This window comes from Pezoporus flaviventris, unplaced genomic scaffold, assembly GCF_033815535.1.
Source record: "Pezoporus flaviventris isolate CSIRO_AGI_PZ_B2104156 unplaced genomic scaffold, CSIRO_AGI_Pfla_v1 ptg000008l, whole genome shotgun sequence".
In the NCBI taxonomy this organism is placed as follows: Eukaryota; Metazoa; Chordata; class Aves; order Psittaciformes; family Psittacidae; genus Pezoporus; species Pezoporus flaviventris.
The window spans coordinates 1,185,981-1,399,106 of NW_026892556.1; the positions used below are offsets into that span (position 1 = coordinate 1,185,981).

Below are 213,126 nucleotides of genomic sequence, written 5' to 3' on the forward strand. Positions count from 1 at the left end.
ACAAGAGGAAAAGCGTCCTCAGTGCGAGCAGGAGCCGCGGAGCGCAGGATCCCTGCTGTACCTGGATTTATCGGCTGGCTTTGACAGGCAAACACAGAGGAAACCTTCTCGCTTTCCCCACCTAAAGCCGCCAGCGCGGCTGCTTTGGATCTGAAGCGGCTTCAGACTTCGTTTACGGTTTGCAGACTGAGACCCGAGCTGGATCTTCCCCCGGGCTGTAGCCGAGGGCAGGACCAGCCACACACCCGATGGGTCCCGGGGCAGGACCCGAGCGGGCAGAGCCCTCCCCATGGCCGCAGCCACAGCTGTGGGTAAAGCAGGTGAAGTTAAACCCGGGACTGACCGAAACTCCACATCCGACGGCAAACAGCACACACGTTCCTAAAGTTAGTAATAGTAATAATAATAATTAATAAAGCACAAGGAGCAGAACTTGAACCAGGCCAAACTGAACTGATCGAAATCTGTATATATTTATTTATGTGTAATTAAAATCTGAAAGTTTTAAAATGTCCAGTGCAAGTTATTTATATCAAATTGAGTTAGGGGTTTCTGGGGTGGGTTTTTGTTTGTTTTGGGTTTCTTTTTTTTGTCTTTTTTTTTTGGGGGGGGGGTATTTTTATTTCTTTTTTTTTTTTTCTAAGATGAAAATCTTTGGATTTTCAGCCCTTAGAGATGGGAATGAAGTTTTGGATACCCAAAACTGTAGCATGGACAAGATAGGCTGTGATAATAATGACTATAGAAGTTCTTCAGGATTTTGTACTTGCTGTTGTTTCTCTTAATGCTGCAATAGATGTACACCACCACGATGTCATTCTCATTATCTTAATAAACCTCTTTTTATTTGAAGCAAGCCCCTCCATCGTCTTTGTGAACCAGGAGCCTTCTGCCCCTTTGGCTGTCTCTTGAAATATTGCATAGATTTAAGGAACAGCCTCCTCCGTGGCTGATGTCTGACCTGTGCAGTCACAGAACGAATGACGGGTGCTGGCGTGAGTGCCCTCATCTCCCCAGCCACGGGAGCCGGGCCAGCCGGCGCCTCTGGTGATGCTGGGGATGAACGGTGACCTGATGTGTCTGCAGATGTGCCAGCGCCACTCAGGATAGGCAAATCAGAACCCGTCTGCGAAGAGCTGCAGGAGGACCTCACGCTATCAAGACAATGAGTGATAAATGAGCAGATAGAGTAACCCCACTCATGTGTATGCAATGAGGTTCTCCAAGTCAGCTGCTCTGTTGCATAGAACCATGAAATGGTTTGGGGTGGAAGGGACCTTAAAGCTCACCCAGCTCCAACCCCTGCCACGGGCAGGGACCCCTTCCACTGGAGCAGCTTGCTCCAAGCCCTGTGTCCAACCTGGCCTTGAGCACTTTGGACCTTTCCCAGGGTCGCAGCCATCAGTTTTCTCTGGAGGTTGCAGAATAGGCTGATGATGACAGAGAACAAACCCAAACGGTCCCACAGGAGGTGAGAAAAGTGCGAAAGGAAACAGTTGTGCGCTGATTTAATTTGTGGGGATGGCACACTGTCAGAAACCTGCATCTCAATTCCCCCTTCAGAAGCTTGGGGATGCATTTAAGTTGGGAATCAGATTGGTAACGTCCCTTGGTATGAAGCTTGGGAAAGCAAAGACCTAAATGACAGGCTCTGCAGGTCTGGTTTTGCTTTGGACCTTCCCAAAGGAAGAACCAGGGAACAAGGAGGAGCCAGGGAGCAGAATGGAAATACAGAGACACATTAGAGGCTTGTTTACACTTCAAAGCTGTTTTGGATAATGCAGGGTGTGAGCCAAAAGCACAAAACCTATTCCTATTTAAAACTATTCCAACATAGAAGTGCCCTGCTCTGCATCAGCGTAATCCACATTTAAAATGGATTACGATAAAGGAGAGCAAGGTGCTTTTGTGCTACAATACAGGTTTCCCTACATGGGGTTATTTAGGATAACTATCCTGAAATAATTCCATTTGCAGACATCCTCTGGTGCGCGGTATCAGAGCGGAGCAAACTACGCTCTGATACGTGATGAAAGTGCTTGTGTGCACGCTATAATATACAGGCGTGAAATAGAATTTCCTAATGTAATCATGTTATGGAAACCTGCCTTGGTCAGGGCACTTTTTGAATATCAAGGAATTCTTCGGCATAGCCGCAACGAGCACTGCAGACAAAGCGTCAGGATATGCCTGCCATAATTACATGCCACGTCCATCAGGTGGAAAAATCCCTCCCTCCTCATTTTCCTCTCTGGATAACTCAAATCTTCTGAATGTTTTATGAGGGACCGTCTGGTGCCTGAGAGGCCGGGATGCCACCAATTACCTTCTAATTGGGAGGAAGCTGGATGATTTGGACTCACTTGTTGATCCTGCCAGGGATGCTCTGCGGATGACGGATGTCTCATGTGGGATCAACCTGCTAAAAGCACCGAGACTTCCACTCCTTTGGACACCTTCATGTCTGCAGGCTCAGAGAGGAGCACAGGTTCCAAAGGCTGTGCCAGGCCAGCTCCTGTTTGTAACGAGGCGGTGCTGGAGTTCCCTTCCCAGCTCGCTGTCAAGCAAGGCCATCCCCTGATGCGTTCGTTGCCTTTCCATCCTAAGAGACAAATAAAAGGCATTTTACACAATTCAAGCCTCAGCCCTGGCACAAATTCCCACACTGATTGCGGATCTTATCGTGGGAAAATACATGGGATTGTGTCAAAGAGTAAAAATAGATGGAGGCTCATGGTTTCTACGCTTGTTACAGAGCACTCTGGAATTCCAGTCCTAAAGGGGAACTGAGGAGAAAACCCAGCCTTTTTGGAACTCATGTTCAGTGAAGGACAAGCCCAAGGAAACCACAGGACAATCCCTGACAGGGGAGAAAGAAAAAGAACACGAACAGAAACTCTTAATCCCCTGCAGTCGGCTATCCCACAGGTAAAGCGAGGTTAACACTGAACGGGGACTCTGCTGTATCATGTATGTCAACAAGCAGAGGCTGGGTTCGCATCCTGCATGGCTTTGGATCGCCTAAATCATTACCTTTAAGCAGGCAGCCTTAAAAGCAACAGGGTAATAATAGCTCTCCCTGCTAAACCAACCCAACCAACAGACCTTGCTGACCTGTACTTAATGCATTCCTTCATATATGAGCGAGCCCATTAAATTCCAGACTTGACATCCAGGATGCAAGGAGCTGCGCCGTCAGGGAGCAAAGGAACATTTTCCTGTCAGCACAACTGACTCGAAACACCAAAACCGGGAGCATTTGCACATCAGGCTGCAAACCAAATCCTGCTTGCAAGGGTGACAGGATGCTTGCTTCAGACAGCATTGCTGTAGCAGCCTAGACAGATAGCACAGTGTGCTGGGCAGTGAGTGACGGGAGCCTGCATTACCCCACCAGACTTCAGCAGAAACAGCCCAAACCCAGTCATTACCCAGAATCAGAACACATTGAGCCAGAAGGTATCATTTTGGTCTTCCTGCCTGTCCTCCTTTGTACAGCAAAGGATTCCCACTGCGGCCTCCCGAGCAGCACTGTATTTTCAACATAAATAGCAATAATAATTCCAGACATCAAATATACACCCGAGTTCTGACCCCATAACGGCAGTGCTGGAGCATCCCAAAAACCAGTCTGAGGCAGGTAGGCAGCAAAAATCATGCCAGCATTATTCTGGATGGCTCTTTTGTATGCTTTTTATCCTGGCACCATCAGATGCTTCTCATCTGATTCTTTTCTGCACAGAAAAGGCTACAAATACCCTGAAATTCAGACACGTTTCCCATAGGGATAGCTTCGTTTGTGTAGAAAATGTTATAGCCAAAGATTTGTTAAATGGAGACAGCTCAGCTTTTTGGGGGCTGTGAAATGAGTTCAGAGAAAGATCAAGCTATAGCTCCAAGTCAAGAAGTTTTGCAGCATGTCAAGACGTGTCTGGATGCTGCAGTCTTCTCACCTGATGATGGCTCTGTCCATGCAGAAGTGCCTTGGGCTCCCTTTGAGTTTTTCCACTATAGAGAGACTTAAACTGGCTAAAGAGTCCCCAGATGGTGTGACTGGGCAACCTGCACCAGCACAGATAGAGTCTATAAGCATTGCCAATGATAAAAAACGATCTCCTTTGAGGATCCCTGTTCTACTTTGCTGCCTGTTGCTTCATTGCAAAAACAAAGGCAGAGAAGCATTCACACCAGCAAGGCAATACGTTAAATGTTTGTGCTGCAGGTGCTACAGGCACTGCTGAGGAGGAGACCAGTGGAAAGGCCAGTTTGCTCAGTCTGGACAACGAAACCAGCCTTTCTTACACCTCTTTGTAATGTGCTGCTGTTTTGACTCTTAAATGGACCCTGGCACCACAGGGAATTACTTCAGTCCAGGCCTCCCACTCCTGACCCATTTTCATTTCATTTCCTCTCCCCCAGCCTTGTCATGTGTCAGGAGCACATTATACCTTCTGGAGTTTCCTGCTAATTTGGTCATCACAGGGAGCCTCCAGAAGAGCACCATCATTACCAACCTCCATCAGACTGGTCTTTTAGCACAGATAACTCTGACTCTGCCCCACCTGGGATCTCTCCGAGAGGCAGACGGGGTTTGACACAGTTCTCTGGAGCCAGAACGGGAGCAAGGCCTGTGTGGGACAGGGAGCCCATCACCACCTTGCCATGGCACAGCCACACAGGCACCAGGCAGAGAGGCAGGTGTGGGGCAAACTGAGAAGCATTCAGGTGTCCCCAGGGAACTGAGCAAGGCAGAAGTGGGAAACGTGTCTGCCCTACGGAGCATCTTTCATCCTACGTGGAAGATGGAGCTTAGAGGATCTACACTATAGGTCTCACCTGGTAAAGTCTGAAGACTTTGATGAAAAGGTAAAATACAAAAGAACATTCCTGGTTTAAAGTATTCTTTACAAAGTTGTCAGTGCCTTTGAATCTGCTGAGCTAAGGAGTAGTTCAGTCGAGTGCTGCAAGGAAAAACAGCTCTGTTCAGTTCAGGGCAAATTCTTTTCTATTCATGCCAGGTGTTAATAAGCTTTTTCACAGCTTTTGAACATAAAGAACCTTTTGGTTTCACTCTGCACATATTTCGGAGCCAACATGGAAACCCAAACCCAAACCCAAACCATATGGGCTTTACAGCTCCCAGAACCAGCATCAGAGGTTAACCTCAAACCTTTAACCAGCTCAGGCAAACATCTGAGATGAAGGCAAGCTGACCCCTGCCAGCGCTCCCATAACCAGCCTCCTGATGTTCATCAAAGCCTGGGCAATGCACACCAACACACACATCTAGGAATATCAGATGTACCAGACCCAGGTGTGAGGCTTTGGACGGGTTTCCCATGTGCTGCGAGTGAATGCTGTAAGGGGAATGAAATTAGAACCCAGCTGTAATTGTTTTCTCCTTGAAGGTGCCCACTCAGGGCTGCATGATTTTAAGGTTGATTCTAAATATTAACAGAGAGGATTGAACCGTATTACTTTAAATGAGAGAAACTGAACCAAGTAAACCCTGGAGATCCTTTTATATACCCAGACCGAGCTTCAAAGACTCAAGAAACTGCTGTTCTGAGTCAGAAAACCCTAAAGTCTCTGACAGCTTAGGAAACGTCTTCCCAACCCCGGGATGTCAGAGCCTGGTGAGCCACTTTAACGCTTCTGATTCCCATCGACTCCAAGCGTGGATTTGAATTAGCCAAGGGCATTTTCTGCTAAACCCAAAGCCATGATGACATCTTCCAGCCAGGGCCTCAAGACACTACGTGTTTGTTGAGTAAGGGCGAAGGAATGCGCTAGAATATTCCACATTCCACACGAGCCATTTCAGACTTTTCCAGGTTGTCTTTCTCTCCTTAAGCAAGCTTTGCTGTGGGATCGCAGGGAAGTTCATGGGAAGTCGTTATCACATGGGGCTTCCTTCCCAGCATATTGTTGTGGGTAAAACACCCTCACTTCAAGCACACAGTAAATGTTAAGAGCGCTTTTGCAAGGGAGAATGGCATTACCTTCAAGTACTAAGCATGTACTTTAACTTTGCATCCCTGCCTGTTAGTGCTTGGATAACTCGTAGAGGGTAGATTCCAGCTACTCTTTTGGGCTGTTTAGCAAGTCGCTCTCAGCCTTCACTTGTGCAAACATCAATACTTACCTGTTCCGTAGGGCAACTGTCCCATGTGGAAATAAATGTGCATCTTCCAAGGGAAGAAACAGCCTTGTACATCCTGCCTGCCACCGATGGACAAGGCATTAACCCGCTCTCCATAGCGCTGTTTCTGTGACCATCAGATGATCTGCGCTGAGACAAGACCCAATGTGGAGCAGGTGGTGGTGTGCGTGCAAGCTCACTGCCCTCTGCTGAAGGGAAGAGGCTTGCGAGATGCATGGGTTTTCTCCACAAAGCCCTCTGGTAGCAGGATAATGGCATTTGTTGCATTCCCAGTGCAAGATTTAGCAAGAGGAGATCGAGCATCACCTGAGCCCACAGCTTTTCAGGGGTTCTATAGTAGGATAGTGCCAATAATCCTAAAAGCACTGACATGAAATATGATGGAACCTGCTTTGTCTCCTGTGAATTAACTAAAGAAGATGCACTATTTTTATGCTTGTGCATAAACACTGGAAATATTTGATGACATCAAGGTTCTACGAAGCAAAAGGTACTACACCCAAATCAAAATACACTTATCCAAGTCATCATTTCAGGCAATTAGATGATTATCTAAGTAACAGATTATTATTATCTAAGGCAGCCATACAACCCGCTTCTGTGGTTGCCTTAGAGTTGATTTATAGATCCAGACTTACGCTGTATTTGCTGGTATTCAGATCTGCGCACATTTTGGTTTCACCTCTCCGTAGATTTGATCAGCAGAATATAATTTCCCACAAATCTCGCTAACCTTTAATGCAATACTTCACTGTGAAAAGAACATCCTGGCAACTCTGAAACAGATCCTTTTAAACATCCTTTCCCCTCTCACCATCCCTCAACAGCAAAGGCTTTTCTCTGTGCCTTCCGCAGCTGTCTTGAGTTAGACTACATGAGTAAGCTTATTGGATAACTACCTAATTGCACATTAGCACAGAACCAAAACACTAAAGCTGTCACTTCGCATTTTCGAGACAACCAACTTGGTTTTTAACCCAGTCCTCAGCAAGTCAGGAGCACGCAGGAACTGAAGCCAACAGCGGCGAGAGCATGGAAAACAGAGAAGTTGGATATTTTAATTCCCCGGTTTCCATTGTGCTTACACAAAAATCTGTTAAAACAACTTGTGCCTGTTTAGTTTGATCAGTGCTCACATGAAAGTTTCCTGCGCTTAACGGCTGCTGATGGCAGCCTGATAACACGTGGAAACTCTGTATGAGGTTAAACCTTTCAGGAAAAGGAATTCCAAATGGCTTGAAGGATTAACTTCCTTGAAGGATAGATTTAGCTCTCCTTACACACCACACATACATTGCTTCACAGGTAGCAAAGTTAAAGGTTTTTCCTTCCTTTTGTGTCGAGCCATTCTATACAAAAGGAATATTCTGTCCCTGCTTCAGACTGGGAAATGGAATCAAACCCTAAGCACTGTGAGCATGATCCATAATGTCAGCCCCGGCATCGGCTAACGCTTCTTGTAGGAACCTCCTGTCAAAATTAGAGACGAGCAAATGAACAGACATCCTTGGGAGAGCTGGGCCTGATTCTCCCCTCTGCTCCTACATCTTTACCCTGAAAAGGGACAGCTCCATTTGGTTGTTTCTGCCAGCGACTGTTTCATCACCATGCACAGGAGTGAGCTCAGACTGCCGGGAATACGCTGCAGGATTGCTCCGAACGGGCGTTATTTCTGCACCTTTGCTATTTCTCTTGCTGTGCAGTCTCTGCATTGGCTCACTACTGGCAGACCTGCTGAAAGAGCAATCCCTGCCCGAGGCTTTTCACCTACCCATGGCTGAAGCATTCATGGTTTAACTGAACGGGGTCCCGGATTTCTTGGACTGGAGAGATCTTGGGGCAGCACCCAGCGGCAGCTGCACACAGCAGCTGAATACAGCTGAATGCAGAACGGTCCTGACGTTACACTCAGGTGCACTAAGCACAATTAGGCTGTCTGAGCTCTGACGCCCTCCTCCGCGCCAACATCTCGAGTACACCTGCAGGTCTACAACGTAATACGGACTTTCTTCCACGGAAAGGTAGAGTTAACACCAAGACCTACGAGCACTGCACCCATACTCTGCCTCTCCCAGCAAAACACTCCCAAGCTAACGTGGCCTAAGGCACAAAGGGTCTGCTCCCCTGTAAGCCGATCCTGGAGCAAGGTCCAAGCAGAGATGAGCCGGTGCAATGATCTGTTACATGCACAGTGCTCAGGAAGAGCCCTTCTTTAAACAGGAAAACTACACCAAGAAAAAGTGCCTTGTTAACTCTTTAGGCCCTGAGGCTTCGGTAGCAAAACATATGGTCAGAATTACCAGCCCGAGCAGAGAACAGCTCACTGTAGCTGCAGTGCCAGGGGACTCCGTTACCCTGCTTTACAACAGTCATTTTCTATAATACAAAGAACCAAGGCTATTAGTAGAGAGCAGTGCTTGCAGTGCTCTGTTCTCTTAGATTTCTTAAGAGAGGCCTGTCAGAATAGACACAGATGCTTTTCTAATGGAAAGGTAAATTCTTTACAGAAAGGACTCCTGGATTCTAAGAAAAATATGGTTTCCAAAAGCTTTAGGGCTACGTTTGAAGCAGGTAAGAAGTTTCCTTCTCTTCCGTGATACTGGAAAACTTAAACCACTGATTTCACATTCCATACATCACTGTCAAAAATGAAACCTGACTGCTTCTGAATTCAACCATCAGCACTGTAGACCTTTAAAACAACCCAAAGTTATACAGCAGGAATATCACACCTTTCCTTACAAGGTGTAAATTCTTGGAAAGACCTTAAAAGGATCCACTTCATTAGAGGCCACAGTCAAACCCCACTGTGGGCCAATTCTTTTGTTCTGCTGGTTTGAAATAAAGGTCTGTATTTATTCATTCCTAGAGGTTGCTGCTCTGTTGGCTTCTGATGCAACCCCTTGGATCTTCACTCAATGGGGGATTCAGATCCTGGGCCCTGCCCTCAGGCAAAACATATGTTCCACTCTGACCTGAATCCAGCAAGGCTGTTTGCAAGGGAATAATTGTTTTATGTTTATTAATCACCTGCATGCAAATAGGTGCCAATAAAAACTCCAGGCAGATTCTCTGCCAGACTCAATCTCACAGCACCACGCCCCAGGTTTGGTGTCTGAAATAATGAGTACCTCCAATAAGGAGACATCACCACTTTGATATGCAGTGACAAAAACTTCACATCAGCTCAGCCCCTCCGCTTTGAAAAGAGACAAGAAACCTGCAAAAACATTCAACATCAGTGGTAAAATAAATTAGAGATGCTGCATATTAAGCTAAACAAATACATTAATGCAACATGAAGGGGTGAGATTTCAATCAGAGAACTGGAACATGCAGGCTCTACTCATGTTAAATGTGACCTGCCAAGAGAAAATCATGAGGCAGGGGATGACTTTCTCAGTGTACAAAAGTCTGAAAAGGTTTTTAAAAGACAAAGTCAATTTTAGCAAAATGTTTCAGTTATCTACCACTGGCCTTAAATAAAAGCCAGTGCAGCCGTGACTACAACAAAACCAGCTGATAATTAAACTCATCCTGGAAAGAATTAAACTACAAAGCCTGATGGAACTTAAGAATTTGATTTAAGTAAGGGCAGGATGAGTTAAGGCACTGGAGCTGCAAATTTCTTCTGTAAAATGAAGCAAGTCCCAGTCTCTAACCCAGTTCCCACCTGGCCAGTAAGATGGGAATATTTGGTCTTTACTGAGAGCTTTTTGTGGGAGACACTAACATTCTCAAACACATACTGAGGCAAGACCAAAAAGGCTTCGACAAATAGAACAGTCAGCCCTGTTACTTACCTTTCCCAACTGAGAACAGAGGTGTTAGGCCATGCCACACAAGTACACACACTCTGCACATCATCGTGTACACATCCATCCTTCTATTTACAAGCTTATTCAAACATGAAAGAAGCAACCAAAGAGAGCATTTTAAACGGCTAACTCAATGCAAATTCAAGTAGGGAAGTGATGAAAACTGCTCTCAGAAAAATCACTTCTGGGCAGACTGCAAGGATCAGGCACATGATAAGTATCTGAAGCTGTTCTCTGAATGGAGTTTTTATATGGAAGCATCATCTAGAGCCAAGACAGATCAGTGATTATTCTCATGGAGACAAAGCTCTAGCCTGTTGCAATTCAAAGATTTATGAGAAGTGCTGCAGTTTTATTTCTCATTGAACTGCTTTCATGTACTTCTAAATGTACAGACACATCAACTACGAAAAAAATCACAACTGATACATCAGTTTATATTTATATACTTAAGGTGGTTATGAGCCTCCTGTGCCAGCAGGAGAATATTCTTTCCCAGTAACACAACCATGGCCAGGTGAGTTAAAATGACACTAATATTTTAAAATCCTTTCTACTTGCAGATCTTTTCTTTCACCTTCCACTTGGATTAGACTGAAACAAAGTATAACAGAAGCAAATTAAGCCTTTGAAAACCTCATTATTATTGTTTTAGAAAGCAAACAGTGGTAACATCTTTGGAAAAGTAAAGCAGATGCTCTATGTTTAGCATGAAACACTTGCCTGGTGTTTGATGAGCTTTAGGTACGAGTGGGTGACAGCAGAGTCACCTAGAAAATATACTACCAGGTTTTTCCATACATAAGAAAACTTGGGGGGTGAAATCTGAGAAGAGGAAAGGTAAGTAACCTGCATGTGCACCCATTAACAACAAATCAAGTTTCACCTTCTCTGTGGAACAATTTACTTAAATACTCTCAGGAAGGATCAGTGGAATAAAAAGATAAAACTGGCTATATAAATGTCAATCTTTATTCAGTCGCCCGGTGCAGTACATGACTTGTGTGCTCCAAGTGAATAGAAAAACACCCAGAAGTGAACAAAACAAAAAAAGACAGAAGACTGCTGAAGAAAGAGCTCAGAGGTTAGGGCGTCGCTTTTGGAAGGGGTATTTTTTCCATGTCGTGGATGCCATCTTTGTCAATGAACCGGGCAGTGAAAGAAGCCAGATTGAGGATGAAGCGTTTCTGAAGCTGTTTAACAAAAGACAAAAAGACAAAAGGTGAGATTCATTCAAAGCTTAAATAAAAGAGGAGAGTGCAGGGATACAGCAGGGATATGCTGCTGTACATCAACATTTCCATTCGGGTTCTGATGGCCTGAAATATTAGGAACTAGTGATTTCTTCACTGCTCAGGTATCAATCAGCCCAAGTTTGTTCTCTGTGGCAAGACTAAGCCTAGGCTGGAGATGGAAAATACACAATCCTGTTAACAAGGAAGATGGTAACACAAGAAGACCAGAGTGGGCTACAACTTAGGACACAAAGTCTATGTATCGAAGGTACTTCAAACAGAACCTCTCTAAAGCACTTCTTCCTGCTGGTTCCCCAGAGGTTTCTTCCCAGTTACATTCAATTCAATCTCTTAAAGACAACAATAAAGGACATTTTCCTACAATAAAAGCCTTAGAGTTTGAAAGGTTACGTCTGCCCTAAAATTGATCACGAACTTTAAGGTCAAAGCTTCGCCTCAGATACCACTTCACAAGCTGGAAGAGAGGCACAAAATGCAATACATGTCACAAAAGGATGCTTGAATTATGCTCAGAAAAACATGAAACCCCAGTTATAGGCAGTATCAATATTATGCTAAGCACGGAAGAAGCAGAAGTAAAGAAAAGCTTCAAGTTTACGTTCTGAAGGACATGAACCATGCTAAGACAATGCAAGGGCCCACAAATCCTCAGTAGCTCTTCCACATCTGGTCAGTGTACGTCTATTACCCCTTCTGGCAAAGGCAGCCAAAAAATGCGACAAGAGGAAGAGGAAAATATCAGCAAATGAATGCAAACAAAAGTTCCTTTCTCAAGATCACAAGGGTCTAAGTTTGGCAACTCACCTCCTCTAGACATTTCTTTAGGAGCTCCACAGCTTCCTCACGTGTCATACCTGAAAGAGAAAACATCCACAGATTGATTTCATTAGAGGCCATCTCCCCCAACAGAAACTTTATTAAATTTAAACAACTGTTCAGCTGAGCACCAAACCCTCTCCTTCCCAGCTCACAGAAAACACTTTCCAGATGTACCGAGGATGCCCTGCACTGGAGCGCTCACACTGCAACAAGCCATTGAGAATCGATTTGTTACACTGAATGGGAAGCATGACGGAATTCTGCCTCCCATGGCCAGGGACCAGGCTCCGGAGAAGTCCGGACGTCTCTCCCTCCTCCAGTTTATTACAGTTTCAAATCAGCTCCATCTGTCCACAGCCGGCTGTAAGTCAGGGACAGTAGGTAGGGACTGGTTTTAGTGCTGCCTTCCCTGCTGGGTATTAGCTTTAATAATGGGAAAGGCACGTGTGTGATGCCCCTGCTATTCTCACGTTAGGATGAAATCCAGTGCTCTATAGGGATGTCAAGCCATGACAACGTATTGTAGCTCACTGTTTTTCTCTTTTCATGAGGAGTGGGGAAAATGGAGCAGTTGAATTTTCAAGGGACCTGACTACAAAACAACTAAGTCCTGTGAATCTCTCAAAACTTGTTTGTAGAGTTTGCTCCAGATCTGCATCCACTGTTCAGGCAGAAGCCCCATTAGAATAAAACTGACAGTTAGCTACACTTCTTGCAGGAGAGACGAAAGGATTACTAAACCAAGAACTCTGCTATGAGATTAAACTCAGCTTTGCACACAGGAGCAAAGCAGTTTTGTAGCTAAAGCCAAAAGACGTCAGATTAACAATATTCCCAGTTTTGTACATTTTCTCATCTGTAAAGTGGGGATGGGGTTTATTAAGAACTGGATTAGGATTCTGAAATTAAAATTTCAGACAGGTACAGACATGTACAACAGCTACCACATGCATAAAACTAAACCAACCAATCTTCATCACCGCCACTCCAAAGTACTGAAGATAATCTTGCTAAGAGCATCTTCTCACTTGTATGTTTTTAATCTATCACACAAAAAGCCAATCCAAGATATGGAGCAACAGGACCTCAGACTGCCCTCTGAAGATTGGTACTCTGGGAAAATGTACATGTCATAGCCAACAGACAAGCAAGTAGAAGATAAAGTTATCCAAATGCTATTACAGACTACTAGCAGCTAATGGTCCAGGGAAGTCATGTTTTACAATAAACTGAAACTTCCTTCACTTACAGTCTGTTATGCCTCAAACAGGAAAACACTTTAAGGAGCTGACTAGTTTCATGTTACCCTTTCAGCAAAACCAGAAGGCAGTCTTTAAAGCTACATTTATCCTAACAGAAAGCCATGCTCAAATCTGTAGCAGCACAGCAACTGCACTCAGCAAACACCAATCTTTCAGTTTGAGCCTTTAATTTATCAATTGGTGACAGGAGATATTTCTTCTCTGTACACCCCTTACCTGGCTTGTAATAGCGGTCAAGGATGCTGAGGGTAAGGAATGCACCATATCCATGTGCTGCAAAAGGAGCTTTAGCCAGAGCTGCCAGGTAGTCCATGTAGTAAAGGGCAGGGCCTTCCTGATCGTCATAGCCAGCCAGGAGAAGGTTGACATGATAAGGGGTCTACAAACAGAAACCACATTTGCATTAAAGCAGCCACTCCTAAAGCTTTGAATCTTAATCCCCCGCCACCTACAGAACAGCAACACCGTTGATTTCACAACTCTTTTGCCATAAAATGCTACCAGTAACTATACCAATACTGTCTGCAGGAGATTACAGTCTCAAAACTGATTGGGTCTTTTGGTAACATGGGATGCAGAAGCAAATAAAAAACATGAAACTTTGGTTCTCCTGAAAACGAGCATGTCTGGGGCTTTTTAAGAGCTTTCATGGCACATTCAAACTTAAGACAACTTTAATTATGTTTTCACACCAGATTCTTTCATCTCAGCATAAAACTTGCTGAGTTTTACTGTCAACATGTGAGCACAACGTGAACATTTTGCAGTTTCTAAGAACGCCTTTGTTAATTTAGCATGCTCTTTTCCCAGTCACGCTACTGTTAACCAGAGCCCTTTTAGCATATATGAAAGCTTACATACAGTGCAAACAGTTACACACAGTGTTCACTGTCTTGTTAACTGGCAGTTAAGATTTTTATTGCAGGTTTTTAATCTTTAGTATTCAGCTAACTTGACCACGTGAATGAAGAAGATCTATGGAATCGGTTTATTTCTGTTCAAGGTACTGCAACATCCCATTTCAGCAGCATTTTTGCTTGGCTGGAAACAGTTTTCTCATGCTAGAAATTTAGCTGTCGTCTTCTCTGATTCTTGCTTATGACTTCAGCAAGAGCCTATCAAATATGGTTGGGAAATACCAACATCTTTTCCTTGTAACCACATTAATGTAGCCATGCCTTTCTACCCTGGTGTACTTGGAAGTTTAGCAATTCCTTAGCCATTTCCTTCATGGCATAGGTTTAGTGTGTTCCACCAGAGTGAATAAAGCAGATGTCTCTGTACATCTTCTTCCAAGATGTGTACTTTGTAAGATCCTGAAACGTGCCTGCACTGTGTTATTTTTACATGTAGGCTCAAGGAAGATTCTGGAATTGTATATATATATTTTTTAAGACAGCTTTTATATACTTCCAGTATTTTCCTATCTACAAAATGTTTCTTATTAAATTAATCATACTAACAGGATATTTCTTAAAGTGCTGGAAAGCCTAGATCAACAAAGCAACAAGAAAAAAAAAAAAAAGATGCAACCAACAATAGACTAAAACACACAAACACAATTTCCCCCTCAAGCCAAAACACTGTAATGGAAAAAGTTCATTTTGATACCAAAACCACTGAATTTGTACTCAAAAGAACCCCAAAAAGTATCACAGGATACAGTATTTTTACTCTGACCAGATAGTAACAAATAATAAAGCAGGCTACAGTTATATGTCAAACATATCACTGTAAATTGTGTGATTTAATCTTCAAAGCATTCAAGAATACTTGGAAGCAAATTACCATGCAGCTGTATTCCTTTAATTAGTCTCTATTTCATCATTTATTTATTCTGAAACATCACACAAGTTGATATTTAAGAGCCATGACACAAGATCACTCAACTTATTGTGTGACTTTGAATTACCAACACTGGCATATGTGAGATACTCAACCATAAATAAATGGTGTTATACAGACTTAAACAAATCTGTAAGCTGTTTTTCAGTTGTAAGTTCTCCTGCTAATGTTCTATCAGACTACTTAAAGCTCCCATGCCTTGCTATTACTGAAGAAAGGCAGGATTTAACCATAAGGAAATATCCATGATGCCTTTACTAGCTCCATTATTATACATGAAATTTGCAGACAGCCCCTCTTAGTGCTTAGTGGCACTAACATCTTCATGTTGGGACTGGAATTCCTTGTCCTTCTGTCCATTCCAGATGCAGCCTTGGCTTTTGTAACTACATCCATGCCAAGCATTCTAAACTCTTTAGAAGACTGCTGTGATGCAAGGGCTACCAAATGAGCAGACGAACAACACCCCAGGATCAATCAGATCTTTCTCCCCCCCCTCAAACTTACCTTCCTATTAGAGGCACTATTTCACATCCCAAGTAGCTTTGCATTTTATGCTGTTTGATTTAAAATAACTACAGCAATTAATGGATGTGTGAAATTCTTCAGAATTTCCAGCAGAAGAGAACAGTTGTGATAAATACTGTAAAGCAACCAGACCAGCAGCAGGAGGCTGGGTGGTGACAAGCAGCGGCGTGACATCTGGCAGAAGCCAAAGACACAGCAAAGGGGGAAAGGTGGGCGCAAGGACGCGTCCTGCCAAGCGTGGACAAGGAGAAAGGAACTGGCAGTCTTCCTCTGGGCTCAGGCCAGACCCTGTCACCTACAGTTAAACACAGCATCACAACAAGAAACTTGAAGAGGCAAGGTGGGTATTTTTCCTACTCCCTACCTCCATCTAACCTAAGTAGTATGTTATATGCGCTAAACCTGGTACTAAAATCAGCAGGTGAATCAAGTGAGGTACTGGAGTAGGTATAGGGGAAGAGGAGCTACAGCATCACTCACCTATGTGAAAGACAGTTGGGTTCAAAGCAGTTTCTAAGTTTGCCTCAATTGCAACACATAAATGGAAATCAAAGACGCTTTTCAGATCCTGCTCTGGAGCATAAACCCCTTGCTTTAAAAAATGAAATGTCATGCAAAGCCACATGTTGACTATTCAGTAAAAGAGCACAGCAATGAAATGGCCTTAATTCACAAGGCCAGTGTCATTACACTTAACACTTCTACCAGAAGAACAACTTCAAGGCACTGCCTTACAAGGCAGCCACCCCCAAGATACCAGAAACTTGGCCTATATGTGCCACAATGTTCATAAACAAAACCAAGCTAGATAACAGAGGAACCCAGATGGTGATTAACAATGCAGAACAAGCTCTGTTTCGGGCTGGGCCGCAACAACAGTATTCTGTCTGAAAAAGTGGTGTTTCAGTGTTAGCCACCCTCCTTCACATTCCTCCAGCCTTCCATAACAAACAGCTTCACACGGTGAGCAGCAACACAGCAACAAACCACCTTTTCCCTCAACAAACTTCTTACTTCTAAACTATTTTCTCACTCCTAACAGGAGGCAGTGGCATGTTTTACCTTTCCACTTTTTTATCACCCACATAATTAGCAGCCTCCAGGAATCCTATAATGCAATTTAAATAGACACAGAGCGCTGGTGTTAATCCTTCTGGTATTCCACAAATGTAACAAAATTCACAGGGAAAAAAAATTCTGACGGCAAGGTTTGTATCATCAAATCCTGAATCCCACAAACAAATCATTAAGTGCTATGTTTAAAGAAAAGGAGCTCTCCCTACGGTACAGAGATCACTATAGTGTGACAGTAGTGTCAGAGTGCTCCACTTGCTCCAGGGCATTGCCATCTGCAACACAACAACATTTTGTCTCCGGTAAATAAACACATCTGCCTTTGCCAGTGTCCTCCCACTGTGCTGCCCATCTGGAGCAGGTGAGCCAGAAGGCAAGCTTGGGCTCAGGGAGGGGAGACACACAGAGGATCAGGCCTCAAGGGACACAGCACAGAGGAAGACAACAGTACCACATCTATGCCACATCCTGCTGGCCCACTTTAACAAAAACCCTGTTAAATTACTCCCGTTAGACGTACTTTACATCATACCTAAGAAAGAGCTGCCTGTGCTTAAGCAGGCAGGACATTTGGTGTCAGCCTCACCTACATTCCCCTAATTCGGGGAATTACAGAGCAGTCAGTCTCACCTCTGTGCCTGGCAAAATCTTGGAGCAGATTCTCCTGGCAGGCATGCTAAGGCACATGAAAATCAACAAGGTGCTTGGTGACAGCCAGCATGGCTTCACTAAGGGGAAATCCTGCCTGACCAATCTGGTGGCCTTCTATGATGGGGCTACAGAACTGATGGACAGGGGTAGAGCAGTTGATGGCATCTACCTGGACTTGTGCAAAGCGTTCGACACTGTCCCACACGACATCCTTGTCTCTAAATTGGAGAGACATCAATTTGATGGATGGACCACTCAGGGGATAAAGAACTGGCTGGATGGCCGCACACAAAGAGTTGTGGTCAGTGGCTCAATGTCCGGCTGGAGACCAGTAACAAGTGGTGTCCCTCAGGGATCGGTGCTGGGACCGGTCTTGTTCAACATCTCTGTCACTGACATGGACAGTGGGATTGAGTGCACCCTCAGCAAGTTTGCCCATGACACCAAGCTGTGTGGTTCGGTTGATACCCTGGAGGGAAGGAATGCCATCCAGAGGGACCTCGACACGCTTGTGAGGTGGGCTGATGCCAACCTCATGAGGTTTAACCATGCCAAGTGCAAGGTCCTACACCTGGGTTGGGGCAATCCCAGCACAGCTGCAGGTTGGGCAGAGAAGAGATTCAGAGCAGCCCTGTGGAGGAGGACTTGGGGGTGCTGGTGGATGAGAAAAGGAACATGAGCCGGCTTCAGTGTGTGCTCGCAGCCCAGAAAGCAACCGTATCCTGGGCTGCATCCAAAGGAGCGTGACCAGCAGGTTGAAGGAGGTGATCCTGCCCCTCTGCTCTGCTCTTGTGAGACCTCACCTGGAGCATTGTGTGCAGTTCTGGTGTCCTCAGCATAAAAAGGACATGGAACTGTTGGAACAAGTCCAGAGGAGGCCACGAGGATGATCAGGGGCTGGAGCACCTCCCGTATGAAGACAGGCTGAGGAAGTTGGGGCTGTTCAGCCTGGAGAAGAGAAGGCTGCGTGGAGACCTCAGAGCAGCCTTCCAGTATCTGAAGGGGCCTATAGGGATGCTGGGGAGGGACTCTTCGTTAGAGACTGTAGTGACAGGACAAGGGGTAACGGGTTAAAACTTAAACAGGGGAAGTTTAGGTTGGATATAAGAAGGAAATTCTTTCCTGTTAGGGTGGTGAGGCACTGGAATGGGTTGCCCAGGCAGGTTGTGAATGCTCCAACCCTGGCAGTGTTCAAGACCAGGTTGGATAAGGCCTTGGGTGATATGATTTAGCGTAAGGTGTCCCTGCCCATGGCAGGGGGGTTGGAACTGGATGATCTTAGGGTCCTTTCCAACCCTAACTATTCTATGATTCTATGATTCTACATCATCTATGCAGATCAGATGCCCTGAGACAGCCACTAGCACCAGGCAGACAACAGCCCTCTGGGCCAGGCACCAAGCAGCATGGCTCCTTCATGTCAACCTCAAAACCCACACCAAATTCCACAAAACACACACAGACTTACAAATCACATCGGAACAAAAGCTAAAGCAAGCAGCATCACTGCCAGCCGTTACCTACCAACCATGCTTAATCCACATAGCTGGCTGAAGTCATTTAAACCAGAAGAGTTTCATGTATGAGTCTGAGGCAGGACCCTGCACCGAGTTGTCCTGACTTGCTCCAACTTTAAAAACTTGCTACCTGCAGCTGTGACCCATGTCAAAAGTTAGATAAATGACCTCTGGCTGTTCCCAAGGTTCTTGCAGAAGGATGTAAACTGCACTCCACACATGTCATTCTCAACAATGCAGCTCTTATGTGAGGCATGGCCTTCCTTTGTTATTGTACATGCAGTGTAGTCAGAACAGCAACATGATTTATCCCACATACTGTCCCTGACAGAGCAACTTCATTCTCAGCATCCCATTCTTTCTTGTTTTCTTTCATACATCACGCTGAGAATGCCAATGAAATGCTTCCTAACCTTGGACCTTTCAAAGTCCATCTGCCTCTTCATGCCATCTTTTCCTACTTTGAAAAAATTACCATGAGAAAAATCAGTAATTGCAGTTTAGTAACCTGAAAACACAGCTTCAACTTGGATTTGATATTTATGGAAAGCCTCATGGTGCTGTTTACAAAAGGGGCTTGTTTTGCTAAGTACATCAAACAGCTTGGCTCTATTAAATCATTTTCCAAGAAGATTAAACGGATTCAGTGCATTTGCATGAAAACCAGCAACCTTATCTCGACGTTAAAGAGGCTGGATTCACGCCACTGTCTGCAACACTGGTGACAAAACATTTCTTGGGCCCAAGGCTGGAATTTTAAGACTGTAGTTGTACCAGTTAATGAGAAGTGGTAAGTTTTTTAAATAAGCAAAGCAAGTCATATTTTAATAAAACATCCTTTCAAAGTGAATTCATCACTAAAGACAGGAGCTGCCACCTTTTTCATCAGGCTCCATTACTTGAAGATGGGAATTTTCCCCTGTAAGCCTTTGCCAAAATCTTTCAGCTCTTACTCACTCGACTCCGAAGATAGTCAGCGAGGTTGCGCCGTGTAAAGTTTGCAGCTGCAGTAGGAGACAATTCATAACCTGGAGAAGAAATGTGTGTATTTGATAACAGTACAAATCCATATTCATGTTTCACTTCCTTATTTTGAAAGAGCAAAGACAGTCTTTGGTAACAAAATCTTACGCCATTTGCCTAATTCCAGTTTATTCTGACAGCGACAAGCTTAAAGAGGGCCCTCAAAATCCAGGCAGGTCATATCTGTGCAGACCATTAAAATATATAGCTTCAACAGTTAAAATACCATGGGCATGCAGCCTGAATTTTTCAGTCCAACGTATCAAGAAAACCAGTAACAGGTGTCGCACAACAGACATAGTAAGAGAAATATTTTCCTAACAAACCTATTATTGTGCCATTTACATTACAAATAGGCCAACTGGGCTTTGGATAAGCCTCTCTGTTTACACTATATAATCTAATTGCCATTTTTAAATCCTGGCTTCATTACCACCTGTACTCGACACTAAAAAAAGCTGAAATCCTTAAAGCTAGAGAAGCTTTGAGAAATAATCAGCTGTAAACTACACCTATCATTAACTCTGCTTCCAAACCCTCAGCGGGTAACTGTTCTACTTCACTCACCATTTCTCATCTTGTAGAGCTGAACATTCTTCTGGATGTATTCTGCAAACTGTACAGTGTCTCCAGCCTCCCCAACACACAGGAGTAAGATCTTTTCACTCATCTTAAACATTTTGTCATGGTCTAGGCAAAGAAAAATAACGTGGTCATGAGAAAGAATAAATTATTTTGCCAATATCATAACACATCATGGCTTCTTTCAGAGGCAAGAAAGTAAGACTCAGATAACTACATTATGACCTGGAAGACTAACAAAAAGTGCTCCTGAGCAAACCTGAACACTCAGTTGAGCACACAGCTGGTGGCACAGTACACAACACTTGTTAAACACATCACTGAGAGAAACAAAGCTGGAATGCACAAAGTGCTTCCTTCAGCAAGGGAGGCACTTCAGAAATCCATGCTCTTATACAATGACTATAGTGTTGATGCAAAGTTTAACATTATATGTGGTGCTTCCTGGGCAGAAGAACCCTGGTACCCAGTAGTGCGAAAGGAAGATCACTTCTGTGTGCTGATGGGAGCCTACAGAACAGCATTAAACCTCCACCTCTGTGCTTTGCTTCAGCTCGCTAAATGCTGGCGAATAATCTCTGCTGCAAGGCAGGTAGGAAGTGTCACAATCAGGAGGCAGCAGAACACCCAGCAGTGCACAGAAGCTGCATGTCTTGAGAGTTTAGGGAAGCTGCTGACACCCATCAGCCCTTGCAATCTAGTTACAAATTTAAGTATTAGTAAATGTGGATACCCTAAATAAATACCTGAAATCTGGGGGGGGGTTTCTCCCCCAAAAGACAAATAAACCCTGTGTTTTAAATACATTTCCCTTAAAGTTCATAAATAAAGCCACCTGGAACCAAGTTAACTTACAAAACATGGTTTGCAATGATTACATTTGTATTGTGTATGTGCCACCACCTTTCACAACCATCTTTCTAACACCATTCCAATGACCTGAAGAGGAGTATTCTAGATAAAAGCACTGCTATAGCATTCATGGGTTTGTGATGCCACAGTTCATCAATACCACATCTAAAACGTGCTGATGGTTATTTAGGGTGCTTTTAAGAGCTTCTAAAGCACAGTATTTAGCTTAGAAAGTTCACTAAACCTTGTAAACAAGCTTCAGTCTAGATTAGTGCAGCAGTAAGTAGCAAAATTCCTTTCAGAGCGTTTCAGAGGCTTAGGAATCACAGAATAGTTCGGGTTGGAAAGGACCTTAAGGTCATCTAGTTCCAATCCCCCTGGCATGGGCAAGGCCACCTCACACCAGACCAGTCGTAACGCCCCGGATATTTTACCACATAAAGAAGTCAAATACAGATTATAGCTTCACTCACATGCCTTGCGCCAAGACGTTCCCTGATGCTTTTACTTCTAACAAAGAGCTCCTTTTTACCATGAATGACATTTTACCAGGGAACCAGACACAACCAAGCACTGAATCTCGCCCTTCGCTACCCCTGCGGTGATTTTAACACATCCATACGGCGGTGTTGGGGCTGACAAGTCACCGCTTACCCCCACCGGTAACCCACCACGACAACCCAACAGTGGTACCAGTTTCGGCTTGGAAACTGCTCCAAGCAACCGGGCTCACAGCGAAAACACCCAACAACAAACCAACACCCGGCAGCGTTTACCTGCACCCCCCTATTGTAACAGCACCTCCTCAGCGCCACAGGCTCGGGGCCTGCCCACCGCCGGCCGCTCGCTCACGGCTGGAGCCACGGCCCGCACAGGCCACCCCCGCCGCCTCTCACCGTGCTTCATCTGGACGATGCTGGAGGCCGCCACCGTGTCCGCAGCCACGAGCACGTAGTCGGGGCCCTGGATGCCGATCAGGTACTCCATGGCGGCCGCGCCGTGACACAGCGGAGCCAAGCGCCGCCGCCTCCCCTCGCACCCGCGCCGCGGCGCGCACCGATGACGCCATCTTCACGTGGCTCGACGGTGGGCGGGGCGAGAAGCGCTCCCGATTCCAGCTTTATCCTGTCCCGGTTTATCCCGGTTCAGTTTTATCCCGTCCCGGTTTATCCCGGTTCCAGCTTTATCCGGTTCCAGTTTTATCCCGTCCCGGTTTATCCCGGTTCCAGCTTTATCCGGTTCCAGTTTTATCCCGTCCCGGTTTATCCCGGTTCCAGCTTTATCCCGGTTCCAGTTTTATCCCGTCCCGGTTTATCCCGGTTCCAGTTTTATCCCGGTTCCAGTTTTATCCCGTCCCGGTTTATCCCGGTTCCAGTTTTATCCCGGTTCCAGTTTTATCCCGGTTCCTGCGTTATCCCGGTTCCCCGCTTTATCCCGGGCCGGCGGTGGGAGGGCGGGGAGTGTCTGTCAGCGTCCTGCGGGGCCTGTAGGGACCTGTGCCCGGGCCGGGGACCTCAGCCCTCGGCGGGGCTTCAGGCAGACTTGGGTCTCCTGCCAGGGGTCCTGGGGTTCTGCCAGTCTTTGGTGCCATTCCTGGCCAAAACGTGCGGTGTTTGGTATTAAAAAGCACAATTCCAAGGCAGAGTCTCAATGGAGCCGTGGTGATGGCGCATCCCGCTTTGTACACTCTGAACCCTCCTTGCACGGCAGCGGGCACACTAACGGCAATAAGTACCAGCCCCTGATCTCTGTAGTCAGAGAGAACTGAGCTGCTGAGACAGTGAAATCCTTCCAGGAGCACTGGATTTAATGGGTTTAATTGCTGCCCATCTCCCCGTGTCGGGAATAGCGAGCGGTGCTGGCTGCGTGCAGGGCTGAGCTCCGCGCTGCTGCGTGGGGCTTCCCGCAGCTCCCACCGCGGTGGGTGCCGGCAGCCAGGCGGGCTGCAGCGGGGAGCTGTGACTGCGAGCTCAGCAAGTGCGGGATCCCTCCTGCCGCCCCGGGCACCGTCCCGAGCCGAGCCCGGCAGCCAAAGGGACAAGCCCTGGCTTGGCTCACCTGCTGAGCCAGCGGAGCATTCTTTTCTGTGATTGACGTGTCCGTGCCAGCCACCAAGGGAAGGCTGTGGCGCGGATACGCCTGCGATTTTCCTATCAGTTGATGGCTTCAGAGGTGCTCCTTGAGCTCAGATGGAGACCCCTGGTTTCATCACCTTGCTGGACACGCGTTCTGGCAGCCGCTGATCTCTGCTATTCCTTTCTTCCCCCCCCTCCCAGGTTCTCAAGCTACTTAACTTTCTTGAGGCAAAGAAAGTGCTGAAGTGCAGCACCCAAAAGCTTCCAGGTGTGGCTGTAATGTAGATAATTAATAACAAAAGAAACAAAACAGCTCCTCTAATTGCTTGGACATTGTCTCACTCCAGGCGCCATCCTGACGAGCGGCACAACTCCGACTGGCACTTGGTTTATTGATTAGACTCTGCCCCTGCCTGAGCCCCATCTAATACATTCACTAAATGCAGCTCCACAAAGACCCAGCCCCTCACTGATGAAAGGGGCCACCGGAGCATTAAACCCCCCCGGCAGTTGCCGTGAAGGAGGCAGCCCCCGGAGATCAACCTCTGGATGCTCAGCACATGGCAAACACCCAACTGCACCTATAACTAAAAAAGTCACTGTGTAATTATGAGAACTGGGCATAACCTTTGTGTGGTTTAAAAAATACTAGGCATGCCAAAAAGCAACAGCAAATTGTCTTCAGGAAACAGTATAAATGAGTGTAAGCAGCAAATTCACCATTTTGACTGTTTTCCAATTGCCTGTAGCTACACTTGTTAAATTGAGTGCTGCGTGAATAAATCAAAACAGGACGTTTTCTTTTGCCTAACAATGGCCAAGCTCCGTGCCAGTGTTTAAGTATTTTCTGTGTGGATCCAGTCTGAAGTTTTAAACACATTTTTCCCCATCCATCGCCATACATATTGCACATGTACATAGAGCTAGCCTCTCTAAACAGCTATTTTTTGAGACCTTTTTAAGAGAAGGTTAACAAAAAATCAACAGCTCCCAACCTCGTTGATTTTTATTGGGCCCTAGGGTACAATTAAATGTTAAGGTTGTTATTGAATTTTCTTGACAGATTGAATTTCCCCGTTTGGGAAGCACGTGTGCATCCAATACACACCTACCTGTCTTCCCAGGGTGCGGGCACTTTGGCAGTACATCGGGGTAAGAAGGACAGTGGGACATCTCTGCCTGGCAGGAAATGGGGACTATTTTTCACCACTAAAGGGAAACTGTCCAGGCTGCAGTATGCCTGGGTCTGTTATCTAGTCTAAGTCATGCTTTGCCTGGAAAGGTTGGACTAGGCGATCCTTGAGGTCCATTCCAAGCTGGTGTTCTATGACATGATTCTATGTCTTGAAATTGATTGTTCCTATTTTACTTGTTGCAGCTACATGTATTTATACATGTGTGCTACACAACCTTGGTGGGGTTACTCCAATAATAAAAGCTGTGAGTAGCACAGGGATGCCAAGCAGCCTATGTAAAACCCTGCCCGTACTGAGCTACCTGTGCTAAACCAAAGCTGGGCAGGGCTGGCCTGAAGCATCTGGGCTCAGCTTTTGGTTCTGTCCCTGGCTCACAAGGCAGCTCAGCAGTGTGGGGCTGTGGTATGATGCAGGACTGCGGTGCAGGGGGTGTTTTTCATTCTAGGTATTGTTTGCACTGGCTTTTGCCCTTTGCTGTCATCTGTCTCTGTACAGTATTAGTAAAGATGATGTTACAGTTACTGTAAAGCCTAGACAAGTTTTCCTGCTGGGAGTTCACTGCTTCCCAGAAAAGAAAAGAATTCTCGTGCTCCTGCTATTTCAGGTGCAGGAAATGAAGGCACAGAGAGGAGAAGTGATTTAGTGGAGATCACAGGGCAGGTCAGCGGACTGGATACGAATAGAAATCTTGATTTCTCTGGGCTCCTCTCTAGCTGCTGAAGCATGCCATTTGGCTCACACAACCCCAGAATGAACTCTGCAAGGCTTACATGGAGCTTTGCTCCTAATCTCCCTGTCTGGGCTCCACAGAGCTCCTCAAGATGACTTTCTATGTATGGGCTTAAACATGGTATATTTTAACAGATTCTCCTTAGGGATGGGCAGGGACAAACCTTGCATTGTCCTCCCATGGCCGCACTGGTGGCCAGCCCTGGTGCCAGTCTTTCTGGCTGTGTCCTCCCCGCCGGGATGCCTCTGGAGAGCAGCTCTTGCTGAAGTTTCAGCTAGCGGAAGTTGAGGTCTGTCTTTGACGTGTTTGTTTTGACAGATGGGTGTTGAACACTGCCTGGATGGAGGGGTTTTGCCAGTGGTGGTTAAATGATGAGCCTGGCTCTCCTGGGATGCAGAGTGGGTTGCTAGCATCGCCCTGCAGTGATTGCTTCAGGTGTACAGCAGCTCTGCAGAGGGGTTGCTCTGAACTCAGGAGCCCCCATTCACCTCTCCTGCCACCTCCCAGGCTGAGATCAGTGTGAAGGAGTGTGTCCCCCTCACCTACCACCAGCAAAACTCCTTGAGTCCTCATTCCTTCCGGACTTGTCAGTGCCTGGCAGCATCAGTGCTGCAGGCATCCCACAGCAGCCCCTGCTTCCCAGGTCCATCGCTCAGTGTTTGCCCTCCACTTGCGATGGCAAGAATGGGGCATCCATTGGAGTGTGCAGGTGAAAATGGATTGTAACCTGGCGTCTGCCCTCAGCGGATTGCAGCCTGTGTGGCTCCGGCAGGATTGATCTTGCAGGTGAGAACGTTCCAGAGACCAGCTGGGGCCCTGCTCCTCAGCGGGATGCTCCTTCCTGAGCATCATCAGTGGACATCATTGTCTCCTTGCAGAGGGCAAGAGGGTATTCACTGCAAGCAGTTGGGATGCCTGGGACAGGGAGTGTTATTTCTCAGTTTTCCCGTTTCTGGAGCCTCCCCAGCAGTGCGGAGCATTGCAGCTGCTTCCCACCGCGGTAGCTCCTGGTTCCTTCTCCCCGTTTCATTTGTGCTCAAACCTTCTTGGCGAGGCAGGGAAGCCACAGGCACTGCAGGCTAATATTGCAAGAGCTGTTACGCAAAACCAGGTTGGTGATCCCAACGCAGTGTCTAGATTTGAGTGGGGTGTGACCCATAACCGTACAGTGGAGCCAGCAGGATGCTCTCTTCCCTGACCGTTGCTAATTGTAGAATTGAAGCATAAAAAGAAAAGCTGCTTCAGGTCACTGGATTGATTTTTTTTCCCCCACTGAGGAGGCACAAATCAAGAAATCCAAATGTTTAACAAAACAAACAGATTTCTGCAGTGTTGTGGGAGACTTAGAGGCAGCAACATCTAACCAAAGCTCCCCCCGGCTCCTCGAGCTCTTGTTCCCTTTGAATTCCTGCTGGCCACTGGATTATTACTTTTCTTGCTATTTCCTGTGCTTTAAAAGTGAGGAAAGCACAATCAAATTATCGTCATGCCCATTTGGTTAATTACCCATTTAGTTACTTATTCAGTGCATTAAAAAGACGCTGGCCACTGTCAGTTCAGAGGAAATTCAGAGAGGCAGGCAGTTAGGAGACAGGATATAGGACGAAATAGGCCATTACACCAGCCCAGCAAATGGCAATTTGTAGTCCTTCTTTTCTCCTACGTCACTTCTGTGCCCAGTTTGTTCTGGATTTAGAAGAAAAAACCCAAGCAAATGAAAGCATTCTGCTGGAGATCCCCAGTGCTTGTTCGAATCCATTTAGGTTTAAGCCAAAGCTCTGCAGAACGACCGAACCACCTATTTTAGGTCTCCTTTTCTTCAGCTGAGCAAAATGTGCTGCTGCACAGGTCATAAGATGCCTGCAATTATGACCATGAATAGGGAGAAATGTTGCTTCTTGAGACAAATTCTATCTGACAGTTTTTACAGTGCGTTCGTTCAGAGCAAAATGCCCTGTCCCCTGTCACCCAGATTGAAATTATTAAGGAAGACAGACATTTCACTGACATCTCTAGCCGCAGGGGGGAAATATTCCTTCTGTTCCCCTCTGAAGGTCAGAGCTCACATAATGCGGAACACTTGGAACACGCGCGTACACGCGCTCACACGCATGAGGAGCAAAACTTTCTCTTCGGCAGAGCTCTGCACAGGTTTTGTGGCACACGGGAGCCCTCTTCACGTGCATCTCAGAGGGTGCTGGCCAAAAAAAAGGTGAGCGTTTCATGGCTTCGGTGCTAAGTCCCTGTCTCGCAATTGAGCTCTTTCTGCTCCGCGTGTACAACACATCAGTGGATGGTCATGGGTGCTCACATGCTCGTACTTCCACTCATATGATCCATGCCCCGACGTGGCACATCAGGCGATTCCTCCGACAGTCTGGAAGCTGTGGGAAAATCACACTTCCCTGGCATCTCTGTGTTCTTTCCAGTTACTTCCTGCCTTCTTTCCCTTACTGATAAAAGCCCATCTGCAAGCTGGATGTCCCATTTATCACTTGCGCTGCGTTGGCAGCTGTCATTTGGCCAAGGAAGAGTCCCTGTGCTGTGTCCATGGGAGCACCAACCAGCTCCTGTCTGATCAAGAGCTTCTTCATGCTGGAGGAAGGGCAAAGCCTGGCCCTTCGGTGCACCTACAGCCCCAGCCCGACGTGTTAATGCAGAGGTGCAGTGCTGCGGATGAGCTGTCAGTCACCGTGCCTTCCCTGTGGATCACTGGGCTCACTTAATCTAGGGCTGATAATTGGACTTGAGCCAAGGTGACCGGAGGTGGGAAACCAGCCTGCAGTCATTAACCTCTGCCCGTTGCACAGGGTAAAGCACCGGCTCCGTCTTCCCCATCTTTCCAGCAATTTGGCCTCCATCAGGCTCACGCCAGGTCCCTGCTGACCGCATACATGTCCTGGTGTCATTTGCAATGACTTTCCCTGGCTGGATCCAGCTCCCAAGCACAAACCTTCCTTTTTCAGCTTGTCTTAAAAACACTTCCTAAATCAGAAGCCTTTGTCCCACATTTCCTCTCAGAAAACCAGTGAAAACCCTGAGTCCTCAGTGCTGCCCATCCTGAGCTGTGCATCCTGCTATACTCCTGCTGGGTGGGGTTGCAGCCCAGCCCAGATCTCATCTCCCCATCCTTGTTCTGTCCATAGAGTCATAAAATCATGGAATGGTTTGGGTTGGAAGGGACCCTGAAGCTCATCCAGTTCCAACCCCTGGCACGGGCAGGGACACCTTCCACTGGAGCAGCTTGCCGCTGTGTCCAAGCTGGTCCAGGCTGGTGAGGAGCTGAGCAGGGAGAGCAGAGTGCTGAGCAGGCAGCACAAGTGGGAGCACCTGAGCAGAGGAGGGGAGAGCTCCAGCGGCTGCTCTGCTGCCCCAACCCAACTGCGCTTCCCAGGGGCCCCCCGCTTCTGCTCAGCATCCACAAGAACCTTCAAACTTTTCTTTCTTCTTCTTCTCCCTCCCTCTCCTCCGAAGTTTCATTCTGAACAGCCGGCTGCGTTCAGCCTGACTGGTTTGTTATGGCTTATAATTTGTGTTAGGATTAATTAACTAATTACCGACAAATGTCCGTTGGCAAGATTCTGCTTCTGCTTGTCAACTTGAAGTATTTAATTATTTTAATCATTTACTTTCATCTTCAGAATTTATGCTCTTCCAAGAGCGTTTCTAGGCATCTTTTAATTATTATTCTGATTTTTGTTGGGGGGGGGGGGGGAGGAGCTGGGGGAAGCGGGATGGGGGTTGGTTCCATTCCTCATTAACTATTTCAGTGAGGAAACTTCCCTGGAAACTCATCCTTGGGTTTCAAACCGTGGCGGCTAGAAGGACCAGTCTGAAATGAAGGTTATGTGGGGAGGCATGGAGAGGGCTGGGCTGGCCTTTTGCTTCCCAGATACAGTTTTCCCTTTCCCAAAAGGATTTCAGGGATCCAAACTGGGGAATGCCGCTGAACCTGGTCCCTGGTTTAGCAGGGGTTGGTTTACACAGATGCTTCACTCACTGGGAATAACCCCCTGAGTCCAGGGGCTCAGGACACCCCATTAGACACAGAAGAGCCTCTGAAGGCTCCAAGACCAGGTGGGCTCTCATTCATCGTGCCAGCAAGGAAATAAAACAAAAGATCATGGGAGAACGTGCATTTAAACAGCTTTTTCATCTTTAAAAGATCATGAATGGCTTAAAACCCACAAACCAAATCCTGCTGTGAGCACCCCACAGGTTGGAACAGGAAAAGCAGGAGCGCAGCTGGGCAGATTTGGGCTGTGGGCATGCATGGGAATCCCAGCCCCAGGATGTGCTGCCAGCAGTGGGATGGGAGGGCAGCAGGTAACTGGGACAGTGGAAAATGCAGCCAGGGACATCCTGTTCTCACAGGAAAATCCACAGAGAGGACCCCACCTGGGAGCACCCTGAAGGAAGAGTCAATGTGCTCAGAAAACCCAGGGACTATCTTAAACCACGTTGCCTAAATTCAACGCATGCATTTAATTCCTCCCTTTCAAACACGCTGCTCCTTGCTGCTCCTTCCCAACCTTGAGCTCAAGGTAGGGCAGGATGTGGTGGGTTCCCCGTTTCCAGTTTGCATCTTTAGCTCCCACTCGCACAGTGGCACAGGCAAAGAATTATCCCAGACACAGAGTGTGCCTTGGGAAGCTTCCCTCGACAGCATCCACACTCACATGGAGCTGCAGTTTAATCCCAACAGCGAGGTTCCAAGCGTGCCGCAGCCTGGAGTCACCCATGGGCGCACCGGCAATGGCATGCATCCACCGGGCACAGGGGGTCCTCACACCGACCTGGTCTGGAGAGCACCAGGAGATGAAATGGCAACACAGCACCTCCCCGTGCCCGGGCACATCCCCGGAAAACAGCCCCACGCTCGGAGCTCAGCAGCCAAGGGATCTAATCTCTCTTTTCAGTTTCACACATCAGAGCTGCAGCACTTCTGCGGGATTAAAACATGGGAAAGGGAAGGATGATAAGCTGATAACAGACAGTGAAACTCAGAGTCTTTTGGTGCTACGTTCCAGCAGACTTCCAGGCTTTTTTTCCTTGCCAAATGCTGCCAACAAACCAGTCTGAGGTGCTTACAAAATCTTCCTTTGGTGGCCAGCTGCTCGATGGGCATCACCGCACGTCCTCAAGCAGGGCTCACGGCACACGTACCCTCCTGACTTGAGCAGGAGTCTCTCTAGCAAACTAATGAAAGATTCAGCTCCAAGAGTATTTCTTTCCAGAAACAAATGAATCCCTTGGACCAGAGGGCTGATGGGAATGTGCTCTTTAAAAGGTTTCTTGAGGGTACGTAATTATATTGAAAATAATTAGGGACAAGGCAGCAGTATTATTACTAGTTATCATCTCACTCCAAACTTAATCCAGGCTGATCTATGGGAAGGCATCGGGAATGTAGAAGGTGGACTTTTCTGAAGCAAGATGAATCCATAACATTGCTGGGTTACCGGCCTGATGTGGAAGGCAAGAGGTCAGATTCCCCTTTGGAGTCACCTATTGGGGCTGGTAGGTTTGTACAAGAACCGAAAGGAGAAGACTGGGAAGGCTGAAGCACGTTCCTGGAGCCCCTGGAGTGAGACTCGGTGCTGATCACTTGGCTCTTCAGACAAACGTGTGTTCCAGGACCTTTAAGGTGACATCCCGGAGCCTTGCCCTGAGACACGGCAGCCCTTGGGATGTGAGCTGCGAGGTGAGCAGAGGCTCCCAGGGAAGCAGCAGTGCCCTGGTGAGATCTAAATGAGACGAGAAAGATTGTCTTAATTAACATCAGAATCCTGTTAATTAGAAACCTCTCTGCTCAGTGACCAGACCAAGTCCTGGCTGCACACGGAGGCAGTGGTACAGGCAGGCCAGGGACGGATCACACCCAGCTCTTTGGGGGGGCAGAGGCTGTCAAATGTCACAGTGTCAGAAACACGGCTGGAGGAGAGCCTGCCGATGGGGAAACTGAGGCACGAGGAGAGGCACGGCATTAGAGGAAGGTGCTGCAGAGCCTCTGCATCCCTCAGCTCCCGGGCTGAGCTGTGGGTACCCCACGACTCTGGAATCAGCCCTGTGGAGGGCGCAGGGGCTTGCAGGGCTCCGGAGCATCCTTCTGTGGCTCCCAGCAGAAGGGGAACAGCTCTGGGGTCACCGAGGTGCAGGAGCCGGGCTCTGTTTGAGGGTCCTTGTGGGAATGAGAGCCTCGTCCTATTGAAGGCTGACAGAACGAGCTTCGGTTTATGCCCCCGGCAGTTTTTTACAGCTCAGCTATTCCATTTAGGGCTTGGGAGCCAGTGGAAGGAAGCTCGGATCGCTTCACTGACCACCCATAACATCTAGCCAGTACATTAACTGCCCTGCTGCCCTGATCTGATGTGGTTTTACAGACAATAGCTACTGGCTATTTAGGCAATGTATAAATTAACATATTCTGCACAAACTAGGAGCATATTTAAATTAAAGGAGAGTGCCCTTTATTTGTCAATCACTCCAACAGCCATATATTTACATTCCTTTAAAAAGACAATTTCAGCCTTCTTAATCCTACCTCAAACCAGTCGTCTTCACGAGGGGAAAACACGGTTTGACTGCTCGAGTGTTTCTTTGCCCCCCCCCCCCCCCCCCCCCCCCCGCCTCTTTCCTTTAATTAAAACAATCCCAATCTGCTCTCCTGGAATTCCTTGCCCAGTTCTGCTCAGTAACTTGTGACCTTGGAGTCAGAGCCACCTTCACTGCTGACCGGCTGAGGTCTGCTTGGAACGCAGGGGTCAGAGATGCAGCGATAAAGAAATCGCCTCGTGAAGGAGCCACCGGAATACGGGTGCACGGCAGCGTTTGGGGTGGCCTCAGTTGCACCTTGTGCAGAGGAGATTGCCAGGGCTGGTGCAGCAGCAAACTTCATCTGCTGCTGTCCTGATATTGATGCCTGAGACTGCAGTAAAGCGAGAAACGGGCGTTGGAGATGTATTGAACCAATGGATTGGATAAAGTGGTGCTCAAAGAGGGAAAAAAATCATTTTAAGGGCTACATAACGCTGGTGCAAAAGCCAAAGAGGAGTTTTCCAGTTTGCATTTCCAAGAATCTCAGGGTTTCCTGGAGCTCTTGTTGATGGGTGTTGCGATAGCTCAGCAAATTATCAAAGGGCTTTGCTCTTGATGGCAACTGTCAACACGAAAGCACCTTCCCCTGCTGGGTGCTCTGATCAGGCAGCAGTGAGATGTCTGATGCAGGACAATGCTATTTGAATACTTGAACTCCATCTCAGTTACTTTCCTGCCTAGGGAAAACACAAGGTAACGGAGGAAAACACAAAATAACCGCTGTCCTGAAACCTTCCTAACAGCCGCATCCCAGCTTTCGCCTGCCTCCCGTCCACAGTGCTCATAGAACAGAAAATACATCACAAAGCAGTGCCCGTTCGGCAGTTTTCCCTCCCTCTGCCTGTCAGCCAGATGCCGACACCTCGCTCTTCCCCGGCAAGCCAGGGCCAATGTGTTTATTTAAGACCCAAATCAGCATCGATCAGGGTCTGTCACTCACTCTCCCGGAAAAAAGCATTGGGATGTGGCGGGGTTTGGAGTGGGGGCCGGTAATGGACACACGCTCCAATGAGCTTGCAGCCAGTTCACTAAATGCCCTGAGGCTGGAATTCTTTTTATTATTATTATTATTTAGAAAATAAACATTTTGTTTGTTAAGAAACTGTATTTAAGGTGCTGAAATGGAGCTTTCCTTAGCACTGAGGGGCCTTTCCCGCAACCCTCTGCTGCCAGGCAGGTTTGGAGGTGGTTTTGAAGGATGCAGCTTGGTGCTGAGCCCGGTGCCAGAGGAGCTGCTCCAGCAGGATCTTGGCTTTGCGGGGTGCCCGGGCAGCAGTGAGATGCACAGTCCAACAGCATCATGGTGCTGCACAGGACCTGGCTGCTAACAACGTGCCCGAGAGGTGTGAATGCTGCAGCCGACGGGAGGCTCCGAAGGAGTAACATCCCATGAAGGGAAAAGCACCCCGACTGCCCTCAAACCTGAGCTGCCTCCTCCGGCTCCCCTCCTCCCCGCACCTGCCTTTCGTTTTCCTCATGCATGGAAGGTATTAATTACCCAGCTCACTTTAATGGCTCGCAGGAAGTGCCCTGCAGCAATCCCAGTGCGGAGCGAGCTTTGCCCGGTGCGAAGCTGCCAGGGGACGAGGCGTTTCTTACGGCCCTGTGGAAGGGGTCGCGTTCTTCTGAGCCCTCTGAACGTCTCTTTTACCTCTGGTGTCTGGCTGAAGCAGCTCCTGTGCCCTCGGGGTGGCTGCACAGGGTTTGTTCACCTCTGGGACAGGCACATCTCAACCTCTTGCTTCCCCATTAATAATGGCCACTCGTTCCCACTCACTGACTTATTATTTGCTGCCACTGAGCTGTACCTCAGCTTGTAACCTGTGGGGCAGAGCCAGAGGAGCAGGAGCAGGTCCCTGGCTATGGGAGAGCAGAGGGGAGATGCATCCTGCCCTGGGATTCCTAAAACCCGCTGATCCCAGGCAGCGGATCCCTTTTTCCCACACGGATCGGGATGCAGTGCTGGGGATCCTCTGGGAAGGAAGGTGACAAAAGCCCCTTCTCCCAGGAGCAGCGTTAATTCATCGACCGTTCCCCGGCCAAGGATAAGTCCTTGGGTTGGAGTCTGGGCTCTGCCCTGCCCTTTCCCTGCACCGCCAGCTCCATCCTTGCCTTTGTACCTGGAAAACCAAGCGCCGTTCCCTGCAAAGCCGATTGCCTGGTGCCCGCCGTGTGGGACCTGCCGGGGCAGCAGGGCTGAGCGCACGGGAGCGGAGCAGCGAGGCACGGGAGCAGAAGGGCATTAATCACCTTGCTGCGATCAGGGGCTCGCTGAGCACCGGCTGCCTCGGGGCCTTTCTGCTCCCTCCCAGTGCCCCAGTTTGCTCTCAGCCAGGCGCATGAGCCCTCGGTCCAGGGAGCAGGTTTGCATTCCCCGCACTGGCTCCGGCTCCTTCCCACCCCCTGCCAATTGCTACCGCAGGATGTGTTGCCACAGTGGGAATGGATGTTTCTTAATTGCTGTTAGTGCTGTGCTGCACAGGAGAGCAGTAAAAGCAGAGTTTGCCTCCCGTGTTGCTCCAGCTCCTGCCTGTAAGTCACTCTTCTGGGGCTGAAACTTTAGCTCAAGCCTCGGGGACCAAAGCCTTTGTTCTGTTCCTCATGGAGGATGGAGGCTGTGGCACGGGCAGGAGGCTGAGGATGGGCCAGGGAAGCAGAAAGCAGGAGCACAGCAACGCAATGCACCCCCAAGGGAGAGGGCAGCCCAAGCCACTTTGTCCTGAAGAAGAGCACCTGAGAAAGTCAAGTGCCAGAACACCCAGCGATGCTTTAGTTTTCCATCTCGAAGAGCATAAGTTTATTCACTCGGAGCCATCCTTTCACTGCATGGAGATGGATGTGTCCGCACATGTTATTTTAACTTTGTGGCTCTCCCATCCGTACATAAAACAGCCCAGGGAGCCGGAGCTGATTCATCTGTTTGCCACGGAAGATGGATCAGTTAGCAAATTATTTTATTGACCCGCAGCTCTGCTCAAGGTCATTTGTTTCGGTGGACAAGGCAGCATGGCTGGCATGGCAAACAGGGCTGAGGAGGGAACCTCCATATGTGACAGGCATTTCCAAGCCCCTGGGAAACTGGCCTTATTGAGAAACCTTCAGCATCACTCTAGACCCCTCTCAGCCTGGCTGTGCTCACCGGATAAGCTCAGCATTTGGGCTGGAATGCTGCAGCTTTCTCAGCTGTCTCCAGGCTTTTATCCTTGGCTGCTGCTGGGAAAGAAAATCCCTTTTTCTTCACCGAAATGTGGTTCGAAATCTTTTTGCTTTGTTCTTGAAGGACAATGAAAATAATTTCTGATGAGGAAGGGAGGAAATGGAATCAAGCAGCTGAGTCCTCATCCAAAGTTAACTCAGGTCAGCAGCCCTTAGGGAGGAGACGTGCACAAAAACACTACGGAAAAGCTGGACCCTTCTCAGGTTGTTTATATGCACCTAAAACCAGGCAGCGAGAAGAACACAGATTTTCTTATAGCCTGGGGGTGCCTGAGGGGTTTCTCTGCAGGGAGCAGGTTTTGTGAGCATCTTCGCTGCTCCATGTCCCTGTGAGATCCCACCAATGCACAGAGACCCTCGGCTGCTCCAGCACATCTCCTCCTTGGCTCCTGCGTTCAGTGTCCTGCTGTCCGGAGCCATCTGCTGCTCCAGAGCATCTCTGCTTTTTACTGTCCTCTCTGAGCCTCCCGTTGAGCTGGGCCATTGCAAAAACCTTCATCGACTGAGCCTAAACATTTATTAATTGATGGCTGCAGGGGTACCACAGGCTTCTGCTCACGTTCAGGGGAGGTGAGATGTCCATGGAGTATCCTCACATGAACTCCATCTCTGCATCTCCACCTCCATAGTTCTGCATCTGCTGCTCTTGCTGCTAAAGCAGCTTTTAGCCAAAGACATATGGGACCCATTAACAGGGGTTTGCTCACTTGCAGAGCCCAATCTTAGGAAGAACTCCAGCCTACTTAAAACTGGGTGCAGAAGCAGAGACTGGAGAGCCAGCCATCGGTGCATGTGGTTGCATCAAGCTTGGGATGACTGTGGATGAGGTTGCACCCACAATGGACACAGGGCAGATTAATTATAGCAAAGCCACTGATGTTTTCTTTTGCCCAGCTTGATGCTGAGCCCTTCCTATGGTAAGGGTCTGCTTGGATGAGGGGAAAGGAGCTGGGAGGAACGGCAGGGCTGCCAGAAAATGGTCCTGATCGAAAGTACCTGGGCAGTGCCTCTGCCCCTCACCTCTGCCCCAGGAAATGGATGGGAACTGGAGCTGGGCTTTCTCCATCTGCAGCCTCACCCTGGTCCTCACACTTCTGTTTTCAACTTCACAAATGTGCCAGATTGCAAACACCGAAGGAAAGCACCAAGCGGGGAAGCAGCACATCCCTTTGTGCGCGGCGCCCTCCGAATCCCTGTTAAGTTCCTGTACATGCTGACAGTTTTACAATTTACATGACAGCTGGCTTGCTTGGAGGAGATCTCCGTTAATTAAAATAACACAAAGGGAAAGAAGTGAAATCGTGTCAGCGGATAATTAATTCGGAGCAGGCACCAGGCTGCGCGCCGATCCCGCTAACAAAACTCTGCAGGAATTCACAGCTTCACGGAGCCCAGCCCTGCTGAGCCTCATCCTGCACACCGGGCTGGTCCCCACCCCTGCAGGACACACATTGGGGCTGCCACCCTGCCAGAGAATCATGGAATGGTTTGGGTTGGAAGGGACCTTAAAGCTCCTCCAGCTCCAACCCCTGCCACAGGCAGGGACCCCTTCCACTGGAGCAGCTTGCTCCAAGCCCTGCATCCAGCCTGGCCTTGAACACTGCCAGGGATGGGGCAGCCACAGCTTCTCTGGGCACCCTGTGCCAGCGCCTCAGCACCCTCACAAGGAAGAGCTTCTGCCTCATATCTAACATGAACTTCCTCTGTTTTTTAGCCCATTACCCCTTGTCCTATCCCTACAGTCCCTGATGAAGAGATACCTTTCCCTGGGTGCCAGGCACTGCATCCCATAGAAAGCTGGGATTTGGACAAGTGCTTTCGCAAGGTGTCCAGGTCCCAGCCCCAGCCTTCCTGCTCTCCTCCTTGTTGGAGCTCTGCCTCTCCCAAAGGGATGCTTTCTGCTCCTGCCCCTTCACGCTGAGCCACGTCCATCCCTCATCCCACCGTCACCTCCACTGCTTGATGCCAGAGCTTGATGCAAGCAGCCGGTGGGGACGGCGGCCGGCAGCCAGCACAGCCGAGGCCAAATCATTCCTGGCACAGCCGGGCGGGTTATCTCCCTGCTCCAGCCCCGCTCAGCCGGGGAGCCCATCAGAAGCCGACCCAAAGGCAGCCGCGCTGCTGGAGATGAGCTCTGTCCCTCTTGGCTGAGTCCTGATGCCTCCGCAGCAGGATGGGATTTATGTGAGAGGTGAGGAGTGGGTGTGTGAGGGGAAGGAAGATGGGAAAAGGGGGTTCAGGGAGCCAAGGGGACAGCAAGGAGCTCCTGCAAGGAGCAACAGGATTTAATGGCACCGGGGGAAGCGGAGCCAGCCAAGCCCTTGGCTGCTGGCTGTGGCCTAGGGGCTGGCTGGGTGCAGGCTGTGCCACCATCACCATGCCCAGCTTCCCTCCTTGCCACCCCAGTGGCACTGATGCTGTGTCCCTGGGCAGGGACAGTGGCTGCACCCAGTGCCCTCCACAAAACCGGCCACTCAGCAGCTTGCAGTTAAAGTTATGCTTAGTTAACTATTCTGCAGCTCTCTTGCGCTGCTTTAGTGTGCTGATCAGGCGAGCTGGAGATGGGGAAAGGGGAAAAAAAACACAGAAAGGAAAGAGAAAGAGCAGCCCAGGGCTCCAAAGCAGCTGAGGTGTCAAAGACAGAGATTTAATGAATGTGCCTGCGGTTCACCTGAACAGATGAGCACCAGCTAGAAGGAGAGGAGGAAGAAAATGGAAAAAAGAAAGGATCATTTTTCAGATTGGCAGCTCCCCTCCCAGACATCTTTTAACAAGAAAGGGGGGAAAAAAAAGGCTTTAAAGGGCCAGCTGCTTCCCTTCACTGCAGCGGGAACCCGGGCACCCTGACACCCGTTGCAGGGGTCGGGCTGAATTGGTGCTGTGGGTCCTGGACCCTTGTGCCCCCTTGGGGACCAGCTGCTGCTCACGCGCTGGAGGACCAGGGTGCTGCAGGGCCCACGGCGAGAGGAGGCAAACCTGTCTGCTCATCCATCACCACGCGCCAGACCCTGTTTGATGGCAGCAATAAGCGTCTGCCTGCAGAATAAATCTGTGCACTGAACATGTTAATAAACACGGGGGCTGCAATAGCCGGCCCCGATGTCTGGAGCTGCCCCGGAATGCTGCTGGCACCCCCGTGGGCCCACGCAGAGCACCCCTGGGCCACCCCTGTCCCCCACCACCCCATGCCGGGGCTGGGCTCCCTCTGCTCCATCCCTGGGTCCTGCCTTGGGAAGCTGCATGGGGAGCCGGGGAGAGCTTCAGTTCTGGAGTTTCTTTGTGGTTTACCCGAAGAGAGGCTGTGCTCTGGGCAGCTCCTTTTCTGTTCTCCTTTGTAACCGTTTCCCATGCATAAACCTACCCTCGAATCGTGTCCAAGCAGTTGGCCAGGAGTTTTATCCAATTTCATTTTCAGAAGTTGAAGGAACTAATTTAAGACAATTGTATTTGATGCAATTATGCTAAATACAACACGCAAAGTGCTGCAAGCCAGCAGCTTCCTCTGCTCCTTCATCCAGAGAGGGAAAAAGAAAAAAATCCACCCAAGAATATCCCTTAGAAATGTCCTGACCACAAAGGGGGCAGCTGGCATGGGATAGGAAGCTGGGGATACCCTGTGGAAGCACAGGCAAGGACCCACCATCACCCCAGCAGTGTCCTCCAAGGGCAAGGGAGGAGCGGGGCTCTTCCCAAAGACTGGCATTAAACAGGAGACAGGCAGCATTTTGGGTGCTGGAGGCAGGCAGAGTCCTGCTCCTGCTGCATCCCTTGCCTGTCTCCAGAGCCGTAACCAGCCCGAGCAGAACCACGGTGCTGGGGGCATGGGAATACTGCCTGATCCTGGGAACCACGGCCAGCCGCAGGTTGATGTGGTGGAGGAGCAGCCTTGCTCCATGCTGGGCTTGGTGCCATGGGGCCTATGGGGCTCTTCTGCATGGAGGTGATAAAACCTGGTTATTCTGTACAGGAGCAAGCAGGCAGCTGGTTGAACACACAGAACCCAGCAGAGCTGCATTAAAGCTGCACAACTGGCTCTGATGACTGAGCATCGCACCCTGGCCTGCAGGATAAATGACAGGAGAATCAGGGCTTAGTTTTCCCTGCGTCTCCTGCAGTCACAGGCACAGGCACTGTTGGAAGAAGCTGCTTTAGGCTGGTGCAGACCCTGCTCACCCTTCCCATGAGGACCAGCACCACTTCTCACTCGCACATCGCTCCCGAGCTCCATGGGCCTGTGGGAATGGGGCAGGAGTACTCCAAAACCAAAAGCCAAGCCAGCGTAGCCCTGGTGTTCCTGTCGCTCCAGGCTGGGTGCTGGGGACCTCGTGGTCCCCCCAAACCATCCTCCACTGCATGGCCAGGCCTTGCTCCCGTGCTGCGCCCGCACTGTGCGCCGCTGCTGCAATTAGGGCTATCTGGGTTTCTTCATAGCTGCAGGACAACATTTTTGAAGGCAGGACTTTGATCTTCTTGCCTAAGAGTTTCTCTTTGCCTTCCTTTTCATGTGTGTTTTCCCTGGGTTTTGTCTCATTACTCAGGTGAAGGCTGATGCTCCCCAAGGCGGCCGTGCCGGAGCCGCGGTCCCCATCTCGCCCCCCCGCTGCCGCCGGGACCCCAAGGCACAGGGATGGGGCATCATTTTGTCTTGGAGCAAGTTTGTCCATGGGCCTCTCCCAGGCAGAGGCTGCCAATTACACTCAACACGCCGGGCTCTGTCAGATCAGGTTCTCGTCAGGGAAACACTGCGCTGGGATCCTTATTCCCCTCTTTTCTTTTGCTGCTTTTTCTCTTGCTGGTTTTAACGACTCTGCCAAGGAGCCCTAAGGATGGAGATGAGGGCGCTGCTCACGGGCCCCTCAGCCTCCGAGTACGAAAATCAGCGATAAACAAGGGTCTTATCCCCTGAACTTTAGCATTTCCCCTTAAAACAGGCCCAGCCTTCTCATAGCTGTACTCCTCCCCAACACCAATCTCTGATTACAGCTCCAGTGCTGAGTGAGTTGCAATCCCTGCCACCTCAGGGCCATTCATTATTATTATTATTACTATTATTTCCATTCAACCTTGTTTTCTCTACCTGAAATGAAACAATGAAACAGGGCAGAGAGAACAGAACTTGCTCTTTTCCACATACACCTAAAAGAAAGAAACATTTTGCATGGAGGGGAAAAAAAAAAACTTAATAAATGGCCGAGCCCCAACAGATGGGGGGGGGGGGGGGGGGGGAATTTGCATTTTTCAGATTAACAATGCACGAGCGAAGAGAGAAACGCACTTGCCCCGGGGAAATAATTTGAGAAATCTTTGCATATTTTATTTAAAAGCATGCCGCGTTAGGCAGGGTAATAATGCAGAGCGATGGTGATTAGGTAAGGCCTGGAGGGATCGCAGCCTGGGACCCTCCCTCCTCTCTCCCTCTGTCTCATCCTCCCTCCAAGCCCCCCTCAACCCCTTGGTGTCACAGCCCAAACACCCCTCTGAAAGCCACTTGGGGAGTTAGGGAATTGGGGGGTTCAATCCCTAGAGATTTGGGGCAGAACCCACCGTGTGGTCCGTGCGGCTCCAAGGGCCAGCAGGATGCTCCAGCCCCATGCATGTCCATCCTCCCTCTGCATTGGGTCACATCACAGGTGAGGTGCCTCCCAGGGGCTCTGCAAATCCCATGGGATTCACAGCACCCCACAGGGGTCTCAGCTCCCCAGTCCCACAAGCTGCTTGGGAAATCCCAGCCATGGAGTTTGCATCCTGCTTCTGCAAGGGAAAGCATTTGTACCGTCATCTCCCGTCGGAAGTCAGGTAGTAAATCAAGGCTCATCCCATAAGGTGCATCCCAGCCTGGGAACACTGCATGTGCATGGCCTTTGTCATGGGGATTCAGGCAGCTTACAAGAAATTGGGTGATGTCTCATGAGCTGCTTCCCCGGAGCTAACAACCGGCTCCCCACGTCTAGGGATTCCCAGCCTCTGGATCCTAAAGCGCTTGGCAAAGGTGCTGTGTCTCCTGTCCCACGACAAGAGACTCACAGGGACCCCCTGCACGGGTCCCTGGGGCTTCAGACCATCCTTTGGGCTCCTCCCTGCTAATTAATACCTCGCTCCACAAAAGCCCAGGCAGATGGAGGCTCCCCTCATCCCACCCCTCCATAGAGCAGGAGCTGAGCCTCCGCAGGGTGACTGCTCCTCCGGCTCCCATTAACACCGGTGGTGTGAGGCTGGGTTAAAACCTGCAGTGCACAAGTCTGAAGATGAAAGTCCCCACAGCTGTGCAGTTTAACAGGGTGATAATTGGGCACAGGGAAGGGAAGCGGCATAAACAGGAGGCACAGCAGGAGCAGGGGCTTTCTGCACTGAGCCAGAGGCTTCTTCCTTGGTGGGGGGGACTGTGCTGGATTGCTGCTCTGTGCTTCGCTCTTGCTGGGTGGTGCAGATCCTATGGGGCATCATTTCATAGGGGGTTTGTCCCATTCCTGCTGCTGGAAAGGGAAATGGAAGGAGGAGCCCGGAGACCTGCTCAGAGCAAAGCTTTGTTTTCCCGTCCTGCTGAGGCATGTCACGCCTGCAGACTCCTCTCAGCTCAGGGATGCTGGGCTGGGGGCCACGCAATGCTGGTGGATGCAGCCAGAAGCTGGGCAGACCCCAGCAGCAAAGGCAGCAATGGGAGGAATTCTGCAATTCTACCTAAAATGGATAAAAGCACCCAAACCAGGGCCATGATGCTGTTACAGCCTTGAAAACCTTAACCTCTTCCTTAATGCGGGCCTCTTCATTCCAGCATTTAAGGCTTGAGGTTTTGTTTGTCAAGTCTTTTTCAAGGTGATGAGGTCTTGCAATGGCAAAAGAAATCCTTCAGCTGGAGGCTGCGGGGATGAGAGCCCTGTGCAGTGCGAGGAAACGGCTTGGAACAGCTTTGGAGCCATCCCCAGCCCCTTGCTGCTCACCGGCAGCTTCTGCAGCCTCCAGATCCAGCTTAAACCATGGCAAAATCCCTCCTCCCTGGCAATCCCAGGCCCTTGGAAAGCTCCTGCCACTTCCCGGGCTTTGAAATCTGACCCAGAGCCCGGCTCTCTCCCTGTCTGCTCCCATTATTAATAAACGTTGAAGGGCTCCCTTCTGTCCTTAATGAGATTAGTGTGATTTTCATGCATTGCTGCAGGGCAGGGGACTGAAAAAGTGGCTGATCTGTAAACTAAAGGGTGCTAATCTATAGAGGGTGGGTCCCCTGCCCGTGGCCTCAGGGCTGGGTGAGAGTAATCAATTAAAAGAAGGGATTAGAGGTGCCGTGGTCACCCACGTTATTGAGGTCACCCTGACACCCTCCCAGCCTGGGCACCCTGCGCTGGGTCCACCCGGTCATTGAGGCTCTTAACAGAAGGAATAAAAGCCTTAATCACCAGCCCCTGTTTACATGCTGGACCCAAAGGAGCAGTAAGGGAAAATCTGTTGTTAATACATTAATGGACACAATTTGCTTGGCGGGTCTGCCTGGGCTCCGTAAATGAATGCTAATTTAAAGCACAACCTCGCTGTCTTTTTCTTCACTCTCTTTTCAACTTCATTCAAGCGCTTTCATTTTGCCAGGGACTTGGGAAGGGAAAAAAACCACACGACTTGGCCAAATACACCATTGCTTTTGCTTTGGTTTCATAGAGGTGGTTTTAAACGTGGATTAGTTAGGAAGAGGGTGGTCTGGCTCAGGCTGAATGTGTCGAAACACGGTTCCAGTGTCCACAGTTGTGCATGGAAGAGATTTCCTCTGATTTTCCTCACCAGAAACACCTTGGGTGGTTTGTGCAGGGGTCAGTCGCTGCCCACGCTCTCTGCTACCTGCCGGTTACAGACAAGCCGCCCTGCGCTGGCCTTCACAGCACGTTCCCAGCATCTCTGCCCTTCCCTTCGGATCACAAACCTGTGCCTGAAAATGGCACAAAGCCCTGACCCGACCCAGCCCGTCTCTGGGGAGAGGAGGGAGCCGTTTGGGTGCTGCGGGACTCAGGCACTGACAGTCATTAAATGCCTCTTTACAGCGAGCAGGAGCCTCGCAGCACCCCAGGCCAGGGACCGTGGCACCTGTGAGCCTTGGGGAGTGGGACGAGGCACATCCCTTGCCTCTCTTCTAACTTCCCTCCCCTGGGACACCCATGGCATTTTCCATTGCGGACAAGCCATGCCGTGACCGCAGCCAGGGTGCAGGGCTTGGTGAGCGGTGCCAATCAGGGTGCCACCATTGTCACCCACAGACACGGCTCGGTGGCGTTGTGCTAATGCTCATCTGCCCTGAGCGTCGGCAAGGAGCTGTTGGGATGTGTCGCTCCCACCATAACGCATCCATCAACACCCCAAGAGGGGTCCAATTCCCTCCTGCTTCCCAACGAGGACCCTCCGATGGTTCTCTCCTCACTTCCATGTGCGAAAGGGATGTCACTTTGGCTTTATCCAAGCCCCGTTCCTGTCTCTGTGATAGCTATGGCGTGCTGAAGGGATTAGCACTGCACCGGGCAGGCACGGCACCTTGCTCCAGCAGATAACATGGGAGATGCAGCAATGCAGGAGTGGAGGCTGGGGGAATAATCCCCTTCATTTCAAGACCACCTTTAGGGATAGGAGAGGCCTGATGCCAAGGGGAGAGACGGCTCCTTTCCTGGGCGTTGTGGTCATTCAGTGTCAGGCCCAGAGGAAGGAGCTTTTTCTTTCTCACATGCAGCATCAACGGCCTCACCATGGGTGCCCACAGATGGATGGATCAGGAGCATGCCTGAGTGCAAGGGTTTGGTTGTGGGACATGGCTGGATCCTGCTCCGTGATTCCTCAGGCTGCTGCAATTATTCCCCGGGACCAGAGAGGTGTTTGGGACACGGTGGCTCTTGGTTCACCTTCAGCATCTCTGCTGACCCCAATGGTTTTGCATCCTCGGTTGGCCTCAGCATCTCGCCTCCAGCCTCCGCGGGGTCCACACCAGCTCCCCCCAGGGACAGAGGGGATTCAATTCCCTTGGGCTGTTCCTGCAGAAAGCCCCTTCTGGTGGGCTGGGAAGGGGGGGACACCACTAAACCCTCCCCTTGGCAGCGGGTTTAATCCTCGCAGGGCTGCATTGCCATGGGCGCTGGATTAGGGACCGTCCCAGCAGCACTCCTTTGTCCTCCCTATTGTGGAGCATTTTGCTCGCCTCTGCTCTAAACCTTGTAACCGTTTTGCTGCCTTTTTAAAACCGGGTTGAATAGGGGGTGGGATGGAGCGGGGTGGCGGGGAGAGGAGCCGAGGCTTTGAGGTTGAAGAGAAGCATTCAGGCTGCAGCTGCCCCGTCTCAGCACATTCCCCGTGACCCCCACGGGCACCGCGGCGGCCACCGAGCATCATTGGCAACTTGGCCGCTCCGGGACAATCCACCTGCTTGCTCGGGACAAGCACTTTCATGCCTATTGGGATTAGGGACTTTAAGTGTCGGTCCAAATTGTGTGGATAAACAGTCTTGTGAAAACTTGTTATCGTGGAGGAAAGGCCCCCGCCACCACCCTCAGTCCCTGGCCTTTTGTTCGGGCAATTTTTATTGCCGGATTGGATTTGATGAGCTTTAAGGTTTATTCTTAGGACTCCATTGAAGAGCTGATCCTTTGTCTCCCGCCGTGGAGCGTGAAGAATATGAAACATAGGCAAAAATAAATCTGCTTTTCACACGCTTTAGCCCCTGGAACATGCAGGGACCACCAAATGCAGCTGAGAGCAGCAGCACCCTGTCCCTCTGCCCCGGCCCCCGCCTCTGCGGTGTCTGCTCTGGCCTCACCGGGATCCGCACCCACCTCCTGAATCCCCTTGTCCCCCCTGGAGCAGGGCCAGATCCCGGGTGGCCATAGAGAACCCTCTCTAGCCAGGCAGTGGATGGTTGGATACGGATTTAGGAGGTGTTGGTTCTGCATGGAGCCCCAAGCACGGCAGCATGGGGAGAGCATCCCAACCTGCCCACCCCATCCACAAGTACCCAACTGGCAGGGCAGCCCTTAAATCACTTCATTCATCACCAGTGACTTCAGGAGGGATTAACCAGCAGGGTCATTCCCGAGGAAAGGTTGCTCCAGGGCTGCCTTTCATTTGAGAGGAGCTCCCCATGAGTTTCACCTTTACTGCCTGGAACCTGCCCCGACACGCTCCGCAGCCCCACGGCCGCCCCAGCACAGGGGATGAGCCCGTGCCCCAGGCTCTGTCCCCACCTTGTCCCTGCAGCCACGGCGCTGCTGCTCAGCACCAGGTAAGGTTCGTGCCCAGGCTTCGAGCTGGTGAGTCCTGCGCAGCCTCCGGGGCAGCTTGGCAGCACCGGGAGCCGGTGGCAGGCTGTTGGGGCTGTTTGGGGAGCCTGGCGCTGGGGCAGGATCTCATGCAAAACTCGGTGGATTGGGCTGGTTCCAAGCAAAGAAAATACCCCAGAGCACGCAAAACCTGCTGGGAGCTGAACCGGAGCAGGGCTGGCACGGGGGAGCATGGCCAGTTTCCAGCTATACCTCTCCCAGCGGCTCCCACCACGTACCACGTCCAGCCGAGGAGGAGGGCGATGAAGGCTCTGCCTTCAGGAGGCAGGAGTTGGGATGCCCAAGCCAGTGCTGCAGGCTCAGCACAGTTGTTGTCACACTGCCCCACCGGGCAGTCCCGGGCAGGACTGGCATCCTGCTGCTGTGGGTTGGTGAGCCTGGCCCCCATCACTTCCCACTTTGCATCTGGCAAGATGATTCCCAAGATACCCAGTGATGTTCGAGCTCCTCCTGTCTGGATAAAGTATCTGTAATTACACGCATGCCTAATGTGCATTATTTCCACTGCACAATCCTGGTGCTTTGGACCCTACTGAGCAACCTGTCAGGAGACTCCCTTGTCAATGGGGAGGAGCTGGGTGATGGCAGTTCTGCCCCTTGGCTGGATAGCCAGCATGGCCATGGGGAGATGTCCACAGAGAATGTCTTCCCTGGGGTCTATCAGGTTCCCAAACGCACTTTAGGTGTCTGATGCCATAAGGAGATATAGGGACGGGTATTTCCACATCTACTCTTAGACCCGCCATGGTCATCCCCATTTTGGACCTGGGAGGGTGTGAGAAGTCAATCGCCGTGCCCAAGGCCTCATTCGCAGCTGCAGAGATGACGGATGCTTTCCCAAAAGTGATGCTGCTGTCAGACAATGTGGGGCTGGTGGAGAAGGTGCTGAGTGAGCTCCCTTGGCCCACGCTTGGGAAGATGTCAGACACGATTGTTGTCATGGTCCCTTCTGGCCCTGCAGTCGAGGGGCTCGGAGCTGGCCTTGGCCGGGGAACAAGAACTGCTCCAGCAAACGTTCAAGGCTTCAAACCTTGGTTTTCTTCCAGTGTGCAAACAAAGAAGTTTTCCATGGCAAGAAATATGCCCCAAAGAGCGGTGCGGCCGCAGGCAGCAGAGCCCCCCCACTGCAGGCAGGGTGTTTTGGGGTGCAGCCCCTTCCCAGCAGGCCGGCATGTCCCTGCAATGAGCATGTTGAGCCCCAAGACCCCATCACCTCCCCGCAGCCCACCCTGCTCACCCCAATGCCCCGTCCCTGTGCTCCGGCAGGTCCCTGCCTGCCCGCAGCCTGCGCTGTCAGGCAGCGTTGTCTCTGCATGGTGCTTTCCTTCAGCGCAGCATCGCTGTGCATCCCCTCTGAGCAGCCTTCCCCTGTCACGTTGGGTTATTTGCTTGAGGAGGTGACTGATGAACCTTCCTCCCCCTTCCCCTGCCTGCAAGATTCCCAGTGCCTGCCCAGCATCACCAGGGCGCAGGAGGGTGACACTGGGCGAGGGGACCACAGACCTCAGCATCCATCGCTGCCTCCCTGCCCATCAGCATCCACAGAGCTGGTGCCGTGGCTGGGGGGGGGGATATTGTTTGGGGATTGGGAAGCGAGATCTCAGATGGGTTTCAAAGGCACGTCCTGATCCCCACCTCGGGTGGGCATCTCCCCAACTGCACTCTGGGTTTGGGGTCCGGGCAGGGGTGAACCCCTTGTCCACACCAACCCCCTCCATTTCCCCCAACTCTTAATTCATTCTCCATTACTTTTGCCTTCCCCTCCTCCCCCTCCCCGTCTCAGCTGCCTGATGAATGAAGGATGGGTTTTTAAGCCTTTTTTACCCCCAAGGCCCGCAGCGCTGGCTTGGCTGCTATCGCTGGGATAAATGCAGCCTTTTGGGCCTGGAGCAGCATCCGGCAGAGCCGCACCACCCCCCTGCACCGGGTTATCAATCCCTGCTCAGCATCGCCAGCGCCGGGCTGGGTCCTCTCCACTGGGAGCCCTTTTCCTACCCTCTGGCCACAAGACAGACCAGTGTGGCTTAGTTCTGCACAGTATCAACACCAAACAGACTCAGCCCAGCACTACTGGCTCCTCTTAATTCGTCTTTGTATTGCTGGTTTTCATGAATTTTTAAGAAGTTCACATTTCCCCCCCGTGCCTCCGCCTCATCCGCCGGGTTTTGATGGGTTTTGGTCCCTGTGCTCTGCATCCTCATCCCCATGGAGCAAACAAAGGGAGGTCAGTTTGGATCTCCCCATCCCCGGGAAGGTTTTGGACGGCTGGAAGGATGAAACCTCCCGCAGCTCAGCAGATGAAGGGGTTATCAGTGCCCTGGGCACTGGGCTGGGTGGCACCGGGCTCCCCTTCCAACCAGCATCACTCAGACGTAACAAACACAGATGGTGCCACTTGTGGGGCAGGGCTGGAGCCGAGGGGTGGAAGGAGGCTTTTGGAAGGGAAAATTCTCTGAGCTCTCAACAGACACAGAAAAAACCACAACCCAAACGCGTTGCTTTGCGGTTTTGCTCCAGTGCAAATTGTAGCCTCCATCCATGACTGGGAACTGGAAGCTGCCTTCTCCCTCCTGGCTGTGTCCAGAGAGCAGAGACCTCAAGGCAGGACAGAGGGAAATGAAGATTCCAGGGTGGAACGCACGGAGAGAGGCTGTGAATGCAGCCAAGCTGGGCTTGTTGAGAGCCGGCATCCCGGTTTGAACCTAAACACAGGTACCCTGGGAGCCTTCATCCACCCAGCCCAGCCGGAGCCTTCCTCCGCAGGGAGCTCAGAGCCTGCCCCATGGGTCACAGCTGAGACAGAGCCTGTCCTCAGCACCCCTGTCCCGTCCGAGCTCAGCAGCCCCCGGGGCATCATCTCCCCCATCCCAGCCAAACACAGCCATCGGAGCAGAGCAGGGAGCCCTGTCTGGGGCTCGGGAGGGGTTTCTTGGGGTCCAAGCAGAACCTTTGTTTTTAAGCCCTCGCTCAGAGGCCCACAAACACGCGGCCTGCCTGGCACACGGATTATTATCCCCTTGGAGGAATAAAGCGCAGCACGGAGGCTTCTGGGATTCAAGCCGATGCTTGCAGGGCTCCAGATCTTCCAGTGCTGATGCTAAAGCCCAGGAAGGCATTCCCTCCAGCGAGACAGCCACTACATCATACGGGGACCGCGCCACGGAATAATGATGTACAACCGGCCTCGAGGCGCTCTGTGCAGCTTGATTGGCCTCAATGGCAGGAGAATAACCGAGAGTTTATTGCTTCTCTTCTGGTGATCTTTGCTCCCAGCTGTTCTGTCGGGGAGGCCTGGATCCCCACACTGCACGTGAAGAGCCATGGGCTGCTGGCAAGGTGCTGAGCACAGCCGGCTCCTGGGATGGGGCTATGCTGTTATGGGGTTATCCCTGCGGGAAAATCCCCCCAGCCTCTGCCAAAGGCAGGCGATGAGACCTGGGCACAGCATGGACTCCTCTTCCCCTGCTCCTATGGGGGCAGTGAGCTCCTGGAGCAGCACCCTTGGCCTCAGCACCCAGCCATACAGAACAGAGAGCACCCATCGGCTCGCCCCTTGGCACCACATCCCCTTCACCAGCACCCAAAGCACCCAGCGTGCGCTGCAGCGGCAGCGATGGTTTCTTCCCACTGAAATCCTGCTGCCTTGGCAGGAAAAGGGAGCACGGGGCACTTTTACACCCGGAGAGCTGCTGGCGATGGCCAGCCCGCGGTGCCATGCCCAGAGGGCAGAGGGCAGACGGTTGCCGGGGATGATTTCCCTTCCTTTTCGAGGAGCCGTGCTGCAAGGGGCCGGATTTCTGAGATTTCCCCATCATTAAAATGTAAATGAAAACAGACACCAAAACAATCTGAATTTCCAGCCGAGTTGCTCTTGCTTAATATTCTACCCCGAAGGGGGATGTGCGGAAGCAACAACATTTCAAAGGGAATCATTAAAGAAGGCAGGCTCAAACTGCGTTTTCATCAGATACCGGGGCAGAGCCCAGCACTTGGGGTCTCGCCCATCCCATCGCTGCTGGAAAGGATGAGCAGGAACGGCTCTGGGAAACAGCAATGGCCAAGCTGGGGCTGTGCTGGGGATGCACTGGGGCTGTGCTGGGTTGTGCTGGGTTGTGCTGGGCTGTGCTGGGTTGTGCTGGGTTGTGCTGGGCTGTGCTGGGCTGTGCTGGGCTGTGCTGGGTTGTGCTGGGGTTGTGCTGGGCTGTGCTGGGGATGCACTGGGGCTGTGCTGGGTTGTGCTGGGCTGTGCTGGGTTGTGCTGGGTTGTGCTGGGTTGTGCTGGGTTGTGCTGGGTTGTGCTGGGGTTGTGCTGGGTTGTGCTGGGTTGTGCTGGGCTGTGCTGGGTTGTGCTGGGTTGTGCTGGGTTGTGCTGGGTTGTGCTGGGCTGTGCTGGGTTGTGCTGGGTTGTGCTGGGCTGTGCTGGGCTGTGCTGGGTTGTGCTGGGTTGTGCTGGGTTGTGCTGGGTTGTGCTGGGCTGTGCTGGGTTGTGCTGGGTTGTGCTGGGCTGTGCTGGGCTGTGCTGGGTTGTGCTGGGTTGTGCTGGGCTGTGCTGGGTTGTGCTGGGTTGTGCTGGGCTGTGCTGGGCTGTGCTGGGTTGTGCTGGGTTGTGCTGGGCTGTGCTGGGCTGTGCTGGGCTGTGCTGGGTTGTGCTGGGCTGTGCTGGGCTGTGCTGGGTTGTGCTGGGTTGTGCTGGGCTGTGCTGGGTTGTGCTGGGTTGTGCTGGGTTGTGCTGGGCTGTGCTGGGTTGTGCTGGGTTGTGCTGGGCTGTGCTGGGTTGTGCTGGGCTGTGCTGGGCTGTGCTGGGCTGTGCTGGGTTGTGCTGGGTTGTGCTGGGCTGTGCTGGGGCTGTGCTGGGGCTGTACTGGGGCTTTACTGGGCTGTGCTGGGCTGTGCTGGGTTGTGCTGGGGCTGTGCTGGGGCTGTGCTGGGGCTGTACTGGGGCTGTACTGGGGCTGTACTGGGCTGTGCTGGGCTGTGCTGGGGCTTTACTGGGCTGTGCTGGGTTGTGCTGGGCTGTGCTGGGCTGTGCTGGGGCTGTGCTGGGCTGTGCTGGGCTGTGCTGGGTTGTGCTGGGCTGTGCTGGGCTGCCCGGCTGGGGGGGGTGTGTGTGTCATGTCCTGGTGCAGTCTGGCTCTGGCAGCGCAGCCCAAATGTAAGAGATGTGGCCAAGTACCAAGGGAGGGGATCCTGCCCCTCTGCTGTGCACTGGGGTGACCCCCCTGCAGCCCCGATCCAGCTCTGGGGCAGCAGCACAAGAGGGACCTGGAGCTGCTGGAGAGAGTCCAGAGGAGGCCACGGAGCTGCTGCGAGGGCTGGAGCAGCTCTGCTCTGGAGCCAGGCTGAGAGAGCTGGGCTGGGGCAGCCTGGAGAAGAGAAGGCTCCTGAAGGGGAGACCTGAGAGCAGCTCCAGTGCCTGAAGGGGCTGCAGGAAAGCTGGAGAGGGGCTTGGGACAAGGGATGTAGGGACAGGCCAAGGGGAATGGCTTGAACCTGCCCGAGGGGAGACTGAGATGAGCTCTTAGGCAGAAGCTCTTCCCTGTGAGGGTGCTGAGGCGCTGGCACAGGGTGCCCAGAGAAGCTGTGGCTGCCCCATCCCTGGCAGTGCTCAGGGCCAGGTTGGACACAGGGGCTTGGAGCAAGCTGCTCCAGTGGAAGGGGTCCCTGCCTGTGGCAGGGGTTGGAGCTGGAGGAGCTTTGAGGTCCCTTCAACCCAAACCAGTCTATGAATGAACCCCCACAGTGAATTCCCCATTCCCAGTTCCCTGTTGCCTCCCATGTCCGTGCTCCTCAGCTGTCTGGACCAGGCTGTGCTGCTCTGTGCCAGATAAGGAGCTGCATGGAAAAGGCTCCTGGATGCTGCAGCCAGACAGAGCCTCCTGCATCCCACCACCCTCCCGGACCTCCCAGGCAGCAGCTGCACGTACGGATCCTACAGGGGCTGAGATCATCTCTCCGGGCAGCCTCACTCCATGCATGGGGAGCAGTGGGGAGGGACGGTGGGACCCGGGGTGCAGAGCCTGGGTGCAGCCTGGGTGCAGCACTTGGGGTGAGCAGAGCAGCCCTGGCCGAGCTCCCCCTGCCAGTCAGGACCAAAGGAAATCCCTTTTCCCCCTGCAAACCAAACACAGGGATCTGGAAGTCTCCAAGCCACAATAAACAGGAGATCCAGGGATGCTTTACGTGTGTCCCATCTCTGGATGTTAATGGCCTGAGATCATTCATTCTCTTTTGCGCTTTGATGGCATCAGTTATCATTCGATTTTATTTTTAAAGCCTTTTTTTAAAGCCCACAGAACACTGGAAAGGGTTAGGACGGATCCCCATTACAAGGTAAAATATTTCCCTCCAAAGCTTCATAAAGACTTGATTTCTTTCTGTAAATGCGATTATTTTAACTTTCACAGAAAGGCAGCATTTGCCAAATCTTGCTTTGCGCAGTAAAACCAGCCCAGTGTTACCGGGATTTAACAGCAAAACAGCAATAAACTCAGAGGGGACCTTAAAAACAAAGGGCCCTGTCTGCCGTGCATGGAAATTCAAACTCGCATGCCCCCGGGTCCAGAGGCAAAGCAATCACATGCAAGCCCCAGCCCCAGTGCGGCTCCCCACTTCTGCTGGGACAGTGGCCTCATCCAGACCCCAGCGGCAGTGCTCAGTCTGCCCCCCAGGCCCGGGCGAGGTTTGGACCTGGAGCATCTCCCCTGAGAGCCCAGGTATCCATCCGCAAGATGTGAATCCAAGCCCTTATCTGTGGAGGTTTGGAAATACAGAGGATGGAGACGTTCTTGGTGTCATCCTCACGTACACCCCTGCCCCAGCCCTGAGCTGGTGCCCGTCCAATGCACCCATCCCAAAGGTTCGGGGTGCACGGAGGGAGCTGAGCTCTGGAGCTGCCCTGGACTGTGAGTGCCCGGGGGGGGGGGCAGAGCAGGGCCCTGGCTCGCCCAGGCTCTGCCTGTTTGTGTCTCCATTGGTTTTCCCCTTGCAGCTGGTCGGGTTGTTAACGAATTCCCAAATCTCATTTGGGATCCAGAGCCGGGCTCGGAAACCCCCTCAGTCGGGGCTGATTCTGCACATCAGCACTGGGCGCCTCAAAGCAGCTCTGGGGGCAGGAGCATCCCCATCCCCGAGGAGGCAGCCTCTTGCTTGCGGGGCACAGCCGCCCCTTTGACGTGCTCCCACGGTTGTTCTTTCGTTCCTTGAGCAAACAATCCGGGTTTCCACAACATTGACCTTGGAAACCATCGTTTGTGCAAAGCATTCGACCAAGATCAACAGAGACCCCCTTGGCCTCTCCGCGGGGCTGCGAGGTCTCGCGCTCCCCTAAACCCGCCGGGCAGCGGGAAATGGGGCTTGGAGCTGAGCACGAAGCCACTGAGGGCTGGGGACAGACCCTTAGGCAGCCCCAGCTGCAGGGCACGTGTGAGGACAGGAAACCACCCCCCCTCTGCCCTCCAGGAACTGCCAGCCCAGCCCCTGTGCCTGTTGTAAGAGGGGCTATCGCATCCCTGAAGTCCTGCAGCTTCCCAGGCTGTTAAAGGAGAAGCAGGAAAGGGGGGGGAAGGTGAAGGAAGGTTCAAAGGCCTGCTGCAGCTCTGGGTTTTTCATCTCTCGTTAATCTCTGCAAGGCCTGAGGCAAAGTCACCTTTGGGTCAATACTCAGGTGTTTTTATCTGCCATCCCCATCTGCCCTCAGCTGCTCCCCATCCCATCCCATCCCGTCCCATCCCAGCCCTCCCGATTAGCGGGTCACAGGGCAGGGTGTTCAGGTGCCTGGGGAATCTGGTCCCCCCCCCAGTTCAAGCCATGCTCTCCCACGGTTAGAGGGCCAATCCTGCACCCCAGGACTGCTGTGTGCCCAGGGGTGCAGGGATGGGAGGAGGGTGCTAAGACTGTGCATGACCCATGCTCTGTGTGCTCCAGCACCCTGTGGTGAGCATGCATGGACCCACTGCATGCCTGTGGAGTGAAAGGGAGGGGACATAAAGGAACAAATCCACCCAGGGCTCAGCTCCTTCACCTCCAAGGCTTTTATTAAGGTGTGCAACATGCCCACGAACACATGCTTGGGATAACAGAACACAGGCAGCAGGCACTGGATACGAGCAAGCAGTGGTAGCAAAGCAGTGAGGGTGCGATGCTGCCGGATCCCTCTGGTCCCCAGCACCGGGTGCAGTGGCCAGCACAGGTTGCTTTGAGCCCAGGGTACCCCTTGCCACCACAACGTCCTTTTGGAAGCAGAGCTCTGCAGATCTCAATGTACCCACAGGCTCGGGCAGCACCAGAGCCTGGCCATGCCCTGGTGTGGGATGCAGAAGGCTCGGTGCAGCCCTGGCCCTACCGGTCACAGCCTGGCCATGGCCGTTTCTTTGTGGTGCAGCAGCATCTCGTGGCCGGTGGAAGCCGGGACCCTGTCCCGGTGAGGATGCAGCCACCCCTCAGCTCCATTGCGAGGGCAGGAAGAGGCCTGGGACCTCAGCACTTCCTCATCGCCCTCCTTTTGCAGGCGAGAAACAAAATCAGTGCCTGGCTTTGCACAGGGGCTACAGGCAGCAGCACGGTCCCCTCCATACAGCGAAACCACCGCACTGCTGCCCCATCCACTTCAGCAACTTCAACAGAACGCGTGTCCTACTAACAGTTAAACACAGCAAACACAGCACCTCCACTGCAGTCTCCAGCTCTCTGTATTCCGTACGCAGTCCTCACCGGGTAAAATGCAGACTAGAAATGGATTCTCTTTGCTTCCAAATGATAAATTAATATAAACACCAACAGCACAAGTTTGCAAGCAGCTTCCTGACCATGCACCGTGTTAAAGCATCTCCCACGACAGAGATGTGCACCTACACACTGCCTGTAAGGACAGTTCGACATTCCCTCCTCCCTAACACTGAATCAAACCAAAAGAACACTGGATTTGAACCCAGCATCCTGAGGTCACTTTTCAGAACCAGTTTGGTTTTTTCTCCCTCTCCATCTCTCTGCAGGAGTTTAGATCTCATCTGCAAAGCTTTCTCATGTGCTTCATTAACCAGTGCACGCAGGCGAGTCCGGAGGAGCAGCTCAGGACGCCTTGCCCACACCACACCACTGTTTCTGTACATGCACGCTGGTGTGAGTGTGATGAGGGGACAAAGTGAGCTTGTGCTGGTGGCCGAGCACATGCGGAGCTCTCTGCCCAGGTACACTGAAAACCTCTGCTGCCCTGAAGCCCTCGAGGTGACACCGCACGGGGCTCACCGCAGGGCCTGTCCCAGCACACGTCCCGGGCTCATACAAGGGACCACAAATGAGATGTATAAGATGAGCCTCATCGTGCTGGCCTCAGCAAACCCCAAGGTCCTGAGGTCCAAGCCGCGCGGTCCCCAGACCAGCAGGACACGGAGCAGAAGGAAATGGATTCCCATGCAGAGGGAACGTTTGGGGATGCTCAGCTACACTGGAGAGAGACGGGAAGGACAAGGTGGGTGCCCCGGTGCCCAGCAGCACTCCGCACTGGCATGCAGCATGGAGATGCCACCAGCCGGGAGGGCACCAGTGGCACCTCATGGGCTGGCGGCGGCGGCGCCGGCAGGGCACGCGGGGCCGCGCTGCATGCAGCGGATGAGCTCCTTGCGGTTATCCAGGATGGTGTCGAAACTCTCCTGCAACCGGTTCTGCTGGTCCACCACCTTCTGCTGGAGGCCGTGGATCCAGCGCAGCAGCGCCAGGCGCCGGTACATCACCAGCTGGATGTGGTGCTTCTCCTTCTCCCGCTCCTTGAAGCGCTCCTTGTCCTGGAGGTGCTGCACGGCCGCTGCCAGCACCGGGAAGAGGGTCCCCTGCTCCGGCTCGGACACCCCTGCCTGCGGTGGGCTCCTGGGGACAGGGACAGAGGTAGGAGGGTCCCAAGTGCTGCCGCAGGCGCTGTCGGGGCTGTCGATGCTGAGGGAGCTGCTGCCGTAGCCATTGTCCTCCACGGGGGAGCTCGGGCACTTGCCATAGCCCCCGGCTGCCTCCTCGCTGCCAGCGCTTTGCCCCCCGGCCCCACCGACCTCCGCTCCCTCGGGGGGGCTGCGCACCCCCTGCTCGGGGGGCTGCGGCCGCGCGGCGCCCAGGCTCAGGGGGGTGTCCCGGGCCCTCTGTCTCTGCGTTAATAACAGCAGATTACCCGATGGATTTGCCGTGTTTTCGCTCCGCCTGGAGCTCTCCTCGGGCGCGGAGCCCGGCGCTGCCCGGCTCCAGTTCTCGTTGCTGTCACACACCTCTCCCACGAAGTTGGAGTTGGAATCCTGTCCATGCCCGGCCCCGGGGGTGGCCGTGTCCAGCGCTGGGTCCCCCCGGCCCTGCCGGAACGGGGCATTCGCCGCAGGGCAGACAGCAAACATCTCGCTGGTGTCCTGCCTGCAAGAGAGATGCGGAGCCGTAAGACGCCTGGGGGTCCCCGGGCTGGCACAGCCAGCACTGACCGGCTGCAGCAGGAGCAATATTCTCTTTATTTGCCTCTCTTAATGCTGCTGCACCCAAGTCACGGGCTTATCCCTTCCTGGCGTTTGGCTGCTGCTCTCAATGTGTCCTCAGGCAACAGCATCCAGAGGTGAGTTCTCACCTGATGATAAAGCCTGAGGCAGGGACCCATGCACCCATCTCTCCTCCAGCCAAAACTCAGGCTTGCACAGCTTCCCTCGGTGCCTGCCTGAGGGCATTGCCAGCACGTTCTGCTCCAGCAACATCTGAGCTCCAAGCCCCTGTGTCCAACCTGGCCTTGAACACTGCCAGGGATGGGGCAGCCACAGCTTCTCTGGGCACCCTGTGCCAGCGTCTCAGCACCCTCACAGGGAAGAGCTTCTGCCTCAGAGCTCATCTCAGTCTCCCCTCTGGCAGGTTCAAGCCATTCCCCTTGGCCTGTCCCTACATCCCTTGTCCCAAGCCCCTCTCCAGGTTTCCTGCAGCCCCTTCAGGCACTGGAGCTGCTCTCAGGTCTCCCCTTCAGGAGCCTTCTCTTCTCCAGGCTGACCCATCCCCGCTCTCAGCCTGTCGGAAGGGATGTGCAGATGCACCGGGGCACGGTACAAACCCGGTCCCATCGGCTCCGCCCTGCGCCCCACAGCTGGGTTTGGGGCACACCCTGCGGCGGGCACGATGCCCAGGCCAGGAGCACGCAGCCCTGGAATCGCTGTTTGCAAGGATGGCACCGGCGGGACGATGGCGAGAACCGGGAGGGGCTGAGCCCACGGGCACGGGCACCATCACCTGCGCTGCCCAGGGCTGGGGGCACCGCTTCAACCCCCGGGGCGGAGGGGGGGGAACCCTGCACCCGCACCCGGCCGAGCCGCGACCCCGCTCCCGGCTCCATCCGCCCCGCCCAGCACTCACCGGGGCTCGGGTCGCTGCTGCCGCCGCCGCCGCCGCGGGTGGGAGCGGAAGCGGCCCCGCGTGGGGACGCGTCACGGCCGCACTTCCGACGGCGCCCGCGGCCCCCCTCTGGCCACGTTGAGGGGTGTGGGGGGGGAGCGGGGCTGCGGGCACCGCATGGGTGCGTCCGTGCTCGCCCGCAGCGTCCCGTGGGAAACAGCGCTGCTGCCTGCTTGGAACGGGAGAACCGCAGAGGTTCCGTCCTGCAGGGCGCCATGGATGGAGCCCCCCGACTCCCCCCCCCCATGCTCTGGGGATGTGGGTGCATCCTGTCGCTGCCCGGACACCCGGGTGTTGGCATCCCTTGGGTACCCGCGTCCCGTCCGTCCCGTGACCCTCAGCTGGTCCCCGGGAGGACGAGGGGGGGCCGCTGGGTGCTCAGTGGGGCCTTTATTCCTAGAGCCGGGGTGTCCGGACGCTGGGAAAGGGGAAGGCTCAGCGACATCAAAGGGTTCCCGCGGGGGTCACATGAAGCCCCGTGAGCGCTGCAGGGGATAACGGGGCTTTGTGTGGCCCGGGTGTGTGTTGGGGTGGGGGGCACGCAGCGGAAGGCGGTGAGACCGGTGGGAGCCGGGGCGGGGGCAGCCGGGGTGCTGCGGACTCCCTGCGTTACCCAGAGCTGCCTCGAGCAGCGATGATCTCACCTCCTGCTTGGTCCACCCCATATGGCCTTCACCAGCATCCCCTGGTAGCTCTGAGGGGAGCACAGCGCCGTCATCCCAAGGGCTCCACAGACCAAGGCCACCCCATCCGAAGCCAAGGGCTCAGCATCTCCCACCCACCCCGAGCGGGAGGAGAGGGGATGAAGGTGCTTTCAGGGTGCACAAAGATCCTCTCTGAAGCTCTGGATTGTTGGAGGTGGGACTGGGGTTGAAGCACGACAAACTGATGTTCCCCCATGATGTTGCAAGGGTTCAGAGCAGTGGAATAATGCTAATAAGTGATAAATAGGTTCTTTTAACTTCTCATCTGCCTGGCAGGCCCCTAGGCAGCCTCTCCTGCTCCCGGCTGCTCCAGCCTCAAAGGCTTCAACACCTCCATCAAGGAGAAATCGGTGGGGCAGGAACGAGAGCTGTAACTGGGGCACTTGGGCTGCAGCACTCCTAGGGAAGCAAAACCTTCCTGCCACACAGGAAAGGCAGAACCCGGCTCAGACGTGTCTGTGAATGGGCAGGAAAGAATCTGGGCGAACAATGGGCTCAGCTTCGCCCTGAGCTGAGCGTTTGCTTCTTGGTGCCCGTTTGTGGCCTGGTCTCAAAGCAAAGCAAAACAGCTCTCACTGAGAGCAAGGAGGAAGGATCCATCCGTTCAGGGACCTTCTCCGGCTGGCTGGGAGGAGGCAGGTCTGACACGGGCCCTTTTCGTCACGGACTTCAACAAGCGAAACAAAACAGGAGTCTGGCTCCTGGGGTTTGCTCCTCTCATCCCCAGGGATGCCGGTGGGGCCACTGCCTGTGGATGTGCAGGAGCCTGCTCCAACCTGCCTTGGCTCCGGCTTCACTGGTGCTGGTGGGAACCTCCCCAGGCCATGGCAGGAGCAGGGCTGGTGCCAGGGTCAGGGAGGGATCCAGGAGCGGCGTTCACAGGGGTCTGTCTCGCTGGCCTTTGGTTTTACTGGTACAGCTCAGGTTCCGGCCAGCACCCCCAGACTGGGATTTGATGGAGACCAGAGGGGTTTGCTGCTCACAATGAAAACAGCTCCGGTTCCCTGCGAGCCAGCTGCCCCATGGACACTGCCAGGGGGGACGGCTGTGGGGAACCCCAATTTACGGTGCAGGAGAGAGGGGACGCGGGGACATGGGGACGGCTGGGCTGAGCCCTTTGCCGGCAGGAGGAGGGGGAAGGTTTGGAGGTAGAGGGGGCTTAGTGATGGATTTCAGAGTCCTCTTCCCCTCCCCTTTCCTTCCCCTGCTTTGTTCCAGAAATAAATCAAAAGCTCTCCCTCCAGGAAATTAAAAATCATTTGAGCAGACTGAGGCAGGACCTGGGGCTCCAGGGCTGGATCCTGGGCGAGATGAGCACCGCGCACCTCGGGGCTCAGAGGGGTCCAGCCCGACCCCCCGGAGCCAATCCAGGACTTCCGCACCAGATCGGCTCCCTGGCACCCTCCCCTTGGGCTCCGCGTTTGTCCTCGCTGCACCCGTGCTCAAAGAGTTAAGGGTGAAGCCCTGCGCTAAAAGGAAACGCCAGAAGACAGAAGTGCCCTGCAGCGCAGGCGGCCTCCCCAGCGGCTCAGCTGAGTCCAATAAGGGAGGAGGGAAAGCTCCCAAAAAGCTCCCAGAGAAATGAAAGCAAACAGCGTCCTGACCCCAGCGCCGCTGCCCCGCCGCTGACTCCCCTCTAATTGTGAACACATTCGGGTAAAGGCGAAGGGGGGGACACAAAGGAGCGGCCCAGGGAGCTGGTGGCTGGGTGGGAGCAGCGGGGCTCAGCACTGGGTCAGCTGGGTGAAGACGTGGCCATGGGGGATGCTGATGGAGGACGGATGGGTGCAGGGTTCGTGGCCGTGGCACATCACGGGCTGTGAGCGGGTGCTCCTGGTGGGAACAGGAGCCACTGGGACCATGGCACTGCTACTGGGACCATTGCATTGCAGGGTTGGGGCTGGAAAACCTCATGTCAGGAGGGCTGGCAGGTCCTCCTGATGGAGAGGGGAGGATGCTCTAAAGGGTTTGTGCTCTTGGCCTCCCTACATGTAAAAGCAGTGCTCTTATTTTCATAGATCTTGGTCATCTTTGTAGGCTGAGGAGAAGGAAAGCATCCCCAGGCTGTGCAAGTGCTCCTGCTCCTCTCCAGGGATGGGCTGGCAAAGTCACCGGCTTTGAGGTGGGAAGCAGGAGCTGAGCATCACTGCCAGCCTGGCCCTATTCCACCTTCATCCCTGTCCCCATCTGATCGTGAGGTGCCCTCACATGCAGTATCCCATCATCTGCATTTCCCACAGGTTCTGCGGCCGCAGGACCTGGGCTGGTCCCTGCTCTACCTGTGAAACAAATGGTATTTCAATCTGAATCAAAGGCAGTGGCAGATGCACTGGATTTGGTGAAAAATGCCAGGAATCTGCAGCCAGATTGGATTTCAGGGAATCCTGCAGACTGTTCCCACAGGGCAGGAGGTCAGAGCCTGCACCCCCGAGGATCAGCCCTCGGGATGCACCAGGGGGAGGAAGAGGAGGAAGTGGAGGAAGAAATGGGGAGCCCAGCAGGGAGGTGAGGGAGGGATGAGCCATTGGGGGTAGTGACACGGAGCCCCATCACCCGAGGGTGGGTTGACCCCATCACCGAGCCGCCTGTGCCGGGGAGCAGCCTCCTTCCTCTTGGCTTTCCCCACCTCCCCAAAAAGGGGTTTATCTTGTTCAGGGGGATGTGCTCTGCCAGGAGTGGGGAGCTGCTGTCCTGCAGGCATTGCCTCTGGGGTTCATCCACCGCTGAGCTACAGAAGGGGAGTATCGATGCTAACTCCAGCCCTTCCATCAGAGCAGGGCCCAAGAAATCACCATTTCCTCTTGGCCTGTGAATCACTGATAAACCCCCGACAGAAAGGTCTCCTTAGGAAATTGTTTGGGAATCAGAGAGGAAGGAGGGAGGACAGGAGCTCACTGCCTCGGGGGTGGCTTTGCCCATGGAGTCACTTCCCTGTGCTGCAGGACCCTGCCTCTGGGTCCCTGTGATTGCTCCGGCCATGGGCCACATCCCCAGCCCAGGGCAAGGGCTCCAAGCTGGCAAATCCGAATCATGGAATGGTTTGGGTTGAAGGGACCTTAAAGCTCCTCCAGCTCCAACCCCTGCCACGGGCAGGGACACCTTCCATGAGAGCAGCTTGCTCCAAGCTCCTGTGTCCAACCTGGCCTTGAGCACTGCCAGGGATGGGGCAACACTTCCACTACTATAATAATAAATAGTCCAAATAATAATATAATAAGTAATACAATAATAATATACTAAAGGCAGAAACACCAATGAATTCTGGATTATGGCTCAGTGTGTGTTTGGGTGTGCTGTTGTCCTCACCAAAACCTAACCATTTCAAGCAAAAGAAGCCACTGCAACGAGCCTCCCCTTAGGAAGGGCAGGTGTAAGTAATTTGGAAGGGGCTGGTGCATTGAATTCAAAAGGGCTGGTGGAACAGGACCTACACAGCAAACAATCCATGCCAGCACTGTCCTTGTCCCATGCTGGCCCCCATCCTGCAGCACAGACCTCTTGGCAGTGATGGGACCATGCCCGTGGATGGAACAGTCACGGCAGCACAACCTCCTGCACCCCAACTGCTGCACACTTGTCCTGAAAGAGAAGAGCTCTGCATTTGGACCTCGTAATGCAGGAAAACTTCAGGATTTTGAAATTTCAGTCTTGGACACGAATCTGATGCATTCCATAAATGCCTTAATTTATCCCTTTGTCACAACATTCAATAAAGGGCTTTATTTCAGCTGCCCTGCTTTGATTAAGAACTGTAGCAGATTCTAACCTGAAGGAATCAACTTATATTGCCTTGGTGGAAATGAAATGTTTGATTGCAGAGAGAACTTTGTGATGTGGAAACTGCTCCAGTGGAGAACTTCGAGCAAGCTTCACCCGGGACAAGCCCAAACATCTGTGAGAATTCAATCCGAGCAAAGCTGGCTGAAAACGTGGAGTTCTGAGGGTACAATGAAGTGCCTGCCCACGTTGCAGCCAGGTGGGACAGTGGTGCCCAGGCTCTGCATCCTGCAGGTCCGGCTCCAAGGGAGGGATGGATCCTTTCCTTTCCCTTTCCTTCCTTTCCATGGCAGGGTGTTTAGATTTCCCTAGGAGAGAGGGCAAAGGGGTGGAAAACAAGAAGGAAAACCAAAATCCTGTGGGCATTTGGGAACAGGAGCACTTTTCCTTAGGGATGGCAGAGCGGGCGGCTGGCAGCCGGTGCTTTTCCGTGCTAATCCCGGGCTCTGGAGGTGCCCTGTGCTGGATGAGGAGCAGTAGCACATTTTTGAGGTCAGAAAGCAGAGTTTTCAGCAATTAGAGCGGGACGCCAAGATAAACCCCTGCTTCCCAGCGGGTCCATTCCCATCAGCCATCATCCCAGCGAGACGGACCCCAGCAAAGGGCTTTCCTGGCAGGAACAGCCTGACAAATGCTCTCTGCATGGGTGAAATTCCCTCCGCTACTGAGGTTATATCTCCGAACAGGAACCAACAATATCCTTTCATTTAGGCTCTAATGTGAACAATGTGCGCTGGCCGGGGGAGGAAGGGAGTCACTGCTGCTCCAGAGCCTTTGAAAGATGCAGGCGGGAGCCAAACCAGAGGGGAAACAAAACCCTGCAGTGATGCAGATGCCGGTACATGGGATCCAGCAACGCACCAGCACCGAGGGTGACACTGGAATGGGCCGTGGTGCATGGCACAGGGACACACAGCGCACCAGGCACCCGTGCCCCAGAATGCTCCTTCAGGCCATCCTGGAGGCAAGAGCCCCATCCACGGGGGTGTTTTGCCCACTGGGGAAAATCACCTTTCTGCTCAACCGGCCTGTTCAGCCTCGTAATTACAATTTCCATAGGGCTGGAGGGTGCAGTAAAACACTTTTAAACTCGTTCCATCACACAGCTCACAGGAGGCACCGCGCGGGTCTCGGTGTGTAATTGATGACTGTAAAACCACTTTCATTTCCGTTTACTCAGGCGCAGACAAGACTAACACAGCAGGGAAGGGAGCACCCAGAGCCGGCACACGCGTGCCCTGCAGCTCCTGGCACTGCTGCTCCAGCACCCAGTGGTTGGTGGCAGCGTCCCAGGGGCTGCAGCTGGTTCGCTCCATGCGGTTTGCAATGGGACTGGTGTGGTTTGCAATTGCTCCCCAATAGGGAACTCTGCTGGCATGTGGCTGATGGCAGCAGCATCCCCATCCCTATCTCCATCCTCATCATCACTCCAACCGCCATCCCCATCTCCACCTCCACCACCACTACCACCCCGATCCCCATCCCTGTGCCTGGTGGGGTGCTGCATCCCGTTCCCACTGGCCACTCCAGTGCTATTCCCTCCTGAGCAAACCCCACAGGGGGATTTCTCCTGTTTACTCTCACAGTGTAGCCATTATGAATATTCACACCCGTGCGGGGAGAGCAGGCACATTCCCCGATGGGGATATCAGTTGGAACATCATCTAATTGATTACATGGAAATTGCTCCTGGTGGAAAGGGAAGCCCTCGCCTTGCTCTTGGTGAATTAATTTAGCTTTTGCCATTCTTTGCTGTGCTCAATTAATCTTGTTAAAGTGATAGAATTTGAGCTCGCACTTCACACACAGGGGTACTGAGGAGGACCTGCCTCATAAGGATGGGTGGTTAAGTAACGAGGGGGTTCCTTTATGTGGGATTGGGGTCCTGCCCTGTGCTGGCCATGGCCAGGACATGCAGGACCAGGAGGTGCTCTCCCCACTGGGGATGCCTGGGCCACCGGGATGCAGGATGCTGAGGCGGGGATGCGCCATGGGTCCGGTCCCCAGCTCTGCAGAGACAAAGAGCATCAGCTCCTGGCAGCTGGCGAGGAGGGACATAATCCCACAAAAGTCCTGCTCCAGGAGGATCAGCGGGAGAGGTGAGGGGCACGCCGGCAAGCCCCCACCATGCCTGCCCCACTATTGACTGCCTAAACAGTTCTTTGGTGATTACAATGTAAATATAGCTTTTCATGGAGTAAAGGCCTTTTATGGGATCCACACACACTTAACCACTTAACCCCGGCGACAAAAAGAGCAGTGAATTAGCTGTTTAGAGGCTGCTCGTGCAGAAAAGCCGGCTCCTGAATAGGATTTGGGGATCTCTGTGTATCAATTGCTATGCTTCAGGGGCCCTCAATGGGGCTTTTGGCGTTCGAGCATGTGCCAAAGGGCTCGCGTGGGTATGGATGGAGTGTCAGGAAAAAAAGGCAAGGAAAAAAGCAGCTGCTTCTCCTTAATAAAACAATGATTTATTCATTGCGACTTGGGGAAGGGGCGGGGGGGACACGGGCAAGTGCCAAAGCAATGCTCCCCCTGCTCTGTGCCTGGGAGAGGCTCAGGGGCTGAGCCTGCCTGGGGAGCAGGGGACAAGGTGGCAAAACCAGATCCTAGTGCAGCCCCAGCCAGGCTCTGCAGCAGGAAAGTGACCCTGGATGGACACCTCCTCACTGGGACCTCACTGAAGCCAAAGGGCTGACAGGGAGCAGAGCAAGTCAGGCTACAGCCCTGCTTTTAGGCCTGCTGCAGATGGAGAGATGGAAGAGGAAGGGAGAGGCAGGGTAGGAATAGGAATGATGCACCACAATGGGGTTTGACATCACCAGTTCCCATTGAAACTGGAGACAGCAGCAGCATCACTCACCCCCTTTTAACAAGAGTCATGGACAAATGCCACCCGCTCCAGAATTCTATAGGGTTTGTGGCTTTGGTGCTGGCTGATGAACATCAAATCCAGCTCCCCCAGCCCTGCTTTTGCTCCCTGCAGCTGTTTGGGGGTCTTTGCCAGCTGCCTTGACCCCATCTAATATTTTCCTTCCTCTTCTCCCTTTCCAGCAAAAAGGGGATGCAGTCAGTGGCAGTAACACCTCAGGAGCTGTTATAGCTTAGATGCTGCAAGTGGCTTTTGGGGTGCTGGGTGAGCATGAGGACATGTGTGAAGGGTGCACATCTTACCATGCAAAGAGAACACACCTCTCGGGTACTGATCTCCCATCATCACATGCACAAGCATCATCAACTATTGAAAATCAATAAGCCAGTGGAAGGGAAGCAGCACAGAGCGTGTTGCATGAAAACAGCCTTGAGGAGCAGAAAGAAAAATACTAGCTAAAAATGAAATTAATCTCTTGCAAAGCTGCAAGATTTGCTTCTCACCCACCCCCTCGCTGCAATCTTTTATGTCATTTTCTTTAATTACAGCTGGTTTAGATCTCTACTGCCTGGAGAAGCATAGCTAGAGTTAGCCATAAATTGGGCTTCTGGATGCTACAAGAGAAAATACTAATCCCCAAGGACTGAACATCTGTCCACATGGAGCATATGCAATGTTATAATTAATATTAATGACTAATAGTTAATAGAGAATGGAACTTTTGCTTTACAGGTCACCTAATAAACCCAATCCTGCTGCAAGCCTCAGACAGAGCTAGTTTCCATGGCAGGAGCTGCTGGGCAATCCGGGGAGGGGAGCCTGCTCCAGGCTCAGCTCTCAGTGATAAAACAGGAGTTGGGGTGTCCTGCTCATGCAGGACCCCTCACTGCTGTCCAGCAGCTCCCAAGCTCCATGGCAGGGGGTTGGAACTGGATGATCTCAAGGTCTTTTCCAATACAAACATTCTACAAGCTCTTCCCTGGCAGGGTAACTGAGCAGGAGCAATAGCCAGAGGGGCCCAGGCATCCTCTGCACCAGCTCTGCCACCGCACAAGGCAACATCTCTGCATCCTCAGTCCTGCAGGATGGGTTGTTTTGCCTCTCTGCTGTTACCTTTCCCTTTGTATGGCAGAAAACACTCAAATCTTGGTTTTTTATGAAGTTTTTGTGCTGTATTTCTGCACTTCTTACCTGCTCCATTTCAGGCAGACTAAAGCCCTTCCTGCCTGGTTCTGCTGCTGTTTTCTGTGTTTCCTTCTTTAATTACAGAGGACCAAAGGAAAAGAAACAGATACTGAAACCAGCAGCAGCTCCATTCCAAACCCAAGTGCATGCTAAAGATGTTTTCATGAGCCCCAAAAAGGACCCTATTTATCACTCCTGGAGGAAAGATGCACCAACTTACCAGCAGGGTGAAAGCCAGAGAGGATAAATAATTGTGACACGGCTGCTCCAGAAGACGCCCTCCCTGCCCCACACTTGGAGGATGCCTGAGGGTCTTTTTGTCCTTTAACCCACACACTTGGGTCTGGGACGAGTGATTAAAGGTCCAGGACAGATGAGGTGCAGAAGCTCATGTGATAAGTGCACACAAAACATACAGCACACTCTTTTTCATGTGTCCACTCCGAGATAATTTTTCACATGTTGGAAATACAGATGATTTTAGCCTGGGTCCATCTGGTTTCCCAAATAACCTGTCTATTTGATAAATAACATAAATTAAATTAGACAAGACAAACAAATAGTTTTTTTTCTCTCCCCCTTTCAGTCTCTTAGCAAAAAGGGAAAAAAACCCAACAAACAACATAAGGGGAAGAAAACATAATTCAGTGACTGCCTTGAGCCCCTGAGGAGCCATGCAGTGGTGAAAGCTATGATTATAAACGTGTCTGCAATGTTAACCTTTAACACAGACCAAAGGCCGTCCCTTCCCCCGATTAATAAGTTCTCCTTTAATTTCTTCACTATCATTTAGGTTCCTAAGAGCTCATTCTGTCTGCACACTCAGCAAGTAATCGTGCATAATTAGGTTAGCAGCACTCCTCTCATCAAGGTGGTGAGTCTAGGAGCAGAGCTCAGATCCAAAAGACTTTATTCTTCTCATCTCTCATGCAGGAAAGGGAAACTGAGGCACGGAGGCGTGTGATTATTACTGCTGCCTATCTCAGATGAAAACCTGGTGACCTACAAAGATGCAGCCACTTTTGCATCTCCTGCAAAGCCAAAACCAAGCAGCATCAGTCCCAACTCTAACCTGTAACTGCAATTAGAAGGGAAAAGTACAAATTAAGTGGAAAGGAGCTCTTCCTTCAGCCCAGGACAGCCCCACAGAGGCTGCATCTGTGCAGGCTGAAATGCACCACTGTCCCAGGGCTGCGTGCAGGACCCTTCCCCACATGTCACCCCTCTCTGCCTCGACCCTCAGGCAATCCTTCCTACCAGCCCCAGACCACTCTTGGCACTTCCAGCAGCAACAGGGGGGATTTTTCTCCCCGTTAGCACAGCGGCATCGCCGCAGTGCCAGGAGGGGCGAGCAGAATCAATACCTGAAAATGAGAAGCCAAAGCTGAGTTAATGTGCCAGACAGGAGGTGGGGCAGGGGCAGCCCTGGAAGAGCTGGCCAGAGTGATGAGATGGATGGGAACAGGTCAGCAGCAAGGGCCAGGACAAAACCCACAGTGCTCATCCCTGGTGGGAAGATGGAGTCTGGCACAATAAGCATCAGCAGCACCAACCCCTCTTGCTGCTGTGATTCCAGGTCCTGCAGACCCTGCCACTGGCTTCCTACCACTGGAACACAGCATGGAATATGCTCCCATGCGAGTAATTTCTGGTGTGCAATGCAGTGCTTACCAGCATTTCACAAACCCCAAACTACCAAAAACTGTTGTGGAAGAAACATCTACTCTGAGCAGTAGCCAAAAAGCTTCCCATTTTATCTATTCCTACTTATAAGCTCTTCAAGCCATTTTATCTATTCCTATTTATAAGCTCTTCTGCTCTTGGTTCTGAAACAAAAAAAAAAACCAACACATTTTGAAGGGAAAATGCTAAAGGGAAAGCAAAACAAATACCATCACTGTGCTAGCATATGCTGAGGAGAGGGCAACAAGACCACTTGGACAAAGCCAACCTTCTAAAGGTGCTCATCACATACTATTTTACACTGCAAAATGTAGCAATTACAAGTCTATATAAATTTAATCCTTTGCAATGCCATAGAGCATGGAAAACTCTCAAGTATTTCCCCTTCAGTCAAGAGTACAGCTTAAGCTTTACTCACTCTTCCTTCCCCTTTCGCTAGGGGAAGAGCATTCCCTTGCTGCTCTCTAGTGGCAGGTATTACTAACAAAATTAAGAGATGCTGAACTGCAGCTTCGAATGTGACTGCCCAATAAATCTGTGCTAAATTAGCACAACTTACTAATCAGTGCAAACGCCATGATAGAGAAACATCTGGATATTCAGATACCTTCTACCAGTTATGATGTTCTTCAAGAAACATCTGATAAATGACCTTTCCTCCTTCATTCTCTTCCCTACCCCCCCCATCCAGATTACACTAATTATTAGAACTGCTAGAAGGAACTGAAAGAAGCACACTGCAAGCCAATGATAAAGGAAGTTCTGTCTAGGAATTAACAAAACCAAAACTACTGAAGCAGTTAAAAGAAATATTCTTAAGGCCAAGAATTTTATGTAAACTTAAGTGGCTTACATAATAGGAAGGACTTGAGAATTTACCCTCCAATAAACATGGCAGGGATATGTTTTTGTTGTATTCCAATATTACTGCAGCTGTTCCTAGAGAAGGGCTTAGTTGTGGCTACAAAAGAAAAGCAGCAATGAGGAAAACAAGCCCCTAAAAGCCTAGAAGAGAAAGAGATAAACAATCTGGGGGAAGAAAACCCCATACATAAAACCAAGTGAAATCCTGTAGATTAATTCCAACTGCCTCAATCAAAATTAAAACAAGGTTTTATTGTAAAGTTGCACTCCAATTTGTACCATAATTCTTTATAAACATAATATACAGTACGTTATTTTACATGGAGCACACCAGGTGTATGATGGTACAAAATTTACAGTTCAGGATACTTATCCAGCAGAGTCACCAACCTCAGTTTGTGACATCAAGTCCTAAAGATGTTTAGTCTTACAGAGAGGACTAGTACTATTAATCTGGTCCCTACTTTAACACATTCAATATGTAATCAGAAAGGTCAGAAATGCTTTATATTCTGTCCCAGGTTTCTTCTTTAGAATAGCTGTGGATGGGTCCTTATCTAATTTCCTCATTCAAGAGAGGGCCGCTCACTAGCTGTTCAGAAATGGACATCTTTTGGATGAGTGCAGTAGGAATGGATGATTTAAGAGCCTTCAGCTGGGCAAAACAAACAGCTCCCCCCGCCCCAAGAAAATACTCCCCCCAACATACCTCATTTTCCTCTCCCACATTATTCACATTCTTCCCTCTCCCCACACATACACACATGTATGAATATAAACAGAAATAAAAACTTGGAAAGAACTCATTATTAAACTGCCTCATAAAAGACTTTTTAAAAGTATACATTTCAAATATAAATTAGTGCTTCTTAAAACATCAAGCTAATAAATGCTTAGCATTAGAGGAAATAAGACACTGGAGGAAGCCATAGGCAGCTTCATAATTGAGTGTAAACAACATATGTCCTGCCACAGTTAACACTGGTTTTTCTTACCCCAAATTGCAGAAATACCTCCTTCATCTGTGCTTTAAGCAAACAGCAGCATTTCTGCATCATACCTGTCATACAAATGGTATTTTCAGATGGAACTGATACCACTGACACATATGAGATTGTGAGGACAGTATAAAGTAGTGTAAAAGTTTCCTTAATGCTTGGGAAAGACCAAGTTAGTATTTCACTCCAAGCAAACCACAGATTTTGTGCTCTTATTCGCCACAGAGAACGGATTAAAAAGGGAATAAACAAGACCATTCGCTGGAAGTAACTGGCACTTGTGAACTAAGTGACAGCTCAAGAGCATACAGCAACTTGTTTACCTTCCTGATGGCTGCTGGCAGACCTGCAAAACAAACCACAGCTGGCAAAGAGACCTGATACAACCTCTGGCCCTAAGCAGAAATACTCAGCTCTCCAAGTACTGGAATATGCTTCGGCTTTGACTTGTTTCATCTGTGCTGTCCACCTTAGACCGTTTGGCTTGAGGTGTTATTACTGCAGAAGGACCTCTTTTCTTCACCTGCAATAAGATTGAAATACATAAAATCCTCAAAGTTTAAATTCTGAATTATGAGAGAATCATTTGGTGTGAAAGCACACACTAGGAAATGAGACAGAATATTTAAAACAGCAATGCTCTCAACTGCTTGGCAGTGCTTTGTGCCTGTACATTCAGGTGATCTACAGAACTGGCAGCACATTCCACACCCATCTTTACCTGAAGTCTGGATTTCTCCTTTGCCTCTTCACTCTTGTCTGGGGAAAGCGTATGAAAGACAAAATTCCTTGAATTTCGAGGTGCGTTTGGATTAAGGTCTGACATTGCTGCTAGTTTCTGAAGGACAGCTTTAGGTCTGTTCAAGAGAGACCCGCTTTTTATCTGAAAAACAAAGAAATGCCGTGTTAAACCACTCACATGAGCAAAAGTTACTAGTAGGCTACTCTTAATAGAAAAACTACTCCCTACTATGCAAACCAGAAATGACCAGAACCTAGGGGCAGCTGACTGCTGTGTTCTACAGGTGTGGTTTGGAAATACCATTTTGTAGAACCATCACCAACCTGGACTTCACTGGCTGGTCTGAATGCTTCAAAGGGGTTCCTGGGTAACAGTGCTGTGTCTTGTGCCACTACTGCTGGGCTTGCTAAGAGAGACAGAGAGGAAAATGTCAGGTTCTGAACTTCATTTGAAAGGCTGTAGTTTTATATTAAACTGAAAAATTGACAACAGACAGCAAATGTGTGGGAATTTACACCAAATTATACTATGAGCCATACAACAGATGATTGGCAATTAGTTCTATCAAGTCAAAAGGGAAAATCTGGTCTGGAAACAGCTTTTCTCTTGATTCATGTTTTTGCCGCAACCAAGGAAAACTTAAATTTGCTTTCACTACATTACATAGTGTTTCCTTAAGTCACAGGTATCTGGAGAAACTGCTAGGCTGTATGTCACTAACAGTCCACTTCTCTGCAACTTAAAGGCAAGCAAGGGAAGACTAAAAGACTAAACAGATATGTATTTCCATTCTACAACATTTGTTTCCAGAAGAAACAATATTTTATGATGTAAATACACACAATTATCACCCACCTTGCAGCTGCGTATTTTCAATACTTTTATACCTTCAGCTTTTTTAGTTCTGGAAGATTTGAGCTTGGACTGGTATAAGAAAACTAGACATGAATTTCCTGATCCCTGGTGACCACAAGTGCTGACTGAAAGTTGAACTTTTTCTCTTGTTTGATTGTCACCTCGATAAAAAGTAAGCTTACCTTTCTTCTGTAGGGACTTAGCAGTTACTTTTTTGGCTAGCTTCATGAATTGGCTGTCTTCACCTATTTCTTCCTCTTCCTCCTGCTCTTTATTTTTTTCTTTCTGTAGCAGAGAGAAAACACTTTGCAGAGTTGTAGAAGTTCATCTTAAGAACAAACGTTTCATTTGATATTTTAAGTAGACCAAATCTTCTCATTATATATACTCATTTTTATTTACTTTGTACTGTAAAAACATATTGCAATTTCTTAGATTTTACCATCTCAGTCTATTCATGAACAGCAAACCTGTAGCATCACATTCAGCTGATGAATCTGACCTAACATTGAAACTTCCAAAACCTGAAGCAGCAGAGAGCAGATTTAGTCCAGCTTTGAAGCTGGCTTGTTTCAGAGCATATTTGTTTCACCTCTCTCTTCTGAATTAGTTTCTCTTTGTACAATGCTTGTAGAAGAGTAGAATTCACGATGAATTCAAAGACAGATTTAGGAACAGTACTGTTTCTAGTTTAAACTTGAGGAGCTAGCAATTTCACATCTAGCTACGGTACAAACACTAAGCAAGATGCCTTTCTTGAAAGTAACTAATACCTGCTCACGAAGCCACTGCTCTCGTTCAAATCGCTCTTTCCTCCATTTCACTTCTGTGTCATCAAATTGTTCATTTTCCTCTTCGTTATCTGAGTCTCTCTGGAACAAGTCAATCTGTGAAGCATAATCTGGACAAAGGAAAAAACCCAAACCCATTAATTTTAAAAAAGGCATAAAATATGTAAAACCACAAAAATAAGAAAAAACAAAACCAGACATCCTCCCCTCAGTTCACTTCTGAAAGACCTTATTTACTTCTGGAGGAATACCGAGAGCTATTTCATCTACACACACACACTTCCCAATCTTTCACCCCCATCTATTAACTATGGATTAGAAAGGCACCTATGTTTTTCCATCTGAATCTCCTTATCCTGCCAGGGCCATCACTATGCAGGTCACCATCAATGAGGTATCTCTCCTGGTACAGGCGTAACTGGCGCTTGTCATCATCTAGCACTGCCTTCCTGTCAACACCAGAGAAAGGGAGGAGGTTAATCCAGATGATAATCCAAGAGCCATCCATGACTCCACACAAAAACATATGCTAATACTGTCACTGACATGTGTAATTTCTGTACTTGGTTTTCCAATTCCTCTTCATTAGGGAGTTCCTCATCAATAACCTCTTCTTCATATTCATCGAGGTCTTCACCATCATATTCATCCTCACTTCCTACATCACTCCCCGACAGCTCTGCCTCATCTTCCATGAATTCCTGCAGTCTTCTATAAAAGAAGATAGAGAGTTCAGTAGACCAATAGTCATCACACAAACCTGAAAGCAAGATTTATCTTCTGACATAAACCAATATCCTAAATGAGAAATTACTTTAGTTCTTGAACGTCTAACATGCACAGCCTGCCAACATGCAGCACTCCAAGTTATCATCACCACATTCCTTGCCAGTTGCCTACCAAATGGGATTGCAATAACTGCCAACTAGATGTTTTACTTACTAGAACAATAAATATCTTAAGATATGAGGAATGACAGCAATACTCTTGCATCCCTTTTTTTGGTCAAAAAAAAAAATATGCACTGCTTTTACTGTTCTTTTTATTTCCATCTATAATAAAAGCTAGAATGGAAATCCTCTATAACCCACCTGCAACAGTTAAACTCATTCAATGTAACAGCACCAAAGCAAAAAAAGCAGCCACAGACAACACAATCATTAGCTACTAATGCTGACAATGGAGTAATTACAGACTAAATTCCTAGTTCTATTAATGTTCTATTCTGTCTGGCAATTAAGATTTATTTACAGTTTTTTCTTCAAGCTGTTTCTACGTCTCAGCAATTGCTCTTCTTCATCACTCGTTTCTGCTGCTTCACCATCACTGTCTCCACTTTTTTCATCCTGTCAAAGAGAGTTTTCAGGAATTAATGGATTTCTGAAAGTGGACTGCTTTGTAACACCAGCTTCTTTTGCTCTTCAATCAATAACACAGATTAAACCAGCAGAGATTTTTGAGAGGATTTGCTATGCTACGATGCTTTATCCAATATACCATAGGTATTAAGAAGACTTTTAAAATGATCCAAACATTGCTCTTAAAATACCTTCAGTTGCTTGATATGAAAGTATCTATACTTTGTATTGATGGTTATAATTAAAAAACTAAGGAGATAAATGGAATTCTCTTAGGCAGAATGCTGCAGCAGCTTGCCTTGCTCCATCAGTTCATACCTCTTCATTTTCAAACTCATCGTCATCTGTTAAAAGCTGAAAGCCACCGAGTTCTTCTTGCTCTTCTTCATCTTCCTCTTCCCTAGGGGAAAAGTAAATGAAAGAAATACATACTTTCATTTCACCTCCAATGATGGCTTTGCAATCATTCAACGCAAAGTTTCAACCACTACAACAGCTGCTATCAGGCAATTACCTGCGAGTGCTCAAAGAGCTACAGTCTCTCAACAGCATTTAGCTTTAAGTGCCCCAAATCCCCACTAGAACTGATGTTTTAAGACCTCAGGTCTTCACTTGCAGAAACCATGGGACAAGAACTAATTTCTGAGTTTGTCCCCCTCTAAAACTCCTCTTCCATCCCCCTAGAATTCCCATTTGTTAAGCCTCATTATTCTTCTGTTAGGCAGCCATACACCTTTCTAGTTTATCAGTGGAAAAAAAAAATGCAAGTATCCAACTTAGATTTGGTTATGGTTCCAGCAGCTTGGCAACAGCCCAGAACAGCATCCAAAAATCCTACTTTATAACAATGTTTTCTCTGTTTGAGGAAAGTTAGTCAACACTTTTTACTATCAGTGAAAGACAAAGCAGAACTTCCCTTCACAGTAGCTGTGGGAAATGGTACATGCTGCCAATTTAGAGAGTGATTGTCGAGCAATTTGCACTATTCCTCCCCTTCACCTCCAAAACAGACCACACTTTTGCTTACAGCACTTTGAAGTTGAACATGAAAGCACATTAAGAGTGAAATGAGACAAGTACCCCTACAAGCTTTTGTAGATTTTAGGAAGAACAATGCTAACCTGTCTATGGGAAATGAGCCTGAACAAAGTGCTAGAGCTTCTGCCATCGGATCTTCTATGTCACTGTCTTTTTCTGCCTTGGAAGATATTGACGATGCCCATGTTGGGGAACCTGCTACAGAAAGTAATAAGATAGCAACTTATCAGACAGATATACTTCTAACTCTTCCAAGGTCAGAGAGCATCCTAGAAATAACAGCATGGTCCCACAAAGAAGAGTAATTGTTAATGCTCTCAGATATCCCACATGCGGCCTTAGTCCCTTATCATAAAGCTTATAAATCAAGTAATCAGCAAAGCTGGAAACAGAACTCAAGACTTACTCTGAGACACGAATTTTCCTGAACAAAGATTGAGCAATTCTTCCATGTTCTGCTTTTTGTTGCTGTTGGTATTTGGCACATGTTCAGCTTGACTGCTGAACTTTCCAGAACACAAATCCAGTAATTCATCCATATTGGCATCCATCGCATTCTCATCCATACTAGCCAGAGGCAGCTGATGCTTGGAAGACTGGTATTTATTCCTATGTTGCCCAACATTCAAAAACCTGAAAGAAAGGCTGTAGTTAGAAAGATCCTGCTGGTCTGTATGTCTTATTTCTATGTTATACATTAAAGGGCACAAAATGCTATGCTTTGCACCTATTACTTACCCATCTGCATCAAGCAGCTGGCTCTGAGTGTCATCTTCCAAAGAAAACTGGAACTGTGACTCCCCAGCCCCTGGAAATAAACTCTTTGGCTCAGGAGAGGCATTATAGAGATCCTGTGAATCTTCTATGGGAAGAGAAGGCTCAGACGTCTTTCCTGAGCTCTAGTCAAAGGAATACACAAATATACAAGTCATTTGTCTTGCGAGCCTAGAATTCCAAAGCAAAAATGGGATAAAACATTTAAACTATTTTAAAGGATTAACACCAGACAGGAATCAGGTACATCCAGACTGCTCTGATAAATCATAGGAGTTCACTGTTGTGCAATCCATGTAAATATGCTTAAAAAACTATTAGCTATGTACATATTTTAGATGTAAAAACCAGATTACAGCATCTTTCCTTTGATGTTTTAGAACATAAGTTTCTATAATGTAATTTTTATCCTTTCCAGTGCAGAGATACTTTAAAGTCCAGGGACAGTTTGCTTTTCTGAAAGCTTACTCACAAGAGTATTTGGCTAGAGAGTGCCTTCTGGTATTATCTTCTTTGATAGATCCGACAGGCACAATAAAATACATTTATTCACTACCCACTGAGTAAATATATGACAGGAATAGGCCTCAGAAGCTTACCTTAGAAGCAGAGCTGATAAAGCTTGTTTTGAAAAAACCTGGGGAAGGTGACCTGAAACCTCCTGCTGCAGATAAGTTCCCTCCACGTGACGCCTGTTTGTTACAGGGCTGATATGATGGAATCATGGAGCCAATCAACTCAAAGCTGCTGTTATGGCTATTCTCTTTTGCTAGTGTTGGTAGGGAAAAGGAATCATCATCCTCTGGAAAAGGAGTATTAATACAGTGCTTAACTTTTGTGATCCAGTAAAACCTCAAGATACTATTTTGCCACACTGACACCTTGCTAGAAGTTCACTTTTGTGCTCATGTTGGATTTTTTTCTTCAAAGGATGCGTATTACACTTTTTACTGAATTTCATCCTATTCATTCCTGACTGTTTCTATGTTTTCCAGTATTATTCTGAACTTTATTCTCCTCTAGTTTTTTCAAGCCCTCCCATTTTTTTGCCAGTCTAAACTTTCATAATCATCCTGTATAACGATACAGGTGACGAAATAACAAAGACATCAAATATCATCTCAAAGAGAAGCTTCTGTGTGTGCCATGTGAAAGAAAAAAGTACTAGTTACCAAAATAGTTCTACTTTACCTAACTTGGTAGGTCCTTTGTCTGCAGCTTCTTCCATTTCAAGTTTCTCATCAGGAAGAGAATACCTGCAATTCATTAAATAAAATGGATTTGTCAGTATATACAAGATGAGCATGACTGTCTGTCAAACCTAATTGCAAAAAACAAGGTAACACACAAATACATCTAACATCTAGTATGGTTCAATTATTCCACTGAACAAGTTACAGCCATTAAGTTTTTTAAAGCAAATATATACAAATGCACACATAACTACTGGAACAATCCAGCAAATACCTATAGAAAGTACTTTAAGAACATCTGTGTATTTTCACTGTAAATTTTAAATTGCTCAGGCGCCATTTCTAAAGCCTGGTTTAGTTACCCCATTTTTGAGGAGCTGTCCTTAAAAAGCATCAATGTAGACTCTGTGGAAGGTGGTTTGAAAACAGAATCGCAGTGCAGAGATTTCTCCAGCTTTTCACCATCAATTGATTCTTTGTCAGTTTCTTTATCACAGTCTTCAACATGTTTCTCTTCTGTATCTTCATTATCCTCCTCTGCTTCATCAAGCAGAAATTCCACATTCTAAAAAACATCCCCGAACACAGCAGAGGTTTTTTTGATCTGTCAATTTCCTTGCATGCTTTTCAAGAAAGCATTTTAACACACAGAGGATGAAGCCAAGTGACATTCACAGTTCTTACATGGACCTATTCCACTCAGCTGACACAGAGGTACTTAAAACAGCCAAGCTATTCTGATCCTTTTTCAGAAGGAAAGGCCAAGGTAAATGCTATGCCAGGTTGGGCAGGTGACCTCAGATTATCCCCTGCTAGCAATGAGCCAAGAATATATAAGAAGAGAAAGAATCTTTTATGAACTTATATTTGGTTTTGGCACTGTTTAAGCAAATAAATATGAAAAGAAAATATGAATAAATTCAGTTTTAGGCAATCCAAGCCCTGAACATGCCAACAACAGCAATTTTTCAGCTTCCAGGAAACACTCTTGGCAATTTCCCCTGTTACTAACTTAAAGTCTCATTTCATTGAAGGGAGGCAGCAGAACCAAGAAGCTGTACATTCTTGTGAAAATCTTGCCTACAGACCTCATGATCACCTTCTTCCTCTTCAGACTCATCTGTCATCTCTTCCTCCTCCTCCTCCTCCTCTTCTTCCTCCAACATCTCCTCATTATCCAGTTTAAACAACGCCTGCCGCTTCTGGCGTTCCTCAGTCCTGCGGAGTTTCATGGCCTCCTGGAGTTTAGCCTTCAGTGCTTGGAGCTTTTCACCTGGACAGAAGTGAATAAATGAACCCATTAGATGTACAACAGTATAGCCTTAACCTCGCTGCCTTCCGGCATCCAAATCAAGTGTAACTATGTGCATAGAAAGGGAAAAGCTACTTGGGTTTAAATGTTTTTATGAATTGATCTGGCAGCTGTAAGAGCTGAAGCAGCTTCAATGAGCTCAATTTAGACAACACAACCTCATGAATTATCAAGATCCCTCATTATCCATAAATTCCACTAGTGCAGCACACTGAGAATAGAATCCTACTCTCCACTGTCTCTTTTGGGAACAAGAGCATCCAGTTGCCATGGGCAGATATGCTACAGCACAGGAAATAAGAGCAGCTAAAAATAGCGTGTGCTCATAAACCCAGCCAAAGAATCTATTTATTTCAATTGATACTATGCAAGGAGTCGCATGCAAATTCTGTTTGCAAACGCACAATTCTATTAGAAACTGCACTACAGAAGTAAGTATGAGATCTAATAAATGGTAATAGTTCAAAAGTCTGAGCACTGATTCCGTCAGTTAAGAGGTCTATTCAAGATTCTTCCTTGAAACAGGGCTATCCATTAGCGGGAACACCCTAATTTCACAGGTGAAGATCCCTTCACTTGTATTTCATAGGGCAGCACTGGAAAAGGGAGAAATAAGTGTGTGTGTGGGGAAGACAGTTTGCCAATTCAATCATCATCACTTCTCCCTCACCAACCTGGCTTGGTGTGGACTGTTTCATCCAGGCTCTCTGCTGCTAACACTGCTGGGACCACATCTGCCTTGAGTTCCTCCTTTCCTTCAGATGTAGTCTCCTTACGGATAATGTTCATGTTTATGGTCCGTTCAACTTTGGATTTTGATGCATGAAGAGTGTGCTTCAAGAAACGTGCTTTCAAGGCTTCCAATTCTTTAAATACACATTAAACTTTAAAATGCAAATTCAATTCATTTTATAGCATTTAAAAGCACTGAGTATTAATGTGTCAAGAGTACGCCTCAACATTCCCGCCCCCCAAAGGAAGTTGGTTAAAACTCCAATTCTTTATTAAAATATTTGCAAACCCATTCTATTTGACTACAAAACCAATAAACCATTACAGAATATTTCTGCTGTAACTTGTACTTAATTGCTATTAGCTAATATTAAATTACCTTACCATTAACCACGGCTTATCCACAAGACCAATTCACTTCCAGTTCTAAATTTCTGTTAACACAAGTATCTAAAACCAGACTGATGGCTGAAAAAGTCAGTGGAACACAGGCCAGTTTTTCTTTCCAGATAATTACTGCATGTTACATTTTGAATTCATTTGAAAATATGTTCCCATGTGCTTTAAGTGCCAACATAATTCATGGTGGAGAAATGGAAATAAACCACTCCTTAAATAGTTATCACTGAGCAGTCCTTCAAGCTTTCAAGCATTAAAGACTCACAACTTCCCTTTTAAGCATCAGCTGAAAGAAAAGGGATGCCAACATTAATCAAAGAATCCACAGTAGTAAGTGAACGTGCCTGACTGTCCTATCACCTAAACAGGACAGAGATGAGGCCTGAAAGAAAAAATAATCAGATTTCCTAGTTAAAGTCAGATTAACTCTTACTTGGACAGATGAGACAGAATTGCAACAATAAAAGCGATACCTTTACTTGAATCAGATTCATCCAGGTTTATAAAGGATTCATTGCCAGAGTTGATTCTTGGCTTGATGGACAGGTCTATTCCCAGTTCACGAAGTTTATCCAACGTGGACTTCCTCACTTTTTCAGGCTGTGCCACCACTCCAGGCTCCTCTTGTTGATTGCTTTTTTCACATTGTACATCTGGTGCTGTTTCACCTCTTTGCTTAAGTGCAGCTCCATCAACTGCTAAAGGTATTTCGTTCTCTTTCTGCTCATGAGTATCAGTGCTTACCAATTCAGAGTGCTGCTCTTCTGTAATATCAGTTGTTGCAGCCTCAACTGTCTGACAATCACCACTGTCCTGCTGGGGTTTTTCAGCGCAGTCTTCTGTCAAGTTCTTCCCTACATCAACAAGAGGCTTGCTCACAGCAACACCAACATCTTTGCCAAGAATTGTTTCTGGTTCATTAGCTGCTGATTGATCACTTTCTCTCTGCCCATTTTTGCAATCTGTGCTGAAGTTCTTACCGTCTGCAGGCTCTTCATTTAGGGATAGCTGGTATTTAGCAGACCTAACAAAAAAAAAAAAGTATCACCCATGGGCTGTATTGGTTAGTTACACTATAGCAGTACAAAATTCCCCAAGAGATTTAGTGGCTATAGTAGCTTAAGTATTTTACTACGCATTACTCAAAAGAAGAAACGGTCCAAGTAAAATGTTGGGGCTCAGTCTGAACTACATTAAAGTACCTTTGCATGAGCATGTTACTTCATCTGGAGTTACTACTATACCCTGATTACTTTAGTAGTACAACTGCATCAAGACAGGAGCATTGCCTTATGTTAACAGTGACATACTCCTAATCTCCAGGTGTGTAAGCCTGTACAATACCTTTGGCATGCAGAGCCTGGTTAGCATCAAAATTTATGAAAAGATATGAGGAAGGTTTAAGTCCTTACTTCAGTAATGCCATGGCATTTCCTTGACATACTGGTCGAGGTCTACGCTTGAAGAAGTCATGAACACTTTTGGCCTCAGGCACGTGATATGGGAGAGACACCGATGATTCTACCAGAGAGAGGTGAAAGAACATTTAAAACATCATGCAATGCATTTATTTGATATCTCTGAAATTCAAAGAAGCTTTACAAGTATTTTGCAGTAGAGACATCTACTAGGCACAAACAGCACAGTTTAAACTTGAATCCAGCAAACACTGCTGTTTGGGAAGGGGTGCCAATAGCAGCAGCCTTGAAAACCAATTATGTAACATGTCCGTGGATTCATTAGCAAATTAACTGTGATGTTGGTATCAGGATGGCAAGACCAGTTTTAATTTTATTGCATGCCTATCAAGCTCTAAATATTGCACTACCTTTACACAAATTGACAGGTCCAAGCGTTTGCGACATTATATTTTTCCATTAGTTACAAAGACACCTGTTAACAGACCCTTGAATAAAAATAGGGTCCTTGCCCCCTTCAACCCTAAATAACTCGTGCTAGGTAAAAGAAGTTTCTAATCTTTCAAGTAAATTCTTTCAATTTCTCCCATTTTTAATAGTTTATAGCCCTTTCCATACAAAGTTTTACCTCTAATAAGTCGTTGGGTCTCACTATGCAGTTGTTTAATGGCTTCTTTACTCAACCTTGCTGCTTTCCGTTCCTTAAAGAAAGAAAAGCTTCTGAAGTCAGAAAAGAAAATATGAGACTAAGTTTATTTTTCCCTTTCAAAGAGAAAGGAGTCAGAATAAAGCATCCAGTTAAAAAAAAGGAAGATTAAAACCAGCCAATCAACAAAACTATTGGGCAGTGTGCATACAAAACACATTTGAGTCACTACAATAATGGACAGCTTTAAAAAGAGGACTACTTCACCTTCCTTTTTGGTTCTTTTTCTACAGGTTCCTCATCTTCATCATCAAATGCATGTTTGTAGCCTTCATCCTCAGGAAACCGTTCCTTGTTCTACAGTGCATAAAAGGAGACAGTTGTCTAGATACACAGGCACCACCAAAGGCAAACAAGTCAGAAGGAAGAAATAATTGTACTGGATCATCACTGGTCAGCAAACCCAGCAAGTATCCTCATAAACCAAAATAAATCCCACATAACGTTTATGGCAGATTTCCAAAGCTCCTGCTATAGCATTATCTTTATAACTTTCCAAGACAACATGTCTCAAAGGACAAAAAGCAAAGGACCGTTCTCTCCTCTGTCACACCAATAGAAGCCTACCATTGTCAAAAAGTTTTAGCACATGCTCAGGTACAAGACTAATAACCAATAATCTTGGATCACTAGCAAACGTTACCTTGTATTTTCTCACTTTGTTTTTCACTGCTGCTCGTATTGATTCTATTGACTCTTCTTCCTCGTTTTCCTCTTCTAAGCCGTTATCAAAGAGCTCCTTATCATCAAGAAGACATCCACTGTCATTTAAAGGATACCTTTCACCACCATCTACATGCTTGTTATAAGAATAAAATAGTTACATAATTAATTTCAGAAGATTCCTTTCAGTTCTTTAACATTAGTTTGATTCTCAAAAGGTCTTGATGAAAGAGATTAGAAAAATCACATGTTGTGTTTAATCTAGCATCCTGTGTGCCATGCAAGCCAGTCATACTCACTACTGGAGCAGTATTCCCTATGTGTTATGGTAAGTAGGGAACTTCAATAACAACTGAAGACCAAAATGGCTCAGAGAATAAATTAACACCTGAAATATGCATTTTATAAATAGCAACAATATGCAACCTCCCAACCAGATGTTTATTCAGAGCAGAATTCCAGTTTGAAAGTAGTCCAAAACTTCCTCCAGAAACACAGGAACACAGAGAAAGCTGAAATACCAATCAAAGCAGTTTATGCACAGCACAAACCCCCAAAGAACTCCAAGAATTTCTGCCCGACATTAAATTATCAAGTGCTGGGGTTTGCACTTTCTTTGTGGATGAAACTGGTATGCTCCCTGTGGTGTGCTGTGGATACCACACCTGCTGCAGTAATGTGGACACCAGCAATACTGGAACACTGAAACATAACCAAATGCAGTAATAAATGTAACTTAGTTGAGAAAATCTCTCAAATTTTCTGTCAAAATACACACCTCTGTGCTAGGCTGCTTCTCTTTTTCCAGCTTTTTAATGGACTCAGCTCTTCTCTCCTTTTTTCTTCTTGATTTTCCTACAGCATTTTTTGCTGTCTCTTCTTCAAAATCCCCTTTATGTGGTTTACGTTTTCTGTACTTTTTCCCAGATTTTAGGGGTCTCTCCTCTTCCAACACATTCTCAGACAAGCCAGACCTCCTGCTTGATTCAAGGCCTTCAGCCTGCAGTTGGTCACCAGTGTCACTGTCATCACTATCTAACAGGCCTTGGCAAGTCCGATGGGCTTTCTTGTTCCTCTGGGCTGTAATATTTTCTTTTTCCTCATCATTTTCCTTGTCTTTCCCTGGAGTTCCGTTCTGCACAAAAGAGCCACCATCCTCTCCATCTTCACTCTCACTGTCCTGAAGCACCTTCTTGCTTTTTGTCCTTTTACGTACAAAAATCTCTTCCTCTGAATCTGATAAAACATATTAAAAGACATGATGCATTCTACAGGGAGAAAACTGCCCCATGTTAATTAACAACCAGTTCACCATAAAGTTACACATCAGTGAGCAAATCAGCTTGAACTCAAGTTTTCACAATCCCCTTCTCCCCGTAGGGCAGGATATAATTGATCCAAATTGTTTATAGGTTTTTAACCTTTAAAAAAGGGCAAAGCTGAAAATCCTTCACTGACAGTGACTTGTCTTGAAATGCTAGTAAATGCTTGCAAATACTAGTAAAACCAGCACTCACTACAGAGGTTAAGCAAACAATAACTGGAATAAGCAATTAGAAGACACACATTCAGTTCGCTATTTACCTTTCTGTACCTCAGAAAGGGTTTTCACAGATTTACAGGCTTCTGCCCACATTCTGAGCAGCAAAAGAGGGATTTTGGGTTCCTAGAGGCTAAGCCATGATAACAGCCTAAAAAGGCATTTGTAAACTGGAAAACGCATCACTGAAGGTAACAACGACCAGGCACAATTCACGGAAGTACTGCAGACCTCTGTCATCAGGAGACGCTGCCCCTTTGCTGAGGTGACCCGGAGAGGCTGTTTCACAGCTGCCCTGTCCGCTGTCAGAGTCACTGTCCAGGCGTTTCTGGAAGTCAGAACTCAAATCTTCTAATGGAGACTACAAAGCAAAAACCAGATTTTCCTTACTTCATGTTATATAGCAATGACTCTTGGTGCTGAACTGCATTCCAAAACCTTGACTAACCCCTTACACACAGCTATATAGACACACATTACCATTATATTGTAAGAATTACTTGGTATTTACAGGAAATGCCAACTTATTAATACAGGCCAGCCTGCGCGCAGGAAAAAGGGAATCCACAAGCCAGCTGACCCGCACTGATTATTTAAAGCCATTACAACGCAAACTTCATTCTCTCACTCCCACATTTCACCTGAGAAATTAAAGAGGGACCAGAAGACACCTGCAGAGGTTCTTTAGAAAGGCTCCTCCACAAGGTGCCCAAGCCCCGTGTGCCGGCTCCTTCTGTGGTGGAGCGGCCGCTCCCAAGTCCCAGGAGAGACACCCACCCAGGGAGAACCGGCACCCACCCCCGTGCGGCCCCGAGCACAGACCCGCGGCGCCCAGCATGCACCGCGCCCGCGGGGATAGGCCGAGCACGGCCCTCCCAGCACGCACCGCGGGCAGCAAGGCGGAAGGGCGAGCGGCCGGGGCTGCAGGGAAGAGCAGGCTGTAACGAGAGCGGCGAGCCTGGGGAGGGTGCAGGGCCGCCCGGAGAAGAGAGGCTCCGCTGCCGTTGCTGCCTTTCCCGCTAACCCTACCCAGCCCTCCATGGCACCACCCTCAGCAGAGGCCCAAGACCGCAGGCAGGCCATAAACTGCTACAGCTACGGCTGCCACCGCCACTACCATCACCATCACCATAACCACAACCACCATAACCATAACCACAACCACCATCGCCGCTAACCACCACCACCACCACCACCACCACCACCACCACCACCACCACCTGCCGCCGCCAGTCCGGGCAAGGCGCAGGGACAGAGCTCACCTCAGCGGGAGCCGCCGCCATCGCCCCGACCCGCTCCCGCCACACAACTGCGTAGGAGCCCGCTTCGAGTCTTCGCGCCCTGAAATAACCCCGCCTATCCCTAGAGATAACCAATAGCTGCCCCGCAAGCCCCACCCCTCGCCTTTTTATTGGGAGGTTTCGCCGCGTAGCCCCGCCCCCTTCGCCTGACCCAATCACTGCTCGAGTTCTACGCCGCCGCGCACTATATAAGAGACATCCTGCGGTACTCCCGCCTTGCTGTCAGACGCGAGTGAGGGCTGCAGGGCTGTGGTGGTTCTCGGCGGTGCCGTTTGAGGGTCTGTCCATGGCTGTGTCTTTGGGCTCTGGGGGTCTGCTCGGTGGTAGCAGTCCTCTCGATGTGGCCCTAGGCTGTGTGGCTGCCTTGGGGGTTCATGGGGCCCCTCAGAGCTTAGGCCGTGCTCTAGAATGGGGCTCTCGTGAGGGCAGCCTGGCCCTGTTTGTAGAGCCAGCGTGAGGTAACACTAGCGTCGGGTGCTGCGCCACCTCAGGAGGCCATGGGCCTGCTCCAGGCACCTTGCAGGTATGTGCTAGTGGGAGTGCAACAAGCCTTCCCTGGACAGCTGGGACTGATGAGTGCAGATGAGTGTGAGCAGAGAGAAGTCTTACACCTGAACCTGTTCTATCCTTGTAAAGCAGTGCCAGCACATAACACTGCCAAGCCTGCAGTATGTAAGGCCTAAAAACTGCCAAAAGGGGAAAGGATGGCAGGTCAGAACTCAACCTTGATGCTCGAGAGCCTTCTTCAGGCTATAGGATGTCACGGAAAGATGCAATGCTGGTTTTGTGTAAGCAGCTGTGAATCATAGAATAGTTAGGGTTGTAGAGGACCTTAAGGTAATCTAGTTTCAATCTCTTCTTTTCCTCCCTAGAATGTGGAACTTCAAAGGTTGATTGCAACCCGTTTCCTACCACTGACAACTGGAGGAAGTACAATGAGGTGGGGTGAGTGTTTGGGACCTTGTTCTGAACTAGAGTTAGGGATGTTTGGTGCTCTTTCAGCATTACATTCACCATTTGTAGAACATACTGCCACAGCAGTGTTTTTCTTCCAAGTCATACAGCAGCAATCTGCTGCCACTGAAGGCAAAGCCCAGGAAAAGTATGTGTAAGGCACAGCTTCGTGGGGGATAAGGAGCAGATGGACTCAGCTGCTACGATACTTTGTGTAGCGCCAACAAGTCTGAGAATGGAGGAAGTGAAAAAAGCAAATGTCTGTGAAACCCACTGCAAACATTACAGCAGTTCTGGTTTCCTGGAGCTACTTCATGAGCTACAGTAATTTAATAATCACTGTTTTGTAATGGGGGCTCTGCAAACCCACCATTAATCAATAGAACTAAGATACTGCCTCTAACCTAGTAGATAACAAAAAGAAACCCCTCAATTTTAGCAACAAATGAAATTACCTGGTTAAAACATGTATCCACTTTTGTGAATAAATAACCTTGAAGCTTTTAGAGTTGCACAAATGTAAACAAAACATATCCAGCAATATTTAAGACCATCTGTCCTTTTTCTCTACAGAACACTGTGTTCCTTGCCATAGAAGCAGTAACTCTGGAGACCTTTGCTTCCTGAGGCCCTTCTCTAACTGGTAATGAATGATGCAAAAAGGGTGATGATAGTGTGCTAGAAATTCCTGGAATTTCGGGTCTTTCTGGGTAGTCTGCCAGTTAAAAAAACCAAACCTAGACACCAGTTTTTTTTGACTTAGTCAAATGTGTAATCTTATTACAGATTACAGCTGTGTTTGGAATAGTTTTGAGAGTCAGGTGGCAAGGAAAAGGTGGCAAAAAGATGAGCTGCTCATAGGTTATTTCTGATCCTGTGTTCTGTTACTCACACGTGGTATATCGAGGCAGCCTCCTGCAATAGGTGACTCTTGATAAATGTTTGCTATTAAGAAGGTTTAGACTAAGTTCAGGTGGTTTTTTTTTTAGCACTGGATAAAATGCCATATTAACAGATTCATATCTTAAAAGCTAGTTTATGAATCTGTTTTTCAGTAAATAACATACTCCTTCCACAACTTGTAGCAGGTGAGATGTTTAGAAGCAACTCTGGACTAAGCCTGTCATAACTATTGTCTGTTGTAACCAAATTGGGTGTTATCACTGGAAACATGGAGCTGTTCTCAATATGAGGGTGGATTAACATATAGAAGTAAGGTTCTGACTGTTTGGGCAATAAGGATGCCTCATTATGTCCATAATATTTATGAAGTTAATTGCTTTGCTGACTTTTCTGAATTTATAATGCCTTAAGTATAGGTTTGAGTTGCCATACTCCGCATGTTACGGGACCAAGCCTTTGTATTGCAGATTTTGTTAAGTAGAGATTGTGTCTTTAATTTTTTAAGTACTATTTGTATAGCACTACATATATATATTTTATACAAATGTTGAGTGGCAGCATGAAAATGTTGCCAGACATCATGGGGTTTTGTTACTGGTCTCGTAAAACTGGTGTTTCCCTTAAGTATTCATCAATGGCTGCCAGGCAAAGATGAGAATCTTGGATTTCATTTCATTTAAAATAGGCTTTTTGATGTTTCAACTTGGGAAATATCAACCCTGCAGGTTAAAAAAGGCAAATAAAATGGTCTGGGCATTTATTATTTATCAAATGTTTTGACTTCTGACCTTCTTGTGAGTCAGCTGAGACTTGTTGGCTAAACAGAACCTGAGGGGGTGTGCAGGGGGGCAGCTTGCTTAAGTAGCTGCTTCAAAAGGCAAAAAAGTCGGAAACGCCTTTACTTGTGGCCTGAAATGCTGGCTTTTTAGAAGGACAGCATTTGCTGGTGGTGGTCGTAACCAGAGGGATCCTCTTTGACAAGAGGGGGAGCGGACCCAGTGGGCATGGTGAGGTGTGAGCTAGGGGCTGAGTGCCTTTCTGGCTGCTCCTGAAGGAGGGAGGGAGGGATGGATGGATGGATGTCCACTGGCTGTTGTATCTCAGCGCCAGCTACCAGCAGCTCGGTGCTCACCCACCATTAATCCTCACGAGCCATCTTGTCAACACAAGATATCCCGGAGGTATCCGTGTCCACTGGTTCCCCTGTTTATTTCAGGTGTTTCCGGTCTCATTAAGGCATCAGCTGTTAAGAGATCTTACTGCAGGGTGTAATTCATTGACCTGGGTGAGTTCCGCGTGTCGGGGGGCCGGTGGAGGCCGGAGCAGCGTGGCTCCGGGGTGGAAGGCACCCGTGGAGCTGCCGTCACGGGGCGCACCGGGGTTTGTGTCGCTGTTGCGGTAACTACGGACCGTGCGAGCGGACGGCGGGTCCCGTGCGGGGGTCGAGCAAACCAGAGGAGCCCCCGGGCACCGGGGCCGCGGCTCCCGTGAGGGGAGGGGCGGCGCCGTCACCTGTTGCGTTAAACGGGTGCGGGCGGCGTGCGCGCTCCCGCCGGCAGGGGGCGGCGCGCGTGCGTGAGCCGGCGGTGCCCGAGCAGCGTGGAGGGGCCTGCTCTTCCTCCTCCTCCTCCTCCTCCTCCTCCTCCTCCTCCTCCTCGGGCGCGCGGGGGGAAGGCGGCGCGTGCTGTCGGGAGCGCGCTCGGGCTCGGTGGCGGCGGCGCAGCGGGGGGATTGTTTGCGCCGCCGCTCGGGGACCGCTCCCCGCCGTGCTCCCCCCCCCCCCTTCCTCATCATCATCTTCCTCCTCCGCCGCCGCCTCGCCGTGCCCCGCCGCCGCTGTCGCCCCCGTTTCCGTGTCGGGCCCCCACCCCGCAGCCAATATTCCGGAGATCAAGCGCTACGCGGCGACGGCGGCGGGGCCGGCGGTGGGGCCCGGGGCGGTTGTCGGGACCGGGGGTGACCGCAGCGAGGCCACCACCGCCGCCATGGAAGCGTTGGGACCCGGTGAGAGCCGCGGGGGCGCGGAGGGGGCGGCGCGGGGGCCCGGCCGGTCGAGGCCTTGCGGGTCGCGGTCAGCGCTGGCCCTGTCAGGTGTGGGCCCGGCGCCGCGGTGCTACCGGGCCCTGCGGGCCGTGTCAGCGGCGGGGAAGGAGACCGCGGGCCCGGCTGCCCCCGCCATCCGCGGGTGGTAGCCGCTGGGCCGGGCCGGGTGCCGCCGCGGCCTGGGGCGGGCGGTCCGGTTGGTGCCGCAGGCCGGGCCCCGGGGCCGCCGGTGAGCCTGCAGCAGGCCGCCGGCAGCGCGCTGACAAGCGGGCGGGCTTGGAGGCGTCTCGGCAGCCTTGAGAAGGAGCCGCAGCAGGTCGCGAAACTTTGCGAGGGGCTGTGCGTGTGCCCTTAGCGCTCCCGCCGCTGCCGTGGGAGCTGCTGCCCGGCGTTCGGCTCCCGACGCGAACGGGACGTGGCCTCGGGGCTCCGGCCTGGGTGCGGGGCAGCGGCAGCGGGCCCGGTGCTCTGCGCCTTCACAACAGTGTGCTCCCCGCACACCACGGCCCTGGGAGCCGTGCTGTAATGAGCTCTGGTTTGACATTGAGCCATTATCCAGAGTTTAAGGTGATACTTTCTGAAAATACAGACGTTATTTTGTAATGTTTTTAACAAACTTTGGTTAAATATTGGTGGTATTTTGCACCTGGCATTTCCTAATTCTGTCTTATTCCGTGATCATTATTCTACCAAATATATGCAAGTTGTATTCCTTGACCTAAGTGGTCTGGGCATCAAGTTCCCACTCACTGTAATCACAGTAACGTTAGTTGTGGTGCAGTGGGAAATGTTTATTCACACAAAGGTGCTATTCCAGAAGAATCCAGGTTTTAGGACAGTGGAGGGCTGACTGGTAAGGTCTGCTGTCTGTGTGGCTGATGCAGCCTGTCCTCTCTGCCTTCCAACTCTAGAAGCAGATCCTCTTTTAGTTCTGTACAACTGCTTCCTGTCTGAAGTAACTTGGTTGGAGGTGCCTAGTACATAACTGACACAGAGTGGGAGAAATTAAAAGCCTGGCAGTGCATGTAACCAACCCTAGTCAGGCTGATCAGGTGAAAATCCTGATAAAATAAGTGGGACTTGCAGGACAGCCTGGGAAAACAGGGTTTTAGCTAATTCTCTGTAATTCTTTGAGAAATACCTTTGAAAAGGAGAAGATGTAAGTTTTATCTGCTGTAATCAAAACTGATCGAGGTCAGCTTTGCCCTGCCTGTTTACACAACTTGTCAATACTGGGGGAGGAAAATGGGTAAATATAGTTGTCATTTAATCTCTTGCGAGAGGTCAGTGCCTGCACTTACTTCAGACTAATTAGCACGGGATTAATGGATCATCTCTCTCCTATCCAAACAAGCACAGCAAACTTTGATTGCCCTTGATGATTCACTCTTGTCAAGGCAGCTGTAGTTTCGTGCCGTGCTAACTGCACCCCACACCCGGTTTATCTGCGCGTGGCGAGCTCCTCGTGGAGGCATCACAGCTCGGCAGGCGGGAGCTGCGGCGCCAGTGATGTGTTGTGTGGGATGCCGGTGGCCCCAGCAGCCACCCAGCTACTGCAGCGTTGGGGAGCTGACGTGTCGAGTGGGCTGCAGCTGCTGACGTGCTCTCGGTATTGCTTCTGCTTAGAAATGTGCTAGGGTTAGTGTCCTTGCAGCAGTCATTCTAATTGGTAAAGTATCAGGCATGGGGTGGCTCAAACACCTGGTGTAGAAGGCTCCTTGGAGTTGGTCCTGGGTTTAGTTTATGACTGTACTGAAGTAGCCTTCCCAAATCTGAGTTTCATCCTCTTTGACAGCTTAATCTGCCTCTGTTCCCTTCTGATGTAAACTGTGAGCCTTTGACTTCAGTGGATACTGGCAGGTTATGATAGTTAATTTACCCTACGTTTTATGATGGGTTTCGTATTGCATTCTTGTAAGACTTGTTTCCCCTCTCCTTTGCTACTCTGCAATAGAGGGAAGAAACTTGGCTCACGCTGAGCACTGGCAGAGAGAGAGAAAACCCATGAAAACACACTAATTCAATTTGCTTCATGTGCAGTGTCAACTGAGGCTGTGATTAAAAAAGTCTGTTTAATCTTGTTAACATGGTATCCCAGATCTTAACACTTTGAGGAAGTTAACTAAAGACTGAACTAGAGACTAGCTTGTGTGTGAGCACTTTCTCAAGCTTCTAATAATTTCCTTCTTAGAACTGCTCTTGAAGCTCTTACCTTTGTCCAAATAAACTATCTGCTTGAATCTGTTAGGAGTCTTCGTGCTTTCTCCCTTACTCTTCAGAAGAAAACCTAAACCTTTCCTCAGTCCTTTCTTTGTGCTAGAATTTTAAGTTGGCTGAAACTGTGCTGTAGGGGAAAAGAATTTCATTGTTAACAGAAGTGATGGGTCCGTGATGTAAAGGAAACAACATTAACTCTTTGCTTAGATCCTATACAGAAATCTGCTTTTCATTTGGTTTAGAATAAAAATATCCCTTACCAGATTCCAGATAATATCAATTTTCAGATAAAAATTGGGGCTATATGTTCTCAGTATGCCAAGAGTGACAGTCATTAACAGCTGAACTCTAAGCCTGTAGTGAAAATAATCACCCAAATGTGCTTTTTTGTGGCTGTTCCTAGTTCTAGAAATGGTGGTAGGAATATATTTATCTTTACATTACATAAAAATACATACTACGTAAGTGTTTGCCTTCCACCTCAGGACTCTGTGAAGTTCATAACCACAGTCATGAATAAATGTCACAGAAACTTTGAGAGTGGATTATAGCACTAACCTGGACCATGCTTTAGGGAACATCTTTTTTTTACGTGGAAGTCCCAGGTGGCTGGAAGGCTGAGCCACTTGGAACACCTCCATTTGCAACCTCAGAAAGCTATTTAAGGTTTCTGTCTGCCCTGTCAGAAAGTCAGCTAAAGAACACCTGGAAGGATACTGCACTGGAGGATGGATTACGTCTCATACATATTTATTTGACTTCCCCAGGGCCCCCAACAAGCCTTTTCCAGCCACCCCGTCGCCCAGGCCTGGGAACTGTTGGGAAACCCATCCGACTCCTGGCCAACCATTTCCAGGTTCAGATCCCCAAGATTGATGTTTATCACTATGATGTAGATATCAAACCAGAAAAGCGCCCTCGAAGAGTGAACAGGTACGAGTTTTTTAATGAAAAAAACAAACTACACAATGTTATGTGCCTCAGTTTAAGAAAACTACATCCTAGAAATCCTTCATCTGCTGAAGGGCAGTTTATGTTTGTGCTATGATTAGCAGTTGCTTGTCAGTGAACTATAATGTGCTACTCTCCTTATTTTCATGAAGATGTTTTGCAATTGGCCTGTAATCTGGAAAGCTGTAGGAAATGTGCTGAGTGTTGAACTACAGCTGGTTTTATTTTACAGTCTACAAATGAATGTCCCTGGTACTTGTTCCACAGTCTGTTATACAAACACGTGTTAGCAGCTGAGGGGAGGGAATTCAGCTGCAGGTTGACATTTTAGGGTCCGTACAAGCTCTTGTCAGTAGAATTGATGCACAGAGCTGACCCCGTTGTAAATGCTTGTATATGTGCCTGTGTTTGAACAGCTCTCCAGATTCCACTGCTGGTTTTGACTGTATTTCTGCTGATGGTACAGACACCTGCCTTGTGTGTAGGCACCTCTATGCTGAAATTTAAGTGCCTTCATCTGGAGGTGACTTTTAAAGCTCCTGGTGTTGATGTCTGATGCATTGTTCTTTCTCGTACGTTGCTCACTTAAGTTATGAAAAAGGGATTTAAAACTGTATAAGACTGTTGCTGGACTCTGCTCTTCAACCTAACTTGCTAAATCCCTCTATAGAGAGGTGGTGGATACTATGGTGAGACACTTCAAGATGCAGATATTTGGTGATCGGCAGCCTGGATACGATGGGAAACGGAATATGTACACAGCACACCCCTTACCTATTGGCCGGGATAGAGTAAGTGTTTCTACGAGCAGTTTTAAGTTCCTGTGTCATTTGACAAGCATTCTTTTATTGACATAAACCCAAAATGCTGTCACACGTATTAATATACACTTGGAGAGGCCAGGCAGCACCAGTTGGGGATCTCTAGGAACATATTGGTGTGCTACTAAAGTTTGTCATCTTCAGGTTTTAATTGGCAGCTCTTCAGCTGGAGAATTTGTCTGTGTTAGTGTGGACTAATACTTTGTGCTCCTTCAGCTGCAAGGAGATTTCAGTTTTTTCCCACCCTGATAGAAACTTCCTTTTTCTCTGCTCTAGCCCTTGTTCTGTTGCTAAATGATAAAGGAGTTGTAGATGACATATACGCCGGTTTGGTTTGCCTGCACTGTTGAGATATGTCCTCCTGCTCCATGAGAGCAACTACATCAGTTGCGTTGGCCCTGCTCTGGGCCTTGCTTGCTGGCACCCTGTTTCTAACAGATTGCAACCTGTATTAACCAGTCCTGATGCAAAACTTAACCCCTACTCTAGAAATACATAGGGTGAGTTCACGTTTACCCTTTGGGTTGACAGTGTGTGAGAATAATCTGAAGCACTGTGCTAGAACTGAGATTTATGTTTCCCAGTGAGTCTTCTTTTTGACCAAAAGATTTTCTTGCCTTCCATTTGGTTCAGAAGACATCTTTGCTATTAGTTGGCTGACTTAAAATACAATGACTCACAGTTCTCCAGAGCTTTGATGTCACCATACTAATTGCTGCTTCAAATTTACATTTAAAGATACCTCAGTGCAGTTTCTCAGATGAATAAATTACAAGCTTTCAAAATCCTAAGGATTTGTAATGTTTTAAGAGAATTACACAAACTAATAATCAAAAATACAGATTCAAAAGAGAGGAGAAAAACATAACACTGCTTAGTGTTGGGATAGTCTGCAATGCATAACAAAAGCTTGGGCTTAATTCTGCTCTGTGTCAGGTGGATATGGAGGTGACACTTCCAGGAGAGGGGAAGGACCAGACATTTAAAGTATCCGTTCAGTGGGTGTCAGTCGTCAGCCTTCAGTTGCTGCTGGAGGCTCTGGCAGGGCACTTGAATGAAGTTCCAGAAGATTCTGTACAGGCACTTGACGTAATCACACGGCACCTTCCCTCCATGAGGTGGGTACTTCTGGTGCTTCCTGACTCGCTCCATCCTCTGTCTGTCTTAACACCTGTCTTAGTTATTACTTGCTGCTATTAGGCTCTTACAGTAGGAGGGATGAGGGATGCAGTTGTGTAATTCAACGCCTGCTTTACAAATTTGCCCTAGAATAGGGAAATCTGATCTGAACTCAGGACTTGTACCTGCTGGTCATGTTTCGAACAGGAATAGCCTTTCCAGCTGCACTGGCGGTAGCCACACTGTGTGCTTGCCATAAGTCAGCTCTAACAGTTCTAATGTACTGTAGGACTGTGCTTTAAACACTACAGGCATGATTATAAAAAGGTGTATTGGAAAGAAATGATCAAAGTGTTCATTTTCTTACCTTTTTCAGGTACACTCCTGTGGGTCGCTCCTTCTTCTCCCCTCCTGAAGGTTATTACCACCCTCTGGGTGGTGGCAGGGAGGTCTGGTTTGGTTTCCACCAGTCAGTCAGGCCTGCCATGTGGAACATGATGCTCAACATTGATGGTATGTGGGAAATTCTGTCTCACTAATGTAACAGAGCTCTTTCTGCTTCTAAAGTAAATGTCCTCTTCTTTTTATCTTAGTGTCAGCAACTGCTTTCTATCGTGCTCAGCCTATCATTGAGTTCATGTGCGAGGTCTTGGACATTCAGAACATCAATGAGCAATCCAAGCCTCTTACAGACTCCCAGCGTGTCAAATTTACCAAAGAAATCAGAGGTAAAAGCTTTGTCCTAAAGCTGCTGCAACAAAGTACTGTAAACCTGCTCGTGTTGTGCTGATGAAAATAGGCAAGGCATTTGGGAAGCTGCTGGCCTATTCCTTTATGCCTTCATCTTTCTCAAAGGTGACTCATAGGCCTGAATTATAGAACTTTTGTGTTGGGCTTTCAGGTCTGAAAGTAGAGGTTACCCACTGTGGCCAGATGAAGAGAAAATACCGGGTTTGCAATGTTACTCGGCGACCAGCTAGTCATCAGACGTACGTACACAAGCATTTTCTTTCCCTTTCTAAGCTCTCGAACCTGTTAGATGTAGGGGGTACGTTGTTTATGCAAGAATGAGTTGATTCTGGAGGTGAAGCAGCTATGTGGCTTGACAAGAATGTTTAGTCTTAATGGAGTGGAAGACTAGTGTGGGGTTAGACCACTGCTTCATTTCCTTCAGCACAGGGCAATTCAAGCTGTGTCCTGGCTTTTAAGTTTTAAAGGCTATAATTTTTAAAATAGCTATGAAAAAATTCAGTCTACAGAAATATACAATAGAGATAATAGAGAAATCTTTCAAAAAAGAAGCGAGCAAGTAGCTAAGGAAAAGAAACCTTTGCAGCATTTCTAGTGTGGCATACATTTTCCATACCATTTTTTCCTTAAAAAAAAAAAATCTTGAAAAGTCTAACCAGAACAAATATCCTTTGTAGGTTTCCTCTGCAGCTGGAAAATGGGCAGGCTATGGAGTGCACAGTAGCTCAGTATTTTAAGCAGAAGTACAGTCTGCAGCTGAAATATCCTCACCTTCCCTGTCTCCAAGTAGGGCAGGAACAGAAACACACATACTTACCACTTGAGGTAAGAATCTTTCTCTTGCACTATGGTGTATCCTCTGCCAAACAGCATCGTGCCACCTCTCACTGTCCCTGTGTAGGTGTGTAACATAGTGGCAGGCCAGAGATGTATAAAGAAGCTAACGGACAATCAGACATCGACTATGATAAAAGCAACTGCAAGATCTGCACCAGACCGCCAGGAAGAAATCAGCAGACTAGTAAGTGTCTTTTCCAGCTGAACACTCTGTGTTTGTCACTTCTTACAGCCCCTCACAAGCATTGTAGTGTGTGTAATGATAAGCAGAATGACCAAGAACTGCAGAAGTTAAAAAATTGGATTTCTTTAAAACAAATCCTTTTAAATGGAAAGCCTGTTCATGGCCATTTCCTGTAGTTCCATGAATACTTTTCTTGTCGCCAGGTGAAAAGTAACAGTATGGTTGGTGGACCCGATCCCTACCTGAAGGAGTTTGGTATTGTTGTCCACAATGAAATGACAGAGTTGACAGGCAGAGTTTTGCCAGCACCAATGCTGCAATATGGAGGCAGGGTGAGTTACTGAAGCGTTTCATATATCTTCTCATAAGGCTTCCTTTGTTTGGCTGGAGTTGAAACAAAGCAGCATTTTATTTTCATTTTTAATTTGCCTTTGGTTTTTTTACCTAGAACAAGACTGTGGCCACACCAAACCAAGGTGTGTGGGACATGAGAGGCAAACAGTTTTATGCTGGCATTGAGATTAAAGTTTGGGCTGTTGCCTGTTTTGCTCCTCAAAAACAATGCAGGGAAGACTTACTAAAGTAAGTGTTTCCATATTCATTCAGGGTTTATTTTCCTCATGTTTCTGAAAGGTGATACGCAGTATAAGTTGAATTTAATGCATCTAATAGTAAAAGGAGGAAAAGACAGTTCTGCAGTGTCTTAAATATTTACAGCTTGGGAGGAGCCTACAACAAAGTTCATAACCTAATTGGCAGCTAGGAAAAGCATTAATTCCCTTACCACTGAGGCTGTGTTTCCTGCTCTGGTGGCTGCATTCCACTTGTATTCTGTTGTTCATACAAATAACTGATGATGATCTTTCATTCTAAAACCTGAACTGTTTATTTTTTCCTTAACCTTTACTGCCTCCCAGGCAACAAACACTATATTTTTTAGCCCTGTCCTTCAAATTACAGAATCCTGAGGATAGAGGTTGTGAGCCACTGAAATATTTGGCAAAAATCAGGTCTTCTGGTGCTGAGGCGCTGGCACAGGGTGCCCAGAGAAGCTGTGGCTGCCCCATCCCTGGCAGTGTTCAAAGCCAGGTTGGACACAAGGGCTTGGAGCAAGCTGCTCCAGTGGAAGGTGTCCCTGCCTGTGGCAGGGGTTGGAGCTGGAGGAGTTGATGAGCTTTTAAGGTCCCTTGCAACCCAAAGCAGTCTGGTTCTGTGGTTGCAGTAATGCTCTGGTACATTTGGTGGATGAGTAAAAATTGACCGAAGCATCAGTATTAGTTTGGGAACCTGCCTCAAAATGTTCAACTCAAATGTATATTTGTTTATGTCAGACTTGTAAAATTACAGAAACAGAGGCTTATGGTGGAGCTTCCTCAGTCAGGATTAGGGTCATATTTGTGAGTTCCTTACAGTGATAGAAGTGCTACAAAATAACTGCTGTAGTGTCAAATTGGCAGTGCTGTGAAACAGCTGAAATAGCTCAGATCTTGTTGATAAAACCAATGGCAAAAGATCAGGACAAATCCATCTGTATTTCCTTTAGGAGTTTCACAGACCAGCTGCGCAAGATCTCCAAGGACGCAGGGATGCCCATCCAGGGCCAGCCCTGCTTCTGCAAATACGCCCAGGGTGCAGACAGCGTGGAGCCCATGTTTAAGCACTTAAAACTGACTTATGTTGGTCTGCAGTTGATCGTGGTGATTCTACCTGGAAAGACACCCGTGTATGGTATGGAGAAGAGGCTGTGAAGGGTTAATTAGTAGTACAGCGAGTGGGCATCTCACTGTGCACTTTGGGAGTAGGAAGGAGACAGGGAAGGCAGCATGTTCTGTTTAAAAGGGGGTTTTGGAGATGGATTGGTTGGGCCTGATCAGAGCATTTGCATGTTACCAAAGAGTGAACTGAACCTTTGTCAGTGAACTTTGAAGGATCTAAATTACAGTATAATTGAAATAAAAGAAAGCAGATGGAAATATTGACTGCTCAGGTGCAACCACTGATTTCTTTTTCTGTCACAGCTGAAGTGAAGCGGGTTGGTGACACTCTCCTAGGAATGGCCACCCAGTGTGTTCAGGTAAAGAATGTGGTAAAAACCTCACCACAAACGCTGTCCAACCTGTGTCTGAAGATAAATGCAAAGCTTGGAGGAATCAACAATGTGCTGGTACCTCATCAAAGGTGAGATTAAATCTAAAGTTCTCCTTGAAGTCTGGATTGTCAAGCAAAATGGTGTCATTTTGTTTATGCTAAAATGATACCCTTCACAATATTACATGCTTTAGAAGTACCCACAGTCTGAAGTGGACAGAGAAGGATGCCTCTGTATTCAGAGGCTGCCTAATAAGCCTTGTGCCAAGGATCATCTTTAGTGTTAAAGCCAGCCCTGAGTGTGTGCAAAAACAAGCTCACAAAGGCTTTTTTCCCATGTCTCTCTTTCTTGCCTTTGGGTTTACTCGGTCTACATTTTCCTCCTGCCACCTCCTTAGGAATATATTTCCTTTCAAACTGAGATTAAGAAGAGTGAGGAGGAGTGACTTGTGATGAGTTCTTGTAACTTGACTTGCTTTTGATCATTTTCACTTGCTGTTCTGTCTGGATTGAAACTGGTTGAGGTAGAGAACTTTGTCCTTGAAGATTCTGAGGGAGTTAGTTCTGTTGAATGATTTGGATATCCCTTCCTTGGTTGTGATTTTTGTTGTTGTTATTCCTCACCCCCCTCTTTTTTCTGTTATTATTTATTATTTAATGAACCTTACTCATATTTAAACAGGCCCTCGGTGTTTCAGCAGCCAGTGATCTTTCTGGGAGCAGACGTCACCCACCCTCCTGCTGGGGATGGCAAGAAGCCTTCCATAGCTGCGGTGGTGGGCAGCATGGATGGGCACCCCAGCCGCTACTGTGCCACTGTGCGTGTGCAGACCTCGCGCCAGGAGACCTCCCAGGAGCTGCTCTACAGTCAGGAGGTGATCCAGGACCTCACTAACATGGTGCGAGAACTCTTGATCCAGTTCTACAAATCCACTCGTTTCAAGCCCACAAGGATCATTTACTACAGAGGGGGAGTGTCAGAAGGACAGATGAAGCAGGTATTGTCTAATGATTCCTTGTTGCTTGTGAAAAGGGATTGGCCCTTGAAAAAATGTATATACTGATGTGGATTGCATTCATAACAGGGACTGTGAACAGTTTCACTGAGATTTCCTGGGCAAGCACAATGTACAGTTATCCTGTCTGACCATATGTGGCATTTGAACCCACACCCATACACAAAAGAAGGAAAATAGTAATATATGTACTGAATTCAGGACCTAATAGTGAAATCTTCTACTTCTAGGTAGCTTGGCCAGAACTGATAGCAATCCGGAAGGCCTGTATTAGTTTGGAAGAAGATTACAGACCAGGAATAACCTACATTGTTGTGCAGAAAAGGCATCACACCAGACTATTCTGTGCTGACAAAACTGAAAGGGCAAGTAATGTTGACTACATAAGAAAGAGGTGATGGCAACAGGAAAGTAAGATTGTTTGATTAAGTGGGGTGGTATCCGTCTTGCCCACTAAAATGGAATTACCTGTACGAGCAGTAGCAGTTTGGTGTAGTAACAGGATTTCTCTGTCAAAATAATGAGTTCCTCCCCTTTTTTATTGCTCTAGACCAAGTGGTCAGGGTGGAACAGCTTGTTCCCAGCTCCTTTTGGAGTAGGTGTACTCTATATCCCTGTATTTGTGTACCTGGAGCTGCAGCTGGGGTTTTTATAGTCTGGGATTCCTGGCTGTAAACTGAACTGGTTGGTCAGTTTGGTGCCTGTTCTGTCTCTTGATGTCTGTACGATTTGCCTGTGGCACAAATCCCACAAGCCAACGAAGGAAACCTTCTTAAGGGGAGAGTTCTTGATCTCCTCAGAAATTCAGAGCCCTGGGGTGTGAGTGCAAACAAGGGTATGAAATGAATTTCTTTCAGAAACCCTGCATTTTCAGATCCTGAACTCCTTGTGTAGGCTTTATCCCACTCTGCAATTTTAATGGTACTGCCAAGTGGTTTATTTTCCTCTGATGACACACCAGTTGGATTTGGTGACGTTTCCAAAACTGAACTCGCTGAGAACATTTTCATCCCTCCTATGTAAATGACCTTAATACTTTTCCACCTTTTTAAGCAGTAAATTCTCAAACAGCTTTAAGTAGAGCCTACCTTAGGAGGTATTTTTGGGCCACTTCCAAAAAACCCCATGGGCTAATAATAAACTTTCCTCAATAGGTGGGTAAGAGCGGCAACGTTCCAGCAGGCACTACTGTGGACAGCACGATCACACATCCTTCTGAATTTGACTTTTACCTCTGTAGCCATGCAGGAATTCAGGTAATGTCAGCTCTGCTGTGCTCAGGCTATAGGACTAAGTCCTTATAGTTGTCCCCATGAGTAATGTCACTTCTATTTATAGCTTGGCAGCTTTACAGTCGTGTGTGTTCGGTGCCCGTTTGGCACTTGCTCTTCAGTGCACTGACAGAAGGTCCAGTCTTCAGGTACGACCTCTGGTTTTGTTGATGCTCTCCAGCTGACTGCTCATCTGTTCTCCACAGGGAACCAGCCGCCCCTCTCACTACCAGGTCCTGTGGGATGACAACTGCTTTACCGCAGACGAACTGCAGCTGTTGACATACCAGCTGTGTCACACGTATGTCCGGTGTACGCGATCCGTCTCTATCCCAGCTCCTGCGTACTATGCCAGGCTGGTAGCGTTTAGAGCCAGATACCATCTTGTGGACAAGGATCATGACAGGTAAGGAACTTTGCCTCATCATCTTGGTAGCCAGATAGCTGGAATTACATCCTGCTTTGCCTGATTGTTCATGGTTATCTGTATGTGCCTGCATTTCCACAGTGCTGAAGGCAGCCATGTGTCAGGACAGAGCAATGGCCGTGATCCTCAGGCTCTGGCAAAAGCAGTGCAGATCCACCATGACACTCAGCATACGATGTATTTTGCTTGAGAGCATCTGGGAAGATGAGGCAAAACCAACAACCCGTGCAGTCCTGAAATGTTTTGAATGCCTATTGCTATAGCTGGGGCCCAGTTGATTTCAGGCTGCCCACTACCAGCAGCTCTGACCAGTCGCACTGAATCTGTACTTCACAGCAATGTCTGATGCACCAACATAATTGAGCCATTTGTTTCATTGTTTTCTGTAATAGAAATTCATAGACTTGTCTTTTCTGATGCATTGGACTGAATTTTTACCTCAAAGTGTGAAAGGCCGATCATCCTGAGATTTTTAAAGGATTTGGCACGAAAGGTTTCTATTGAATATTTTGCTAGCTATCGTTTTTTAGTTCTCTTCTCATCCCATGAGCTTAACATGACGACTTGATTCCCCGTCTTCACGCCCTGCTTAGTGAGTATGCATATTGATGGCAAAATGTTTCTCTCCAGTTCAATGTAATTGTTCTATTGTGTGGGGCCATAGATTTTTTAATGGAGATTTTAGACTTCACTACTGTAAATGCCTTTTATGGAACGTAACTTTCACAGGTATTGCAGTTTTTTGTCAGTTTTACTAAGTATCTTTTTAATCTCTGCAGACTTCGGCTGCGAAGCAATTGCACTATACTGCGAGTTCGACTAGGTGGTTCTTGTTCTGTGAATGTGTAATATAAACAGATAGTGATGCCTGTCAGTAGATTTTAATTCTAATGGTTATAAATAATACTGCCATGGTATCGTAACAAGTACTGAACCATCATTTCCCCCTTCTAAAAATGATGAAAAAAAAAGAAAACAAAAAAAAAAAATTAGCTTTTAGGTATTTTGCAGACTTTTACAAAAGTGCCCACTTGATGCTGCTGTGTGGTTTGATAAATCTAAGGGATTTTAAAACTTTTTTCTCATAGAAGGTTTAACTTTGGCAATAAATCTTTGTTTTTTAAGCCCCCCAACAGTGTAGTTTTCTAGCTGAGGATTGTGCATGAGTCGAACCAACATTCTTGTGTCGTTTTTCTGAACACACAATTTGGCAGTTTCGGAAACGAATTGGGAAAGACGCATTTCCATGCTTTTTTTAAGACTTCTTTTTAACTGTTTTATATTCACTGTTGGTGTCCTGTCTACAGCATTTTTTATAAGCTTGGAAACTGGGTGTTACGTGTAGGAAAGGCTTGCCAATCTGTACAGTCTACATGTATTGTGTGACCGGCAACCTAAGGACTTGTTACCAGCATTTTAAACTCTTTGGTTTTCTCTTCCCCTGGGAATCTAGGTTGCGCACACAACTGCATCCAACAGCATGTTTAACCAACGTAACTCTCATCTACTGATTCTGTCCCAGCCTAGAAGTTAGGGGTTTGGTTAATCTGCTTGGCTTTGTTTCAGCTGCGATGTAGAATAAAGAACAGGGGCTCGGTTTCACCGGATGCTCTTGGGATCCATGAACATGGTGTGTTAAGACTAGATCCCCCTTAGTGTTAACCTGAGCCAGTGCAGATTAAAACCTTGTTCCTAAACTGAGGAGAGCTGACACCACTACTTCAGAACAGGAGTTGAAGTCCAAGGATTGCACTGTGGGCTCTGATGCTCGTGTGGGGTTTGCTGCTAAGTTGTCTGCTGTTCCAAAGCATAGGAACCAGCCCCCTCAAAATTTCAGCAATATGAAATGCTGTTTCCTTCAATCTTTAAGCTTGTAAATAAATGAAAGTTTACATTTCTAGCCGCTGGGGGTTACTTTCAGTTGTACCAGAGTACACTGAACTTAGACTTCAAACAGTTTTATAACCTCCTTTCAAGTAGGATGTCTCATTAAATTTAGTTTAAACTTCTATTCCTTTCTGTTGCAAATGGGACTGAAGCGAACTCTGCTCCTGGCGCGTGCTGAGGGCGGGTTTAGATTGAAAGGAAAAAAGATTCTTTATAATTTTTTTATTTTTTATTTTTGTTTAAAGAATACCTCACTTGTGTAATAAAATCAGGACATGTGGGTGGGAGACTGACCGCTGCTCCAGCTGGATGGCTGCTTTTCTCAGTACTTGTTCAGGGAGAACACAAAAAACCCCCCTTGTTAGAATGAACTCTGACTGACCCAACACAAACCAGAGAACTTTGGCACCTTGAAAAGAAACTGAGCGCCCTTTTTAGGTGATAAGATCAAAGATCACTGTTTTGAGTTTGTGCACTAGGCAAGAATATGGCTGGTTTAATCGAGGGGGCGTAAGCAAGATGTAGTTTTTAGTTGTCCAGTGCCAAGCACTCCTAGTTCAGATTGAGTGAAGCGAAAGCCTCTCCTTTGTTTGCCTGGGACCGGACTCGATATTTAACCTCAGACTAGGTGGGGTGTTAGACCTTGCCTTGGGAGGAGAGTCAGGACTGTAGCGTGGTGGTACCGGTAAGACCAATGCTGCAGCAGTTCCTGCACAGGTCTGAGGCCATGCCGGGAGGTTGGGCTTGACATCTGGATTAGCCCCTTGGGCCTGACTGAATCGTTATGCATGTGTCAATCAATGGGAAGATGTGCATTCTGTAGATGTAGTTCTTAGGGTGTTTTGGGTTTGGTTTTTGTTAGTTTTTTTAACTAAATAAAGCCTGTTGGCCACTGTTTAGCTCTGTGGTGTGAAAGAGTTTAAATGTAGCAACGTTTAACAAGTTGGGGAAGGGGTGGTTGGCGTTTCAAAACACAAAAGTGGGGCAGAAATCCTGTTTTCAACCAGTTCTGCTTGCTTTGTGAACACCTGGGTTCTGAACAAGCGCTGGTGATCGTTTTGAAGGGCCTGGTGCTTTATCTGTGCTCAGATGGCTGCATCCGAAGGGCATCGGAGGTGGCTGTTCGCAGCACAGCTCGGGTCCCAGGTCAAACCCCACCAGCAGCTCTATTCTGTGCATTGGGGACCTTGTTCAGATCCAGCGTTTAACACAACCCACCCCCAAGCTCCCTTTGTGGATGTGCTGTAGGAGTTTTCTTGCTCAATAGCAAGGGAGTCGCTCTGCTTTCATTTTCGGAAGGCAGGGTTTGGAGGGCATTGTATCAATCCTGTTCCGACTACAAGGCTTTTTCCTTGTGCACTGGAGGAAAGACCTTGTAATATCACAGATTTTCTTATACCTTGCTATTGACATTTTCATATTTCTATGTCTAGAGCTGAAACTTCAATGTAAGATGTTTGCATTTGTTCCTTTTGACTTACGATGTAATTCTTTTTGTTTCTATATTGTTGGACTTGTAATGTTTAAACCTGTATTTTATTAAATGGGGACTTGGATGTATGTCTATAGCAATACGAGGTACTCTTTCTAAACTGTCCTGGGTGGGTGACAGCCCCACATTGCGCTAAGATGCTGGTCGTGTACAACTTGCAATGTACTTTTTTTTTTAGCCTGCAGGGATATTTTGTGTTCATGTGTCCAAAAAAAGAATAATAAGAATAATAATAATAAAAAAAGGCATTCTTGTGCCAAATGTTGTTTTTTCCTTGTTGCTGTCTAATAAATGCAATGTACAGAGTGAGCAACTGCTACTGCTGCCTGTAAACAAATGTCTTAAATTATTTGACTTTTAATTAAACCTTGTACACCACGTGTAACCTGTGGATCTCATTGCCACACCATCTTTCTTTCTGACGGGCTAGGGTGCAGAACGCGGGTCAACTACCCACGGGTGCCATCCTGCGTGATGCTAAGAGAGGGATTAAGCTACCCAGGGGCAGATGTTCAGGATGGGTGTTTAATTTTAATGTTCTCAGAAATTGTATGGCAACGTGTAGAGCAGACACAGCATTACCAGTCTCTGTCAGCCTGGAGAAATAGTTCCAGATTAGAGAGTTGGCAGTTACTAAACCAGAGCCACTTGCTTATTCATCTTCTGTTTCAGGTGGGGGTTTGTTGCTTACTCAGACAACACAGCCTCACTAAAAAGATGATGGTAAGGACAGAGGAAGCTTTGGATGAGCTGCAGGTGAACTTCAGGACACAAAAATGCTTAAAATAACCTGCGTGCAGCAACCCCCAGCTCCCAGGTTTTAACTCATTTGGACTGAGATGGGTGAGCCTGAGGCCTGCCTAAGGAGCTCAAAAGCACAGGATGATTTCATAGGATCCCAGCCTGGTTTGGCTTGGAAGTGACCTTAAAGCCCATCCAATTCCAACCTTTGCTATGGGCAGGGACCCCTTCCACTAGAGCAGCTTGTTCCAAGCCCCTGTGTCCAACCTGGCCTTGAACATTGCCAGGGATGGGGCAGCCACAGCTTCTCTGGGCACCCTGTGCCAGCGCCTCAGCACCCTCACAGGGAAGAGCTTCTGCCTAAGAGCTCATCTCAGTCTCCCCTCGGGCAGGTTAAAGCCATTCCCCTTGGCCTGGCCCTACATCCCTTGTCCCAAGCCCCTCTCCAGGTTTCCTGCAGCCCCTTCAGGCACTGGAGCTGCTCTCAGGTCTCCCCTTCAGGAGCCTTCTCTTCTCCAGGCTGCTCCAGCCCCACTCTCTCAGCCTGGCTCCAGAGCAGAGCTGCTCCAGCCCTCGCAGCCGCTCCATGCCCTCTGGGTTGGTCCCGCTGTGCCAGCTCCCGCCTCACAGAACCGGGGTGCTCTGGCCCCGCTTCACGGGGCTGGGGCTGAGCCGGGCCCGCAGCACCGCGCAGAATGAGCCGAACGCGGGGCGATAACCGCAGCACCGCGGCTGTGCGGGGGGAGCAGCGGGCAGGCCCCGGCTCGGCTCCCAGCGCCCGCGGGGCCGCGCACCCCCGTCCCCCCCCAGCGCCCGTCGCCCGCCGGGGACAACCCCGGGGCGGCCCAAGATGGCGGCGGGCGCGGCGGGCGCCGCCTTTGTTGGGCGCGGGGCCGGGCGGCGGCGGCGGCGCGTGCGCGCTGTGGCGCGGCCAGAGGCGGCTGCGGCGGGCGGCGGTGAGGAACCGGCCCCGGCCCTGCCCGGCCACGGCCCCTGCCCGCGGCCCCCGGCTCGGAGCGGCGCCCGCGTGGATGGGATGGAAGCGGGACCCTCGGGAGCAGGTACCGGGGCGGGGGGGAGGACACCGGGGGTGAGGAGTGAGCAGCGTGCGCTGAGGGAGGCTGCAAGCGGCGGGCGGGCGGGCGGGCGCACGATGCGGGCCGGGGAGCCCCGCTGCGAGGGGCCGGGGGTCTGTAACGGGGAGATTGGGGGCTCGGGGGGGGTGCAGTGGGGGGCGATGCTTTGGGGAGCGGCGGGGGCCATGGTGCGGTACCGGCGTGCGGTGGGGGGGAGCAGAGGGGCCCGTGCGGGGCCGAGGCGGGGGGACAGGGCCGGGGTCGTGCCTGGTTGCGGTGTGGGGTACCCCAGAGCGCTGCGCGACCCTGGTGCAAAGGGGCTGCTGTGCACAGGGCGGCAGCATCCCCCCGGCTCCCCATCGTCCCCCCCGGCTCCCCATCGTCCCCCCCGGCTCCCCATCGTCCCCCCCGGCTCCCCATCCTCCTCCCCGGCTCCCCATCCTCCCCCCCCGGCTCCCCATCGTCCCCCCCGGCTCCCCATCGTCCCCCCCGGCTCCCCATCGTCCCCCCGGCTCCCCATCGTCCCCCCCGGCTCCCCATCGTCCCCCCCGGCTCCCCATCGTCCCCCCCGGCTCCCCATCCTCCCCCCCGGCTCCCCATCCTCCCCCCCGGCTCCCCATCCTCCCCCCCGGCTCCCCATCCTCCCCCCCGGCTCCCCATCCTCCCCCCCGGCTCCCCATCCTCCCCGCGCCCCCGGCGCGGTGCTCGGGAGCTTGCGTGGTGGCGGCGATGCTCGCGTCGTGACAGCACCGAGCGGGTCCTCGCCCCGCGCCGGGGCATGCGCGGAGCCGGGGCTGTGCGTGCCCGGCTGCCGGTGAGGGCCGAGCTCCGGAGTCACCCCGGGTGCCCCCGGCCTCCACGCACCCGGCTGCGGTCGGGACCAGCGCTTGGCGCTTTCCGCACCCCCTCGCACCGCTTCGTTCTGCGGGGTTGGGAGCGCTGCTCCTCGAAATGCACCCTCCCGGTCCCGGCCTTGCTCTCGTGCCCGATGTGGGCATCGCGAACCGGTGCTGCAGGAGGTATTTGATGCCTAAAATGAGGCAGATGGGAGCGATGGGCACCGGGGATCTCTTGCCCTGTCTTGCTGTAACGCGCTGGCGTGGGGAGCTTTTGACAGAGTTGTGCACGTTTACAACCGAGCGTGGGTCCTTCCGCATGGCATTTAAAGTGCGGCACGGAGAGCTCTTCGCGTCTCTGCTACCTTCTGGCTGCCGGCGCTTTGTGCTTGGGGCTGATTTATTGGCATTGGGAAGCTGTGATTTGGCGTCATGGGCTTTGCTGGTGCCTCGGAGCGATAGTGGGGCTGCTGCAGTGGGGCAGTGGAGATAGCGCTGCCGGCGCCTTCCTACCAGCCTTCGCTTACTCTGTTAAGGTGCTGTAAGATGTTGGATGGGATGGGGATGGGTTTGGGTTTCAGTTCCACTGATGGGGGGCTGTGCTGGGAGCAGGGATTCTGCTCTCTTGGCAGTTTCCCCTTTCCTCCCCATATCTGCCTGCGGGATGTCTGCTCCCACCCATGTTCCCCTGCATCCAGGGGAGATGTTTTCCCTGTGTTGCAGGAGCTACTGCAGATCCCACGCTGCCTTAGCATCCCTTTGCCTGCTGATGGACTCCAGGTGCAGGTCTGAGGCTCCTGGATGAGCTCTGATGATGTTGGACTATGACAGGTCAGGTGGATAAAGCAGGAATCCAGCATGTGCCTGGATGTGCCCGGCCTGAAGATACCTGGAAAGGCAGTGGGGAACATGGGACATGCTGTGACCCACAGGCACTGCTCAGGGAGCTCAAGGGCACACGTGTGTACAGTGGCTTTAAAACTAAACTCATTTCCCCCCAGCTTTTAGTTTCCTCTCTCCCTCCCAAACTTCCCAAATGCTGTTAATCTTAACCGATGTCTTCCTGTGCTCAACGCGGCGAAACCCCCGAAGCTGTTCCGTCTGTTGGGTCTCTTTATCTTCAGGAAACATGAAATCGCATGTGCCTGTTTCTGGGATGGGGTTGTACCAAGGAGCAGAGCTGGGAGCAGCACCTTGCCTGGAGGCACGGCACGTATGGGTTATCTCTGAACACTTGTGCAGCCTCTCTCTTAACCCCAGGACGAACAAAACAGAGACGTTATTAAGATGGCAGATGCTAAAAAGAAGCCAAACCAGGCAAGGAAGCGCTGCTCTTTCGGCAGGGTGATCTGTGGTGGAGCTGCAGGAGGGTTCTAACCACCGGAGACCCCAGCCTGAGGCTCTGCAGGGCTGCCCACGGTGCTGGGACACGGAGAGGAGCTGGCATTGCCTTTGTCCTGTCCCCTCTGGCACCGGGGCTGTCTTTGTCTGCTGCTCCCAGCTCTGCACGGCCCGGGCTGCTGCCTGGATGTGTGTGGGAGCAGAATGAGACCCCGTGGGTAGGCAGGAGGGGTGTCAGCCTGCCCCCAGGCCAGGCACGGCTGCGGTACGGGGTCACACAGCGTGGTGGGGTCACCAGAGGTGATGGCAGTCATGGTGCTGGGTGCTTCTCGAACCCCATCAGAGGGACCAGAAAGGGGTATATAGAGCTGCTGGGCATGGGCTGGCTCATGCCAGCATGGGTCAAAGCTGTGTCCGTGCTGCTGGCATCGCCACACTGCTCTCCCTGGAGCCAAAGGGGCTGTTTTGTGATCCCAGGGAATGATGCCGTGGAGGTGGTGATGCTCTTACTTCTGTGCTATGCTCTGTCACAGCATCTGTGGGTTCATTCCATGGTCCTGTGTCGGGGCAGGTTTCTAACTTGACACTTTAGTTTGTCCCCCGTGATTCCCAAGTGGGAAGTTGAGGTTTGACACGACACAGCAATGCCCTTTGCAGCACTTGGTGTCGAAGATACGAAGAGCTATCTTGTTTTCAGAAGTAAGCATTGTAGTAAATCAGATTATAGCCCGTTGTGGCACATTTCTTCTGTGCAGCTACTACAGTGCAGGGCAGGAGCAGCTCAGGTTTTCCCTCAGAAGATGGACTCTGGTGCACAGGATGGATTTAATGCAGCCAGAGCCCTCTGCCCCATGTGGGCATGAACTACCTGAACTCAGTGTAGCGTTGAACCAAAAAGCCCCCGCAGCTGCATGAACCTGGTTGTGCTCAGGGCGACTCGAGAAGGAGCAGGCAGCCGGTGCGATGCCTGGGTTGGCAGAGATAAGGTGGTGCTTTTGGAAGTCTGGGCTTTGCGGGACAGCATCAGTCACTTGGAGCCAGCGGGACTGGAGATGTTGAGCCTGGAGACTGGGAAAGCCAATTGCTCATCCCGCTTGCCATTGCCTTGCCTTCTGCTGCTGCCACTTGCTTTGCCTCCTGATGGGGGCTTTTCACTTCTCAGGTGGGTTTCTGGGGCTGGTTTAGGGCTGGAGGTGGCTCGGGTCGAGCAGGGAGCTCTGTGTGTCCGGTGGCTTTGGTGTGTGCTGCTCCCCTCGGATTCCTGGCTGTGTTTTGGGGGGAAGGGGCCGTCGCAGACCCGCTGCCGCCGCCGCAATCAAACTCCCTTTTGTCTCGCCCCGTTCCCGTGGCCCCTCGCCTCAATGCGGCGCTGGGGAGGATTTCAATGACATGGTAATTTCATGCCGTCCCACCGGGCGCAGGCAGCTGTTGGGCAGTGGGGTCGTGTTCCCCAGCTGTTCCCATAAATAACAGCAACAAAGCGTAGTCCAGAGCTCATTCCCCCAACCGCCCTTGCACCTTGGCAGCGCTGCCCTGGCAGACAGCTCTGCCCCATGGCGCTTCCCAGCTGAGGAGGGACGGGGAGGATGCTCCCGCCGCCGGCGCGTCCTCGGGCCACGGCTTTTGTGTGCCAAAGCCTGTGATTTCTCGCGGGCCGCTGCGTTTCTCATGGCAGGCGGATTTCATCCCGCTCGCTGCCCGCATTGTGCGCAGGAACAGCACTGCCCCTCCAGCCCCCGGCCGCCCGCATTTACATGACAAAGTGGGAGCCTCTACAGCTTCGCCATGGAGAGTCCAGATATGCAGGAACCTCCCCCCCGTCTGCGGGTGGTTTGGGTGGGTTTTAAGGAGTTTTCTCCTATCAAAGGGAACTGGCACGTTTTGTTGTGCTGTGCCTGCCTCGGCGTCCTCCGAGCCGGGCAGAGGGTGGCTTTTGGGAGGACTTGCACTGAGGCAGGTCACTGGGGGACCCTGAGCATCCCGGTGTGGTCAGGGGTGAGCCCACCCTGCGTGCTCACCAAAGGGCTTTGGGATCTCTCCCACCTGGCCTAAAGCAGCCAAGGCCAGGCCAGAGCCGCAGTCGCATCCTGCAGCTCCCATCAGGCACTGAGCATCAGCCCCGGTCCCCCTCGCTGTGCTGGCTGATGCCATGTCACCACTCTTACAAACAGCCGTGTCCTGGGTAGGCAGCACTGCACCAGGCTGTGCTTTTTGGGTCTGGAAGTGATTTAGAAGGGAAGAGTCATTATTGCTCCCTGCTTTGCTGGGTGAGCTCCAGGCGGCTGGCGCAAGCCCTGCAGCGAGCCTGGGGCTGGGCTGCCACGGTGCCTGCCCGTTCTCATCGCATTCGAGGACTCTGTGTGTGCTGTCACCAAAAGAAACCCCTCTGAGGCAGCCCAGAGCTCAGCGCTGCTCCTGTGTCCTCCTCTGGCCTCTGCAGAGCATCCCGCTGCCATGGCAGTGCTGCTCCAGCCAGCCCGGCTGCCCTGTTACACTGCCTCCTGTTCGTAGTAGCTCGTGGCTCTCATCAAGCTCCGGAGCCAGATTTTGTGGTCCTGGAGGCCGACTCCTTCCTCTGTGATTGACGATCCTCATTGTCAGGCTTTGCATTCACAAAGCATCCAGAGGGGCTCTGGGGGCTGACCGAAGCAGTGCCAGGGCTGTAGGCAGTGTTCAAGGCCAGGTTGGACACAGGGGCTTGGAGCAAGCTGCTCTAGTGGAAGGGGTCCCTGCCCGTGGCAGGGGTTGGAGCTGGATGGACTTTAAGGTTCCTTTAACCCAAACCATGGCATGGTTCTGTGATGTGGTTGCAGGGAAGGCAGCAGCGAGGGGCTGTGCTCCGCAGCTCTTGCAAGTTTGCTGCCTGGTTTCTCACTCGAGAGGCAGGGCTGGGAGTGGTGGCTTCAGCAGCGCTGGCAGATGCCTCCGATTGCAAACCATCACTTCAGGATGCAGCAGCTTGCAGCCAGGACTGGCCATTGCCAAGGAATGCTCGTCATGTGGGGACATGAGTTACATCGTGAGGAGCTCCTCTGAGCGCCGCTTTATTACCATGAGCTGCCCCCAGAGCGTGGTGCAGCCGGTTGGGGCCGGGGGGACTGCTTGTGCCTGTGGAGATCCCGATCTTACTCCTTGGACTGCTCCAAGTCCCATCCTGCCTTGTCCAAGGAGATGCTGGGGCCAGGTTACCCCAGGCTCGGGGTTCCCGGGCTTGTGGCTTTATGGGAAGTTCAGCCCCTGGGTGCTTCCAGGGCTTATCCCATCCCCTTGCTGGCCTTCCATCAGCAGGAAGAGTCTTGCAGAGATGGGGTGCAAAAGTGAAAAGCAGATCTGGAGCTCAGTTTTGCTGCTCTTCTGGTTCTCCACTTCTGATATTTTTAGCCTGGAGCTGAAATTTGGATTGAAAAAGCAAGTGGATGGGAGCAAGGGGTGCGAAGAGCACCATGTGTTCAGGAGCTGGAATGGGAGCCGGGACGCTGCTCGGGGCTGACGTGGACAGTTGGCCACCCAGATGGAGCGCGGCGAGTACCCCCACGCTGCGCTCCCTGCACCCGGCCCAGCTGGCTGAGGCCTCATGGGGTTTGAGAGGCAGCAGAAGATGGAAACTGGGGTAGGAGGAGACGGGAAGAGTGGGACCAGCGCAGGAAGGGCAGATCTCGCCTCTGAGAGCAGCGGTGTTGAGCGCTTCTTTGGGGTTGTTTTATAAGGTACCTTGGAGTCCAAGGGTGCTGTCAGGTCAGAAACACAGCTCAGCCCCACGGCTGGGCACTGGTACCCAGCCCTGCATCTCCAGAGCTTCCTTAGTCTGTTTAATGGGCCTTGGGGAAAAAAGTGTACTGCCCTCTTTATGGGTTTGGGGCTGTGCTGCTTGAAGTGGGGATTTGGGTTTGGTTTTATGTTGCCCCTCATAATTCATAGGGAAGTGCACCGGGACATGGGTGTGCCTGTGGTCAGGAGTCCCCTGTCCTCTGAAGGTCTGTACTGCTGCCACCCATGGTCCTGGGTGAGTTCCTTTCCCTGAGGCAAAGCAGGGCTTACTTCTGTGCTGGAGGATGGTTTGACGTCTGCACGGCACAGCAGAGCCGGGGCTTGGCACTGCCCTTGGACAGCTCGGCTGGGGTCGTCGCTTGCCAGATGGTCTCAGGGAAGCTGTTTCCAGCTGTGCTGGTCCAAGTTCTGCCACCACCACCTCCTGCCAGGAGCAGTAAGGGGGAGACCTCCTGGTTCGGATGCGGTGATGCAGAGCGCTGTGACTGCGTTGTGTGCCTGCCCTCCTGACCGGCTCTCTCCTCGCAGCTGCAGGCGCATACCTGCCCCCCTTGCAGCAGGTATTCCAAGCGCCACGTCGGCCCGGGATAGGAACTGTTGGGAAGCCCATCAAGCTCTTGGCCAACTACTTTGAAGTGGACATTCCCAAGATTGATGTGTATCATTATGAAGTGGATATCAAGCCCGACAAATGCCCACGCAGAGTCAACAGGTAAGGCAAGTATTAGAGGTTTTGGCACTCATTCCCTGCTGCCAGTTTCCTTGTGGAGACTCCATAAGTGCCTGTCTCTGTCTTCACCAGTGGAAGCCATCAGGGTGACATCAGGTGATGTCCAGTGCCCACGTGTGGTTGGACCCCACCAGCCGTGTTTGTGCAGCAGTGCTGGTTCCTGCCCCTGGCAGCCTCGGAGGTCCTGTCCCTGCTTCTTCAAAGCAGCTGTGCTATTTTGGCAATGATCCCTAGTTTAAAAATAGCAGCTCAGACCTTGGGTCATGATGTACTTCTCTGTTCTTTGTTTTCCTTTTGATGTCCTGTTCTCTGCCTGTCCCCTCCCACCCTGTGTGTGCTGAAGCCAATGAACCAAGCAGGGCAAGGCCAAGGCCCTCCTGCCCCAGGGGGACTCAGCTCTGCTCTCTGGTGCCCCACGGCTCAGCAGTGCCCTGAGAAGGGACCAGGCTGTAAAGAAACCAGCAAAATGAACCTGTTCCTTCTCTCCTCCTGTCCCTCTTTTTTGCCCCCTCACCTGCGTAGGGAAGTTGTGGAGTATATGGTACAGCACTTCAAACCACAGATCTTCGGCGACCGAAAGCCAGTCTACGATGGGAAGAAGAACATCTACACTGTCACAGCCTTACCCATTGGAAACGAGCGGGTAAGAAGGGGTGATAAGCCCCATGCTGGCAGTGTGACCTGTCTGCAGTCTGGGAGGGACAAACTAAACCTGACCCCTTCCACTTGTGCCTGCGGGGGTGCCATAATCATAGGATCCCAGCCTGGTTTGTGTTGGAAGGGACCTTAGAGCTTGTCCGGCTCCAACCCCTGCCACTGGCAGGGACCCCTTCCACTGGAGCAGCTTGCTCCAAGCCCCTGTGTCCAACCTGGCCTTGAACACTGCCAGGGATGGGGCAGCCACAGCTTCTCTGGGCACCCTGTGCCAGCGCCTCAGCACCCTCACAGGGAAGAGCTTCTGCCTAAGAGCTCATCTCAGTCTCCCCTTGCGCAGGTTAAAGCCATTCCCCTTGGCCTGGCCCTACAGGCCCTTGTGATCGCTTCCCCTTCCCTTCTGCACGCAGGTTGACTTTGAGGTGACGATCCCGGGGGAAGGCAAGGACAGGATATTTAAGGTCTCTATCAAATGGATGGCCATTGTGAGCTGGCGCATGCTGCACGAGGCCCTGGTCAGCGGGCAGATCCCCGTCCCCCTGGAGTCCGTCCAGGCACTGGATGTTGCCATGAGGCACTTGGCTTCCATGAGGTACGTGCATAGAGGAAGGGGGCGGGCTGCTGTGGCTGGGACTGGCCTTGATGGTCTTTGGGAGGAGGTGGCCGTGCTGCTCTGGGTGCTCCTGCAAAAGAAGGTGCAGGCGATGGCTCAGAGGGGCTGTGGGGGTGCTCTGGTCGCTGCTGGTGAGCGCTGTTTGACCTGGTGTGCCCTGGGTTGCAGGTACACTCCTGTGGGTCGCTCCTTCTTCTCCCCTCCCGAAGGCTACTACCACCCCCTGGGAGGCGGCAGGGAGGTCTGGTTCGGTTTCCACCAGTCGGTCAGGCCTGCCATGTGGAAGATGATGCTCAACATTGATGGTGATGTATTTATTCATGCTGGGGAGCTGCAGTGGTGGGGTTGGGTGTGTTGGGGGAGGCTGGATCCAGCCGAGGCTTGGCCAGGTCCATCTGCTGGGGGAGAGCAGAGACGCATCGTGCTGTTTGTCCTGCAGTGTCGGCCACCGCCTTCTACAAAGCCCAGCCTGTAATCGAGTTCATGTGCGAGGTCCTGGACATCCGGAACATCGACGAGCAGCCCAAGCCCCTGACGGACTCGCAGAGAGTGCGTTTCACCAAGGAGATCAAAGGTAGAGCACTGGGGACCCGTCCCCAGCTGGATGCTGCCCAGAACACTGCCTGTGGCTCATCTCCCACTGAGCCCCTGCGGTGATGGGGGGAACGGGAGTTGCGCATTGAACAGACCTGAACTCTGCTGTGTCTCCCTGTCTCACATCAGGTCTGAAAGTGGAGGTTACCCACTGTGGGCAGATGAAGAGGAAATACCGCGTGTGTAACGTTACCCGGCGGCCGGCCAGCCACCAGACGTAAGGAGGGTGGGAAGCTGCCCTTGGAAAAATCTGAGCTGCTCTTCTTTTTGGCGTCTGCTGGTGTCGTTAGGGAAGGGCTGCAATGGCAAAAGGAGATGTGTTTGGGGCTCTGCAGCCACTGTGGGCTGTGGTGAAGGCGAGCAGGATGCAGGGGACAGTGGGAGAGCAGAGGATGCTTTATCCGGCAGGCAGCATGCTGCAGTGGGCTGGAGCTGGCGTGCCAGGAATTGTCCTAGTTTTTACCTTTGAGTTTGGGGTTTTTTCTTTCTTAAATTAGACTCTGCCACAGCAGAAGCTGTGGCAGGGGACAAAGTGATTCCCTGCCTTGGAATCGTGTGTGTGTGCCAGGGAGCAGGCTGGGCCAGGGCACCCCTTGGTGTCAGGGGCTGCCCTGCTCCCTGCAACAGGACAAAACCACCCCAAACAAAGAAGCACAGCAGGAAATCCTGGCTTGTGCTGTACAAACCCAAGCACTGGCCCATTCCCAAACCAGTGGTGCCTGCTCTGGCCGGCACTGCCAGGCTTCGGAGCCCCCTCTGCAGCAGGGACGCCTCCGTGGCCACAGCCACGTTTCCTGTTGCCCAACCCTGTCTCCAGGTGTATCTCATGGGGTTCATGCGTGTGTCACCCCAGGCACCCCGTTTCCCTGGTGCTCCAGCATCCCTGGGTCCCAGCCCTGGGGCTTTGTGAGTGCAGGAGGGATTCGATGTCTCACCAGGCTGTTTGGGCTGGCTCTCCCCGTTTTGGCCTCCCTAAAGATTATTGGGTCAGTTCTTCGTTTTCACCAAGCTCCTTATGGAGCTGCAGACAGCTGGTGCTGGGTATCGCACCCTGGTTGTGTGCGCAGCACAGCACCCCCTCAGCCCTGATTCCTGTGGGTTTGAAGGGGGATGCAGCCTTCTTGCCCCCCTGGCTCTGCCCACCCTGGAGCCGCTGCCCTGTACCCGGAGGGGGTGGTTAACACGGAGCTCAGTTTGGCTGGCAGGGAGGGCACCAAGCACAGAAGTCCTCCAGAGTGCCAGTGTGCTGTACTTATGTACCTGACAGCGGCGTGCGTGGCATGTCCTGCACTAAACATTTGCCCTCATGAGCTGGATTAGTGAGGGAGGGCTTTATTTAGGGACCCGAGTCCCACACTGGGGGCAGAGTATTCTTGACTCCATTTCTGAAAATACCCCTGTTGTGCTCTTTATTCTTGTATGGTAGCTCGGGGTGGGAGCCTGCCTGTTCCCTCTCTTCCCAGCCAGAGTAAGTAGTGCTTGAGCTCTGGAAGTGTCTGCTCTGAGTAGGTGCACCTTCGTGTCCTGCCTCTGCCAGGTTTCCCCTGCAGCTGGAGAGCGGTCAGACAGTGGAGTGCACAGTGGCTCAGTACTTCAAGCAGAAATACAACCTGCAGCTGAAATACCCCCACCTCCCCTGTCTCCAGGTTGGCCAGGAGCAGAAGCACACGTACCTGCCCTTAGAGGTGAGTATCAGCTCATGTGTTGTGAGCACGAGTTGCCTCAGTGTTGACTTGGCAAGAGCTTCAGGCTGGTTTGGGGCTGGCTGCAGGGCCTGAGTGCTGTGCCCATGGGGCAGCTCAGCAGTGGTCCCCCATGTCTCGCCTGTCCCTAACACGAAGCTGCTGTCTCTCCCCTGCCATGCAGGTGTGTAACATCGTGGCAGGCCAGCGGTGCATCAAGAAGCTCACAGACAATCAGACGTCAACCATGATAAAGGCAACAGCCAGGTCTGCCCCAGACAGGCAGGAGGAAATCAGTCGCCTGGTACGTGGCACGAGGGATGGGAGGGATGGTGTTTGGGCTGTGGCTCTGGTAGCGGGTACAGCACCATGTCTGTGATGCACCTTGTTGTGGTCCTGCTCCTCAGCTGCTCTGCGCTGGAGCACTGCAGCCTGCTCAGGAGGTGCTGGTGGGATTAATGGCTTGGGTTTATTCCCCTCTTCCCACTGAATCCCTGGTCAGAGATGCCTGCATGGGGGTAATGGACACATGCATAGGGGAGCCCAGCTCCAAGTGACTGTGGAAACTCGTGTACAGCAAATTCACGCTAATGGAACCTGATCCAAAGGGAGCTGGAACTAAAAATAGGAAAACAAATTAGAGAAATGACCCTGGCTGTGGGTGAATGTGGGGGCTGTGTTGTGGGGCTGTGGTACGGGAGCCCTGTCTGCAGGTCAGCCGGGGGTGAGGCAGGGGAAAGCAAACCTAGCTCTGCTCTGCATTGATCAGTGTGCTCAAAAATGAGGTTCCCCCATGGGCCGGTCTGGTTTGAGCCTTTGTGTTAAACCCCTTGCCCTCTCTTTACAGAGCTGGTCTGCAGCTCTGTAGGGACCAGGACTTGAGGTGCCAGCTGAAGCTGTGTGGGATGCAGCATTTGGTCTCACTCCTTCCTATGGCCTTTTCTTCCCTTTGCAGATGAAGAACGCCAGCTACAACCTGGATCCATACATTCAAGAGTTTGGGATCAAGGTTAAGGATGACATGACGGAGGTGACAGGGAGGGTCCTGCCAGCACCCATCCTGCAGTACGGAGGCAGGGTAAGCAGGGCTGCACTGCCTGGGTGCTGAGCTGTGTTGTGCAGAGAGAGGCCCTCACACCAGAAAATATTGTTTCTGAGCAAAACTTGTGCTACCTGCATGTGTGTGAGGTAGAGCAGGAGTTTTTTATCACAGGGCTTGGGGTTTGGGGTTGTTTTATCAATATAAGTGTTGTGAAAGCAGTAACCAAGAGTCAGTGACAGAGGGGTGAGCTGAAGGGGAGAGGGATGCTCAGGGCAAGCAGCTTGGGTGAATTTTCCATCACTGCTGAGGAGCTGAGATGGGGAATTGCCCATGGCTGACCCTGGCAGGGCAGGGAGCTGGTGAGGGCGTGTGGCTTGGCGATGGGGAGCACAGCCACAGCCCGTGCTCCCTGGGGCAGTGCTCTGACTGTCTGCTTGCCTTGCAGAACCGGGCCATTGCAACTCCCAACCAGGGCGTGTGGGACATGCGAGGGAAGCAGTTCTACAACGGCATTGAGATCAAAGTCTGGGCCATTGCTTGCTTTGCCCCACAGAAGCAGTGTCGAGAGGAGGTGCTGAAGTAAGGAAAGGGGCAGCCCGTGCGGGTGGGGGGAGCTGTGGGTCGTGGGGTCCCACCCTGCTGCTCCCAGCCTGGGGCTGCACATCCTCCATCACTAATAGCTGATGTGTACGCAGCTGAATTAATTGCTTGTGGTACAAGTTTGATCTGGGTTCACACTTGGGTGTTCAGTCTTGTTTCTGTTAGTTTATCCAGGGAGCCTCACTGTTTATGCTGGCTGCAAACAGCCGTCACAGAGCCTGCCAGGGTGGGGTGAGCGCATTGGCACATGTGAGCTGACAGCTAGGCTCTCCTCGATCTGCTCTTTGCATCAGGTAGCTGCAGCATTGTGATCTGATACTGCCAGCCCAAAAGCTGGATTGAACTCTTCTAAGCTGGATCCCCTCAGAGAGATGGGGTTGTAAGGGATGTTGAATTAAGTTCCCCCATAGTCTGTCTGAAATACTGTAATTCATGTAGGAAACATCCTGACTTGCCATGGGGTTTTATTACAGAGCAGTGTGAGGCTTTCTGAAAAGCTTTGGTAGCTCAGATGTTCTCTGCTTTGTTAGCAAAGTGACACTGAGCGGGGAGAGACACTGCACTCCTCCTCTGACTCCTTTGGGGCAGAGCTGGGAGCCCTGTTCTCCCTTGAGCTCTCTCTGCATCAGATTTATCCTTGGTTATCCAAAAACCCAAAGTGTGGCTGAGCACTTTGGTTTGGTTTGGCAAATCACCTGGAGATGAGCAGGTTTGCTCCCCCGTCTTCAGCCTTCCAACAGAGGATGGCTGATAGCCCCACCACTTCAGGAGGAGTCAGTGCTGGGGCAGGAGGACACCAAGAGGGGACAGGTCAGCTCTGACAAGTGCTGGTCTTGCACTTCCTGCACCAATGCACTTGCTGGATGCTGCAGAGCCGCAGGTGATGTCCCTGTGTCTGTCCTGACCCGCTCCAGCCGGGGGTCTCCTCTCGCTCAGTGCCACGCAGGATTGCTCCGGGCTCACTGCTTCTCCTCCCGGGCACAGGAACTTCACAGACCAGCTGCGCAAGATCTCCAAGGACGCAGGGATGCCCATCCAAGGCCAGCCCTGCTTCTGCAAATATGCCCAGGGTGCAGACAGCGTGGAGCCCATGTTTCGACACCTCAAGAACACCTATTCAGGGCTGCAGCTCATCATTGTCATCCTGCCAGGGAAGACACCGGTGTATGGTGCGTGTGGGGCTGGGGCGAGCGGGGAGAGGAGGGGGCCCTCCCCTCTCTGCTGCTCCTGCTGGGGTTTCTCTCCCTGTTTCCAAGGATGCTGCTGGCAGCGGCATGTTGCTGATTGCCTTGTGCTCATCTGCTTCCTCTGCCCGCAGCCGAGGTGAAGCGTGTTGGGGACACCCTCCTGGGGATGGCCACGCAGTGTGTCCAGGTCAAGAACGTGGTGAAAACCTCCCCGCAGACCCTTTCCAACCTCTGCCTCAAGATCAATGTGAAGCTCGGGGGGATCAACAACATCCTTGTGCCTCACCAGCGGTGCGTTCGGCTCCTGCCTCTCATGGCTTTGGGACTTGATTCCCAAGTCCCTGGCGGTGCTGCTTGCCTGGATTTGCCTGGGGAAGAGGGAGCCTGTGGGTGGCTGTGTGAAGTAGCTCTTTGAAATGGAGGTTTTCAGCCTGTCTCGCCTTGTAATGAGCTACTGATGTGCTCAGGCCAGAGCCTGGAAGTCAGGAGATGTTACTTGTGTGATCCATTCATCTCCATTGGGCTGTGCATCACCTTGACATGGCCCCAGATGCCTGACTGCTCCTTTCTTGTCTCTCCCACCAGCTCTGCTGTCTTTCAGCAGCCGGTGATCTTCCTTGGGGCCGATGTCACTCACCCGCCAGCAGGAGATGGGAAGAAACCCTCCATAACGGCTGTAAGTTCCTTGTCCGGAGCCAGGCTCAGTGCCCAAGAGCCCTGCAGGGATGCAGGAGCTGGAATGGGACTCGTGTGTCCCATGAGGTCCCTGTGGTGACACTTCTTGAGGCAGTCCCATGCTCTTTTGGGTGTTCTGATCCTGCTCTTGGGGAGAGGGGTCCCTGATCCCATCCTGCCTCTGCTGCGGGTTTGGGGAACCACTGGGAGAGCTGGCAGCTGCCAGCAGGTGGGGCTGGTGATGTGCTGGACCCCATGAGTGCTGTCAGACAGGGACAGGGTGTGAGGGGAGCTGGGTGCTGCCACGGTGCCCCCTGAAGTCATCCCTGGGCATCCCCATCCTTCAGTGCAGCCCTAGGAGGGACCTTCCCCAGCTGGGAGAGCTGGGGCTTTGGAGATGGGGGGAAACTGGGCTTCTTCTGAGCCTTTTGGGGAGGAGGATTTGCCTTCACCTCAAATGAGCAATGAGCATCCATCCATGAAGTGCCACTGGCATGCTGGTGGGGCCGGGTGGCAGCTCGTGCCCTTCGCCAGGCTGTAGGACGTTGTTACAGTGAGGGAGAGTGTCAGGTTCAATTAAGCACGTCAGCATTTTCCTACTAAGTTCTTAACTTTCCAGGGCTCCCAGCTCAGGTTTTCCTTGGCATGTGAATGCCTCTTTGGAACGAGTGGGTTTTTTCTTCCTTAGCAGGGGTTGGGAAATGCTTTTGGCTCTTTGCTGTAGGTGTGGGTGGGACAGAACAGGCTGTTTCCTGGCGGCAGCGCTGCTCCTCTGAAAACATCTTCTGTGTTTTGCTGTGCAGGACCACGGCGGGGCTTTTTTTATCTTCGTTTTCACGAGAGCCGTTTTGAAGCTGCAGGGGAGGAGGGGGGCAGCGCCTTCACATGGCCTTGATCTTGTCCTCGGTGTGCTGTTAACTGGACAATAGAAGGGGGTCCGTGGCTGAAGCCAAAGGAAACATTTCTGTTGTGCACATGAGCTCCAATGGTGCCGCCCAGACCCTAGAGCTCCATTTGGGAATGGCTTTTACCTGCCCGAGGGGAGACTGAGATGAGCTCTTAGGTAGAAGCTCTTCCCTGTGAGGGTGCTGAGGCGCTGGCACAGGGTGCCCAGAGAAGCTGTGGCTGCCCCATCCCTGGCAGTGTTCAAGGCCAGGTTGGACACAGGGGCTTGGAGCAAGCTGCTCCAGTGGAAGGGGTCCCTGCCCTGCCCTGTCCTGCTGGGGCAGAGCAGCAGCAGCCCCCACAGCCACTGGGTGGCACCACCCAAGTTGTCTCCCTGGAAATTCCCATAAATGCTGCAAAGGGCATGGCAGAGTGAACCCAGGATGTGGCCATGACCGGGGATGTCCCTTTTGGGCTCTAGTTGCCTGTACAGTGTTCACTGTCCCATCTGTTGTGAGCTTGGGTGCTCTGCCCACTGCCAGCTGTGGGTGTCGGAAGTGTGCAGAGGCTGGGAACATCCCGTGTCACCTCCATCCTTGCTGTTGTAACCTGTGGCCCTGGCCTCTGTCACTGCAGGTTGTGGGCAGCATGGACGCCCACCCCAGCCGGTACTGTGCCACGGTGCGTGTGCAGCGTCCTCGCCAGGAGATCATTGAGGACTTGTCCTACATGGTGAGGGAGCTCCTCATCCAGTTCTACAAATCCACCCGCTTCAAACCCACCAGGATCATCTTCTACCGCGATGGCGTTCCCGAGGGACAGCTCCCGCAGGTGAGGACCCCTCAGATCCTTGTTGGCTCCCTTAGGGGTGCCTGGGTGCCTGTGTGTCCCTTCACCCTGCATGCCCCCTGTCTCTCCAGATCCTTCACTATGAGCTCCTAGCGATCCGAGATGCCTGCATCAAACTGGAAAAGGATTACCAGCCTGGCATCACCTACATCGTCGTCCAGAAGAGGCATCACACCCGTCTCTTCTGTGCAGACAAGAACGAGAGGGTGAGGGCCACAGGGGGCCAGGGTTGTGGGAGGCCGATTCCACCGCATCTCTTAAGAAGAGCCAGCCCTGACTGCGCCGAGGGCAAAGCTCACCACTGGCAGCAGAGAGCTCCTGCTTGACTGAAACGTGCTGCTCGGTTGGGTCCTGCATCCATGAGGATTAGGCTGCTTCCAGAAACCCAAACAGCTGTTTGCTGTTATGATGAGTTACTGGGTGCTGATGATCCTGGTGGCTCTCTGGAAATAGCCTCTGTCAGCTTGAAAACATCTGTTGTTTTGGTGATAGCTGTAGCCGCTGACGTGACAGGATGAATAACCCCTTGCTTGCTCACAGCTTGTTTGTGTATGCTGTGCAGTAGCATCAGTTGCTGTAGCTTTTCCTAGATTTGATCTAAATTGAGTGGTTAGATCCGATCTAACCAAACTCTGGTTCTACCTGAGCATGAAGATTAAATCTTGGGAACTGAGGACGGGTTTTGATCAGGGTGCAGAAGCCCCAGTATTTCCTGGAAGAGACTGGCATGCTCTCTGTATGGATCCTTAGAGTTCTGCTCACTTGATCCTCATTTCTGCAGCAGGATGAGCCAGTGCCCGGCTCTCAGCTGCCTGCTTTCCTTCTGATGCTGTTTGCTCTGTCTCCAGGTGATGCCTGGTGTTAATGTTTGCAGGAAATGCCAGCAAGCCTGTGGGGGCAGGGAGCAGAGCAGGATGAGCTGCTGCTGGAGTGCTCGGGAGCACCTCTGCATAGTGCTCTCAAATTGAGATGCTGAGATGGGGATGCTGCACTGCGGCCCTGGTGCAGCGTGAGCGCGTACAGATGGTGCTCTAGGCAGCTGGAAATAACCAAACTCTGCAGTGCTTGGATCTCTCTCTCTATTTCCTGTAGATTGGGAAGAGTGGGAACATCCCAGCAGGAACAACAGTGGATACAAATATCACCCACCCCTTTGAGTTTGACTTCTACCTGTGCAGTCACGCAGGCATTCAGGTACTGTGCTGCAGAGCTGGCTGTTGTGGTGCTGCTGGTTTTCTTTGGCTGTTGTTGCAGGCTGTGCTCTCATGCATCTGACCCAGCCCTGTCAGAGCTCCCTGCAGCTCCAGAGACAAGAGCAGCTCCATCCAAGCTGCCCTTGCGGTGGTTTTGGTGAGCCGGTGCCGGGGCTGCCCTGCTGCTGCATTATATGGCACATACTTGTTATCTCTTGGAACCAAGGATCTCTCTAATGAGATATTCCTCCTTCAGAGTGGCCAATTCAGCAGCTTGTCAGCTGGTGTCTGAGCGTGCCGGGCTCGCTGGGGCGCCTGGTTGTCAGCAGGGACCTGTTGTCTGGCTGTGGGCGGGAGAGCTGGTTTGCTTTGCAGCTGCCTTCCTTCAGGCAGCCAAGATTAGTCAGAGACTGTACTGCAAAAATTGCACTCATTTAATCCACAGCTGCTTCCGCAGGGGAGGCTTCCTGGCTTCCTCTCCTCCTGCAGGGACAGCGCGAGCTGGCCTGGGTCCGTGAGGAGCTGGTGCGGTGCAGTGGGCTGGGCAGTGGCAGGGCATGGGCACGGGGCAGTGGCGGTAATGCTGGTTTGCACATCAGTGCTAAGGGCTTTCCTGCCTCTTGGTGCCTGCGTGCATGCGGGGTTCTCACACTAGGGAAGCACAGGCATCTGTCCTGAGCAGGCTGGCTGACGGGTTGATTTGGCTGGGGAGGGGATGATGAGGACGCAAGGCAGCACCTCTCATGCTGCCCCCCCTCCTTCCCAGGGTACGAGCCGGCCATCCCATTACTATGTCCTCTGGGATGACAACCGGTTCACCGCGGATGAGCTGCAGATCCTCACGTACCAGCTGTGCCATACCTACGTGCGCTGCACCCGCTCCGTCTCCATCCCGGCCCCGGCGTACTACGCGCGACTGGTGGCGTTCAGAGCACGGTACCACCTCGTGGACAAGGAGCACGATAGGTGAGGGGCTCTCAGACCGCAGAGGTGTTCAGTGAATCCAAGCAGTGCTGCAGCAGACCCTCGCTCAAGGGGGAGACCTGCACATAGCTGCATCCTTCTAGGTCCCGGCCTAGGGGGAACTGGGGCTAAAGGAGGGTTAAATCCCACCCCAAGCTAAGCCTCGGCCTGGAGGAGCATCCCTGGGGTGTGTGAGCATTACCAGCCACCTTGGGGTACTGGAATCTCTGCAGTGCCAAGCACAGTAGCTGGCACGCACCGCATCTCTGTACACTGGTGAGATGCCTTCCTGTGCTGCCAGACTCTGCTCTCCAAGGGGTTTTCTCCGCGTTCCTGGGGGAAGGGGAAATACGAAATAGTTACACCTTGTTTTCCTTGATTTTCAGTGGTGAGGGCAGCCATATATCTGGACAGAGCAACGGCAGAGACCCCCAGGCCTTGGCGAAGGCTGTGCAGGTTCATCAGGACACTTTACGTACCATGTACTTTGCTTGAAAGCCTTTTGTTACCTCACTCAAGAAAGCTTTCAGATTTGTAGGAGCCATACAAAAAAGGAAGCATCGGGACACCTTGTTTATTTTCCAATGAGAAATCACTGCAGGGCAGGCAGCGTCGAGTCGAGGCAGGAGACCAGCACCACGGGACAGGGAAGAGCCAACACCTCTGGAGGATCGCAAGAAACCGATGGCTATTTTTTTGATCATTTTTTTCGGGCTTTGCAAAATTCTGACCTGACCAAACACACGAAGGCATTCGAGGAAGGGAGAACGCTCCTCCCGGGAGGCGGGCGCAGGTTGTCATTGATAGATGCAATACTATAGACTCCTGACTGTGAACTGGCGGATTTGGTCCTCCGTTGCCCACCAGGCGCTGGTAGGTATTTTTTGTGTGGGTTGGGGGGAGGGGATTTTTAGAGCCTTAAAACAGAAGACTAGATTTATAAAACTAATATTTTAGAATATGAGATGCTTTAATGGGTTAAGGGGAAATAAAAGAAACCAACTAGTTTATAGGAGACTTCTAACACTAACGGTTCCCCGCCCCCTGAATAATTCCCCCCTGTATAATGTAAGGCACCCTAGCACTTAGCTCGGAACTGAGAACTGTCTTCCTTGTGTTAAAAGCTAGTTAGCTGCTGCCGTTTGAAGCAACAGTCCAGACTTTTCCATGGGTGAGTGCCTTACTATGATGCTGCAAAGTTTCCATGTTTTTAATCTTGTGAGGAAAACAGTAATCTTGTCTTGATGGTGGTCCATATTTCCATCAGAAGGAGTTGATTTCTATGGTCCTAAGTTGCAGTTTATGTTAGATCACAACCTCATGGTGGTTAAACTCCATTGAAAGATGTTGCACTTTCACACAGGACACGTTTAATGGCTGCTGACCCATTTTTTGTTTTCCAGTGTACTACTTGTTATTTAAAACTGTTTCTGACAAATGGGGGCATCTTCATCCCATGAGGACAGAAATCACTCGCGGTTGTTTTCCCCCTTTTGTTTTGGTTTTCTTTTTCCCTGAATTTTTATGACGGACACCGGGATTTTTTTACTAAACATTATTTTTATACGAGACCGAGTCTGTTGCCAAACCACACGAGTCATTAACATTGTCAGAGTTTACATCACCACGCTTCCCGAGGCTCTGCGCTCCCACCAGAGGTTTCCAACGTTCCCTGTCCCATGAGTGTTACCAACCACAGTCCGCGCAGCGCTGGGTGCTCCTCGGCACCCACCTCCCATGTGCGTTCAGCACATGTCTGCCCGGGTCGGCTGCTTCCCGGAGTACCATGTACCCCAAATCCAGCACCTCCAAACTGTCCCCCCCCCACCTCTGCTGCTAGGTTTTGCTGCTCTTTGTGTCATGGTGTCACTGATCTCATGCGCAGGGGTTTTGTTTTGTTCTGAAAGCACACCAGGGTTGTTCCTTTAGTCAGAATGATGAAATCCTTGTTATTGTCGTGGGGGAAACTCCTACTGAGTTGTGTCTGTAACAGAAAAAAAAGCCTTTTCCCCAACAGTAACGTAGTGACTGCTTTTCAGACTCGTCTTGCCGCACAGAACGGCCATTGTGCACAGTGGGGCAGTAGTAGCAACTCATTCCCAATGCCATGTGGGCAGATTATCTGGGTTATTTACATGAACGCGTGCACAGTGCTTCCTGCAAGAGAGCAAATGACGTGCATGCTCCTCCCGCGCTCTTCAAGGGAAGAGCTTGAAGCGCAATCATTCTCCTGCCAGCCATGAGCGCGTTTCCGAGGCAGATCCACCGCAGGCACTGCCCCATGTCAGTACGCGTGGAGAGAAGCACACCTTTTTGGTTTGTACTTCCTGATGTTTAAACTTGCCTTCATGAAAAGAGCCACGTTGGTCATGTTGGCCCCTTGGTCTGTCCCAGCAGTGGGAGTTCACTCAACCCGTTCTCTTTTTCGGGCACCGTGTTTGTGAAAAGTGAAGACATCAATATGCTATGCAAACTAAGTGCTGAGCCCACTGATGCCACGTTCTGTGAAGAGCCTGCGTTTAGCACAGTCCAGTTCTTTTGCCTCAAGACGACAGTATTTTGTTTGTATTCTCCTTTGCACCTTGTGTCAACCTCCACTGCTGTATATCTGCAAGGTGACGGGGGGGAGACCAGGAACTATTCGTGGTCAGTAGGGTAGCAAACTCTTAGGAAGGCTTTTTAGAGAGTAGGGAACACATCAACACTAAGCACCAACATGAGAAGCCTACATTCCTGTACACAAGTGCCTGCATAGTGACACAAATTCAGCACCTCTCCATCTCATCCTCAGAACTCTGGCTCATGTTCCTTGCAAGCAAAATGATCCCAGAGGGGCTGTACCCACTCACCTGGTGTTAGAAAGCTCCTCAGTAAGGATAAGATCGGGGTTGAGGTCAAGGTTCTCTCTGCAAATCAGTTTGTTCACCAGCATTACGATGGAAAGCCCCTGGCTGCTGTTGGGCAGCGAGGGGCAAAGGTATTTTGGGTTCTAGTGTTTTATTTTCGTGTTTTAGTTGGGTTTAGGATTCTGAAATGTCTTTTCGTAGCTGTGGCATCGCACGTGCCATTTTTAACCATTTGAAAAGAGACAGTGTGGGCATTTACAGAAACAGCTTCTTGCTCTGTAACGATTTTTTGTAACCTTGAGACTTGAAATGTAAAATGGACCTTTAAGATTTGCACTCATTTGTAAGGTGGCTGTTCATAGAAAACTATGAATGAAGACTTGCTGATGTAGCACCTACTTTTAACAGCGTTTTAACTGCGCGACAGCTTCACAGCTTCTGAAACTCTCAGCTGTTGACTTGCAGATCGTGTTCTGCCCCTATTTCACCCTCTGCGTTGGGTTTTCTTGGGTTTGAATGAATCAAAAAAGCCAAACTCAGTAGCTGCTGTGCCCTTTAAACCCTGTTTCCATTCTGAAGACATTTAGAAGGGGTTTGAGTTACCCACATGTTTTGTATAATGGACTATGCACTGTACCTTCGACACGGCTCCAGCATTCAGCATTTCTGCCCTTTTCTTGTCCGAGATGCAAACGAGTAACTGCATGTTGAGGTGCTGTGCGTTTTGCTACCCGTAGCGGATAGATGTTAACCCAGATACATATCAGGATCTGTAGTTGCAAACACAAAGCCACAAACCCCACATGGACATCCCGGATGGCTCCCCAGTCTCTGCCTTCTCCATGCGCACGTGTTCCTTCTGCAACTGGAAGCATCTCCGGGTGCCTGCCGTTTTGTGGGAAGAGGAGTAACTTTGATTTACCCGTCAGCTGTTGAATGCTGTTTGAGTCCCTTCTGTGTGAGTATAATGGGGGGGAGAGGGCAGAGCAACCCTTTCCCCAAAACTTACAGGGGCGGTCAGGGTGTTCTGGTATTCACAAGCATAAGACCTGATGTCTTGAGTGTCCAAAAGCCCGAGCATTCAGCGTTGCCTCGCGGAAAGTTTTCTTCTTGGAAAAGTTAGCTTGACGTAAAAGAATGTGATCCTTTCAGGAAGAGAAAGCCAGACAGAAGAGAGCAATAACCAAGTGAAATCCATATCTTGCCTGAGTGATTTGCACTTCAATAGTTGTGAAAGAAAATTTGCAGGACTCCAGTGCTTTTGTGTTCAATTTCTAGCCCCTTTCGTACCTCCTTTATAGGAGCAAGTGTTGAACTGTACATAGGGTGTTTACGAGACGCTCTGTTTGGGTTGTTATTTTCCTTGTGGGTTATTTTGGTTTGGCTTTTGCTTGAGCTCTGTATGGTCCCTTTGTTAAATAGATGTGGACAGTTGATGTACAGTGCTTCCTGAACAAGCAGCAGCACAAAACTTATTTTATTAAGAAAATAAGGCTTATATTTGAAAGGTCGGATATCAATTTTCCTTTTTGTATGCGTGGAATTGAGACTGGTGAAGAGTAACAAAATCCTTGGATTAGGCCAAAAAAGAAAATCCTGTAAGATCATAACCACCTCTTTATTAAAGAAAACAGTATGATTCAAGAGCTCCAGAACATTGTATTTATATTGATTTGATTTGGTTTGATTTGATTTGATTGCCTTTGTGGATTTCTCTCTTTTTTTTTTTTTTTTGCCTTGGTCCTGGTTTTTGCTTGCAACTTTGACTCTGCGGTCCCAAGTGTCTGTTACCCTGTAACTGTTGGCAGAAGACCTAAATAAAAGCAATGTGAACACGTTGGGGTGACCCTCCTGAGTCAGACTGCGTGGGGAAGGTTCATGCATAGCCCCAGCCCTTGGTAAAGGCTTGGAGACTGAGGGGGAAGCGCTGACTGTAGCTGGATCGCATCAGGTATTGCAGAGGATCTAAACCCCATCCCATAATGAGGGAAACACTTCCGTGAACGGGTATCTCTTAAAACTTCTTGAAATATGGGAGCCAATTCTGCTTCTTATTAGAATGTATCTGTTTGAGGATAAGTTGAGCTCCTTGGGTCATCAGATAGCAAGACCCTGCAGCAAAATACACTCTTTTTCCAGCTATGTTGTGTGCTCTGGGGCTACAAAAGGCTGTTGGCTCCACAGTGCTTTAAGTGGACAGATTTTGTATCCCTTTTGGACTGGGGTTAATCCTGATCCTCTGGGTTTCTCTTGTTTTACCTTTCTCAGCTTTGGAATCCTATGCAAGCATCCCAGCCCTCTCCAATGCTAACAGCTTACAGTTGTGTCATAGGGTCCCAAACTGGAGGCTGTTTCCCATCCACTTGTGCTTCACCTTGCAAACGTGCATTGAGGTACCTATAGAAGATGGATTATTTAGCAGCTGAGCTCTAACTGGGGTTTGAATAACGCTAAGCAATTCTAAGGAAGCTCTTGCTAAAGACGCGTCCTCATTAGATGATTTGCACTGTAGCATTCAGAACGTGTGCTACCAAACTGAGCGCTTGTATGGGTTCCGCACACATCCTGCTGCTGGTTTGGGGATGATAGCTTATTTCATGCCTTGTATTATACCTTACTGTAAACTGAGTCCTACCACAGAACAGAAATCATGTCCTGCAGCTCCTGGGAGAGGTGCCTTGTGCAGCCGGGTCTGAAGGCCAGGAAAACAGGTCGGGCTCCGGGGTTTCGGATGTTAGGTTGGCATTTGAGCCCTGGCCTGGGGTTCTGGTTACAGCAGAACCAGAAGTGCTCACCTGCCTCCAAAGGATATGCGTTCTGCAGAGCTGCCTCCCTCTGCTGTATCTGCTTGATCTCGGGGATCACATTTCCCCTTCCCTTTCAGGATTCCAGCCAAGGAAATGAATATTAGTCATTTACTTTCAATTTGCATGGGTTTGGAATCTGTAACTACATTGACACTTCTTAACGAGCAGTCTCGGGATGATCCTTTTCAATAATGATTCTGAAACCTGGGGTATGAACCTCCAACTCCTCTTCTGCTGGCCCAAAGTCCCAGCTCTTTAATAGCTCCTCAGCCTTTTCTGTGAGGGAAATGCCCCTTTCATCACCAGGACAGAAGGGGATATAACTTCTCCATAACAAGTAGCAGGTCCAAACCTCCTTGGCCAAGTCTCAATGTACTGTTCTTACCCCAAAAAGTGATGTTTTTGGGGTAGAGGGCGCCAGTGCCTGAGCTGGTGCCGAGCTCGGTGCATCCCCCAGTTGCGTTGCTTGCTTCAGCCTCTGCTTGTTCAGTGACAGTTTGTGTGTCGCGGCTGTGGCGAAGCGGTGCTAAACATGGATACAAACACTGCCAAACCTGAGGGAAGAGCAGGCGGGTGCCCTGGGTTGATGCTGATGCAGTGACCCAGGGGCCCCAGGTCATGGAGGCTCCCGGCTCCTCTGCAAACAGGGACAATAACCGGCAGCCTGCTGTCAGTGCGTCGGTTGCTGTGGCAATGGAGGATCGTGTGCAGTTATCGGGGTTGGTTTGGTTCAGTCCGTTTGGCGGGCTGGGAGGAGTTACAGAACCACAGCCTCGTTTGGGGTGAAGGGACCTCAAAGCTCCTCCAGCTCCCACCCCTGCCACAGGCAGGGACCCCTTCCACTGGAGCAGCTTGCTCCAAGCCCCTGTGTCCAACCTGGCCGTGAGCACTGCCAGGGATGGGGCAGCCACAGCTTCTCTGGGCACCCTGTGCCAGCGCCTCAGCACCCTCACAGGGAAGAGCTTCTGCCTAAGAGCTCATCTCAGTCTCCCCTCGGGCAGGTTCAAGCCATTCCGCTTGGCCTGTCCCTACATCCCTTGTCCCAGGCCCCTCTCCAGGTTTCCTGCAGCCCCTTCACGGCCTGGAGCTCCCCTCAGTTCTCCCCTTCAGGCCCCAGCGCTGCCGCAGGCCCGGGCCCGCTCCCGCCGCCTTTCCCGCCCCAGCGCCCCCGTTGCCGGGCAACCGCACCGGCTCGCGCTCCTCGCTCCCGCCCACTTCCGGCCCCGCCTCCTCCTCCCCGCCGCGCCCGGAAGCCCCGCCCCCGGAAAAAAGGGCGAGCGCGCGCGGGGCCCGGCGTGCGGGGGCGGGACTTCCGGCGCGCGCGCGCGCGGCGGTGCGGGGAGCGCGGAGGGGGTCGGCGCGTGCGGGGGCGGGGGCGGACACGCAACTTCCGGGCCTGAGGGGAGCGGGAGCTGCGGGCGCGGAGGGGACGCGCCGGGCCGCGGCCTGAGGGGAGCGGGGCCGCCCCGGCCGAGCAGCGGAGCCCGCAGCCCCCAGCGGCTGCGCCCAGCTCCATGAATGGAAATCGGCAGCGCAGGTGAGCGCGGGCGGCCGCGGGGTTGGGGGGCGCCGCCGTTTGGCCGGGCTTCACCGCGCGGCTTTTACCCCTCCCCCGCCTACCCCATCCCGGCCCCGGCTCCCGCCTGGCGGGCAGGCGCTGTGCCGCGGGTCCCGGCGGAGCGGGTTCGCCGTGTGGTGCCCGCGCGGGGAGGAGCCGCCGGAGCCCCCATGGGGGTCCCGCTGCCGTCGCGGGGGACCCGGTCACCGCGTCCCGCCCGTTTCCCTGTGCCGAGGAGTAATTTTCCCGTCTTTCATAACTCGTGTTTCCCGGGCGGCGGCTGCAGGCCCGCTTGCATAATCCGGTAAGTGATGGTGCCTGGGAGATGCCGCCCTGAAAACCGGAGCTTTCCGCTGCGGGACCCGTGCGCTCTCCGCTCCCCGCACCGGGCAGATCCGGGGCCTGCCCCTCGTGCGGCCGGGCGCTGGGCATGGGAGTTTTCAGGCTTTTGGGACTGCTGCTGCACCGTGTCCAGCCTGAGAGCTTCGGGGGTTTCCCTGCAGTCCTTTGGTCCCTTTGTATGGGACGCTGCTCTCGGTCGTTATAAACCCCATGGTTAAAACGTGCCTTGAGAGTCGGAACTTGAGGTTATCGAGAGGGTTTGTGCCCATGCCTGACGGGACACTGGAAGGACAGTTCAGGTTTGGGCAGTGTTCGCGATGGAGCTGGGTGGTGAAGGGAAGGGTGAGAGCTCCCTGGAGTTCTGTGTCTGTCACCCCAAGAGCTGGTCACAGCGTGAGACTGAAGCTGCCCATGCAGCTCCTGCGTTTTCACCTCCTCCTGTGGAGGTACCTCTGTAACGCACACAGAGAGTGAAGTTAATGATGGATTTGGCTGCAGAAACTTGCCACCTAAGCTGTGCTGGAGCTGGAACTGTTTTAGGAAGCTGCTGGATTTTAGCACTCCGGTGGAGTTCAGCCTTAAGCTTCATCTGTTAAATAAACTTTTAATTCAAACTGGTGCAGTTCTGGTTGACTGCTAAGCAAGAGATTTGTAAGGGTAGCTTGTAAACCTTGTAATTTTCTTTGGTGTAGGTTCACTTGTGTTAGGCTACAGTGCACTAGCTTTTAGGAAAGCGGGTTGTGAGGCACTGCTCCAGAGGGGCCCAGCCTGCTCAGTGCCATGTCCAGCACCATGGATGGTCCTTCGACATCTGCAGTGTTACAAGGTAATGTTAACAAAGATGTTAACATTCCATGGTTTGGGGAACCATGTAGCCACAGTGCTGGCACAAGGGGACACAAATCATCCTTGGCGGAGCAAATAAGGGTTCAAGTTCTGTCATGAAAGGAGAGCAGCATTGATGCGCTTCCATTTGCGGCTGTGAAGGGAAAATACGGGGTAGAATCAGAGTGGGGAAACAAGGATAGGGTTGTGAGTATACCTGGAGTAGAGAATGGAAGCGTGTGCCGGGTGAAGCAGTGCTGTAGGTGTCTTCCTCTTTGTGTGGTAGGCTTGGTCTGTGAAATCCAGGCAGCGTGCCTCCTCTAGTCCGTGTGGTTTGAACATAGAGTAGAAGGATGTGAAGCCGGCTGTTTGGAGAGCTGGTGATGGTGAAGTCCCGGGAACTGAGGAACAGCTGTAAGATGCTCGCTGCAAAAAAGCAGCTCTTGGTAGGAGCTCACATTCAGTGCCATGCGTCGCACTTTCACCAGGAGGGTGCCAGGTGGGCCTCCAAAAGTCAGGTGCATTAAAACAGTGGGCCTGTGGATGCTCTGGGGTATAAATGAGTCAAATAAGAGTGCTCCGTATGTCCTCCCTTGGGTTTCATAACTTGTTCCATCAACGTTCACAGCTTTTTGTGTTAGAAGTGTCAAACTGTTGTGCTTGGGTTATTTTACTGCAGTGTGGTGTGCTTTAATGAAGCATTACAGACACATTTAATCCTCTGTTCACTTTTCTATTCAAACTTGGGGCAGATAAACCACTGAGAATTTGCTTCTCTCTTTCCATGTGAAGAGCAGTGATTTGGGAGGACCATTAAAAGCCACATTTTTGTGGGTGGGGTAGAGGAGGGAAGGGGAATGATTCATAGGTGCCCTCAAAAGTTATTCTGTGTGGTGTGAGATACAATGGAAGATTTCCTCTGGAGTTGTGGTGGACGCTGTTTGACTCACAGGGTGAGCTTTACCAGTGTTTCATCCTTGTTGCTTCACTTCCTCAGTGGTAAAGGTGTTGGGATATTTCTTGAGCTGATTTCCAGTAGAAGCAGAAGGAAATGACAGGAATACGTGGTTATCTGCCTTTCAACACAGCTGATACGTGTTTTAACAACACTGTGATGGAACCCCAGTTTCCCACTGTAGCTAACTCCAGACAATTCCTGCAACGAGGAGCTGAGAGTCAGCTTGCAGCCAGTGGTTTGCAGTTTTACTGGGTAACAGGAAAATGCAGCTGAGAGTCCAAAGACCTGGCTTGAATTGGGAGTGAGAAGCAGCAGCAGACAGGGAGAGCTGCCAAGTGATCAGAGATATCTTGATAACTGAAGACATTTTTCTCTCTCATTAGACTGTATAACCAAACTGTCATGCAAAGCATTTACCTCTTAATTAAAGAAGAGTTTCTAGTTGGACACAAGTCCGTTTGGTTCTTCGTGTTCTTCAGTCACAGGATCTCATTTCTTTGTGCTGCAGTGCATTCTTCTGAAAGCAGTGATGTTTGCCATGGATTTATTGTTTCTTTCACGTTTGTTCACGTGCAGAACTTGTTGGGAGGTAAAGGGAATGTTAGTATTATGTTTTGATAACATGAAGTTGTGTTTTATGCTGCAGGAGGCTCTCTAAACTCAGTGATATGACTGTGTCTGGGATCCCAGTGTTCTGCTCCGAGATATTTCTCAGGCAGTAAGCTGAAAACAAGGGGACTGCTTGCATTTAATCTTGAAACATAAATAGCTTAGGGTGTCCTTGCCCATGGCAGGGGTTGGAACTGGATGGGCTTTGAGGTCCCTTCCAACCCAGACCATTCCAGGATGCTATGGACAGCGCATCTCGCTCTCCAGAGCAGCAATCCAGAGGTAGTGAGTACGGGAAGGAATTACGTAGTTTTCAAACCAGTAAATACGAAGCCAGGAAAATAAAAATGAGTGCATGAAAATCAGCCTATTTCCTAATAAAGTGTTTTTTTCTTTGATGTAAATGCAGGTACATTAGTAAAGGTTTCATTTGGTGGCAAAACGTGGTATACCTGTCCACAACAATAAAGATTGTGTCAGTTTAACTTCCTGAGGTAGGCGTGTGGAAATACGTTCAAGGGAAAAGCGTTGCATTTTCTCTTCTCCCATTAACTTTACAAGGGGCATATAAGTGGCTTTTTTGAGCTTAAAGTTATTTATGATGAGATTTTTTCAATGGTTCAGAAGCATTTATTGTCTTGTAAATGCTTCCTGAACACTTCCCTGTGCTTTCTGGAGCTTCGTTAGGCCAGAGCAAGCCAGCACTCTGGTATTTGCTTGTGCAGTTGGCTGTTAATGATCGCGGCAGCAAAATGTTGCCTTTTGATGGGTTTTAACATGACTTATTATCTAAAAACTTCAAAGCAAAAAAGTCCAACTTGCGAGTAGGAATGTTGAGGAAACGTGGATTGCGTTACTCATAAATAATGTAATGCCATCCAGCGAGGCTGCAGCTACAGAAAGGAGGCAATTTAGGAGTTCTGGCGTAAGGAAGAGCGCGATTATCGGAACCACCATTTAAATATCATCTTCCCCATCTATTTTTTTAATCTAGAATTATTTTTTTGTAGCAAAAGGGTTTTCTGTGAGCTCCACAGGCTGGGCCTCAGAGCCCAAGCAGAGGCCAGGGGCCCTCTGAAAGGGAATCGCTTTCTTCCCCCTCCATCCTCTCCATGGTGAGCTTTCTCCCATGTGCAGGCTCCAGCCTGAGGACAGGAGCTGGTAGACAAAATCTGCCTTGTGTTACTGAGCCAGAGCTTAAGTGATATTTCACCTGTGAAGTCCTCTATCATGCATTCGGGGCTGCTCAGGCACCCATTCAGTTAGAGATTGAGATCTGGTGTATAGGCAAAACCAAAACTAGTAAGTAATCAACTGTTCGTATTTTGGGGGTTTATAATGCTGAAGGCACAGTAGGAAAGAGGGTTATTTTTTGCTGGAAATGTGGTGCTGTCTCTCTGTGAGGAAAGGCTCATGTGACAGAATCTGTATTTTCTATTAGCATCTTGTTAGGAATCAGTGTTTTGCTTCGCACTGTAAAGCCCTCTTGCATGCCAAAAGCTCCAGTTTGCTGTAAAACGGTTTGGTGAAAGTATTTGCAGGTTTCTGTGCTTCTGCTCTTTCTGTTCAGGCTTTATTCCGATGAAGGCTTCGTTTGGTTGCTAGGTAGATTCAAGCCTGTGCGTTGGATGCACGCCAGATGTGTTCTATACTGCTGGCTGCATTGCCATAGAGATTACAGTCAATTTTTGTTGTGTTTAATCTTTATTATAACATCTATAATTCCGTGGAGGAGCAGCATCTGATTCAAAGCTTATTTCAGCCGTTAGAGGGGCTTCCATGTTGGTCTGGAATATTATCTGTTTTGAATGAGAATTGGGGGTCTGAACACTGACAACTGCAGATCTCCACTGGTTTCAAGCTCTGTCAGAGGAAACAGGTCTGTTGGCAGAGGTGCCACATAGTCACGCTTGAAATCAGTTTCGTTGTCCATGTATTTTTAATGGTCCTCCAAACTTCAGCTCTTTGGAAAAGCAGTATTGGGATGAGCGTTTCCCTCAGAACGTATTTCATAACCAAGCCGTTTCATTTGAGCGAACGTTCTTTACCGTTTTGAAACGTTACTTTCCTCATTAAGCCCTTGAAAAGTGACAGTTCTTTTTTTTCTTCTCTCTTTGGGTTTTGTTGGAATGGTAGATTCAATCAGAGCAAAGCTCTTCAAATCGAAGTATCTTCCCTCTCTCAGTAGCAAGCTGTGGGATGTAGACCTTTGACGTGTCACTCAGCCCGGTGCGGCAGGCGTAAATGACCAGCACAGATCATGGTCCTGTGTGTGTTGGGCTGGAGCAGTGATATCCCTTATGTGCCCATGGGAAATACTGGTGTAAATCCCCTGCAATATGCAACAGGGACTCAAGATACCCACTTAGAACGTGTAGCGCATGGTCACGCAGTACATCACTGGGTGCTGCTGGTAAATGGAGGAGATGGAACATTCCTGGTTTAGTATTTGTCTGGTTTGCTGGTATCTTGTAAGGGCTTTTGCTTCTACTTGCCTGTCGAGCATTCACTTGTGAGGAAAAGAAAAGTCTTCTGGCCTTGGTGATTGATGTTCATAATGAACCTGGAGGTAGATGTCCATGAAAGTAGGTTTAGATTAGGTATTAGACAAAGCTCTTCCCTGTGAGGGTGCTGAGGCGCTGGCACAGGGTGCCCAGAGAAGCTGTGGCTGCCCCATCCCTGGCAGTGCTCAAGGCCAGGTTGGACACAGGGGCTTGGAGCAAGCTGCTCCAGTGGAAGGGGTCCCTGCCCGTGCAGTGGTTGGGATTGGATGAGCTTTAAGGTCCTTTCCAGCCCAAACTCTGCTATGATTCCATGAATAACTTCAGCAAATGCTAGGAACGGTAATTTATAACTGGATATACCTTTAGTTCCCAAAGAGGTTATTTTTTCTTGCCTTGTGTTATTACCGATTTAAATGCTCAGTTCAATGTTTCCGTTGCAGGTTTTTCCAGCGTGTTCTGTAAGGAGTAAAATTCAGACGGTTCAAGTTATTTAGTGGTGGATCTTGTATCTTCCTGAAATGTACTTCTTTGCTGTATAAAAGCCTTCCAAGAATCTGAAGCATTCGTTGCAGTTCCTATCTGGGTATTTGTTGTTCTGTGTTATAAATCAGTTGACTTGTCAACGCTGGGGACTTTCCTTAACTGGTGTTAGGAATTAAGTGCTGTTCTGGCAGGCTGAACACGCTCGGGTTATGTTTTATCTTGGATTTTTAAGAACATAACTAGGCATCTGTACTTAACGAATGGCAGAGTAACAATAGTTTCTTGGAGCCAAAGGAGTTTCTCCTCTAAAACTTGTGGGCAACTCAATAGTGAAAGGCATGAAGAGGCTGCGCGCTCTGCCGTAACCCTTTTGCAAAGGGTTTTTGGAGCTTTAGAGCCTTTGGATTTGCAATGGTTAAATAGCATGAACTAATGAGGCTGCCAATCATAGTCTGAGATAGTTAGAATAATACTGCTTTCAGTATTTTTGGGTCGTGTGTTTATTTCCATTAGCTTGACACAGGACTTAGGCATGAGGTGGAGTGAGTCACGGCTGCGATACAGGAGCAGGAGCTGGCCTTGAAGAGCGTCGCTTCTTATTTGTGTTTTACTGGGGTTTGAGTCACAGGTTTGAAGCCAGTGACACAGACTTTCACAATGTACGGTCTGGCAGCGTGGTGCACTTGGAAAGCAGGATATTCCGAGTGGGTGCTGGTGGGCTTGGGCACTGGGAGCAGAGCTGAATTAACAACGTACTCCTTTTTTTTTTTTGAAGAGAACTGATTCAAGGAAGCATATGCATCACACAAAATGATAGCAAAATCAGATTAATTCTTAAAAACTGTTCTGGGATAGTGCGTGGGCCTGCGCTTCTTCCTCATGTATTGGTCGTTTCAGTCCCGTTTGCCACAGTCTGGGTTCTGACTTCTTCCAGGGTGAGCCGTTTCCTGAACAGGGGAGGCTGAAGAAAGCCTTTGTCTCACTCCTGCTGTTCTGGAGTTCAGCTCGCTGCTGTTTTCCAAGGAGCAGAGCTTGGAGGCCTGCTCACGTCCTTGGCTTTGGGCAGAGCGTTTCTTCTGTGGCCCAGGATTTTGCAGCGCCCTGCCTCAGATCAGGATTTTGCCACTGCGCAGCTGATCACTAGGATTCTGTTAGAGGGTGAACAACGGGGTAGCATTCCCATAAAGGAACTTACCAGTTAATAAGTTCTACGTGATGCAGCTTCCAGAGGAGGTGGTGAGAAAGTTTTCAGCCACACCGTATTTCCCATGCTCTTCTTCCCCTAACCCTCATGAAGATTGAATTTCCACTCTTTCTTCTGTGCTTATGTATTTTAGCAACTGGTTTTGCACTTTTCAGTCATTGAGGAGGGTAGACAGGGCAGACCAGACTACAGCAGCCTTTTGCTGTTACCTTTATTCCAGCAGGTTTGTTAGCATTTCCTACAGATAGGAACTAAATAGAAACCATGGTTTGTATGTCTTCGTAGTATTAAAATAAGCTATTGAGTCATTTGTGTCACTCAAATGTTTAGTAGTAACTTTCTGCATATGCTTATATTCTGAAAATATATCTGGAGTAAATTGTAGAGCTGCTTTTACTCGGGTGACAGTATTAAAATGGAGAAAAAGTTGAAAAGAACAGATGCTTGGAACAAGTTCTGTGTAAGCATAGGCTGTGAGGGTGTTTTACATGATGCTTCTTGGTTCATGGTTTTGCTTTGTGGCTCGAAGCCAAGCCCACTCAGAAGTTTTGGGGAGGTTTCTGAGTAAAGGCAGACAAATTTCCCCTCGCTTTGATGTTCACCTGTTCTCAGTACATGGTTTCCTTCAAGATAAGGCCGTGATTTTTTCCAGGAATAGAGATTAATAAAAAGACAAATCCGACATTTTTACCAGCACTTGACATTTTAACTTTTCCGGGAAAATGAGGGGGCTGGAGTCGCTGTCTGCGTCACTGAGTAGGAGTAGAGGGGAGAACTTTAAAGTCACTTAATTGAATGCTCTCTAAATCATGACATTTGTACAATGAGTAATTTTTGTGAAGCTCGGGCTACAGAGCGCTTTGCTTTTGTTGTTGTTTCTTGTCTGGAAAGAGAGATTTCCAAGTGGAGATACCAGTAAGAAATTGTTGAAAGCGGACTGTGTTCATTACCGTGTTTGGTCTTGTGAGGCAGAAGTAACCCAGAGCTGAGTAGTCTCATCTAAATGATGCAAAGTGAATTAAACAGATAACCAGAGGGGAATGTAACATCTATTACTGGACAGGTGGGTTTAGCTGCCTTTCAAATACCCATCCCTTATTGCAGATGTTGATGGTTTCTCTAGGCAGCTATGGGAATTCTTCCCTAATTTAGAAGTAATCAAGAGTTTTAAATCCCGTATCTTAATCTGTGTCTTTCCTCTTCTGGCCGGTCGGCTTTGGCAGTGCAGTTAGCCAGGAGGCAGTGGGTTTACTCGTCATCCATTTTCAGCCAGAAAAGTTCAGGAATAATCTGACTTCCAAAACTAAGCTAGTGATGATGATGAAATGAAGAGTTTATCACAAACAACGTGCATCAGTCTCTTATTCTGCGCAACGTTGTTATTACTGGGATGTTCAGAAGAGATCTGTAAAACGTTTTGTGTTTAATGGCTTTCCACAATAGTAAAGTGTTACAAGGAGAAGCAACGTTGGTTTTGTGGGTTAGGGGAATGTGATTTTCTTCATGCTCATCTGAATCTGAGCTGAAACTCATCAGTAAGAAAACAGGCTAGATGTGGGTGGGGGCTCAAGGAGTTAAAACAGGCAAGTGCTTGGAACTTAATAGGTTATCCTGCTGTTTGATGTGTGCTGTTTGATGCAGGTAATCTTCCCTTCTTCCAGCGTGCTGGCTCTGTTGTCTTCCTGGTTGTCCAGTGCGTTGGTTCAGGGAATTGCCTGAGACTGAGAAAGGGCAGTACATCAGTAAGCTCAATGGGGTACAAGGACGTGTACCTGCAAACACAAGGAGCCTTATGTGTTTTTAAACTGCTGAAGCGTGAGCAGGTGGTACCTTTGCAACACAGCTTCTGTTGTGCTTCTCTCCTAAGCGGTGCTGGTTTTGTCTTCCACAGGACCCGTCGGGGCCCAGCCCCTCCTCATGGTGCCCAGACGTCCTGGCTATGGCACCATGGGCAAACCCATTAAACTGCTGGCCAACTGCTTCCAAGTTGAAATCCCAAAGATTGATGTCTACCTCTATGAGGTGGATATCAAACCAGATAAGTGTCCTCGGAGGGTGAACAGGTAAGAAGATGACATTTGTATTGGAAGTTATATTGAAATAGTTAAGCAACAAACTGGTTTTCCCTTTGTTAATAGATATTTCCTGCAATCAGTATATTTGAAATGGTCTTGGTTAAAGCTCCACCTATGTCCTGTCTCTGCTATACCATTCCATGTAGCACGTTGTATCTCATCTTATTTTCGTGTCTGGAATATATTAGGGTCAGTTAAATCCCATGCTAGGCCACTTTGCTGGTTAAATGGAGAGAATATTGTCATGTTCTGTATCCCTGATCATTTAGTGATCCAGCAAACTGTATGTGTTGAGTGCTGGGTTGCTGGTACAGCTGTTTGTGTTTGGTCTTTGTGTATTTTGTCCTAAGCCTTACAAGTTTTGGGAGCCAGAGAAACCTCAGAAAGAGGAGCTAACTGAAATCCTGACTCTGGAGAGACAATATTTCTTGCTTTCAAAAAGGTTACAACGTTTTGTATTTCCTGTATTGTGAAATCTGTTTCATCAGTGAAAGTCGAGGGTAGCTGAAAAGCAGCTTCTTCCTCTTTCATCTGTAACTTTTTCTTTTACATTCTTAACAATGTCATCTCATATGGGCCTGATTTTGGCCGGTGATTCCCCCCCCCCCCCGCATGCTGCAGGTATGAGGGCTCTTCAAATAGCTATGATTCATTAAAAGGAGAGTAATAAATTGCTAAAATTGGGATAGAATGGTTCTGTGTGAATTAATACTTAATATAATCGTACAGTTATCAAAGGTTCATTTAGTCCTGTATTGTAAATGAAGGATGCTTGTGAAGCTGTGTCCGTGGAGATACAAGGAGAATATCAGCTGCTCTGAACTTAGTGATTTGTATGCCTCATTCTTTCCTAGCGTGATCTGTTAATGAGGATCAGTATCATTTCACTTAAAATCAGTTATCTAAACCCATTTTTTTGTCTGTTGTATGGCCATGCTTGATTAAAATAGGCTGAGGGAGACAAAGCTGTAAAGAACTGCAGCAGTTGCAGTCTGTGAATCTGTGTAGTTGTTTCCATAACAGTGGGAGAAATTACAGCTGTTTGAGAAAAAGAGCATTTGAAATAAGTTGTTTTTAAAATGGCAACTCAATTTTATTTCAAGTATGCAGGAAAAAACCCCTCTGTGGTGCCATTTGTAGGGTGATTTCCAGACCCGGAATAGCTGTTTGTCATAGCTTGCTTTAGCTGGTTATGCATTAGATAAAGCCTGCGTCTTCGGAAGCTTTCAGTTCATGGGGAGAGAGGCAAAAGCATTTGGTTTGGGTTTGTAAAGTAACTCTTTGTGAAATGCTGAGTGTTCCTGCTCACCTAAATAACGGTCATCTGCTGAAGAGCGTGTTTACAGCCGGTAAAACCTTTGCATGCCTTTTCTGAGTCTCGGATTGAGGTTCTAACTGTTCCTTTAGGCTTTTGTTAGGTTGTGTGAAAGTTGGTTGGTTCTCAGAAGTGCATTTTATAGACCAGAGTTAGTTTTAAGTGCTTTTTGAGGTTTCTTATTGTTAGATTTGGTTGCTATAGCCTAGGTGTAACTTTGTCCAGAAGCTCATCAACTTTCTCTTCTACCAGTAAAGACGTTGTCTTCCTTAGTCATGTTATCAACTGGTAGAAGCAGTCATCTGGTTTTTGTCAAGCTAAACTGAGAAAACTGGTTGGATGCAGGCAGCAAACCTGCTATTTTCTTTATTGCCACCAGCTTATACTAAAGTAAGTTAGGAGAATCTGTAATTATGTGCAGATTTGATCAGGCTTTTACTTGATTTTGAAGTAAAAACTGAGGTTAACAATTTGAAGCTAAGCCATTTTTAGGGTACCTCATTTTTGTATACAGTGTGGGCAGAATTCATAACTGAATGGAAGAGCAGATGGAGGTTACTGGGTAGACATAACAGTTTACTGCGTCCATGAACTGGCAGAGCTTTCAGTTGGGAGTTTGTACTGGCTTTCCATAATACTATCTTGTGGTTTTCTTCCAAGGTAAGCGTGTCCTTGTTTCCTATAATAAAGGTTATATGAAGGTCTCAGTTCTAGGACTTTCTGAAATGATTTCAATAACAGTATTTTCCAGTATTTGAGCATTTGCATTAATTCTGATTTTACTCTTTAGTGTTTATCTGTGATTTTAGTTGATGTACGTGAAGCCCCTTTTTGATGCACCAGTGGGTGTTCTATAATTCACTCAAGTCATGTTTGTTGAAATGAGCCGGTTGCAGTCTGATACTTCTTTGGAAACATCTTCAATGTAAATATCACCTTTTCCAGGGAGGTGGTGGACTCAATGGTGCAGCATTTTAAAGTGACAATATTTGGGGACCGTAGACCAGTTTATGATGGGAAAAGAAGCCTCTATACAGCCAATCCACTGCCTGTGGCCACTACTGGGGTAAGAACTAGAAACAAAAATATACCTGTAATAGCTTCGTAGGAAAGGAAAAGCAACAAACCCAACTTCCAGTATTGCTGAGTTCAGAAAAACTGGAATTGACTTACAGCATCTGTGTGGAAATGGAGTTCTTCTGGTGTATTTCCTGCAACTACCAACGTATGTAAATATGCATGCAATATCTGCCTTCAGAGAGAATTTAGCAGCCTCCTTCTACAGAAAAATCTATCAAATACTCGGTTTTACAGACTAATACATTATCTTATTAAGCCCTATTAAAAAAAACCAAACCACAGTTTCTCTGAGATGAAGAGTTTTCTGATTCAAGATGGCAAAAAGTTATGTGATCCTCTTGTGCTTGGTGAGGACCCGCTTCTCTTTGTTTTGTGTATTTGATAACTTACTTCTATCAGATGTGCTCTGTCCTAAATATGTGAGGTTTTGAGTCTCTGGCCCAGTTTTGGAAGGAGTGGAATCTCAAGGCCATCAGGCTCAGGTTAAACAGCTGCCTTTTCTTTCTCCCTCTCGCACACGCAGGTGGATTTGGATGTGACATTGCCAGGGGAAGGTGGAAAAGATCGTCCCTTCAAAGTGTCAATAAAGTTTGTTTCTCGGGTGAGCTGGCACTTGCTGCATGAAGTTTTGACAGGAAGAACCTTGCCTGAGCCTCTGGAACTAGACAAACCTATCAGCACTAACCCTGTTCATGCTGTCGATGTGGTGCTACGACACCTACCCTCCATGAAGTAGGTTCACTGTCTTCCTGCAGTCTGTCTATACCTGAAGTATCCCCAGTGGGAGACCTTCATCCCTGTTTGTTCACAGGTGAAAAGACAAAAATGATCATTCCCCGTATGCAGCACAGCTGGTTAGCTGGACTGACTGAGGGGATTAAAGCCAATTATGCACAAGTGTGGGTTTCTGTAGACATGTAGGCTCCAGAGCAGGTGATGTATTTGAACAGCTCAAGAAATAAGAGACACTTATAATAAGCCTTTAATTGAAATACTGAGGGATTGTAGCACTGCTTCCATGTTTTCTGCTCAACTCAAGCCAAGTAGGGTGACTTGATGGCAGTGACTGTCTGAAAGCACGAGTCTTTAATTCATCCATAACACCCATCAATGGTGCATGCTTCTCACATTTTAAAAACACAGTGGAGACTAGATACGTGTCCTAACAAAGTCTGTGATTCTTTATCTCAGAACCCTGAAACATTAGAGAAGGCCAAAGTGATTTTGCTTTATTTGGTCAGTGAAAATAAAGCTCCTTGCTGGCTTTACCTCCCACAATCCTGGGGGAGCAGCAGAGGTGTTAGTGAGGCATGAAGGTTCCTTAGCAGCTGTTTTCTGAGAGAGAAGCAGGGCTTTCCCTGGTTCTTTGTTTCCACCATAGTTATTACATTTCCCAGAGTCCTTTTTAAAACACGTACAATGAGGTTTGAGGGTCAGTCCAGTGTGTACAGTGCTGTTGTACAAAACCTGCTGTGATGGAGATTATACTTTCTTGAAGTGGAAGATCAGAAAAGGCAAGCTAACTTAGTCCTTGATTTGTTGTGAAAACTGAAGGTCGTTGCTAAAACCAGTGGATGTTTTGTCTCCATTTAAAACCACTGCAACAGGAGCAGCAGCATTTGAAGTGTTATCATTTAAACTTGGTTCTTAGCACGGATTTCTGGTGCACAAAATCCCCACCCAGAATAACAATGCTGCATATTCTAATCTTTATGATAGAACTTTTTATTTGGAAAGCCATAGCATGACCGTGTGCTTGTCTTTTTCACCAGGTATACCCCTGTGGGCCGCTCCTTTTTCTCAGCTCCAGAAGGCTATGATCACCCCTTGGGTGGAGGTAGGGAGGTCTGGTTTGGATTCCATCAGTCTGTTCGGCCTGCCATGTGGAAGATGATGCTCAATATTGATGGTAAGTTGGATTCAGGGTTAGGAATAAAGGTAATGGTGACCATGCCCTGAAGAATAAGTGATCTCAGCATTCAGTCATTTTGCTTGAGTTGGTGGTAACCACGTTTCTCTGTGGTGATAACTTTTGGTGCCATCAGTGCAGAGGATTTAGTAACCAGGATCTACCTTCTACACTGATTTCTTCATTCATACTGTAGATAATGAAGAGTTAAAGAAGCTCAGGGGTATTTTGCTAGAACTTATAGCAGAATAGAAAAAGCTTAAAACTTAATTGCATTATACACAAGGGGTTTTCACTTGAAAAATCCTTGTCTCATTGCTGAGTTGGGAGATTTAGTAGCTTTTTCTTGTAATATCCATATAAAATACATTAACTGTGAAGTCAACCTATTGCAGAAGTTGTAATGATAATAGTAGAGCGAGATTGCAGTGATGAAGTGTAAGTATGCCTCCACTGGCTTCCTGTTCAGTCACTTCAGACCAGACCCATATGACAAAGGCTACCTAGAAATCCCAGTCCTTTTCTGGATTTGTCATCGTGTCAGTGATGGCAGAAATGTACCTGCCAGACTAAAAAAAAAACAATAACCCTAAAATCCTACATAGGAAGGAAAAGCCTGGCATAGCTTGTTTTCCTTACTGAGTTTCTGTGTTGCTGCATCCACAGTGGTTCAGGCCAGTTGCTTAAGATGTGTCTCCGTGCAGCTGCCCACAGAAGGTGTTGTTCAATACTGGCAAGAAAACTCTGTAAACTTTATCACAAACACTTTTGTGAATCGGGCTAATTGAGAAGGGCTTTCTTATGCAAACTCAGATCTGCTTTGCTCCACTTTATTAAGCCCCAGATGAATGCATCTGAGATCAACTGGTGCGTGTGTCAGGCTCCCTGGCTCTCTACGAGCTCTGAGTCTATTTAGTTGCTAAACCCCTATTGAAGAATGTCAGCGTTTGAGATGCAGGTGCTGCCTAAAGTTTTCTCCAATTCACATTCTGTTCTCGCTGTCTGTTTGAAATGCTTTACAAACCCAAGGTAAATAGTCTGTCTTTTTTGCATGAGGCTGAGCATTCTGTCAGGTTACGCTTAGCATCTGTCTTGGAGCATAATAACATTGCAGGTGATACTGAGCTTTCAGGCTGAAAATTTCCAAGTCCATGTGTTCTGGTTTACTTCAGTTGTGGATGGTACCCGTGTGACTTCATAGTTTGTGTAAAATTGCCTTTCAGTCAGCAGCTATAGTATAGCTATTGTTTGAAAATGGATGTAGAAATCCTACCTGAGAAATAACTAGTACCGGTATCAGTGTGGTAGGGACTGCAATAACTACGATTCAGGTGAGACAAGAGTATTAATTTACATCAATTTATTACTTTCTGTGAAGCAAGTGTGTCTTACCAGCATTAAAGCATAGCAAGTAACTCTTGCAGTAGTAATGTTTCAGTCCTTTCTGTGAATGGGAAGCTTCAGACCCGTGTAAGCTGCGGTTTACAGAGCACTGGCTTCGTGTTGTGGTTTGGGTTTGAGGCTGTGAAGATTACATCCAAATCCCGGTGCTTGAGTTTTGGCTTAGTTGTTGAACTTGTGCGAGGTTCTCTGCAGAATGTGTTTGTGTCACTCACGTTGCTGTGGGAGCCAAAGCTGGGGCTGGGGGGGGAAGCTGCTGTGTTCATTCAGTGATCGACATCCGGAGGTGTGGGCCGGGTGCATCGTGTGAAGTTGGCAGCCTCCTGAAGTGACACATCTCTGAAGAATGTTTTGTGTATCAGTGCAGGGATGTGGTGGTTTGGGGACATGAGATCTGCAAAGCTCAGAAAATGCTGGTCAGGTGCTTCTTTTCTGTTGTTGCCCCTTAAAGTTTTAAAAGGACAGAGCAGTTTGCTTGTATCTGAGCTGCATCTGGTGCCACCTCCCCTTTCCTACCAAAAGGTATGGTTTCCGTTGCTTGTCACTTTGTCAAGCAGATCGTTTATGGTCTCCTTGCCATGGAACGAGTTAACTGCCCTGCTCAGAAACAGTATATTGTCACTTAATGTGTCATTAGTATGCAGGGAGGGAAAGAGATTTTAATAGATCAACGGTTGCACTCACCACTACACTAATGTAATTGATGCACAGTCAAAATAGTGCTCATGTTCCTACGAAATATTGTTTTAGGAACTTAGCAGATCATATCATTGACAAAATTATATTGCATATTGAATAATCTTAGCGTTTCATGTGAACTCTTCAGCAGAGAGACATTAATAATGCCTCTGCTCGCAGCTCCATACCGAGTTGAAAGAGAACATCTCTCTGGGGCATTACCGTTCTCTAGAAATAAATGTTATCTGGGGAAAAAGCCTTTCAAAACCTTGAAACGCAAAGTGGTTGCAGAATGCCTGTGCTGGAGACCGAGTCACTGTGGGCCCCACGCTGGCTGTTGTGTACTCAGTTGTTGCGAGGCTTGCTAATCTGTTTAAGAAAGTGTGCTGCACGTTTGCTTGAGGGTCACGTGGAGTTTTCAAAAGCACTCATTTATGTACTGCCTCACAACAGCCTCACTTGGGCTTTCTGACACAGAATGTTTTGTTCCTTTTAGTTTCTGCCACTGCCTTCTACAAAGCACAACCTGTAATTCAGTTTATGTGTGAAGTTCTTGACATTCATAATATTGATGAACAGCCAAGACCTCTGACTGATTCTCATCGGGTAAAATTCACCAAAGAGATAAAGGGTGAGTAGGAACAGATCTGTTCTGTCCCACGTAACACAATCAGGCTGATTCTAAGGGTTTTGTTTTAACTGGAACCCTGGTTAGCATGCATCAGAAGAGCCCTGGAACTGCCAAGAGAACTGCAGTATGCCCTGTCTGTGGTTCTTATCCTGAATGAAACAATGCAGCTCTACAGAGAGATTAAAAATGCTGTATGTTCCCAGTGGCTTTAAGAGGGCAAAGGAAAGCGTGTTGTTTACTGCCTGGGTAGAGGTAAGTGCTCCTGCCTCGCTGGATGACCAGCCTTATATAAGCGACGGTCACTGAGGCCACGGTTGTGTTGTTCTGTAGAGCTCCTGCTGTTTAAATGCCAAGGCAATGAGAAAATTGATTTCCAAGCTAACATCATTGATTCTTTGAAAGTAACTGATTGCTTTATGGAAAAACAAGTACCACTTGCAAACTTGCAGCTGAGGGCCAAATTGCATTCCAAAGAAATTGCATAAGCTGCTGGTTGGAGTAGGTTCACTCCATATATGCTACTTTACTTTGAGTATTCCCATATCCTTTTGTTCCAGTGTAATTTGCAGAGAGAAAAGCCTTGAAAGGGCATAGCTCTCTAAAGCTCCGCTCTCAAATACTTGTGTTACTTGATGCAGGATTAGATTCTATTGAAATGCTGGGCAGCAAAAAAGTAAATTTGAAGTTAGAATTTAGAAATAATAAACTTAGAACAGTCATTGGGGGGAAAAAAATGTAATTATTTTGTAGCTGTCCTCACATGCCTCCTTTTTACATCTGCCCATCTGTCTTCATTCTGGAGAATGAGAAGCTGTCTCTGCTTGATCTTGGATGCCTCAGACACTGTGTTACCATAGTCAGAAAACCTCGAGAGGTTACCTTTGCTGTCAATATTTGGTTTTACTACTGTAGTATCTGGGAACTCCAGCCAAGATGTGATGTTCATAGTGAAACAAACCCTGCATTAAAGACTTGGCGGTCTGTGAACAGCTCTGTGGGAGGGTAATGCCTTCTGTAGTGTCACAGCAAATTAATGACAGAGCAGTGAATGGTTCCAGATAGCTCCGTATTCACAACCCTCTTCCTTGGCCACACTGCTTCATGGTGTCTTTTTTGTGTTTGCTCTTCATGCTGTATCAGGGCAGTGGTAGTTTAGTTTTGATGATGCCGTCCTCTAATGCTGGTGTTAGTGTTGTCAGGGATCGATGAAATACGGTTGATATGTCTTTGGGATGTCTGTGTCCCTGATAAACTGAACACAGTATCTGCTTTCTTGTACTTTGGGACCTGATTTGATGTGGGGTATTCAGTCCATTGCCCACAGTCCGCATGAGCCTTAACAGGACAAGTCGTCCAGCTGCTTCCTCAAAAGCCTTCACTAGTAGACCATAGGTTGGATCTTCTGGATAACAAGGCTTTGTTTTTAACTGCCTTCTCTTCCACGGGCTGAGGAAAGACACAGCAGTGCATCAGTGCTGTGCAGCACTCCTGTGATAAGCTCAGCACTCCCAGCAGATGTTGAGTCTACTCGCTGTGTACAGTGCAGACAGTGAGTGCCTAGTCAGTAGAAAGAGCTGCTGAAAGCCTCTTGAAGCTGTCACTGTTGCTGCTGTTATTATCGTGGATAGAGAGAGAAGCCTGGCGTGCCTCTGGTATGTAGGCTGAGTGCTTTTAGGCAAGATCTTCAGCTGCACAAAAGCTCAAGTTAAATTTGGTCAGTGAAATTAAAGAAAATTACAGGCTGAATGAGGACACAAAGTTGGGGAAGTGAACAATGAGGTAGAAATCTGGTTTTGCCCTTTTAGTTTCAGTTGTATGGGAACTGCTAGTTTTAAGAGGCATTCAGCATTGAGAACGAGAACAAAAGAAGATGGTGAAGACAGTGTCTGTGTCTGAGATTAGTCACATGCCTGTTAAATGAAGCTGCTACAAGCAATTCAGGTGACATTGAACGTTAAATGTTATACATTATGATTTGGTTTTGAGGATAATGCCTGATTAGTCAGAAATCAATTAATAATGAAAGTAAAATGCTTAGAGAATATAATTTCTCCTGTTGTGCCATTTGACGCTGACTATCAAAGCTGGTAGAACATGCTCTATTGTGTGAAACCTTGTCCCCCGTGGAGATTTTTGTGTAGTTGTGACATTTTTTTCTGTGCTACTTTTCTGCAGGTCTCAAGGTAGAAGTGACTCACTGTGGAACGATGAGAAGGAAATACCGCGTTTGTAATGTAACAAGAAGGCCTGCAAGTCACCAAACGTAAGATGCCTTTTGTCAAAGCATAAACTGTGATACCTTAACACTGAATGTGTAACAGGGCCTAACATCGTGTGAATTTGGAGGGTGTTGATATTTGCCAGCTAAGATTTCTGTCCATTTTATTAAAGTGTGCGTCTTTTCAGCTTTCCTTTACAGTTAGAAAACGGCCAGACGGTGGAGAGAACAGTAGCACAGTATTTCAGAGAGAAGTACAACCTCCAGCTGAAGTACCCTCATCTTCCCTGCCTACAAGTGGGACAAGAACAGAAACACACCTACCTGCCTTTAGAAGTAATGAACTTACTTTGATAAGTCAGCTTGTTGTTGGTAGGCTGCATCACTTTGCAGGAGGTTTAAGAACTTGTGTGCTTTGCAGTACAAACATGTTCCCATATTTACATGCTCATTCTTCTATTTCACTGAAGACTTCTTTAGTGCTTTAAAGTAAGACTATGCAGTTGATTAAACACACTGGGATGTGTTTTGCAGTGATAGTGGTGTGTATTGATGTTATGTTGGGATCGGTTTCTAAGAGCTCCTAATGTGTATTGACGCTTCTGCCTTCCTTTCAGGTATGTAATATTGTAGCTGGCCAGCGGTGTATCAAGAAACTGACAGACAATCAAACATCGACGATGATAAAGGCCACAGCGAGATCTGCTCCAGATAGGCAGGAGGAAATAAGCAGATTGGTTAGTTCTTTACTTTCACTTTGGTGTGATACTGCTCACTAAATGACACTGCACTAGATACCATGTATGCAAAACCTTCTGATGTGACCAACCTTGTCTCTGCATTCCTTCCAGCCCTTAAGTTAAGAGATTTTACCTACTTCTTAAAAGAGGATTTATTTAAAATAGCTTGCAGAGGTAGGCCTTTTTTTTCTGTTAGTAGTTTGAAGGTGGTGGCATCTTCTGTACTTGAGACGTTTGGCTGCTTTCTGTAGTAAGCACTACATATTTTCACCAATATTGTTTCTTAGTGCTGAATCCAGACACTAAACATCAGTGTTTTTCTGACTTGAATTACCAAACTTGAATATTTTTGGTTGAATACTCTTACAAACAGATAGCTCTCATTGGAAGCAATCTGGCTTTAAGCTGACAAATTAGCCATAGTTTTTCAATTAAAGAAGGCTGTTCTGGAAAATTCAGAAGACCTGAATGTGCAGTATTAGAATAAATGGATTTGATTTGTCTTGGGTTTGCTTGTCTCTAAAGGAGGATGCTTTTTGATCTATCCTGTGAGGAAACAAAATGCTTTTGAATGAGCATGCTAGATGAGCACTTGAGTAACTTAAGGGAACACAAAATACCTTATCCAGTGTATCATATCTCCTGGTATTAATTATTTTCACTGGAAATATGTGATGGTATTAAGCAGTTAAATCTGAGCCTTGTTCAACAACAGGGAATGGTTGTAGAGCCCTTCCGCAGCAATCCTGTTAGTCTTGTTTATTCCATGAATTGTAAGTAGATACTTCTGTAACGTGGGAAAACTCTTCTTTTAGGTGAGAAGTGCAAATTATGATGCAGATCCGTTTGTTCAAGAGTTCCAGTTCAAAGTCCGGGATGAGATGGCCCATGTGACGGGGCGCGTGCTCCCAGCTCCGATGCTGCAGTATGGAGGACGGGTGAGGTTTCTGCTCATTCTGTTTCCCTTTTGAAGAGTGGTTTCCTGTGCACGTTGACAATTTCAGTCAGTTCAGTTGCATTGTGCAATGCAGGGATCAGAGTCGGCACGGTAGAACTTGTGTTTTGTTATCCTGAAACTCCACACACATAGGCCTTTTCCTCTTTCACTCACTTAAACATCTGTTGCTTTTGTTTCCACAGAATCGAACAGTGGCAACCCCAAGCCATGGAGTATGGGACATGAGAGGGAAGCAGTTTCACACTGGTGTAGAGATCAAAATGTGGGCCATAGCTTGCTTTGCAACACAGAGACAATGCAGAGAAGAAATACTGAAGTAAGGCATGTTGTGGTTCAGGCTTTGAAGAAGCCATCTTAGTAAAAACATGAATGTAGAACTTCTATGAGGGTTTTATCTGCTTTTAATCATTGAAGATATTAGGGAGAGAATCCATTCTGGTTTGCTTCCTTACTGGAAGCTACAGTCAAAACACTGCACCTGAGTACACTGTGGGGTTCTGGTCCTGTGATATTGCTGTTTTGTGTAGAATTTCTTTTGGCATCTTGAATGAAGCACTAAATGTCTCTAAGCTCTTTTTTTTTTTTGTCACGTTCTGGCCTTTAAGCTGTTTGGAATTGTCTTCATTTGAGTAGCACAGTTCTTCTGTCCCCTTCTGCTTTGGTGGTTGTGTGATATTGTGAAAACTCAAAACACTTCTCATCCTTAGGGGTTTCACAGACCAGCTGCGCAAGATCTCCAAGGACGCAGGGATGCCCATCCAAGGCCAGCCCTGCTTCTGCAAATACGCCCAGGGTGCAGACAGCGTGGAGCCCATGTTTCGACACCTCAAGAACACCTATTCAGGGCTGCAGCTCATCATTGTCATCCTGCCAGGGAAAACCCCAGTGTATGGTAAGGGAATACTTCTGTCTTTACCTTCTTGGTCAAGTATTGTTCTGAGAAACTTGCTGCCGGCAACGTTAGAGAGTTCTTCAGGATCATTCTTTGGGCATTAGAAACCAATATTTTGTGTCCAGAAATAAAATTACGTGGAAGCAGGTAGATAAGTTAGAAGTTGTTTTGCAGAGTATGTACATTTAAATTATTGTGACTTAAGCTAAGCTCACAACAGAGCAATAATTTCAGAGGGACTCAAGTTGTATCCTAATGTTTGCTTCTCAGCGGAGGTGAAACGTGTGGGCGATACACTCTTGGGAATGGCCACACAGTGCGTTCAAGTCAAGAACGTCATTAAAACATCTCCACAGACCCTATCAAATCTGTGCCTGAAGATTAATGTTAAACTTGGAGGAATCAACAACATCCTTGTACCTCATCAACGGTAAGACTTTGTGGAGACTGATGTGGGGTTTCTTTTAACAGATGAGGTTACATTTGCTACTTAGCACCTAAAATTTAAGCGTGGCAGTACCTCAGTGGTGCTTAGCCAACCTCCAAGTGCTAGTGTAATCATCTTGTAGAGTGATAGCCTCTGCAGGAAGCTGTTTGTACTGTTCGTGTGTAGCTCTGTGGTGTTTCTCCACTAGAATCATGCCACAGTAAATGGCAGTGTATTTTGGAATGGCTGCTCTGGTGGTGTTTTGAAGTTCACGTGCTGTGCACAAAGATTTCATTGCCTAGGTTTGGCCAGAGGACCTGATAAGAAGGCTTCTCCATGCAGCTTAACTGAAAGAGAATCGAAACCCCACAGTGAGCAATAACCTTGCACCAGCTGTTCACCTACAACTGTGACTTAGCCCTTTTTTCTCTTTGAAGACCCTCTGTGTTCCAGCAGCCAGTGATCTTTTTGGGAGCTGATGTCACTCACCCTCCTGCTGGAGATGGGAAGAAGCCTTCTATAGCTGCTGTAAGTTTTTAATCAATTAGCATTGTTTTTTCATCTTAGGTAAAGGTTAGGACAGTAAATGCAGCTCATGGACTGTGGCTGTGTCAGATGTCTTCCAGGGCTTATGCCAGTTCTTTGTACACATTTCCAGTGTTATTAAAAGTCATGTCTTTAGAAGAGCTTGATGCTTCAGGCTTTTCTTACCTTGAGTTAAAAACTAAAAAGCTAAAATGGCAGTTCTGTTAAATAATGTACTTCTGTAAAACTGTTCTAAAGGCAACGATGCAGCTTTGTGATGTTAGCTAATAACACTTTTGAATCTTTAAAGAAGAAAATTGTCATTAAAGGCCTGGTTTGGCAGGAATGGTTTCGATAAGTCTTACCTTTTGTGTTGGTGCAGTTCAGGAGGTCAAGGTGATGGTTGGATGCATGGTCAGTACCCTCGTATTTTGTGCCCTTGGTATTTTACTCGCCATTGTTGGCAGACTCTAATTCTACAGATTCATTTTGAGGTGCTTAGAGGGCAAGTTTTATACCTGTTTTCAGAAGGTGTTAAACCTGTATCTCCCAGAAGTTCCTGTTGAACATGTTACTGTGGTTGATCCTTTAACATAAATATCTTAACAGTCGCTCTTCTTGGCTATTTTAATGGGTATAGATTTGGTCCTGAAGCCTTTCCTCATGTAATCTTCCCCTGAAGGTTGTAGGTAGTATGGATGCTCATCCAAGCCGGTACTGTGCCACAGTGAGAGTTCAGCGACCCCGGCAGGAGATCATCCAAGACCTAGCCTCCATGGTGAGAGAGCTCCTCATCCAGTTCTACAAGTCAACACGGTTCAAGCCCACACGTATCATCTTCTATAGGGACGGGGTCTCTGAAGGACAGTTTCGCCAGGTGGGTTCAAGGCCTTTGTTCCTATAGAGCAACTCCAGTTCTCGTGTTTGAGTAGCTGTACTGTTTGAGTTCCTTACATTTACACAAAGGTACCACAAAATAATTGAGACTTAAGGAGAGAATTTCTTAAGCATGTTGGGTAAGAAAAGTTGCAACTTCTTTCCAGTCTGGGAAGGCAAAGTCTTAGAACTTGGGAAAATATGTTTCCAACTGCTTCCTAAGATTACTAACTGTGTGGCGAAGTTGCACTTAGTATTAACTGCAGACTATTTATTTGGTGTTGTGTGTAGGATACAATGGAAAGAAAGCCTAAACTATTCCGTTCTTGTCTTTATAGGTTTTGTATTATGAACTGCTAGCCATTAGAGAAGCCTGCATCAGTTTGGAGAAGGATTACCAGCCTGGAATAACCTATATTGTGGTGCAGAAGCGACATCATACACGATTGTTCTGTGCTGACAGAACAGAAAGGGTAATCATTGCCCTCTCTCATAGTAGCCTTATGTGAAAAGCTTGATGTCAAGCACTTAAGCTGCTGGGGAAAATATTAGTGTGGGCTTTCCTGAGTCTGAGTGTCTTTGCATTCAGGGGAGATGTTGAATAGATAAGCACAAAATGCAGCCCAAAACTGAAAAATGGTTGACCTTAAATATGCTAAAAAACCAGAACACACAAACCCCATAATCCCCAGCAGGCTTTGTCACGTTGCCCTCGTCTGTCAATGAACTGTGGCTAATGTGTGTGGGACAAAGTAGAACCAGGTCTGCAGCAACTGGGAGAGAAGAAAATACAAAAGGGAAAAATCACTTTTCTTCTGAGTGAGTCAGTCCAAACTCCAGCTGACAATTCCAAATACAAATGTGCGTGCAGTTCTTCTGCCTTTCTGAGACTGAAGGTTCTGAAGGGCTTTAGGTGCAGCGTTCTGTATTGAGATGGTAAGTGCCACACAGTGTCCTTGTCAGACGTCCCTGCCTGCTCTGTTGACGCACCGCAGACTGTACTGAGGCAGCTTATTCCTGGAAACCTTGCGTGGGTTGAATAGAAACTTGTATTTGTAATCACGGTGAGATGGATAAACGGTTGTTAGCTGTGCTTCTTAACCAAACCTCTCCTCTAGGTTGGACGAAGTGGCAATATTCCAGCTGGAACCACTGTAGATACAGACATTACACATCCGTATGAATTTGATTTTTACCTCTGTAGCCATGCTGGAATACAGGTACGGCTGTTTCTTTATAAGTGAATGTGAATTTAGAACATGTTTTCCTCCCTTTTGTGACACTTGTGTATACAGACCCTTACTTAGTAGGGAAATGTCATTTAGCTCAGTTTTATTTGGGATATCACAGTACTTTTATGATTTATAGCCACAATGAAATTAACGTGGAATCAAATTTTCAGATGTAAACCATTTGAAAGGCTGAAGGCAGTGCTGGTTTGCTGACTGAATGCACACTGGTGATTTACAGGCTGAGGAATTAAATCCAGCAGTGTGGTGGTATTGCCAGCAGTACAGTGGAGAGTCAACTTAATGACAAATTCTATTAAGATGCAGCTTAAAAATGGAAAAAGAAATCCCTAAGGAATTGTAAAGAGTTAAAAGCAGCAGTTACTTCTGTGGGAAATGTGTTTTGGTGAGAAACAGTTTTAATTGAAGGTAGTTAAGAGCTGGTGTAATCATGGCTTAGTCATGTTGGGAGCAGGTTTCAGTCGTTGAGGGTTATCTAGAAGGCATGTGTTTTTTTCCAGGCAAGGATAATTGGGGTAACATAATCATGTAAATGTTAGACTTCTTATTCTCCTTTATAAACACATTTAGGGCTGACCCAAGACTGTATTTTCTCTGGCTGCTGTTACACAGGCGTTTAGACTCGATAGTCTGGCCCTTTCTGAACTCAAACATCTGACTTGATTGTATGGAAAATCCAGATAAGTGAATTGATGTTCCCTTCTCCTTAGGGTACCAGCCGTCCCTCACACTATCATGTTTTGTGGGATGATAACTGTTTTACTGCAGATGAACTCCAGCTGCTGACTTACCAGCTCTGCCACACATATGTGCGCTGTACACGATCAGTTTCTATACCTGCACCAGCGTATTATGCTCACCTGGTAGCATTCAGAGCACGATACCATCTCGTGGACAAAGAACATGACAGGTAAATGAAAAGAGGTGCCGGAGGTTTTTCTCCCTGTTGGTCTTTGCTCCATTGTCAGGCATAAAGCCACCTGACTACAGGTAATTAGCGCTTGTTTTGCAGTTAATTTTTGTTACCTCTAGGACTAATCTTAAAATACTCATTTCCTGACAGCTGCTGTTCAGGATGAGACGAGAGTGGGTTGGTGGATTCAACTGAAAAACACTCGGAATAAAAGAGTGAAGTTTAGTTTAATGAAGAATTCTGTTATTACTTTAATGTGGTCTGAGGGAACAAGCCACACATCCAGGGGCTTTTTTGCTATATAATTGGAGTACGTATGAATGAAGCAAATGTTAAGTGCCTTCCGCTTACTTACCTCCGCTTTGTACAGCAGGAGTATTTTATATGCTTCAAGCCATCAGTATATTTGTAATAGGCTTATTTTGAGATGAACAACCGGAGCAGCTGAGGTAAAGGGGTATGTCAAAAGCCTTGGGGTTGCTGGGTGAATAAAGCAGCCTTTGCTCGGTATCCAGTTCTGTGACTTACTGCCACGTTGCTCACCTAAAGCAGAGGTGTGAAGGCAGCTTTTTGATCCGAATTAACGCGATTCACTGCTTGTTTTTGTCTCGTTCTGTGGCAGTGCTGAAGGAAGCCATGTTTCAGGACAAAGCAATGGGAGAGACCCGCAGGCCCTTGCGAAGGCTGTACAAATTCACCAGGACACCTTACGCACGATGTACTTCGCTTAAATCGACAGACGGGGAGCATACTCACTGAAAGGAAGAACTGAACAATTAAGCCACATACAATGTATGTTTCCAGTGGGGTTGGTTTAGGGGGTGTGCCTCCGATCGTGCTGAAGTTGATGCTGTGCAGGGGTGAGAGGCTAAACCCTTAAATTGACGCAAGGAAGATTGTTTACTTCATTGAGGAACACAGCACTATTATGCAATATGAAACCAGCCAACTGCTTTCTTGGTGCGGGCTCCTGTAGGCAGCACCACCATCATGTTTTAGTTTCGTTTCTTTTTTGACTCTCTCGTAGTTTAACCCTCTTTAAAATGCCTTTACCTCAAGTTGCTCGGCAGCACAACTGCAAAAAAAAAAACAAAGAATAATGAGAAAATTGATGGTGTAATTCGAAAAAGCAAAGCACCTCTCGAGGAACAGTCCCAAGGGTTGTTTGGGAAGTGTGCAAAAAAAACCCCAGTAACAACGAGTTTTGTACCCCCACTGCAGTGTGGAGTCTTTCAATATTGCCATTAAGCATTCGAATGTCCACATATCCAAGTACATTTGAATGTACATCACTAATTAGAAACGGCTGACTGGGGGGAAGATGTTTTGCACACTAACCCAGCAATTCGAGCCTAGTTTAGCCAACTGCTGCCTCTGTGTCTTTCTTCACAGCTTTGGCTCCAATAGTTTCCTTTCTAAAAGCAAACAGAGAAGCTAGTGGTATTATGTGCAGGCAGTAGTGATCCAAACTCGTCTTGCTCCCTGGTGAATTTACTAAAGCTGCTGTTTTACCTAGTCCAAAAGTTTCAATTCTTTTCTATCTGGCAAGTCAAATATGGTGAAGCTTCACGTGAGATCCAGTGTCCCACGTTTTCTGGGATGACATCTACTAGACACCAGAACTGAAACTTCAGAGCTGAGGTCTTTCTGGGAAAAAAAAAAAGAAATGCTAGTTTACTTGCTGCCTCTCACACCTTAATGTGATTTCATATGTATGTGTTTTTGAAGTTTAGCTTCCTTTTGTTTCTTTTATATTTATTAGAGTAATAATAATGCTTTAATTTAATGATGACAGAACATATGGTCAACATCAACTTTTATTTTTTAGAAATGTAACCATGTTTATTTTTAAAAGAAACTGACAACTTGTTTTGCTATCTTTTAGTGCAATAAGCGTTCTAAAGGAAAACTGTGTCCATTGAGCTGTGCTGAAGCAGTGTTTGTACCACTAACTGTGGAAGAATGGACACCTCCATGATTTTAAAAGGACAAAGTAAAAGCCTTAATTTTGAAAGGAAAGTTTTATAGTCAGAAGGAATCTTGAATTTTCCTTTTTTAAATCAAAAACAATAGCGAAAATGCTTCTAGAACTCTGCAAGCTTTACTTGTCACTGCAGGATTTTGATTTAACAAAGGAACTGGCCTTATTTTTGGCTTTGAAATGTGGAAGATATTTGAATTAAATGGAAAGAGTTTTTTATTAAGCTCTAAGTTTTTACATGCATAGTTAAATCTATTTGACATCACTAAAATGTCTGGAATTAATAGAAGTTTTTAGGCTTTTTTCCTCTTTGATAATGACTTTCCTTTTAAAATTAAGTTATTGGTAACTTCATTTCACTTTGCAAATAAAGAGGGCTGGGATAGTTCTAACATGTTAAATCACTGAAATGTGAAACAAATTAACGGGACTCTTTCATTCCACTTTAAAGGTAAAACAATATTTAAGATGTCAGAGACAAGCATTTATTCAACGAGGGGACTGGGGAGTTTTGCACTTTGTAAACTCGTGAACTGCATTTTTGACTGTTTTTATTTGCACTGGTTCATAGTATATATACTGCAGATCCTTTGTATGGGCATTGCTGTTATCCCAGCCCTTCTGAACTCCACCTGCTCTCCACATGAAAACCAGTGGGTTGGTTTAAGTAGCTCCTCTCCTGTCATTCTCATGAAATCCGCTGTTTGCCAATATACTGTATTTTGAGCCTAAAATCTGAGCCCATTTTGCTTCAACAGGCATGAATCTCCCCTTTTTTTTTTCCTGCCAGAAAGCAAAAGTACTGTATTTCGTGCATTTGTATATTGTATTGAAGTGTACATGTGCTGTTCACAACACTGTCTCAAAGAGCTTTACTAAACCGTTAGTGTATGTACATATTTTATCTCCCACTAGCAAGGAGGATCGTGTAAAAGAAGACTGCCTTTGCAACGTTAAATTGCACTGGAATAGCAGTGACAGCGGGCAGTTGGCTTGGAGGAGCCTCAGGGAGAAGGCAGGACAGGATCAAGGGAGGCTCAGCAGACCGGCACGTGTCCGGGGATCCCTGAGGCCTGGGGAGCCGTGTGCCTTCACCGGCTGCTCCCACAGACCCCCAGCCATGCTCCTTGCCCTCTCAATGCGCTTGCCTTTCAGCCCCTTCAGATACACCTGCTGCAGGGAGGTTGGTGCAAGGAAAGAGCTAGAGCAGGATGGTTTCTGAGGCAGTCTCAGGCGTTTTCCCTCCTCTGTGACCTGACAGTTCTCTCACAGGAGCACTCTAGCTTGTAGTTCCGTTTGGAAAAGGCTTTTTACAGACAATTGTTTTGAAATAGATAATTTTTTTAACAAAACCAAATATTTTGCAGATACTTCTTGTGCATTTCTGGCGTTCAGATGAAAATTCCTTTCTAAAACAGTCTGTTAAAGCTCCTTTCAAAGACATCGTCTGCTTCTCATCCTGCCCACGCTCAGTGACTGCGATTTGAGAAGCTTTTTGGCTTGCTACTTTCACCCAAACCCAAGCTAACAGAACTTCAATGGGAACGTGACTTCAGTGACTTGTCGAGCTAGCGTTTCACCTGGTTTTCATGTGAAGAGTATTTGGAAGTTTTAATCTCTCCTCTTGGTTTTGCAAATATCTACGTCAAGTGCCGATACTTATTTGTATTACAATATCAAGTTACTGACGTTGTGAGGGCCACACATTTATGATGCTGTAGCTGCTATATTTATTTAAATGGAGATGGACAATTACTGCACTAAGGAATGAGGAGAATAAGCAAGGAATCAAGGTTAGTTAGAGATCTTGGTTTGTTTTTTTCAGAGGAAAATTAATGGTGTGAAATATCAAGTGTAACAAAGGGTGCTGTCATTTTAACTGAGATTAAATAGCCAGATATTCTTCCTTTGTTTAAGAACATATATATTTTGATGTTTGCAGTTTGGGGGTGGGGGGGGCGGGATAAATAGTACCTCATCTGTGGTGGCAGTTTCCAGTATATTTTCAGAGTATATGGATTTCTTTTATTTTTGTACCTGCTCTCCTTTAAAAAAAAAATAGAAAAAAAAAATTAATCTCAAAAGCTTACGTGCTGTTTGGGGAAATCTTGAGTGAGATTCCCAGATCCCCCCTCTGCCTGGGAGCTGTCTGTATATGGTCCAAAGAGGGATGCGGGTGATGGCTGACAGCTCTCTACTTCCTTTGCAGACATCCCGGCCTCGGGTTCATGCCAATCTAGACAGACGGTTCCTGTCTCCTAGGCTGCTGTACCAGTTACTGCAGGAGACCTCACTTGTACCCAACAAGTGCCACTAATCGCTCCTGTGGTAGGAGCATGCACAAGGGCCCAGCCCTGGGCTGGGCAAGGAGAGCCTTTGGGCATCAGCCACACGAACCTGCCGCACTGGTACCGTGCCAGCAGCCGGAACCGCTCCTGGGGCCGGTGCAGGGCTCTGTGACCTAGCAGAAAGCCAGCCAAAACCTGCGCTCTGGTGACTAGTACATCCAGGTTTGGAGAGGAAAGTAGAGTGTTCTGTGGTTGAGGCGTTCAGCCTGCAACATCTGCGATCAGAACGATGAACTCCACTCGAAGTAGCTTTTTTTTTCCTTTGTAGGGCAATTCAGCTGTGGCCATTTGACTCAGGATCGCTGTATTACTGTTCAGTGTGGAATCTGGTTAAACAGGTCCAGCAGTTGTTTTATAGCATTCATTCTGGCATCCTTTTGGAAGTTTGTTTGGCCACAGAAATGGTTTTTGGGAGTAAAATGGGTTTCTGGAAGCTGTCAGTCAAACTATTTCAAGATGCTATTGGTCCTAAAGTAGTTTCACTTCTCCATGTATGAATTTTTGTCCTATAAAATGCTCAATGTAAGATACTGGATAGTCAACTTCTGTACGAATTCCAGCTACGAATACTGGTTTTCTACTAGGCTTGAAATCCACTGTGGAGAAATTCCAAGCTCAGCCTATGCTTAAAAAAGCTTGAGGCCTTTTTTTTTTATATATATATGTACTTTCTTCATATCCTGTCCTCTTTCGATACTTTCCCTTTTGTGAACTGAGGGTTTAGAACCTTCCTCAAAGCACTTTTATAACCAAGGAATCAAAAGCTCCGGTTATGTACATTGAAACTATACATTCAGTTGTCAAGGAGCATTATTTCTAGCTGGCCATCCCAGTGTGTGGTCACACCAGGCAGATACTGTCCCTTTCCATGCTGTGGTGTTTCGAGGCTGCTCCTGGCAGGTTGGTTGGATCTAGTGGGAAAAATCTGTTAGGGTGTCAAAGGGAAAGATTCCTGTCTGGCCTTTCTACTTTAGACCGATACTGGGAGCTAGGATATGATCTTTGTTTCAGCCCGTGTTTAAATAAAGCTTCATTTAGCCAATTCACACGTTGTTTTTTGTAAAGATAATGGTTAGAGCTTGAGCTTTTTGATGCTTTCTGCTAGTAGAAGATTTTGTACTGTCGGTAGTTGTGAGATGGGTACAGGATCCTACACTTTACCTCCTTAGCAGAGTCTCAAGAATCCTGATCTCTATGACACTACAACAAAACCAAATTGTTGTCCCCAAGTAGGTAAAGGTGCATGTGGAGGGGAAGGAGTTTAAGGGAGAGGCTCGTGAGGGAAGATCTCGAAGCATCGGTTTTATGGAAACAAGGGTGTTGATGGAGAGGTGCCATCCTCGTGCCCTGGCCTTTTCCTGTCTTGTCTGAGGTACCCCCTCACCTAACACGGGTAGTTAACATAGGGTCCTTTTAAAACCAAGCAGTTCCACTGTTTAAAACTTGGAGTGATCTTTATTTTTTTTAAGCAAGACAGTCCTCAGAAAGTGCCTTTTTAGAAGATGGTGCTGTAGATTTTTATTTTCCAGTTGTACGTGGCTGAAAATCTAAGATAAATTATTGAAAATGCCAAGTGTTTGATGGTATCTTTCAGGTACTTTCAAGCATCAGCTTCTCTGAGTCAGGACCAAGAATAACCAGGAAGGTGTTTTCCCTTGGAGGGAGAGGCATTGAGGAGCGATCACCAAATTCAGCTGGTAGGCTAGGGGTCGGGTTTGATTTGGTCAATGCAATTCACCTCTTCACACTGAGGGGATTTGGGGATGGAAATGTAGGAGAAGCAGCAGCACGGGACTCTGGGCGATGTAATAAGTGCTGAAGGGGAATCCATGGCTACTGAAGGATGTCATCTCTTCGACGTAGCGTGCTCCCAAAGATGTAGACAAACTCAAAGCTGTCTCTGAAGGCTTAGGAGATGGTCAGTCCTAAGCAAGTTTGCTTGGGTGGTTAAAGGAGTGGTGTGCCATGTGTCGATGGGCCTGGGGGTACCGATACACTGGGTGGGATGGGCAGTGCCGCCCCGCTCAGGGCTTGGGTCCATGGTGAGTTTGGTGAGCATTCCTCCGGTCAGGAAAAGTTGTAGACTAGACTATTAAACACTGCACCTCAGTAACCTTGTAATGCTGCATAAAGTAATAATAATAGCAAAGTTCTGCTTTGATTACACTGTAATGTGCTTGCACATGCCTGCAAAAAATACACAACTTTCATTTTTGTAACGGTCTTAACAGCAGTTATCAGACTTTTTTTCTTTTATGATGAGCCTTGTCCTTTATTGTGGTGTTCCTGTATATTTATTGGTAATCTCTGTGCAGCTCATGGGTCTGTGTGTCTGGTCTGTGTGTTGCTTTTAACATTTACTTTTAGGAGGGAGAAGTTTCTGAATGTGTGGGGTTTCTTCTCTAAAGCCAGCTTAACTAGTCCTGTTTGAGGGGAGACAATAAAACACCTTCCTAGACAGAGTGCTTCAGTTGGTACCTTGTTTCTTTAAACCAGAAATCAGTTTAGGTTCCTTTTATTACTGTTCATACAGAATTGGGCATTTCACATGTGGAATAACTTGATGTCAGTCAGGATATGTTTGAATATCAGGAGCTTAAGCGCAAAACTCCCACTGTTATTGCAAGTGGCATCTTGGCAGGAATAAGTTCATGTCCAGACTCTTTCCAGGACTTAGCAGAGCTTTTTGACATCTCTTAATTTGATTGATGAAATATTTGGGGTCGGCATTCCCCACGTGGGGCAGTGACCCACACCTCGGTGTTGAAAGGGACGCTCAGCACTCCCGCTACCCACCGAGACTATGGATCAAGTATTTTTGCTGTGTAGATTTCTTCTGATTCAAGTTAGAGAATGGAACTGATGTTTCTTGTAGTTTGTTACCAACCTTCTTGTCTTACTACAGTGCCCAATGCCACTTGGTATTTAAGCTTGCGATGATGTTAAATTATTTTATATTCCTGATCTCTTAATGTTATTAGGCTAGGATTTAGAAAGCATCTTTTCAGGCTAAAGTCTGAGCCAAAACTCTGTCTTCTGTCCCTTTTAGTAGTAGGTGTTTTTATCTTTTAGACAAAAAGGGCCAAAAATCTTGCACCATCAGCTTGTTTGCAGCAATACTCTCTTCCCTTGCCTATCAACCAGTTCATTTTCTATCTACATTTAGTTAACACCTGAAGCTGTTGAGATTTAGAAGGAAGTTGCTGCCTCTTCTTTCTACTGAAAGAAAGGAAGTGGACTTTGCATCTGGTGATGCTGGTTTCTGTTGGGCACGGATCTCCTCCTACAAGTCTTGCTTTGGTGGTGATGAACTGTAGCACCCCTGGGTTTAATCACAGTAGAAATGGTCTGTGTGTTTGTGTTGAAGTCATTGGAGGGTGCATGGGGATTTAAAGTATCCCATTTAAATACAAGCTAATAAACTGCTGAAGATGTAGATACTCTCTTAAAATACTTCGAATATAAAAAGAAAAGCCAAATGACAAACCAAAAACTCCGCAGTAACCTAATTCACATGGATAGTTTTAACTCATCCTCCTTCCTGGCAAAGTTTGAGGCTGAGGATTTGCTGTAATTGATGCTACTCACAGTAAATGGTGCTGGGATTAATCCTAAAGCTAAGCTGACTGGGCTGTGTGTTTTGTGAAGAGAAGCGGTAGTGGTGACTGTGCTATTAAACCAATAGTAAAAAGCTCTAAAGCATGCAAGGAGGAAACTTGTCTCTGTACTGAAAAAGATGGATATACTGCAAAAAAAACTCATGCTGCTAAAGCCTTGTGAACCTGTATCTTTGTACCCCCAGTTTACCCTGAAAGACCTTACATGACTACTTCAAAAACTAAGGGGAAAAATGAGGGGAAGAGCATTTTCCTGTATTTGAGTGCCTGTTCACATCCTACAAGGCCAGTGCTGAGAAGCAGGTGGCAGTGCCTGTAACAGCTGTATAACTGAATCAAACTGTGTTTTGTATCTCAACCTTGACTCTACCTTACCTGGTTTGGAGCAGATGCAGGTTCCAGCAGATCGGTGCTATTTGAAACAGCAGAGCTGAGGGGTTTGTGAGCAGTATCTGACCCCTCCAGACAACACAGATGCTCTGGTAGGTTTCTGGTTGCAGTTTTCATGCAGTTCACACTGAAGTGTGCCTGGCTGCCAAGAAAAACAGCAGCAGGCAGTTATAGAGTTAATTTTGCTGTAGCACTACGGTTGCTCTGGTTTTCCTCAGCTCTTACCTACCTCCCTGTTCCCTTAGGCAGGATGCTCTCCCTCGCTGCCTGTGTAGAACTAGCCGTGTGGAGGATGCTGTGGCTGTGTGGAAGGTGAATCAGCTCTGGATGTGGGAGAGGTGTGATAGCGATGAAAGCAACAGCCTGTAGAAATAAAGGACTGGGTAGGAGTTGGGTGGATGTCAGGATTTTCCCACTTCAGGGAAATCAATGGGAACATCAAACATGAGCTGAGGTGTCCTGATCTGTTGGTGTCAGACTTGAGCTCACCAAGAGCAAGCATGTGCCTTTTTCTGATCAAGAACAGAACTGGGAAAACTTGTGTTGGCATTGGTAGTATGGTTAGTATTACTCTTGAACTGTTTTTAAAGCTTGAAGTCCTTGGTCAGGATGGAGTTGGGTTTGTGTTGAATTACTTAAGCAAAGTGAGCCCTGAGTTATTTGTGAATTAGAACTACCCAGAGAGGAGAAGCCCTTAAAAGAAGTGGCTTCTGGAGAGTAATGTCATCAAATAAACGTAATTCCTGGTAGACTTGCACTTCGTGTTTCTCTGTCTAATGAGAATCATTAATTCTGCCTTTATCTGAATGCTGCCTGTCCAGTAATGTCTTCACTCTTTACCATGCTCCTGCAGCTTTCCATACACTCCATTGCTTCTTCCCCTGCATTCCCCTTTGGTAGTTGTAAGGACAAGAAGAATGTTGTGTGGGGAATGTCAGGGAGCAGAGGTCTGATCAAGTGTGGGAATGTGGAGGTGAGGATTCAACATCATCCTTCAGGAACCAGTTTTGCCAGCGGCTGAGGGTAGTGGTGGCTGTAGAAAACCGTGTGGTCTCTGGGGTAGGGAAGGGGTTAGCAAAGTGGTACGAGGGGAGAAAAGATCCCTCATCCTCTGATACTGAGGTACTAGGAGAGGGAAGGCTGTTACAGACTGTGTGCTGTGCTAAAGTGAGCACCTGTGTCCTTAGATGCTACTTCGGGCTTAAAGCTGCTAAAAAAGTGGATTTTTTCAGACCAAAATGGAAGAGCTTTTCAAATAGGTTGGTTTTGATGCAGGTTTGTGATACTGATGAGTTATCCGGTCAGGAACTCTGGTCTCAGTGCTGGCTCTGAAATGGTTTCTCTCCCTGACCTCAGCTAAACCACCCTGCCTCGCTTTTCACCCTGTCTAGAAAATATCTCTGGTGATTCACATGGCCTTATGAGAGCTAGCTCTTAGCGTTCTGAGGATGGACCACGATGTGGAAGCACTGTCACCTCTACAGAGCCGAGCACCTTCTTGCATCTTCAGTGAATACAGTTCTGTTCAGAGCCCATCTCTTAATCTCACTGCAGCTCTGCCGAGGAAGGCTGTTGGGTTTGGTCCCACGATGTTTACCTGTTGCTTTCTTTTAAGGAAATCCATTTGTTGCAAAACAGACTGTCAGCGAGCAAGTTCATTTAAATGCAAGTTGGGCTTTTTTTCCCATTGCTGAGAATTATGTAAATCTTTCAAACACATTTGGAAGTTGGAAAATCAATACCTACTGTAATACTACCTAGCAACACAGAAGAATATATGTGGAGATCAGGGCTGTGCAAGCCCGTAAATCTTAGGTCCACAACCCGTCCAGGTGTGCAAAAAAGAGCTATTAAAATAATAACTCCTAAACTTTCATTATGCTTACACTTGGAAATCTCTTGAATAGATTTAAAACCAGCTGCTTTGATAGAAAATCCACGTCTTGCTGGTTAGTGCTCACTCAGACATAATAGCAGAGTAATACCCACTGGGGCAATGCTAAATGTGAAGAACCTTTTGAAGTTTGGGAACCTGCTGGTGAGCCAGCAAAGTGGAAACTTGAGTAGTGCTCTTGAAGTGGCGAGGCAGAAAACCTCAGCAAGAGGAGGATTGCTAGAGATGGAGTTTGCCTTCTGGCAATTTGGCAGTGAAGAATGGCTTCTTTTGGGTACTCGGTTTTGTACATCGCTTTCCTCCTGTGGTTATAGGGTTCTTTTAGTTTTCTTTGGACTTTCTTTCTATCCTTCAGTAAGATGTTGTCGTTTCTGCAGTTTTCAGTGTTGAATCTAGCCTTGAGACAACTTTAATGTTGTTTTCCTGTAGAAAAACCTGCTTCTAGAGAGTTGCATTTGGTGTCTGTTCCGCAGGCAGTTGGGAAAAGCTAACCTCAGCATGGCAATAAAGTCGGCAGAACAAGTTTTTGGTCCGAAATGTTGATTTTACAGGCTCATTGCCCAGCTCCTCCTGCCACAACCAGCGACTCCGGCGTAAGCACCTGCGTTTCACGGCTTAGGTGCCGCACTTTGGGCTCACAGGGTACGCAGATCCTCCTGTTGTATTCGCCTTTTCTTCCCTTGCTGTAAGCAGCTCAGCTTCCCCAGCTAGCCTGTTGGTGGATTGAGGGTTGTCATGGGGAAAACCGAGGTTGTCTGGGGAAAAACTGGGCTGTTTGCGTGGCCTGGAGGTGTCTGATCATGGATAAAAGCATTGTCTATCAGCAGGTATTACTTTAAAGCTTTCACAGTAATTGGTAGCATTCGGTTGTGAGCCAATATGGGTGTTAAAAGTATCTTTCAGGAGAAGGTGGCATAGTGTGTGCCATAACCATTGCTAGTGATGGAGCTGTGTGTGTTTAGGAGACTTCTGGAAGCAATGTCGTGCATATAAATTTTGCGTATTGAATACCATATGTTTGAATTAGAAATATTGTGCTGTTTGGGATTCCTTTTCAGAGTAAAATTCCAATAAACCAGTCTGGTGAATTGAGATTCCCTGATTCCCTTCTATGTGTCTTGCTCTTAATGATATGCTGGTAACTGCTCCCTCGTTTTGGTGTTAACCATTGCTTGTTAAGCAGGAACTTGACTGTGTTCCCACCATGAAGGTACTGGGGCGGGGGGGGGGGGGGGGGGGGATTTGAAGCAAAAAGGGAATTGTTTCAAGACCGAAGTCGAGCCGTGACTTGAGACATTGCACAAAGAGATTGTAACCGGATGGCAAACAACCTGGTAAAAGCCTTTATTTTTACTTACCCATCTCGACCATGTGTGCCTATTTGTATTGCGGATGTGGGCTGCGGCCGTGCGGGCATCCCTGCGTCGCCGTGTCCGGAGCTGGCCCCGCGGGGTGGACGCGGTCCCCTCTGCCCCTTCTCCCTGTGCAGACGGATTGTTCATGCCAAATTTTCTACCTGTCCCAAGCTGCTTTCTCTCCAGCACAGTAAAACCTCCCCTCCCGTCCCCGTCCCTTCCCTCCCACCTGTAACCTCTGTGCGACTGTGCGTAGTACACACAGCGGTCCTCGGCTCTCTGCTGGCTTTAGTTACCATCGAGTTGGGTGTATTGTAAACGAGCCGTATTCATTTGGAAAATAAACTTTTCTCTTTTTTTTTTTTGGAAACGCATATGTGATGTTTTAATTATTATTTTTAATATCCTCACATCGCATTGACCCGGGGTGGACGGAGGGGGAGGCGCTGCCCCGGCTTGGGCGCTGTCGGGACGGAGGTGCTGTGCATCTCTGCCATCAAACGGCTTTATTTTCACACTTGGATTTCACTGAACGCCCCGGGGTTGTTTTAAAAGCAAGGAATCGCTTGTGGAAGCGCTGGGATCGGTGGTTTCAAACCCTTCTGCTGCCCTCCAAGCCCGGGGCCGTGCTCTGTGCCGGGGCCAGGGCTCCCCTCGCCCCTTCCCCTTGGTTTGTTCATTGAAGTCGCACCCACGACCGTGACCGCTGTCGCTGCTGTTTCGCCTCGGTTCGCAGCGTTCCCGTCCCCGTGAACCGCTGCCCCCGCCCCGTGCTCTGCGGCCGGGGAGCCCTGAGGGGAACGCGGGGGAGGCCGCGCCCGCGCTGCCCGGCAACGGGGCCGCGCGCTGCAGGTAACGGGGCCGGCGGCCGTGAGGGGAGCGGGACCCGCACCGCGGACCGGTGAGGGGAGCCTGGCGGGGCGGGCCCCAAGGGAGCAGCAGGGCCCCGGCACGGAGGGGCTGGGGTGGGTGCCCTGCTCGGGGCGGCTGGAGCCCAGGCGGGGTGAGGGCCCCTGTGCCCCAGCCCTGCCGTCAGGCTGCCTTCCTTCCCCCGTTGCTCCCCAGCAGTCTCGGGTGTGTCTGGGGCTGCCCAAGGAGCTCTGTCCCAGCCATCTGTGCCCAGGGATGGGGTGTTCCGGAGCCAGGCTCTCAGCCCCAGGTCTCCTCCTGACCGGGGGTTTCTCTGCCCTTCTTCAGGGCTGGGCAGGGTGGCCAAGGGGGTGGCTCTGTGTATCCCGGCCCTGCAAAGCCTTCAGCTACCCTGGGGCCGCCGCCTTGGGCTGAGCCTACCCCCGGGAAACAGGAGCAGCCATTTTGTCCGAGCTCAGTGAATACCGATGGCAGACGGTGCAGTGAGCAGCCCCTTGTCCCCCCGAGACAGCACCATTCCCCAGGGCTTCCTCCTCCTGGCCTGGACAGAGAGGGGCTTCGGTCTCCTACCCCTTGCTTCCCCTGCTGTGCGGGCACGTGTGTCTGCGCTGTGCTCTATGCGAGGCTAGCGCTCGCTGCTGCCTTTCTCTTGAAGAGCTTTCCAGGTTGTGGCTGCAGCTCCATTTCCAAAGCGTTCCTGTGAATAAACACAACCTCCCCCCTCCCTTTCAGCCCCCTGCTTGGGGCCATGGCCACGCTGAGCACGAACCCAGGGCAGCGGCGCACCGCGCCCCACTGGCACACCAGTTCCCAGCTCCTGTCCGCTGCTGCCCACCGCGTCCGGCAGGAAGCACGAGCTCTCCGCAACGAAACCAGCAACCAGGTGGGACGTGGGGCAGGGAGGCTGCTCCCAGGCTTGCCGGAGGAGCAGGCTGAGGACTGGGGGGTTATGTCAAGATCTGGGTGTACAGATGAGGGGGTAGGAGAAGGCTGTACCCGTACAGAACGTGCTCAATCCTTCCATTTCCTGTAAACCCGCATGCAGTGATGCACACGTACTGTCAGGAAACCCCTGACAACTTGTGCTGGCTGCTCGTGTGGATGATCCTTAGACCGAACGGCAGCGGGGCGCTGTGCTCTGGGGGGGGTCAGTCAGTCCTGAAAATGGGGAAAAGCTTCGGCAATATTCACATCTGCGAGTTAAGAACGAGAGTTTCTCCCCTAATTCCAGGCAAAATGGGATGAGCACGACAACCGAACCCGCCTGGCTGAACGTATCAGGAGCGTGAACAGATGGAAGGAGACCCTGGACAAATGCCTCGCAGACGTAGATGCGGAAATCGATGCCTTAGCCAAAGTATGTTGGGAAGACAGATGGCTGGGAATCAACTTACGCCCTCAACACGGGATGTTAAATAATTGAGGCTTTTCTTTTGCAATGGGCAAGCCCATATGGAGTTTGAGGGGTTTTATTGCAGGTCTGCCAAAACCCATACCTGATGAAATGGCTTTATGGAAAGCACATCACTGTGTTCTTAGCTGAGCCATGCCATTTCGTGGTGCTGTGCATTGCATGCTCATGCTTGGGGTTTTGGGTTGTTTTTGTTGTTTGGGGTTTTTTAAAGCTCTGAAGGATGATGAAAAATATGTTTGCAGCATCATTCACAACTGCTTGATTTTAAATAGAGGAAAGCAGGGGGACCTCTCTCTGATTCTTCTAGTTCTAAACCCAGAGGGTACTGCTCCTGCAGTCATTAGACTAACCAAAGGCAATGCGAATAGCAGGTTTAGAAGACCAGTGTGCTTGTAATTTTCATTCCAGACTTGCTAAAACATTTCAGAACTGTCAAGACAGGCAGTGCAAAGCCCTCTTAACAAGGGTATTGGAGGGTTCCCCTTCCTTTCTTCCTCCCATCCCTGAAGGAGCCTGCATCCACCCACCAGGTTGCTTCTTCCAGGTGAAGGAGGCAGCAGAACGTGCCCTCCAGGCAAAGAACCTGCCTTTGGACGTTGCCATTGAGTGCCTGACACCCCGGGAGAGCCACCACGCCATCGATGTGGTGAGGGACCCTGTGGAGGAGGAGCTGCACAAGGAGGTGAAGTTGGTAGACAAAGCCAAGAGAGAGCTGCAGCAGAAAGCGAGTGAAGCCTTCAAACAGCTCTGGTGAGGCAAATGTGACCAGGCTCTGTCCTCCTTGCTTGGCCCCAGCACTTTAACGTGCCTCCAGTGCCATTCTGAGCAGTGGCAAGCAGGCCAGGGGCAGGGAACCACTCGGAGGAGCCTCTGAGGATTGCTGTCAATGTCTTTAGGGTTTGAGGTTGTAGGGTAGAGCATGTCAGGAGAAAGACTTCATCAGCATCCTTGGAACATTTTGGCCCAGACAGATGCCTTGTGCCACCTGCCCTGGTTCAAGACCTGGAGGTGTTAGAGCTCTTGGGCTCTAATCCATGCTGGGTCACTGCCCTGCTACAGGAGGGTGGGCAGCTCAGCTCAGCAGCATCATGCTGGAGCAGAGCATAGGGGAGCCAGGCAGGCTGCTTTACCCAGTTGAGCCAAGTTCACTGGGCGGGCAGGAGCTCATCACTCATCTTGGAAAGATGGCTGATGTGGTGAGGAAGGCTTTGGAACGTCTGAGCTGCCTCCCCCTTGGAATGCTCACTGCTGACCCCAGCCCTGCTTTCTGCAGCCTCTTACAAGAAGCTCGCCAGCAGCTGAGCAGTGACCACCAGTGCAAGATGGAAGCATTGGAATTAGATCGGATGTGCTTATCCCTCAGCGTAAACTCTCCCAACATCTCCTTCAAGGTCAACCCAACTCAGGTCCCAAACGGGTAAGGAAAGAACCTGCCCTTGTGTGGCCAAATCCGTGCTGGTGCTCAAAGAGCCCTGGGATGCTTTTTCCTTCTGTGTTCTGTCCCAGCTTGATGGGTGCAGGTTTGCAGAGAGCTCTGAACAGGAACTGGCTTCTGGGATTTGTTGTGGCTCCTGAATTGTGAAGCCACAGACTTTTGGGAGTTATCTAAATTGTCACCACAAAACCAGAGGAGCTTGCTGCCCTGCCTCCCTCGTGCTTGGCTACCCAGTAGCGTGGCACCAGCCTCTGGCACAGCTTATGGGGGGATGTTGCTCCCCATTTTCACTTTCTTGGTGTTTTATAGCACGGTTTGGATGCGTGTCTGTTTTGAGCAGCTGCTGGGCTCAGTGCAGGAGCCATGGGGTAGCAATTTCCTGCTGGTGTGAGGAAATAACACAGAACACAACCTCCAGAATTCCTGAGTCATTTTGTGCTGCACAAAGCCACCTCGGCCTGCAGCAGGTGGTCCCTTTTGAACCATCTTGCAAATACTCATTTTCATAACTGCTGCTTTGTTCACAGATCAACGACGGTTGATGAGTGGGAACAGAACAGCCAGAGCAACAAGCAGCGTGCTGAGGCAGAACTGAAAACCTCTGCTGAGCTCCGAGAAGCCACAGTGCTTGCCATTGCCCAGGTAAATTAGTCCCTTTGGTGGCACAGAAGGTCTGGATCCCACGGGGAGAATGAGCTGGCATTTGCTGTGGCCAAGGGAAGGGAGTCTGAAAAGACAGCACTGACCCCCTAGGCCTCTTGTAAGAGAGGAGCTTGATAATGCTGTGGGGCTTGCAGTGGTGTCAGCAGCATGGGAGACATGTACCTGTCCATTGCTCCCTGCCTTTTGGCTGCAGGGGATGCACGGCAGCCAAAACCCAGCTGGTTTTGCTCATAGGCCTGTCCCAACCCAGCAAGGAGCAGCTGGGAAGGAAACATCTTCTAGACATGTGTCACTGGAGCCTGTTCTCTCTTCAGACAAACAACGAGCTGGAGGCTCAGCGTGTAGCTACAGAGTTTGCCTTGCGCAAGAGGATTAGAGACCTGGAGAAAGCCTGTGATGAACTGAAATGGCAGGAGCAGAACGTAAATGTTGCTTCTTTGGTTATCAACCACAATCTTGGGTGGGAACTGAACCCAAAAGGCTGTTTGTTATGTGGAAAGCTATTTAACCTGAGCGTAGTTTCCACATGGGAGCTGTTATGGGGCACATCTGTGATCCCTGCAGTATCCTACCTCCTTCTGCTGTCACAGTTGCTGCTCGGGGATTTCTCAGCAGCAGTGCCAGGTTTTGGCCTATTCATTTCAACCCTGGTCTCGACTGCTGTGGCCATAAACCACCAGCAGCACCATGCCTGGGCTGTGTGAAAAGCCCAAACTACAAAGCAGTGGGGTTCATCACTTGGAAGCCCAGCAGCCCTTGTGTAAAATCTCTTCCCTGCACAGTAAAGGCCTGGGGGCTGTGTTGCAGTCTGTATCCCTGCCTGTCCCTCACGAGACTTCTGTACCCTTAGGCCTTGGAGGAAATTGCTGAGATGGAGGAGGAGATCCGACGCCTGGAGGAAGAGCTTTGGAGGAAGATGCAGGATCTGAAAGTGGCGCACACCCGCCTGGAGACGCGCACCTACCGGCCCCGTGCAGACCTCTGCCGGGATCAGGTCCTGCCAGCAGGGACTGGGGGAACTGCCTGGGCTTGGGGCTTGGCCTGAAAGGTGTGGATGCATTGGGAGAAAACTACAGTGGGGCTGAACTCTGGGTCCTGCAGTCACCTCAGAGCGAGGAAATAAGGGCTACAGCTGGGCTAGCAGGGGACGGAGAGAACTGAGGGTTTGGGGAAGAACACTTCAGCCCTGCTCACTGCCTTCTCCCTCCCCACCTCGCAGGTCCAGTATGGGCTAACACATGAGGTCCACCAGCTGGAGGGAACGATCCGTGCACTCAAACAGAAGCTGGCAGAGGCACAGTAAGTCTCCTGCTCTCTGGGGCAGTGTGGTGCCCCAGCATTGACAGTGTCCCTACAGGCCCTTGTCCAAAGCCCCTCTCCAGGCTTCTTGTAGCCCCCTTAAGGCTCTGGAGCTGCTCTAAGTTCTTCCCGGATCCTTCTCTTCTCCAGGATGCACAAGCCCAGCTCTCTCAATCTGGCTCCATACGATGCTTCATAGGAAGCACGTGAGCTGGCTGCTCACAGCCCCAAACCGTGCTGCTCAGCACCAAGAACTGCCTCATGCTGTAGTTCTTCATGCAAAGGCAAACGCTGCACAGAGATTTCTGCTGCCAGAAAGTGGGAAGTCAGGTGTTTCCCACCCAACCTGGGCAGTGAACGCAGTGCCTGAACCCAACTCCTTTCACTTCTTGTTCACAGGGATTCATTGGATGCTCTTCACCAACAACTTCACCGCATCCGGACAGATCTTGGCTACAGAACGAATTCCCTGGTGCTGGACAACAAGTGCATGGACACCCGGAGGAAGCTCCTGGTCCCCTCCGAGAGGTTTCTGCCGGAGGCTGAGACTTTCCCCGGGGCCACAACCCATGTGGAGGAAGGGGCAGCAGGAGCTGGTGAAAGAGAGCGCTACTGACTGCGTTCCATGGCGAGGGAAGCGGGCATCTGCGTCGTGTTAGAATGGAATCCTGCTCCCTCCTCCTGGTTTATTATATAACTGTCTGTGCCCCCCCCCCCCCCCCCAGCCCCTGTGTGATGCTCCCAGGAGCATCGCGAACAATAAAACCAGCCTGTTCCCAAGATAACGTTGTCATCTGACAGCGCTGGCAGGGATCGAATCCACCGGGGCTCCTGGGTGGTTGAAACCTTCGAGGTGCGAGGCAGGGCTCGGGAACGGGACGGGCTGAGGCTGGCAGCCCCCGGAGCCGCTCGCTGCCCGTCCCCGCTCCCAGCTCCTTTGGGTTTAGGCTGGCATTTCCCCTCGGTGTGTGTGGGGGGGAACACAGCGATGGAAGCGGGTGCTGGAGCCTGCTCTGCCTCCTGATGGCACCGGCTTTGCCCAAACGGACCTGCGGGGCTCGTGTCCTCCTCAGTGGTGGTGTTTCTATTCCAGGCACGTTCTTCCCAGGCGGAATCAGTGTGGCCTGCTCTGCTCTGCCGCCCCGAGGAGCCCCCCGGGGGGCGGGCTGGGGCTCAGCGCTGCTAGCGGGGCGTCACGGAAACCCCGGCTCCGGCTTCCGGGCGCTCCTCCGAGCCGCTAGGGGGTAGTGTCCGCGGCAGCCGCCCCCTGGCGGCCCGGAGGAGCGCGGCGGCGGCGCGGTAGAAGATGGCGGCGGCGGGGTCAGGGTCGAGCTCAGGCTCCGGCTCCGGCTCCGGCTCCGGCTCGGGGCGGGCGGCGGCGCGGCCTCGGCCGGGACCCGGCCGGTTCCGGGGCTGCTTGGCCGGGGCGTTGCTCGGTGACTGCCTGGGCGCCGTCTTCGAAGGCAGGAGCGTCGTGAAGCTGCCGGATCTGCTGAGCTTCCTCCGAGGCCTGGAGCCGGCGCCCGGGCCGCCTGATGAGGGGGAAGCGGCCGGCAGCGCCCGCAGAGGTGGGCGGGAGCACCGGGAGCGGGACGGGGGCCGGGCCTGGCCCCAGCGCCCCACAGATTCGGGCTTTAGGGTGGGTGCCCCCGGTCCTGCCGCTCACCCCAGCGGGGGACATCCCCGGCCACCCATGGGTGCCCCCAGGCACGTTTCACGTGTGGTGCTGGGAGCCGGGGTAGCGCAGCGCAGGGCTGTCAGCAAGGAGCACAGGTACCAAACCCGGATTAGGAGTGAGAGAGGCACAAGAAGGATTATTGAACTCTCAGCAAGCGACGATGTGTTCCTGTTGCCCTTCGGTTTGCAGTCGTGCCCAGAAATGCAGCAGTCCTTTCTCTTTGTGTCAGCATATGCTGAGAAAGCGACTTGTCCCACTTGTCCTTACGTGCCTCTGGGTATCAGACACTTCCTCTTGATTCGTACTAATCAGTAAATGCACTCTGTCTCCTTCTTGCTGTGGGTGCATTACTCTTGCTCTGTTTCTCACTCTGATGACCACAGCCAGTGCCAAGCTGAGTACTGGGCAGTCTCTGGTAGTGTTGTAATCCAGCTGTACAGGGAATTAGGCCTCAGAGAACAGGGAGGTGCTGGCAGTGGGGATGGAGAGGAGCAGAGTTTGTCCCTGGGTGCTAACGTTACATTTGACTTTCTGTTCTAGAGACGCTGTCATACACAGATGACACGGCCATGAGCAGGTCGGTGGTGCAGTCCCTGCTGGCCAGGAGGGAGTTTGATGAAGTTGATATGGCCAAGAGGTAAGGACTGCAGCAGCCTCAGGGGCTGGAGTGTTGGCATTTACTGATGAAGGCAAAACTCCCTCACGGTTAAGCAATCGCTGTAATGTTCTGGGAAAGGGGGCAGGGGCTAAGGCAAAGTCATTGTTAGTTTGTGGATGGGGAAAAGAAAATAGGAGTGGTGGCTAATCCTGTAATTCATTGTGTGCTTTGCACTGCCCAGGGACAAGCAGCAGCATTAGTTCTAGCACAGGTGCAGAGCCTGCCTCGAATGAAGCAGGATAGGACTTGCTGTGCTGCAGCTGTGTGTGTATTTCCACCTTGTGGAAGATGAGGCTTAGAAATGGCAGAAGCATTTTCTTTCGTGTTTATTTGTTGCTATTTATGTTTGCACTTCCCTTAGTTCAGTTGGTGTGTATTAGTGAGGTCAGCTCCAGTTTGTTTATGATCCATTTCCTTTCTAAATCCACAGCCCTGCCAGCATTTGGTTCCACTTAGGGGAGAGCATTTATTTGTTTAGAAAACTCTTCCATTGAACTCAAACAAAAGACTTTCTTTGTGGTTGTGACCCATGGAAACATTTCCAGTTTGCTTCTATTTCAAGGCAGAGTCAAGAGGGAAACAAGTGGGTCGTGAGAGGTGATGGTTTATTCACCCTTTCCTCCTTTCACACTGTTTTTTTGGGAATCAGATTCTTTCCCTACAGAACTGAATCACTTGGACCCTGGCTGCCATGGAATTACCCACGTGTTATTCATTCACTTTATCAACAGCCTCTTTACGAACTTTGGAAACAGACCAAATACCCCCTGTGTTTTTCCTCACCTGCTGTGCTCTCACCCCCACCAGGTTTGCTGAGGAGTACAAGAAGGAGCCCAACAGGGGCTATGGGATGGCTGTTGTCAATGTCTTCAAGAAGCTCTTGAGCCCCAAGTGCAGCGATGTCTTTGAACCAGCCAGAGCCCAGTTTAATGGGAAAGGCTCCTATGGCAATGGTGGTGCCATGAGGGTGGCAGGCATCTCTCTCACCTACTCTGATGTCCAGGATGTCAAGAAGGTACCGTGCTTGGCTCCTGTGGGCACCTCAGCTCTGGCAGTGCTGCTGTCAGGCTGGGCTCAGCAGGATCTCTCGGGTAGGCTTGCTAAGGATGTGTTTGCATTCCCAGTTTGCAAAGCTGAGTGCTGAACTGACCCATGCCAACTCCCTGGGCTACAACGGAGCCATCCTGCAGGCCCTGGCTGTGCATCTTGCCCTACAGGGAGAGGTCAGCAAAGAGACCTTCCTGGAGCAGCTCATTAGCCACATGGAAGATGTAGAGGCAGATGATAAGTCTCTTACTGATGCACGAGCGTAAGTAGCTGTGGGGAGCACTGACTCTGCTCTGTACAGTTTATTCTGAGTTCACATTCTCTTTTCTCCATTGTACTCTTTGTTTCCAGGCTGGGATTTGAAGATTTACCCTTTTCAAGGCGCCTAAAGAAAATAAAGGAATTCTTGGAACTCAGCAGTGTTCCAAAAGCAGATGTATTGTTTGAACTGGGTAAGTACCTTTCTTACTCTAAGTACTAGAAAAGAGCTGAGGACTGACTCAGCCAGCCTGGGTGACGTGTCCTCCCACAGGTTGCCACTTCAGCCTCTGCTGCCTGTAGGCATAGAATGTGCTGGAAAATTACAGGCTGTTGTGCTTACCAGCCAGTAATTTTGAGTCTTGACCCAATGACTCCCTCTTTGTACAGGTGGGGAAGAAATGTCTTGCTAAGAAAAAATTGTGCATAATATTTCTTAGTATTCTGAGATCTCTTGTCTTAATGGCTGTCAGATCTTCATGTTGGATGGGAATGGGTAGATGTGTATAGCCAAGCTATACTGGCATAGCTGGATGTGACTAGGACTGGGGAACTATGGGGAGATGTTACTGATGCAGTCTCGTGCACCTTGTCATGATAATACCAGTAGTGAAAGCAACTGGCAATAGGAAGCTGTAGTTAGAAGGGAAAAGGCTTTCTGTGGGAAGGAAGACAGGAATGTTCTGCAGCCCTGATGATGCCTGGCTTTGTTACAGGCAATGGCATCGCCGCTTTGAGGTCTGTCCCTACTGCGATTTACTCCTTCCTGCGCTGTATGGAGGCTGACCCAGACATTCCTGATCACTACAACAACCTGCAGAGGACCATCATCTACTGTATCTCTCTGGGTGGAGACACAGACACCATTGCTACCATGGCAGGAGCTATTGCAGGAGCTTATTATGGGGAGGAACAGATACCCCCAAGCTGGGAGGAGAGCTGTGAAGCTTTTCAAGAGACACAGAAGCTGGCAAATAGCATGTATGAACTCTACTGCCAGCGGCTCTGAGCACCGAGGGGAGTGTGGTTTGGAAGGCAAAGGCAGGTGGTCACCTCTGCTTTCCTGGTCAGGATCTGGTGGTGGATCCACACTGCAGGCACCTGTGAGCCTCCACCTGAGCCAGATGCTGCTGTGAGCTGAGAGCTGGAGGCACAAGCTGGTTCAGAAGAGAGGGGATACACCCTTCAGTTGCAGTTTGGCTGGGAAGGGGCTGCATGTGGCACTTGGACAGTGGGTGCATCTCCTCTGAAGTGTACAGGGCCATCTAGTTTTTCTTGAGATTCCTGCTGCTTGCCTTGTTCACCATTATGCCATTTTGTCATTGCAGTTACTAGGTGGGTGTCTGAATTTACTGACTTTCTTGCTGGTTCCCTCTGCTCCACTGTGCTGTGGCCTTTGTTTCAGTGGCCTGTCCTGCAGTGGCTTTAATAGGCTCCACACCTCTCTTAAAAGACCAGCTCCCACTCAGCTGACCAGTTCAGGTGTGGAGGTGGGAGTTGTCAGAGGTACTTCCCTGCAGGGTGTCCTGCATGCAGCAGGGGTTGCTACCCTTGTTGTGGAGTGAGGATGCTGGAGGGTAGATGTCACAGGGAGGTTTGCTTCCCTAAAGGCAGAACGAGCAGTGGCACAGGTTGGAGAAGGGCTTCTTTTGCATTGCTGGTTGTGCTGGGAGAAATGCCTTTGGTGCATGCAGGGTCCCTGTTGCTGCTGGAAGGGGGTGGGACTCATTACTGCTCTTTGCTCTGTGATCTACCTGGCACCATCCTCATCTTATTGCATTTTGTGTTCCCTTACACGCTGGCTTTCACATTGCTGCAGCTGCTCCTTTGTTCCAAATCTGTGCATCCTGCATTCTTAATGCTGTCCTGTGCATGTCCAGAGCACCACGTGACTTGCTGTTTAAATCTGTGGGTGAGGATAGTTGTGAAACCTGGTGTTTAACAAGCACTGAACTCCTGGTTCTGCTGCCATCAGTGACAGAAACTACCTCAGCAGGAAGCAGGGGTTACTTCTCACAGCTTTAAAACTCTGTGCTTGGTAAGAATCATCTGAAAATAAAGGAAAATGTAGTTAATTAGGGGAGAATTTATCAAAGTTCAAGCAGTTTGTGCATCTGAAGCTGGTACTGGTGGCTGAGAACATTCTAGCAAAGCTAGGTTGTTCAGAGTCTTGCTTCCAAAACCTTTGCCTAGTGGAGCTGCTCAGAAAGGGAGCAATAGCTTGGATATGGCACATCTAAAAAGGGTTGAAAAGCTGTGTAATAATTGAAAACAAAACGGAAGGAAGAGGCAAGCAGTCACCATATGGAAATGTTCATAATCCTGACTGTGACCATGTAATTCTCTAGAATTACTCAGTATTTCTTGTGACTGTTCCCTGCTTGCTCCCTGCCGGTATCACGCACGGTGGTGGTGTGTGTCAGCCTGCAGGCGCATGTGGAAGAGGTGTCTGTGGAAAACCAGGTCGTTCCCATTCTTCCTGGAGTCTGCTTCCTCCTAGTGCCCTTGTTCTGTGTGACACTGTAATGGGCTTTCCTTGTATAAGCAAATTCTTGTTCTTGAGAGCATGTGGAATTTCGGTCTGTTGTATATTTGTGTATTGTGATGCAGATCAGAGATGGACAGAGTCAGGTTTTCCACATTATTCTGCCACAAGTGTGAACATATTCATGTGATTATTTAAAGAAAGAGATTTTCCTTTCAAAGCAGCTTTGTAATTGTAAATGTTGGGAACTCACAAAGAGCGGAAGAGCTCCTGTTCAAAAAAACACAGCTCATTTGAGGGCAGAATTGAAATGTGTTCTCAGACAATGAGCTCTGACTTCCTTGGAAAGAAATAAAGTCACTTGGTCATCTTTGTTAATTAGCCTCTGCTCCTGTCTTTTCAATCAAGTCATGAAGTTGTGCTTCTGTACTAAATGACAAGAGGAGTTGCCAGGCTGTTTCTTCCCACCCTGTACTTCACTTTAAGACTCGACCTGAAACTGCTTTGCTTTGGCTTCTTGAAATCTGTAGAAAGCAGAATGGAAGTTGTTTGGTGCTGGATGGAGACATCTCACGTGTAGCCAGGACTTGTGCTTCATTTGGGGCGAGTTTGAGCACTGGAAATCTGCTGGAAAAAACACTTTCAGGCAGCCCCTCTTGCCCGTGAGCTGTAATGGGAGTTAGAGGTTTACTGAGAGGCCCTTTTCTCTTGCAGGCTGCATTTGCAGTGAGGACCAGCATGTGGAAGCTGCCAGAGCGCAATGTACAGTGATCACGCACAGACCAGGGTGTCTGCTGCGTGCTCCTACCACTGGTGGCAGGAGAACCACTTGTTCTTCATCATCCCCTTTTGTAGGAGTCAGCCCACGTGGCAGCCAGGCTTATCCAGAAGTGTCACCTGTGACAAGGAGCAGCTCCTCTTCCAGGTAGGAGATCAGGTGGGAAAATGTATTTTCTGTGTGCTTTTAGCCTCTGGAAGTGTTTTGCTCCAGGTGATTCCCCATTTCCTCCATGTGTTACTGAATGGCTTTTGCCTCTCAAGATGTGGATGTTGGCTGTGGATGAGGTTGTGTAACATCGTGAAAGCAAGTGTGATGGTGAAAAACAGGAGGGAAAGGGAATCCCCAACACTTTGCCTGAAATTCCTCAAGTTACACTTGCCGGTGTGGAAGGGTCTGGGTTTCATCCTTGTCTAAAATGAACTTCCTGAGACAGGAATCTTATCCTTAATCACAAGAAGCAGGCAGTACCTTCTTATAGGAGAATATGATTGCTGAAGCAGAACTGGGAACAGGTAGGCTGGATTTGAGACGGAGACAGCGCAAGAGATCTCTATGAATGGCCTTTCTAGCAAGGCTGAGCAAGCCCATTAATAACAGGACAGAGGCACAGCTGAGCCCACCTTTATATACAATAAGTTTTATTGATGTTTTGTCAATACAATCAAGTACTGCAGTTTTAGTTCTGAAGAGAAGGCCAGTTTGTGATCACAAAAAGAGTGCATTTTAAACCAACTTTTACTATGACAAACAGTGCATGTAGTAAGTATTTACAAAACTAAAAACCTCTATATACTAGGTTAGAAATGAAGATACTAGAGGCAAATTTAACAAAAATAGTAAGAATTTGTATATAAAAATGCACATTGTAATGCAGTTTTCATAATTAAAAATAGACATACTTCATCCAACCCAACCTTTTTTACTATTGTGATTGAAACCAAAATCCCATGCGCTCACACACACCACAAAATAATCCTTTCTGCTGGCGAATATCACATACTCAGTATTCCAGAATAAAAACTCTTCCTGACAGTGTCCAGTTTAGTGAACAGCCTCCCTCATCCTGTGCATCGTTTTATTTCTAGCCTAACTATGTGCGTGTTATATCTTTGCCTTTCAATTACTGTGTAAATGTAAGAGGTTATATAGCTGCAGAAGGTTGATTATGGTTTATGCTCTGCACATGAAGGGAAAGTGAAATAATTGCAAAACAATATCTACAGCACTGAAGGAGTTAATGTCTCGGTGTGGTTATAATGAGTAATTTTATCATTGCTTTTTTGCCAGCTAGGACAAGAAGTTTAGAATAAAAACAGAACAAGAAGAGAGGGAATGGAGGTTAGAACACAGTATAAATAAGTCGCTTTGCTGAGTAACGGGATGAAGCTTCCAGCCTGGCATGGGAAGCTCCTGGCCCTGCTGCAGGTAGTGTGGGCAGTGGGAACAGCCCCACTGCTGGCCAGGGCCTGGCCTGGCACCGGCTCCAGTCCTTGGCTGTCCTCCACAGGAAAGAGGCTTCAGTAAAGGAGACACAGGCCCCATCCTAGCACCTTCCCAAGCCTGGGCTTGAAGAAAACCTCTGAGCTTCCACTTCTCACTTTAGGGACTCTTTGTATGGCTCCTGTTCCTGCTGGGAAATAACCTGTTATGAACAAAACCCAAACGGTCCTGACACCCTCCTGCCTTTAGGAGTTGAAAACATCCAGCAGGGTCGGACACTGGGGCAGCCCTTCAGCTTGGGAATGTTTCTTCTTTGTACAAAACTTGCAGCTTTATGGGGAGAAAATCCCAGGGAGGGGGACGAGCCAGCCCCAGCCAGGCAGTAGCTGAAGCACTGGCCTTTCGACTGTACATTTCCTTGCTGTCTTTCTTAATTTCAGGGGTAGGTGTGTTTTAAAAGGCAGCCCTGGATGGCAAGAGGCAGAAACACAGGACAGGCTTAATGAGAAAAACAAACTGAACAACTAGAAATAGGAAAGTTGTTTAAATACCTTGTACAGTTCATCTGGAGAACAGTCCCAAGCCCCACTCTTGCTACATTTTCTTTGGCCGTTGAACAGGCTGTAGGAAAACTTAAGGGCAATAATTGCTCAGCTGGTGACCAAATTGTTGCTGTTTTCTCAGGGCTGTGCCTTTGCAGAGGGACACAGTGTGTAGCACGTGTGGATTAACTTCAGCAGTGAGCTACGACATCGCTGGGATGAGAACAACCATCCTACCATGAGAAAGGCTGCAAGGAACAGGGTTCAGGTGCTCCCTTTACCAAAGGACAGAGCAGCCAAGTGGTCAGGATCGTGCATACCTCTCCTGGAACCTTCCAGCTCATCCTCAGGTCGGTGACATTTCAAGCATGAGACAAAGTGGTAACAACAGACAAACAGGATTATTTTCTTTTAGCCTAAGTCACAGACTGGCACCTGGAGTGGTGCTTTGACAGGTAAATATTGCACTAGACTCGTAAGTAATTGTTAAGTAGATAATAGCACCGTGGTAAAATGACTCAATGGAAAGTTAGAATGAATGCTCATTTTTTCTTAATTAAAAGATCCCCAGGGGAAGGGGGGAGTTTACACATCCCGAAATAGTGAGACAGTAAAAGCAAGTTGTCCATAAGTGGCACTTTCAGGGAAGCACAACTAAACCTTCTGTCAGACCAGGCTAGAAGCACCATAAGCCGGGCTCGCAGTGCCATCCTTGTGTTCTCAAAGGGTAAAGATGTTCATGAGGCCAAGCAAGTCTTTGGGCTGCAAAGAGACAGACAGGACAGAAGCAGCCCTTGGACTTGCCAGTAGATGAATGAACCCAAGAGAGGATCCTTGTTCATCACAGGGGTCCCAGCTTCCCTCAACGGCTTTGGAATAGGTCGTCTGTCGTCCTCCCAGATGCCAGTGCCTGGATGGTTTTATTCCTAAAGGTGCTGAGGAGGAGGGTTAAAAAAAACATTTAATTCTTCTAAGAAGGTGCTTATGCAAAGTGTTCCACTTTTTCTGATTATACATCCAACCACACTGAATCCGGAGTGAAGCAGAGAGACTGCTGCAAAGCACAGTCTGAAAGAACAGGCATCAGTGAGACCAGAACTTGGGCATCTGATGGTTTGGGAAGGAAATTTCTCAATCCATCACGGATCTCTGCTGCTGTAGAGGTTTGTGTTAAGTGCCTAGCACCCCTGCGTTGGTTAGCAGATACACCATCCGTTACAACAGCTGTATTTATTTAACTTGTACTCAAATGGGAAGCAAGGGCACTTGATTACAGACCAGAAGGGTCTGCTCTTCCAGACGACCCTCTGGATCACAGAGCAGTTGGCTGCAGAGCCAGATCCTTGCCATCCCAAGCACGTTCCCGGGTTTGATGTACAGTCACTAGGGTAAAAGTTATTCCAGGTAGGCTTTGCTGAGGAAGTCACTCCCCAGCCTCCCTTCTCCCTCCCCCAAAAAAGATGGATAGGTGTCTCCTTTCTGGTTACCCTCTTGACTCATGGATCAAACAGCGTGAAGCAAGGTCCCACCACAGCGGCTCGCGCGTTCTTCCCAGTGATTTTTCTTTTTTGTATTAATTTTAACCTTTTTTATCAAAAAACGAACAAAAAAAGACAGTTTATGGCTAACGTGGGTGAAAAGGAAACGCGCCCAACAGCCGTTATGTGGGGCAAAGCAGGAACCCAGAGAAGGAGGAGTGGATGTACTCCGTGGAGTACAGCCCGTTGGCCTGGTCCGAGGGCATTTGTACCCAGACTTGGTCGTTCTCCTTGAGTTCAAGCACGGCACTGCCCGAGGCCTGGTCCAGGTAACCCTTTTTGTACTCGTCGTAGGTGTAGGTGGCCGGCACGTTGTTCTTATACAGCGCCACCCAAACGTTGGTCCCTTTGACGTGCACGTGGTAGGCAAAGTAGTAGATGCCGGATACGGGGCAGGTGAATATCCCGGTGACCGGGTTGTAGCCGTTGTGCCCGTTATACAAAGTCCGGTCAAACTTGACCGGCATGCCCGACGCTGGGAACGGGGAGGTGAGGATGGCGGTGAAGGCTGGCGCGATGCGGGCGGAGAGCTCTCCTCGGCCGTACTGCGGCTTCCCTGGCTTCCCGTTCCCCAGCACGGCCCCCTCCACGCCTCCGTCTGGGAGGTGCAGCCCCGCGATGCCCGTCTCGTCGAACACCCCGGGTGCTCCCGGCGGCCCGGGTGGCCCCGGTGGACCCGGTGGTCCGTTCAGCCCCGGCGTTCCCGGCATTCCCGGTGGGCCGATGGGTCCGGCCATGCCAGGCTCACCGGTCTTCCCCTCACCGGGAACCCCAGGGAGCCCGGGCTCTCCTTTCAGCCCTGGTAGCCCCTGAGGCCCCATGGGACCTGCGGGTCCTTGCAAGCCCGGGATGCCAGAGGGGCCCCTCAGCCCTGGCTGTCCTGGGATCCCACCATCCCCTTTCGGCCCAGGGCCGCCCGTCAATCCTGGCACCCCAGGGAGGCCGATGAACCCTGGTTCCCCCTTGGGGCCCATTGGGCCAGGGGGTCCCAGTGACCCGGGCAGGCCCCTTTCTCCCGGCACCCCCGGCTTCCCTGCGAAGCCATTGGGGCCCTGGTCACCGCGCATCCCCGGCATTCCTGGGGGACCGCTCGGCCCCACATCCCCTTTGGAACCGGGCAGCCCATGCTTGCCCGGCAGGCCCATGGACCCCGGCGGGCCCGGTGGCCCGATGATGCCAGCAGGGCCTGGCTCGCCCGGCTCCCCATCAACACCAGGTTCCCCCTTATCACCGATGGCTCCTGGCACCCCGGGCTGCCCACGGTCTCCTTTCAGGCCAGGCAAACCCGGCTTCCCATAGCCCGTTGGGCCCGGCAAACCAGGGAGGCCACGGATCCCAGGCTCTCCCTTCGGTCCCATGGGACCCTGTATCCCCGGCACCCCTGCAGCGCCTGGGACACCGATCCCATCGATGCCAGGGGGGCCTCGGGGCCCCATGGGGCCGGGCTCCCCATTGACGCCAGGCCCACCTGGGGGGCCTATGTCGCCCTTCTCTCCCGGTGCACCCGGCAGCCCATCGAGGCCAGGCTTTCCAACGCCAACGGGCCCTGGAGGCCCTGCAGGGCCAGGAGGGCCCCCGTTCCCCCGGGGCCCCGGTAACCCTGGCTTCCCCACGCCATTCTCGCCCTTCATCCCTCGCTCCCCGCGGGGACCCGGCTCCCCTTTTGGGCCAGGTTCACCTCGAAACCCAGGCAAGCCGGGGCCGCCCTGGGGACCCGGCTTCCCATTGACGGAGATGCCGGCTGGCCCCGGCAGCCCCGGGGGGCCGGGCAGTCCTCTTGGCCCTTGCTCTCCTCGCATGCCAGGCTCACCCTTGGCTCCAGGCATCCCTTTCATACCCGCCTTTCCAGGGAGCCCTGGGATGCCGGGTTTCCCGATGCCCGAGAAGCCAGGGGGCCCCGCGGGCCCGGGCTGGCCGTGCATTCCCGGTTTCCCCGTGCCCGGCTTTCCTGGGTAGCCGGGAGGCCCTGGGGGTCCACGTGGGCCGGGCTTCCCTGGTGGTCCTGGCTCCCCTTTGAGGTCCATCGGCAGCAGCGGTGGCATGTCTGTGGAGAGAGGAGACACAAGAGCTTCAGTGGGACCGGTGGTGGATGCGTGCGTGGTGGGTGATGCCCTCGGGGTGTTAAAGCCGCAGGATCTGTGCTTGCAAGAGTGTCCTTCTCTAGAAATGGTTTTGTTTCAGCATGGGCACGGTGGCTTCCTGGGCCACCACATCAGCAGGGCTGTCTTGAGGCAAGACCTTGGCCAGAGTCCAGGGTACTAATCCAAGCGTTACTCCATCCATCCCTCCACAGAGGGTGTCAACAAGAGCAGCACTTGCCGTCGGCTCTGGCGGTGTTGCTCTTTGATGACCCAGTGTGGGGCTTTCTGAGGAGCTGGATTCAACCCTTCTGCTGCCTCACTTCCCAGTGGCCTCAAAAGCACCGTGGGATTTGGTTGCTCCTGCCTGGAGTCAGCACAGAGGATGGTGACAGAGCAAGCCAAGACTGAGGATAATCCCTGCACCTCATCCCGCGGGTCCAGGGCCTCAGGGGACCTTTAATCCTTTTGGATTAAAAAGAAAACTCTTGGACATGTACTTAAGAGACCGCAGAGGTGATTCGTGCATGGGTTAAGCCGTGCCCGCGGTGCTCGCTGGCTCAGCTCCTGTGGCCAGCAAGACACAGCAAAACTCCCCAAAGAGAATTAAAAAGTGCTGAGGATGGAGGGAAAGCCAAGAGCTTCGAGGGAAACGCAACCTCGGTTACGTCCAAATGAGTCAGCCCAGCTGGGAATAGGCTGGAACCACTTGACATTTAACGAATTTATAGAGCTCTTTTGCAAACGGATATAAGAAAGAAACTAATGGGCTGAGAGCCTACAAAGGCGAGGAGAGGCCGATTCCGTGCCCACCGCAGCTCGGGGCTTAAAGCGCAGACGTGAGCATAAAGAACTCCCTGAGGCTGGGGGCTGCTTCCCACGTGACAGCAGGAATGGGCGAGAAAGAATGAATCTGACAGAGGCTTTCTTGGGAGGTTTGTAATTAGGGACACACTTGGCAGTGGCTGTGATGGGAAATGGGAGAGGAAAGGGCTTTGACATCCTGGTAGGTCATTCCAGCTGGGAACAGACCTGTGTGGTCAAGTGCCTGGGCTGGGAATGGATGGTGTCTAGGCTGGGGCAGAGCACGGTGCCCCAGTGTAACTGAGGAGGGGGCAAGGGGGTCCCTGAGCTCTGCCTGGGCACTGAGGACGCTGGGCCCAGATACCCCAGCACCAGGATTTGCCACCACGGAGAGCTTGCACTCAACGGGAAGAGATTAGGGGGGATTTGAGACACGTGAAAGGAATAACCATGGCAGCAGCAGGCACCGGTGCCTCAGAGGTGGCTTTACCTTTCCTAAGCCCAGCCATTAGCTCTGGCCATTCCCAAGCCTGGTGCCTGCTTGTTTTCCTTCTGGCACTGGAAACCTTTTCAGAGCTTATCTGTAAATCAAAGCCTGGCCCACATCCTAGGCTGTGATCGAGGTCACTTGGCTCTCCTGAGGGAGGAAATACTTGTCTGTCAAGACATTGCCACTGGATTTCTGCAAACCTCCTGCTCCTTCCCCCAGAAAACAGTGTGGGAAAGGAGGCAAGGGGAGATGGGAAGGGTTGCACTGAAGCAGATTTCTGGAATTCTGGACAAAGCCATTTCTCCAGGCAATGATTTCAATGTGTTCTCCCCCTCTGCCTTTCTTTTCTTTTTCTTCCTTGCGATGGTTTGAAAAGAGCGAGTTTTCTAGGTCATTTTGCATGGCATCAGAACAAGGATCTACAGCTGAGCCCGCGGAGGAAGGGAAAGGCACACATACGCTCTCACACAAGGCAGCGGAGAGGAGCGCCAGGCGAGGGCTGCCAGCTTGCAGGCGGCCAAGAAAGCAGACGGGAAAACCAAAGCGGGGCCGTTAGCGGAGAGAAACTGGGGCAGCGCAGCCCCGCTGGTGTCCCATTTCAAACGCCGGGCTCTCACCACAGACACATGTCTGGGAGCGCTGCATTTCAGAGCAGCACCGTGGGGCTGTGTTCCCCTCCAAGCATGAACCAAGCTGCCATGAACGCCAGTGCAAGGAGCCAGCTGCGGCAGCGGGAAGGGGAAGGAGCAGGCACGGCCCCTGCGAGCTCTGCCCTGGGTACCACCGAGCTTTCCGCCTTGCTCAGGAGCGTGGATGTGGCCAGGTGGGATGCTGCAGCCCCTCCGGAGCTGTGCTCAGCCCTGCACGCCTGGAGGAGGGACGCAGCAGCACGGACTGGCCAACAGAGGAGGAATCCAGCAAGATGGGAAGTGGTTCCCAACCACGAGCAGCCAGCAGCGGGGCTGGCCAGCGCGGCCGGATGACACTGCAGGAAGGAGAGGTTGGCTGCTCCATGGCAGAGCCTGCCCAGGCTTGTTCCAGTGCTGCTGCCAAGCCCTGTCTCGTGAGAGTGAGTTTCACAGGAACACTGCACAGGACCAGTGTTACTGCATCCCTCGTCCTGTCTTCCACTGGAGGCTCAGCACAGGACCCAGCCGCAGCCCTGCTGAGAGCTGCCGTGCAAGGGGATGGTGGTGAGATGGCAGCAGGCTGCAGAGCACAGCATGGCAATGGCAAACAAGGTTTTCCCCATCAGCAGGAGCTGAGGGATCGGGAAGCCTCTTGGCCACGTGCATCCAGCATCAGTCCCACAGGGATCACACGACTGAGTCCTTAAAAGCAGCAGCACCAAGCCGGAGCCAGCAGAGCCACCGGCTCTGGGGATGCTGGATCCCTGGTAGCAGAGGTTGTGCAATGGTTTGGCACTGAGCTTACCCAAGCCTGGGGAGGTGAAAAGTGCTCCTTTAGCTTTGCAGCTGAGGTTGGTGCTCCCAGGTATTGCCACTAGAGGGGAACTGGCATAAACCCCAACCCCAGGCATTGCCTGGGCCTTATCTCTGCCCTGAGCTGGGATGCTGCTGGCTTGACTCCCCACATGCACAGGGAAATGGGCTCCCTGAGCCGTTTACCTGCGCAGACCTGGCTTTAAGCAACCCAAAATGGAACCCAGCTCTGCAAATATCTACTTAAATGCTTTTAGCATTTTAGTGTGTAGCAGCATCTCCTGCCCAGCGCTGCCTCTGTGCTCCTGGGGAGTCTGGCACCCTGAGGAACCCAGCCCTGCCTCTCACTACATGGCACCCACGGGCTGATGAGAGCCCCCCATAGGGCTCCCAGCCCCAGGGGCAGTGCAGGGGTAACACCCGGGGGCACAGCACGGCCCAGCACCCTCACAGTGAGTCAGCTGAGCCCCTGGAGCAGGGCAGGAGGCCAGCGGGGATTTTCCTTGCCAAACCAGAAGTTAAGCAGAGACAGGAGCTCGGTGGGACCCAGGAGGCACCGGCTTCCCCAGCTGCCTCTCTGCAGCCCCATAGCTGGTGGCTGCCTGCATCCCCGCTGCCTGCATCCTGCTGCCTTCATCCTGCTGCCTGCATCCCCACTGCCTGCATCCTGCTGCCTGCATCCCTGCTGCCTGCATCCCCGCTGCCTGCATCCAGCTGCCTGCATCCCCGCTGCCTGCATCCTGCTGCCTTCATCCAGCTGCCTGCATCCCCACTGCCTGCATCCTGCTGCCTGCATCCCTGCTGCCTGCATCCCCGCTGCCTGCATCCTGCTGCCTTCATCCCGCTGCTGTCCTCTCTTTCCCAGGGGTTTTAGCAGAGTAACCTCTGGGGCACTCCATTGCTCTGCCCTGCCTCAGTGTCTCCTCTGAGCCCTGTCCAGCCTGGTGAGGCTTGCGAGGCATGCTCACTCCTCAGTCGGCCATGGTTAGCAGGCAGCAGTGCTCAGAGGCAGCACAAGCATAGGAAGAAAGGGGGGGGGGGAAGAAGGAAACCCAGCAGGGAGATATTTGAATCCAGTCCCACCAGCAGCTGAAGCGTTCCTGCACTGCGCTGGAAGGTTTTGTCTCTGGCTGGGATTCAGGGAGCAGCTTTACAACAGCTGGGAAGGGGGCAGGGAGGCGGGGGGGGTCATAGCGTGCTCCGGCGCCAGGTTTTGCTGTGTGCGTTCTGACATGTGCTGAGCTCAACTCCTGATAAGCCATTCCGCCCTGCAGGAAATCGGCACCCGCAGCCCTGCCTGCTCCAGTTTCTCCTCCCAGAGCCAAGATTTTGGCTCCCCGGAGGGTCTGGGTCTGTGTGAACACACGGGGAGGGCTCCAGCAGCTCTTCCCGAGGGCAAAGCACCGACCTGGGGGATCCCGGCGCCTGAGCACCAGCGCTGCCCCATCCCACAGCGCTGCCAGCAGCGGCTGGAGGGGGGGAGAGCGCTGGGACTCGTGTGTTTGGGGTCAAGGAAAGGGCTCAGAGCCCTCTGCGTCCTTGAAGTGAGGGTGCTGCTGCTGCCGTGGGTGCACCCTGGGGAGATGCTGGGACAAGGGGCTGCAAACCCCGGTGAGCTGCAGAGAGCTGCAGAACCTCAGTCGCAGTCAGCACTTGCTGCTTGCACAGAGCCCTGGGCAGTTCCCCAAGGTGGGGGCAATTGCCATGTACTAATAACGTGAAGGCAGGGCTGGGGGTGCAGGCAGGGCTCGGGGTGCAGGCAGGGGAGCTCAGGGCAGGAGGCTATGAAAGGCTGGGGCTGGGCTGGCAGCGGGGCCGCAGCCCTGGCTCTGCACAGCACATGGAGCTCAGTGGGCAGTGATTTGACACTCGTGGGGTTTCTGTCGCTGCTCCCCAAGGGAGGAAATGTCTCTGCTGCTCTTCCCACACCCGGCTGGGTCCCAGCTCTGGCCTTGGTCCTCTTTCCCTTCCCAGCTGGTGTGAAACGCAGACAGGGAAAACGGAATAGGTGGAGGAGTGGAAAAAGCCTTTCCGGGACAGCTCAGGTTTAACGTGCAGTGAGAGGGAGGGATGGAGAGCAACCGGGCTGTGCCTCAAAGCTACCAGCAAGCATGCAGCAGGATGGGAGCAAAAGGCTTGCGGGTCCCCTTTGTGCACTGGCCCCCAGGCGGAGGGACCCAAGGGTGCTCTACTTCAGTGAGCCTCTCCCCGTGCCCATCCTTGCCCTTCTGCACTGGGTTAAGGGGAACTAAACAGTTCCTCTGTGCTTGGCCAAAGATGCTTTGGGCAACAGCACCCACCCGGGCTGCACTCTGGGACCCAAGGGTGAGGAGATGACGAGTGCCTGATGGCTGCGGATGCTCCAGTCCCTTCTCCACGTCCCCGTGTCCCTCCCGCCTGGCGGAGCGCGTCCCTTACCCAGGTACTGCCCTTTGCCTTCACGGAAGGGGGGTCCCAGGGGTCCCTTCACCATGGGCTGCATGTACTTCACTTGGGCATAGCCCCCCACGCCGCCTCCCGCTGCCGAGTGCAGGCCGACCACCATCACCACCACCAGCAGCAGCACCACGGCGTCCGGCAGCATCCTGCTCCCCTCTGCTCCTGCGGACAAAGCAACAGTGAGAGCGGGCACCGTGCCCCCCGCCTGCACCCTCCATCCCCAAGGATCAGCTGAGAACCTGGGAAGGATCCCAGCAGGAGCCGTTTTCAGCCCCACAGACGCCCTGGACACATTCCCCCTCCCGCCACGCGCCGGCTGGAAGATGCACAACGAATCCACGGGTTAGAAGCAGCAGAGCTTTCAGAGGCTGCCCCAGTACCTGTGTGTCTGGGCTATTCCCATGTTGCATCCCTCAGGCAAGCAGGGTCTCTCCTCCAGCAAAAGCCAAGCTCTCTCTGCCTCAGCTGGGTGGGTGCTGCATCTCCCAAATGGGTGCTGGACCAAAGCCACGTGCTTGGAGCCCAACACTCCCTGTGTTTTGAGGCACTTTGTGGGCAGTGATGGCAGCTCAGAGGGTGAAGGATGGGAGCCCTGTGCACTTGGGAGCAGCAGCCTCTGCCTTGAACCAAATGCCCCCATCACCGGCAGCTTCCTCAGTGCCAGCTCCATGCCCGGAGCTGCAAACACTGATCTGCAAAGAGCATTTGTTTTCGGAAGCTCCAAGAAGCAGGGATGCCGGAGCCGCGCTGCTTTGCCTCCTCCTCGCAATAACCGACCCGTGGGGGTTATGAATGAGCATTAAGCTCTGCCTCTCCTGCCGCGGAGCAGGGCCAGGGCTGCAGCACACCGGGGTTTGATCGGAATTTTGGATTGCTTCTGCTGAAGCAGCACTGATAAAAAAGCTGCAGCCGGGAGAGAGAAAGAGCCCTCAATGAGAGCAAATGCAACTGGAATTAAAGCAAACTGATAAAGGGAAGGGGGAGCCCTGGCGTGGGATTGATCCTGATGTGACCTTAGAGCAGCTCCCAGTGCCTGAAGGGGCTGCAGGAAACCTGGAGAGGGGCTTTGGGCAAGGGCCTGCAGGGCCAGGCCAAGGGGAATGGCTTGAACCTGCCCGAGGGGAGACTGAGATGAGCTCTTAGGCAGAAGCTCTTCCCTGTGAGGGTGCTGAGGTGCTGGCACAGGGTGCCCAGAGAAGCTGTGGCTGCCCCATCCCTGGCAGTGCTCAAGGCCAGGTTGGACACAGGGGCTTGGAGCAAGCTGCTCCAGTGGAAGGGGTCCCTGCCTGTGGCAGGGGTTGGAGCTGGAGGAGCTTTGAGGTCCCTTTAACCCAAACCAGGCTGTGGTTCTGTGCCACAGCAGTGCTGGACGCAGAGTTCTCCTCTGCCCATCGCACCGGAGCCAGCGGTGGCGGTGCCGTTCCAGTGCCGGGCTCAGCCAGGGACACGTTGCCACAGCCACCGCCGGCGCAGGGACGGGCTCACCATCTTCATTGCGTTCTGTCTTCGGGGCCGAGACGAACGTGTGTTTTTATGAAGCATTATTTTACAGGGATTTGTTTAAGGGAAAGCGAATCCCATTTTAAGGGATTGCAGCTGTAAAAATACAGTTTCTGCTCAATAAGAGAGGCGAGCATAGCCCTGAATCAGCTATTTATTTGTTTTCCTTACCTGGGGTGACCCCTGCGCCTCCACCTCCAGCTCCCTCCCTTCCCAGCTCGCCCTTCTCCCACCTGGGCTTTATTCACCTCTGCTCAACAGGGGTGTTTGCACCATCCTCAATGAGCCCACACCACGGCAGCAGCACCCTGGGGTGCTCAGCACCTCCCCGCTGGGTGCTCAGCAGCGTTTGTAGATGTTCCCTCATGCTGTGAGACCTCAGCCCTTGGGATGAGATGGAACCGGGGGGAAACTGGAGCCAGAGGAAGGGAGGGGAGGACAGGGTGCTCCGACTGCTTCGGCTCCGGGTGTGGAATCGAGTCCCTCCGCTCCGCGCCGGGGTGACCGCGTCTGTAACCCAGAGCCTCCAGACATGGGCTTAGCTCCTGCACGTCCTCCCTTGGTCTGCATGGGGCATCCCGCCTGCCCTGGAAGCGATGGGAGGGAACCTGGCCTCAGACCCCAGGCGCACGTCTCTGGTCCTCAAGGAAACGGGGTCCCGGGTGTTTTGCGTCCCCCCCGGCGGTGCCCGGCACCGGGGCAGGAGGCCTCCCATTCCCCGGGCTCTCCAGGCGGTGATTTAATAACCATAAAATGGAAACATCTGGAGCCTCATGTGATGGATAAAGTGCGCACGGCGCGGCTGTGAAGAGGCTCTTTCATGCCTGAGCTCTCCTGCGTTATGAAGTGATAATTAATCACCACGAGCAGCCCCGCAGCGCTCTCATCTCCCAGGGCAGGTTGCAGACGTCGGCCGGTTCATGATGCAGATGGCACGGTCCATCCTCCGCTCCGGTGCATCCAGCAGAGGTCCCATGAGGAGCCGCTCTTCCTCCCTCGGAGCAGTTTCGGGAGGAGAAGCTGGGCCAGAAGAGTTCACAGAGGGGAGCCCTGGGGGTCCAGCGGCTCCAGGATGCTGGAGCAGGGATGGGGTTGAGCAGCACCGCGCTGCCTGGCTGCGGGAGGGGGGGAGCCCGGCGCGGCACCGAGCCCCTTGGCATGGCTTCAGAGCGCAGCAGGGCCGCGCTAGCGGAGCGAGTGTCTGCTCCCCTGGCAGCCGGTGAGCAGACGTGTTAAAAACCCCTGGCACGCAATGAAAGCGCCGGGGAAAGGGGAAAAAAAAACCTCGCACTTCAAGCATGAGAGGAGACAAGAAACGACACCTTGTTCTCGCGGCCCCTTCTGCCCCCAGCGCCGCAGGAGCAGCCCTGGCGTGGGCTGCTTGGGCTGGCGAGCTCCTGGTGTGCTCCCGGCCATTCCCAATGGAAGGGGGCTGCTGCTGCCCTGCGCGGTCCCCGTCTCCCGGCAGCATCCGAGTCACTGCTCCGGGTGCAGGAGCGGGGACATCCCGGTGCGCGGCACCCGGACCCGGCGCAGCGCTCGCTTCCCCGCGCACACAACCGGGCGCTTGGGCACTGAGGGGCGGCTGATTTATGGCCCCTGTGATTTCAGTGTTAACGCTGGGGCTGGCAGCACCGCTCCTGCTCCTTCAGGGGGAATTGTTTTCTCAGGCAATAGATGTGATCCGCGGGGAGCGGTGACTGCGGCTGAAGGGCAGGAGAAGGCAGAAGTTGTTTAAAGCCGGCAGTGAAAGCAGGATGGGTGCAGGGCGTGGCGCTGGCCCTCACCCCGGCTCCATCCCTGCACCAAACCCCCCATGAGTTTGCTGCGACACCGGGATGAGCAGGATGGGGCTGTTGATGCGCTTCAACCGCATCGGCACGGTCCCAACCCCTTGCCACACACTGGGAGCATGGCCGTGGGCACCACCGGGGCAGAAGCTCCCTGCCGAGCACCGCGCACTCATCCAGCTCAGATGGACTCTGCAAAGAGAAAGCACCAAGAAAGCAGCCGGTGCTTGTGGGTGGGCTGGAGCAGCGCGGGCTTGGACGCCGCCGTGTCCCATCGAGCTGCTCCATCCTCCGGTCATTTGCAATAGAGAACTAAAGCAGGGAGGGTTTCCAAGCCCAACACGGGGCTGGACGGGCTCCAGCGGGAGGTGGATGATTTGGTTTACGCTGCACATGCCTTAAAAATAACAATGGAAGGAGGCGCGAACGCGAAGGGAGCCGCTGCAACCGAGACCACGCGTTGCTTCCGCAGGCTGGGCCGCCAAAGGCATCGGGCAGCAGCTGGGCCGAGCAGCGCCGGAGCAGCCTTGGCTCGAGCCGGGCCTTAAACGCATGACAGCGGGGCCGGTGCAGAGGCTGCAGCACGGCCCCGGAGCCTCCCCCGCCCGCAGCCAGGGAACAAGAAAACATTTTCCTTGACGGAAAGAAAACACCAACCCCGTGGGCAGGCGGCCCCGGCAGCGCCCGCGCTGGGCTCGGCAGCAGGCGGGCTGCACATGGCACGGCATGGCATGGCACGGCATGGTGCATTGCCCTGCGGCGCAGCCCCGTGGTGCCTTCAGCCCACAGAGCCGGGGAACGGCCCCATTGCCAACCTGAGCCGGGGTCAGTCTGAACCCATCACCCCTTGTCTGATCGCTACAGTCCCCCATGAAGAGCCCCTCTTTGGCATCAGCCGTGCTGCGGGTGGTGGCTGCGTCCATCCATGCTGCTCCGGTCCGGGCAGGGGTTGCAGCCAAATGAACACCAAGGCTGCTGGGTCTGTGCTGCTCAGTGACTACTGCAGGGCTGGAGGGCTGCAGGAAAAGCCATGGCCTGAGCTGGTGTTGGTAGCCACGGGCCAGCCGGTACATGTGAGGCTCAGGCCATGCTGGGATGCAGGAGGAGCTGCGGTGGCAGGAGCAGCCTGGGGCCGGGGTACCACACAAGACGTGGGTTGCTGGGCTCTGCTTGCTCTGACGGTCACAACCTTGCTGCCAAACTGGCCCGGGTGTTTGCCCCTCGACCCACTGGAGCGATGCACAATGGGAGGTGGTGTCAGGCTGGCGCAGGGGCCGTGGCAGCGACCCCGAGGTCCATCCCTGGTGCCGACAGCGGGATCGATGCCGCCGCTTGATCCCTCACCCGCGGGGTCAGGGAGCAGCTTAAGGCGATTACTGCCCCTGGGTGCGTGCGTGCCGGGAGCGCTGCAGGGCGTGAGCCCGCTGCAGGTCACAGCTCAGGGCTTAATCCTGCCCCCGGCTGTCAAAACCCCGGCTGATCCCTGCCGGAGCCAGGGGGTGCGCGGGGAGAAGCCATCCCCAGGGAACGGCGCTCACCGAGGTGTCTGGGGACACAGAGACCTCCGGCTCTGTCCTGGCTCGGAGCTGGGGCTGGGGAGGGAACAACCCTGTCCCAGAGCTGCAGAAACTCCCCGTTTCTGCCCCCAGTGCGAGCCTGAGCGGGGGTCACAGCATCCCTGCGGCACCGTGGTCCCCTTGTCGAAACAGGGCTGGGACATCCCCGTGAGTGCCCATACGGGACCCCAAGGGACGCGTTCGCTCCTGACCCTGTCCCTGCTGGGGGGTTTCAGCCCCCCGGTCCCATCTCCCGCCGCCAGCCTCAGCCCCACTGACATACCAGACTGCGCAGCAGTAATAGCAGGGTTGCCTGCCAGGTGCATAGTTTGACCAGTGGGATCGCACGTGCCAAACCACAGGTATTTTATGAGACGTTTCCTGTTATGAAGACATTTTTGTGGGGATTCATTTCTTTTTCTTCCCTTCTTCTTCCCCTCTCCTCCTCCTCCTCTTCCTCCTCCTCCTCCTCCATTCCATCCCAGCAGGACGGTGCCTGCCCCGGGCGCAGCAGAGACTCCTTTCCCAATAGCCACAAGTTGGAGCAAAGCTGGAACGGGAGCACCGGAGCTGGGACATGCAGCGATGCTGGAGGGTCCCGGCCCCTTTTCCACCCCGGCAGCCTCCGGGCAGTGTCTGGAGCCCCTCTCCCGTGCTCTGTGCAGCCTCAGCAGGGGGGGGCAAGCTGTGTGAAGCCCGAATTGCTCCATGAGCCCATGCTGTGACCCGGGCACAACCTCCGGTACCGGATCCTGGTGTGGGATGTGGAGCATCTGCCCAGAGACCCCAGGCAGGGCCATGGCTGCAGGAGCATCACCCCCCGAGCACCGGCTGGGACACATAAGCTGCGGTGGGAAGCAGACGGGGTTTGCCCGGGGTCCCTGGGTCAGAGGCTGCTTTTCCCTGCACAGAAACGGCGTTTTCCAGCACAACGGGTGTTTTGCACAGCAGCCCGCTAATCCCGGAGGGACCTGCGGAGAGCGATTCCCATCTCGGGGAATGTGTGGGCAAGCGGCCATCAACCGCAGACATTTAAACTCCCAGCCTCGTGCTGGGGTCACTGCCTTAATTATAACGAGCTGTGGTCCAGGCCAGAGCCTTCTGGGGTGCTCAGAGCGGCCCAGGCAGCACCTCGGGGGGATGCAGCTCCTGTGCCTGAGTGAATGTAATGATGCTACGGCTGCTCCAGCCCCTGTCCGTGCACCCCATGGGGCAGGGAGTGGAGGGGGCCAGGAATGCCCAAGCTACCAAGAGGGAACAGGGGAGAGGCCGGGTGTGAACCAGGTTCATCCCTCAGGTATTAAACGAGTGTCTGCTCTGCAGGACGTCCCCATTCCATCACGTCCAGGATCATCTCCTGCCCCAGACCCCAGCACTGCCATCCCACCCCTCTGTTCATCAGCCCTGATGTCCGTCTCTCCTGCAAGAGCCCCCTCCGGTTGTAAACAGGAGCCTCAGCTGTGGTGCCTGCCTTCTCCATGCTCCATCCATCGCAACCTCCTGCCACGAGGAAAACAGGCTCCGGAGCAGCGGGAGCACATGGGGACAGCAGCTCCCGAGCCAGTTCCTGGTGCCATTGGTTGTCAGCTCACTCCCACGTTACCACCGCGGCATTCCCTGTGCCGTCGTTTCCCCAGGCTGAGCACCGCCAGCACCCTCCCAGCTGCCCGGATCCGATGGGAAACGTGCGAGCTGCTGCTTCCCCTCTGCAAAGCACCAGGGAACGGATCCCAGCCTCCCCGCGGCGCGCCCGGCTCCCGGATGGAGCAGCCTCGCCGTGTTTATCCTAACGGTCATTTTGGGTTAGTGTCAGGGGTTGAAATCCCCCCTCCCTCCTTTTGCCGGCTCCTTTGATCTCCGTTTCCTCTCCCAGCTTTTTAGCAGCACCCCAGGTGAGGCTGCGTGCGCCTGCCTGGTGCCTGCGCTGCTGCCTGCAGCCCGCAGTGCTCCCGCAGCGCATCCTCACCGTGCTCATCCTCACCTCGCACGTCCCCCCCAAACCCCTCTGGGGTAACGCTGCCGAAGCCCCCCTCACCCCCAGAGCTGCGTTTTCGTGGGGTTCCAGCATTTCAGGGGTGACCCCAACAGGGCAAGAACCCACCCCCCCCCCATTCACTGCAAACCTGCCCCATCACTGCCCGTCCCGGCACCTGGTCCCCAGGGCTGTGTCCTCTGCACTATGGCACGGCCACAAGAGGTGGGGATGTGCCCCAGTGTGGCGCTGGGGGCTCACACTCTGCCTGCCTTAGGGTTAACCCATGCAGGTGCTGCGGTGATGGGCTCTGGGTACCAGGTCGCCCTGCCTCCGTGCCGCTGCGCCGGCTGCTGCCCCGCGCCTGGGGTTAGCGAGGGGGAAATATTGTTTATGCTTCTCCAATATCTGCCTTCTGTTTTGCATTTGCCTTTGCTTCAAAGATAGGGAGCCGCCTCTGCCAAGATTCCAGAGGAGATCTCCTCAGCAATGCCGACCACGCTCCCCACCGCACTCAAAGAAAACAAACGTCAGGCCAAGGATTGATATGAAATAGTTTAAAAATGAGAAAAAGCTGCCTTAGAGCTAGGTTTACATTAAAACAGAGCTCGGGAGCCGGAGCCTCGCCTGCGCCCCTCCCCGCCGCGGGGGGATTGGGTTACCTGCCCGCTCCCAGCCCTGCTCACCGGGGGCTCGCCAGGGCCAGATGCGGCGCAAGGGGTCCTGGTTCTTCCCCCCAGCATCCCGCCAAGGACCCTCCCACCCTGCTTTGCTCAGCACATCCCCACCCCGGCGGTCGCTGACCCGCGCTCCATCCCAACCCCTGCCCAGGTCCCATCCCAGCATCTCCCTGCGGCAGAGCCCAGGGCAGAGCATCCCAACGGGGGACCAGCTCCTGCTGGGTGTGGGGTCAGGATGGGCAGTGGTGGAGCTGGGTGAGCTGTGGGGCAGCCCAGTGGGGAGGAGGAGCAGGGGCTGACGAAGCCCGACCTTGGCTTGGGGCTATCAGAGGGTTAAGACCCTGTCTGCCTCCAAATAGCCCAGTCAAGAAAACGAGCATTTGGTCCCAACAGGACCCTCGTCCTCCAGTGCTGCAGCTTGAACCCTCCCCATCCTGCTGCCCTGAGCACCCCTTCCTGGTTCCAATCCTCATCCCATCCCCATCCCTGCTGCTGCCGGGGCCATGCACCATAGGGCGGCTTTCCTGGCCCGGCAGCAGCGGCAGGGCTGCAGACACACATTCACAGCCCGGCGAGGGGATGGAGCCCCTCGGGCACGGCTCTCCTTCGTGTTATTTAATTCGGTTTAATTTATGGGCGCTGATTGAGGGCCCAGCAGCCCGAGGTGAGCAGTGGAAACTCTGACAAGGCGCTACCATAAACCACGCTCCCGCCGCCCGCCTGGCGCTGGCCCCGCGCTGCCGGCTTGGATTTCAGCTTCCCCCCTGCTCCATAATGAGCGTTTCATGGGCTGGGTGCAGGAGCCTGCCTGGGGGCTCTGCAGGGCTCCCTGCACCCATCCCGGTGCCACTCCGGGTGCCCCCCCCCAGCACGTGCCCGTCTGTCGGGACAGACGTGGGTTATGTTCCCGGAATTTTGCGTGTCCGGGGCTGTCTGAGGCGTTTCAACGGCGCTGATTCAGCTCCTTCCATTCCTCAGCTTGCAATTTTTACTCCTTTTTTTTTTGTTAGTTTCCACATTTCCTTTGTCTCGGAGCCGAAAGCCTCACAGGGAATTCCAGTGGCTCCGCTTTCCCGGGGATTACGCCAAACCCCGCCCCAGTGTCCCTCCGGCCCCATGGCACAAGCAGCAGATTTTCCTGCCCAGGGGTCTGGGCCATGCGGGTGCCGTGTCCTGGGGGATGCAGGGAGCTGCTCACCGTTCCCACGTGCACCCTCTCTGTTTGTCCTAAACAAAGAGCTTCCAACGCGCGACCTGACCATCGGGCTCCTAACTCCCAGTGCAACCAAGGATCTCATTTAGTGGAGCAGCCAGACCCGGACCACGCTAGGGCAGCTGAAAGGAGAGTGGGATGGATGGGGTGCCCCAGAGCACCCCAAGGGAACAAAACTTCTGGACTCGGGTAGAGAGGAGCAGCCAGGACAGCACCAGGAGCGAGTGGAGACAGGACCAAAGAGCTGGGGACCTTTGCAGGCTCCAGGGCTGAGGAGCCTTGGGCATCTCCATTACCACTGACCCTTCACCAAGCAAAACTGGGTCCTGGAGCCCATGCACAGTGGAGATCAGCGCAGACCAGACACCTGTGTACTGAGGGATGGAACTCGATCTTCAGGTCCTTTCCAGCCCTCCCTACCCTGTATTTTCTCAGTGGAACTCATTCATTCCTGTTGGAGACGCCAGCCCCGGGGCAGGAACGCAGCCGACAGCACTTGGGGCTGTCCCCATGTCCCTGTAAGTGTCCCAAAGGCACCTTTTGCAGGAGGATGGGATGGAGCCTGCAGTGGTGATGGCACAAGGGACATGCCCTGTCCTGGACCAGCTCAGGGGCCCTGGGGGGGCTGTGGTCTCCTGCAGCCGGTGGGGCCAGTTGCTGCACTGAGGCCAGGGGATGCGTTCATTACAAACCCCCTTGTTTAGGCTTCAAGCTGGAAAAGGATCCAGCTCCTGTTTGCCAGGCAGAGCTTCCCTCTGGGCTGCGTCATGTGGGAACCTCCCCCTGTCCCCGCTTGGGACCCACTGCCCAAACCAAGGCTCATCCTGCCCAGGGCCCTGAGCATGGTGAGGAGCCCCTGCCTCTGCACCCCTTCATTTGGGGACAGGCTGCTGGGTGCTCAGGAGGGGACTGGCTCCCACTCCACCACCCAAGGGGCTCCAGTGCCCGTCCTGGTTGTTCCGTGTGTTAGGAAGATCCCAACCCAGGGAGCCAATCCCGAGGTGGGGACCAGATCCCAACCCAGGGAGCAGATCCCGAGGTGGGGACCAGATCCCAACCCAGGGAGCAGATCCCGAGGTGGGGACCAGATCCCAACCCAGGGAGCAGATCCCAGCTTGGGGCAGATGCTGGCACGTTGCTGCCTTCTAGGAAACGGTGGGCACGTGGCATCCCGGGCTCGGGGCTGTGGATGCTGCGCTGCTGCGCTGGCCTGGCACTGACTGAGCCTTCACATGTGGCAATGGAACATGGGGAAAGAATTAAATGCGCTTAATTCATCCCATTTTTCTAGAGACAATTCCAGCACCAAACAGAAAAAGCCCAACAAACAAACAGAGAAACCTAAGGAGCCCTTCAGCCTTCACCCTGGGAGCTGCTGGGCAGGGAAGCACCAGGGGCGGCAGCAGGCGGTGTCCCCAGGGAGGGTCAACGTGCCCCAGATCTCAGCACCGAGGCGCTGGTGGGGCTGAGCAGCACCAGCCTCGCTGCAACGGAAACAACTGGAGCTGGGCGGCAATGGGAGGGAAGTCCCGGAGGATCCCACCCCATGCCAGTGCCTGGCCGGGGCTCAACGCGCCTACGGTGCCTCTGGGCTCCCGGGAGCCTTCCTGCACAAGCCCGCGGACATTTTCCACCTCATCTACAGCAAGAGCATTAAAATGCTGTTTTCCAAAGGCACGGCGGCTGAAATGCCAGGCCCTGGGTGGGATTTGGCAGGAGGCCGATGGAAGGATGGACGGCTCTGGCCACGACCGGGTGCCGGGAACCCCGCATCCGTGCTGGCCCTTGGCACGCTGCAGCCGGGCCCCAAGGGAAGCACTGGGGGCCACCACTGCCGCTGTCCCCCACAGGCAGGGCAGGCAGCGGCCAGCACAAGGCTCCCGCATGGGTCCTGCCCCCGTGCTTGGCTCCCGGCGCTGCCGGGATGCTTTTGTCGGGAAGTTACGGCTGCCCCTTCCCACGGCCCCCGCTGGGCTCTGCCAGCGCCCGACCACGGCCCCTTGTGCCAGCAGAAAGCAAGCGCTGCCCAAAGCTGCGTCCCACCGCCCCCGAGCATCCCAGCACCAAACCTGGCCCTGGCCACCGAGCACCCTGGCCCCGTGCACCTCGGTGGGGCCACGGGGCTGTTCCAGGGGCTTTCAGCACCACCCAGAGAGGTGTCCGATGCTGTTGGTTATAAACGAGCTGGCTCTGGCCCAGCTCCAGCCGGGTCCCATGCGGGAAGAAAGCCCAACGGAGCCAACACAAACAGAGCCAGCAGCGTCCCCGCACCGCAGGAGGGAACGCCGAGAGGGCCAAGGATGCTCCAGCTGAACTGCCCAGCCCTGGGCTGCCCAGCGGGATGGATGTGCCTGGGTACCACAGCTCCAGGGATGGGATTCAGCAGCACAGGCTGCCACCATGGGTTCAGAGCTGCCCTGGGTGGACCCAAATGTGTGGCACAGAAGAGCCCGTGCCCTGCTCAGGGTCTGCAGAGCCGCAGTGGGCAGCTGCTGAACTGCAACTGCTGTGGGACCCGTGATGCTACGGCTGCCTCCGGCTTCCTACCCTGCACCCCTGGCACTCCATAGGGGCAATGAGCCCCGCTCGCGGTCAGTGCTCTCTGCAGGGACAAAGGACCTCAAATACTGGCTGGGGTGAGGGTCCAGCCATGTCCGAGAGGGCAAAAGGGCTGCTGCATGGATGGGTTCCCCTTGGCACCGGCTCCAGCCCCCAGCAGCAAGGCAACAATTGGGTTATTGTGAGCGTGCCGCTGGGGACACGAGTGAGATGGGGAATTCCACAAGCCCGGCGCTTTCCGCTTGTCCCCCTTTCCCAGCCCAGGCTAATCCCTTAAGATGCTCTGTCAGCAGAGCCACGGTCCCGCAGCCTGCATGGAGGGACGGCAGCTCCTGGCCCCCCTCTCCCTTGGGCACCATCCAAGGGCAAAGGTGCTGCAGTGACGTGGTCCCAGCTTCTCCCTTCAGAGCCAAGGTGGGAGCAGACAAAAGCACCGGGAGCGCCAGCTCCAGCCGCTCCAGGGACCCGGCTAATGGGGTCCATTTGCTGGGTAGTTCTTGGAATAACAAATTGTATCATCCAAAAAAGCAAAACCACAAAAGGGGATCGGCTTGCAGCCCAGCTCACAAAAGCCCCTTGTCTGGAGGCTCCCCCAATCTCCAGGAGAAGACTCCATTGAACCGAGAGAAAGAGCCCCTGCGCTCTCACGCTCTGCCCAGCAAACCATGGATCAACCCCATCCCATGGCTGGCATCACCCGGCTCCCCTCGTGCCGGGGGCAACCCCACCAGCCTCTCCTATAGGAGCATCCTGTAGCCCGGTCAGAGCTGGAGGCTCCGGGCACGGTGCAGCCTCTCTCGTCCTGCTGCAAACCCCATCTCCCAATCCCTCCAGGTCAAACGCACAGGGAAAGGGCAGCCCCCGGCTCCCACGTGGCTCGTGCAGGATGAGGGAAGGGTGACCATGGATTTCTCCGCATTCGAATGAAGGATGAGACTTGACACCTGCTAACCCCTCCAGTCCTCCTCTTGTTCATCACTCCCCGCTCTCCTGGGCTTGGAGCCCAGGGGGAGGCAGACATGGATGGCAAGAGAGCCTCCCTGCAAGTGGTGATGCAGCAGGGGCTGAGGGACCAACCAGATGGACCCATCGGCTGCTTCCAGTTTCCAGCTCCCATGGGCACATCCCATGCCTGTGCTCGCAGCCAGACCCCTGAGGTCACTCCCAAGGTTGCAAGCATCCATTTGCATCCTAATAGGAAGCATTACATGAGAAGCCCACCTGGGTCCTGTCCTGGGAGGCTCCAAGAGGCGGAATGCCTGAGGGGAAGAGGGTTAAACCCCTTTCCAGTGGGGCTGCGCCCCAGAATAATGGGATTTTTGGCTCTTCCACCGAGATTGGACCCCAAGAAGCAAATCCCAGCCCGTTCCAAAGGCACCCCAGCAGCCAGCCCTCCAGGGGTCTTGCCTTTGGGAAGAAGCTCCCTGCCATGCCTCCAGCTCAACAACAAGGTGGAGAGAGGTTCGCTTCTCCCCCAGCCGTGGTCTCCACACCTTCACGTGCAGGGCAGGAATGGCAGCTGCCAGCCCCCATCCAGGAGCACCACTGCGGCCCCCAGCCCCAAAACTCACTTGATCTATTGGCAGCCTGTCACCTGAGCAAAGCCTGCTTGGGGTTTGGGCCAGGTTTCATCCCTGGACCAGCCACCACCAGCCAAGGGGCTCAGTCACTGCAGCATCTCCCTTCTTCCCAGCTGGATGCCCGGACCCGAGCCCAGCTCTGGACCAGGAGCAACCCCACCATTCCAGCTCATCTGCTGCCTGCCCAGCAGTGCTCCGGCTGCATTCCTGCCCTAAGTACCGCGGATTTGCTGTGCTTTAGGAAGAACGAAAAGAATGTTTTAAATGAAATTAATTCTTACGAACCCAAGATTTCATCAAAGTGCTGCCTGGGCATGGTTTGGCACAGGAGCTCCTGCGCGCTCCGCTGGCCTTCCCCTGCGGGGAGGAAAGTACTCGCTATGTAATAATGACAGACTCATTGCACAGCTCTGCTTAGAACGGCTCGGAGGAGCTCTGGGGTCTTGCCCTAACTCATGGTTTATGCTCAGCAACAACACCACACGTGGTCCGTGAGGACAGCTATGGGAGGAGAGTGAGTAATGGAAAATAGCATTGGTGGACGTGCAGCGCAGCACCGAACGCGCCCTGCCCAGAGGAGCGGTGTGGATGCCTGAGCCCCTCGCACCTCCCCACCGAGCCGGTGCTTCCCACCCGGTGCCGTGCGTGTTTGGCACAGACAAGGCCCATTTGTGGCACAGACAAGGCCCATTTGTGGCACAGACAGCTCCGTGCTGGCAGCGGGAAGGAGCAAGTGGAGGTTTGGGAAGCGCGCACGGAGCTGCTGGTGCTTGGCGCGGCCCCACCGGCTTCCTTTGGGAGCAGACAGAGGAACTGATGTGACGCTGCCCGGCTCTCCCTTTCATCTGTAGCACTAAATTAAACCCAAAAGCCACCCAAGCCCCGAAGCAACTCGCTGCTGTCCCGCGCGCCAAGGGATGCTCAGCAGGACTCAGCACCCGCTGCAGCTCCCAGCCACCCTGACCTCGTTATTTACGTAACACAAGGCACTGCTTTCATCTGCTCATGCATTGCCAAGACTCCCCCGGCGTGACCCCGTCTGTGCCCCAGGTGCCCGGGCACGGCCCCACATCACCCACACTTGGTTTGTGATGGGTTCTTGATGCTCACCCCGGCGGCAGCGCGGGGGTTATCAGCTTGACCCCTCCGGGGCCCAAAGGACGTGGAATTAAAGGCAAAGACAAAAGTATCGCTGCTGTAATCCAAACCCAGGACCTTTGGGGATCTGCCTGTGGGCTGTGAGCGCCAGACTGGCAATATCAGGAAACATGAAGAAATAGCAATAAAAGTAGGCTTGTTTCTCTCCGGCGGCTGGCTGGCTTACAGGACACTGGAGCAGCTGAGAAACCTTCCTGCAGTCATTGACAATGCATGTTTGAGGCTGAAAATATGCTCCTCGGGCAAAAAGCCCACATATTTAACCCCGGTGGGCACCAGTGGCTCACCCTGTGGGTCCGGAGCAGGGCCCTGGAGGGAGCAGTGGGGTTTCACAACCTCCCTGGGCACGCAGGTGCAGGGGGGACGTTGCTGACACTGAGTGTGCAGGACGCAAGGGTGATAATGGCAAGCGTTGAAACGAAAGCAAAGGGACTGCTGCAGCTCCCCCCGTGCCAAGCCTCCCCTTTCCTTATCGCTGCTCCCCTAAAGAGATGGCTGTGTTGTCCCGACATCAAATATGCTCCTTGCAGCAATCCCCATCTCCTCCATTGCGCTCACAGCACCCGAGTGCTCCCGCCCCGATGGATTCACACTCTCGACCCTCGGAGCTGAGCCTGGAGCGAAGCCAACATCTCCAAAGGAAGAATGCAGCCAGAGCTTCCAAGTTTCGTGGTAAAACCACATGATTTTGATGGGAAGCCATAAATCAGTCCCAGGCTCTCGCAGCCTCCGGTAACTTCTTAAAACAAACCTGGGCTGAATTTTAGGGCTTGTAATGTAAATCTGAAAGCAGGTGAATTGGCCGCGGGGTTTAAGCATCGCTGCAGGAGCTGTGCACAGAGCAGGCTCTGCTGCTCCAGATGGGCCCAATCCTTGGCTGAATGGGCTCAGTTCTCCCTCAAGGCACAATCAAAGCAACTTCTACCTTCTGCAGGCATCAGGCTTATGTCTGAGGGCAGGAGATCCGCAAGCACAGCTCCATCCCTGCCCTGAATCCACAGGAAAGGAAACACGGGCAGGAGCCATCTGCCTGCGGCTTGGGGATGGGGGATTTTGGAGCAAAAGGGGCAAATCCTCACGTGCCTGTGGGGTTGGGGCAGTTACTCGCGGTGCTCTGGCCCCAGGGTCTTGGGTTTCGGCACAAAACAAAGAGAAGGCTCTTATTTGGCTAATGTGCCTCCAAAGAAAGGCTCTATCCTTGTTTGCTCCCACTGCTGCATTGTCTGCGGATAAAGACAGGGGATAGATCTCATCTGATACCAGCAATATCATCTCATCCATCTGGACAGGGCTCTTTACAAGACCCTGCTTTAGAATTTAGATCCCTGGGAACTTGGAAGGCAGCAGTGAAACAAAACCCTCCCCAGGAACAATAAAGAGAGATCGGCAGGGCATGCGTGGGCAGCGCCGCGAGATTCCAGGGCTCCGGCACCGCCGGGCTGCTGGGGTTTGCAGAGGGTCTGCAGCGTTCCCAGGGCCACATCCTGGCCCGGGAAGGCAGAACTCGTGCTGGGATTGCTGCTCTTCCATGCACGCAACAGGGATTGGTGCAGAACGTCCAGGCTGGGGAAGCGCTCGCCTCCGCCTCCCTGCGCCCACCGCAGGTGGACATGGATGGAAATCATTGTCCTCCTCCCTGGCTGCTGCTCTCCAAGCCTTGTCCTGTTCAGAGGCGCCTGGAAGAGCCTCTGAGGACAAACATCTCCAGATGGGCCGGTGGGACGGGCCCCAGGGAAGGTCCCAGGGACGAGGCCCCGCTGCTCTGCAGGCTTTGGCTGCAGCTTCTGCCTCTGATCTGCAGCTTTGCCCCGTGAACTCGGCTGACACCAGGCCCAGGGGCCACCGGAGCCCTCTGCAGCTGATGGGCTGAGGGTACAGCAGAAACCAGCATGAAGCCACCTCCAGCTCCTTTTTAATCCCCCCCTCATGTTTGATAGCACCCATCTCCTGCCTGTGGGAGCCAAGCTCTGGAGCTCTGCAGGGAGGGAGCAGCCAGTGGGATGCTCTGCAAGGACATGGGGGTATGGTGGTCCTGGTGAAGGGTCCAGCTCCTGCAGTGCCTTGGGAAGAGCTGAGTGATGCCCACTGGTAAGTTGGGCTTTGAGAGCAGAGCTGAGCATCTCACCAGCTGTACCGCCCCCTACACTCAACCCAACCCTGGAGGGATGTTTCCCTGGTGTGCTCCCATCTCTCTGTCCATCCACATCCATCCATCCTTCCATCCATCCATCCATCCATCCATCCATCCATCCATCCATCCATCCCTCCATCCATCCATCTGCATCCATCCATCCATCCATCCACCCACCCATCCATCCATCCATCCATCCTTTCTTCCTTCCTTCCTTCCTTCCTTCCATCCATCCATCCATCCATCCATCCATCCATCCATCCACATCCATCCTTCCTTCCATCCACCCATCCACATCCACCCATCCATCCACCCACCCATCCATCCATCCACCCATCCATCCATCCATCCATCCACATCCATCCTTCCTTCCATCCATCCATCCATCCATCCATCCATCCATCCATCCACATCCATCCTTCCTTCCATCCATCCATCCATCCATCCACCCATCCATCCATCCACCCATCCATCCATCCATCCATCCATCCATCCATCCACATCCATCCTTCCTTCCATCCACCCATCCACATCCACCCATCCATCCACCCACCCATCCATCCATCCATCCATCCATCCATCCATCCATCCATCCACATCCATCCTTCCTTCCATCCACCCATCCATCCACCCACCCATCCATCCATCCATCCATCCATCCATCCAAGCCCTGCACAGCCAGGTTGGATCTCACTGTTTTGCAGTTCAGAGCCAATGCACGGGGTCACGCAGCCAGAGCATCCCTGGGGCAGAGGCCATGCAGGCAGGGAAGTGACTCGGGAATGGCTCCAGCAACAAGGGGAAAAGGAAAAGTTTATTGTCTGTGCTGGCGCCCAAGTCAGCAAACAGGGAAAGCTGAGCCCTGACTGGGAGGGGAGAGCATGCGGCATCACCCCTGCTCCCATGGGATGGCTGCGGGACACAGCCGGGTTTCCAGCAGCACCCAGCCCCACTTCCCAAAGAATCCAGCATAGAGAACCCCAGAGTGCGAAGAATGGAGTGGGCCTGAGTCAGTGCCCCTCTCCACTTTGGTTAAGGCAACTAATCAGTCTCTGTAATTAGCTGATGGCTGAGCGCATGGGGGAATGGGGAGGCTTGGAGGCCAGCACCAACAGAGCCGACAGCCTGCACCCCTTATCACAGGCTTGGAGGGAGAAACAGGGGGAAGTCAAATGCAATTTCATGTCCTTTCCTCCTTCCCCCTCCTGAACTATTTGCTTTTATTGTCACATTTTCTTTCGCACAAGGGAATGGAAACCCTGCTCCTTCCCAGGCTGCAGACAAACAAACAGGAGGGAATGACCGAGGGGGTACGCGAGGATGGGAAGGGATCGGCCCCGCGCACCCTCTCCACTGGGGTTAACGCCTTTTGCAGGTGCCGTTGCCCAAGCCCCCTTGATCCAACGCGTCTGCAGCTCACGAGGAGCGCGGCTGCTGCACGGGCGCGGGGCCTGGGGCCCGCCGAGGAGGTTTTGTCGCTCACATCCCAGATCCCAAGAGCAGACGGAACATTAAAACCAGGCGCTTCAACTCGACCCTCACAGGAAAGGCTGCGGCGCGCGCCAGCCGCCAAGCGCGCGGATGCACCACGCAGCGCCCGCGTCCCGGGATGGATCAGCTCTGAAAACAACACCCTGCTAATCTTGCTCCAGAGCAGCCATAAAACTGTCCTCCCGGTTCCTTCGGAGAGGATTTACAGCAGCTCACAGCATCCTGGAGTGGTTGGTGGAGGCAAGACCCCACCATGGGTGCTGGCCCTGGACCTGGGGTGCATCCTGGCAATGGGGTGATGTGCCAGGACCCCTCACCCCAAAGACTTGATTTCCACCAAGCCAACGCCCCCCAGGGGGACTTGGACATCCCCCAAGAACAGGTCAGCCCCTCCAAAGCTGTGCCTGACCCCGGTAGCCTTTTGCAGAGGTCCCATCCCGGCTGCCCCGGGGAAGATCCCTCCAAAATCCCAGGAGGAGAAGGGGTTTCTTGGCACTGAAATGAGCACAACCCCAACAGAGGAGCCACTGGAGGGGCACCCGCTTGTGCCGGGAATATGAACTCTTCCTGCAGCCCCTGCAGCTTGTCCCTTGGCTGACTCTAACGGGGGGCAGACGGTGCTGGGCTCTGCCTGTGGCTTTGGTCACAGCCACGGTGACCACCCCATGAGCGGTGGAACACCATCAAACCCAGGCACAGGCTCGTTGGGACATGGCTGCTTTCCAGCCCTGGGAGCCCCACGCAGAGCCCATGCCAGGGCCCTGCCAGGGGCTCAGAAAGCACCAAGGAGCACAGCACCGGGCAGTGGGAGCCAGAGGGCTGCCCCCACGCTCCCCCCGGCCGTATCCAAGTGGGAAACTGAAAACCCGAGGCAAGGCGAGCTGTGCTGAGCCCCTGCCAAGAGCCACGGACAGAAATATCCTTGATTTCAGCAAGGTGTGAATAACTTCTGACACTTCGAGGGCTTATTGCCTCAACAAAAAATCCCCCAGCAGTCGCCATTCACACTCTGCGGGGCTGTGTTTCATATGAATGGAATATATGAATCACTGTAAAGAATTTAAATGCTTCCCTCTACAAAGAAAAGCTCCCTCCCCGCCTCTGCTATTGCGGATGGGCTCCACGCAGCCTAAAACAAAGGCATGGCAGGAGATGGGGACAAATCCTGATCACCAAAGTGCTGCTTCCACAGGGCAGCTCGGCGGCTGAGGGCAGAGCTGGGCACCTTCCACCACCCACTTCAACCCATAACCAGCGAACCCATTCACAGCACTCGTGTTTCCCGAAATCCCAACGAGCTCCTGACGCCTCCCGGGGTCACATCTCCCTGTGCCTTTCACTTTTTGGCTCCGCTCCCAGCCCTAAACCCCAGTTTTGGGCTTGGAACAAGCGAATGGAGAAAATGGCTTTATTTCCAGTCCTCTGCCCAAGCACGCCGGGGCAATCCGCTGCCCCGCTGCCGGCGGGATGGGGTCAGCCCTCCTGATGGAAACCAGGCGATGCCGACTGCAAGAATCTCTCCCTGGGTTTTAGCAGTTTGGGGTTTTTTTTTCTGCTTCTTTTCCCCTTGGGCAATAGGGCGAGGAGGAAAAATGTAATTGAAGCCTGGCGCAGCCTCGCTGGGTTTCCAGCTGGGATGTTTCCCCTGGCATCAATGCCTCGGCTCTGCGCACGCGGTTGCACCCGCATCCCGGCGGCAAGAGGGGAGCCAAGATGGGGCTCCCGACGCCCAGACTGTGCTCAGCCCCTCAAAGAGCAGAGGCAGAAAAGCCAAGCGGGGCAGGGGATGGCCCCATTGCCCACCACGGCACTGCTAATGGCCGGGGGGCTCGCAGGCACCAGCCCCACCACCAGCTCCATGTCCTAACCTCATAGGATCCAGCTCTGAAAGGAGCCGCTTTGTTTCCCAGTGTCCCTCGCAGACGGATCAAAACTGCATTTTTACAGAAGCAATAAAAATCCCAGGAATTCACCGGCCTTATGATTTATTAAACATGTTCCTTATAGCAAAGCTGCCCATAGATGAGAGAGTATCTCCGGTGGGTTATTGCCTCGCCTGGGGCTACCGTACAGGGGGGATCTCTCCTGGCTTATTGGGAACAGTCAAAGCTGGGGAACTGGGTAGATCAGAAGCCAATTAACAGCAGCGCTCTTAAAAGACCCCAAATAAAATAAGCACCTTGTATTTCCCAAGGTGTTCCTGAGGAAGGGGCTGCAGCGACCTGCCCTGATCCTGCCGGGAGCCCTTGGGTGCAGATGTTTGCAGCTATGGGATGGGATAACATCCCGGCTGGCTGAGGGCGATGTGCCAGCAGCGGCCATCCCAAAGGTCACAGCACTTGCCCTAAACCACTTTTGTTCTCACAAACATCATTCCAGCCGCAGAAGGAAAGGGCTGGACGCTGGGACAGGGCTCGGGCTGTCCGGTTGCTAAACAGAGCAGAGCCTCTGGGTGCGATTCACGGGAAAAGGTTCAAGGAGGGGGGAAAAGGGGATGAGAAAAGGGATAAAGGAATGGAGACGGGCATGCGGGGCGGGGAGCGGCGCCTGCAGGCGTCCCGGCAGCGCTCCGCTCCGCACGGGGAGAAGCCACCGGAGCCGGGGGGACCCGAGACCGAGCCGCGGAGCGGGGCGCGGCGGAGCCCTTACCTCTGCGGAGCGGAGCGCGGTGCGGAGCGGTGCGGGCAGCGGGCGAGACGGGACGGGACGGGACGGGACGGGCACCCCTCCGCGGGCCGGGGCGGAGCCGGGGAGGGACGAGCAGGGAGGTGCGGGGAGGTGCGGGGAGGTGCGGAGCGGGCAGCGCTGCCAGCGGGCGCGGGCGGGCTGGGCTGAGCTGCGCTGGGCTGGGCTGAGCTGGGCTGGGTTGAGTTGGGTTGGGATGGGATGGGATGGGTTGGGCTGGCGGCTGCCGAGATTTCTTCCTTTTCCCTCTATTTTCCCGTTTCTTCCCCCGCCCCAGCCCCGGAGGTCCCAGCCCCGCAGCGCTTCCCTGTTCCTCCGTCGCAGCAGGGAGGCGGCGAGCAAAATAAAGCCATAAAAGTGCATCTTCCCCCCACCCTGGCCCCTTCCTCACCACCCCACAGGGTCCCACGCACCCCTGGACCCACTTGCCCATCATCCTGCAGTGATGCGCAGCGCACGTGGGGATGCTGCTGGCAGGAATGCCAAACACAGTGGTAGGGAAAGAGCCCCCTTCACCTGCAAAGCACTCAGAGCGGGGTGCTGCCGGCCTCCAGCACTGCCCTGGGACAGGGCAGGTTGGGGTTCAGACCTCTTCGTGGCCCATCTGGCAGCCGAGTGCTGGAGCAGCTTGCTCCTCTGCACCCCCAAACCCCACCACCCTTTCCCTTTACAGGCACAGTGTCAATCTGAGCAGGAGGTGCTCCCCTTTTGCTACGGTGGGGGGGACTTCACCACCCCAAAAGTTCTGCTTCCCTGGGCAGAAAAGTAGGGAAATGTGGTTCCCATGCAGCCAGGTCCTGCTGCCGCTTGGTTCAGCTTGGTTCCAAATCAGAGGTGCCCTAATCCCAAGGGAGAAGGGTGCCCACAGCCGTTCCTCCAGCCTCCGAATGCTGCCTGTTCCCAAGCTGGAACACAGGAGTCATGGCATCCCGCTGGCAGCCGCGTGCCAGGCACAACCGGGACACCACTGGCACTGCTGGGGTGCACGGGCCCGGGGGGTGCAGGGCCCCCGGTGCGCCCCGGGAGGCAGATTAGGGTTGCTCAGGCAACGGGCACAGAGAAAGCCCGTCTGGATGGAGGCCTCTGGGGCGCACAAGGGTGTTTGTTTTCTGTATTAAGAGCCTGAGCAAAGGGGGGGTGTCAGACAGCTAATCCCCCCTCAATGCCTTCCCTCGGCGAGCAGCCGGGGCAGGGCCGGACCCTGCTCCCAGGAATGCTGATGTGCTCAGCCCCATGCGGGTGATGGGGCTGGGGATGGGTGGGGATCCTCTCTGTGTCCTGAGCAGGCAGGGCTGGGGGTCCTTATCCATGGTGAGCAGCTCAGGGCAGCTCCAGGGCTGAACCATGGCACATCATCACCTGCTGCTCAGGCACCATGGCTACACTGGGACGGCAGAAACTGCTCTGAACCTTCTCATCCATCCCTGGCAGTGCCAGCTCCCCTGCCCGTATCCATCCTGCAGCCCCCAGCGCTGGGGTGCAAGACAGAGCATTGAGGGGCCTCCACCAGCAGAATCGGACCAGCCTCGTTTAAGCGGAGCTCTCACTGGCAAAGCATTTCCTCTGCACGCAGACTCATTAGCCAGCACAGACATTCCTCTGTCCCACAGAGCGAACCATGGGCTGCAGCCTCGCTCCGTGCCGGCTTCTCCTGCCTGTCATCAGCCCTGCACCACGCACTCCTTCAAGGCCCCTGTGCCTGCCCCTTCAGCAGGATGGAGCCTGGGCTGCAGCCGTGCCGCCCGGATGACCCCACCACCATGCACCATCGCCTTCCCTCTGCCCAGGGACGCTCGCTTCGTGCTTAGCGGTGTCCCCGTGGTGCCATCCTGAACGGTGCGCACAGAGCACCAGGGATGAGCGCGCCTGAGAGGCTGTGGCTGCTGGTGGCCCTGCTGCGCTGGCTCATCCCCAGACACAGCTCGTCCTGGGCTCAGCATGGGTACAGCAGCGGGATTTAACGCAGCTTCCAGTGGGAGAGGGAAGCCCGGCTTAGTGTGGGCTTTAGCGGCTCTGCTGCCTCCAGCCTCTGGCAGCTCTGTGCCTGGTGGCTGTGCCAGAGCTGCACGGTGGCCCTGGCCTCCCAGGGCAGCAGGAGATGATGCCTTGGAGACCTGGATGGAGCTCACCCTGCCAGGGGCTGTGAGCGAGCCGGGGGCAGCCTCAGCAGCACCAAAGCAGGGGTCCCAGGTTCTCTGCCCCCCAAACCCCCACCTCAGCCATCCTGCTGCTCCACACGGGAGGAGTGAAAGAGAGGAAGGAGAAATAACTCAGTCTATGGCTGAGAAATGCCTTAACTTCAGCGGGTCACGGACGTAATCGAATCAGTGCCGTGCGTTGGAATATCGGTTCCACGTTTCCACAAGGCAAATAATTGTGCTCCGAAAACCAGCCCTTGGTGCTCAGCAGGCAAAGCTGCCATGGGGGTGGGAAGGGGACAGGGGCTGCGCTGGCGGCCGGGGGCCTGCGGCGCTGGTGCCGGCGGCATCGCGGCATTGCCATGGCCATGGCCGAACCGGCCGGGATGCGCCGCGGTGCTCGCTCCATTCGCTGTGCCGAGGGCAGGCCCGGGGAGCATCGCCCTGGCTTTGCATCGTGCCAAGCAGGTGAGAGGCAGGAGGCCGCCAGGCAGCGAGCGGCGGGGCTGGGCCAGCGCGGGGTGAGCTCCGTGTGGAGCACGGTGCCAGATCCCAGCCTTCGGGAACATTCAGTGATGGATTAAATGCAATCTGACTACCACTGTGGGAGGTTGGAGAGAATTACTTCATACAAATGCACTTCGGAAAGTATTTAGTCTCAAATTTTCAAAAGCCCCTGAACGATTTAAGAGCCAAAATCCCGTTTTCCAAAGTCAAATGAGCAAGGAAAGATCAGTAAAGAAAACAGGCTGGACAGCAGGGCCCAGGGCAGCGGCTGCCGTGGCACATCCCGAGCTGCTCCTGCTGCAGCCTTCGTGCTGGCAGGCACGGGGATTCGTTGGCATCCAGAGGTATCCCTGGGAATTCAGCCCGGGTTGGGGATGGGTCCCAGAGGGTCGGCTTGCAGGGAATGGTCCCACTGGGCTCTGGGACAGCATCCGCAGCTGCCATGGGCACACCAAATCCCAGCACAGATCCTCGGGGACAGGAGGGTCCCCTCTGTAATGGGAGAAGGCAGGGCCACAGATGGGAACCGCATGGCCCCTTCCCCTACCCCACAACTGCTGCAGCCTCCTAAAAGCATCTCTAGTTCCCTGTTCAGCATCCTAATGAACCGCAAGGGCAGCTGGGACCCTCTGAGGCAGCAACCATGGAGACTCGACCCCCCCAAAGAGTAAATCCCAAAGCAATTAGCTTTGCGAGGCTCGGCCGGGCTGGTGGAGGCTCCGCATTCCTTGGTGGCTATAAAGCTCTTTACTGGGATTGTTTTCCAGCGCAAGCCCTGCCCGGGGTCCACATGGCCATGGCTCTGGCTCCCAGCACCTTTGGTGCATGTCATTAAAAACCACTCTGAGCACGCTGACTTTGCTGGAGCTGGAAAGAAGCGGGTTTATACACTTCCCTTGGTAGAAAGCATGAAGGATCTGAGACAGAATTCTTGCTCCAGGATCCTTTACAATTCCTGGAGGACATTTTTGGGAAGGGAAGGGTTGTGTTTACCTTGGCAGCT

General features: G+C 50.9%; 9 protein-coding genes and 1 long non-coding RNA gene across 13 annotated transcripts; 5 read left to right on the top strand and 5 right to left on the bottom strand.

The window, feature by feature from the left end:
* Positions 1-10,931: 10,931 nt before the first annotated feature.
* Positions 10,932-166,624, bottom strand: PSMB2 (proteasome 20S subunit beta 2). 2 transcript variants are annotated; one of them, XM_061449824.1, is made up of 7 exons: positions 166,617-166,624; positions 22,287-22,378; positions 20,524-20,646; positions 19,891-19,961; positions 13,535-13,697; positions 12,042-12,091; positions 10,932-11,174 (listed from the first exon to the last, which is right to left on the bottom strand). In XM_061449824.1, exons 2-7 carry the CDS (start codon positions 22,375-22,377, stop codon positions 11,067-11,069), a joined length of 606 nt encoding a protein of 201 aa, XP_061305808.1. In that variant the 5' UTR covers position 22,378; positions 166,617-166,624; the 3' UTR covers positions 10,932-11,066. The 2 variants fall into 2 exon arrangements, with proteins under 2 accessions (XP_061305808.1, XP_061305807.1); XM_061449823.1 differs by lacking the exon at positions 166,617-166,624 and having other exon boundaries at positions 22,287-22,399.
* Positions 31,839-33,721, bottom strand: LOC133267446 (uncharacterized). The gene is made up of 2 exons (XR_009742766.1): positions 33,487-33,721; positions 31,839-32,665 (listed from the first exon to the last, which is right to left on the bottom strand). It is a non-coding gene; the product is annotated as an uncharacterized LOC133267446 (long non-coding RNA).
* On the bottom strand, positions 54,431-56,181 carry CUNH1orf216 (chromosome unknown C1orf216 homolog). Its single transcript, XM_061449720.1, has one exon. The coding sequence runs from the start codon at positions 55,870-55,872 to the stop codon at positions 55,051-55,053; it is 822 nt and encodes a 273-aa protein (XP_061305704.1). The 5' UTR covers positions 55,873-56,181; the 3' UTR covers positions 54,431-55,050.
* CLSPN (claspin) lies at positions 68,704-83,786 on the bottom strand. The gene is made up of 25 exons (XM_061449740.1): positions 83,766-83,786; positions 82,735-82,864; positions 81,742-82,199; positions 80,944-81,039; positions 80,508-80,597; positions 80,223-80,295; positions 79,589-79,697; positions 78,650-79,200; positions 77,720-77,911; positions 76,822-77,006; positions 76,096-76,298; positions 75,732-75,796; positions 75,140-75,342; positions 74,505-74,665; positions 74,173-74,399; positions 73,850-73,964; positions 73,047-73,128; positions 72,622-72,716; positions 71,917-72,081; positions 71,698-71,819; positions 71,353-71,480; positions 70,762-70,864; positions 70,048-70,130; positions 69,704-69,865; positions 68,704-69,505 (listed from the first exon to the last, which is right to left on the bottom strand). The coding sequence occupies exons 1-25, from the start codon at positions 83,784-83,786 to the stop codon at positions 69,392-69,394; spliced, it is 3,933 nt and encodes a 1,310-aa protein (XP_061305724.1). The 3' UTR covers positions 68,704-69,391.
* On the top strand, positions 87,240-103,149 carry LOC133267506 (protein argonaute-4). Its single transcript, XM_061449816.1, has 18 exons — positions 87,240-87,665; positions 90,689-90,854; positions 91,543-91,663; positions 92,630-92,811; positions 93,189-93,325; positions 93,406-93,540; positions 93,714-93,801; positions 94,240-94,387; positions 94,464-94,583; positions 94,787-94,915; positions 95,032-95,165; positions 96,127-96,311; positions 96,602-96,761; positions 97,354-97,669; positions 97,918-98,052; positions 98,842-98,943; positions 99,165-99,364; positions 99,467-103,149. Exons 1-18 carry the CDS (start codon positions 87,647-87,649, stop codon positions 99,573-99,575), a joined length of 2,586 nt encoding a protein of 861 aa, XP_061305800.1. The 5' UTR covers positions 87,240-87,646; the 3' UTR covers positions 99,576-103,149.
* LOC133267509 (protein argonaute-1) lies at positions 104,431-126,886 on the top strand. Its single transcript, XM_061449820.1, has 19 exons — positions 104,431-104,566; positions 111,055-111,238; positions 111,779-111,899; positions 112,321-112,502; positions 112,692-112,828; positions 112,963-113,097; positions 113,247-113,334; positions 114,655-114,802; positions 114,984-115,103; positions 115,755-115,877; positions 116,287-116,420; positions 117,426-117,610; positions 117,760-117,919; positions 118,214-118,304; positions 119,825-120,019; positions 120,109-120,243; positions 121,130-121,231; positions 121,997-122,196; positions 122,580-126,886. Exons 1-19 carry the CDS (start codon positions 104,542-104,544, stop codon positions 122,686-122,688), a joined length of 2,574 nt encoding a protein of 857 aa, XP_061305804.1. The 5' UTR covers positions 104,431-104,541; the 3' UTR covers positions 122,689-126,886.
* On the top strand, positions 129,310-157,499 carry LOC133267507 (protein argonaute-3). 3 transcript variants are annotated; one of them, XM_061449817.1, is made up of 19 exons: positions 129,310-129,383; positions 138,221-138,392; positions 140,665-140,785; positions 141,323-141,531; positions 142,572-142,708; positions 145,284-145,418; positions 147,594-147,681; positions 147,825-147,972; positions 148,254-148,373; positions 149,192-149,314; positions 149,517-149,650; positions 150,042-150,226; positions 150,497-150,656; positions 151,091-151,181; positions 151,861-152,055; positions 152,393-152,527; positions 153,173-153,274; positions 154,015-154,214; positions 154,840-157,499. In XM_061449817.1, exons 1-19 carry the CDS (start codon positions 129,365-129,367, stop codon positions 154,946-154,948), a joined length of 2,583 nt encoding a protein of 860 aa, XP_061305801.1. In that variant the 5' UTR covers positions 129,310-129,364; the 3' UTR covers positions 154,949-157,499. The 3 variants fall into 3 exon arrangements, with proteins under 3 accessions (XP_061305801.1, XP_061305803.1, XP_061305802.1); XM_061449819.1 differs by lacking the exon at positions 129,310-129,383 and adding an exon at positions 129,691-129,708; XM_061449818.1 differs by lacking the exon at positions 129,310-129,383 and adding an exon at positions 137,375-137,392.
* Positions 166,625-167,420: 796 nt separating the features above from the next.
* TEKT2 (tektin 2) lies at positions 167,421-172,136 on the top strand. Its single transcript, XM_061449721.1, has 9 exons — positions 167,421-167,555; positions 167,904-168,029; positions 168,631-168,836; positions 169,360-169,503; positions 170,049-170,163; positions 170,499-170,606; positions 171,035-171,178; positions 171,404-171,483; positions 171,883-172,136. Exons 1-9 carry the CDS (start codon positions 167,421-167,423, stop codon positions 172,097-172,099), a joined length of 1,275 nt encoding a protein of 424 aa, XP_061305705.1. The 3' UTR covers positions 172,100-172,136.
* A 624-nt stretch (positions 172,137-172,760) lies between these two features.
* ADPRS (ADP-ribosylserine hydrolase) lies at positions 172,761-177,990 on the top strand. The gene is made up of 6 exons (XM_061449829.1): positions 172,761-173,051; positions 173,702-173,798; positions 174,627-174,834; positions 174,944-175,128; positions 175,218-175,318; positions 175,841-177,990. Exons 1-6 carry the CDS (start codon positions 172,790-172,792, stop codon positions 176,131-176,133), a joined length of 1,146 nt encoding a protein of 381 aa, XP_061305813.1. The 5' UTR covers positions 172,761-172,789; the 3' UTR covers positions 176,134-177,990.
* Positions 177,991-182,032: 4,042 nt separating this feature from the next.
* COL8A2 (collagen type VIII alpha 2 chain) lies at positions 182,033-209,611 on the bottom strand. Its single transcript, XM_061449828.1, has 3 exons — positions 209,443-209,611; positions 189,143-189,325; positions 182,033-183,954 (listed from the first exon to the last, which is right to left on the bottom strand). The coding sequence occupies exons 2-3, from the start codon at positions 189,306-189,308 to the stop codon at positions 182,033-182,035; spliced, it is 2,088 nt and encodes a 695-aa protein (XP_061305812.1). The 5' UTR covers positions 189,309-189,325; positions 209,443-209,611.
* Between the last annotated feature and the right edge of the window lie 3,515 nt (positions 209,612-213,126).

Bases quoted from the DNA above. Each gene is read 5' to 3' on its own strand.
- PSMB2 (XM_061449824.1), bottom strand. From the start codon at position 22,377: ATGGAGTACCTGATCGGCATCCAGGGCCCCGACTACGTGCTCGTGGCT. The intron at 13,698-19,890 runs GTGAGTAAGAGC...TTCTGTTTGTAG, and splicing joins CTGACTATCTTCGGAGTCGA to ACCCCTTATCATGTCAACCT. The intron at 12,092-13,534 runs GTAAGGGGTGTA...TTTCTCTTTCAG, and splicing joins TGACCGCTATTACAAGCCAG to GTATGACACGTGAGGAAGCT.
- CUNH1orf216 (XM_061449720.1), bottom strand. From the start codon at position 55,872: ATGTTTGCTGTCTGCCCTGCGGCGAATGCCCCGTTCCGGCAGGGCCGG.
- CLSPN (XM_061449740.1), bottom strand. From the start codon at position 83,786: ATGGCGGCGGCTCCCGCTGAG. The intron at 82,200-82,734 runs GTCTGCAGTACT...ATGTTTTATCAG, and splicing joins AGCGTCTCCTGATGACAGAG to ATTCAGAGGAAGAGATTTTT. The intron at 76,299-76,821 runs GTCTGTAGGCAA...GATGTTTTTTAG, and splicing joins AGGAAGAAGGTGATCATGAG to AATGTGGAATTTCTGCTTGA.
- LOC133267506 (XM_061449816.1), top strand. The intron at 98,944-99,164 runs GTAATGTCAGCT...TGTTCTCCACAG, and splicing joins GTAGCCATGCAGGAATTCAG to GGAACCAGCCGCCCCTCTCA. The intron at 99,365-99,466 runs GTAAGGAACTTT...GCATTTCCACAG, and splicing joins GTGGACAAGGATCATGACAG to TGCTGAAGGCAGCCATGTGT.
- LOC133267509 (XM_061449820.1), top strand. From the start codon at position 104,542: ATGGAAGCGGGACCCTCGGGAGCAG. The intron at 113,098-113,246 runs GTAGAGCACTGG...GTCTCACATCAG, and splicing joins TTTCACCAAGGAGATCAAAG to GTCTGAAAGTGGAGGTTACC. The intron at 122,197-122,579 runs GTGAGGGGCTCT...CTTGATTTTCAG, and splicing joins GTGGACAAGGAGCACGATAG to TGGTGAGGGCAGCCATATAT.
- LOC133267507 (XM_061449817.1), top strand. The intron at 138,393-140,664 runs GTAAGAAGATGA...CACCTTTTCCAG, and splicing joins TGTCCTCGGAGGGTGAACAG to GGAGGTGGTGGACTCAATGG. The intron at 154,215-154,839 runs GTAAATGAAAAG...GTTCTGTGGCAG, and splicing joins GTGGACAAAGAACATGACAG to TGCTGAAGGAAGCCATGTTT.
- TEKT2 (XM_061449721.1), top strand. From the start codon at position 167,421: ATGGCCACGCTGAGCACGAACCCAGGGCAGCGGCGCACCGCGCCCCAC. The intron at 168,837-169,359 runs GTGAGGCAAATG...TGCTTTCTGCAG, and splicing joins GAAGCCTTCAAACAGCTCTG to CCTCTTACAAGAAGCTCGCC. The intron at 170,164-170,498 runs GTAAATTAGTCC...TTCTCTCTTCAG, and splicing joins CAGTGCTTGCCATTGCCCAG to ACAAACAACGAGCTGGAGGC.
- ADPRS (XM_061449829.1), top strand. From the start codon at position 172,790: ATGGCGGCGGCGGGGTCAGGGTCGAGCTCAGGCTCCGGCTCCGGCTCC. The intron at 174,835-174,943 runs GTACCGTGCTTG...TTGCATTCCCAG, and splicing joins ATGTCCAGGATGTCAAGAAG to TTTGCAAAGCTGAGTGCTGA. The intron at 175,319-175,840 runs GTAAGTACCTTT...GCTTTGTTACAG, and splicing joins AGATGTATTGTTTGAACTGG to GCAATGGCATCGCCGCTTTG.
- COL8A2 (XM_061449828.1), bottom strand. From the start codon at position 189,308: ATGCTGCCGGACGCCGTGGTGCTGCTGCTGGTGGTGGTGATGGTGGTC. The intron at 183,955-189,142 runs GTAAGGGACGCG...CTCTCTCCACAG, and splicing joins AGGCAAAGGGCAGTACCTGG to ACATGCCACCGCTGCTGCCG.